A 288,358-nucleotide genomic window follows, 5' to 3' on the forward strand; every position below is an offset into this window, starting at 1 on the left:
AACTTGGAGAACGACCCAAACGACGGATGTCTCCCAGAACAACAAAAAAAAGGCGAACAACCAGCAGAAGAAGATGTATGATTGTTCAGAGCAAATTCAGCAAGTGGCAGAAACTCAGACCACCCCTCTTGATTGTCTGCCACAAAACAACGCAAGAACTGCTCAACATCCTGGTTTTTCCTTTCTGTCTGGCCGTTAGATTCAGGATGATATCCGGACGAGAACGATAAATGAACTCCCAACCTGTCACAAAAGGCACGCCAAAAACGAGCCACGAACTGAGGACCCCTATCAGAAACAATGTCAGTAGGAACGCCATGAAGTCTGACAATTTCCTTGACAAAGGCCTTAGCGAGAGTTTTAGCGCAGGGCAGTTTGACAAAGGGAACCAAGTGACACATCTTGCTAAAACGGTCCACGACCACCCAGATGACAGTAAAACCCTCAGAGGGGGGAAGGTCAGTTATAAAGTCCATAGCCAAATGTGTCCAAGGCGCACTGGGAACCTCCAAAGGACAAAGCAACCCCGCAGCAGGAGTATGTGAGGACTTAGATCTAGCACATATAGTACATTGACGCACCCACTTAATGACTTCCTTCTGCCATCCAGGCCACCAAAAACTGCGACCCATCAGTCTCTTGGTCTCAGAGATTCCGGGATGACCTGCCAACCGAGATTCGTGACACTCAACAAATAAATCTCTCCTAAAGGTCCCAGGCACAAACAACCTCCCATGGGGAGTGTTAGATGGGGCATTCTCCTGTGCTTTAAGAATCTCATCTTCCAAAACGGAGTGCAAAGCAGCTATCACAACACCTTCTTGTAAAATATTCTCCTCTTTCTCAGCACCGACTATGGGAGAAAAACTGCGAGACAAGGCATCCGCCTTAACATTCTTAGTACCAGGGATGTAAGTAACGGAGAAATTAAACCGCGAGAAAAACAGTGCCCACCTAGCCTGACGGGCATTCAGGCGCTTGGCAGCATCAAGATATATCAGATTTTTATGATCCGTAAGAACCTGAATGGGAAATTCCGCACCTTCCAAGAAGTGACGCCAATGTTCAAATGCGAGTTTAATAGCCAATAATTCCCGATTACCAATATCGTAATTCAGTTCAGTCTCCGAAAAATTTTTTGAAAAAAAGGCACAGGGATGTAATCCATCCCCATTATCCTGAGACAATACTGCGCCAACCCCCACAGAGGAAGCATCAACCTCAACCAAAAACGGCTTAGTCACATCAGGCTGCATAAGGATGGGAGCAGAGGTGAACCTCTCCTTGAGATACACAAAAGCTTCAATGGCCTCAGAAGACCACTGAACCGCATCAGCACCTTTCCTGGTGAGATCGGTCAGAGGTTTGACAATACTAGAAAAATATTTTATGAATTTTCTGTAATAATTGGCGAAACCTAAAAACCTCTGTATCGATTTCAAACCAATAGGCCTAGGCCATTCCTGTACAGCTTGAACTTTAACCGGGTCCATCTCAAAACCTTCGCTGGAGATAATGTAACCCAAAAAACTAATTCTCTGTACAGCGAACTCACATTTCTCCAGCTTAGCAAAAAGCGAATTGTCCATTAACAACTGTAATACCTCACGTACGCTCCGCCAATGAGACTCCAGATCCGGCGAATAAATCAAAATGTCATCCAAATACACAACCACATTTTTGCCGATCAAAGGTCTCAGGATGTCATTAATAAGATTATGAAAAAATGCAGGAGCATTAGTAAGACCAAAAGGCATAACCAGATTCTCAAAATGACCCACAGGAGTGTTAAAAGCAGTCTTCCATTCATCACCCTCCTTCATGCGCAACAGATTGTATGCCCCCTTAAGGTCAATTTTAGAGAACCACTTGGCCCCCATTAACTGGTTAAACAGATCAGGAATCAATGGCAGTGGGTAAGGATTGCGTACAGTAATTTTGTTAATCTCACGAAAATCCAGACAAGGACGTAAACCGCCGTCCTTTTTTTTTACAAAAAAAAATCCAACCACCACAGGAGACTTAGAGGGCCTAATGTGACCGGCGGCCAAACTTGCCTGTATGTATTCCTCCAAAGCTTTCCTCTCAGGAATAGTAAGGTTAAATAAACGACTTTTAGGAAGAGTCGCTCCAGGGACAAATTCAATAGAACAATCATAGTCTCTATGGGGAGGCAAAACCTGCGATTCCTTCTCAGAAAAAACTGTCCAAAAATCCTGAATAGGAACAGGCAATTCTCCCCTATCCAAAGCTGCAATACGCCCGTTACAACACTTGTCATAACATTTATGGCTCCAGGATTTAATTTCATTGGTAGACCAATCCAGTACAGGATTGTGAAATTTTAACCAGGGCAATCCCAATATTACTGGAGAAGGCAAGTTATTCAAAACTACCAAATCCAATTTCTCATGGTGAACACCATTAATAGTGAGAGGAAATTCACAGACCTTGAGAGTAATATTCTTCAAAGGGGAACCATCCACAGAAACCACAGCAATGGGGGATGATAAAGGTTCGGGTTTTAAATTGAGTCTTTCCAAGAATCCCCCATCAATTACATTCAGAGTAGACCCACAATCAACAAACACCCGAAATTCCATTAATTTTTCCTGAGCAATCGTGGAAGCAGCTAAAAATACACCCTTGGAATTTAAACAGGCAATACGGGCATGACTGACCATTTTTTTTTCTTTCTTCATACGAAGCTCACAGCCTTTAATCAAATGACCAGATTTTCCGCAATAGAAACACAAGCCTTCAGAAAATCGACGGTCTTTTTCTTGAGAGCGAGGTGCCACCGATCCAATCTCCATCGGTTCACCACTGTTAGTACACACATTCTCATAACCAGAAACTGACATAGCAGAGGATTTGCTCTCATTAACCCTTGCACGCAGTCTCCTATCCACCCGTATAGCTAATTGCATAGCCTGTTGCAAATCTTCAGGTGTAGGATAAGCAATTAGCAGGTCTTTAACCCTTTCACTGAGCCCAGCAAGAAATAGACTTTTCAGAGCAGAATCGTTCCACCCTATTTGAGTAGACCAACGACGGAAATGAGTACAATATTTTTCCACATTACCTGATCCCTGTTTCAAACGTCTCAACTCAGTCTCAGCTGATGCAACACGGTCAGGATCATCATATAATAGTCCCAAAGCAGAAAAAAAACTATCCACTGATCTGAAGCATGTATCACTAGGTTGCAAAGAAAAGGCCCACTCCTGAGGCTCTTTGCGCAAAAGTGACATTATGAACCCTATGCGCTGGGATTCATCCCCAGAGGACTTGGGTCTCAAACGAAAATACAATAAGCAAGCATTTTTAAATGAAAAAAATTCTCGATGTTCACCAAAAAATAAATCCGGCAAACATACCTTAGGCTCCAAGAAATGTGCTCCAGGACAGTTACTCACGTGCTGACGGAGCTCGGCCACCTCCAGAGAGAGTCTCTGCAGGCGATGAGCCAAATCCTGAACCGACACCATGATGGAACAGAAAAATCTTTCCTTAGAGAATTTGCAGGCTGGACTTACTGTTATGTTCTGCTACCAGAGCTAAGGAAAGAGAGGAGATCTGTCCCTACGATAGAACTCAGCTGAATCCCTACGATGTAACAGGGAACCTGATCCTGCGATCAGACCTGCTAAAGTCCTAAGCTAGTCTGTACGGAGACCTATAGATGTGGGGAAGGAATCCCTACAAGTACTAAGGACTGGGAGGAATATGGGACACCTCCTAACAGAAATAGTAGCAGACAGACGAACAAACAAAATATATAGAACATAGAGGTCCGTAGACCAAGCAAACTAACAGAGTAAGATACAGAGCACAGGCTAGCTAGAAAGTAGTTATACAATGAAGTCCAGCAAAGCCAGAAGGACGGAGCAGGCTTAAATAGGCCAACAAGGTCATGTGACCAGCAAAGGAAAAAAAACCTAAGAGCAAGGTTCTAACAGGAGCTGCCCAGGGGCTACAGCTGTCCCTGATTACCCCAGCTTCCTTCATGTCTCTAAGCATCCCCTTGGCGTGTTGGTAGTGTGCCGGGGGTACGGGTCGGTATCTCTCCTTTATGGGAGGATGGTCTCCCGTGGGGATGTGGTGTTCTACCCCCTTTACTCGCCCGAAGTCTAGCGGGTGTTTACTAAACACTCTCTCGTACTCTCGAACCACCCGATAGACTCCCTGTTTCTGGTGTGAGGGAGTGGAGTCAGTACCCAAATGCAGTTGCTGAGACCAGTCCTCCATTGGTTTCTTAGAGCCGTTACCTTCCTCTGGTTGAGATGGAGGCAAGGGTTCCACGGCCTGTACAGAATTCTGGTTTATGATGAACAATTTGGCTAGCGTGGCATACCGGAGCAGGTGTACTTCTCTCTCCCCGATATTTATGATGCGAACGGGCACCCTCCCATGGCGTACTTCGACCACCCCCCGTGCTGTCAAAATGGTGGGCCTACTGTCTGAGTAGACGGGTTCTACCATTGCTTGGTAGTCTCTACCTCTTAGACCAATAGCTGCCCAGCACCAAATCATCATCTCACTTTTTGGGGGCATGGCAATAGGGAACGGGTCACACATTCTCACGCTACCTATCTCACCACCAGATAGTTCCACCTGTTGCCGCTTCATCAGTGCCCGGATCTCTTTTTGGAGCACACGCTGCTGGCCGGAACTGGCGTTCTTGGTAACCTGCTGTAAAATGAGAATCACCTCTGCAAGACAATTTTCAATCACATTACTTCCCAAGGTTATTCTAGGGTGACTCTCATGACGGTCTATGTCCACTATAATCAGTCCTTGTGCCGCCAGTTCGACTTTACCGATCTTAATGGTCACCTCTTTGAATCCCACCTGCGGCACGGACTGACCATTGCTGGCGATGATACTCAGGTCGTCATCTGGGTAGCGGGTTATGTCCGAGTCATTCCAGTACTGCTTGAAGAGCATGTACGGGATGGTGGTGACCTGTGACCCGGTGTCTAGTAGGGCACTCATAGGAATGCCATCCACTACCACAGGCAAGATTGGACGTCCCCCTACGTATTTATCACGCCAGTTTGATGGGCCTGATGGTCTTATGCCTGGGGGTTGGCCCTCTACCCCAGGTTGTGCCCGTTTAAATGACAGTACCTTACCACATGTCCGGGTTGATTGCAGCGGTGGCAGATGGGTCGTCCGTCCTCGTTGTATCTGTCGCTGGGTCTTCCTCTGGCCGGTGGGGTCCTCCTCAGTCGGCGCCACGGGACGTCCTCCGGTCCGGATGCCAGCTGGATCTTTCCTGGAGAAGAGACCTGTAAAGACTGCACAGTTCTGGTTAGCGCGGAAACGCTCTTAGTCAGCTCTTGGACCTGATGGTGCAGGTCTGTAGCCGGGTCACTGTTTAAAGCCTGCGCATCAGCTCCCACAGGCCCTGCAGACAAGGGCGCCGTCTCCTAGTGGTAAGTGATAGCAGGGGGCCTGTGGGTCACAGCGCCACCTGGTGCCGGTTCTCGGAGCACCCGGATGGCTCTGTCCTTGAACTGTGCAAAGTCCAGGTCAGGGTCCTGTAAGGCCATTGCCCGCAACTGGGTTCGGTGGGCATTGCACAGTAGACCCTCAATAAATTGTTCAGTCAACAGCTTATCTTCATTTCCCACGCTGTCAGGGTCTGCCTGCTTAATGGCTCTCAGGGCCTCTTGTAGGTTTAGCGCATAGTCTGTTATACTCTCATGTGCCCGTTGTTTGCACCCATAAAATCTTAGTTTTATTTCGGCTGAGGTGCGGGTGTCAAATGTGTCTTTCAGTCGGGTTAGTATGTCTCTGACAGTCCTCTTCCTCCCAGGTGGCCAGGACTTTACCTCCCTTTGGGCTGCCCCAATTAATTGGGCCACCAGGATGCTCACTTTTTGCTCTTCTGTGAGGGGGTACACCTGGAAGAGGCTATCCAGTCTTTCTTTAAAGTCATTTAGGGTATGAGACTCCCCTGAGTACTGGGGTAGCCAGGCTGCCCCCGGGATATAGGGCATGGTGAATGGCATGACTGTTGCAGCGGTTGCGCTGGCGGTGGCTGTGGCAGTGGAGCTCCCCTCTGTATCCGGCATCCTCCTCCCCCCTAGTGGACCGTGGCCTACCTTGCGATGCTCTTCTTCCGTAGGCCGCGGCTCCGCAGTCGATCGTCGGGGTTGAGGACCTGGCGTCGCGCTCCGATGACGTCAGCGTCGCTCTTCCTCCCTTCCAGGACCTTGCGCAGCGTCAGAGCGTGGGGCGGAGCTTCGGATCTCGAGCGCTTTCGGCGTCCACGCCCCTCTTCTTCCCGTGCGGCGTCCCGAAGATGGCGTCCGAAGGCGGGAAGCAGCTGCAGATGGCGGGAAGAAGGTAGAAGACGGCGGGAAACGGTCCAAGATGGCGTCTGATGGCGGGGATCGGCTCCGGATGGCGGGAAACGACTCCGGACGGCGGGAAAACTTCACCACAGGTAAGTATAAAAGTCTCTTTTTCAGGCACGCAGTACCCGGTGGTTGCGGGCACGAAATCCTGCCGACTACGCCAAAGTTGACGCGCCCCCTGGACCTATGCCGTGCTGCTGTGCAGGGGGAATACCCGGAGCCGGATCGCTGGGGGTTGTAGTTCTCCGTGGCGGTGACCCGGTCCGTGCCCAGGGTGGTCAAACCAGTGGCAGTCTTAATGTATAGCAAATGTCCGACTACGCCACCCGTGGATTGCGGTCAGTGGGGACCGCCGCTGCGCTGCAGACCGCTGAGGTTGTTCGCGCAGCCGAGTATGGGATGACTCCCCACGGGAGAAGTATTGCCTCAGGGCAGCTAATGTGGAAGATGATGGGAGTGATGGTGTGAGGGTCCCAGTGCTAATGGTGCAGGAGCGGCAAGGAATCACAGAGACGTGTGGTGCAGTTCAGGGTCTTTACTGATGGTACAAGGCAGACCCTCCCGGGAGTACTGGCTAGTATAAGGGGCCTGGTCAGTCTGCGAGCAAGCAGGAGTTCCCCTGGCCAGGTGGAGTTGTAGGCCTCCCCGTTTATCTGCACTCTTCCTGGCTACCTTGCTGTCAGCGGTTACAAGTAGCCCACGTCCCTGAGTATACCGTGTGGTGCTCACCCGTATGGCTGGTGACTTGGGGCCTTCTGTTAGCCTCCACTCCTGGATGGCGGCGCTGGTCCCTTCTTTGTGACTGAGCCTCCGGGCTTCTATGGCCAGAGGACCTGGAATCCCCTGCCGGCTGGTTTCTGCTGCTGGGTTTATATCAGTCCCCACAGCCTCGGACTCCTGTGTCCGGCTTTAGTATCTTCGTCCAGGGCGAACTCTGCTCAGCTCCAGCCCCTGGACTTCTGCTACTGCTCCTACAGAGCTCCTGTTCTTGCTTTCCCTGTGTCTGGAACTGTCTGCAGCTCCACTCTGACTCCTCTAATCCCGCCCCAGACCCAGTTTATAAGGGCAGATTCCTCCCCTCCCAGGTCTGGGTGGGCCGAGTTGCATGTTTAGGGATCCTGACCAGAGAAACCTCCCACTTGCTCTCAGACATAATGTCTCTATTACTGTGGCAACCAGACCCCTGGGGTGTCACATCTGTTTTCCCGCTGTGCCAAGAACTACCACCTCACCGCCCTTATGATTGCTAAGTCAAATTGATTCCTGGAGCCAAGTTACCTAAGAGCAGGTTGTATAATATTTCGGGTTCTGAGAGGCAGGCCATGAAAGATTATTTTACAGAGAGCCTTGCTAAGGGACATATCATACCCTCCTCATCTCCGGTGGCAGCAGGATTTTTCATTGTTAAGAAAAAATATGGGGGGTTTCGCCCCTGCTTGGCTTTTTGTGAACCAAATCGGATTACTGTTCGCAATCTATACCCTCTCCCTCTCATTCCGGATCTTTTTAATCAGATCATCGAGGCTAAGTGGTTTTCCAAATTAGGCTTATAATCTCATCCATATTAAGGAGGGGGGGGGGTGAGTGGAAGACTGCTTTTTATACCCCAGAGGGGCTCTATGAAAACCTTGTCATGCCATTTGGGTTCACCAATGCTCCCACTGTTTTCCAGCACTTTGTAAATCACACTTTCTGACATCTGGCAGGTAGATTTTTGGTAGTCTATTTGGATGATATATTGATTTATGTGCCGGACCTCGAGTCACATCAGGTACATGTCAGGCAGGTTTTATAAATACTCAGGAAAAATAAACTTTACGTCAAGTTGGAAAAATGTATGTTTACTGTTCAGGAGATTCCTTTTCTGGGGTATCTATTATCTTCCACCAGCTTTCGTATGGATCCTGTGAAATCCGGGCGGTACTAGATTGGGATCGTCCTGAAAATTCAAAAGCTTTATAGTGGTTTCTCGGTTTCGCCAACTATTACCGCAAGCTCATTAAGAACTTTTCGGCAGTAACCAAACTGCTTACTCTAACGGGTCTGGGAGGCGGAACCTCTGAGCAACTATACAAGGGGGCGGTCCTTGTAAGGAAGCGGGTGGCTTACAGGGAAGACGGGCAGGTAATCACGGCAAGTGACAGGGACAGTCTCTGGGTAGAAGGGCAGGTAGTCACGGCAAGTGACAGGGACAGTCTCTGGGTAGAAGGACGGGTACTCACGGCAAGTGACAGGGACAGTCTCTGGACAGGCAGGTGGTCACGGCTGGTGACGGCAGAGCCTCCAGGTAGGCTAGCAGACAGGTAGCAGGTGAGCGCTCCTAGGTCAGCAGGCGAGAGTCTCTGGACAGGCAGGTGGTCACGGCAAGTGACGGCGGAGCCTCCAGGTAGGCTAGCAGGCAGGTAGCAGATGAGCGCTCCCAGGTGAGCAGACAAGAGTCTCTGGACAGGCAGGTGGTCACGGCAAGTGATGGCGGAGCCTCCAGGTAGGCTAGCAGGCAGGTAGCAGATGAGCGCTCCCAGGTGAGCAGACAAGAGTCTCTGGACAGGCAGGTGGTCACGGCAAGTGACGGCGGAGCCTCCAGGTAGGCTAGCAGGCAGGTAGCAGACGAGCGCTCCCAGGTGAGCGGGCAGGCTGGTCCATAGACAGACTGACAGGTGTCGGAAGGCAGACCGTCGGACCGCAGGCTTGCAAGCAGGTAAACGGATATCTGGCAGGTATCAAGCAGGAATCTGGCAGGTGACTGGCAGGTAACAGGCAGGAATCTGGCAGGTGACTGGCAGGTAACAGGCAGGAATCTGGCAGGTGACTGGCAGGTAACTGGAAACGGGACCTGAGGGCTTAAGCAGAGTGAATGCTTTGCAACAACATTGCTCGGGCACCTCCATTTTGGAGGAGGTGCCTTATATATGGTGAAGTCCTCCGGCCATTGGCCGGGGACTCCTTAGGACGGCGCGCGCGGCCTCTTTAAGAGAGGGGGAGCGTGCGCGCGCGCGCCCTAAGCACCGTGGCCGGGAAGCAGCGCGCGCTGCCAGCAGAGCGGGAGGAAGACGCCGGGCACAGAGCGGAGAGGTGAGGGGAACAGCGTCCCTGCCTAGCAGGAGGCAGGGACGCCGACGCTACAGTACCCCCCCCTTTAGGCCCCCCTTTTTTAGGCCAGAGAGAAATTTATCAAGGATGAGAGGGGCATGGATGTTCTCCCGGGGCTCCCACGTTCTCTCCTCAGGACCAAACCCCTTCCAATCTACCAGAAAAAAGGTTTTTCCTCTTACCCTTTTGGTGGCCAGAATGTTTTCTACCTCAAACTCGTTCTCAGCGGAAACCGGAGCAGGAGACGTACCTGTAGACTTGGAAAAAGAGTTAAGTACCACGGGTTTGAGGAGAGATACATGGAAGGAGTTAGGGATCCGTAAGTTGGCCGGGAGTTTTAATTTATAGGCCACCGGGTTGATCTGTTTGATAACTTCCCGTGGGCCGATGAACCGAGGCCCTAACTTGTAGGAGGGAATCTTGAGCTGGACATATTTGGACGAGAGCCAGACTTTATCTCCAGGACGGAATTGTGGAGGATCCAGGCGTTTCTTGTCAGCGTGTTTTTTCATCCGTTCGGACGACTGAAGGAGTGCGGATCGGGTACTCTCCCAAATGGAGGAGAATTCGCGAACGAGAGATTCCGCAGCCGGATTGTCCACCGAGGTGGAGACGGGAAATGGGATCCGAGGATGCTGACCGAAGACTACAAAAAACGGGGATTTGGAGGAAGATTCGCTCTCGTGATTATTGTAAGAGAACTCGGCCCATGGTAGGAGATCCACCCAGTCCGAATGGTGGGCATTAACGAAGTGCTGGAGGTAACTGGTCAGGTTCTGATTGATCCGCTCCACTTGACCATTGGACTGTGGATGGTAAGCGGAGGAGAAGTCCAGAGTGACGTCAAGCAACTTACATGTGGCTCTCCAGAAGCGTGAGGTGAACTGAACCCCACGATCTGACACGATGTGGAGGGGCAGGCCATGGAGACGGAAGATGTGGCGGATAAAGTCTTTAGCCAGTTCGGGTGCAGACGGGAGACCCGGCAGGGGAATGAAGTGCGCCATCTTGGAGAAGCGATCAGCGACCACCCAAATGACCGTACAACCGGCAGAGACAGGAAGATCCGTTATAAAGTCCATAGCAATATGCTGCCACGGGGCAGCAGGTACTGGAAGAGGAAGAAGGCGACCGGCTGGCAGGTGTCTCGGAACTTTGTTGCGGGCGCAGGACACACAGGCAGAAACAAAGTCTATTACATCCTTGTGCAGGGTAGGCCACCAGTAATGCCGGGTAATGAGCTGGAGGGTCTTTTTCTGACCGGCGTGGCCAGCTAGCTTAGACGAATGACCCCAGTGTAGGACCTTCTTCCGATCAGGTACAGTTACAAACGTCTTACCGGGAGGGAGACGATTTAGATTCACGGGAGCCACTTACATTACTCTGGCAGGATCAATGATGTGCTTAGGTTCCTCCTCTAGATCAGACACCAGGAAGGATCGGAACAAGGCGTCAGCTTTGATGTTTTTGTCTGCCGGGCGAAAATGAAGAACAAAATCAAAGCGGGCAAAAAACAAGGACCACCGGGCTTGGCGCGGGTTAAGTCTCTGGGCGCTCTGAAGGTAAGCCAAGTTCTTGTGGTCCGTGTAAATTATTACCGGGTGAAGAGCCCCCTCGAGCAGGTAACGCCACTCCTCCAGTGCCAGCTTAATGGCTAACAATTCACGGTCTCCAATAGAATAGTTGCGCTCAGAAGAGGAGAAGAGTTTGGATAAAAAACCGCAGGTTACCATTCTCCCGGAAGATGACTTTTGGGTAAGTACCGCCCCGGCTCCGGAGGAGGAAGCGTCAACTTCTAGGAAGAATTGTTTGTTGCCGTCCGGACGATGCAGCACCGGGGCGGAGGAGAAGGCCTGTTTTAAGGAAAGAAAGGCCTCCTCAGCTTCGGGCGACCATCTTCTGGGATTAGTACCCTTACCGGTGAGCGCAGAGATAGGGGCAGTCCGGGAAGAGAAGTGCGGTATGAAGAGGCGGTAATAGTTGGCGAAGCCCAGGAACCGCTGAATAGCCTTCAACCCCTCTGGTCGGGGCCACTTCTGGATGGCAGACAGTTTCTCAGGATCCATTTGTAGGCCGGTCTGAGAGATTATGTAGCCCAGAAATGGAAGAGAGTTCTGCTCAAAGATGCACTTCTCATATTTAGCGAAGAGGTGGTTCTGCCTGAGCCTGAGCAGGACCTGACGAACATCCCTCCGGTGAGTAGGAAGGTCCGGAGAGAAGACCAAGATGTCGTCCAGGTACACCACCACGCAGGAGTAGAGAAGGTCACGGAAGATGTCATTGACCAACTCTTGAAAGATGGCAGGAGCGTTACAGAGACCGAAGGGCATTACAAGGTACTCATAGTGGCCGTCCTGGGTGTTGAATGCCGTCTTCCACTCATCCCCCTGACGGATACGGACCAGGTTATGCGCCCCACGGAGATCCAGTTTGGTGAAGATTCTAGCCCCCCTCAGGCGGTCAAATAATTCAGGAATGAGCGGGAGGGGGTATTTATTCTTCACTGTAATCTGGTTAAGGCCTCTATAATCTATACATGGACGGAGTGAGCCGTCCTTCTTTTTGACGAAGAAGAAGCCTGCTCCCGCCGGGGAGGTAGATTTACGGATAAATCCCCGGGCCAGATTCTCCTCAATATATTCTGACATGGACCGGGTCTCCGCTGCGGACAAAGGGTAGATACGCCCACGGGGAGGAGTAGAGCTGGGTATCAGGTCGATTGGACAATCGTATGGTCTATGAGGGGGTAATGTCTCTGCTTCTTTTTTATTGAAGACATCCGCATAAGACCAATAGGGAACCGGTAGACCGGGTAGACTGACTGGGGTAGGAGAAGGACGAGCAGGATGAACGGGAACTAGACAAGTCCTATGGCAGTCCTGTCCCCAGCGAAGGACTTCTCCGGTCTGCCAGTCAAGCACGGGTGCATGTTTCTGGAGCCAAGGTAGGCCTAACAAGAGTGCGTGAGAGAGTCCAGGCAGAACATGAAAGGAGATGCTCTCAGAATGCAGCATTCCCACCTGCAGAGTTATGGATTCGGTGATGAGTTGGATGGGATGTGGTAAGAGGTCCCCATCCACGGCGGCGACAGATAAAGGTACGGCCAGAGGTTTGGTGGGAATGCGGTATTTCTCTACCAGAGACTGAGAAATGAGATTTCCAGCAGCTCCTGAGTCAAGTTGAGCCAGTTCGAAATAGCGGTTCTCTCCGCAGGTGATAGAGACTGACAGCATCAGAGATGGAGAGGGTTTACTTTTGTCTAGGGCGACCTCTCTGAGCGATCCTAGACACAGGCGTTTCCCGACCTCTCTGGGCAGGAGCGGATCCGGTGCTCCTTACTGCCACAGTAGAAGCAGCTCCCCTCGGCACGGCGTAAGTCTTGACGGGTTTTGACCATCTTGGTCTGGTCGACCTGCATAGGCTCAGGTGAGTGTGCCTGGGGAGAAACGGAGGGAGTGACGGGTTTCTGGAAGGTGGGGGCTAGACGTGGAAACCTCCTCTCACGGATGACCTCTTTGGCGCGCTCCTGGAATCGGATGTCAATCCGGGTGGCAAGTGTTATTAAGTCGTCGAGAGTGGTAGGAATGTCCCGACCGGCGAGTTCATCTTTAATACGGCCGGACAGACCCTCCCAGAAGACAGACACCAGAGCGTCGTTATCCCAGGCCAGCTCCGAAGCAAGGGTACGGAACTGTATGGCATATTGGCCCACAGTGAGATCTCCTTGACGGAGGCGTAGCAGAGACGATGCGGATGAGGTCTTCCGTCAGGGTTCATCGAAGACTTTCCGGAAAGCCGTGAGAAAGGCTGGCAGGTCGGACACCAGGGGATCTCCTCTCTCCCACAGAGGATTTAGCCAAGCCAGAGCCTCCCCCGTGAGGTGGGACATGATAAAGGCTACTTTGGACCGGTCGGAGATAAACTGGTGGGACAAGAGTTCAAAGTGCAGGGTGCACTGGTTTATGAAGCCCCGAGCTTGAGCGGAGTCACCTCCGAAACGAGGAGGTGCAGAAAACCGGGGTCCGGGACAGGATACCATGGTATTGGTGGGCAGCGGCGCTGCCGGGTTGCGAATCATGACACTAGCGGTGGTTGCAGGTGGAGCAGACAGAGTGTCCAGGCGAGAGTTGACACTCCGCAGGTGACTCAGGATGGACTCCTGTTGGGACCTCTGACGGGACAGTTCATGACATAGGTCCGAGAGCGAGGGAGCTTGGGTGCCACCGGATTCCATGGCCCGAGCAAACTGTAACGGGTCTGGGAGGCGGAACCTCTGAGCAACTATACAAGGGGGCGGTCCTTGTAAGGAAGCGGGTGGCTCCCAGGGAAGACGGGCAGGTAATCACGGCAAGTGACAGGGACAGTCTCTGGGTAGAAGGGCAGGTAGTCACGGCAAGTGACAGGGACAGTCTCTGGGTAGAAGGGCACGTAGTTACGGCAAGTGACAGGGACAGTCTCTGGGTAGAAGGACGGGTACTCACGGCAAGTGACAGGGACAGTCTCTGGACAGGCAGGTGGTCACGGCTGGTGACGGCAGAGCCTCCAGGTAGGCTAGCAGGCAGGTAGCAGGTGAGCGCTCCTAGGTGAGCAGGCGAGAGTCTCTGGACAGGCAGGTGGTCACGGCAAGTGACGGCGGAGCCTCCAGGTAGGCTAGCAGGCAGGTAGCAGATGAGCGCTCCCAGGTGAGCAGACAAGAGTCTCTGGACAGGCAGGTGGTCACGGCAAGTGACGGCGGAGTCTCCAGGTAGGCTAGCAGGCAGGTAGCAGATGAGCGCTCCCAGGTGAGCAGACAAGAGTCTCTGGACAGGCAGGTGGTCACAGCAAGTGACGGCGGAGCCTCCATGTAGGCTAGCAGGCAGGTAGCAGACGAGCGCTCCCAGGTGAGCGGGCAGGCTGGTCCATAGACAGACTGACAGGTGTCGGAAGGCAGACCGTCGGACCGCAGGCTTGCAAGCAGGTAAACGGATATCTGGCAGGTATCAAGCAGGAATCTGGCAGGTGACTGGCAGGTAACAGGCAGGAATCTGGCAGGTGACTGGCAGGTAACAGGCAGGAATCTGGCAGGTGACTGGCAGGTAACTGGAAACGGGACCTGAGGGCTGAAGCAGAGTGAAGGCTTTGCAACAACATTGCTCGGGCACCTCCATTTTGGAGGAGGTGCCTTATATATGGTGAAGTCCTCCGGCCATTGGCCGGGGACTCCTTAGGACGGCGCGCGCGGCCCCTTTAAGAGAGGGGGAGCGCGCGCCCTAAGCACCGTGGCCGGGAAGCAGCGCGCGCTGCCAGCAGAGCGAGAGGAAGACACCGGGCACAGAGCGGAGAGGTGAGGGGAACAGCGTCCCTGCCTAGCAGGAGGCAGGGACGCCGACGCTACACTTACGAATATGACCAGGAAAGGGCCAGACTTCCCATATGGTCTAAACCGGCCTTTGAAGCTTTTGCTACCTTGAAAAACTGTTTAGCTTCTGCTCCGTATACAGCCTGATGTTACTGAACCATTCATCGTGCAAGTAGACGCGTCGGAGGTAGGAATTGGGGCTGTATTGTCACAGGGTTTGTCTCCAAGTAAATGGTGTCCTTGTGCATATTTTTCAAAAAAATTGTCCACCGAAAAGAATTAGGACATTGGTAATAGGGAACTCTTACCAATAAAGTTGGCCTTTGCAGAATGGTGTCATTTTTTGGAGGGGGCAGTTCATCCGGTTGTGGTCATCATCGATCATAAAAATGAATTATATTTGGAATCGGCTAAACATCTTACACCTAGACAGGCAAGATGGTCATTATTTTTCACCAGATTCAACTATTTTGTGACCTATAGATTGGGAAATAAAAACTTTAAAGCAGATGCATTGTCCCGTTGTTTTCCGGGGGGGAGGAAGTGGTGGCGAGCCTGTTCTCATTTTACAGAAAGGGGTAGTCATTGCTTCTATATGTTCTGATCTTGAGAAGGTCATAGAAAACCAGAGTAGAAAGCCAGGGGAATGCCCCTGCCGCATTTCCTCCAAGTCAACTGTTTGTCCCTGTGAACCTCCATCTTAGAATTTTGAGTGAACATCATGATTCGGTCTTGGATGGACATCCTGGTAGTAGAACCACCATGGATCTACTTACTTGTTGTTTTTAGTGGTCAGGGTTTTACCAGAATGTTCAGGATTATGTCTCTGTCTACAGTACTTGTGCGCGTTCTAAGACCCCTCATACTTGTCTGTCCGGGGTTCTTCACCCTTTGGTTATTCCCTGTAGACCAGGGATGTCAAACTCAAACACACAGAGGGAACAAAATGAAAAACTTGGACAAAGTTGTGGGCCAACCAATATACAGTATAATGGGCCCCACATAGTCCGCCATACAGAATAATGGGCCCCACATAGTCCTCCATGCAGAATAATGGGCCCCACATAGTCCTCCATACAGAATAATGGGACCCACATAGTCCTTCATACAGAATAATGGGCTCCATATAGTCCTCAATACTAAATAATGGGCTCCACGTAGAGGTGGTGGTTCTGGGGGGGGGCTAGAGTTTGACATGTATGCTGTAGACAATAGACTCATCTGTCGGTTGATTTCATCATTGATCTACCCATGTCGGCCGGCACGTGACACTGTAATATTAGTGGTAGTGGATAGATTCAGCAAAATGGCTCATTTCATTGTGCTACCCGCACTAACAAATGCCAAGACTTTGGCATAACTTTTTATTAAGAAGATTGTGAAATTGCATGGGATTCCCTTGGAAATTGTTTCTGATTTAGGGTTCAATTCATATCAAAGTCTTAGAATGTATTTTGTGCTTATTTAGGGATTCATCTCTCATTTTCATCCGCCTTTCATGCACAATCTAATGGGCAAACTGAACGAGTGAACCAGAATCTTGAGACACATCTTAGGTGCTTTGTGTCCGAAAATCAAGTTTTCTTATTTACCTCTAGCTGAGTTTGCACAGAATAACCGTTGTCATGAATCTACTGGTAAGTCCCTGTTTTCTGAGCATATGGTTTTTATCCTCAATTCTGCCCCTTCAATAGGAATCGTCCATCAGAGTACCAGAGAGAAACGGTTTTCTTCGTCTATTACATTGGTGTGGCGGTGTATGGTGTAGATGGGGTCCAAATATAAAAGTATGACTGATCGGAAACGTTTGGTGGGTCCGGATCTGTTTGCTGGTGATTTGGTGTGGTTGTCCTAGAAGAAAATTAAGTTGAAAGCTCATTTTTGGAAACTGGGACTCAGGTTCATCGGCCCCTATAAGATTGTTGCCGTTGTTAATCCAGTTGTTTTGCCTTGCTTTGCCACCCACTTTCAAGATCCATGTGTTTCACTGATCACTTCTCAAATAATATATTGCTTCCCCAGAGCCGTCTCCACCACAACCTTCCCCAGTCATTGTTAATGGAAATCTGGAGTTACAGACGGCTAAGATTATCGATTCTCACTTTGTACGCCGGTCTCTTCAATATTTGGTACATTGGAAAGGTTACGGTCCTGAGGAGAGGATGTGGGTACAAGCGTCTGATGTTCATGCAATCAGGTTGGTCTGGTCTTTTCACGTCTCACATCGAGATAAACCTGGTTCTGAGCGTCCGAAGTCCCCTCTTAGGAGGGGGGTACTGTCATGGGGATACCGCAACAGAGAGGATCCGGAAGATTGCGGCATCTGGTTACAAGAACACCTGCACTGATTAGAACTGCTTCACCTTCCTATTATAAATGCAGGTTTCCCTTGCTGTAATTGCAAGGGTTAATCAGTTGTTTATCTCCTGGAGCTCTCTGTCCTGAGTTATCTCAGTTATTTTGGGTTTGCCACTCCCCTCTGGTATACAGGTGCCTTATGGACATCTGTCAAGTCAGCAGTCTTCCCCATGATTGTGGAACCTACTGAAACAGACTAAGGGACCTTTTTAAATGCATAGGAAGCCTTTGCAGGTGTTTTTTGTTAATTATTTTAATTTACTGAGGTAATTACTTTTGTGTTTTCATTGGCTGTAAGCCATAATCATCAACATTAACAGAAATAAACACTTGAAATAGATCACTCTGTTTGTAATGACTCTATATATGAGTTTCACTTTTTGCATTGAAGAACTGAAATAAATTTTTTGATGATATTCTAATTTAGTGAGATGCATCTGTATATGCTCACCACTTGCTCTTAGGAGTTGCCAGTGATACTTTACAACTTCCTGGGTTGGAGTTGGAGGAGTGTGCCGAGTTTTGAGCAGGCGTTTGGAGTTGTATCAGGAGATATGTGCATGCAGTTGGTTTGTGTGTGTCTCCTTATCCCCATTTGGTTTGCCTCCCTTTCCCCTTTCCTAGATTCCACTCGTTTGTTTGTGAGTATTTTTGTATGATTGCAGTTAACTTTTATCCCTGTCTGTTTCCCATCTGTGTCTTTACATTAGAGCAGGACAAGCATTCCAGCTATTCTACTCACTAGCCAGGGTGATACTCAGGGTAAGACAGGGATATGAATGTGATCGCTGCACGCAGTGAAAGAGCCCGTCTAGGGCCGCCAGGAGAGCGCAGCGCAAGAATCAGGAGTGCCCCTTGTTTCCTTCCCTAGTGGCAGAGCTCCCTTTCCAATCTGTCTCACCGTGCGCCATCTTGCTTCCATCAGGAGCGTGATATTTCATTTTTCACCTTGTGACAGAAATCTGTTGGTGGAAATTTGTTGTGTGTTTAACATGGATGTGTTTGCACACTGTACCCGGCCCGCACTGCTAGGTCTTTGCAAAATCTTCAGCTTTGCTCACATCTGCAATGTGAAGAGAGAAGAAAAAGGAAAGAGCTCCTTGTGCAGGTATGAACCTGATGAAGGAGATGGATCAGCGCAGAAACGCGTAGCATTTTAATAAATAATAAATCATTTTTTATGTACCCATTCCCAATTTTTGAATCCTTGGCAGTACTATTTTAAGCCACCCTTTTTTTTCATAGTTTTTTGCTTCACATCTGCAATGTAACTTTCTTTTTGCAGTGCAGTGTTGTATTAGCCACACAATACATCTCCACTACCTATAAATGGGTTTCATCCGGGTGTCCATCATTTCGTCAGGAATACTAGCGTTGCCCGCTGCTCCATTTATCAAACTCTACAATGGGGGCTCCAATGCGGGTGCAAATGGATCACCAAGAGCTCTACTAATTTAATGTTCTTCAAGGACGACAACATGCTACTTCTTTTACCGCATATAAAAATGAGGAATCACAATCGATTTTTGGTCACCTCCCTTTTATTTAGGAATAAATGTGATATGATTAGGATGGGGCATAAATATGGGATACAATGATTCCACTTTGAAGATGACTTGTCAATATGATACAGATATTCAAAGTCCATCCTCTGATGCACATATATTGTGTATCGACAGTCTGTGATTCACCCTGGCCCCGCAGGGAGCCGAAACAAACCAGGAGAAAAAGGAAAAAACGAATCCAAAAAAAGCGATATTGCCTTGAACGATAAATAAATCCTTCAGGTAATGCTGCCTTATCTGAGGGTGGCAGAAAGCAGTAACACTTTTTACAAAATCCAGTTGTTTACTGTAGAGGGGGCTGAGCAATGTGTGACACCCCACCCTCCCACTGCTGATTGACAGCTTTCTTCCCATACTTTGCACAGGGAAAACTGTCAATCAGTGATGAGAAGGAGATGCAACTCATAGATATCGAGGATTTCACAGTGCACACACCCAAGGGGCTCTTTCACATGTCCGTTTTTCACGTGCGAGAGCCATTTGTGTTTTTCACAGATTGCATAAACTATCAAAGGTACGTGTGCTGTAATTGACATGTCTGTGATTCTCAGCGGAAAATTGCACTGACATGTCCGATTTTGATCTGAGGGTCGGATCAACATTGTCAATGAAAGTCAATGGGTCCATGAAAAAAAAATAGGAATGCACTCAGATGACATCGGAGTACAGACCAATTATTTTCATGGACTGACAGAACATAGAAGGTGGAAAAATTTTTTTTTTCTTCATGTACAATAAAAACAGATGACACCAGGACCAAACTCTGATCAGACTAATTTGTTTATTTTTCTAGTGTGTGAAAAAAAAATCAGACATGTGAATGAGCCCTAATGGGGAGGTCAGGACTAGTGCAGCAGGAAATAATCAGTGATTTAATATTACCCACTGAATATTGCAAAGTTATCCAGGGCTGGGATCAGGGTGTCTGTCACGACTTTAGGTTATCCTCAGATAGGGCAGAAAAACCTAACCACTGATTCCCTTTCAGGTGACTAGTGAATTGGATGCTCCATATGCAAAGTACATTGAAAGGTTTCTGTTTAACTGAATACAAGATAAAGGCACAAGTGGTATAAAGAATTAACACAACAAAAGGTGTCCTTGGTAATAATATAATATATATATTTATATATGCATCTGTTGCCGCCATGAGTCATCCACATGGTCTGCTTGTCATATAAGAGACTGTATTACTGTAACACAGGAATTCAGAATAAAAAATAATTAGATATTAAAAATATACAGATATAAAATGGCATTTTACCCCCATTCAGATCTTTAAATTGGTACAAGCCTAAAAAACAAACTATTCATCCATGAATAAAATTGTCTGAAAAGTAACCACACAGTCTACAGCTGCACTTATATGGAAATATAGAATGTCACTGGTACCATCATGTCCTGGTGGAAGCTTTTCCCATTGCTACCTTGAAGGCACATGATCATATTTGTGCTCTGCTCTTAGATTCATGATAACAAATGGCAAAAGCTGAAATATGTAGAATGGCAAAGTATGTAGAGACAGACAGCCCACAGAGCCAATACGAGAGCTTGTTTTATTGCCCGTTTACAGCGGAGAGGCACATCCACGAGGGTCTTTAACTTCTACAGAAGGATGCCCATCCGTTCTGTCCTTGGCACATTCTAGCACATACAAGTGATCAGGAACAGTTTTCCATTTACATATTACATGGGATACATTTCTAGCTTCCACTTTACTCCACATTGAGATGGAGTTCACAAGAAAAACACTTCATTTTCAGAAAACCAACACATCCGGGATCGTCACATACAATAGTAACACATACATTGTGCTCAAGTCTCTGCAACGTTCCATGTCTGAAAGACAATCTTGTATCCCCTTGTGGAATTTGCTCAACAGATTTCCACTTGTGAGATACATATATATCTCCGCACCTGCACACAATTCTCCAGACAAGCTGTGTGAGACGAAACAACCTAATCTATGACAATATGGATAATAATAATACCTTACTTTAAGAATGTACAAACCAATAAAAAGTAATCAGTTTTATTATATATAGTCCATTTAATAATACAATACATGGCATACTTTGTTTTCTCAATTCCATTGTGGTTCCTGAGAAGCGTAACAGTAATGAGTGCTGTAGCTGTCCTCTGAATTAGTTCATGAACTGTGTGTATCCCTCTGCTCCCGTCACAATGACATCCATCCAAATCCGCATGGCCTCTGGTGAAGGAGCCACCATATAATACAGGCGATCATGAGTTTTGACACAAAAGGTTAAAGCCGGGTTTGGACTCTGAAAGAAAAACAAAAATGACAAGTATTACATTTTATGGTGTTAAACTGTAATTTTATTTCTTGATAAAACAAATTCTGTTAATAGTAAAAATAGTAATAATAGAAATAAAAGGTCAGTAATTAAAGTTCTGCAGAAGAATCCAGCTGTAAATGTGAATCAGTAAGCTACAAAGAACACGGTGAACACACTCGCACCCACCTCCTTCAACAGGGGTACAGAGAGAAAATCGGATATCTGCTACAGAGGACAAGAGAGGAGTTCAGTGCACAGAAATGATATGGAGCCAATGCGTCATAGATAGAGTCACACACGAGCCTGAATGCAGGAACACATCCTCTGTATGCAAGTTACAGAGCACAATGAAACCAATATGGCATCCCGGGCTCATTCCACGTCACACACGGTGTTCATGTTACTCACACCCAATGCAGTAGTACATGCAGAATTCATGATGCGTGTTGTTAGCTGGTATAGTGTTCAGTAATCCATACATGCTCTGCTGGTGCCCACATGTACAAGTGTCATGTATAAATCAACAACCCCGTGTACCTGTAAAGCTGCTTTACATGCAGATATGTGTGCAGTTTGCATCTACTACAAGATGAATAATGGTGGACAAGATGAACTCGTACAAGTACATAAATGGTCCATACAAGAATTATGGTCAAAAGATATTTCTTGTAAAACTTCCTCTAAAGATAAGTCTCGCCTCGATCTGGAGAAAGAAAGGTCCAATCTCCAGAGGAAACAGGCCTTCTCTGCCATGAGTACTATTAGACTGTGGAATAGTCTATATCAGGAGCTGGTCACAGTGGGAACCACTCATGGTTTCAAAAAAGGCTTTAGATGTTTTTTTTCTAAGAAGAAAACATTAATAATTATGTAAATGTGTAAAGTTCTGAATGTTTGGTCCAGTGGATCAACAATTGGAATCAGGAGGGTCAGAAAAACGCTGTTGGGGTGGACTGGATCATGCATTATGGTTGTACATACTGTATATCCCTTCCCTTTATTATTTCCCATCACTCTGTTGAACTTGATGGTCTTTCGTCTTCTTTCAACCATATTCGCTATGTAACTGTAATAATCCTTCACATCATCAAATGAGCCCAAATCATTTCAAAGCTAATAATGAAGATAGCTTCACAATGGAAACGCCAATCACACCTACCTCTGGTATCTCACATTACCAGACCCTACAATCGCACAATCCAATCCTGGCTCCACTCTTTTTGTGTCTACACCACTGAACTCTATTGGCAGCCCTTCATGATGAGAACTACTGTTAGCGGTCACTGATATCTGGAGCTCATTATGCTGTGTTCTGACATTATATTGGGGACATCATATAGTCCACTGCAACCAATCCAAATATGTAGATCTTTCAAAAGCTGCTGAACTCATAGGAAGGATCTGTATGGGCAACCCAACAGGACAGTGGAATAAGGAATATTTCCCTTTTTTTTGTATATTAGAACATATGAGCGTTATAGGCACCCGCTCTAAGAGTCAAAGTCAAGGGTAGCTAACAAGTAGAACCAGTCTGTCCTTGATTAACACGACTCCATTTATTAGTATGGGCGAAGTCCGATATTAAAGGAGTTGCCTGTGATGGGACAACCCTTTTGACCAGAAGCAGACCTCTCGGATCCCTTCTCACTTTGAACACTCATTTCATTTAGTCACTTTTACACTATAATCATTTTATCCGTTACATAATGGAAATCTGATGTCTTCTTGATTGTGCACCTATACTCAGCAGCCACCCACAGGGAGAGTTGCAGTGTATGGGTGAATGGTTTGGATGAGGGAAACTATAGGTGTTTATTTTCAGACTATCTACTACACCTAGCACCCAACGTAGAGCAGGGACTGAATAACAAAAAAAACAACATTAAAGTTACTGACTTCTATGTATTTTTTTTCTTTTTAGTGGCTTTTGGCTCGATCTCGAGCCATGGCGACTTGATGGATGAACGATCTGTAGGAAGATCGATCTTGTGCAAGCCTAGATAGGTCCACCAGGGTCTTCTCCACCATTATCTTGACTTCTATGTATATCAAACCATAATTATCAGAAAAAAAGTTGGCAAAGTAACCTGTGTACCTATTAGTAAATGCTACCAACCACAATCTAAACATATTTGCATTATTGCCCCTGCTAAATGTGCACCGTATAAATGAAATGTTAGAGGTTTACCTAATATAAAGGTAAGAATATAATCAGGGTCTGGTTCATAAATGACTCCAATTGTGATAGTCACCAAAACAACACAGCCACATGTAGAATGACGATCAATGAGGGCAGACTCACACATAAGACACTGCGACATTGCATCTTAAAACTGTTCATTCAGACAAGAGGCAATGTCAAACAATTGGGCAAACAGCGTATTTTACTCTGCTGCTGAACTCAACCACTATGGAACCAGGAAATGAACCTTCACATGGTGACAAATAAACTTTCATACAGGATTAAAGGCAAGATTCAGTTTGCAAGATTTCAGATGAAAGGTTTACATACAGTTTAAACCAGAAGTTTACATCCACTATATAAAAAGACACATATGCATGTTTTTCTCAATATCTGACATGAAATCAGAATAAACCTTTCCCTGTTTAGGTCAATTAGGATTACCATAATTTTTAATATTTGATAAATGCCAGAATAATGAGAGAGAGAGAAAGAGAATGTTTTAAGGCATTTTTATTACTTACTGCAAAGTCAAAAGTTTCCATATACTAAGATTGCTATGCCTTTAAACAATTCTGGACTGCCCATATGATGATGTCATGTGTTTGGAAGCTTCTGATAGTTTTTTTGGCAACATCTGAGTTAATTAGAGACACACCAGTGGATGTATTTTAATGCACACCTAAAACACACTGCTTCTTTGTGTAGCATCATGGGAAAGTCTAAAGAAATCAGCCAATATATCAGGAAGAGAATTGTGGACTTGCACAAGTCTGGCTCATCCTTGGGTACAATTTCAAGATACCTGAAGGTGCCTCATTCATCTGTACAAACAATTATACGCAAGTACAAACAAGATGGGAATGTCCAGCCATCATACAGCTCAGGAAAGAGACGGGTTTCTGTGTCACAGAGATAAAAGTGCTTTGTTCCGACATGTGCATATCAACCCAGGGACAAAAGCAAAAGACCTTGTGAAGATGATGGCCGAAGCTGGTAAGATTGTGTCAATATCCACAGTGAAACGAGTACTGTATCAACATGGGCTGAAAGACCAATCTGCCAGGAAGAAGCTATTACTCCAAAAGAAACATAAAAAATCCAGATTAATGTTTGTAAATGCACACAAGAACAAAGACTTTAATTTTAGGAGACTTGTCCTGTGGTCTGATGAAACTAAAATTTAACTTTTGGGCATAATGACCATCGTTACGTTTTGAGGAAAAAGGGAGAAGCTTGGAAGCCTAAGAACACCATCCCAACTGTGAAACACAGGAGTGGCAGCATCATGTTGTGGAGTTGTTTTGCTGCAGCAGGGACTGGTGCACTTCACAAAATAGATGGCATCATAAGAAAAAGAAGATTATGTGGCAATACTGAAGCAACATCTCAAGACATCAGCCAGGAAGTTAAAACTTGGGCGGAAATGGGTCTTCCAAATGGACAATGACCCAAAGCATACTGTCAAAATGGTAACAAAGTGGCTTATGGATAACAAAGCCAATGTTTTGGAGTGGCCATCACAAAGCCCTGGTCTCAATCCTATTGAAAATGTATGGGCAAAGCTGAAAAGGCAGGTGCGAGCAAGGCGACCTACAAACCTGTATCAGTTACACCAGTTTTGTCAGAAGCAATGGACCCAAATTCCAACCAACTATTGTGAGAAGCTTGTGGAAGGATATCCCAAACGTTTGACCCAAGTCATTCAGTTTAAGGGGAATGATACCAAATACTAATGAAATGTATGTAAACTTTTGACTTTGCAGTAAGCAATAAAAATGTTTGTAAGCAGCAATAATTGAGATTTCTTAAAACGTAACTTTTATTAATAGACTGTTTAGAAGTGATCACTAACAATAACAAGATATAAAGTGTCCTGAACTAATATCTAAAATACAATTAAGGCTACTTAATTATCACAGCACCAGTCTTGCCGGGATATATTCAGATGATTAATTATTCATGTATACATCTTTAGCATTGGCCCATACTTTAGAGCCCAGTGGTTACCTGGAAGTTCATAAACAGATGCCAGAGCAAATAATCACAATAATTATATTGGTTATAGGAAGTTTGGCCCCCAGCAGTTCGCCCCTGCACATTTCGCCCCTATCATTTCGCCCCCAGGAAGATTAGCCCCCGGACGGGGGCGAACTGGGAGCGATATGTGAGGGGGTGAGATGTGCGGGGGCAAACATCCTGGGGGCCAAATGCTGGGGACGAAACATCCAATTCCCAATTATATCATATATAGAAAAAATGGAACAGTCTCACCCATCCTTGTCGTTTTCAGATAGGATGGACTGTATACCAAACCTCAGACATCTGTGCTAGGAATGCCAATTTCAGAAGAAGTGAGGTAGCAGACGAGTGGGGACACTGGTAACCACTAATATTTTTGTGTTCACTACTGTTGTATTTTAAATATTAGTTCAGGACACTTTATGTCTTGTTATTGTTGGTGATCAGTTTTAAACAGTCTATTAGTAAAAGTTACGTTTTAAGAAATCTCAATTATTGCTGCTTACAAATATTTTACTGAGACTATTGACAGGATATCGGGCATCTCTCATATATTTGTATTTTGCTTGCTACATCTTTAAAGTAATAAAAATGCCTTAAAACACTCTCTCTCTCTCATTATTCTGGCATTTGGCAAATATTAAAAATGATGGTAATCTTAATTGACCTAAAACAGGAAAGGTATATTCTGATTTCATGTCAGATATTGAGAAAACATGCATATGTGTCTTTTTATGTAGTGTATGTAAACGTCTGGTTTCAACTGTACAAGGACTTTCATAATATCTACCTGCCCTTCAGATATATTCTCTGCAGCCAGATTCAGGACATAAGAACAGAGGGATAAGAGACAAGTTCACACTGGTACACAGCAATGTGCAGGCGTCCTGTGAATGAGCGGTTACTCTCTGCAAGAAAAGGATGCAGACCCTAATTCCGCAGGGCAAATATCTTTCCTACACCGTCTAATATTGCACTGTTAAATATGAATCAACATGAACTGACATCTATATGTAGGTACGGAATCATTAGCACACAGCCCCGTGGTCACTGTGTATAAGGCTGACTGTTTTATATAACATTACTTATTCTCGTGCACATGGCTGTATTGTGGCTGTGTTTAGTATGAAGCTTTAGCAGGGGTCCCTTTCTGGGGCAGGGTCCCTCTACTGTACCTCTTCATGCCTCCAATTTTGTTACAACAAACTAAATGAAATGGTGGCGTACTGTATCAGATGTGGCATGTACGGAGAAGCAATATCTCTGTGCATATGGAACTCAACTCTCATCAAAAGCAGTAATAAGAAGTGATAAAAAGTCCTATGTGCCCCAAAATGGAACAAATTACTTAATCCTACAAAAAAACGAGCCCCCATGAGGTGAGGCTTACTGCAGAATAAAAATATTATGGGTTTTGTAATGCTGCAATATATTTTTTTTATAAAAATAAGTGTGTTTATTGATCAAAGTTACAGTACATATACACATACATATATGTTTGAGATCTATATTTGTGTTTATACTAGAGACATATGCATATCAAAAACTAGATTTGACATTGTCATGATCATGAAGTAAAAGTTTACATATTAGCATAACACACTCAGAACATTATACAGTTAGGGTATGTGCAGACGATCAGTAAACGCTGCCGATTGGACGCAGCACACTTGCGCTGCGTGCAATCCGCTGCGGCTAGATGTTACAGCATAGTGGATGGGATTTGTACAAATCCCATGCCCTCTATGTGTTCCCTTGCTCCTGCGGCTTACCCGCGGAGACGGACATGCGGCGCGTCGTTCCAGACCGCAGAATGTCAATTTCTCTTGCGGAGACACTAGTCTCCACAAGAGAAATTCTACCAGTGCAATGGATAGGATGCAGTGAAGCCGCATGTGTTCAATGAACATATGCGGCTTCACCTGCATGCAGCGCTTTGAACACAGCATCAAATATGTTGCGTTCAAATAGCTACCATCCTGACGGTGTGCACATACCCTTAGGTCCAGAAACATTTGGACAGTGACACAAGTTTTGTCATTTTAGCTGTTTGCCAAAACATATTCAAGATACAGTTATACAACCCCTGGCAAAAATTATGGAATCACCGGGCTCAGAGGATGTTCATTCAGTTGTTTAATGTTGTTGAAAAAAAGCAGATCACAGACATGGCACAAAACTAAAGTAATTTCAAATGGCAACTTTATGGCTTTAAGAAACACTAAAAGAAATCAAGATAAAAAATGTGGTACTCAGTAAGGGTAATTTTTTTCAGACCAAGCAGAGGGAAAAAATTATGGAATCACTCAATTCTGAGGAAAATGTATGAAATCACCCTGTAAATTTTCATTTCCAAAACTAACACCTGCATCAAATTAGATCTGCTCATTAGTCTGCATCTAAAAGGGAGTGATCACACCTTGGAGAGCTCTTGCACCAAGTGGACTGACATGAATCATGGCTCCAACACGAGAGATCTCAATTGAAACAAAGGAGAGAATTATCAAACTCTTAAAAGAAGGTAAATCATCACGCAATGTTGCAAAAGATGCTGGTTGTTCACAGTCAGCTGTGTCTAAAATCTGGACCAAATACAAACAACATGGGAAGGTTGTTAAAGGCAAACATACTGGTAGACCAAGGAAGACATCAAAGCGTCAAGACCGGAAACTTAAAGCAATATGTCTCCAAAACAGGAAATGCAAAACAAAACAAATATGAGGAAAGAATCGGAGGAAACTGGAGTCAATGTCTGTGACCGAACTGTAAGAAACCGCCTAAAGGAAATGGGATTTACATACAGAAAAGCTAAACAAAAGCCATCATTAACACCTAAACAGAAAAAAACAAGGTTACAATGGGCTAAGGAAAAGCAATCGTAGACTGTGGATGACTAGATGAAAGTCGTATTCAGTGATGAATCGCAAATCTGCATTGGGCAAGGTGATGATGCTGGAACTTTTGCTTGGTGCCGTTCCAATGAGATTTATAAAGATGACTGCATGAAGAGAACATGCAAATTTCCACAGTCATTGATGATATGGGGCTGCATGTCAGGTAAAGGCACTGGGGAGATGGCTGTCATTACATCTTCAATAAATGCCCAAGTTTACATTGATATTTTGGACAGTTTTCTTATCCCATCAATTGAAAGGATGTTTGGGGATGATGACATCATTTTTCAAGATGATTATGCATCCTGCCATAGAGCAAAAACTGTGAAAACATTCCTTGAAAGAAGACACATAAGGTCAATGTCATGGCCTGCAAATAGTCCGGATCTCAATCCAATTGAAAATCTTTGGTGGAAGTTGAAGAAAATGGTCCATGACAAGGTTCCAACCTGCAAAGCTGATCTGGCAACAGCAATCAGAGAAACTTGGAGCCAGATTGATGAAGAGTACTGTTTGTCACTCATTAATTCCACGCCTCAGAGACTGCAAGCTGTTATTAAAGCCAGAGGTGGTGCAACAAAATACTAGTGATGTACTGGAGTGTTCTTGTGTGTGTTTGTTTTTCAGGATTCCATAATTTTTTCCTCAGAATTGAGTGATTCCATAATTTTTTCCTCAGAATTGAGTGATTCCACAATTTTTTCCCTCTGCTTGGTCTGAAAAAAAATTACCCTTACTAAGTACCACATTTTTTTTCTTGATTTCTTTTAGTGTTTCTTAAAGCCATAAAGTTGCCATTTGAAATGACTTTAGTTTTGTGCCATGTCTGTGATCTGCTTTTTTTCAACAACATTAAACAACTGAATGAACATCCTCCGAGCCCGGTGATTCCATAATTTTTGCCAGGGGTTGTACAATCCATATGGGGTTAAAGTGCAGACTCTCAGCTTTAATTACAGCGTATCCACATTCTAATTGGAGCAAGGGTTTAGGAATAACAGCTCTTTAATATGTAGCTGCCTCTTTTTAATGGAACCAAAAGTAATTAGACAACTATCTCAAAAGCTCTTTAAATGGCCTAAATGGGCTTTTCCCTCATTCATCCATCATCAATTAAGCAGCTAAAAGGTCTGGAGCTGATTTCAGGTGTGGCACTGGAATTTGGAAGCTGTTGCTTTGAACCCACAAAATGAGGTCAAAGGAGTTCTAAATGGAAGAGAAAAATGGCCATCATTAGACTGAAAAAAAAAAGAAATCCATCAGAGAGCTATAGCAGAAATGTTAGGAGTGGCCAAATCTACAGTTTGGTACCTTCTACAAAAAAAAAAGAAAAAAAAGAGCTCACTGGTGATGTTGGGAACTCAAAAAAGCCTGGACATCCACAGAACACAACAGTAGTGGATGATCGCAGAATACTTCCCATGGTGTAGAAAAAAACCTTCACAACATCCACCCAAGTGAAGAACACTCTCCAGGAAGTAGGTGTTTCAGTATATAAGTCTACCATAAAGAGGAGACTTCATGAGAGCAAATACAGAGGGTTCACCACAAGGTGCAAACCATTAGCCTTAAAAATAGAAAGACCAGATTAGACTTTGCCAAAAACATCTAAAAGAAGCCTCCCAGTTCTGGAAAAGCATCTTTGGACAGATGAAATGAAGATCAACCTGTACCAAAATGATGGGAAGAAGAAAGTATGGAGAAGGCTTGGAACGGCTCATGATCCAAAGCACAGCACATGCTCTGTAAAACATGGCGTAGGCGATGTGATGGCGCGGGCATGCATGGCTCCAATGGCACTGGGTCACTAGTGTTTATTGATGATGTGATTGAAGACAGAAGCAGCCGGATGAATTCTGAAGTGTACGGGGTGATACTTTCTGCTCAGATTCAACCAAATGCAGCAAGGTTGATTGGACGGCGCTTCACAGGACAGATGGACATTAACCCAAAACATACTGCGAAAGCAAGTCAGGAGTTTAAGGCAAAGAAGTGGAATATTCTGCAATGGCCAAGTCAATCACAAGATCTCAATCCCATCGAGCAGCATTTCACAGGCTTAAGACAAAACCTAAGGCAGAAAGTCCCACAAACAAGCAACAACTGAAGTCAGCTGCAGTAAAGGCGGCAAAGCATCACAAAGGAGGAAACCCAGCGTTTGGTGACGTCCATGGCTCCCAGACTTCAGGCAGTCATTGCCTGCAAAGGATTTTCAACGAAGTAGTAAAAATTAACATTTTATTTATGGTAAAGTCAATTTGTCCAATTACTTTTAGCCCCTGAAATGAGGAGGATTTGTAGAAAAATGGCTGCAATTCCGAAACGTTTCACAGGATATTTTTGTTCAACCCCTTAAATTAAACCTGAAAGTCTACACTTCAATTACATCTCAGTTGTTTCATTTTGAATAAAAAAATAGTGGCCTGCAGAGCTGAAATCACAGAGATTCGGTCACTGTCCACATATTTTTGGACCTAACTGTATGTAATTAATATGGTTGGTATAAAAATTACAGCTCACACTGTGAAATACAAGATTTCATACAGCTACACTGAAGGAAAAGTGTTAAACATTCTGTTGGCTGAAAAGCACCCAAGTTTTGTGCCAATGTTATCTACTTGAGACATAAATGTGACTGTTATTACATTAAAGGGGTTATCTTATAGACTAAACAATGCGCCCTTGGAAAAAAAGATAAGCAAATTAGTTTTCCTCCAGAAGAAATAAAGCCTTGCACATAGGGACGAGGATTAGACCACCTGACAATAATTTTTAAAAGTCAGCTTAAAAATCATTTCACCTGATGAACAAGCTTTTTGCTCATTCATCTTGTGATTGTAATCCTGTTTACACTGCACAACTATCAGAAAACAAGCATTCTTTGGAACAAAGGGACACATTAACCCCCTAGACACACATTAAAGGCCTCTAACAAGGCCCTGCACAATCTAGTCCCCTGATCAGCACAGAAGAGGGGCACAGGCCTAGAACTGCTGGCTGAAAACTGCTAGAACATTCTTTTGGAGATGACTCTGGTTTGGTTATGTCCTTAGTCATGCACCAAGACTTATTAAATGGTTAGATAATAATCTCCAGATGACACTGGAGACATCTTCAGTCCCTCTGGATGAAAGCCAATTTCCATATCATATGAAGTAAAAAATTACTAAGAAAGAAGTTATAACGGAGCTAGTCAGTAAAATGTAGCATAGCCCCTTCACGACCATAATATTTTTAGCTATAATGGGCAAAGGCTATCAAATGTTTCTATGCATGTGCTGTTAACAGATATGTTTTATGCATTATTTTTTCCGTATGGCACCAGGTTAAGGCAGAGTTATTGTCTGCATTGTTTAATATATATTTATGATTTGTCCTATTTGGGGAAATTCCATCTGGGGGATCTTGGCGAATACAGTAAGTGCTCCAGATATATTATTTTCCTGTTATTTCATTATAGTTCCCCGAAAATTTCCCCTATAGCATAAAAAATGCTTATTGGGCACGAAAAAAAAAGCCCTGGGGTTTGTAGCTGAAATGCCTGCAGAGACCATGAAATGTAACATTAAAAGACAAAGATGACCATGGTCAGTAAGTGGGATTCATTCTTGTTCATCTCCTGTGAGTTGTGGGTCAGACCAGCATGTATATAATATCGGAGATCCATGCATCGCTGGTGCCAAAGAAATATATAGTGTGTGCAGCAAGCATCAGCAACACGTACGGACAAGCCTGCAGCTCACATACACGTGTCTGGAAGTGATTAGAACAAGTAACATGCGGTTAATATTATAAACTGAAGGCGAGGTGCTCATAAAGAATCATCACAGACAGAAGTCCTGATCAGGGTTATTTCTAGGGTGCACTTGTCATTGGGATTATCGGAGCACAGTGAGGGAGGTGGACATGTATAGGAATGGCTTGGGATGCAGTATACGTACAGAGGCCAGACTGAGGTTAAAAATTCTTTTCTGTAGGGATAGAGAAGACGTTACTTATATCCTACATTCATCCCCAAAGGAATGGAGAACATGGCGGAGTGTGAACAGTCCCCATTACCTTGGCTGCACTCCTGAGATGGTCATAATAAACTTCTTCTATAGCCTGGAAGTAGATGACTCCTTTCAGCTTTGCTTCATGTTTGTCTGCAAGGAAAGTAATAGTTAGATGAGAAAAAAATAAAGAGTGAGCTGTCAAAGCAAATGGAAGAAACACCAAAGCAATGATCTATACATTAGATTGAGATTTCTTCATATTTATTGTTGAGTGTTTACTTCTTTAAATGACAGCTGCCCGGTGGCGGTTGCAGCTACAGTGGCATGTAAAAGTTTGGGCACCCCTGGTTAAAATTACTGTTATTGTGAACAGTTAAGCAAGTTGAAGATGAAATGATCTCTAAAAGACCTAAAGTTAAAGATGACAAATTTCCTTTTTTATTTTAGGCAAAAAAAAAAATACATATATTGTAATTTTTTACATTTTAAAAATTACAAAAAGGAAAATGGGCCGATGCAAAAATGTGGGCATTCTTGGAGATTATGTACTCAGATAACTTTGACCAAGGTTTCAGACCTTAATTTGCCTGTTAGGGTTATGGCTTGTTCACTATCATTGTTAGGAAAGGCCAGGTGATGCAAATTACCCAGCTTTATAAAAACCCAGCCTCCTCTAACCTTGTGCCAAAAAACAGCAGCCATGGGTCCTTCTAAGCAGCTGCCTAGCACTCTGAAAATGAATACGGTGGAGGCCCACAAAGCAGGAGAAGGCTATAAGAACAAAGCATTTTCAAGTTTCCCTTTCCTCAGTTCAAATTGTAATTAAAAAATGGCAGTTAACAGGAACAGTAGAGGTCAAGATAAGGTCTGGAAGACCAATCAAAATGTCAGTGAGAGTTTCTAGTAAGATTGCTAGAAAGGCAAATCAGAAGCCCTGCTTGATTGCAAAAGACCTTCAGAAAGATTTAGCAGACTCTGGAGTTGTGGTACATTGTTCTACTGTTCAGAGACACCTGCACAAATATGGCCTTCATGGAAGAGTCATCAGAAGAAAATCTCTCCTGCGTCCTCATCATAAAATTCAGCATCAGAAGTGTAAAAGAACACCTAAACAAGCCTGATGCATTTTGGAAACAAGTCCTGTGGAAAGATGAGGTCAAAATAGAACTCTTTGGTCACAATGAGCAAATGTATGTGTGGAGAAAAAAAGGCACAGAATTTCAGGAAAAGGATATCTTGCCAATCATTAAGCAATGGGGGTGGATCAATCATGCTTTGGAATTGTGTTGCAGCCAATGGCACGGGGAGCATTTCACGGGTAGAGGGAACAATGGATTCAATTAAATTTCAACCAATTCTTGATGCAAATATAACACCATCTGTAAAAGAGCTGAAGTTGAAAAGAGAATGGCTTCTACAAATGAGCAATGATGCTAAACACATGTCTACATTTATAATAGACTACCTCAAAAGGCACAAGCTGAAGGTTTTACAATGACCCTCACAGTCCCCTGATCTGAACATCATTGAAAATCTGTGACTAGACCTCAAAATAGAAGTGCATGCAAGACAACCCAGGAATCTCACAGAACTGGAAGAATTTTCCAAGAAAGAATGGACGAAAATTCCACAAGCAAGAAATGAAAGACTCTTGACTGGCTATAAAAAGCGTTTACAGGCTGTGATACTTTCAAAAATGGGAAAATTTAGAAGGAGGAAACAGGGAAGAGTTAGATTTGTGAAGTGAGGTGATAGGTCTGTCTAAAGAGATGTGTTTTTAAAGCACGCTTAAAAATTTGGGGGGCTAGGTATTAGTCGTATTGTCCGGGATAGTGCATTCCAGAAAACTGGCACAGCACGAGAGAAGTCTTGGAGATGGAGGTGCGAGATTTGAATTATGGATGACGTTAGTCCTAGATCAGTTGCAGGGCATGGTAAGGGTTATAGACAGAGATGAGGGAGGAGATGTAGGGTGGTGCAGAACTGTAGAGAGCTTCGTGGGTGAGAGAGATAAGTTTGTATTGAATTCTGTAGTGAATGGGCAACCAGTGTAAAGACTGGCACAGGGTGGAGGAATCGGTGTAGTGGGTGGACAGAAATACGACCCTGTCTGCCGCATTAAACACAGATTGGAGAGGAGAAAGTTTGGTTAGAGGGAGACCGATCAGTAGAGAGTTGCAGTGTCCAGACGAGAATCAATAAGAGCACCAGCAAGAGTTTCTTAAGCTTCAAAGGGGAGAAAAGGTTGAATTCTGGAAATGCTTTACACATGCAGGTAACATGAGTGAGTGAGCGATTAGATATAGGGAATGAAGGAAAGTTCTGTGTCAAATATGATACCAAGACAGCGAGCGTGCTGCTTTTGAGTTATGGTTGAACCACCCAAGGCAAACCAAATTGGTTGATGGTTTGTCCAATAGAGGAATAGATGCGGTATATACAGATAAGAGGAGGAGGCCTAAGACTGAGCCCTGAGGAACACAGACAGTAAGGGGAAGAGGAGCCAGCAAAAGATACAGTAAAGGAGCGGTCAGATAGGTAGGAGGAAAACCAAGACAGAGCAGTTTCTTTGAGGCCTAAGAACAGAGCATAGTGAGGAGGAGCTGATCAAGGAGAATCAGCAGGGACTAGTACAATTACATTTAGCTGTTAGTAGATCGTTAGAGACTTTAGTAAGGGCAGTTTCAGTAAAGTGTAAAAAGAGGAAACTGGATTGTAAAGGGTTAAGAAGAAAGTTATCTGAGAGATAGCGGATTAGAGGAGAGTGGACAAATTGTTCCAGGAGTTTAGAGATAAAGGGAAGATTAAAGACAGGTCTGTAGTTAGCAGCGCAATTCTGGTCGAGTGATATTTTTTATAGTATAAGGGGTTATGACAGCATGCTTGAATGAAGAGGGAAATACACAGGACAAAGAGAGAGTGTAAATATTTTAGTTAGGTGGGCAGTGACAGAGGGGGAGAGGCTCTGAAGGAAATGTGAGGGAATAGGGTCACTGGTGCAGGTTGTAGGGAGAGAAGCAAGGAACCTGGTACCTTCTTCCGTAACAGGTTCAAAGGTAGAAAGTGAGCTTAAGGTGTGGAAGGGAAGGGGATTCAGGCTCTGAGTGGATTGTGCAAAAATGTCCTGACAGATATGGTTGATTTCTTCTGGGAAATAAGTAGACAGATCATCAGCACCGAGGTTTATGACAGGGGCCAGTATCTTAGCACTCAGGAGTGAGTTGGAAGTTTCAAAGAATTGTTTCGGATTGTGATGTGATGAGGGTGGTGAAGTAGACTTGTTTGGCCAGTTGGAGAGCAGAGTTATAAAATTTGAGCTTGAACTTATAGTGGAACTAGTCTTCTACTCAAAGTGATTTTCTCCATTGACACTCGACACTCCTTGAGCAACGCTGGAGAAAATGTGTTTGCAGCATATGCCAGGGATGCTGCCATTTGTGCCGGGTCGTTCTGTGTGTAGCAGGTGCTACTTCACCCAGAGCACTCTACAATGTATTATTATAATGTGACAATGCTGAATCTGAACAGGAGAGGGAGGAAATCAGAGCTAAAGAGGACTGCAGAGTGCTCATAAACTGATGGATACTGATAGCACATAGATTTCTGTATGTGTGGTAAGAGGGGGTGTCCTAGGTACGGAGACAGTTCTTGACAAACGAGGAAAGAATTTTGTGGTCTGAGAGCAGGAGAGGGGAGTTAGTAAAGTCATGCACTAAGCAGACCCAGGAGAAAACTAAGTCCAGAGTATTCCCATCTTTATGTGTAAGAAAGTTGGAAAGTTAGTAAACTGTGAAAGGCTGAAGAAGGAGTTTAGAGAGAGAAGATGAGGGGCAGATGGCGAGAGTGAATCATCAATGGGGATGTTAAAGTCATTCATGATGAGAGTGGGAATGTCACAGGACAGAAGTGTGGAAGCCAGGTGGCAAAATGATCCAGGAACTGGTTGGTTTTGCCTGAAGGACGATGCACAACCGTCACTAGCAGGGAGAAGGGTTTGAAGAGTCTAACGGTGTTGGCGTCAAAAGCAGGAAGCATAAGCGTGGGTACTGGGGGAGAAAACCTGGAAAGCATATTGTGATGAAAGGAGTAGATCAACACCTCACCTCGTCTGCTCTCAGGTATGGTGGTATGTGAAAATTGTAGCCCATCTTACAAGAGAGTAGCACCGGTGGTGGTGTCCGACTGCTGGATCCAGACTTCAGTGAGAGCAAGAGAGTTAAGGGAATTAGAAAGGAAGAAGTCGTGGATGTAGGAGAGTTTGTTACACACTGACCTTGAGTTCCAGAGGGCACAACTAAAAGAGACAGGAGAAGACATGCATTAAATGTTGATAAGATTAGCAGGATTTCTATGTGCAGCAGAAAGAGAGTTATATATACTAGTGGAAGGGGGGCAAGAGTAAGGGGAGATGTTGTCAGTGACTTGGAGAAATAAAAAAAGAAAGAGCAGGTGTTTCAATGATTCATGTGTGCATTTTTTGCCCTGTATGGTGGTAGTGGATGGTTTGGAGTGTTTGAGTAGTGTCAGCAGAGCCTGAGAGCTGCACATGGGAGAGGAGAGAAGAGAGGGACTGATGTGGGGAGAATGCACAGAATTTGGAAAAGGGCAGTAGAGGTGTGACAAAGCAGCTGCTAGGACATAGATAAAGCAAAGAGATATGAAAAATAAATGTTGTTGTACAACTAAATAAGAAGTATGTTTGTTTGAATATCTTGCATAGCTTACCTGTCTCCTGCCCTGTCCAACTGCCATGTTAAACTGCAATGCACTTCAACAATATTGCACTTAGAAAGATATTTCACACATGCCACCAAGGGTCGATTGTATAGTACATAGATGGATAGAGTCTGCATGAGCCTTTGTTAGCAGCTCGGTTCTGACTCATAGAAAGGGATTGTGGTCCCATGAAGTGGACCTCCTAAATAATCTCTATATGCTCTAAAACTGTATGTGGATAAGGTTGTGTTCGTGACTTTTTTCAGCTTGCATACATTCAGTATCCATTCTGCCCACATAAAATACATATTACTAACGACTGTAACATTTATCATCTACATTGTTGGAATCGGGTTAATCAGTGGTTTAGAATAAACTAACAGAGAAATGGCTTCTCTATGTTGAGAGGGTCTGAGGCACAGTCTAAGGCTAAGGTCACGCGAACGTATAAAGAAAAAAAAGATCCGATTTTCATCCAGAAAAGTGGGACAATTCCGTATCCACTCAGTGTTTTTACTCAGCAGCTATTAATCTGTTACAGGACCATATACAGTTTCATTTAACAAAATTGCAATGTATCCGTAAATATCGGATGTTATACTGTATGGCGTCTAATTCTTTTTTTTTTTGCATCCATCTGATTTCGGAGTGAAATCATAGCATGCTGCAATTTTTTTCTCTCGTACCGAATACAAATGAGAAAAAATATGCAGATCTGCACTGCCTCATTAAATAACATTGGTCTGAGCGCAATCCCTTTTTTATTGGATTGCACCCGTCTGATTTATACGTTTGTGTGAGCGAACCCTAATGGTGGAAGTCAGCATGGAGACTCGATCTACCAGCAGAAATGCCCTGATTCCAGACTGCCACTCATGCCCCTCTTTGTGTGCCAGGACAGCAGTTGTTTGACGGACATCGTAAATAAGCGACGAGCATACAATCCGGACAGACACCTGAGTCGTTTAATACAGCACCTGGAAGGGTGCTAAAAATTATCTGTAGGAAAACAAACCAGGGGACCTAATTCTGTGCCCTATAATCCAGGAAAGCAGCTGAACTCCTGCAGCTGGTCAGTACCGAACATGACTTTTAGGGTATGTGCACACGATCAGTGTTCACTGCGGACTGGATGCAGAGCAATTGCGCTGCGTGCAATCTGCAGCGGCCAGATGTTACAGCATAGTGGATGGGATTTATACAAATCCCATGCCCACTATGCGTCTGCGGCACACCCACGGAAATCTTTCCAGACCGCAGCATGTCTATTTCTCCTGCGAGTCCGCATGCAGGCTTTCCCCATAGACCTAATCTCTATGGGGAAAGCCCGCTTGTGAGAAAGAAAAAAAAACGGCCGCTGCTCATTTGCATAATGAGCGGTAGCCGGAGGCGGCTCGCCCGCAGGCTCGGGGCCACAGTCGGCTCCGGATCGTGTGGACGTAGCCTTAGCATAGATTGCAGCTAGGAGGGCAGTCTGATGTGCTTGTGGCTGGGGCAGGAGAGCACAAAGTGGTCATATGGTAATTAGGGTACAGCAGAACCTACAGCAGGTATGGCCACCATCTGTAATCATTAGTGCAGGTATAGAATATGGATTCTGTCGTTCTACAGTGCATGGCCCTCTGCTCACTGATTCTCAGACCTGGGCAGGTTATGCTAATATTCAGGGACCTGTTCACATAAGTTTGTTCCTTTGGTATTTTTAACCCCTAATGTATAACGCAAACATAGGAGGGAAATGGATGACAAAAGGGGTCAGAGGTCAGGGTTCATTTATGAGCAGGATAGTTATTTATGACGCCATACGTCTCCACAGTTTTCCCATTATTCATTTCCAGTTCATTTCTTTGAATTACATAGACAAATTGGCATTTTTCCATAAGCTCGTCTATAGGAGGCCACCTACCAACATAATAGGACAGAGTGCGTTTTAGGCGATCAAACACAAACCAACGCTTCTTCCAGGACTTGATTTTACCCCCCATCTTGGTGAGAAAGCCTCGACACATTTTTTCAGTTAGGATGATGTGAGAACAAGCATCGACGACATGCCCTGAAGACTCAACGTGAGTGCGCAGGTCAAAATCCTCTTTTCGAATAGGAAGGTAACGGGTAAGAGGTCGGGCCTTTAAGGAAAGCAAATGGAGGAATGAAGGTTAGTAAAGCATTGGATACAGAAACACAACTCATACAGACAATATAAAAAGTCTACACACCCCTGTTAAAATAGTAAGTCATGCAAAAAAAGAAAAACATACCAGGAAGAATAATTTCAGAACTTTTTCCACCTTCATTGTCACCTATAATCTGTACAATTCATTGAGAAACAAAGAAAACTTTTAGGGTGCAAAAAGTCTCCTGTGTACTGCGTCCTCTCCAGGTCAACCCATAGATTTTCACTTGGATTCAGGTCTGACCATTCCAAAACTTTAATCTTCTTGTGGTGAAGTAAATTATTTTGTTGGATCTTTAAACAAGGAGATCCTTTTGCTGTGTTGTAAGCTGCTTACGGGCCATGGCTTTAATGTAACGAGCAAGTAAGAAAATGTTAGGAAAATCGTACTAGAACAACTAAACTTTATGATGGCTGCTGAGTTACGACTAGTATTTACCATGAGTGTAAACGTGACTGAATAATTCTGAACACAATCACATCCTCAATTATAAGAGGGTGTTCACACATTTCAGTTTTCTTATTTTTATTTTCACCTTCAAAATGATTTCAGTTTTTTCTCAATGGATTTGTACAGATTATAGGTGACATCCAAGGTGGAAAAAGTTCTGAAATTATTCTTTTTGGTATGATTTTTTAACATGACAAAAACCTGGCATTTCAACAGGGGTGTGTATACTTTTAGTAGCCCCTGTAGATAAGTGTTACAGTATGGACAGAAAGGCAGAAGCTCTCACCTGTGAGAAATGCTTTTCCCTCATTTTCACCTCTTTCTCAATAAGCCTTTGTCTATGAGAAGTTTCATCCTGAAGACGTTTTTCCAATTCTTTCCTTCTCCTCCTCTCATCTTCCAGTGCTCTCTTTCGTGCCTCAACTTCACGCTCCTGCAATAATGAGTGTTAGCATCAGTGAAAAATAATATATATAAAGATTATGCCACCATTGCTATGTGTCCAGTCACAGGAGTTTATGGAGCAAACATCTTGTAAAGCAGTGGACCGGCTCACCCTGGACTCTACAAGTCTCGCTCTCTCTGCATGGGCCTCCAGAAGCATCCTCTCCATTTCCTCAATCTTCAGCATGTCTAGCCCACTTGCACTAATTGAACAAATAGAAGTATTAGAAAAAGCGGGGTACAAGAAGGAAGTAATCCAGGTACAAGAAGTGAGTAATCCAGGTACAAGAAGTAAGAGAATATAGGAGCACAAGAACCCACCTGGACATGTTGTCCGGGGAGCAGGCAGAATTCCCAGTGGACACGCTGGTGTCCAGACTATCAGAACTCTCCAGGCTCAATGTGTCATATCCATGTGAAGGATCATCGTCCCGAGAGTGCAGAGGTCTCTGATGGTGCAGGATGGAGTGGTGCATGATTGGAAGGTAGCCTTGAGATGCTGCCCCATGGAGAGACTGCCATTGTGATTGAGCCTCAACTACAGCTTTCTGCTTCAGCTCCGCGAGACGTTTGCGTTGTTCATCTATCACTTGCTGACCTGCAAAGAAAAGGATTGATGTAGAACACGAAGAACAAGGAGAGCCAACCATAAATATTCACTGCAAACAGTACACAGTGACTTACACAATTACTAGGCAAGATATCCAGTAAGGTTTTTGTGTCATGGGACAAAATAAATGCAAAAGTGTCCTCCTAAAAGTCTCTGCTATACAGTACAGCCATACCTTCTGAAAACAGAAGCAGCCTGCTATGAATTGCCAAATTATGACTTTTAAATCTTCCCTTTTAAAGCAAAGATGCACAGCTGTATATGAGACAACTACATATAAAGGGGGACAACCATTTCACAAGTAATGGGCAGCACGGTGGCTCAGTGGTAAGCACTGCAGGCTTGCAGCGCTGAGGTCCTGGTTTCAAAGGACAACATCTGCAAGGAGTTTGTATGTTCTCCCTGTGTTTGTGTGGGTTTCCTCTGAGTTCTCCGGTTTCCTCCCACACTCCAAAGACATACATTTAGATTGTGAGCCCCAATGGGGACAGTGATGATAATGTCTGTAAAGCGCTGTGGAATTAATGGCGCTATATAAGTGAGTAAAATAAATAAATAAATAATGGTATATTGGCAGGACATGTCACGTGATGATCACTGGGGTCTGACAATTCCTGAGAATGAAGGGGGGGCAGCCTGTATCCCTTTCACAGGTTTTCCTGGTGCAATGTGGCTCCAGCTTCATTCTCAGGAATAGGGCAGGTGCAGATGAGCATATTTTCAGCTTGAGTACAATTTGACAAAACATCAGATCGCACAATATAAGTCTATGGGGCCGTGCATGTGTCCCATTTTTTTCCTCGTACAAAGCCTGTGATAGGAAAAAATCGCAGCATGCCAGAGTTTGATAAAATTTGAATGGCATTAAGCCATGCAAGTGAATGAGTCCGTGGAAAACATCAGACTGCATTCGGGTGACATTTGAGTGCAGACCGATTTCCACAGATTGACAGAATGGAGAAGATGGAGAAATGTTGTTCTCCATCTTCTCCTCATCGAGAGAATCGGATCACACTCTTATCGCAGTTTAATCAGAGTGTGATTAGCATAAATGGCCAGATTCTCTCGGGGGACAGAACACATGCTCATTTGCATTTGTCCTTGGTAAGATTTCTAGACCACTACTGGACCCTTTCTTAAATGCTGCCCCTAGATAACAATAAAAAACATGCACCCACCTCCCAGGCAGATGCCATTATAGCGATGTTGGCGCTGTGTCTCCCGGAGATCACATAACATTGAGCGCTGCAGCCTATCAACAGACATCCATCTGACATTAGTGTGAGGGCTGCAGCCAATCAGTGGCTGCTGACAGGCTGCAGCACTCACGTGACATATGTTACGTGAGCGCCAGGAGACACAGTGCCAACATGGCTGGTCCAGGAGGTAAGTGTATGTTTTCATTTTATTTTATATGACGCACTGTAGGAATTAAGAAGGTGTTGTCCAGTAGTGCTCGACCTCTTTAAGTAATGGTGTACCCTAGCAATATGCTATCCCCTGCCAAGATGGGAATATCCCTTTAGCAATCCCATAATAAAGTTCTATTACCATGATGTTAGCAATCACGTTTTGTTGTCAAACTGCTTTGTTCTTCAGATAATCTTAAGAAAACTCTCACTCCCTTTAACAGTTGGACCATTGTGGGTAAAGAGAACGTGGCCGCAGACCATTCATCCCAATCGCTCTACTTCTATCTGTCTAAAAGATGCAAGCGGCAGTCACCAGCAGAGCGGAGGGGCGGCCATCATGGCTGACAGCAAATTACGCCAGTCCCTCTGCTCTTCCACTCAACAAGACACTTCCGCTTACGGAGCTGGGAAGGTCCAGTGTAAGGATGTTAATTTCCTAATTTCTTCTCATCCCCATTATGTGAATATCTCCTGATAGCGAACATGACATGGATAAGAGAACTGTGATATGGAATTGCTGATAGAAGAAAGGTTTCATCAAACGTGGAGCTACGCTCTGGGGTCACCAGTACTGAGCTCTATCACGGTATGACCAGGAGACCATCACAGTGGTAAAACGGGAGGCGTCCTGGGGATACACGGATGGTATTATCACACCTAAATACATCAGCAGGTGACTGTCCTCCAAGATGCAAGTGGTAAAGCTACAATTGGGGCATTGCTACCCAAACCTGTACCCTCTACCTGGACACAACGACATCCAGCCAAAGACCCAACAAAAAAATAAGAAACTCTAAACCATATGTGACACCATGTGCACACAAGTCACAATCTACACAGGCAGTGACGACACACAAGAAACTTCTTGGCTACCTGCGACTTCAGACAGGAAAGGCTTCTCTAGGTTCAAGTCATCGGCTAAAAAGACATACAGATCGGAACATGAATCTGAAATGATGAGACACAATGAGCGAGAGGGGTGCACAGAAGAGACTGAAGGACCAGCGTCCTCCTAAGATTTCATTCTGGAACAGTTAGTGTAACAAGGTTAGTTTGTAAATCACAGAGGAGAATTGTCAGTGTGTAAGGTAAGAAGACGAGAGGCACTGCGGTACAGGCACACCGGCAGTGCCACAGGATAGGAGGAGGTGCACGTAGGTGGTTAGTATTACTACATCACGGGCTCAGGGGCTGTCACCTTTTTGTTGAAGGGCTAGTTGCCTCTTGCTCTGGATGTCCTGCAGTGTGATTGCCAATCCGTGGGAAAGGCTGCCTGAGCCATTCTGTGTCAATATTGTATTCTAAGAGAGGAAGAGCTCGGTATATTAGCCACACAATGCGCTTCTCACCAGGCGAGAGAAGCAGAGGTAGGGCCGAGCGCCATCGCGCTCACTTACCTTAGGAGAAACACTGCGGCCAAGGGTGGCAATGGAGAACTGGGAAGATGACGGTGAGACGGTCTTCATCCGAGGAAGGGTAGCACCACCATCAATTTCTGTCCGAGAACGAGACATCTGCGAGGACAGGCAAGGTAAGTGTACGTGACTAGTGTGAACAGACGACTGGAGAGAAAAGAATTAGCCATGCTCTCATGCCAAATCCAAGATAAGGTCCATCTCTGACCAATGTTGGCTGTATAGACGGTCAATGTAAATTCTGGTATCTTCGTGTACTCTTAAGTAAAAATCAAACATGAATGATTGGCTATATATTTAAAAGTATTAAAAAGCTACCTGGAAACCATCAACAAGCAGCTGACTTGTAGGTTACAGAGCTTACTATGGCTCATTGACTGTTTCACATACAGTGTCTATGTCCGAACATGTCATGAGCTTGGATACAAGATGTCGTGGAGCTGGACACCACCTTTCACTGTGTCTCCATCTGTCAGCGGTTATGGATTGATGGGCATGGCAGCCTACATCTGAGCACGGAGAGGCTCGTCGTCTTCAATGATTTTGATGTATCACAATTAATTTGATGAATTGAACCAGACATTGGCTATAAGGAAACAATCAGGAGAAAACCCCTGGACAGTATTACTGTATTACTAATACCTACATAATAAACCATCCTACAGAGCAGATCCATCAACATCAGCTTGTTGTTGGCTTCCAGGAAACATCGGTGGATTTTTTAACATTACAAAAAGTAATGATAAATAAATGAAATAGAAAAAACAGTCTCTGTTCACACTGTTAAAGAGCGCCACAAGTGGAAGTATTAAACTAGGGCTACAGAGACACTTGGGCGGCACGAGCTGTGTGACAAAGATCACCATGTCGCTGCTACATCGCAGCACAATACAATGGGATCACATTGCCTCCTTGAGGGTACAAGTAGGTCACAAAAAATGAGACCCAGTCGGATTTTTTTGCAGGACGGTACCATTAAAGGCGCGATGCAACTCCATTCACCTGTATTACACTGTGGTGTGGCGATCTTTGGCTTCTTACCGGTGCTGTGGCCATGGTCACCGTGTAGCCCCAGCCTAAGCCCCAAGCTATGCTCACACTACCACTTCATCCAGAGCCTTTGTCAGCAGCGCCATTGGGTTTGATAGAAAGAAAAGTGCAGCATACAGCACAGAAATGATGGAAACCATGCCAAAACCACAACAAACCCCAATACAAGTCATTCCATGGACTCGGCACTCCATTATGAACGGAAGACAAAACACACATGTGAATAAAGCCCTACAATGGTTTCAGATTTTACATTTGGTGACTTTACAGCCAGTCTGTCAGAGTGGAGCAGCGCAATATTACCACAACACAGCAAGTCTAGAGCAAAGCACCCAGGGCGCGCGTCAGGAGTGGAGAGACGGTTCCACAGCTGTGGAATAAGCCGGAAGCATCTAACACTAACACCAGGACAGATTACCTGCTGGAATTTACGAGAAGTGTGACATTTAGCAGGAAGGGGAGGAGGGGAAGGATGAGGAATGCTAGAAGGATCAGAGGTGATTTTCTGGTACCGCTCTTCCATGTCAGAAGCAGGAGCTGCAGAGGCAACCTCACAAGAAAGAGAGTCCACCTGAGAAATGAGCGGAGGAGAAATGAGGAGACAGCGGGAGGCAGGAAGTGATGAGAGAGCAGCGATACAACCGAGTGCAATGAAAAAAGAGAAGGAGCATGCCTGGAAATCCTATACATCAGGGTTAGTAATGGACAAATGTAAATGAATATGTAAACTTTACTGCGGTTCAGTCAACAGATTTTACATTATTATATAGCGCTCTTGGACACAAGGATATTGGTGTACTTATTTCAAACATCCAAGCCAGAATGGCTGCATAATCTTTTTTTTTAAAAAAAAACGTCTCCTTCTGATATCAAAATGCTTATTTTAAAATCAAGTGGAAACATTTTCAAAAAGAATTACACAGTAGTTGTGAAATGGATTTCCAGAGTAAGTACATCAGAATCATCTGGTCCAAGAGATGTATTTAAATATGCGATCTGTATTGTGAATCTTGGTGACAGATCCCCTACTCTTTCCCTCTAGCATGGAACTCTGTGTAAAGTGTTAGACTTATGTGAAGGGGAATCTCCATAGGTCTCCATTCATCCAGCAGTGTAGTTAAGCCACAGACTGCACTCACTTACGTATATATTCCGCCACTGAAGGAATAAAATCATCTTTCTTACATAGTGTGCAATGGTGCTGTGTGCCGCCATATGGCTTTACAGTCGGGGAACACTCCTGACGTACACCACACACATATGGTTGGGACACTGCTACGGTGTATGACCAGATACGGATATCAGGCATACTCGGAGGATATTGGATGCGGCTTGAGATTTTTTGTAAAACTATGTGATGAAATTTGCAACTAAATGATGTCATGACTAAATATGCAATCACCAAGGGGACATATTACTTTCAGTACAGTAAAGAAATGCTTGGTGATCAATGATGTGCTAGTGGGTAGGATATCCACTCATTAAGACTAAAGTAAAGGAAAGACGATGTTACACAGGCGAGTACGTGCCACCGACAGGGCATCTCTGTGTCCGGACTCCAGCCAGTGACTAAAGTGCATCTGATACAGTCAGTGACACTACACACAGCTTATATGGGGTTAACAAACCTCCGGAGAGATGGAGGGAGAAGAGGAGGATGATGAAGAGCAGAGATGAACAGGAGAGGGATCCTCACAGGAGGGGACACGAGAGGCCGGCTTAGCACCACAGTCAGCACGATGGGCGGCAGCGGGAGCTGGAGTCATGTTCTCAAGCAAGTCATGGAGCTGATCTAAAGTGATGTACTAGAGAAATACAGGAAACACGTCACACGACGGGCAATCCCCACAACCTGGACATCACACGACGAGCAATCCCCACATCCTGGAAGTCACATGACGGGCAATCCCCACAACCTGGAAGTCACACGACAAGCAATCCCCACAACCTGGAAGTCACACAACGGGAAATCCCCACAATCTGGACGTCACACGACGGGCAATCCCCACAATCTGGACGTCCGACAACGGGCAATCTCCACAATCTGGACGTCAGACAACGGGCAATCCCCACAATCTGGACGTCCGACAACGGGCAATCCCCACAATCTGGACGTCCGACAACGGGCAATCTCCACAATCTGGACGTCACACGACGAGCAATCCCCACAACCTGGAAATCACACGACGGGCAATCCCCACAACCTGGAAGTCACACGACAAGCAATCCCCACAATCTGGACGTCACATGACAAGCAATCCCCACAACCTGGACGTCACACGACGGGCAATCCCCACAATCTGGACATCACACAACGAGCAATCCCCACAACCTGGACGTCAAACAACGGGCAATCTCCATAATCTGGACGTCACACAACGAGCAATCCCCACAACCTGGACGTCACACAACGGGCAATCTCCACAATCTGGACGTCACACGACGGGCAATCTCCACAATCTGGACGTCACACGACGGAGCAATCTCCACAATCTGGATGTCACACGACGAGCAATCCCCACAACCTGGAAGTCACACGACAAGCAATCCCCACAACCTGGAAGTCACACAACGAGCAATCCCCACAACCTGGAAGTCACACGACGAGCAATCCCCACAACCTGGAAGTCACACGACGAGCAATCCCCACAACCTGGAAGTCACACGACGAGCAATCCCCACAACCTGGAAGTCACACGATGAGCAATCCCCACAACCTGGAAGTCACACGACGAGAAATCCCCACAACCTGGAAGTCACACGACGAGCAATCCCAACAACCTGGACGTCACAAGACGGGCAATCCCCACAACCTGGACATCACACGACTGGCAATCCCTACAATCTGGACATCCGACAACGGGCAATCTCCACAATCTGGACATCACACGACTGAGCAATCTCCACAATCTGGACGTCACACGACGAGCAATCCCCACAACCTGGAAGTCACACGACAAGCAATCCCCACAACCTGGAAGTCACACGATGAGCAATCCCCACAACCTGGACGTCACACGACGGGCAATCCCCACAACCTGGACGGCACACGATGGGCAATCCCCACAACCTGGATGGCACACGACGACCAATCCCCACAATCTGGACGTCACACGACGAGCAATACTCACAACCTGGACGTCACACGACGAGCAATCCCCACAACCTGGACGTCACATGACAAGCAATCCCCACAACCTGGACGTCACACGACGGGCAATCCCCACAATCTGGATGTCACACAACGAGCAATCCCCACAACCTGGACGTCAAACAACGGGCAATCTCCATAATCTGGACGTCACACAACGAGCAATCCCCACAACCTGGACGTCACACGACGGGCAATCCCCACAACCTGGACGGCACACGATGGGCAATCCCCACAACCTGGACGTCACATGACAAGCAATCCCCACAACCTGGACGTCACACGACGGGCAATCTCCACAATCTGGACATCACACAACGGTCAATCCCCACATTCTGGATGTCACACAACGAGCAATCCCCACAACCTGGATGTCAAACAACGGGCAATCTCCATAATCTGGACGTCACACAACGAGCAATCCCCACAATCTGGACGGCAGACAACGGGCAATCTCCACAATCTGGGCAGAGAAAACTCCATTCATTCAGAACCCTATAAAGTAAGATATCTTATAGGAGTAAACTTCATATAATACTAGGAGGGAAGAGTGGGACGTCACTACATACAAGGTGCTGTTATCCAGGAAATCAACGCGGAAACTGAAAAGTCATGTTATAGTGGGAACAAACAGATTCACATAACAAGGCTGGCCTGGTAATAGCCGCACACAACGGCTACATGTTATCCAGTCTTATCCCCGCTACAGAGAGCCAAGAGCAGAGTACAGTCATACATTGTGCACCCCATAATCATCCAGTATTCAGCCAGCTCCTGAGCGCCCTCCTGTGGGGGCTGCAGCCAGCACATTGTCCTTTAACCTCTTACCAACAAATGACGCACTGGTCTGTTTTAGGTCAGCTGCCGGCTCCATCTCTAAAAGCAGCGATTGTAGCCAAGCTCCAATTGCTGCTGTTAACCCCTTAAATGCTGCTCTCAATCTCAAAAAATGGCATTTAAAGAGCACATCCCGCTGTTTCTTGCACCCATTGGCCCCCAGACGGCAGCCTGATTCAAACCCCATCGCTGCCATCTTAGTACTCCTGTCAAGACTAGCCACAGGACATTTTCTGTCACACACAAAATAATAAGAAATCACGAATTAAAATGTATCTTTCATATATAAAAATGAACTTTTAAGAACTTCACAATTAATAATAAGTTTATCATTCAGCGGTTGCAATTAATGAAGAATTTGCTTCCATATTGGCAGCACATGTACAATGACTGTAATGATATAAGCCTTGATGTTAGACCACTATTGTCCATTAGTCACCTGATAAGGTGTAACAAGTACAGTTATATGAAAAAGTTTGGGCACCCCTATTAATCTTAAGCTTATTGTTTTATAAAAATTGGTGTCTTTGCAACAGCTATTTCGGTTTGATATATGTAATAACTGTTGGACACAGTAATGTTTCTGCCTTGAAATGAGGTTTATTGTACTAACAGAAAATGTGCAATCTGCATTCAAACAAAATTTGACAGGTGCATAAGTATGGGCACCTCACCAGAAAAGTGACATTAATATTTAGTAGATCCTCATTTTGCAAAAATAACAGCCTCTAGTCGCTTCCTGTAGCTTTTAATGAGTTCCTGGATCCTGGATGAAGGTATTTTTGACCATTCCTCTTTACAAAACAATTCCAGTTCAGTTAAGTTTGATGGTCGCCGAGCATGGACAGCCCTCTTCAAATGATCCCACAGATGTTCAATGATATTCAGGTCTGGGGACTGGGATGGCCATTCCAGAACATTGTAATTGTTCCTCTGCATGAATGCCTGAGTAGATTTGGAGCGGTGTTTTGGATCATTGTCTTGCTGAAAGATCCATCCCCTGCGTAACTTCAACTTTGTCACTGATTCTTGAACATTATTGTCAAGAATCTGCTGATACTGAGTGGAATCCATGCGTCCCTCAACTTTAACAAGATTCCCGGTGCCGGCATTGGCCACACAGCCCCAAAGCATGATGGAACCTCCACCAAATTTTACTGTGGGTAGCAAGTGTTTTTCTTGGAATGCTGTGTTTTTATGCCACCATGCATAACGCCTTTTTGTATGACCAAACAACTCAATCTTGGTTTCATCAGTCCACAGGACCTTCTTCCGAAAAGAAATTGGCTTCTCCTAATGTGCTTTTGCATACCTCAGCCGACTCTGTTTGTGGCGCGCTTGCAGAAACGGCTTCTTTCGCATCACTCTCCCATACAGCTTCTCCTTGTGCAAAGTGCGTTGCATAGTTGACCGATGCACAGTGACACCATCTGCAGCAAGTTGATGCTGCAGCTCTCTGGAGGTGGTCTGAGGATTGTCCTTGACTGATCTCACCATTCTTCTTCTCTGCCTTTCTGATGTTTTTCTTGGCCTGCCACTTCTGGCCTTAACAAGAACTGTCCCTGTGTTCTTCCATTTCCTTACTATGTTCCTCACAGTGGAAACTGACAGGTTAAATCTCTGAGACAGCTTTTTGTATCCTTCCCCTGAACAACTATGTTGAATAATCTTTGTTTTCAGATCATTTGACAGTTGTTTTGAGGAGCCCATGATGCCACTCTTCAGAGGAGATTCAAACAGGAGAACAACTTGCAAGTGGCCACTTTAAGTAGCTTTTCTCATGATTGCATACACCTGGCTATGAAGTTCAAAGCTCAGTGAGGTTACAAAACCAAAAAAAGTGCTTTAGTAAGTCAGTAAAAAGTAGGTAGGAGTATTTAAAACAAGAAAATGATAAGGGTGCCCATACTTATGCACCTGTCAAATTTTGTTTGAATGCAGATTGCACATTTTCTGTTAGTATAATAAAGCTCATTTCAAGGCAGAAACATTACTGTGTCCAACAGTTATTACATATATCAAACTGAAATAGCTGTTGCAAAAACACCAATTTTTATAAAACATTAAGCTTAAGATTAATAGGGGTGCCCAAACTTTTTCATATAACTGTATACTGTACGGCTGTAGTAATAATAAAGGCAATGGTGTAAGGGAGTACCTCCGGATCAGCTATGAGCGATGTGAGAGAGGGGCAGGGGTGAGCATGAGGAGGACTGCGGCACAAGCGGAGGGCATCAGCCAGACACAGGTACTCCTAAAAGCAAGTAAAGCAGTAGAAGGGAAAAACAGGAAGAGGAGCAAAAAACAACAAAAAAGCTGCACAAAAAGCAGAGGAAAAAATAAGGCACTACTATATGCAAGAAGCTTCACAATCCTCTAACCCATGCGACCACAAGCTAAGGCCTCATTCACACGTCAGTATTGGCTCAGTATTTTGCATCAGTGTTTGCCAAAACCAGGAGTGGAACTTACAGAGAAAAACTAATTGAAAGACTGACACCTATTCTGTGTTTTGGTTATGGCATACAAATACTGATGAAATACTGATGTGTGAATACAGGCCAATATGTCAGTATGAAGGAAGGAAGGGTGTTCACAGGACAGCACACTTACTGCTTACCACATTCACAGGTGTCCGCTGCCATGTTAGCAGATAGTTATTAATTGTGGACATACTGGGAGCATTACTGAGAGCCAGCAGGATGCATGGCCGGGGTCTCATGTGTACACCAGAGCCGGACGGCACCATAGTGTAATGATGCAGGTGAAGCACGGGGGTGTATAAATGCAAAGGGGAGACCAGAGCCGGATGGCACCATAGTGACATGATGCAGGTGACGCACAGGGGTGTATGACCGCGGAGGGGAGACCAGAGCCGGACGGCACCATAGTGACATGATGCAGGTGAAGCACAGGGGTGTATGACCGCGGAGGGGAGACCAGAGCCGGACGGCACCATAGTGACATGATGCAGGTGAAGCACAGGGGTGTATGACCGCGGAGGGGAGACCAGAGAAGGACGGCACCATAGTGACATGATGCAGGTGAAGCACAGGGGTGTATGACCGCGGAGGGGAGACCAGAGCCGGACGGCACCATAGTGACATGAAGCAGGTGAAGCACAGGGGTGTATGACCGCGGAGGGGAGACCAGAGCCGGACGGCACCATAGTGACATGAAGTAGGTGAAGCACAGGGGTGTATGAATGAAGAGGGGAGACCAGAGCCGGACGGCACCATAGTGACATGAAGTAGGTGACGCACAGGGGGTGTATGACGGCAGAGGGGAGACCAGAGCCGGGTGCCACCATAGTGACATGAAGCAGGTGAAGCACAGGGGGTGTATGAATGCAAAGGGGAGACCAGAGCCGGATGGCACCATAGTGACATGATGCAGGTGAAGCACAGGGGTGTATGACCGCGGAGGGGAGACCAGAGCCGGATGGCACCATAGTGACATGATGCAGGTGAAGCACAGGGGTGTATGACCGCGGAGGGGAGACCAGAGCCGGACGGCACCATAGTGACATGAAGCAGGTGAAGCACAGGGGTGTATGACCGCGGAGGGGAGACCAGAGCCGGACGGCACCATAGTGACATGAAGTAGGTGAAGCACAGGGGTGTATGAATGAAGAGGGGAGACCAGAGCCGGACGGCACCATAGTGACATGAAGTAGGTGACGCACAGGGGGTGTATAACGGCAGAGGGGAGACCAGAGCCGGGTGGCACCATAGTGACATGAAGCAGGTGAAGCACAGGGGGCGTATGAATGCAGAGGGGAGACCAGAGCCGGACGGCACCATAGTGACATGAAGCAGGTGAAGCACAGGGGGCGTATGAATGCAGAGGGGAGACCAGAGCCGGACGGCACCATAGTGACATGAAGTAGGTGAAGCACAGAGGGTGTATGATCGTGGAGGGGAGACCAGAGCCGGATGGCACCATAGTGACATGAAGTAGGTGAAGCACAGAGGGTGTATGACCTCGGAGGGGAGACCAGAGCCGGACGGCACCATAGTGACATGAAGTAGGTGAAGCACAGGGGATGTATGACCGCGGAGGGGAGACCAGAGCCGGACGGCACCATAGTGACATGAAGCAAGTGAAGCACAGGGGGTGTATGACAGCGGAGGGGAGACCAGAGCCGGATGGCACCATAGTGACATGAAGCAGGTGACCGCGGAGAGCCGGATGGCACCATAGTGACATGAAGTAGGTGAAGCACAGGGAGTGTATGACAGCGGAGGGGAGATCAGAGCCGGACGGCACCATAGTGACATGAAGCAGGTGAAGCACAGGGGGTGTATGACAGCGGAGGGGAGACCAGAGCCGGATGGCACCATAGTGACATGAAGTAGGTGAAGCACAGGGGGTGTATGACAGCGGAGGGGAGACCAGAGCCGGACGGCACCATAGTGACATGAAGCAGGTGAAGCACAGGGGGTGTATGACAGCGGAGGGGAGACCAGAGCCTGATGGCACCATAGTGACATGAAGCAGGTGACCGCGGAGGGGAGACCAGAGACGGATGGCACCATAGTGACATGAAGCAGGTGAACCACAGCGGGTGTATGACCGCAGAGGGAAGACCAGAGCCAGACGGCACCATAGTAACATGAAGCAGGTGAAGCACAGGGGGTGTATGACCGCGGAGGGGAGACTAGAGCCAGACGGCACCATAGTGACATGAAGTAGGTGAAGCACAGGGGATGTATGACCGCAGATGGGAGACCAGAGCCGGACGGCACCATAGTGACATGAGGTAGGTGAAGCACAGGGGTGTATGAATGCAGAGGGGAGACCAGAGCCGGACAGCACCATAGTGACATGAAGTAGGTGAAGCACAAGGGGTGTATGACCGCGGAGGGGATATGGTTAGGAGTATGGGAGACTGAGCAGCCATGGGCGATTAGTGCAAAGTCCTCCTATATGCTCAATCACAGCTGAAAAGACAGTGGACAGTGTTCGCTCATTCATCTCAATGTGTAACCACTGTATCCCCTCCAGCCATACTCATCAGCATAAAGGACATGCTCACACACAGGACTGAACTCACTTATTACATTATAGGGAATCTGTCACCAGGTTTTCACTACCACATATAAGAGCAGCATAATGTAAGGGCAGAGACCATGATTCCAGCGATGAGTCACTTACTAGGCTGCTTGCAGCAGTTTTGATAAAATCCCTGTTTTCTCTGCTGCAGATCTAGCAGTTCTCTGAATGCTGAGCTCTGTATAACCCCGCCCACACCACTGATTGGCTGCTTTCTGTGGACATTATTCATAGGCACAAAGAGGCCAATAAGTGGCGGGGGTGGAGTTATACAGAGCTCATGAATATGGAGGACTACATTGCAGCAGGTTTATTAGTCCTCTAGTGATAATCTGATAAAATAGTGATTGTATCAAACCTATAACAAGCAGCCCAGTAAATGATGCATCACTGGAGTCAGGGTATCTGTCTCTACATCATGCTGGTCTCAGATTAGATTGCAAAATCTCAGTGACCTATTCCCTATAAAGCGTGGCGTTGATCAGTGGGGTACAGTGCCATGTGGCAAGTTGCTAGAATGAGCGGACACTGGCACTTTTTTGGGTTGTGTTCCTCTAACATTTAGCACAATGATCCTTCTATATCTCAGGGTGTCTGAGCCCCTGTTGATAGGAGGCCCCTACTACAGAAATTAGAATGTTATAGAGAGGTCCCAGCTCACAAAGCCCACCCAATGAGAATCAGTCTCCATCACACTCCTCTCCACCGTGAGACTGTACTCTTGGCGCACAGTGATGAGTTAACACCGCTTACCTCTCGGAGAGCTGATGATCCAGTTAGGAAACCTCGTCGTCCCGATAATGTTTGGTATTTTCTATCTAATTGAACCAACTTTTCCTTTTCCTGTGTATAAACAAAATGTGTGAATGTCTTCTGCAATCTGCACACAAAACATTTCAGGGAAGGTTCATGCAATCAATGACCAAGGTGCCCATCTCCCAGGATCTCCGCGCTGCTGCCCTCGAATGGCACTGATGGCAGGGCAAGCTATCCCTGAGGCCAGACATTTCACGAATGGTCTGACTCTGATACTGCCGGCTGGGGATAAAGTCTGGAGAGATTTCCAACCAAAAATCCAACAGTGCTGATTTTTTGTGATGATTGTGTGCTGGTAGGACACTGGCTGCAAGAAGAGCCACGAACAGTCATTAGATGCAACACACAATCGTTATGTAGTAGCCCAGACCTGCTTGTGGCATCAGTGCAGAATGGATGAGATTAGCCATCTTCTGTGTTACAGGGCAATTCTCCAATTCATAAATGAGTAAAATTGCAAAGTGCAATAAGCAAGCAACTGTGCAATTTACCCCTTATTAATGATCCTTTCTTTCCTTAAATGGAAGGATTTTAATTTTATAGCTCGTTGCTTAGGCTAAAAGTCACCTCTGCAGTACCAGCCTGGCTGACTTTTCAGGTCAGGGAAATTATTTTTATACTTTTGTAGATCGGACTTTTCTGGATGCGGCAATACCACATATGTACATTTATTTATTTTTTGGGTGTATGATTTTAGCCTTTATGTCATTTTAATTTTTTTTAAACTCTTTTTTTTTTACTATTCACTGTATTCATTAGTTTTCATAGGTGGTATGAACCTGTGATCGTCTGATCGCTTGTGCTATATACAGCGATACCACAGCATTGCTGCATATACTAAAAATCATGGTCTCCTCTGAAGCCTGGATACAGGCTGGGTTTCAAGGGAGCTCCATGATGACAATCACAGGGGTCTTCCACAGACCACCAGCTATCATAACAACCTATCGGTGACCCGCAATCACGTCGCTGGAACGCCAATGAAATGGGCGCATAGAATGACACTCCTCGCATGCTATTAATGCCACTGTCACAGGCGGAGCTGCGATCCATGTGTTAAGAGGCAGGTCCTGGCTGTAACACACAGCCATTACCTGCCAGGAATGGGGTGAGCTCACCCTGCAAGCGACTCCATACACCCGCTACAGACTTGCTCCGCGCATGTACTGCGGATGTTGGTAAGGAATTAAAGGCTATGTACACCTTCACACAATTTTTGGTATTCTTTATTTGATTCCTAAATGCAAAGTTAGTCAACTTTCTAAATAGGCATTATTAAAACGTTCTACCATTTTGCTGCTGCAGTGTCTGCAAATCCTTCATCTAGCTGAGTGCTCTGCAAAAATGTAACAAATCTTACAGAGCTCCTGCTCAGTTCTGACAGCTCTTCCCCTCTATCCTCTCAGTGTAGGGATATGGACACGAGATGTGGTGTTTTGCCTTAATTTTCCAGAAACATGATAAAAACTCTATAATTTTACCATGTTTTTGGAAAATGGCAACAAAAAGCGCATTGTGTGAACATAGCCAGAGACAGCAGAACGGAAAAGGCTGTACACACATATCAACAGCATGGACAGTGTGGAAAGTATCTCAAGGAGGGCAAAGAAAACTATCTACAGAAAAGGAGGAAAGTAAATGAAGACGAAATTGATGATATATTAGCTGCTGAAAACTTCAGCACCCAGGATACACAGAGCTCATATCCAGCCTGTATTACAGGGAGAGCCATGCTCACAAGAAAGAAGTATGAAACCTGGATCATGCTGCAAACTGAAGATCAGGGAGACTGAAAATCAATGAAGGAATGAAGACAGCAGACTGAAACACAATGCAATTTTATTAACTGAAGATAACTAACATATATAAAAATTATTCTCTTCCATGTAAAAAGTGATCTATAGCCATTAAACTGTGTTGTCTGGGTTTGAATAAAGCCACTTCTCTTTATTAGCACTGCAATACAAATGGCAAAAGGATTGCAAGGGTGTTCATTTTACCTTGTGTAGCTGCAGCAACACAGCACTTCTCTCCTGACCAAGATGGTCAGCATCCTGTGCAGTCTGGAGGCGGATCTGATTAGCCTGGTGCTCCAATGCAGCAAGACGCTCCTGAGAGATGTAGTGACACACATCAGACATCGGGTGGCGCTTGACATACCATGTATTCACTTTATACTGTGTGTATGTATGTATATATATATATATATTTTTTTTTTATATATATATATATACAGTTATATGAAAAAGTTTGGGCACCCCTATTAATCTTAAGTTTAATGTTTTATAAAAATTGGTGTTTTTGCAACAGCTATTTCAGTTTGATATATGTAATAACTGTTGGACACAGTAATGTTTCTGCCTTGAAATGAGGTTTATTGTACTAACAGAAAATGTGCAATCTGCATTCAAACAAAATTTGACAGGTGCTTAAGTATGGGCACCCTTATCATTTTCTTGTTTTAAATACTCCTACCTACTTTTTACTGACTTACTAAAGCACTTTTTTGGGTTTTGTAACCTCATTGAGCTTTGAACTTCATAGCCAGGTGTATGCAATCATGAGAAAAGCTACTTAAAGTGGCCAATTGCAAGTTGTTCTCCTGTTTGAATCTCCTCTGAAGAGTGGCATCATGGGCTCCTCAAAATAACTGTCAAATGATCTGAAAACAAAGATTATTCAACATAGTTGTTCAGGGGAAGGATACAAAAAGCTGTCTCAGAGATTTAACCTGTCAGTTTCCACTGTGAGGAACATAGTAAGGAAATGGAAGAACACAGGGACAGTTCTTGTTAAGGCCAGAAGTGGCAGGCCAAGAAAAACATCAGAAAGGCAGAGAAGAAGAATGGTGAGATCAGTCAAGGACAATCCTCAGACCACCTCCAGAGAGATGCAGCATCAACTTGCTGCAGATGGTGTCACTGTGCATCGGTCAACTATACAACGCACTTTGCACAAGGAGAAGCTGTATGGGAGAGTGATGCGAAAGAAGCCGTTTCTGCAAGCGCGCCACAAACAGAGTCGGCTGAGGTATGCAAAAGCACATTAGGAGAAGCCAATTTCTTTTCGGAAGAAGGTCCTGTGGACTGATGAAACCAAGATTGAGTTGTTTGGTCATACAAAAAGGCGTTATGCATGGTGGCATAAAAACACAGCATTCCAAGAAAAACACTTGCTACCCACAGTAAAATTTGGTGGAGGTTCCATCATGCTTTGGGGCTGTGTGGCCAATGCCAGCACCGGGAATCTTGTTAAAGTTGAGGGACGCATGGATTCCACTCAGTATCAGCAGATTCTTGACAATAATGTTCAAGAATCAGTGACAAAGTTGAAGTTACGCAGGGGATGGATCTTTCAGCAAGACAATGATCCAAAACACCGCTCCAAATCTACTCAGGCATTCATGCAGAGGAACAATTACAATGTTCTGGAATGGCCATCCCAGTCCCCAGACCTGAATATCATTGAACATCTGTGGGATCATTTGAAGAGGGCTGTCCATGCTCGGCGACCATCAAACGTAACTGAACTGGAATTGTTTTGTAAAGAGGAATGGTCAAAAATACCTTCATCCAGGATCCAGGAACTCAATAAAAGCTACAGGAAGCGACTAGAGGCTGTTATTTTTGCAAAATGAGGATCTACTAAATATTAATATCACTTTTCTGGTGAGGTGCCCATACTTATGCACCTGTCAAATTTTGTTTGAATGCAGATTGCACATTTTCTGTTAGTACAGAAGAATGGCAAGGGTGTGCAAAGCAGTCATCAAAGCAAAAGGTGGCTACTTTGAAGAACCTAGAATATAAGACATATTTTCAGTTGTTTCACACTTTTTTGTTAAGTATATAATTCCACATGTGTTAATTCATAGTTTTGATGCCTTCAGTGTGAATGTACAATTTTCATAGTCATGAAAATATAGAAAAATCTTTAAATGAGAAGGTGTGTCCAAACTTTTGGTCTGTACTGTATATATATATATATATATATATATATATATATACACACACACACACGTATATACACACCGAAAAAATTCAATTTTTTAATAAATTAATTCCAGACGATGTTGCAAAAATGAGTACACCCCATTGAAAGTCTTAGTCACTTAACTGAAAGTTTAGACAACAAAATTGCAGTTAACAAGAATTCAATCACAGGAAAGTCTAATTATTGGCTAAACAGGTGTCTAGCAGACAGTTAACTATACAAGGGCATTATAGAACAAAGAAAATCCCTTCCTATTTAATGCTGTCAGCAATGGCACCACGTGGAAGAGAAATGTCACAAGACCTGAGAAAGAAAATACTTTTTTTATACAAGAAAGGTGGAGGCTATGAGACTATCATCAGAGCTTTACTTATCAGCCAAAAAACAGTAGAAAAAGTGATACAAACATTTAACAAAGATGGAACAGCAACTATTTTACAGAGACATCCAGGCCGACCATGAAAGTTAACACCTAAAGAGGAGCGTCTTCTGATGAGATGGATTGAAGAAAAGCAATATAAAAGTTCACTGCAGTTAGCTAAAGAAGAAAAAAGCCAAATGGGGAAAGTGAAGACTACTGGGACTCTATACTCTGCAACATCGACAGACACACTGAGAAGTGGGCCCCTGTACAAGAACAACGTATGGGCACTTTGCAGTCCAATAGCTCATCATAATGCACAATTCCACTTGCTTTGGAGATGGAATTGGTCCCTCTTATTTTTTGGGCCCCTGTGCTACTGCACAGGTTGCACCAATGATCTGTCCGCACCTGCCCAGAAGTGATGAGACCAAGATAAATGTTTTTGGAACTGATGGCTTCAAAACTGAATAGTGTCACAAAGGTAAGGAGTGCAAAGGAAATTCATGGTGCCTACAGTGAAACATGGTGGTGGAAATGTCCTTATGTGGGGCTGCATGAGTCCTGCTGGTGTTGGGAAGCTACAATTCATTAATGGGATCATGAATTTACAGATCTACTGCCACATATTGAAAGAGAAGATGCTACCGTCACTCCGCACCCTTGGTAGACGTGCACTTATCTAACCTGACAATGATCCAAAACACACATCGTAGACTTGTTCAATCCATGTCTATCTAGAGGACTTGGTGCTGTCCTAAAAAAATCACAGGTTCATACAAAATTCTAGATTTAGTTTTTGATGTGGGGTGTACTCATTTTTGCATCAACTATTTTGAGTAAAAGTAGAAGATTTTGTAATGAAAGTTATTTCTTAACTTCACTGCCATGTTCTATAAAACTCAATCTTTTCAAAATTTTGGGAATTGATCTTGTGTCCAGTGAGATATGGATCAGGCCACGTTCACACGCTAAGTATTTGGTCAGTATTTTACATCAGTATTTGTAAACCAGAAGTGGGTGATAAATACAGAAGTGGTGATGTATATCTATTATACTTTTCCTCTGACTGTTCCTCTCCTGGTTTTTGTCTTACAAATACTGATGCTAAATACTGACCAAATACTGAACATGTGAACATGGCCTTAAAATCTTACTTTTCAAAGGGGGTGTACTGATTTATGCTGAGACCTGTATACACACACGTACATGCCATACACTTACTTTCCTGTGAGCGATACTCCTTTGGCAGTCCCCTTTATTCTTTAATAGTTGCTGGCTTGTAGTTTCTCGTTCTTCTTCTAGACGACTTTCCTTCTCCAGCTGCTGGAACTCCAGATCTTCAAACAGTTTCATCTGTGTCTCAAGGTGCTCAGATTCCTAAAAAAAGGAACATAAGTGGCTGATATTATTCAAAGTGTTGTTTAGTCCTGAAAGTGCACTAGATTCCCAGCAAGACAAGCATCACAGAAAGCAGTAAAGGAGCAGAATGAAAGATGCATAAAAGTAAATTATATGAAACAGGACCTAAGAGCACAGGACACTGGCTACACAACAATACTGCATCACACTCATGCACATACACCGCACACATCTAAAGACAAAGAAAATATGGACAAAGCACAAGGTGACCGCATGCTTGCTGCCAAGTAAAGGAGGTCAAAGATGTAAAGAATACAGAAACACTACACAGAAGAATGTCATAAGCCTCATGCACATAAGCGTATTAAGGCTCCTCACAATTTCATAGAGCCATAATGTGGCACTGAAAGACTGTTATAGGGCCAGACTGTGCTGCTGTATGCCTCAGAGGGAATAGGGGCATTTTCCAAGACATCCTTATTACTGAGCATTACTTCTGGGGGGAGAATATCTCCAGGATACTTTGCCATGTACGGCACCACATGGTGGCACGTGGACTGCAGGCACTGAGTGCATCCATACAGCACTGTGCACTTGTGCATGAGGCCTTCAAGGGTCATTCCCACAATCACATTATGTTTCACAAAACATAGTAAATGTATACTTATTGTTAATATACAGACTAAGCCCAACCTCAAAAGATTCTTATATCTTTGTGTCTTTTTCATCTCTATATGCCCCTTTGTGTATCCAGCTTTATATAGCTGAATAGGTGGGCCTATTCTTACAATGTTAAATCTACACTTATCTGCCACACCCTGCTTCTTCTCAGTGCTACAGACACCTCTCTCCCTCTTCTGTCTAACTAGCCCACCTTGAAGACTCAGAGCTGTGTTGGAAGCTGGCTGATTTACACATTCATCAATCAGAGAGGTTACAACACAGCTCTGCTATGCTGTGTTCACCTGCATCCACCGCAGATGTTTGGCATTCTGTGCATGGCATGGTCCTATTCACAATTCTGCCTGACAGATTTTATCTTCTACATAATCATGTGTCTTTTTACACCATTGCTATGTTAGCTGGTTTCCAGCAGAAAGTGTCCTGCCCTTCATTCTGCACCGCACAGCTGAAACAAGCAGGGATGAGCTGGGTTTGTTGCCTGCCGCTGGCAAGATAAATGATGCAAAACTGCAAATGCTGATCTGTTGATTCATATGGTAGAGGATTATCTTTTTTACTTGCTTTGAGAAAATGAAAAATGTTGTAAGATTTGAATTGATTTTGTTTAATTGGCTCCCACTCCTGAGAAAAAATAATGACCGAATACTGACCAGATACTGAGAGTGGGGCTGTGGCATATAAAACAAAAGCCACTGTGCCCTCAAATACAGTAAGTGTCGATCCTTTTTGTGACAGGTGACATACTGACAAGGAATTTAGATTGTGAGCCCCAAGAGTGATGTCTGTAAAGCGCTGTGGAATTAATGGCGCTATATGAGTGACTAATATATATAAAAATAAATAATCTATTTATGACTAAAAGAATGTAATGGGCAGCAAGTTAATAAAAAACATAAAAGAAAACTACATTAAATGAATAAACTATAATTACATAACATTTTTCAGTTAAACACCTTGATAAAAGTAAGGAAAACATAACTAAACAGACAGAAACTTTCAATATAGTTACGTACCTTCTATTGAGAAATTTCAATATAAAGAAATGATATTGTTTCAAGTGGAAATGTCCTTTAGACAATATAATTTACCTACATTTATCTTAACACTATGATATTATTTTAAGAAGATCTCTCAGTATCAAAATGACGCCAAATAATCTTTGTGATCTGTTGATATTAGCCTTAGTGCTTGTGCTGAACTCCTTCCCTCCAGCCATTTTTTTATTTTTGTGCTTTCATTTTTTCTTTTTCTTCATCCAAGAGACTTAACTTTTTTCAATTTTTCTGTCACCGTAGTTACATGATGGCTTCTGATTTGTGGGATGAGTTGTGATTTTACCATATAATGTACTAAAAGTTAAAAAAAAAAACCAAATGGGTGAAATAGGGAATGTCTTTTTTTTTTTCGTTTTTTTTCGACATTCAATGTGCTGTGAAAATGATCTGATAATATGATACTTTTAGGCAGGTGCTGGCTGTATAACACAGCTGGCACCGGCCCTGTATAGGCGTGTATGTGTACATGAAATGATGTGTAGGGGTTAACAAAGCCATGAAAGCTGTGCGGGACGCGTTTCTCACTAGATCTGAATCAGAACATACTTCATTGACAGGATCCAACAGGTTTACTTTATTTCTGATGCTTTTCTTGTTGTTAAAGGAATTGTATCACATATATTGTTTTAACAAATTGTTTTTATTTCCTATTAGTAGATTTTTTCATTGCAATTTCTGTAAATATGGAGGAGGCCATCTTACCTGAGCGGCTGTTACATATAGAGATGTTCTATAACAGACACATGGGCCATAGCCCACAACAGCCCGCTGATCGGTGCAGAGGGAGGAGGAGAGGGGTCACCACCCCCTAAAGAGGGGTCTAATGTATATACTGGTAATGTCTGCTCAAAAGTAAACTGCAAGATTTCAGGGTCTATTACAAATACAGAAAGGGAACATTAGTTTTTTTATTTTAAATTATATTCATTGTATTCAGTGTAATTGTTCTTTTAGTTGAATGTGCAGCAGGATATCTGCGTCAGCCTCTAGCCCCTCCCTCTCTAGCCCCTCCCTCTCTAGCCCCTCCCTCTCTCTAGCCCCTCCCTCTCCATAGAATTTTATGAGCAGCAACTATAATTTTCTATTTCAGTAATGGGAAAATCTGTCTTGGAGCTCGTGCACACAACCGATAATCTCAGATGAGTGCTATGCATGATTTTCAAGGATAGCACTTGTACACATGTTATATTATGGGGCAGTGCAGTCCGAGTAGTCCAAGGAAAGAATTGGAGACAGGTTCGATTTTGATCCAAGTGTTGAATCCAAATCAACAATGCAAGTCTATGGGTCTGTGAAAAATATCGTACTGCACTTGGATGACATCTGAGTGCGGTTTGATTTTCACGGACTGACAGAAGGAAGAAACTTTTTTTTCTCTCCACCTCTGAGAAAAACTGATGCCACTCTGATCAAACACTGATCAGAATAATTGGACCATTTTTCTCGGATGGAGAGAAAACAGTCAGGTGACCCTACTCTTAGGCATTGTTCATACATTCAGTATTTGGTCAGTATTTTACATCAGTATTTGTAAGACAAAACCAGGAGTGGAACAATCAAAAGAAAAGTATAAGGTCACAGCCCCACTATCAGTATTTGGTCAGTAGGTGAGCCAAAATCAGGTGAGGAACAATCAGAGAAAAGGTATAATACAACCCCTGGCAAAAATTATGGAATCACCGGGCTCGGAGGATGTTCATTCAGTTGTTTAATGTTGTTGAAAAAAAGCAGAACACAGACATGGCACAAAATTAAAGTAATTTCAAATAGCAACTTTAGGGCTAAAAGAAATCAAGATTAAAAACGTGGTACTCAGAAAGGGTAATTTTTTTCAGACCAAGCAAAGGGAAAAAATTATGGAATCACTCAATTCTTAGAAAAAAATTATGGAATCACCCTGTAAATTTTCATTTCCAAAACTAACACCTCCATCAAATTAGATCTTCTCGTTAGTCTACATCTAAAAAGGAGTGATCACACCTTGGAGAGCTGTTGCACCAAGTGGACTGACCTGAATCATGGCTCCAACATGGAGCAAATACAAACAACATGGGAAGGTTGTTAAAGGCAAACATACTGGTAGACCAAGGAAGACATCAAAGTGTCAAGACCGGAAATTTAAAGCAATATGTCTCCATATGTCGCAATATGTTTGGGGATGATGACATCATTTTTCAAGATGATAATGCATCCTGCCATAGAGAAAAAACTGTGAAAACATTCCTTGAAAGAAGACACATAAGATCAATGTCATGGTCTGAAAATAGTCCGGATCTCAATCCAATTGAAAATCTTTGGTGGAAGTTGAAGAAAATGGTCCATGACAAGGCTCCAACCTGCAAAGCTGATCTGGCAACAGCAATCAAGAGAAAGTTGGAGCCAGACTGATGAAGAGTACTGTTTGTCACTTATTAAGTCCATGCTCCAGAGACTACAAGCTGTTATTAAAGCCAGAGGTGGTGCAACAAAATACTAGTGATGTATTGGAGTGTTCTTTTGTGTGTTTGTTTTTCATGATTCCATATTTTTTTCCTCAGAATTGAGTGATTCCATAATTTTTTCCCTCTGCTTGGTCTGAAAAAAATTACCCTTACTGGAGTACCACATTTTTAATCTTGATTTCTTTTAGTATTTCTTAAAGCCCTAAAGTTGCCATTTGAAATGACTTTAGTTTTGTGCCATGTCTGTGATCTGCTTTTTTTCAACAACATTAAACAACTGAATGAACATCCTCCGAGCCCGGTGATTCCATAATTTTTGCCAGGGGTTGTGGAAACAAGTCATCAATTCTGCATTTATCACCCACTCCTGAGAAAAAATACTGAGCGAATACTGATAATGGGGCCGTGGCCTTATGGTGCTTTCACATCACTTTCAGGCTCCTGTTCGTTGTCCCCGTCGAGCCTTGTGTCCGAACCCCCAAAGAGCCTTAGACTGTAATGCTGCCGAAAGAGTGAATGTGTGCTCAGTTCTGCATCATTTCTGGGAGTGTACGCCTACTGGAGGCAGTCTACTACGCCTACTGGAGGCAGTCTACTACGTCTGAGTGTCCACCTCCACTGGGTGTATACTCCCGAAAATGATACAGAACAGAGCACACGTTCACTCTGTCAGAATCATTACAGCCTATGGCTCTGAGGGGGTCAATGAACGGGTGCCTGAGTGCAACGTGAAAGCACACTAAGGCCATGTTCACACATTCAGTATTTGGTCAGTATTTTACCTCAGTATTTGTAGCCAAAACCAGGAGTGGATGATAAATACAGAAGTGGTGACGTGTTTCTATTATACTTTTCCTCTGATTGTTCCACTCCTGGTTTTGGATTACAAATACTGATGTAAAATACTGACCAAATACTGATAGTGTGAATGTGGCCTTAGAGAAAACGATCAGTCCAGGGGGAGAAAAGTAGATTTCTCCGATATGTAAATTAGTAAAGTTGTAATATATCTTATGTACTACAGATTTATGAAATAAAAATTAAAACGATGGTTCTGCTCTAAACATCTTGCAGCTTGGTGAGGACACAGACGTGCCAGTTTTCCGGTGACTATATGCAGGACTGCTGTATACATAACCTGAGCCGCCATCAGGGTTTTTTTCTGAATACCGGACCCCGGGCAGACAGCAGATGTGAACAGATCTTTACTTCTTTTGACCTTTTTTTGTGGCTTATTTTCATGGCAGACATCTCTAACCAGTAGGTCTCATCATGCTCTATCTAATCATTATAAAGATGGAGCTGGCCAAGCTCCAATACTGCGATGTGTCCACAGGGCCCCAGACACACCATTGGCCATTGCTCTATGAGTAATGTGTTGTGACATCAGGCACCGGCCAAGAAAGCTAGAGCCTGTGTAGTTCATTTCTTCCTCGCTTCCGTGCTCAATGGTGCCCAGCTGAGGGCACTGGCTCCAGCGTTCTCCTGCACATGCGCCACTCAGCCACGCCGTACAGCGGGACATGACAAGCGTCCTCACTGCTCTTCCTTCTGTGCAGTGTGGATGGGCGGCACATGCACAGCAGAACGCTAAAGCCAGTGCGCTCAGCTGTGCACCCCCGTGTGCAGAAGCGAGAAGAGCGGTGATCCATGCAGGTGATAGATTTCCTGCCCAGCGCCTTATGTCAGACATACTGAGTTATCACTCAAGGAGAGAGGTGCTAAAGACTGAAATAACCTCAGGAGGCAGAGTTTCATTAAGTGCTCTGGGTGGAAAAAAAGCACTTAACACCTCATTTACATATTGTGAAATACAAATATTTCTCCGGATTGAGCCAACAAATATAAAAGGTACCAATGCGTTTATCTTTGGACCTACATGTCCATAAAAAAGACTTAAAGGGCTTGATCTTGCAGACAGAACCCCTTTAGTATTATTGGGCCTGTAACGTCACGCCGTCATTTATCACTAGAGCCCATACTTGTAATGAGCACTACATGGCAGAATATTTGTGTATCTCATTATGGGGCTGACAGACTAGACTTTACTGTGAGATGTCATTTTTATATCAGTAGTAACACGTCATGAATCAGATTATGACGTATACGAGCTGTTCTGCACCTCTGGGGTTCTCGGAGGTCGGCGCCGTACCTGGTGGGTGCAATCTGATGTCATATGAGGAGAATTGTCTAATAATGTATTAACACTAGACCCAATCCCGTCTCACCTCATCCCAAATTTTACCGTAGTCTTCATCCCAACCCTAACCCACCTCTTCAACCTGTCATTAACAACTGGTGTCTTCCCCTCATGCTTCAAACATGCCTCAATCACACCCATCCTCAAAAAGCCCTCCCTTGACCCATCCTCTCTGAGTAGCTATCACCTATATCACTTCTCCCTTACGCTTCAAAACTACTGGAACAACACGTTCACCTTGAACTGTCCTCCCACCTCTCCTCATGTTCCCTCTTCGATCGCTTACAATCTGGCTTCCGACCGCATCACTCCACTGAAACTGCCCTGACTAAAGTCACCAACGACCTACTAAATGCCAAATCCAAGCGACACTACTCCATCCTCCTCCTTCTGGACCTGTCATCTGCCTTTGACACAATGGGCCATTCCCTCTTACTACAGACTCTCATCTCTCGGCATCACAGACTTGGCCCTATCTTGGATCTCCTCATACCTAACAGACTGGACATTCAGTGTCTCCCCCTCACACACCACCTCCTCATCTCACCCCCAATGTGTTGGTGTCCCCTAAGGTTCAGTCCTAGGACCCCTGCTCTTCGCCATCTGGGACTGGGACAGCTCATAGTCTAACGGCTTTCAGTATCACCTCTATGCTGATGACACACAGATCTACCTCTCTGGACCCAATATCTCCTCCCCACTAACCAGAATCCCACAATGTTTGATCGCTATTTCATCCTTCTTCTCTGCTAGATTCCTAAAACTTAATATGGATAAAACTGAATTCATCATCTTTCCCCCATCTCGCTCAACCCCCCCATCTGACCTATCCATCATAGTCAATGGCTGCCCACTTTCCCCAGTCCCTCAAGCTCGCTACCTCAGGGTAACCCTTGACTCTGATCTCTCCTTCAAGCCTCATATCCAAACCATTTCCACTTCCTGCCGACTCCAGCTCAAAAATATCTCCCAGATCCGCACATTCCTCAACCATGAATCTGCTAAAACCCTAGTGCATGCCCTCATCATCTCAAGCCTTGACTACTGCAACCTCCTGCTCTGTGGCCTCCCTTCTAACACTCTCGCACCCCTCCAATCTATCCTAAACTCTGCAGCCCGACTAATCCACCTGTCCCCCTGCTATTCACCGGCCTCTCCTCTCTGTCAATCTCTTCACTGGCTCCCCATTGCTCAGAGACTCAGGTTCAAAACCGTAACCATGGCATACAAAGCCATTCACAACCTGTCTCCTCCATATATCTCTGACCTAGTCTCCCGTTACATACCCGCACGCAACCTCCAATCCTCACAAGATCTCCTTCTCTACTCCCCTCTTATCTCCTCCTCCCACAATCGCATACAAGATTTCTCCCGTGCTTCCCCCCTACTCTGGAACTCTCTACCCCAACGTATCAGGCTCTCACCTACCGTGGAAACTTTCAAAAGGAACCTGATGACCCACCTCTTCCGACAAGCCTACAACTTGCAGTAACCCTCGTTCCACCATGCCGCTGCACGACCAGCTCTACCCTCACCTACTGTATCCTCACCCATCCACTGTAGATTGTGAGCCCTCGCGAGCAGGGTCCTCGCTTCTCCTGTACCAGTCGCCAACTCGTTTTTGTACAACTTATTGTACTTGTTGTTTGCTATGTATACCCCTTTTAAACATGTAAAGCGCCATGGAATTAATGGCGCTATAATAATTAATAATAATAACACTACACCACATTAATATACATTGGATGATAATATATTAGCGTAATTAGCGTATTGTGTTAATAGAAATGTGTTTAGACAGAGGTTTATGCATGCAACAGTGATAAAGATGCAAAACATGGTGTCCAGCTATATTCACGGTCACTAGGAAAACCGCTCCTTTCTCATGTATACAATTGTGAGCAAAAAGGCGTGAAAAGCTAAATGAGAGCAGTGCTCACCACTATGTGAAAAGGCCGTACTTTAATGAGCCCGAAGTATCAGTAGTGCTGCTTTTGTCACGTAGCAGTGGTGAGTGCCTCTCTCATTTAGCTTTTCATGCTTTTTTGCTCACAATTTTGTGAGGGTGTGTTAGTGCCAGCATTTCTATTATTTCTCATGTATACAGATCCACCACAATGGTGGACAATATAACTGGGCCATGAGGTGGTCCTGCGACCCAGACCACCCACATGGGTAGAAGCAGGGTAGGCTGCTTCCTCCGCTCTGCCTCATCCCAGACACCTCGCTTGTAGCACTCAGTGGAGGTGCTATATTGTGGTCTATAGAACGGTTTAGCCCGGCATGCTCACATCTATGCTACACTTGGTGACAAGCTAGCGGCCTCATGGCCGTGTCTGCTCTGGTATCGCAGCTCAGCCCCCATCTCACAGACAGAAACAAGGTTATGAATTACACAGACTTTGGCCCCAATTCCTCAAGACTGGCGTCTTGGACTGGCACAGGGGTCCTTATAAATATGGAAATTGCCTCCACAGAGAGGAAGAGGACACGAACTCTAGTACCACCTATTAAGGTAGCAATCCAAAAAGTCAATCTCGACCCTTTAACGAGCCTTGCCACAAGACTAAGGATAAAAAGCCAAAGCAGACATATCATGTGCAGTGAGTGAAATGCAACTAAAGGTAAAAATATTGAAAAAATTCACAATGTAACTTGTTAGTGGTCAGAGCTCCAAATTCCCTGAAAAGGCCAAAGTTTAAAAAGAATCTGTCACCGAGTATTTGCTAACTAATCTGAGAACGGCGTAATATAGAGACAGAGATACTGATTCCAGCGATGTGTCACTTACTGGGCTGCTCAGTGCAGTTTTTATAAAATCAGAGTGTTATCAGCAGGAGATTATCACTAGAGGTCTACTTGGCCTGCTGACAGGTAGTCCAACAATGCCCCACCACTGATTTGCTGCTTTGTGTACACTCTGCATAGGCAGAAAGCTGCCAATCAGTGGTGTGGACGGGCTATACAGAGATCAGCATTTAGAGAACTGCTAGATCTGCAGCAGACAAAACAGGAATTGTATCAAAACTACAACAAGCAGCCCAGTAAGTGACAAAGTCACACATTGCTGAAATCAAGGTCTCTGTCCCTGCATCATGTTGCTTTCACTTGGTGCCAGATTCCCTTTAAATCATAACATTTTGGCTACCAGCAGCCACCGCTATAAGGCCCATAGTGGCCTACTCCTTGCTGCTCCAGCACTCCCTCTAGTGGTGGCTGCAGCCAGTCAGAAAGTTTGAAACCTACATTTAGACAGAGGATTTGAAGCTGTGCATTAAAATAAAAAACAATAGAATCCTGACTTAACAAGATACATTAGGAAATTCATCAGGAAAGAATATAGGCCCGAAAAGTGACAAGTGGTTTAAAGATGGAAATTCATTATAAAAGGCTTTCCCACTTCCAGAAAAGTGAACCCAAATGCAAAACACATCCCCGCCTCCCAGGGGCCATCGCCGGCTCCCCGCTGCTGCTCCTGTCTCGTGTTTAGGCTGCAGTGATGCCGAAACTTCGACAGCGCCCATCACCCCTGCAGCCAGTCAGTGAGCTCGGCGGATTGTGCCATCGACAGGGTGGCTGAACTCACTGATTGTCCTCAGAGGTGATGCATGCTGTCGATGTGATGTCACCGATGCAGATAAAACACTGAGACCCGAGCAGTGGCGGTGACCCGGTGCTGGACCTGGGGAGAGCAAGTACTCCCTTTAAGCCTCTGTTCATGTTGCCATTTATGTCAGGTTTCATTGCCCTGAAATGCAGAATTAGTGTGTCTGCCGCCATATTGTAAGCAGTAATAATGGGCACAACAATGGCGTATATTACATACACGGATCTGCCCTATCCACTATGGAAGTCATGGAGCAACGGAGAAGCTGCATTTGTAAAATTATTAAGGTTCATCATTCCATTTAATTACTAACGACTAATTACATCTTTGGGACAATAATTTCCAGTAAAATTATCAATTTACACTGAATGAATGAATGAATTAATGAATGAATGAATGAATGAATGAATGAATAGGGGGTTGGATAAATGGAGATAAGGAAATATGGTGAAGGAGGAGAAGTGAGACAGCGCTGTAATAAATAAGCCAGAGAATCACACAGAGACACATATATATTAGTCAGTGAGACGTAAGGGTGGTCCTGACCAGGCGCTCAGGGAGGACACAACACAAACCTGTCACACAGTAACTAAACATGAGAGCGTCAGACATGTGAGAGACCGCGGCATGAGACAGACAGTAGTGCCAGGAAGGCCGCCATGGGCAGACTGACCCGCGTGAGCTGGCACTGCACCTGCTCCCGGAGGGCTTCGGGGCAGTTATGGAGTTGTCTCTGGAGGTCGTGGTGAGAAAGCTGGACACTCTGCATTTCCATCCTCTGCTGCTCCAGCTTCTCCCGCACCTTAATCCCGTGGGGTATCCAAAAGACAAAAATGGGGAACAGGACACTGCACTGTAACCGCAGCCATGCACAGCCAGAGATAGGACTGATAAAGGGTCAGAGGGACAGAGAGCTGGAGAACGAAGGGCGAAATATCAGGAGCATGGAGAGAAGAAGAGACAATATACAAGGTAGGAAGAGTGGATGATGGGCATCTCGGTACTCACTGCCAGAGGAGACTGCACCAGCTCTGCGATGGATGAGACACCTGCGCACCATCTACACCTGCGCACCATGCCCTATGACTGACGCCAACACAACCAGTGACATACACAGCTCTGCTGCACAGCAGCGAGGCGAGCGTCACTGCAAGATCACAGGCAATTCTCAACCTCCGGCACATCACATATTCGGCTCTGTTCACACACATCTGTGCATCTTACAAATAGAAAAGGTTGGGAATTGCTGGGAACTCCTCATTTCTGTTACACAACATTGACAGATGTGTCAGGTGTACTTACCTACAGCACTACAGCATGCAGAGTGAGAAGGAGATTAGTAGAATTAATCCGGGTTAATAAGATGACATTGTAAATAGTAGACATACTGCGACATTGACATGAGCACTACACATAGTACAGACGCTGTGGGCACAGAACTAACCCTTACACCTGCGTGTACACACTGTACAGAATCCCCAGCTCTTCTCATTAACAGACTGCACACTAAGGGCGGGGTCACACGGCCGTATAAATGGGAGCGAGATCGGACCGCAGTGCACGGACTGGCCGAACGTGACAGCTGCATACATAACACGCTCGGGAGAGCCGCCGGCCAGTCACTCCGATATATACGGCCGTCTGACTGCGCCATGAAACTTTTACTTCTCTGCAGATTTCACTTCGAAGTTATAGGTGGTTCCCTCAATTCAGAAAAAAAATTCACCAGAAAAATAATACACAAATTCCAGATGAAATGGCTAAACCATCAGAACATGCAGCATTGCAGGAAGAGAGGAAACTGCTGATGGGGACCCCACATACAGTATGGGGCAGCACTTATTGTATGGCTGCCACAACCATGGGGAAAAGGGGCATGTACGCAAAGTTTTTTCCAAAAGCATTATGTAGGCAAACTAAACGACTGTCTCTCCCTGTGTGGTTCTTATAAGACCAGTAAGGAATAAGGGTAAGTGCACACGGTGTCTGTACAATCAGCCTAAAGTGTGTGCTATATACTTAAACCTTCCCATAGGCTACCGGTCACAGGATAGAGGCCAAGTGTGTGCCGGTGACATGTCTGTCTACTAGTGATGAGCAAGTATGTTCTGTTAACCCTTTCGGCAAGCATGCTCGGGTGCTCACCGAGTATTTTCAGCGTGCTCTAGTTTCAGCGTGCTCGGGGGTTTCCCGAGTATTTTCAGCGTGCTCAGGTGTTATGTTTTAGCCGCTCCTTTGTGCATGTTTTGCGACTGTTTGACAGATTTAATACATGTGAGGAATGCCTAAGAAACAGGCATTCCTCACATGTATTAAATCTGTCAAACAGTCGCAAATCATGCACACAGCGCGAATAAAACAAAACACCACCGAGCACGCTGAAAATACTCGGGAAACACCCGAGCATGCTCGTAAATCTCAAGTAACGAGCTTGTTCGCTCATCACTACTGTCTACCATTTATTCAACTGAGAAGTGCAGAAGACTGCGTTTCCTATACAAAGGGCCAGCACAAGAAATACAGGAGCTGTACGCATTTTTTCCAGTGGGTCATAATGGAGGAGCGATGCCTAAGCAGCCATCCTGACTGTGGCCGCTGTTCAGCGTAAGTGCCCGGCAGTGGCCAGAAACGCAGTGTGCCCCTTGCCCAAGTCATATCAGCTGCCCCTTACCTTGGCCATCCACTAAAGTAAGTCTCACGTTGGCAATGTGTGTCATTCTAACACAGGTGAAAGACACTGATCAAAGCTACATCGTTAGGTCCATGTTCCCCTGACTGCAGCTCACAGATACTATATGGCTGACTGATATTACCAGACTCTTACAAGGGAATATATATTATTTAAGGACTTACACACAATGTATATTCAGCATATAGTCATTCCTGATGGCAGCTCATAGATGTGGATCAATGGGAAGAGCTGCGACCTACATTGGCAATATTCCCCATGGTCAGTGGGACCATCTGTAATAGGTATAGGGAGCGAGTCGGGGAATGAAGGCTGGAGCACCATGGCTTTTAACATACCAATCCTTTTGTTCTTACTGGAGATCAGCTGCCACCAGAGAACACATGCATGCTTGGCCCCACGTGCATGGAGAAGGATGGTGATGACCGCTAGCTGAGGGTGACGGGTATCTGGCGTGTATGGCCTCCAATACCTTGCAGAACCTGACCTATATGTGACTGCACAGTGTATATGGTTATTTATTCTCTGGGATAATGATGTGATAAGCCTGGAGAGGAGTGAAGCTCTCCGGGGACATATTTTGTAGTCTTGTCTATTTTTGTACATTGTCGGTGTGCAGTGGCGGCACTACGTCTCAGTACCGAATGCCGGCAATTCTCCTCCATGGCGCTAAGGATGGTGAGTTTCTCACACATTGTGACGTACACGTGGGCAGGTCCAGCAGGATGGCGGTGGGCTGTTTAGCCACTCGGAGCATTCATCTTTCCATGCATTGGGTTAGGTGTGCAGCAGGACTAGCCCGTGACTCTATAGGGAGCCATGACCCTACAGGGAGCTGTGACCCTATAAGGAGCAGTGACCATATAGGGAGCCGTGATCCTATAGGGAGCAAACTTATTTTACACACTGTTATAGAGGTGTTGTCAGGCCTCTCTGGCAATGCAGGAATCCAATAATGTGACATATCTGTACCATTCATTATCACTAAAAATGGCACTTTTTATTTTAGCATACAATAGATTCTCATCCCACTCAAAAAGGTCAGAGAGGTAAAAGTCGTCAGCAGTTGGAAAAATAGTGACAGAGGGAGAGAAGAGGGGTGTAGTGTACGGGGGCGTAACATGCTGCGTTACATTGGGTACCTTCTCTTTCTCCTTCTGGATGTTACTTTCCAGGGCACTGAGGCTGTCCTGCAGCTGCTGCACCATCCTCTGCTCCTGCTGCATCTGGGCCAGCTCGGCCTCCTTCTCGCCCTGCAGTAGTGCCCGCTCCACCTCTGCCTACATGGAGGACAAACACACGGTGCGCTGTTACCAGAGCAGTCACATCCGTACCAATGTGTACCGGGACTGTTACATTACAACTTTACAGTTCTTGCTTTCCAAAAGGCTTCACTGTGACAAAGGAAAGAACCTTCCCGGCATTAGAAAAAAAAAATACAAGGTCACTTGCCATTTATTTTTCTCCACATTGACACACTGATGGCATAATTTTACCACAAGGAACACGGTGTCAGCGCTGAGCCCCAGCCCTAAAGTGGTTGCTTGGGAAAAGAAAACTTTACAGAGGGGACAGGACATGAATCCCAGAACTCAGTGATACTCACCTACCAGCACTCACGTGGTCCCAGCCCTGGCCGCTCCATGGTCCGCTCAGAGACCGGAAGCACTAATGCCACCACCAGGCCGGACCGCTGTGGAATGAGATTGACTAGGAGCAGGGCGTCATCATAAAACATCCAATAATATGCTGCTCAAGTCACCTGACTGCTGCAGTCAATCACAGGATGCAGCGGTCCTGCCAATGGTAGAACAGTGACATAACCACTTCCTGTCTCTGTGCAGACCGTGGAGCGGCCTGGGCTGGATCCACATGGGTGCAGGTAAGCATGACTGGGAATGTCTCACATACACAGTCCTATCTGCAACATTTGTTTCACCCCAACAAATACTTTAAAAGGGATTGAAATCTGATGAAAAATTGAAATTAGTTTCTCAATTCTCCGGCCGTGCATCTCTTTAGCCTCGGGCATGTGTTCCAGTTTTTTCCAAAATTCATGACAAATGATGTTAAAGAAAACATAATAAAGCAAGAAGCAAAATCCAGTGTGAACAAGGGGAACAACCTGCCCTTGTTCCTACAATGAGACAGGAAACAAAGTTGATCTCGGCAGAATAAACCTATTAATGTGACTGCCGGAGCAGGAAACAACATGTGTGGGAGCACTCTAACCTCTTGTGCGCTCTCCTGTAATTGCCGTTCAAGTTCTGTCACTTTGTTCTTCAGCTGATCCACACGACTCAACGTCATCCGGCGCTGGTCCTCCAAGCCAAGTAACTCACCAGAGACATCCCCGGGTGACACCGCATCTTCATGCTGGGAAGGAAAGAAAAAGCCTTCTTATCTACTTGTTCATCTGCTTACATCACTCTCCATTTTACCTGATAGTTATTTAAAGTGTTACTCCTATCTCAGACATAAACGCCATGCCCACAGGATATGCCATAAATGTCTCATAAATGGGGATCCCACTTCTACGCACTAAGCATAACCCATCTCATGCCGCTGTAAATACAGGAGGTGGCTACGTTTTGCAGTGGCTGCCGGGAACACATGAATTGGCCAATTTATGTGCTACGTATTCTCATTTATTCCTATTCAAATTACAGTACATGTTTGCATACTATAGCGCTACAGAGTGTTACTTTATTTGTTAGTTATATATGGAGATGGCTACTCTTAGTAAGGACCTGTACACACTTGTTTTCTGTTTTGGAAGTGACGGTCAGTCTTTTGATATCATGTAAGTGACCAGAGGGTCGCACATGTGGAGTCACAATTGACACATGACAGGATTGGTGCCCGAGATGGTACAATACATGGTGAGCGCTTGGAGTAGCTGGCATGTATACTCAAAAGAAAGATCATTCTTTCCTCTACATCCCTTGTCAATGGGCACCGCAGCACATTGGAGATGGTTGGTCAACAATCATTTGTGTATTAGCACCGCCATACATTGGAGATGGTTGGCCAGGTTGGCAGACATTCATATGTGTATGAGCACCGCCATACATATTATATGGTCGGCAAGGTTGGCAGACATTCTGTCACGGGTGTGTCAGAAGTGACAGTAGCCCTGCAGTTGGTTGCAGGAGATCTCTTTGGCATTACAGACACCTTCTTAGAAGCGGTCTCTCTAGGACCCAGCGGCTACCTTCTTCTTGCTAATTAACACCCTGGCCTGGGTGTATAAATACCGGCTGTTTGCTAGAGGGAGGTGCCGGCGACACTCACATGACCCCTGGTGAAGGCTTGGAGCAAATGCATTACTTCTTCCTCTCTGGTGCTAAGAGGACATGTGTTCATCTCTCTGAAGTCGACTAAAGCCAAGCTATCTTCCCTTGTTTGTTCCCCCTTGTTGTCTTTAGTTGTCAGTGGGGATTAGCGACTACAGGTCGCTAATGTGGGGGTCTCTGCAGGTAGGTTGCTCTCCCGGACAGGTTTTCAGGAGGTAGAGACAAGTTTTTTGTATTCAAAGAGGCCTGTAAACTGTATTTTAAACTTCGTCCTTACTCCTCCGGAAATTAGGAGCAACGGGTTGGAATTGTGGTCTCTCTACTGCAGGGAGCTCCTCAGTCGTGGGCATTTTCTTAACGCAGGATTCGGTTTGTCTCCAGTCTGTGAAGGGGTTTATCAGGGCTCTGGCCCTCATCTATGATGACCCTGACCGAGTCGTCTTGGCTGAGTCTAGGCTATGTCGCCTTCAGCAGGGGAATGGGTCAGTGTAGACGTACAGTACTGAATTCCGTAGATGGACAACGGATTCTAAATGGAATTACTCAGCCCTTAGAAGCCAATTTTGTGAGGGTCTTACTGAAAGGTTGAATGATGCCTTGGTAGTATAAGAAACCCCTCAGTCCTTGGAGGCTGCCATGTTGTTGGCCATACGTCTTGATAGACGCCTTCGGGATAGACGGATGAGACCACCTTCTCCAGGGCCTTCTTGTCGGGGTTATATACCTCTGCCGGGGAAGCGGTCTGGCGGTGAACCAGTATGGGGAAGGTGGAGGAACCTATGCAGTTAGCGGGGGCCTTTACATCATGCATTTCCCCGGAGATTCACAAGAAAAAAGGTGTGTTTTTTTTGTGGGAAAAAGGGACATTTTGCTGGGACCTGTCCTTCAATTCCTAAACAAAAGGAGACTTGATTAACTCTTGGTAGTCTGGAGTTGGATAAGCAAGGGGTGCATTTGTTGCCAACCTGCAGTTCCCGGTTTGTCCTGACAGCAGAGGTGGTGCTAGAGAGCAAAACCGAGAAAATTTCTGTGTTTGTTAACAAGAGCCGGAGTCAGCATGGTTGATGCGGAGTTTGTGAAAACTCATGGTCTTGCTTGCTGTACTTCAGCTAAACCTATTTCCATCTTCGCCATTGAATCTGCGCCACTTGCACAGAAAGCATTTACTCAGATTGTACATAATGTAAAACTGATGAGGGTAGGGTCGGTTCATTGTGAAATAATCCCTTGCTATGTCCTAGACAGTCTTCCCACCCCAATAGTTTTGGGTCTCCCCTGGCTGGTGAAATATAGTCCGTTGGTGGATTGGCAAGCCATGGAGATCATTGAATGGGGAGATTACTGTCATGTGAACTGTTTAGATATTTCCCTTGCTACTGTCTCTACTGAAATATTACCTGCTTTTCTGTTTGGCTTTGAGGACGTTTTTTCTGAGAGGGGGTGTCAGGAATTGCCCCCTCATCGTGCATACGAGTGTCCTATTAACCTGACCCCTGGAGCTAAACTACCGAAATCCACAATGTATAGTCTTTCTGGCACTGAGAGACAAGCCATGAAGGATTTAATTGTGGAAAGTCTGGAGAAGGGACACATTAGGCCGTCATCTTCGCCTGTGGCGGCAGGGTTCTTCTTTGTGAAAAGAAAAGATGGCGGTCTACGTCCCTGTTTAGATTTCCGGGAATTAAATCAAATTACCATCCGAGACCCATACCATCTTCTTCTGATTCCTGATTTGTTCAGCCAGGTTGTAGGAGCTAAGGTATTCTCCAAGTTGGATTTAAGGGGAGCCTACAAAATCTGGTTAGAATCAGAGAAAAGGACGAATGGAAAACAGTGTTCAATACCCCTGAAGGGCATTTCGACAGTCTGGTTATGCCTTTCGGTTTGACCAACGCACCTGCGGTATTCCAGCATTTCATAAATTATATTTTCCATCATTTGGTGGGGAGGTTTGTGGTGGTCTATCTGGATGATATTTTGGTTTACTCACCTGATTTTGAGTCACATCGGGGGCATGTTAAACAGGTGCTCCAGATATTAAGGGATAAGAAACTCTATGCCAAACTGGAAAAATGTGTTTTTTAAGCGATTCAGGAGGTGCAGTTTTTGGGGTACTTGTTTTCATCTTCAAGTTTTTGGATGGATCCAGGGAAGATCCGTGGAGTTCTTGACTGGGAACTTCCCGAAAACCTGAAGGCTCTACAACATTTTCTGGGCTTTACTAATTTTTACTGGAAATTCATCCAAAATTACTCAGTAATTTTGAAACCCCTTACTGATATGACTAAGAAGGGGTCTGATTTTTCTAAATGGTCGGAGGCCTCCCTCCAGGTTTTTTCTTCCTTAAAGAATTATTTTGCCACTGCACCTATACTCAGTCAACCCGACGATGCGTTGGATGTGGGGGTTGGGGCTGTGTTGTCTCAGGGTCCGTCCCCTGGTAAAAAATTGTCTTCGGCTGAGAGAAATTATGACGTGGGTAATAGGGAACTCTTGGCGATCAAATTGGCGTTCGAAGAATGGCGACATTGGTTGGAGAGTGCGGTCCATCCTATTACTGCTATTACTGACCATAAGAACCTGTCATATCTCCAGTCAGCTAAATGTCTCAACCCTAGGCAAGCCAGATGGTTTGTTACTGGGTTCAATTTTGGTGGCGGTGGCCATGAGAACCCTGCCCCGACATTACAGAAGGGGGTAGACATTTCAGCATTATATCCTGAACTGGAGGGTGAGGTGTTGGAGGCTCAGGGGGACGCCCGTGCCTCCTGCCATCCAGGAAGGTTATTTGTACCATCCAATCTGCGCCGTAAGGTTATTAAAGAACATCATAACTCTGTGCTTGCTGGTCATCCAGGTGGTAAGGCAATCGCAGATCTCCTCTCTCGTCCTTTTTGGTGGCCAGGGTTGCATCGGGATGTGACTGAACAATTATCTGCTTGTAGTATTTGCGTGCGTTCTAAGGTTTCGCATACCCGTCCGTCTGGTACTCTTCTTCCGCTAACTATCCCTAACACTTGTCCATGGATTTTATTACTGACCTACCGGTTTCTGCAGGCAAAACGGTGGTTTTAGTGGTTGTATATAGGTTTAGTAAAATGGTTCACTTCGTCGCATTACCTGCACTTCCAAATGTCAAGACACTTGCTCAGGTGTTCATAAATGAGATCGTGAAGCTTCACGGGGTTCCCTCAGATGTGGTGTCAGATCGGGGGACCAAATTTGTTTCCAAGTTTTGGAAGCCATTCTGTTCTCGACTGGGTGTGCAGCTGTCCTTTTCTTCTGCCTTCCACCCTCAGTCGAATGGACAGACCGAGCGAGTCAATCAGAATTTGGAGACCTACCTCAGGTATTTCGTCTCCGAAAATAAGGAGGATTGGGCATCCTACTTACCGCTGGCAGAATTTGCCATTAATAATCATCGACAAGAATCCACTGGCAGGTCACCGTTCTTTGGTGCATACGGTTATCACCCACAGTTTGGTACCTTTAGTGGAGGAGGAGCTTCGGGAGTTCCTGAGGAGGAATTTTTTGCTTTGTCACTCTCCTCAGTATGGTGGGGTGTTCTGAGTAATTTAAAGATCATGAGAGACAGATATAAACGTACGGCTGACAGAAAATGCTTGCCAGGTCCGAACCTGAATGTGAATGACTTTGTGTGGTTGTCTACCAAGAATATAAGATTGAAAGTTCGTTCTTGGAAGCTGGGACCTAGGTTTATTGGTCCTTATAAATTAACCACAGTCATTAATCCAGCAGCGTTTCGTCTTGAACTCCTCAGGCCCTTAAGGTCCACAACGTGTTCCACAGGTCCTTACTCAAGAAGTATGTGAAACTTCACATCTACCACGACGCCCATTAATGGTTGATGGTAATCTGGAGTTCCAGATTTCGAGGATTGTAGATTCTTGTCTCCAGCGTCGTTCTCTACAATACTTGGTGCACTGAAAGGGTTATGGTCCAGAGGAGAGGATGTGAGTTTCCGCATCAGAAGTGAACGCTCTGAGCTTGGTTCGTTCATTCCACACCTCTTATTCTGAGAAACCCGGTCCTGAATGTCCGGAGGCCACTCGTAGAGGGGGGGTACTGTCACGGGTGTGTCAGAAGTGACAGACAGTCGCCCTGCAGTTGGTTGCAGGAGATCTCTTTGTTTGGCATTACAGACACCTTCTTAGAAGCTGTCTCTCTAGGAGCCAGGGCTACCTTCCTCTTGCTAATTAACACCCTGGCCTGGGTGTATAAATACCGGCTGTTTGCTAGAGGGAGGTGCGGGAGATACTCACATGACCCTTGGTGAAGGCGTGGAGCAATTGCATTACTTCTTCCTCTCTGGTGCTAAGAGGACGTGTGTTCATCTCTCTGAAGTCGACTAAAGCTAAGCTATCTTCCCTTGCTTGTTCCCCCTTGTGGTCTTTAGTTGTCAGTGGGGATCGACTAGCGCTCATCCCCTCCCTAGCCAGGGCCAAATGCCAGGGAAAGAAAGGGCGAGGTTCCTGTGCGGCGATTGGTGCGGAACCAATATAGGGACATTATGGGAGACAAGGTAATATAAGGTCAGACTAGGAGGTCTCCATTACCCCCTTTCCCTAGAGTCTGGGCCCCTTTTTCCTCTTCCCTTCATGTTGCACTTAGTCTTTCCTACACCTTGCGTGACACATTCATATGTGGGCACCGCCATACATATTACGTGATCGGCCAGATTGGCAGACATTCACATGTGTATGGTCACCGCCATACATACTAGATGGTCGGCCAGGTTGGTAGACATTCATATGTGTATGGTCACCACCATACATACTAGATGGTCGGCCAGGTTGGTAGACATTCATATGTGTATGGTCACCACCATACATACTAGATGGTCGGCCAGGTTGGTAGACATTCATATGTGTATGGTTCCCGCCATACACACTAGATTGTCACCCAGGTTGGCAGACATTCATATATGTATGGTCCCCGTCATACATACTAGATGGTCGGCCAGGTTAGCAGACATTTATATGTGCATGGTCACCGTCATACATACTACATGGTCGGCCAGGTGGGCAGACATTCATATGTATAAATTTCCACACAAATAGAGGCATCATATCGTAGGTATACATGAAAAATCATGTCAAATGAGACATGGACTTATTCTAAGGACAAATCGCTGCTTGCGACACACCAACAAAGAAAAAAACGAACAATCAAAATAGTCCGTAAATGAATTGTGTAAAAAAGTATAACCTTTATTTAGTCATAAAAAACAATCAAAGTATATCAAGGCAACATGTGCTGCGTCGGCCTTGCTTGCAGTACCTCCTAAAAAGATCCCCTCACATAAGGAAATGATGGATGCTGTGTCTTAAACATATCCATTTGTGCCCATGGGCATAACACTCATTGTTGGTACTTTACAGTAGTTCTGATCATGGGAGCATCCACACAACAGTATGTGTGTGAGTATTTCAACTGGTGGCTGTATCTGGGCTGACTGCATAGTTGCACATGGCGTTTGAGCCATTAGTTCACATATTGCCTTGATATACTTGGATTGCTTTTTATGATTAAATAAAGGTTATACTTTTGTACGCAATTCATTTACGGACTCTTTTGATTTTTCGTTTTTTTCTTTGTTGGTGAGATATTCATATGTGTATGGTCACCATAATCCGATCTCAAAATTCTGAAGAATTTGCAGAAACTAAATAAATACACATTATTGCTATTATCCTGTAATTGAACCACAACAGTGAAAAGTGAGGGACCAAGAGGACTGGACAGCAAGTACAATTGTAATAAATGATTTTATAGGGAGTCTGTCACCTATTTATGCATTCACATAACGGAGTTCAACCCCAGAAGAATCAGACTTGTGCTACAGATTTTATTTGTTTTATGTGATAACAGTTCTATTACATATGTAAATGAGGGGGCTTTGGTGCATCGATCCACCCCCTCAATTAACATCCTCTGCCCTTCCCTTTATGGTGATTGACAGGGCTCCAAGGAGAGCAGCCTGTGATGAATCCTCAGCTTGCATGTACTGACATTGCAGGAGCCGAGCTCACACAGTGTCGGTATGTGTGGGCGCCCTGTGATTCCCTTGTCCTGCCTGTAGTGGGTGCATACTGAACACAGGATCACACAACAGCGTGCAGCCGATGCCGACAGGGGAGGGGGACTACATCGCACACACACTGACATTGTGTGCGCTTGGCTCCTGCAGTGTCAGAGTGCACTCTTACCTCTCTTGTCAGCATTGGCCTCCCAATGTGATCATGTGTACAGTGAGCGGCCACTACAGACAGGACAGGAGGATCAAAGGGTTCCCGCACACTAAAGCCTCATTCATACGTCAGTATTTGTATGCCAAAACCAGAAGCGTGAGGATCTGGCCTTGATCTAAAGACTATTAGACTTTTTCCAGCACGGAGCACCAGTGCCATCGATCTTATTGTTGTGTTTTATTAGTGATTTCTTGCTGTGTTTTACTGTTCTGTTTGCTTGTCAGTATGAGTAATAACTTCACTTGTAAAGTGTCCAGAACGCCAGTAATCTCATTAGTATCTCAGGAGCCTCTAACCATTGTTTAAACAGAGACTAGGCCCATTGTGTGAGTGTTGAAAGAAGATCCGGCGGAGCAGTCACCACGGGGAGTCTCACATGCAGACCCAGGTGATGGATTCCACCTGAGAAATGTACCTCCACTAATGCACACTTAGCTTTGGGGGGGGTGAGAGCAGTTCTGCCCATTCAGAGGGCTGATCCCAGTGAAGGAGAAAAGAAGCCACATGTTTAGTGAGGTGTTGGTGGGATGATGTCGAAGGGGTAGGATCTAACCTGAAGACCTGGACCATGGGTGGATGGATGGCATATGGAGTATTGGAGATCAGTATATATATGGGATATGTCGTTGGGATTTAAGCTTTCTTAAAGTACTGCTGCTACTGGATACCTGTGCTTCCATCGTTTTATCCGTTGTCTGGAGGATCGTGGACTGTGGCTACAGACCATACTGGCTGGAGATATGAAATCTGTGGGCCAACCAAAAGTTGGGAGACAGTGAGTATTGCCTGATACAAAGTCAGTGGAACTACTGATTCCAGGTTGGGAACTTGGGTCCTGAGAGAACTGCATTTTGGCCATTTACCTGGAGTTGTTGCATTATCATGGATGTAAGAAATAAAATATTGTTGCATCGTTAACCTGCCTAGGTGATTATTTACAATTCACAACCTCAGATCTTCACAAGGAGTGTCTCCAAAACACAGAACAGGTGTCAATCTTTCAATTATAGTTTTTCTCTGTAAGTTCCACTCCTGGCTGTGGCAAACACGGATGCAAAATACTGACATGTGAATGAGGCCTGACACTGAGCACTTGGCTCTTGCAGTGTTAGTGTGTGCAGGGCTCAGGATTCAATGCAGGCAGTGTTCCTTGGAGAGCTGTCACTCATCGTAAGGGGAGTGGAGGATGGTAACTGAGGGAGTAGAAGCCCCCTCATTTACATACTGTACGTAATTAAACAATTTTTGCATAAAACAAAATAATTACAATATAACTACAAAGGTTTGAGTATTGGGGGTGTCAGTCTCCCTTTGGCCTAAGCAGCCCTGAATCCATGTACGACATTGTTGGAAGCACATAACTTTGTGCATTTTATGTGTTTTTATTTTAATACGCTCAGATTCTTGAGAACATGTTTTTCCCACACAAGTTCTGACATTCCCTGGGGGCAGTGACGCTACGAATGGAGGCTTCAGGCTTGACGAAGCCTTAACACTGGATCTATATTCTGACAACAGGTGCAATAGACTTTCTTTTATCCAGAGAGTAAGAAAAATAGCCCCCAAAATAGAAACACATTAGAACAAATGAGCCGAGACCAGGATATGTCAGGATGAATTGTCCTATATTTACATTTGCTGAAATTAGTTTTTCTGAAAAGTTTACTTTATTCCTTACTTTTAAGGCTACTCCTTACTTATTACTTACTTATTTTGCTTTAGTGCAACCGCATTTAGAATGAAAAATAAAAAAAACCTTGTAAATGCCATTCAATAAAAATATCGCTACAGCTCCTGTGCAAAACCATTGTGTCGCCACGGTAACAGACTACAATCAGACAAGGTGTAGTCTGATCCTGCAATCACACGACTTGGAAAGCAAAAAATAAGAAACTGTTACTTGCCCCCTACGCCTCGCTGGTATAAAGCAGACACTTAGGTCTGCAAAAAAAAACTATGGTGCATCTGCGACATAATAGGCATGACACAGACAGAAATGAGTGACCACAGCTAAAAATGTACCATGTACAGTGTGTATAGGAATAGGACTGTACTGTACTTACCCCTAAAATGCATCAACACCGAAAAGTAAAAAAAAACTGAAATTGGTGTAAATTACCCTGAGAACCTATGTGACTGCCCCCCTCGTACGAAATCTAGTGACTTTATATGCACATGTAATGAAGAGTAGGGCGGAGGATGGCGGCGACACCATAGTGGTCCTGGCTTTTGCCTTGGTGCTAGACTTACCTCATGTTGGGTGCTCTCGGTGCTGCTATTTTCCTCCTTCTGTGTCTCCTCGTCATGGAGCTCTCGTTGTGCTTTACTTTGGTTGCCGCTGCTTTCCAGGCCGCGATCCTTAGCACTGTCCCAGGATGGCCTCCTCGTCCCCACAGATATAGGGCTGTCTAGCTTAGTACCCAAAGAAGGGAAGGCCCGTAATTCATCTAACCGGGTCGGGCTGGTGCATTCATCCGTTTTACTGTACTCGGCACATAAATTAAGGATAGTTTCCAGTCTCTGTCGCTCCTGTAGACACAGAAATTATGGGATTAGATGGAGCTTCTAATGTAACACATCACAAGGCTTCACAAGACCAGAAACAGAACCCGGAGCAGACTACGAGGAGATCCTCATAAATCACAGGGCATTTTAGGTGAACTGCTCCTCTGAACTTTCCTTCTGAAGGCTCCCTATCCTTACAAGTGAATTTCCTCTGCTTTTTGACTTTCTGATCATCCAATATATCCTATAACCAGAAAAGAATCCGATCAAATAATTTCCAAAATAAAGGGTTTTTACCGTACCGCATTATTGTACTCCACTTTATTATCCTATGTTATTTATTAGCATTTATGTCAGGACAGGATAACAAGAGAAGACCAGGGAAAATCTTGCAAAATTGAGCTAAAAAAAATTTATCATACACATTATAGACCACATGGTCAATAGTGGACAGACCCCTGAGCTTCACACCCACAGAATAATGGACATCCCATTCCAAACTTATGGGGAACATTATTAAGATGGGCTCATTTTGTAGACAGGACAGCCTTTTCCCAAGATTTGAGTGCGCCTGTGGGAATATGTGAACATTTAGGGCCATGAAAATACTTCACAATTCTTGCGCACTTTGGAGCTCTGTGGTGAGTGATGCAATGGAAGATCGGCTCTTCGTATAAGGCTTCAGAGCCCCTTTGTGAATTTGTACAGTTGACATTTTTACTCGTGGCTACGGAGGCTGAGTTGTAGCCGATCAGAAATGTCACAAACGGACTTGTGGCTACAGAGTGCCCCAGAGGGTGGTCTCCATCACTGAGCTCTTCAGTGTGACCCATTCTACCACCAATGTTTGTCTACAGCAGGGATGTCAAACTCAAACACAGAGGGTCAAAATGAAAAACACTTGGACAAACCAGTATACAGTATAATGGGCCCCAAACTCCTATATACAGAATAATGGGCCCCACAAAGTCCTCTATAGAGAATAATGGCCCCACATAGCTTTCCATACAGTGTAATGGGCCCTACACAGTCCTCCTTATAGTATTATGGGCCCCACATAGTCCCACATATAGTATAATGGGCCCCACATAGTCCTCCATACAGTATAATGGGACCCTCACAGTCCTCCATACAGTATAATGGGCCCCACATAGTCCTCCATACAGCATAATGGGCCCCACACAGTCCTCCTTATAGTATTATGGGCCCCACATAGTCCCACATATAGTATAATGGGCCCCACATAGTCCCACATATAGCATTATGGGTCCCACATTGCCTTCTATACAGTATAATGGGCCCCACATAGTCCTCCATACAGTATAATGATCCCCACATAGTCCTCCATACAGTATAATGGCCCCACACAGGGGTGGTGGTTCTGGTGTCGTGGGCCAAATATATTCACCCTGCAGGCCACATTTGGCCACGGACCAGAATTTGACATGTATGATCTAACGCACACATGTCAAACCCTGACCCACGGGCCAAATCTGGCCCACAGGGTGATTATATTTGGTTCCTGAAGCCGACACCTTCCCCTATTATACTGTATGGAGGACTATGTGGGGCCATTATTCTGTATGGAGGACTATGTGGGGCCCATTACACTGTATGGAGGACTATTTGGGGCCATTATTCTGTATGGAGGACTATGTGGGGCCATTATTCTGTATGGAGGGACTATGTGGGGCCCATTACACTGTATGGAGGACTATGTGGGGCCCATTATACTGTATGGAGGACTATGTGGGGCCCATTATACTGTATGGAGGACTATGTGGGGCCCATTATACTGTATGGAGGACTATGCAGGGCCCATTATTCATTATGGAGGACTATGCGGGGCCCATTATACTGTATGGAGGACTAGGTGTGGCCCATTATAATATATGGAGGACTATGTGGGGCCCATTATTCTGTATGGAGGACTATGTGGAGCCCATTATACTGTATGGAGGACTATGTGGGGCCCATTATACTGTATGGAGGGCTGTTAATAAATATCAAAGTGGGCCCATGATTTTGTCCCAAGTTTTTTATTTTGGACTCTGTGTATTTGGCTGTTTTAAGTTTTTATTTTAAACTTGGTTTGACAGTTAACCTGTTTTTAATCACAAATAATAAATTCATTGTTGTTACATTGACTTTGTGAACTCCATATCGTAACAAAAGCACCATCCCAAGTTTTTTCCCTCCCATGTATTTGAGTTTGACATCCCTGTTCTAGAGAGACTGCATGACCCTGCTTCTACGGTTTATTCACATTTAGAGGTGGACTACTGGTCAAAACTATATCAAAACCACATCTAAAAACACACACACACAGTTTTAAAACATTTTTCTTCAGTAAAACGCATTTATTTCACCTATAACATTCACTCCGCCAATTACCACATGAGAGAAAATGATGATAAAAACGAGTGTTAATCACAACTCAGTTGCTTTGTGTGAATAAAGCTTTAAAAAGGAGATGTCCACTGAATCAGTGGGTGTCCACTGCTGGCACTCACATAATCAGCAGATCAGAGAATGTTTGTTTATCAGCGATGAGGAACTTGTAACTTTAAATGGTCTCCATATTATAGCTGAGTTACTGCAGTTCCTTTCCACCTTTACAAAAATGTGGATACACACCTTTGTTTCAAGCATGTGATGCTCGTTCAAACTCACCTGTGGCAAGTAACAGATGTGGGCAATATAAAAATCCCTCCTGGAACCAGATAAAAAGGGGAGAAGTTGACTCAATCTTTAAATTGAGTGTGCCACATTAAGCATAGAGTACACAAAAAGGTGAAGAGAACTGTCGGAGGACTTGACAACCAAAATTGTTGACAAATGTCAACTATCCCAAGGTTACAAGTCCACATCCAGAGATCTTGATGTTCCCTTGCTCACGGTGCGTAACATAATTAAGAAGTTTACAACCCATGACACTGTAGCTAATCTCCCTGGATGTGGACGGCAGAGAAAAATTGATGAAAGCTTGCAACGCAGGATAGTTAGGATGGTGGATAAGCAAATCCAATCAAGTTCCAAAGAAATTCAAGCAGTCCTGCAGGCTCAGGGGTCATCAGTGTCAGCGCAAACTATCAGTTGCCATTTGAATGAAATGAAATGCTATGGCAGGAGACCCAGAAGGACCCGACTGCTGACACAGAGACATAGAAAAACTAGACTGCAGTTTGCCAAAATGTACGTGCGGAAGCCAAAATCCTTCAGGTAAACTGTCTTGTGGACAGATGAGACCAAGATAGAGTTTTTTGGTAAATCACATCATTCTACTGTTTACTGAAAATGTAATGAGGCCTACAAAGAAAAGAACACATTACCTACAGCCAAATATGGTGGAGGTTCAAAGATGTTTTGGGGTTGTTTTGCTGCACTGGGTGTTTACTAAACGATTTTGGATCGCAATGTAATGCCCAGTGTCAGAAAGCAGGGTTTGCGTCCTAGGTCACCGGTCTTCCAGTAGGACAATGACCCTAAACATACTTCAAGAAGCACCCAGAAATGGATGGAAACAAAGCTCTGGAGAGTTCTGAAGTGGCCAGCAATGAGTCCAGATCTAAATCCCATTAAGCACCTGTGGAGAGATCTTATAATTGCAGTTGGTAGAAAGCACCCTTCAAATATGAGAGACCTCGAGCAGTTCATAAAAGAAGAGTGGTCCAAAATCCCAGTTGAGAGGTGCAAGAAGCTTGTTGATGGCTATAGGAAGCAATTGATTGCAGTTATTTATTCCAAAGGGCGTGCAACCAAATATTAAGTCGAGGGTGCCAACAATTTTGTCCGGACCATTTTGGAGGTTTAGTGTGAAAATATTTACAATTTGCCTTTTTTTCTCCGTTTGTTTTGTTTTGTTCCTATACACACACAAAGGTAATAAACATGTGTATAACAAAACATGTGTAACTGCAATAATTTTCTCGGAGAAATACTTCATTTCCTCAACCAATTTCAAGGGGGCCAACACTTTCAACCATGACTGTATGTGATATCAATGGAAGAAGTCTGGGGAGGCCAGGAACATATCTATATGAGACAGTTTTATTGGAGGCAAAGTAGCAGGAGAAGACTCTTTCAACTGGAAACCTTGATCTCCAAATATCTAAGTAGTTATATGCAGGACACCAACATCTAAGTAGTTATATGCAGAAGTATCAGCATCAGAGAAGGGCATACGGTCTAGAGTAGGATCCAAGGACTGCGGTAAAGTCATCACAAAGTCCAAAACTACCAGGTCAAAAGGAGGGAGAACATAGTCACAAGCAATAGTATATCTAAAAGAAGCTTGTGAATGAGCACAAACCTAGCGAAATGGTGGCACACCACCTGGATCACCTCCAGAGGGAGAGATTCAGCGACTACGACGGATACACCCCTGAAATAACTGGAGCGAGTGGTGTGGAAACCTTTGGCTATCCAGGCTCTTTTAAGAGTGAGGACTTTCCGGGGATATATTATTAGAATGTGATAAACGTACGCAGAAACAGCTTTTGATTAATGGGATGCAACTTTACTTTTCCATGTTGGATGACACATGAGGTTTCGCTCGCATACTTCCTTCAGGGCTCAAGCAATATTATCTGATGCTGCTGTCATCTTTACCTTCAGGCCAATGCAAACAGACCTGTAATGCCAGGAGAAAGCCACAACTCAGCACATTAGACCCTGAGTTATCACATACACCCATATATCGAGATAAGCCACTTGACACAGGGATTTGCCTCGATTAACTCCTTTATATGGAATAACATTAGATGTTCTGAATTATGCTGGCTGGAAGGTTTGGAATTAAATCAGGATATTACAGGACATTAAATATTCTAAGGAAAGTAGACGTTTAGTAATTATTTGGGGAAAACAATAATACAAAAAAAAGGAGCCTCACATAATATTGCGCACAGCCATTACAAAGCTCGCAGCTTTGCCTTTTACAGACAATCATGATGAAAATTGTCTATTATTACTAGGTTTTTTTTTGGGAGGGTGGGGTGGTTCAGCCTTAAAATCCAAAAATCAAATCTCCAACATTATAAAAAGTAAATGGAAAAAAACAGATGTGATAAAATAAATCACTGAGAATTATCCAAAGTGTATGGCGGATTAAGACAAGAGCTGGAAAGGATTAACTTCCATGCAGTGTTCAGTAAAGTTACTTGGAATACAGGCTGATTTAAAAGGGTTTTATTTTAGGGCTTTTAATCACTGTTTAGTAAGTAACGTATTTTATTCCACATCGTTCTGAAGATCTGTTAGCAGTCAGGGAATAAGAACACATTTTGTTTGCCTCCCAAGTAAGTGGATACAATCCCAGCTCACTCTTCTCTGAGCGCACTCTGAGGCACGCTTCTCTGAGCGCACTCTGAGGCACGCTTCTCTGAGTGCACTCTGAAGCGCTCTTCTCTGAGCGCACTCTGAGGCACGCTTCTCTGAGTACACTCTGAAGCGCTCTTCTCTGAGCGCACTCTGAAGCGCTCTTCTCTGAGCGCACTCTGAAGCGCTCTTCTCTGAGCGCACTCTGAAGCGCTCTTCTCTGAGCGCACTCTGAAGCGCTCTTCTCTGAGCGCACTCTGAAGCGCTCTTCTCTGAGCGCACTCTGAGGCGCGCTTCTCTGAGCGCACTCTGAGGCACGCTTCTCTGAGCGCACTCTGAGGCACGCTTCTCTGAGCGCACTCTGAGGCACGCTTCTCTGAGCGCACTCTGAGGCGCGCTTCTCTGAGCGCACTCTGAGGCACGCTTCTCTGAGCGCACTCTGAAGTGCTCTTCTCTGAGCGCACTCTGAGGCACGCTTCTCTGAGCGCACTCTGAGGCACGCTTCTCTGAGCGCACTCTGAGGCACGCTTCTCTGAGCGCACTATGAGGCACGCTTCTCTGAGCGCACTCTGAGGCACGCTTCTCTGAGCGCACTCTGAGGCACGCTTCTCTGAGCGCACTATGAGGCACGCTTCTCTGAGAGCACTATGAGGCACGCTTCTCTGAGCACTCTTCTCTGAGAGCACTCTGAAGCACTCTTCTCTGAAACACACCCTGGCACTTTGATTGACAGTCGACTGTGCAGAACATCTCCCTATAATGCACAGAAACGCATATGGTATATATATATATTTTTTTACAATTCATCTCCATCATGTACAAATGCCTAAACATCCATCCTGACAGTCGTCACTGTTGAGCACCTACCTCCTGAGTGCATGTGCCATGCCAGTGGGCTCAGACCATTGCATATCTAGTCTTAGTGGGGGTATTCCGAAACTGATTGCTCTGCTTCCACAAGAGCAAAAACGTGCTTTTGCCAGCTTCCAGTCCTATGTCATGGATGACCTTACTGAAGATCCACCAGGACACCTGGATGGTCTGGACATGCCCAGTGATGGCTACAGCCTTCATTTGCACATGGCCCAGAGTCTTCCATGTAGTATTTATACTATAGTGTCGCCACTACAGCTGGATAATGGATATAACTAAAGATGAAATCATGCCACAGATAGCGGTGAGAGGTTTATTGGAGTAAATCCTGCTGAAGGGCTACCTTTAATTAAAAGTCAACCACCCGCCAGGAGCTCCACAGACATGACAGTGCCATCCATATCCACTGCACATCACTTATACTTTTATCGGTGGGAATGTTTTATGAAGTGTAATGTCAGTAAGGGAACAGTAGATGCGTGCCCCTCACAGACCAGTACCCTCTGTCCTCTACCTATCGCTGGGCAGGCGGACATTGCATAGACTCCATGTCCACTATACGTTGCGTAATCCAATATGTCACACTCCACAGAAAGCATTGACCACTGCAATATTTCCATTAACCAATTCCCTCTGGATGGCTGCACTAGCCCACCAGAGAAAGATTTACACCAGACAGGTCACTAAACCACTATGGGAACAGCAAGCACCTTGCACGGTCTCACACAAGTCGCTGAATGCATGCACAAGCCTTGATCCACATATACAAGAGGGTCCGACAGGAGGAAACAGCGAGCCTCTACAATATACAGATGCAACAGTATAATGGAAGGATGTCAGGATTATACGGTACCTCCCGCCTGCTGTCCGATGCCCTCCTGCTCTCTTCTAGACTGAATCGGTAGAAGTAGGCATTGTCCCGTTTTTCCGGGGGTGCAGCTACAGGACACGAGTAACGTCTCCGCCATAGAGCCATGCTACTGAATGTAGCCCTGACAAGTGAGCAGCTGGGAGTCTGTGAGAAGACCGCCCTGGGGTCTTTCCTACACCCCTCCCCAAGCTTGGTGTATGACAAGTCATGTACAAATTAACCCTATAAACATTCACCACCAAAGATTTTTTTACATTTCTGTTCAAGCCTAAATCTACAAATGTACATAGACAGAAAGCATCAGAGCGTACAGCTGGGGGCAATAATGAGAAATAACCAATATTCATATCAGAGCCAATCACTGGGGTCCCAGCAGGGAGACGTTCCTAATTAAGGGGGGTAACACAGCATGAGTATGGCAGACATTTCCTGCCACATAGCTTTATAACTCTGCTGCAGAGGCGACAACGAGCCCCTCCATACAAAGAGCGTCTAGTGTGTGAGCTGAATGTTACGTGTGTGATACTTTATGGCACAATATATTCTCCCTGATTTAATAGTCACATGGCTGAAAAAGAGACAGTCCATCAACTTCAGCCTGCCTCAATCAGTGATGCATTTTTATCAATCATTTCTTATGTATTGAGCATCCACCTTTTTTAAACGGGTGAAATACAGTAGTACCTGCCATTGCTGCCTTTCCAGTCTGACTGCTCTAACTGTAAAGAACCCTTTCCTATTTAGATGGCATAAAGGAGTCCAATGAAACGGAGTTATCCCCTATTCAGAGGATAGGTGATAACTTACTGATCGGTGGAGGTCGAGCGCTGAGACCAGAGCGGTGAATTACCCCAACGGGGAACTTTTATCCCAGTTACAAAATGAAGCAGCTGTGAGCATGCCTGACCGCTGCTTCATTCATTCCTTATGGAGCAGCCATAAAAAGCCAAGTGTAGCGCTGGGCAGCCCCATAGGGAGTGAGCAGAGCATGTGCACTGCGGCTCCTTCCTAATAGGGATAACAGTTCCCCGTTCTGCCGATCAGTGCGGACCCCAGCGTCAGACCCCACCGATCAACCAGTTACCACTTCATGCAAAGGACTTATTTTCACCAGGGAGAATTCCTTTAATTTCTTTGTCCACATGTAACATATGTCCCCTGTTGTTTTGTAGTGTCCGTGTAAGAAATACATTTATGGGCTAGTTTTTTCTTTTGACCACACAAGTATTTATCCATTTCAGGTGTGAGTTATAATGATAGTAAGAGAGGCTACTGCATAAGCAACAAAACTCCAGGGGAGCCTATGTCCAGATGGCCCCCGTTATAATGTATACTGCTGCACATAGCATCCATCCTGCAATACCATCAGGGAAGCGTCTGACTGCCTTCAAATTTATTCTGCAGCAGCACAACGACCCAAAAACATACAGTCGATGTCATTAAGATCTATCTTGAGCGTAAAGAACATCCCAGAAGTGACGATCTGGCCCCACACAGTCTGATCTAAACATCATTCAGTCTGTCTGGGATTACATGAACAGATAGGATTTGTTCAAGCCTCATACACAGATTAGTGGTTAGTTCTCCAAGATGTTTGGAACAATCTCCTTGCTGAGATCCTGCAAAATCTCAATTTCTTGCTTTCTCAACCCCTTACTGACATCTGCTTTATATGTACAGCACAAGTTGGTAGTGGGTGTACAGAGCGGACTGACGTGGTGAGCTCACCCCATCCCCGGCAGATCATGGCTGTGTGTTACAGCCAGGACCTGCCTCCAGCAGCTGTGGGTAGAGCGAAGCAGAACTCTGACAGTGGTAGTGACAGTGTGCCGGCATGGGGACGCTCATGTGGTCTTATGGCAGTCATGGGGTCTGTTGACGTTCAATTTACCCCCTTTTTTCCCCATTAAAAATGAAGTTATTTTAAAAAAAATACACATATGTGGTATCACCGCATCCAGAAAAGTCCGATCTACCAAAATGTAAAAGTAATTAACGTGTTTTCCCACAAACAAAAGTTCATTTTAATAATTGTCTGTATCTGACCGTGTACAGAACATACCACATCTCCTGAACAGGGGAGGAAGGAAAAGACTGTACAGACATTACAGCAGGGGATCGCAGCTGATTCTTTCTGTGAGGTAAAACATTTCTCTGCCTGTTTTTAAACAATGTTTTACCTCACAGAAAGAATCAGCTGTGATCACCTCTGTAATGTCTGTATTGTCTTTTCCTTCCTCCCCTGCCCAGGAGCTGTGGTATATTCCGTACACGATCAGACACAGACAATTATTAAAATTAACTTTTGTTTGTGGGAAAACCCCTTTAGCCGATCAATAAACTTCAAAAATTTTTATTTTTTGATTGCTGAAATACCGCAGAAAATGCTGTAAGAAGAAGAAATCAAAATATCATTTCTATTCCAAAATAATATCAATAATGTGTCTCGCCCCACAAGAAACAACTCCTCACACAGCTCCATTGACCAAAAGATGAAAATGTCACAGGTCTCAGAAAATGGCGACAATGTCAAAACATTTTCCTTCAAATTTCAGATTTTTTTTCACCACTAAAATAATAAAGAAAACTGGACAAGTTTAGTATCGCTGAAATCCTACTGATGAGGAGAATCATATTGTGAGGACATTTTTACCACAAAATGTATATCGTAAAAACAGTTCCCAAACAATGTCAGAATTGCGGGGGGTGAGGGTTGACCATGTTGGGAAGGGGTTAAATGCAACATGGAGAAAACAGAGTTCATTCTCTCTCCAGCATCTCCTCTCAGCTTCCCCACCAGAGGAAAGGATCACTGCAAGGCCATGTTCACACGTTCAGTATTTGGTCAGTATTTTACATTAGTATTTGTAACCAAAGCCAGGAGAGGAACAATCAGAGGAAAAGTATCATGGAAACACGTCACTGTATTTATCACCCACTCCTGGTTTTGGCTACAAATACTGAGGTAAAATACTGAATAAACACTGAATGTGTGAACATGACCTAACTGCTCCACCAAGTCAGATGCCCCGGGATAACCATTTGTTTCATAGTGTTCTTGAAACTGTATAGTCACGCCCTGCAGTCTCCTACTAGAAAACATTTCCCAAGTCCGTGCTTTCTACAACATCAAAACAACAAAGATGTAAGTACAAGTCGTTTATCTCCCGCCCAGGTTACTGTATTATCTGTCTCTGTGGCCTGCAATCCAGCACTCTTACACCTCTCCAAACCATCCTCTACTCTGCTGACCGACTAATCAACCTCCCCCCACGTTACGCTCCTGCCTCCCCAACATCACGCTCCTGCCTCCCCCACGTCACGCTCCTGCCTCCCCCACGTCACGCTCCTGCCTCAACCACGTTACTCTCCTGCCTCAACCACGTTACTCTCCAGCCTCCCCCACGTTACTCTCCTGCCTCCCCACATTACTCTCCTGCCTCAACCACGTTACTCTCCTGCCTCAACCACGTTACGCTCCTGCCTCAACCACGTTACGCTCCTGCCTCAACCACGTTACTTTCCTGCCTCAACCACGGTACGCTCCTGCCTCAACCACGGTACGCTCCAGCCTAAACCACGGTACGCTCCAGCCTCAACCATGGTACGCTTCTGCCTCCCCCCCGTTACTCTCCTGCCACAACCACTTTACTCTCCTGCCACAACCACGTTACTCTCCTGCCTCCCCCACGTTACTCTCCTGTCTCCCCACATTACTCTCCTGCCACAACCACGTTACTCTCCTGCCTCAACCATGTTACTCTCCTGCCACAACCACGTTACTCTCCTGCCACAACCACGTTACTCTCCTGCCTCAACCACGTTACTCTCCTGCCACAACCATGTTACTCTCCTGCCTCCCCCACGTTACCCTCCAGCCTCCCCCACGTTACCCTCCTGCCTCCCCACATTACTTTCCTGCCACAACCACGTTACTCTCCTGTCACAACCACGTTACTCTCCTGCCACAACCACGTTACTCTCCTGTCACAACCACGTTACTCTCCTGCCTCAACCACGTTACTCTCCTGTCACAACCACGTTACTCTCCTGCCTCAACCACGTTACTCTCCTGCCTCAACCACGGTACGCTCCTGCCTCAACCACGTTACTCTCCTGCCTCAACCACGTTACTCTCCTGCCTCAACCACGTTATTCTCCTGCCTCAACCACGTTACTCTCCTGCCACAACCACGTCACGCTCCTGCCTCCCCCACGTCATGCTCCTGCCTCCCCCACGTCACGCTCCTGCCTCCCCCACGTCACGCTCCTGCCTCCCCACGTCACGCTCCTGCCACAACCACGTTACTCTCCTGCCTCCCCCACGTTACTCTCCTGCCTCAACCACGTTACTCTCCTGCCTCAACCACGTTACTCTCCAGCCTCCCCCACGTTACTCTCCTGCCTCCCCACATTACTCTCCTGCCTCAACCACGTTACTCTCCTGCCTCAACCACGTTACGCTCCTGCCTCAACCATGTTACGCTCCTGCCTCAACCACGTTACTTTCCTGCCTCAACCACGGTACGCTCCTGCCTCAACCACGGTACGCTCCAGCCTAAACCACGGTACGCTCCAGCCTCAACCATGGTACGCTTCTGCCTCCCCCCCGTTACTCTCCTGCCACAACCACTTTACTCTCCTGCCACAACCACGTTACTCTCCTGCCTCCCCCACGTTACTCTCCTGTCTCCCCACATTACTCTCCTGCCACAACCACGTTACTCTCCTGCCTCAACCATGTTACTCTCCTGCCACAACCACGTTACTCTCCTGCCACAACCACGTTACTCTCCTGCCTCAACCACGTTACTCTCCTGCCACAACCATGTTACTCTCCTGCCTCCCCCACGTTACCCTCCAGCCTCCCCCACGTTACCCTCCTGCCTCCCCACATTACTTTCCTGCCACAACCACGTTACTCTCCTGTCACAACCACGTTACTCTCCTGCCACAACCACGTTACTCTCCTGTCACAACCACGTTACTCTCCTGCCTCAACCACGTTACTCTCCTGTCACAACCACGTTACTCTCCTGCCTCAACCACGTTACTCTCCTGCCTCAACCACGGTACGCTCCTGCCTCAACCACGGTACTCTCCTGCCTCAACCACGTTACTCTCCTGCCTCAACCACGTTACTCTCCTGCCTCAACCACGTTACTCTCCTGCCTCAACCACGTTATTCTCCTGCCTCAACCACGTTACTCTCCTGCCACAACCACGTCACGCTCCTGCCTCCCCCACGTCATGCTCCTGCCACAACCACGTTACTCTCCTGCCTCAACCACGTTACTCTCCTGCCACAACCACGTTACTCTCCTGCCTCAACCACGTTACTCTCCTGCCTCAACCACGTTACTCTCCTGCCACAACCACGTCACGCTCCTGCCTCCCCCACGTCATGCTCCTGCCACAACCACGTTACTCTCCTGCCTCAACCACGTTACTCTCCTGCCACAACCACGTTACTCTCCTGCCTCCCCCACGTTACCCTCCTGCCTCCCCCACGTTACCCTCCTGCCTCCCCACATTACTCTCCTGCCACGACCACGTTACTCTCCTGCCTCCCCCACATTACTCCCCTTCACTTGCTACCCATTACCCATGAGCACCCATAATCTGTCCCTTTCATACATCTGTCACCCAACCTCCTGCTACCTTCCCACATGTAATCACTAATCCTTAGAGGACCTCCTTCTCTGCTCTCTCACAACTGCCTCCAATATCTCTTCTGCCGTGCCCCCTACTATGGAGCTCATTTCTGCAAACAATCAGACACTCTCCCACCAATCTTCAAACACCTGAAAACCCCCCACAGCCTAATCCTGCCATACCCTGCTGCCAGGACAGCTCCCACCCCCCACTACCTCAGCCCTGGAGACTGTGAGCCCTCAGGGGCGGGCTCCTCTCTCCCAATTTACCTGTTGGTTAGTTACTTCGCCTCAGTTACTTGTATTTGCTCAGGTCCTTGTTATATATTGTTAGATTGTTAGAAAGTAAAGTCTATTCGTAATATATAAAACTCTGGAATAAAGGAAAAGTAATAATCATCGCCATGTTCTACCACCTATCCTGGATAATTCTAGCAGCCCGTGTGTACATTGCACTGGAAAGCTACAGCCATGTACCCAAATATACAGAAGCAGTCAAAATGTTATAAGGAGGTCAAGTTGTCCTGACTATTCGTCAACTGAAGCCCTGAGATAACGGTGATAGCTGCAGATCCGGCTGGTGTCTGCTAGTATCTCATACAGGCAAATGACATGAAATCATGGAAGGAACGGACGGAGGAGTCTACCACAGCAGATAAGAGGGCACGTGGGCTGTTATCATGACCCAACTGTTCGATTAGTTAGGTAAATGATTTTCTATCAACTATGGGATTGTCTGCTAATAAATATTAATACAATAAAAAAAAACACTATTTACAATCCAAATTCTAAAACTTCAGAAACATTTAATGTTGCCATTGTGGGATTAACATTAAAGGGTTTTTTCCTTTTAGGAAACTTTCTGCTTTAAGCTGAGGTAATTATACAAAACCAAAACTGGAGTATTAGTTACCCTCCCCAGGTCCAGCGCTAACTCTCCACCGCTGCCCCAGTCACTGGCTGCAACGCAGTCAATGTGACAACAATCAGTGATCTCAGCAGCTCTGGAACAACCTGCTGAGCTCTGTGATTGGCAGCGGCGCTTTTGACATGACGTCAGCGGTGAAGTTGATACTAGATACCGGGAGCAGCAGTGGAAACTCAGCGCTGGACCTGGAGATGGCAAGTAAAGCACAATTATTTTTTTTTAAAAGACACTACAGCCATGGAACAGGCGGTTTTTGAAACCAGAAAATCTCTTTATCTATTAATTTACATCCTGGCTTAAGTTTTGTGTCAGACTTACCAGTCTCTCCATTTCCTGTTCTCTTAGCCTCTCTTCCCGTTGTCTCCGGTGGTAATCCAGTAAATCTTCCTGATTGTCGCTGATGTCACTAATGCTATTTTTGCGCTCTCTGAGAGTATGTACTTTCCTTTGAGACTTTGGACTTTGATTTGGAGATACCAGAGATCCTTGACTGTAGGCTGGAGTTAATCGTCGGGAAATTTCCTGAAAAGAAGAGGGTGAAGGGCTGCGATCCCTTATGGGTCTGGAGAAATTATCTTCAGAACCAGGAGAACTTGCACTGCCCACCCTGCGGCGCGCTGGAGCTCGAGGACTGTCAGGAACTCGTGATGGACTCTCTGAGACAGCATTTGATGAACCAGATATTCCCCTCCGTGATAAAGAAGGACTTAGAGGAGGAAGATTTCTCATACTCTCCGGATTTTTTCGTGCCAGCCTAGGACTTTCTGGAGGCAAACTTCTTGCTACGCTCACCAGCTGCCTGTAGGGGCTTGAAGGTCGATCCATAATTGAATGTTGAAACTTGCTTCCCAGGAGAGGACTGCTTGGGACACTTAAACCACCCATTCGGGTAGATGCTCCTGGACTTGGAGGACTTATAAGAGAATTTCCACCCATTCCCCGTGAGGAACGTAGATCCAAACTGCTTCCTCCATAAATTGGCGTTGGACGTGGCAAGGTGTGACTAAAACTAGATGTTCTGTGTGGCACAACTGGGGGTATAGATGAAGGTACACCATCCAGGCCAGAAGGACTGGTGAGGCTAATGCTTCCAGGAGAAGACAATGGAGAAGTAAAGGCATTTTCATATCCAGAGTTGGAGGAAAGCGGACTGGTAGGTGGTGATAGCATGCGCCGGCTTCCTCCATTAGATAAACAGGAAAGGCTGTGAGTAGATGACTGGGACAATTTCCTGACAGGTGATGTAGGTCTTTCCAGAACCAAAGAGTCCATGATGTCCTGAAGGTTTTTCTCTATAGAGCTCACCAATGAAGTATGTGAAGGGACATTAGACTGGTATCCGCCATCGTGACAACCATTCAACAGGGCGGTGGACTTTTCTAGAATGAAAAAGATTGAAAATCAAAAAGATTAGGAATAAGACTTGTATATTAATTTAAAGGCTCTTACAAAGCAAAAGACACTGGCCAAATACTTAGCTAAAACATTGGGGCAAATGTATCTCTGCAATTTATTATTAGTTTTTGAGAAGATAAATCATAGGTGACATCCAATATGGCTGCAATGCCTGGTGTCACTTGTGGAAAAAACGCCAATCTAACAAAGAACAATGAAAAAAAGATCACAGCGCCAAAGTATGGCAATCATTCTTCATTTTGATTTGCTAATACATGGCCATTTTTTACATTTTAAGAGAGAATCTATTAGGGCTATTCTCAGACTCTGCCGAGTACTAGTGATGCAACCCTGGACCCGAGTGTCTGCCCCCGAGATAAGCCCCCAGCAGGCTCTGATCAGGTCTTACCAGCAGTATGTAAGCTTGATGAGGAGCTCCTCCCTGTGGAAGGAATCATGGTTTTCATCCAGAGAGCCTCAGCTGGGTGATTAAATCGCAAAAATGTCGACTGGCCCAAACAGATCATACAACCTGTAAAGAAACGTGAATTTATTATTGTTTGCAGTTCCTAACGATTGCTTCTAGCACGGTGGCCAGCACTATTATCAGATTCTATGCGAGACTGTTTCCTACATTATTAGTTCAGCAAAGTTTGGATAAAAGGGAGGGAGGGGATTTCTGTGACTCAACATGCAAGATAATAGCATTATGGAATTAGCTGCCATTACTCTGGCCTTACATAAACTCCCAAACAACTGAAAGGATCATAGCACTGAAAACCAGATCACTGCAGAGGAACAGAAGGTGCATTGATGATATCCACTGCAAATCCCTGTATAAAGAGCTGCAAAAATAACACTGAAAAAAGTTACTTAGTAGGTGATCTGGGGCAGAGGTAAGGAGTAAAATGTCCTAGTGATAGCTCTCTTTACTATAAATACATTCTTCCACCTTAAGATCTTTCGTATTTGTTTAAAGGGACAGCGCTGGGGTCCTAGGTTCAAATCCCACCAAGGACAACATCTACAAAGAGCTTGTATGTTCTCCTTGTGTTTGTGTGGGTTTCCTCCAGGAACTTTGGTTTCGTCCCACACTCCAAAGACATACTGATAGGGAATGTAGATTGTGAGCCCCAATGGGGACAGCGATGATAATGTCAGTAAAGCGCTGCGGAATTAATGGTGATGTACAAGAGAGTAATATAAATGTATAAATTAAAAAGAGGAGCCTTGGGTCAGGTATGAACAACACCTTACAACCAAGATATTTTACATATGCAACAATAGTGCTTATTTATGGTGAGCTTAGGGGAGAAAACAGTAATTTGGAGCAAACTCACCGGTTCTTACCCTCATGGATCCACCTTGGCTGATGCGATGGTCTTCACCAGGCCCAGAAGTAACGATGTCCCATTCTTCTGTCACCTGATACTAAGACCTGTGATTGTCTCTAACAGTCAGGTGACTGAAATGAAACATAAAAAATAATGGGATGTGATCATTTCTGGCCCTGACGCAGACCACCGGAGAAACCAGTGCTGGATCCGTGGGGGTACGAGTGGGTGAGTTTATTGCTCAGTTTATAATCCCTGTGGTTGGAAAAGGTTTTCACAATGTTGGACAGCCCCTTACAGCCCATCCTCATTCTCTGAGAACCGCACTGAGCTTCTATTTCCCCATTTTTGCAATCGGTGAGGGTCTTAGCAGCCGAACTCCCAGTGATCATAACTTCTGACATATCTAGACTACGACACGTGAAAACTTTTCTACAAGCGCAGTTATACTAGAACTTCTGAGTATACGATCCATCCACAGAGCCTTGTAATTTGTGGCCACAACAGAAACTCTTCCTCCTAATTCCATATGAATCCTTTATTCCTATGAATACAGCAGAACTATGGATGAGAGGCTCCCACAGCAATAGTAATTACAAAATTACCTTAAAGGGATTGTCCAGCACTACCAGAAAGACTCTGCTATCTCCAGAAGCAGTGCCCCGCCTGTGAGGATCTGGTGTCCAGCCCATCCTCACTCAGGAGCAGAACTGCTCGTGGACAGTGGTGGCGGCTGCTTTATAAATACATGAAAAAGGAAAACTCATGTTTCTGGTCCCGGAGAGCTCCTTTAATGTTTAATAAGATAATTTAAGATGAATTTAATAGAAAACAGTTTGCTGTAAGGAAAGTCTAGATACATGCCCGTGTAGGAGAACCACGATGTACAGATCCAAAATATGACATCCATAGATTTCTACCACGCACCGGGTTTCTGCATCTCCCATAGAAATATATAGAGAGTACCCGAACACATGATCGCATACTGCACTCACTGAGGAAGAAAAGGAGCAGAGTGATGGTGGTGGTCTCTGTGCTGGAGCCCCCGCTATCTGAAGGCCCTGACTTATATATGGGGCAATGATCGGCCTAACAACAGATTGCAGGAATGTTGGTTCCCGCTCATTGCCCCGTGCAAACATGTCCATCAATCCTCCGCTGTCATTATAAAATGATCATTTTCCTGCATGGCATTGCCCCGTGTAAGCAGGGGCTGCCCACAGTCATGGAAAGGGTTCGGTAACAAATGACCGTGCAAATGAAATGCAAACGTAGGTAGACAAGCACAGACCAACTTAATATATTGTGGATTAGCCCTCATTCTCGGCAAGCCGGCTGTCCGTGTATAAAGGCCTAATTCACACCTATCCTGGGACAGGTAACCATGAGCCAGGTATTACTAAAATCGTGTGGATTATGGCCAACGACAACGATTAATCTGCAGAGATTTCATTCTAAATTCCAGCTCTATATGAAGGGCCAGATCCGGTAAGCCTCTCCCATAAGCCTCTCCCATGTACTACCGAGGCTTAGCCTTACCGAAAAGATCAGAAAACGGACCATTAGCAAAAGAGGAGAAAGGAGAATCATGCTTTTCCCTTTTAATTGTAGACGTACATACATGTGTGCAACTGTTGGACTGCACTAAATATAAGCACAAAATGCTGGAGGAGCAGAGCCCAAAGCTACGTTTTTGGGTAATATTGTACTTAAAGGGAATCCGTCAAAAGGTTTTGCTTTGTAATCTGAGAGCAGCATGGTGTAGGGGCAGAGTCCCTATTTCCAGTGATGAGTCACTTACTGGGCTGGTTGTTGTACTTTCAATAAATCAGTGGTTTATCAACAGAAGATTGTCACTAGTGGACTAGTTGTCTGGAGCCATGTAGTCCACCCCCACCCCATCACTGATTGGCAGATTCCTACCTATGCACAGTGTACACAAAAAGCTGCCAATCAGTTATGTGGGCAGGGTTATACAGGGCTCAGCAATCAGAGAACTACTAGACCTGCAGCAGAGAAAACTGATTTTATCAAAAATGCAGCAACCAGACCAGTAAGTGACAGATCACTGGAATCAGGATCTCTGCCCTTACATCATGCTGCTCTCAGATTACATAGCAAAAACCTGCTGACAGGATTCTTTAATGACTTGAGACATTTCAACTCATTAATAAAACAAGTCACTAAAATCCTGTATCTGGAATATGGGCTGTGTATTACAGCATCAGTATCGTGAGCGAGATTGGACAAAATCGCATCAACGCTCTGCAAATAGGATCAGCTGTGGACACCGACTGCCACTATGTGAATTTATGCTGCAGATTTCACAACTAATGTATTGTAAATGGGGAAAGCAAGAAATGTCCCACGCGGATAGTCGCAAAGGCTTTTTGGGGATTAGACATGAAGACCTCACACTGCTGACTGGAATAGCTCTTAAAACGATAGTGAACTTCAGTCACCTTCTTTAAAGCTGTTGTCAGGAGCTGCCCACAGACTTTTTCCAGCATGGAGCACCGGTACATCGATCTTATTATTGTGTTTTATTAGAGATTTGCTTGTTGTGTTTTATTAGAGATTTCTTTGCTCATCAGTTTAAGGTGCACAAATCTCTCCTGGATTGTGTTCAGCCTCAGGAATCAATGTTTCCATTCAGTGACAGTAAGCAAAGGAAGACGTGCTGATTGGATCTTATGCATACATAAGGCCAGACAGGAGATTGCTACAGGTAAATGTAAAGCAATCATTCCATTCATCTCATCAGTATCTTAGGGGTCTCAAGCCATTGTTCTCCCAGCCACTAATCCCATTGTGTGGATAGAGATAGCAGACCCAGCGGAGCCATCACCAAAGGGGGTCTCACATGCAGTCCCAGGTGATGGGTTCCACCTGACAAAAATAAATTCACAGTTGGGAACACTGCTGCCCATTCAGGGGCTGATACCAGGGAGGGAGGAAAAGAAGCCACATGTTAAGTGAGCAGTGTGGAAGAACGTCAAAGGGATAGGATCTAGGCTGAGGTCCTGGAGCCCATGGATGGATGGCCTATGAAGTTTAGAGATCGGTTGCCGCGACTGGGCTGGATAAATGTGCTACAGTTGTGGGATCTTCCATCTGGATTTGATGAACTTTCTTAAGGACTGTTGCTGCTGGATAAAAGGGGTTTTAATTGTTTTATCTGTCGTCGCGAGCAGCATGGACTGTGGCTACAGACTATACTAGCTGGAGATACGAAATCTGTGGGCCAACCAAAAGTTGGGAGACAGTGAGTATCGCCCGGAACGGGTACAGTGGAACTACCGCCCCAGGGAGGGGATCTTGTGGACTGGGGGCAATGCATTTACCTGGAATTGTTGTATCATGGATATAAGGAATAAAAATTTATTGTATTGTTAATCTGCCTAGCTGATTATTACAACCCACAACCTCAGATCTTACCAGCTGTATACTCTGTTCTCACACAGAATTATAAAACACTAGTGTACTTAAAAATAAATCATTAGAAGCAATAGTAAAAGGACAGCTGTCGTTTACAGGGTTTTGCATGGCCTCCGTGGCCTTTATAGGGTGCTGGACTCCATTGTTCATATTTAGCATCCGCCTGTCATAGTCAATGAGGCTTCTTTGCTAATTATAGGACAGGCACAGAGGGACAGAATACTCTACCAGCACCAAAACCTAAAGTTCGGTTGTCCAATAATAACAGACAATGGTCACTGCTGCCGCCTACATGTTCATTCGTTCTATTTGCAGGGTCACCATTATTATAACCTCACCCATAATACAGTAGTGAAGTGTGACAGCAGGGTCCAGACATGCACTGAGGGCCTCATTGCCACCACTTAGCATTATGGGTTTTTTTTTTACTTTTTTTTTTCTATAAATGAACAGCCATTGCAATAATCTTTAGATCTATTCCAAAAACAGATACTAAACCTGACACTTTTTGTACAATTAAAACACATTGAGCCCAATACATTAAAGGGGTATTCCCATCTCCAAGATCCTATCCCAATATGTAGTAGGTGCAATAATAATAATATTAGCAAATAACTCTAATCAGAAATTTAGTATAGTATTCTTGATTCGCTGTGTCTCTTTCCTCATGTGCAGGCATTGCAGGACCTTAGGTATCCATGATTACGACCACTGATAAATTGACAGTTAGTTAGCTAGCTGCTAGTGGTCGTAACCGTGGATACCTAAGGTCCTGCGATGCCTGCACATGAGGTAAGTGACATAGCGAATCAAAAATACTATACTACATTTCTAATTGGAGGTATTTGCTAAAATTATTATTACACCTACTACGAATTGGGATAGGATCTTGGAGATGGGAATACCCCTTTAAAGCTATGAAAAGTTGCAAAATGTAGGTGTAACTCAGAGCTCCACCTACATTTTTTGACTTCTGGTTTCTTCACGCCAGCTTCTCTAAGCTCTGCCAAAATGGACGAATCTGGGACAGGGGCATGGCGACCACCACTAGTCAAATTCATGACAAGCAGCGTCCCCAAATCGTACTCCAGCATGGACAGGAGTAGAATTTGTGCCGAGGCACACACAGAGGTGCACTCCACCTATCCGGCGCTCCTGATCCATGAAGAGACATACAGTTGTGCTTAAAAGTTTACATACCCCGGCAGAATTTTTGCTTTCTTGGCCTTGTTTCAGAGAATATGAATGATAACAAAAAACTTTTTCTCCACTCATGGTTATTGGTTGGGTGAAGCCATTTATTGTTAAACTACTGTGTTTTCTCTTTTTAAATCTTAATGACAACCAAAAACATCCAAATGACCCTGATCAAAAGTTCACATATCCTGGTAATTTTGGCCTGATAACATGCACAGAATTTGACACGAATGGGTTTGAATGGCTACTAAAGGTAACATCCTCACCTGTGACCTGTTTGCTTGTAATTAGTGTGTGTGCATAAAAGCGGAGTCAGTTTCTGGGATCCAGACAGACTCTTGCATCTTTCATCCAGCCACTGACGTTTCTGGATTGTGAGTCATGGGGAAAGCAAAAGAATTGTCAACTGATCTACGGGAAAAGGTAGTTGAATTGTATAACACAGGAAAGGGATACAAAAAATATCCAAGGAATTGATAATGTCAGTCAGCAGCGTTCAAACTGTGATTAACAAATGGAAAATCAGGGGCTCTGTAAAAACCAAACCACGGTCAGGTAAACTAACAAAGATTTCTGCCACAACTGCCAGGAAAATTGTTCGGGATGCAAAGAAAAACCCACAAATAACATCAGCTGAAATTCAGGACTCTCTGAAAACTAGCAGTGTGGCTGTTTCAAGATGCACAATAAGGAGGCACTTGAAGAAAAATGGGCAGCATGGTCGAGTCGCCAGAAGAAAGCCATTACTGCGCAAATGCCACAAAGTATCTCGCCTACAATACGCCAAACAGCACAGAGACAAGCCTCAAAACTTCTGGAACAAGGTAATTTGGAGTGATGAGACCAAAATTGAACTTTTTGGCCACAACCATAAACGTTACATTTGGAAAGAGGTCAACAAGGCCTATGATGAAAGGAACACCATTCCTACAGTAAAGCACGGAGGTGGATCACTGATGTTTTGGGGATGTGTGAGCTACAAAAGCACAGGAAACTTGGTAAAAGTTGAAGGAAAGATGAATGCAGCATGTTATCAGAAAATACTGGAGGCAAATTTGCACTCATCAGCCCGGAAGCTGCTCATGGGACGTACTTGAGACGTTCCAACATGACAACGATCCAAAACATAAGGCCAAGTCGACCTGTCATTGGCTACAGCAGAACAAAGTGAAGGTTCTGGAGTGGCCATCTCAAGTCTCCTGACCTCAATATCATTGAGCCACTCTGGGGAGACTTCAAGCGTGTCAGTTTTTGGGCATAAAATATCTTCAAATGTAGCAAAAAGTTTGTGTAACTTGCAGTTGAGCAAAGGTTTTGCAGCTTTAAGCATTTTTACTCCCAAATCAGCCAGTTTCATCAAAGTGGGCACAACTGGGGCGGGACGGGACGTGACAAAGCCCTCCTGTCTAATTCATCCAAGGTTACACTACGTTAATGGAGTCACTTTCCCCAGAAATTACCTCCAGCCCCTGACCAAGACAACATCTGTTGGAGGTGCACGCCAGTTTTAAGAAGCGCCTAATTCATTTAGTGGGTGAGCCTCTTAATGAGTAAGGATCATCTTATTTCAGTGGCCCTGTTCATTAAAATAGGGGTACAAATAACCTGCCTTAATGATTTAGGCCCATTAAGGCCAAATACGTCTTAAACATCTGCTCCTTGTCCATAGAATGACACGGGTCCCACCATTAAGTATAACAGGGGTTGTCAAGCTGGAACAGATTATCAGCTATTCACATGATAGCTGGCAGCGTTTATATCAGTAGGGGTCCAAATGCTGGAACCTGAAACGATTTCCAGAACGGGGCACTTTTCTCCACATTAGGATGTTGCAGCAATGCCCATGATCATGTCCATTCATTCTATATGGAACTGCTGGCAGCTGCCCACATAGGAATGGATGGAGCAACAGTCCAGCATGCGGCGCACTGCCACTCTATGTAATGGGGAGGAAAATGCCCTGCAATCAGTAGCGGCTTAGCGGTAAGACCCCCACTGATCTAAACATCATCACCTAACTGGTGACAACTGAACCATCCCTTTTATATCAATAAATATAAGTTTTCAATTGGAATCACTTAAAAGAAATGTTCCTGTGTCTGGATATTGTTATTCCTTAGTGGTGCTCCCGATGCTCTATGGATTCGCTTTTAACTTATGTAGGAAGATCGATCTTGTATAAGCCAAGATAGGTCCACCAGGGCCTTCTCCACCATTATTTTGATTACATCAAGCCATCGAGTTGCTGGTCTTCCTCTTCGCCTTGTCCATTCCATTCTTCTGACCATGATGTCCTTCTCCAGTGATTGTTCTCTTCTTATGATGAGTCCAAAGTCATAGCTTGGTGATCCTTGCTTCGGGTGACATGTCTGCAGGTTTTACATTTACCCAATATGTGGTCACAACCTCCTGGATCCTCTAGTACAGGGCAGAGCAGCCATTTCTGTCATTGTACGGACCACCTAGCAAGAATGTGGCTTCTTCTCTCCGTCATTGGTCAATATGAGAGCGTTTAGAAGGAACACTAGGGGACCCCATAAAGAGCACATAACAGTAATATCTAGACAAGAAGCTTTTCTCTTCACATCAAGTGGAATTGCAAACATTTTGTATGATCTAACACAGCAAATTAATATTTAATGGTGGGACAAACCCTTTAAGTGCAGCAGAGCCCGCGGTGTGAGCGGGGCCGCCAGGCTGGTGCACACAGGAGGATTGCAGGGTGTTGGTGAGGAATAATTACGGGATGAGTCTCCACGCCGGGCTTCGCCTCCTCTTCCAGCCGCAGCAGCGTTGTTTATTTTAGACATTTCCTAGCAAATCCTTGTCCTGGGGCTATGAAAAAAATCTGCTCAGACAAGAAGAGTGAGCACAACGTGTACAGCCTCACTGAATGGAGGTGTTGTCACATCATAATAAGCCCTGATCAACGGGTCACAATTAATCTACAAACAAAAAAGACAGAGGACACCGGACGCCTCCGATTAGATCCCCTGCCCCTAGTGTAGCTGCTCTCAGGGAACTCACAAAGAAGGGAGGGGGAACGGCAAAAATGAGGAAACTTTTACAACTTTTATGCAATTCAAGATTCATTTCTGTAAAACTCTACATAACTTTCTAATAAAACTGTTTCATTTCCTCACCATTGGCTGTAACCTGCACAGATCTCCATGGTCCGAGGGCCTCCGCAGCTCTCCAGCTATTGTGGAACTACAGCTCCCATCATGTCCGGCAGGATGTGCTTCACAGCTGCCTTTATGATTCTTCTACAATGGACAGCACTTGTGCCTTCTCTTCAAGATCTTCCCTTTTATTACCAGCTCTGGTATCTACCTTCTTGCCATCTCCTCTAGCAGGCAAGAGTCCAGTGATCTGTGTGTGAATGTTCAGGACAATGGAGGTCCCTCCAGCTGCACACGCCGGCTGCACACACCGATTCGTCCGTGTCATTATTTACCAAAAATGGTCAGGGATCTCAACCACAGGGAAAGGGAACAATCCCAAAACTTGCTTTAGAAATGTTTCCAAGCTTGGAACATGACAATGGTGGAAAATCTGCCAACTATTCAAACAAGAAAGATTCGCCACCATTCACAAAACATCTGGAGAACACATAATCAGGGCGATGAGACCCAGCGACACACTGGCATTATTGGGGTGACTTCCCAATAACACACAGGTCACTGGAGAAACTGAGCTGCCCATCAACAGCCTGGCATCATTTTAGTAACTATCCCAGCTGGCACCGCTCTGTATTAATAGACCAGAATCATTCATTATTAGGGCTGGCATCATTCATTAGTACTCATTCTGCATCACATAGGGGTATACTACTACTACAGTGGTGACAGAAGTAATAGGACCAATGGTTCACATCATGCCCGTCCTAATGACGGGTTTACGGCGCTGGTACTTTCCTCCTGGATCCTCCGTCCCATTACCTCACTTTCCATAATGACACAGCACATGGCTGTGAGGAGCCGCAGATGAGTCAGCGGATTGCTGCCCTATATACAGAACAATGGGATTATCCAGGAGAATCACAGCCCCTATAGCAGCTGGCATATGCTGTGCCAGGCTATGTACCAGTCACATCGGGCAGCGCCGCAGTCACAGGGAATCAGGACAGTCAGGGCCGACCCTATGAGACCACCGATTATTTCTAGGAGTTTATATATACTTGGAGCCGGTATATTTAGGCATGGCTGAAAGCAGACACCCGAGAAGCACATGGGCAGGAAATGTGCGGGGGCCTCATGTGCCCCCAGATTTAACAATTCCTTTCCCCCTTCCAAGAAATCATTATAACCCATAGTCTTACTGGAGGGGTGTATAGGGGGTACCTCATCTAGGGAGTGAGGGTGCCAGGATGGGGGAGGGGATCAAGGAGGAAAGCCCAGTGTAGAGCTGCAGGAGTCCATGTAGGCACATAGGTAGAAGCGTGCAGGGTGAGGCAGTGCCCGAGGGCAGACATTCCCCCTGCCTGACTACACAAAACAATAGCCTGCAGTGTGCCAGCCTGGACAGCCACAGCACAGTGCCAGCCTGCCATGTATTCCTGTGCCCAGCCCTGTGCCCTCTGTGTGAGCTGACACTTACCACCATCGGGCAGGGGCGAGATGTACAACAGAAGGACACTCCACAAACTTTCCTGCGTCCAGCCTGGCACCCGTCACGGCACAGCTGGCATCCCCCGGTGTGTGGTACAGAGTGGGTCCTGCCAGCTCACACACGACATACCGGTGCCAGCACCATTCTTCTCTCTTTCTTCTTTCCTCCCCACAGCCGTGGCTGCAACACCCGGGAGCCGACCCAATCACAGCCGCGCTTACTGCCCATCCATGGAAGGGGCAGGAAAGGGAGGGATAATGGAGCCGCCGCTCCACCGCCGCCTTCCGTCCGCCCAGAGCCCCGTGTCACCGGCTCACTCCGCCTCTGTGTAACTGGGTGACGAGCAGGGTGTGCGGTGTCTACAGACAGATGTGGAGTCTACAGAGTATACAGGCAGATGTGGAGTCTATAGAGTATACAGGCAGATGTGGAGTCTATAGAGTATACAGGCAGATGTGGAGTATACAGGCAGATGTGGAGTATACAGGCAGATGTGGAGTCTATAGAGTATACAGGCAGATGAGTCTATAGAGTATACAGGCAGATGTGGAGTATACAGGCAGATGTGGAGTCTATAGAGTATACAGGCAGATGTGGAGTCTATAGAGTATACAGGCAGATGTGGAGTATACAGGCAGATGTGGAGTCTACAGAGTATACAGGCAGATGAGTCTACAGAGTATACAGGCAGATGTGGAGTATACAGGCAGATGTGGAGTCTATAGAGTATACAGGCAGATGAGTCTATAGAGTATACAGGCAGATGTGGAGTATACAGGCAGATGTGGAGTCTATAGAGTATACAGGCAGATGTGGAGTCTATAGAGTATACAGGCAGATGTGGAGTCTATAGAGTATACAGGCAGATGTGGAGTATACAGGCAGATGTGGAGTCTATAGAGTATACAGGCAGATGAGTCTATAGAGTATACAGGCAGATGTGGAGTCTATAGAGTATACAGGCAGATGTGGAGTATACAGGCAGATGTGGAGTCTATAGAGTATACAGGCAGATGTGGAGTCTATAGAGTATACAGGCAGATGTGGAGTCTATAGAGTATACAGGCAGATGAGTCTATAGAGTATACAGGCAGATGTGGAGTATACAGGCAGATGTGGAGTCTATAGAGTATACAGGCAGATGAGTCTATAGAGTATACAGGCAGATGTGGAGTATACAGGCAGATGTGGAGTCTATAGAGTATACAGGCAGATGTGGAGTATACAAAGTATACAGGCAGATGTGGAGTCTACAGAGTATATAGGCAGATGTGGAGTCTATAGAGTATACAGGCAGATGTGGAGTCTATAGAGTATACAGGCAGATGTGAAGTATACAGGCAGATGTGGAGTCTATAGAGTATACAGGCAGATGTGGAGTATACAGGCAGATGTGGAGTCTATAGAGTATACAGGCAGATGTGGAGTATACAGGCAGATGTGGAGTCTATAGAGTATACAGGCAGATGTGGAGTCTATAGAGTATACAGGCAGATGTGGAGTCTACAGAGTATACAGGCAGATGTGGAGTCTACAGAGTATACAGGCAGATGTGGAGTCTATAGAGTATACAGGCAGATGAGTCTATAGAGTATACAGGCAGATGTGGAGTATACAGGCAGATGTGGAGTCTATAGAGTATACAGGCAGATGAGTCTATAGAGTATACAGGCAGATGTGGAGTATACAGGCAGATGTGGAGTCTATAGAGTATACAGGCAGATGTGGAGTATACAAAGTATACAGGCAGATGTGGAGTCTACAGAGTATATAGGCAGATGTGGAGTCTATAGAGTATACAGGCAGATGTGGAGTCTATAGAGTATACAGGCAGATGTGAAGTATACAGGCAGATGTGGAGTCTATAGAGTATACAGGCAGATGTGGAGTATACAGGCAGATGTGGAGTCTATAGAGTATACAGGCAGATGTGGAGTATACAGGCAGATGTGGAGTCTATAGAGTATACAGGCAGATGTGGAGTCTATAGAGTATACAGGCAGATGTGGAGTCTACAGAGTATACAGGCAGATGTGGAGTCTACAGAGTATACAGGCAGATGTGGAGTCTATAGAGTATACAGGCAGATGTGAAGTATACAGGCAGATGTGGAGTCTATAGAGTATACAGGCAGATGTGGAGTATACAGGCAGATGTGGAGTCTATAGAGTATACAGGCAGATGTGGAGTATACAGGCAGATGTGGAGTCTATAGAGTATACAGGCAGATGTGGAGTCTATAGAGTATACAGGCAGATGTGGAGTCTATAGAGTATACAGGCAGATGTGGAGTCTATAGAGTATACAGGCAGATGTGGAGTCTATAGAGTATACAGGCAGATGTGGAGTATACAGGCAGATGTGGAGTCTATAGAGTATACAGGCAGATGTGGAGTATACAAAGTATACAGGCAGATGTGGAGTCTACAGAGTATATAGGCAGATGTGGAGTCTATAGAGTATACAGGCAGATGTGGAGTCTATAGAGTATACAGGCAGATGTGAAGTATACAGGCAGATGTGGAGTCTATAGAGTATACAGGCAGATGTGGAGTATACAAAGTATACAGGCAGATGTGGAGTCTACAGAGTATATAGGCAGATGTGGAGTCTATAGAGTATACAGGCAGATGTGGAGTCTATAGAGTATACAGGCAGATGTGAAGTATACAGGCAGATGTGGAGTCTATAGAGTATACAGGCAGATGTGGAGTATACAGGAAGATGTGGAGTCTATAGAGTATACAGGCAGATGTGGAGTCTATAGAGTATACAGGCAGATGTGAAGTATACAGGCAGATGTGGAGTCTATAGAGTATACAGGCAGATGTGGAGTATACAAAGTATACAGGCAGATGTGGAGTCTACAGATTATATAGGCAGATGTGGAGTCTATAGAGTATACAGGCAGATGTGGAGTCTATAGAGTATACAGGCAGATGTGGAGTCTATAGAGTATACAGGCAGATGTGGAGTATACAGACAGATGTGGAGTCTATAGAGTATACAGGCAGATGTGGAGTATACAGGCAGATGTGGAGTCTATAGAGTATACAGGCAGATGTGGAGTCTATAGAGTATACAGGCAGATGTGGAGTCTACAGAGTATACAGGCAGATGTGGAGTATACAGGCAGATGTGGAGTCTATAGAGTATACAGGCAGATGTGGAGTATACAGGCAGATGTGGAGTCTATAGAGTATACAGGCAGATGTGGAGTCTATAGAGTATACAGGCAGATGTGGAGTCTATAGAGTATACAGGCAGATGAGTCTATAGAGTATACAGGCAGATGTGGAGTATACAGGCAGATGTGGAGTCTATAGAGTATACAGGCAGATGAGTCTATAGAGTATACAGGCAGATGTGGAGTATACAGGCAGATGTGGAGTCTATAGAGTATACAGGCAGATGTGGAGTATACAAAGTATACAGGCAGATGTGGAGTCTACAGAGTATATAGGCAGATGTGGAGTCTATAGAGTATACAGGCAGATGTGGAGTCTATAGAGTATACAGGCAGATGTGAAGTATACAGGCAGATGTGGAGTCTATAGAGTATACAGGCAGATGTGGAGTATACAGGCAGATGTGGAGTCTATAGAGTATACAGGCAGATGTGGAGTATACAGGCAGATGTGGAGTCTATAGAGTATACAGGCAGATGTGGAGTCTATAGAGTATACAGGCAGATGTGGAGTCTACAGAGTATACAGGCAGATGTGGAGTCTACAGAGTATACAGGCAGATGTGGAGTCTATAGAGTATACAGGCAGATGTGAAGTATACAGGCAGATGTGGAGTCTATAGAGTATACAGGCAGATGTGGAGTATACAGGCAGATGTGGAGTCTATAGAGTATACAGGCAGATGTGGAGTATACAGGCAGATGTGGAGTCTATAGAGTATACAGGCAGATGTGGAGTCTATAGAGTATACAGGCAGATGTGGAGTCTACAGGCAGATGTGGAGTCTATAGAGTATACAGGCAGATGTGGAGTCTATAGAGTATACAGGCAGATGTGGAGTATACAGGCAGATGTGGAGTCTATAGAGTATACAGGCAGATGTGGAGTATACAAAGTATACAGGCAGATGTGGAGTCTACAGAGTATATAGGCAGATGTGGAGTCTATAGAGTATACAGGCAGATGTGGAGTCTATAGAGTATACAGGCAGATGTGAAGTATACAGGCAGATGTGGAGTCTATAGAGTATACAGGCAGATGTGGAGTATACAAAGTATACAGGCAGATGTGGAGTCTACAGAGTATATAGGCAGATGTGGAGTCTATAGAGTATACAGGCAGATGTGGAGTCTATAGAGTATACAGGCAGATGTGAAGTATACAGGCAGATGTGGAGTCTATAGAGTATACAGGCAGATGTGGAGTATACAGGCAGATGTGGAGTCTATAGAGTATACAGGCAGATGTGGAGTCTATAGAGTATACAGGCAGATGTGAAGTATACAGGCAGATGTGGAGTCTATAGAGTATACAGGCAGATGTGGAGTATACAAAGTATACAGGCAGATGTGGAGTCTACAGAGTATATAGGCAGATGTGGAGTCTATAGAGTATACAGGCAGATGTGGAGTCTATAGAGTATACAGGCAGATGTGGAGTCTATAGAGTATACAGGCAGATGTGGAGTATACAGACAGATGTGGAGTCTATAGAGTATACAGGCAGATGTGGAGTATACAGGCAGATGTGGAGTCTATAGAGTATACAGGCAGATGTGGAGTCTATAGAGTATACAGGCAGATGTGGAGTCTACAGAGTATACAGGCAGATGTGGAGTATACAGGCAGATGTGGAGTCTATAGAGTATACAGGCAGATGTGGACTCTATAGAGTATACAGACAGATGTGGAGTATACAAAGTATACAGGCAGATGTGGAGTATACAGGCAGATGTGGAGTCTATAGAGTATACAGGCAGATGTGGAGTCTATAGAGTATACAGGCTGATGTGGAGTCTACAGAGTATACAGGCAGATGTGGAGTATACAGGCAGATGTGGAGTCTATAGAGTATACAGGCAGATGTGGAGTCTACAGAGTATACAGGCAGATGTGGAGTCTACAGAGTATACAGGCAGATGTGGATTATACAGGCAGATGTGGATACAGTATACAGGCAGATGTGGATACAGTATACAGGCAGATGTGGAGTATACAGTCAGATGTGGAGTATACAGGCAGATGTGGATACAGTATACAGGCAGATGTGGAGTATACAGAGTATACAGGCAGATGTGGAGTATACAGGCAGATGTGGAGTATTCAGGCAGATGTGGATACAGAGTATACAGGCAGATGTGTATACAGACAGAGTATACAGGCAGATGTAGAGTATACAGGCAGATGTAGAGTATACAGGCAGATGTGGATGCAGAGTATACAGGCAAATGTGGATACAGACAGAGTATACAGGCAGATGTGGAGTCTACAAAGTATAAAGGCAGATGTGGAGTATACAGAGTATACAGGCAGATGTGGAGTATACAGGCAGATGTGGATACAGAGTATACGGGCAGATGTGGATACAGACAGAGTATACAGGCAGATGTGGAGTATACAAGCAGATGTGGAGTCTACAGAGTATACAGGCAGATGTGGATACAGAGTATACAGGCAGATGTGGATACAGACAGAGTATACAGGCAGATGTGGAGTATACAGGGTATACAGGCAGATGTGGATACAGAGTATACAGGCAGATTTGGATACAGACAGACTATACAGGCAGATGTGGAGTATACAGGCAGATGAGTCTACAGAGTATACAGGCAGATGTGGAGTATACAGAATATACAGGCAGATGTGGAGTATACAGAGTATACAGGCAGATGTGGAGTATACAGGCAGATGTGGATACAGAGTATACGGGCAGATGTGGATACAGACAGAGTATACAGGCAGATGTGGAGTATACAGGCAGATGAGTCTACAGAGTATACAGGCAGATGTGGATACAGAGTATACAGGCAGATGTGGATACAGAGTATACAGGCAGATGTGGAGTATACAGGCAGATGTGGATACAGACAGAGTATACAGGCAGATGTGGAGTATACAGAGTATACAGACAGTCAAATGTGGGGTATACAGTCAGATGTGTGGTATACAGTCAGATGTGGAGTATACAGACAGTCAGATGTGGAGTATACAGACAGTCAGATATGGAGTATACAGTCAGATGTGGAGTATACAGACAGTGAGGTGTGGGGTATACAGTCAGATGTTTGGTGTACAGTCAGATGTGGAGTATACAGTCAGATGTTTGGTGTACAGTCAGATGTGGAGTATACAGTCAGATGTGGAGTATACAGACAGATATGGAGTATACAGACAGTGAGGTGTGGGGTATACAGTCAGATGTTTGGTGTACAGTCAGATGTGGAGTATACAGTCAGATGTTTGGTGTACAGTCAGACATGGACAAGTCAGCGCTGCCTCGTGTATGAGTTACAGTCAGACATGCTGTATCCTCCTGTACACATCACTATTATATATAAAGGTCCATGTCACGTTGTATCATTGTTTCCCTTGTCGTCATGTATATTGCATTCATGTTTTAATGTCCCCCACCCCCTACATTCCTTCTTCTTCCCCTCCTCCCACTCTCCCAAGTCTTCCCATTTCTTACATGCCTTTCTTAGCCCTGGAAGAAGTTGCTTATAACAAGGAACACGCTCACATCTCTATTAGATTTGTGTGTGTACAGAATATGTACAGTATATCCATATAATATATACACATAAATACACACACAAAACTAATAGAGAGCTGCAGGTATGCTCCAATCAGTCGCTGATCATTAATATGTTGAGGACACAAGGTTGGGGCAGGGTTTGTATACATCCGGTCTACAGTATATTAATATATATATGTAGATATACATATATATATATATAGGTTCTATGTATTCTGCCCATATCATAAGCCATACGTAAATACAAAGTACATCCCTAGTGAGCACTGTGAGATCCCGGCTCGGGGCTGACTGCGCGAGAATCCAGTGTCTCAGGTCATCGGTTCCCATCATGGATATTTATAGGATATTGATTGTTCCCAGTGGTCAGACTTCTACTCATTCCAAGAATAGGAGTGTCCTGTCCCCGCATATAGGGGGCTTCAATGAGACCACCACCGATTGCAGGACAAAAAGGGCTCCCATCCCTATGTAACAGCGCAGAGATTACTGTCTCTGCCATTGAAAAGTCAGCGATCTCCTCTGTCACATTTTCGGTATCTGACATCTCTGAGCAGTGCCAAAGGGGTTGAGGTTTTCATAGAGTTTTTATAGTTTCTATAGAGCCTTTAGTTTGGGAAATCATTGGCATTTAGACATCATAGACGGCCCCAATATGATCTACTATGCACATTCACCTCTCATGTAATTGGATGAAACCAGCTTTAGAGTTTTTGATGAAGTTGCAGCAAAAAAAAGGGACATGTGGCGTGGGAGATTTTTGGTAAAATCTTATCCCCTTGGCTGATATAATAATAAGATGCGGTTTTTCCATCTATAAAATCCAGATTGAAAATCCATTGCATATCCGCCCTATGTGAACATACCCTTTGGATAAATTTTCATTCAACCGCATCTAAAAAACCCACATCTGACCACATGGATTTTACTTGTAAACCATATAAAATCTCTGTGTTTCATCTGTAAGGTCCACCCTGCCAATTACTCGTGTTAACCTTTTAGATGCCGCTGTCAATCACTGATCGCAGCATTAAATGATGTAATTGGGTGTCTATCAGCCCCCATGACATGATCACAGGGTGCAGCCAGAGGTTGCTGAGGCCCCGCCGCTGCCATCTTGGTCCTCCTCTGAAGCTCTGTGATACTCTGAACTTCAAAAGTGCCAGTGATTCCTGATGGTAAAAGCTGACACACTGCCCAAGCACTGGTTAGACCTGGATGCAACGCACGGCCCACGTTATTGGGAAACATCACAGCAGACAAGCGCTGTCACCATACCATGGGGCGTGTGATGAATCCGCACTGCCCATGCGCCTCAATCACCCATATGCCCATTCAGCCAGAGATAACATTCAGGTGGGCAGAAACCATTAAAACAATAATGGTACCAAACCAACTACAAAGATTAAAAGCGCAGGCCCTAGTGGTGCTCTGCCCACCCGGAACCGCAGCTATAGATGTAATGGAAGCCAATGCAGAAGCTGCCGGCCATTCCACATGGCAGCTCTGGTTTCTGAAGTAATTCCACAGGGGACATATCCCCCTCAGCCGGACGCCAGCACACGTCACTCCCTTGTACAATGCCCCTGCGGCCTGCAATACCTCGGCCAGGCTATCCTCAGGCTCAGCACAATGTTCATGTAAGAAAAACAACAAACCAACATTTTTTAGTTCCATAAGATTTCATGTTCCCCGGCCTTAGCCATCACGTCCAGTACAAATACTGCGAATGTGAACTGGAGCGCAGGGAAATGTCCTGGATTATCGGATCAAACACACTGACCCTACTGGGACTGAACAAAGCCTTGAGAACGTTTACCAGTGAAGACACCGGGAATAATATTCTCTTTATATCTTTAACAATGCCCTCCAGCGATGTTTAATAATGCAGTATAGTCTATTATTAAAGAATAATGTAGAGGTTTTAGTATATGTATATATATATATATATATTGTGTGTGCACCTGTCAGTTGATGCATCCTGGGTGGGCTGTCCGCCATCTTCACTCCTGCAGAGTAAACACAGACTACACAGGGCCGTAACTACAACCGGGGCAGCTGGGGCACTGCCCCGGGGCCCCAACCACCCAAGGGGCCCCAAACTGATGGTAAAAAATTGTATTTTAATACTTTAATTTCTCATAAAATACCCAGCTCCTATATTCCTGTCAGACAATGTCACCCGGAGGACAGGAGAGACTATCATTTCAATAATTTCCAGTAGCTCTGCCAGCTGTCAATGAATGGAAACCTGCACTGGCCTGGAGAGTCTCATAGCACAAGATGTGTAACAATATGTTAGTCTGGAGATCACAGAGTTGGCAAGGCAGGCACAGTGCCCACTGACTGTAACAAACTCTCAGCATCATTGAGGGGAGACAGTCTCAGCAGACACAAATATCTCTGTGACAAACTGTGAGAAGCTCTGCTATTTAATAAACATATACAGTTATTTGAAAATTGTGCAATATTTGGAATTATTCACCTTATTAATTTTCCAAACATATTCACTGAATATTTAACTTCTAAAACTTGCATCATAAGCAACAAAATCTATTAAAGGTCTTGCAGAACGTGGTGAAGCCTGTGTGCTGTATACAACAATGCGTAGCAGCTTCACCACGTTCCGCACAACCTCTAGTGATTGAAATGTTGAGGGGCCCCACTATGAAGTTTTGCCCCGGTGCCCCGAAGTTTATAGTTACGGCACTGAGACTACATGTGCCATGATGCCAGTCTCAGCATATTGCCCCTATCTAATGGCAGCCAGTGGTAGATGAGTGACGTAGAGCTGCTGCCCCGGATGTGGAGCTCAGTGTACACTATTCACACCTCCCAACCATCCCGGATACAGCGGGACAGTCTTGAATTTGGCAAGCTGTCCCGGGATGTTGCGGGTTTGTGTTGACTACAACTGTATCTGTGTCCTCAGAACAGAGATACTGCTGTGGAGACACAGATCACGGGGAGCAGGCAGCCGGCAGCTTCACTATTCCAGACAGGAAAAGTCTGAGGGTCATGCAAGCATCTTCAGGTCACACCACAAACTCACCTGATATGAAAGTCTGGACAGGTTTTCAGGCTTTACCTAGACTGGCAGCAGCGGGCAGGGAAGTGGCAGGTAATTGTGGTTCTCCTGTGGAGTCATCATAATGTGGGCAGGGACTGAAGTGGCATCATACTGTGTTGTGGGGCTGTGGGGGCCACTGTGGAGCATCATAGTGTATGTGGGGCTGTGAGGGAATGTACTATGTGGAAAAGTGCTGTGTGTGGAGCATCATACTGTATGTGGGGCTGTGAGGGAATGTGCTATGTGGGGGACATCATATTGTATGTGGGGGCTGTGAGGGAATGTGCTATGTGGGGGACATCATATTGTATGTGGGGGCTGTGAGGGAATGTGCTATGTGGGGGACATCATAATGTATGTGGGGCTGTGAGGGAATGTGCTATGTGGGGGACATCGTATTGTATGTGGGGGCTGTGAGGGAATGTGCTATGTGGGGGACATCATAATGTATGTGGGGCTGTGAGGGAATGTGCTATGTGGGGGACATCGTATTGTATGTGGGGGCTGTGAGGGAATGTGCTATGTGGGGGATATCGTATTGTATGTGGGGGCTGTGAGGGAATGTGCTATGTGAGGGACATCATACTGTATGTGGGGGTTGTGAGGGAATGTGCTATGTGGGGGACATCATACTGTATGTGGGGGCTGTGAGGGAATGTGCTATGTGGGGGACATCATACTGTATGTGGGGGTTGTGAGGGAATGTGCTATGTGGGGGACATCATATTGTATGTGGGGGCTGTGAGGGAATGTGCTATGTGGGGGACATCATATTGTATGTGGGGGCTGTGAGGGAATGTGCTATGTGGGGGACATCATATTGTATGTGGGGGCTGTGAGGGAATGTGCTATGTGGGGGACATCATACTGTATGTGGGGGCTGTGAGGGAATGTGCTATGTGGGGGACATCATATTGTATGTGGGGGCTGTGAGGGAATGTGCTATGTGGGGGACATCATACTGTATGTGGGGCTGTGAGGGAATGTGCTATGTGGGGGACATTATATTGTATGTGGGGCTGTGAGGGAATGTGCTATGTGGGGGACATCATACTGTATGTGGGGGCTGTGAGGGAATGTGCTATGTGGGGGACATCATACTGTATGTGGGGGCTGTGAGGGAATGTGCTATGTGGGGACATCATACTGTATGTGGGGGTTGTGAGGGAATGTGCAATGTGGGGGACATCATATTGTATGTGGGGGGCTGTGAGGGAATGTGCTATGTGGGGGACATCATATTGTATGTAGGGGCTGTGAGGGAATGTGCTATGTGGGGGACATCATACTGTATGTGGGGGCTGTGAGGGAATGTGCTATGTGGGGGACATCATATTGTATGTGGGGGCTGTGAGGGAATGTGCTATGTGGGGGACATCATACTGTATGTGGGGCTGTGAGGGAATGTGCTATGTGGGGGACATCATATTGTATGTGGGGGCTGTGAGGGAATGTGCTATGTGGGGGACATCATATTGTATGTGGGGGCTGTGAGGGAATGTGCTATGTGGGGGACATCATACTGTATGTGGGGGCTGTGAGGGAATGTGCTATGTGGGGGACATCATATTGTATGGGGGGGCTGTGAGGGAATGTGCTATGTGGGGGACATCATACTGTATGTGGGGCTGTGAGGGAATGTGCTATGTGGGGGACATTATATTGTATGTGGGGCTGTGAGGGAATGTGCTATGTGGGGGACATCATACTGTATGTGTGGGCTGTGAGGGAATGTGCTATGTGGGGGACATCATACTGTATGTGGGGGCTGTGAGGGAATGTGCTATGTGGGGACATCATACTGTATGTGGGGCTGTGAGGGAATGTGCTATGTGGGGGACATCATACTGTATGTGGGGCTGTGAGGGAATGTGCTATGTGGGGGACATCATACTGTATGTGGGGGCTGTGAGAGAATGTGGTATGTGGGGGACATCATACTGTATGTGGGGCTGTGAGGGAATGTGCTATGTGGGGGACATCATACTGTATGTGGGGCTGTGAGGGAATGTGCTATGTGGGGAACATCATATTGCATGTGGGGGCTGTGAGGGAATGTGCTATGTGGGGGACATCATACTGTATGTGGAGGCTGTGAGGGAATGTGCTATGTGGGGGACATCATACTGTATGTGGGAGCTGTGAGGGAATGTGCTATGTGGGGGACATCATACTGTATGTGGGAGCTGTGAGAGAATGTGGTATGTGGGGGACATCATACTGTATGTGGGGGCTGTGAGGGAATGTGCTATGTGGGGGACATCATACTGAATGTGGGGGCTGTGGAGGCATTATTTTGTGTGGTGTTGGTTACTTTTAGGACATCATACTCTATGTGGGGTGCTGTGGGGTCATCTTAATGTGTGGGGGCTGTGGAAGAATGTACAACGTCAGGTGCGTCATACTGTATTTAGTTTAAAATCATCATACTGTGTGAGGGGAGAGAGGTGTTAGGACATCACACTGTGTGTGGGGAACTGTGTGGGTATAATATTGTATGTAAGGAGCTCTGAGGTCATAACACTGTAGGGGGAATGTACTGCCAGGCGGTAGCATACTGTTTATGGGGTAATATACTGTGGGGGCATCATCCTGTGTGTGGGGTGCCACTATGTGATGTGTGTGAGGGTCATGGGCTTCACAAGGAACAATATTCTTGTGTCGGTATAGTAAGGGAAGTGGCTTAGTGTAAAATAGAAATTGCCAGTGCTTGCTGTGCTCCATTAGTACGTGTTGATTTCTCTTGTCTTTCAAAGTTGGGAGGTATACCTATGTGATGTATATACAGCAGAGACTCAGGGTCTCCTGTGTGGTATGTATGTATATATACATATGTAGCACCCCGAGGGCTCGGCTGCTACAGGGGTATTGCACCTCAGACCAGAGGTGTGATATTCCACTCCCGGGTAAGGATGGAGTGTGGACCAGGACTCGTTTAGCTGCATGCACCACACACACCCCATTTCCGAGGGACAGCTCAACGGTGCTCCCACTAGATAGAAGTGCAGGCACGACAGCATCTGTTCCTGGCTGGAGTGGGGAGGGGGAGGAAAACCCAGTGGTGTAGGAGCAGATAGGGGTGGGTCTCTGGGCATAGGCAGGAGCCCATTGGTTGCAAGTCACCTGGGCTCGGGTGTCAGAAGGAGGTATAAAAGGTGGGCACCATCTTAGATCAGGGTTCAGTTCAGTGGAGACAGCCTCAGGAGAAGACAGGAAGCAGAGCCCCTGCATGGGCTCTGCTCTGCAGGCAGGCCTTGTCAGGAGGCTGGAGCCTGAGAGAGAGAAAGGAGAATGAACAGAAAGGACAGTAAGAAAGGAAGCAAGGAACAGGAACACAGAGAAAGGCCCAGAGACACGAGGACAGAAGGAACCCCATATGCCCAGGAGATACAGGGTGAAGGGTTGGCAGAACAGGGTACCGGAACCCAAATTGGTGGAGGCAATAGATTCCTCAGCCAAAGACCGGAGGTTGTTACCACATCTTGGTGCGACCCCTCACTACATCCACCACAAAGGCATACCGTATAGGGTCAGGGAAACCGGAGAGAGGTTTCGCCAACAGAAGGCTCGAGGAAGCTGGACAAAGGTGGGTCACTGGTGAGGACGGCCAGAGAAAGAAAAGGAAGGGAGCCCTGTGCCACGCTCTGGAATTGCCTGGGAGTTGGTCGAGTCCCTTGCCTGGTGGACGCAGCATGACTCGGGCGGTCCTAACTGCGCATAAGTGACCTGATAAAGAACTGTGAGTAAAGCATTGAAAACTGCAACTGCACGTCTCTGTGATTCCTCGCCGCACCAGCACCATTAGTACTGGGACGCTCACACCATCACCACCATCATCCACATTAGCTGCCCTGAGGCAATACTTCTCCCGTGGGGAGTTATCCCATACTCGACTGCGCAAACAACATCAGCCTCAGCGGTCAGCAGCGCAGCGGTGGTCCCCACTGACCGCAATCCACGGGTGGCGTAGTCGGACATTGTTATTACCTAAGACTGCCACTGGTTTGACCACCCTGGGCACGGACCGGGTCACCGCCACACGGAGACTACAACCCCCAGCGATCCGGCTCCGGGTATTCCCCTGCACAGCACAGGCCCAGGGGGCGCGTCACATACACTATTTACTTTAGGCATGACCCTCATTTTTATAGTAATTTCCATACTAGTTGTTAAAACAATTTGATAATATGTCTTTTTAACTATTTATGGTGTTTTCTGTATGTACAGTACTGTGCAAAGGTTTTAGGCAGATGTGGATAAAAGTCAAAGTGAATGAACAAGAGAGAAAACAAAGTAAAACCAATATTTGGTGTGACTGGCGTTTCCATTCAAAACAGCCTCAAAGCATCAATTCTTCTCTGTACACTTGTAGACAGTTTTTTGAAGGAACTCGGCAGGGAAGTTGTTCCAAACATATTGGGGAACTAACTACAGATCTTCTGTGGATGTAGGCCTGTGCAAATCCTTCAGACTGCAATCCTGACCAAATCCCCAACTGCATCTGCTGAAATGCAGCTCCCAAGCTTGCAAGGATCCTCCACCGTGCTTCACAGTTGCCTGCAAACACTCATTAATAGACCACTTTCTAGCCCTTCTATTGACTTCTATTGAGTCAATATTTAATATTGACTCACCAGCTCAGAACACCTGCTGCCATTTTCCTGCACCCCATTCCTATGTTTTCATATATAGTTTAGTCACTTGGCCTTGTTTCTATATCAAAGGTATGGTATTTGGCCACAGTTCCTCCATGAAGACCACTTCTAATCAGACTTTTCCGACCAGTAAATGGATGTAACTTGGTACCACTGTTGCTGCCAGTTCTGAGCTGATGACACTGCTGGACATTTTCCAATTTTGAAGGGAAGTAATAAGCATGATGTGACTTTTATATGTTACACTAAGTTTTCTGTGGCCGACCACTGAATCTAAGCTCCTCAATGTTGCCCATTTCTTGTTATCCCCAACTTTGAGAAATACTGTACAGGCAAATACTTACCCACCATGCATTACCATCAGGGAGGCGTTTCATTGGCTCCAAAGTTATTCTGCAGCAGGACAATGACCCTAAACGTACAACCAATGTCAGTAAGAACTATCGTCGGTGATGATATGGCCCCACAGAGCCCTGATCTCAACATCAAGTCTGTCAGGGATTACATCAAGAGACTGAAAGATTTGCTCAAAATTACATCCACAGATCTATTAGTTCTCCAAGATGTTTAGAACAACCTTCCTGACGAGCTCCTTCAAAAACTGTGTGCAAGTTTACCAAATGGAATTAATTCTGCTTTGAAGGCAAAGGGCAGTCACACCAAATATAGATGCGATTTTGATTTTTTCTTATGTTCATTCACTTTGCAATTTGCTAAAAGATAAAAATAAACTATTAACACTGTTATTTTTTTAAAGCATTCTTAATATGCAGCATTCTTTCCATGCCTGCCTAAGACTTTTGCACACTACTGTATCTTGTATGAATTATCTCTGGTCGTAAATGTTAGTGTTCATGGAACATTGATTATATCAGCTGATAACCAGTTATATGCACACTTACAATCTATGCAATTAGGGATTTCATTTAGGATCATGGTTCTATTTTGTTTCCATGCCAAATTTTAAGACTGTCTAGTTTAAAAGCTCCCACATACATTAGACTAATGTCAGCCGAATCTGCTCCCGACTCTTCCCTGACAGGTAATGTCGGGGATCAGAAGTATCTGACATGTCCGATTGTGGACCACCTGCTGATTCTTTTATTCTCCATAAGATAAGCCGCAACCAGAGATGTCTAACATCGGCTCTCTAATAGAGAACACAGGAGTGCTCGTCAGAGTGAGTGCTCTCAGCAGAGTGAGTGCTCAGCAGAGTAAGTGTTCTCAGCAGAGTGAGTGCTCGGCAGAGTAAGTGTTCTCAGCAGAGTGAGTGCTCGGCAGAGTGAGTGTTGTCAGCAGAGTGAGTGTTGTCAGCAGAGTGAGTGCTCGGCAGAGTGAGTGTTCTCAGCAGAGTGAGTGCTCGGTAGAGTGAGTGTTCTCAGCAGAGTGAGTGCTCGGTAGAGTGAGTGCTCGGCAGAGTGAGTGTTCTCAGCAGAGTGAGTGCTCGGCAGAGTGAGTGTTCTTAGCAGAGTGAGTGTTGTCAGCAGAGTGAGTGCTTGGCAGAGTGAGTGTTCTCAGCAGAGTGAATGCTCGGTAGAGTGAGTGCTCGGCAGAGTGAGTGTTCTCAGCAGAGTGAGTGCTCGGCAGAGTGAGTGTTCTCAGCAGAGTGAGTGCTCAGCAGAGTGCATGTTGTCAGCAGAGTGAGTGTTGTCAGCAGAGTGAGTGCTCGGCAGAGTGAGTGTTCTCAGCAGAGTGAGTGCTCGGCAGAGTGAGTGTTCTCAGCAGAGTGAGTGCTCAGCAGAGTGCATGTTGTCAGCAGAGTGAGTGTTGTCAGCAGAGTGAGTGCTCGGCAGAGTGAGTGTTCTCAGCAGAGTGAGTGCTCGGTAGAGTGAGTGCTCGGCAGAGTGAGTGTTCTCAGCAGAGTGAGTGCTCGGCAGAGTGAGTGTTCTCAGCAGAGTGAGTGCTCGGTAGAGTGAGTGCTCGACAGAGTGAGTGTTCTCAGCAGAGTGAGTTCTCGGCAGAGTGAGTGTTCTCTGCAGAGTCAGTGCCCCTGTGTATAGGAGAGTCAAGTGAGATACCTGCCGGCCATTGTTCAGGTGACAGCTATCTACTGTGTATGGGGGGACTTAAGTTTACGCCACCTAATAGTTGGCTTACTTTGTTCTATAAATGTGATCCACAATTTTGGCCACGTCAACTTACTGGACAAGGCAAAGAAAGGATCTAAAACACAGTACAAGTATAGTGCAAGTCATGAAGACGGTTATTTGTTACAAATTACAACACAATTCTGGGGCATTTAGCTTCAGAAATATGCAGACATCATCTCTTTCGTGAGCCTTGAGACGTGCACCAAATCCAGAGCGCATGTGTACCAAAGTATGGCAGCACATCTCATTCCTCTATCAGACTCTGACGACGAGTTGATGTATTATCCTTCCTGATGCTGCGACATTATTAATATATTGTCCTTGTGATATAAGTGGATTGCTTTAGCTTATTGTGAGAATGTGAGTGTTTCATGTGTAACTGTGACCACTATCTACTATGGACTGTTGAGGATGTCACTACAATGTAAACCTAATATTGTTCTGGTGCCAAATTTCCATGTTTAAACATTCAATTATGTGTTTTTTCTCTGTTTTTACTCAAGGAAGGGTTTAGACCCCAAAATGCATCACATACATCATATATATCGCAACATTTCTACGCTAAGTGCCGGAGCTCACTTTTTTTATTTCATGTTGAGCCATTTTTGTAGTAACTGATCTGTATCAGTGTGACTATAAGCCTGAGTGCCTCGTGTTGGTGGCGATCCCCGGCTGCTGGTCCACATATCTATACATCAGAGTATCACCGTTAGTTGTGGCCACTCACATGTAGACAAAATGAGGAGCTCTGCTTGTTTCTCTTCTGTTCGGAGTAATCTCTATTACCCTGTGAGCTCAGACTTATTCCCAAAACATGCTCTTTTTTATTATAATCTGCACTTTGAGATTTAACTTTACCATAATGTTTTTCTAAAATGCCAGAGCTTTTTTCCGTTTGATTCGCTTCTGCCAGTCTGCCCACCAATCCGGAGCATTACAGTTCCACTTTCATCCATATATTAAAGTACAATTATCATGATAAAAGAAGACAGATGGGTTAATTGTGACCTGATGTCTCCCTCCAATTCACAATATTAAGCAGGGGGTGGCAGCGTGAAGACCAGACATCAGCACCATTGTCTTACAGGGTCTTCTCCTAGCATTGTATGGAGACACTCTAGACTATGGTGGCTGGGGTTTACTGGAGATCATGTTGGCCAAGATGCAAATTAGGCCTGTAGACGGGCTAGCAGACTCCAAAAGAGATGTTCAGGTTTTTGTTTTGTTTTGTAAAACCAAATGAGACAGTAATGTTAGACTTATGGATTTCTGTGGATTTGCTGAATATATACAGTACAGACCAAAAGTTTGGACACACCTTCTCAATTAAAGATTTTTCTACATTTTCATGACTATGAAAATTGTACATTCACACTGAAGGCATCAAAACTATGAATTAACACATGTGGAATTATATACTTAACAAAAAAGTGTGAAACAACTGAAAATATGTCTTATATTCTAGGTTCTTCAAAGTAGCCACCTTTTGCTTTGATGACTGCTTTGCACAGTCTTGGCATTCTCTTGATGAGCTTCAAGAGGTAGTCACCGGAAATGGTTTTCACTTCACAGGTGTGCCCTGTCAGGTTTAATAAGTGGGATTTCTTGCCTTATAAATGGGGTTGGGACCATCAGTTGTGTTGTGCAGAAGTCTGGTGGATACACAGCTGATAGTCCTACTGAATAGACTGCTAGAATTTGTATTATGACAAGAAAAAAGGAGCTAAGTAAAGAAAAGCGAGTGGCCATCATTACTTTAAGAAATGAAGGTCAGTCAGTGCAAAAAATTGGGAAAACTTTGAAAGTGTCCCCAAGTGCAGTTGCAAAAACCATCAAGCGCTACAAAGAAGCTGGCTCACATGAGGACCGCCCCAGGAAAGGAAGACCAAGAGTCACCTCTGCTTCTGAGGATAAGTTTATCCGAGTCACCAGCCTCAGAAATCGCAGGTTAACAGCAGCTCAGATTAGAGACCAGGTCAATGCCACACAGAGTTCTAGCTGCAGACACATCTCTACAACAACTGTTAAGAGGAGACTTTGTGCAGCAGGTCTTCATGGTAAAATAGCTGCTAGGAAACCACTGCTAAGGACAGGCAACAAGCAGAAGAGACTTGTTTGGGCTAAAGAACACAAGGAATGGACATTAGACCAGTGGAAATCTGTGCTTTGGTCTGATGAGTCCAAATTTGAGATCTTTGGTTCCAACCACCGTGTCTTTGTGCGACGCAGAAAAGGTGAACGAATGGACTCTACATGCCTGGTTCCCACCGTGAAGCATGGAGGAGGAGGTGTGATGGTGTGGGAGTGCTTTGCTGGTGACACTGTTGGGGATTTATTCAAAATTGAAGGCATACTGAACCAGCATAGCTACCACAGCATCTTGCAGCGGCATGCTATTCCATCCGGTTTGCGTTTAGTTGGACCATCATTTATTTTTCAACAGGACAATGACCCCAAACACACCTCCAGGCTGTGTAAGGGCTATTTGACCAAGAAGGAGAGTGATGGGGTGCTAAGCCAGATGACCTGGCCTCCACAGTCACCAGACCTGAACCCAATCGAGATGGTTTGGGGTGAGCTGGACCGCAGAGTGAAGGCAAAAAGGCCAACAAGTGCTAAGCATTTCTGGGAACTCCTTCAGGATTGTTGGAAGACCATTTCCGGTGACTACCTCTTGAAGCTCATCAAGAGAATGCCAAGAGTGTGCAAAGCAGTCATCAAAGCAAAAGGTGGCTACTTTGAAGAACCTAGAATATAAGACATATTTTCTGTTGTTTCACACTTTTTTGTTAAGTATATAATTCCACATGTGTTAATTCATAGTTTTGATGTCTTCAGTGTGAATGTACAATTTTCATAGTCATGAAAATACAGAAAAATCTTTAAATGAGAAGGTGAGTCCAAACTTTTGGTCTGTACTATACACAGTATAGACATCATAGAAAGGGGGTTGGCCACTTGGGACTCCTATCTATGAGCCCAAACACAGAGATGCTCATTTGTGGAAATGCTGGACTGGCCACAGCTTCCCTCACGTGGCCCGCCGCTGCTGTGGTGGCTTCAAACTAATGTGACAGCTTCCATTACTATAACAGACTCATCAAATGACCAGCAACTAATAGTAAACTATCCACTGAAAAAAACGTTCCCACATCTTCTCCATCTAGGGCCTCCCCGAAAACTGTGCCCTGTATGTAAGTGCCATGGCTTGCTCTGCTGGTTTCCCAATTATAAGACCATGTGGATATTTCATTAGTGCAGTAGATGCCAATCAGCCAAAATACAGAGAGCAAGAAGTAGGGGCATAGATCCTGATTCCAGCACTGTGTTACTCGGGGGCTTACTGAAGTTTTGATAGAGCCCTGATTTATCTGCTACAGCTCTGTTAGTCCTCTTAGTAATGAGCCCCTGCTATGTAGTCCTCCATACTCATGAGCTTTGCTTATCCCCACCAGCCACCAACAATTGGCAGCTTCCTACCACTCACCATTGATTGGCAGCTTCCTACCACCCACCATTGATTGGCAGCTTCCTACCACCCACCAACGATTGGCAGCTTCCTACCACCCACCAACGATTGGCAGCTTCCTACCACCCACCAACGATTGGCATCTTCCTACCACCCACCAACGATTGCCAGCTTCCTATCACCCACCAACGATTGGCAGCTTCTTACCACCCACCATCGATTGGAAGATTACTACCACCCACCAATGATTGGCAGCTTCCTACCACCCTCCAAAGATTGGCAGCTTTCTACCACCGACCAACGATTGCCAGCTTCCTACCACCCACCAACGATTGGCAGCTTCCTACCACCCACCAACAATTGGCAGCTTCTTACCACCCTCCAATGATTGGCAGCTTCCTACCACTCACCAACGATTGGCCGTTTCCTACCACCCACCAACGATTGGCCGCATCCTACCACCCACCAACAATTGGCCACTTCCTACCACCCACGAACGATTGGCCGCTTCCTACCACCCACCAACGATTGTCAGTTTCCTACCACCCACCAATGATTTGGCAGCTTCCTACCACCCACCAACGATTGTCAGCTTCCTACCACCCACCAACGATTGGTAGTTTCCTACGACCCACCAATGATTTGTCAGCTTCCAACAACCCACCGATTGTCAGCTTCCTACCACCAACCAACGATTGGCAGCTTCCTACCACCCACCAACGATTGGAAGCTTCCTACCACCCACCAACTATTGCCAGCTTCCTACCACCCACCAACGATTGCCAGCTTCCTACCACCCACCAACGATTGCCAGCTTCCTACCACCCACCAACGATTGCCAGCTTCCTACCACCCACCAACGATTGGAAGCGTCCTACCACCCACCAACTATTGGGAGCTTCCTACCACCCACCAACGATTGCCAGCTTCCTACCACCCACCAACTATTGCCAGCTTCCTACCACCCACCACCGATTGCCAGCTTCCTACCACCCACCAACGATTGCCAGCTTCCTACCACCCACCAATGATTGGCAGCTTCCCACCAACAATTGGCCCCACAGTACAACATTGGTCCAAGTGTCATGCGATAAAACATTGGATAGCACTCAGCCGTATTATATGCTCGTATGAGCGAACCCTCTGGCTGAGCTCTTTATTAGAAGGGCTGGCATTTAAAGTAGTTATCAAAACTACAGCATGAAGCCCAGTAAGTGATGTTGTTGTTCGTCCTTCATATTTGAAGAAGTAAGTGCATGACTTCAGGGTTAAGAGGAGGATCAGTGGCTGTGGGTCCGGAGGTGACTGAATAGGGCAATCTGGGCCCTGAAGGCTCGCCCACATACGGGACATAAGTAGGTAGATGTAGGACAGTAGATACCTCTTGTGTCTTGCGCACAGCTCGCTTTCATTTTGCCTCTCCTATCTTCAGCTGCACAAGCTCCTGAGGTGATCCTGCCTCGCCATGCTGGTGGTCTGGCGAAAGCTTCTCCCATGCATTTATGTCGACCTCCAGGATTTTGAGTGATGCTTTCAGGAAGTCATTGTCATGTTTCTCGTGCCCCCCCCCCCCCCCCCCCGACTGCTCGCTTTCCCTGACACAGTTCTCCGTACAGCAGTTGTTTAGGCAATCAGCTGTCTGGCATCCTGACCACATGTCCGGCCAGGGTGTAGACGCTGCAGAGCCCAGCTTGTTCCAGGATTGTGGAAATCGAGAAGATCGAGAAGAATAACCATCCGCCATACTGTGCATAAAGCACATAGACACATACAGTTGCATTTGGCAGTGCTTGCTGCAGTTCAGAAAAACCAACGCGGAGGCTTATAATGCACAATGTAGTATTGCAAGTTGTGAATTACAATACACTGACCTCCAGTTTATCTTTTGCACATACATTTTTAAACTAATACCACAATCTCCTGAACATGTCACTACATCTTGGAAGTGCTTTCCTAAGCAAACATATTGAAATGTCTTTTTAGGCATTTGTATAACCTACATACATTAAGCTCGGAAGCATCACCACCAATTTCCTGAGCTCCCATTCAAGTGAATGGAAAGAGCAGCACATGCGGAGCCCGGGCCCCTTACCATTCCAGGCAGCTCCTGACGGGGCCCAGCTCTACAGATGGATAAGGGGCACACTGCTGTAAGGCAACTGTTAGGTGGATTCATAACTGGCTTAGTGATCGGACTCAAAGGGTGGTTGTAAATGGCTTCACATCCAGCTGGATGAATGTCTCAAGTGGGGTACCACAGGGCTCCGTCCTGGGACCTGTATTGTTCAACATCTTTATCAATGATTTAGATGAAGGAATTGAGGGTAAACTGATTAAATTTGCTGATGACACAAAGCTAGGAGGGATAGCTAATACTAGAGAAGAGAGAGAGAGGATTCAAAAAGACCTAAATAAACTGGAGCAGTGGGCAGCAACCAACAGAATGGTTTTTAACAGGGAAAAATGCAAAGTACTACATCTGGGCAATAAAAATGAAAAAAGCATATACAGAATGGGAGGAATAGAGCTAAGCAACAGTACATGTGAAAAAGACTTAGGTATACTAATAGATCATAGACTGAACATGAGTCAACAGTGTGATGCAGCAGCAAAAAAGGCAAATACAATTCTGGGATGTATTAACAGAAGCATACAGTCTAGATCACGTGAAGTCATTATCGGTCTTTACTCCTCTTTGGTCAGACCTCATCTGGAATACTGTGTACAGTTTTGGGCACCACATTTTAAAAAAGACATAGACAAACTGGAGCAAGTTCAGAGAAGAGCGACCAGAATAGTGACTGGTCTGCAAACCATGTCCTATGAGGAACGGTTGCAGGATTTGGGAATGTTTAGCTTGCAAAAAAGAAGACTGAGAGGAGACTTAATAGCTGTCTACAAATATGTCAAGGGCTGTCACATTGTAGAAGGATCATCTTTATTCTCATTTGCACAAGGAAAGACTAGAAGCAATGGGATGAAACTAAATGGGAGGAGACACAGATTAGATATTAGAAAAAACTTTTTGACAGTTAGGGTGATTAATGAGTGGAACAGGCTGCCACGAGAGGTGGTGAGTTCCCCTTCAATGGACGTCTTCAAACAGAGGCTGGACAGACATCTGTCTGAGATGATCTAGTGAATCCTGCTTTGAGCAGGGGGTTGGACCAGATGACCCAGGAGGTCCCTTCCAACTCTACCATTCTATGATTCTATGATTCTATGATTCTAAGACATTCATGGCATAAGGTGCAGATGTGTCATAAATGTCTAAGAGGCCACAATCCCTGCATTTTTTGTGGCAGTTCTTTCCATACAAGTACATAGAGACTGAATGTTTTGTTTCCGTTCACACCAAACAATGTCTTGATAATAGTCCAGACTAGCTAATACTTTGCTCTGCATAATTTCGATGATGACTTTCCTGGTGAGATCACAGCAAAGGTATTCTTGTCATAACATTCCCATAGAGATAAGACATATAAACATATGTAACCATCTATTCTAGGCACACATCCATTTTCATGAGTCTAAAAAAAATTAAAATGTTTCCATCAACTATTAGGTGGTAACAAAAAAGTGGATGGTTTTCATTACTTTTAAGGTGGTTGTTGGGACTCAGGGTACAAGTCTGCTGTCACTCTATGTACCTGCAGACTTATGAATCCTCACAGTGCGCACATACATGATTTGCATACATGTGATCACATGCCAGCTAGATGTGCTCAGCCTCATTCAGTGCAAGTGTACTAAGTGAGGCCGGACACAACTAGTTGGAATGTGGCCAGAAGTATGTAAATCACATACTTGCTGTCACATGATAGCCTGCTCCCGGCACCGGTTGTGAGGATTCACAAGTCTGCAGTCGCATAGAGTGCGCCCCAAGCCTAGATAACCCCTTTAACAATTGATGACTTCTATCTGCAGGGTAGGTCATCAATATGAGATCGGTGAGTTCCGACACAAGGCACCCCCACCAATAAGAGGAATACTGCAGTGGCAACAGATGGAATTAAGTGATGTACGGGGTGGGAGGGACACACCAGCGCCATACATTGCTTAGTGGCCACTTCTCAGTACTGCACGTGATCTCCCATTCAGTTAATGTCCTGGACAACCATTGGAAGAGATGTGTACATGAATCCTTGCAGATGCCACATGTAGTCCCTATGGGTTTGCTCCTATAATAATGCCTTAGTATGGTGCAATACATACAGATATCCTACACTAGGTGCAATAACTATAGAAAACTATATCTCCATGATACCCCATCAGATGGAAAATGGCAAAAGGCATACATGCAATATACAAAATCAATCAGAAGGAGAGTGTGGCCCCAGAGATGTCTATGGGCGCCTTACTATAGGTCCATACAGTGTGTGTGATCTCTTACTAGAACTCGGCCCAAAGATATAACACTATAATTGTTGATAGGGGGAGAGGCCAATGTTGGTTTCCTTATATGCATGGGGACCCAGAGTCTCCCCTGACACATGATATTGGGGGGAAAAAGGATCAACATGCTGACTTTCAATTGGATTCAAGGGGCTATAAACTGCCATTAAAGATATTAGGCAGAAGCTTATCCCCCCACCTCCCCCACATACACACACAGGCTCTCCAATAAGGGGGTAATCCATGACATACGTTATACATTGATGACTTGTCAATATCAAATTGGTGGGGGTCTGACAACCAGCACCACCACGGATCAGCAGTTTTCAGCACCCTCTACAGTCAGATTTACACAGTGTATAGGGCCGAATCAGCACAGCTCCATACACTGTGTAGTGGCCATTATCAGGTACTGCAGGTCAGTTTTGATTGCTGTGGATGGGAGCTTAGCGGCAGAACAGTCTCTGAAACTGGGCTGTCTGCGATCTGTACACTGCGTGCGGCCACAGCAGGGGTTGCAAGCAGCTGATCCTTGGGGTGTCATGTGTCATATCCCCACTGTTCTGATACTGATGATCTATCCTAAAGAACAACCCCTTTAAAAATACAACCCGGCTAGACCAAACAGAACGTGCATGTGTATGGGGGAACCTAAAGTAACAGTTGTAGGATGAACAGGCGCTCGTCCAACCACCTTTAGGCTCTGTTCACTTTGGTTATTTTTATTACATGTAAAGTATATGATATTCATGATCCTTGACGTATACCGCAGGTAGGAAGCCATGTATATAGGCATAGTGTCACATGCTGCCCATTGGCTCCCATTGTGGAGCAGAACACTGTGCAGTCTGCTCTTCTGTATAGGAAAGCGCGGTTAGACTGAAGAAGGAGAAGGTCAGTCATTACATAGCAGCCAGATGTCATTGTCAGCTGGTAACATGGGTCTGAGCTGTAACAAGGGCTTTCTTATCAGAATTTGGAGCTCTAGTTAATTAAACCATAGTTTGTTACAGATGGTATTGGCCTGATGTTGTACCTTGTGTCAGACGAGTAGGTTGAGTTATTGGAAGTCCATCGATAGCACAGGGATTCCCACATGGATGAAGAGTCAGAGTGCCATGGATATTCTCAATAAAGCAGTGCTCAGCTGCAATACCTGGGCCCCTTAGGAAAATATCTTTGGATGCATGACCCAAAGTGGTCCTTCCTGTTGTAAGAAAAAAAAAAGGTTAGGAAGAGCAAAATAACCTCAAATACTGGAAGTAAACATGTCTTATCATCTACACATGTGACACGTAAAGCTAGCCATAAAAATGAGAAATACGGCATCTGAGAAAACTGCCTCTCCTGCCTTTCTATTGCCATGAATCTTTAAATAACTCATCAAAACTTATGCTAATAGAAAATAACCAAAAAATCATAAGCATAAATAAATATAATTTTATTAATTGCAATACACAAAAACGGAAGACCCCATGACGAAGATAACTCAAAACGCGCGTCGGTGTAGTGGCAGTGTGGTTTGTTAAATGGAGTATTTACAATGGAGTTTGCTTGTGGGTATGGGTGTCATTGCACTACTGTCCCTTGTGTTAATTTATTGCTATTTATACTTATTTATTATTTGGAGTTTTTGTGTAGAGTCATTCTATGAATTAAAAGTTTTATCTTGATTATTATGTTATCTTTTCATATAATCATGTCTTTGGTTCCCTGATTATACTTGTCACTTTGTGCAGCTTTTTACACATTCCCCTTCCCCCCTTTTGTTTATTGACTAAGTTATTATGTCGGTTATTCATCATAGTCTTTTAACATGATGTGATTTACTATTGGCCACACTGTCTTTTTTTGGGTTTTATGGGGTGTTTTTACTTTTTTCTGTTTTACGTTTTTGTGTATAGTAATTAATAAAATTATATTTATTTATGTTCATGGTTTTTTGGTTATTTTCTATCAGCATAAGTTTTGATGAGTTATTTATGGGTTCATATCTGTATTTGGGAACTTTAGTATAGATCTTATGATACAATAGTGGTTATTAATTTTCTACTGTCTTGTCTAGTCATTTTTCATCAATTTTGATTCTCAAGTCCTCAGACAGTTCTCCTTTCCTCTTTCTGTTCTCCATGCTTAGTGTGGCACACACAGACACACAAAATGCAAAGATTGTGTCAACTTTTCCCTTTTTATCTGGTTTCAGGTGTGATTTTCATATTGACCACACCTGGTACTTGCCACAGGTGAGTTTAAGAGAGCATCACATGCTTGAAACAAGCTTGTTAACCCACAATTTTGGAAAGGTGCCAACAATTTTGTCCGGCCCCTTTTTGGTGGGTTTGTGTGAAATTATGTCCAATTTGCCTTTTTTTCTCTGTTTTTTTTGTGTTGTTCCAATACACACAAAGGAGATAAACATGTGTATAACAAAACATGTGTAATTGCATTAATTTTCTGGAAGAAAAACTTTATTTTCTGGAACAATTTCAAGGGTGCCAACATTTTCGGCCATGACTGTATAATAGTATAGGAATGTGCAATGTATTTAGTGAGAAAAACTATCCATATTTATCCATGGGGAAGCAATTCTACAATGCTAATCTATAATTAAAGTTCATTCACAGAAACGTTGCAGAAAAGATAAATATGATTGTAGTTGGATTGTACTAAGTATTTGCACACGGTACCTTCTTCCAGAGGCAGCAGAGTGATGGCGGTGCTCAGCCTCCCACTGCCAAGACTCACAAGATGGGGTTTTTCGGTCTGCACTTTCAGACTCTTTCCTGTGTCGATCAGATCCAGAGGAGTGCTCTGTGTGCAATAAAATGCTTCAGACAATTCCATAAGGCAGACAAAATAATCCAGATACAGGCAGGCATTGGAGACTTCACTTCTATTCTGCATTGTCAACTTTTTTCCTGTACTAATACTTTACTGCTAGGATGAGGCTTTTATAATTATTAATTAAAACATATGTAAAACTGTACTATGCAGTGAGCACCGCGCTTCCATGCTCAACATAGTTACATAGTTATATAGGTTGAAAAAAAGACTTAGGTCCATCAATTACAACCTGTCTCCACCAGTTATACATTCTCTTTCACTAGATTATTTATAACCCACAATGCCATTTTTTGTTAGAAAACCATCCAGCCATTTATAAATGCTGTTAGTGTCGGCCATCACTACCTCTCGTGGTCGGCATTCCACAGTCTGACTGCTCTGACTGTAAAGAACGCTTTCCTATTTATCTGCCAGGATCGCTTTTCCTTCATAAGTAATGACTGCCCCTTGGTCCTTAGTATGGTCTTTGGAAGGAATAAGTCATGTTCCAGTACTTTGTATTGACCATACATGTATTTATGTATAGAAATGAGATCTCCCCTGAGGAGTCTTTTTTTTTTAAGCTAAACGAGCCCAACTTTTCCAACTTCTCAACATATGAGAGGCCTTCCATCCCTTTTAATAATCTAGTTGCTGCCTTTGAACTAACTCTAACTTCCTGCCCATAGACATTTGATTGTTATTGGATGACCCCGTCACTATAAGTTTGTAATATTTTTGTAAAGCACCAAAAAAAAAAATGTGGACCCCCACCTGAAGTACACTGATGAGCAAAAGGGTAACAATGTTTGGAACTTTTGACTTTCAGGCTCCATATGTCACTGTAGCATCGGCGTCTCTGCCTCCTGCCGGGCAGAGACGCCGTTCCCCTCACCGCCGCTGTCCAGGTCCGGCATCCTCCCGCTCCCCTGCTGCTGTGGCGCACACTGCGCACAGCTTCCCGGGCTCTGTGCTTAGGGCGCGTGCTCCCTCCCTCTTAAAGGGGCCGAGTTCGCCGTCCTATAGAGTCCCCGGCCAATGGCCGGAGGACTGCCCCTATATAAGGCACCTCCTCCAAAATGGAGGTGCCTGTGCAAGGTTGTTGTTCCGTGTGCTAACACTTGCTTCAGCCCTCAGGTCCCGCCAGTCTGCCTGTCAGTCCAGCTCACCAGTCTGCCTGCCAGTTACCTGCCGTGCTCACAAGCCTGCTTACCTGGAAGCACCTGTCTGTTACCTGTTGTACCCGCCAGCCTGCCTACCTGGAACCACCTGTCTGTTACCTGTTGTGACCGCCAGCCTGCCTACCTGGAAGCACCTGTCTGTTACCTGTTGTGCCAGCTAGCCTGCCTACCCAGAGCACCCGTCTGGCTATCTGCCGAACCAGCCTGCTTATCTACCCGGACTACCGGCCAGCCTTCCTGCCGTGCTCATCCGCTGTACCGGTCAGTTCCTGTCATCTGACCCGTGGGAGTCACCTGCTCTCACACAAGGTCGATCCAAGAGTGGCACCTGGTCACCCTGCTCGGTCCCTCCCTGGTTCACGGAGTCGATTGAGCCGCCGTGAGACCTTAGTCAGGCCGAGTAGGCACTTAGTCACGCCCCTCTGGTCCCTCCTTGCACCGAAGCACAGAGGTTCCACCATGCGGACCCGTTACAGTTTGCACAGGCCATGGAACCCGGTGGCCCCCAGGCTCCTTCGCTCTCTGACCTGTACCAGGAGGTCTCACGTCAGAGATCCCAGCAGGAGACTATTCTGTCCTATCTGCGGACTGTCAACTCCCGCCTGGACACGCTGTCCACCCTGCCTGTGTCCATCTCTAGCCGAGCGGCACCTCAACCTATTGGCTCTATTGCACTCGGCTCTGGTCCCCGGCTATCTGCGCCTCCACGTTTTGGTGGTGACCCCGTCTTGTGTCGGGGCTTCTTAAATCAGTGCACGCTACACTTTGAACTCCTGGCACATCAGTTCCCCTCCGACCGGGCCAAGGTGGCGTTCATCATGTCTCACCTCACCGGGGAGGCATTGGCATGGCTAAACCCTCTGTGGGAGAGAGGGGATCCCCTGGTGTCCGATCTTCTGGCTTTCCTCACTGCTTTCCGGAAGGTCTTCGATGATCCCGGACGAAAATCTTCTACTGCCTCCTCACTTCTCCATCTCCGCCAAGTGAGTCTCTCCGTGGGCCAGTATGCCATACGTTTCCGAACCCTCGCATCTGAGCTTGCCTGGAACAACGAGGCCCTGGTGTCCTCCTTCTGGGAGGGTCTTTCCGGTCGGATCAAGGATGAGCTAGCCGGTTGTGACATCCCTTCCACCCTGGTTGACCTGGTGTCATTAGCTGCCCGGATTGACATCCGTTTTTTGGAACGTGCTAAGGAGACTACCCGGGAGAGAAGATTTCCGCATCTTGCTCCTGTATTCCAAAAGCCTGCTTCTCAACCAGCAATTCCCCGGGCATGGTCGCCTGAGCCCATGCAAATTGACCAAACCAAGATGGTCAAGTCTTGCCAGGAGACGCGCCGAGCCGAAGGGAGTTGCTTCTACTGTGGCAGTAAAGAGCATCTGATCCGTTCCTGCCCGGTGAAGCCGGGAAACTCCAGTGTCTAGGACCGCTCGGAGAGGTCGTCCTAGGCAAGAGTAAATCCTCTCCATCCTTGACTCTGTCTGTTTCTATTTCCATTGGTGAGACTCGCTTCTTCGAGATTGCCCATCTGGATTCCGGAGCCGCTGGGAATCTCATTCAACAGGCTGTTGTGGAGCGGTATGAGATTCCTACTGTACGTCTGGCTGAACCATTAGCGGTTGCCTCCATGGATGGGAGGCTTCTTCCGGAGACCATCTTGCTGTAACCCTTCAGGTGGGAATGCTGCACTCGGAGAAGATCTCCTTTCATGTGCTGTCCGGTCTCTCTCACCCCGTTTTGCTTGGGCTACCCTGGTTACAAAGACATGAGCCCGTCCTGAATTGGAGATCTGGTGAAGTGCTCCGTTGGGGTCAGCAATGCCATGAGTCTTGTCTGGTTCCGGTTCGTCCTGCTCGACCCCCATCTACTTTGGCTAATCTACCTGGTCTGCCGGCATCCTACTGGTCCTATGCGGACGTCTTCGACAAGAAGGAAGCAGAGACTCTACCACCTCATAGGCCGTATGATTGCCCCATCGACCTGGTACCTGGTGCTTCTCCTCCCCGCAGGTGTATCTACCCCTTGTCGCTGGCTGAGACCCGGGCCATGTCTGAGTATATTGAGGAGAATCTTGCTAGGGGATTTATCGAGAAATCCACCTCTCCGGCTGGAGCAAGATTCTTCTTCGTCAAGAAGAAAGACGGCTCTCTACGTCCCTGTATCAATTACAGGGGTCTTAACCAGATTACCATCAAAAATAAGTACCCCCTGCCTCTCATCTCGGAGATGTTCGACCGCCTCAAAGGCGCGAAGATCTTCACCAAGCTCGATCTTCGTGGGGCGTACAATTTGGTTCGGATCCGCCAGGGAGACGAGTGGAAGACGGCATTCAACACCCGGGACGGACACTATGAATACCGCGTAATGCCCTTTGGTCTCTGTAATGCTCCAGCCATCTTCCAGAAGCTGGTTAACAACATCTTCCGTGATCTCCTGTATTCTTGCGTGGTGGTGTACCTGGACGATATCTTGGTCTTCTCTCCAGATTTACCCCCACACCGGAGGGATGTTCCTCAGGTTCAGCTAAGGCTCCGACAGAATCGCCTATACGCTAAATTTGAGAAATGCCTCTTTGAGCAGACCTCTCTACCTTTCCTGGGCTATATTATCTCTGAGACTGGTCTGCGGATGGATCCCGAGAAGTTCTCTGCCGTCTTAAAGTGGCCCCGACCGGAGGGGTTGAAGGCGATTCAGCGTTTCCTGGGCTTCACAAATTATTACCGCCTCTTCTTTCCTCATTTCTCCTCCCGGACTGCTCCCATCTCTGCGCTCACCCGTAAAGGAGCAAATCCCAGGTAATGGACTTCCGAAGCAGAGGAGGCCTTCGTCTCCCTAAAGCAAGCCTTCTCCTCCGCTCCTGTGCTACACCGTCCGGATTGCAACAGGCAGTTCTTCCTGGAGGTTGATGCATCCTCCTCCGGAGCCGGAGCGGTGCTCATCCAGAAATCCTCGTCCGGGAGAATGGTAACTTCTCCAAGCTCTTCTCCTCTTCCGAGCGCAATTACTCCATAGGAGTTCGTGAGCTGCTGGCCATCAAATTAGCGCTGGAGGAGTGGCGCTACTTGCTGGAGGGGGCTCTGCACCCGTGGTCATCTACACTGACCACAAAAACCTGGCTTATCTGCAGAACGCCCAAAGATTAAATCCGCCTCAGGCCAGGTGGTCTCTATTCTTTGCCCGATTCTGCTTCACTCTGCATTACCGCCCAGCGGACAAGAACATTAAAGCTGACGCTCTATCCCACTCATTTCTGTCTTCCGACCAAGAGGAGGAGCCTCTACATATCATTGACCCCTCCAAAGTAATGACTGTGGCTTCGTTTTACCTGTCTCATCTTCCACCTGGTAAGACCTTTTTAGCGGTTCCGGATCTAAAGAAGGTCCTACTCTGGGGCCATTCATCCAAACTAGCCGGTCATGCTGGCCAGAGGAAGACCTTTCTGCTCATCGCCCGACATTACTGGTGGCCTTCCCTACGCAAGGATGTTGCGGATTTCGTCGCAGCTTGTTCCTCCTGTGCCCGTAACAAGGTTCCCAGGCACCTTCCATCCGGCCGTCTTCTTCCTCTTCCCGTGCCTTCCGCTCAGTGGCAACACATTACAATGGACTTCATTACGGATCTCCCTGTCTCTGCCGGTTGCACTGTCATTTGGGTGGTCGCTGACCGCTTTTCTAAAATGGCCCACTTCATCCCTCAGCCTGGTCTCCAGTCTGCATCGGTGCTGGCTAAGGACTTCATCCATCACATTTTTCGTCTCCACGGCCTACCCCTCCACATTGTGTCTGATCGCGGGGTTCAGTTCACTTTGCGCTTCTGGAGAGCTACGTGTAAGCTGCTGGATGTCTCCTTGGATTTCTCCTCTGCTTATTATCCTCAGTCCAATGGTCAAGTGGAACGTATCAACCAGGTCCTTACCAGCTTTCTTCGGCACTTTGTCAACGCTCACCATAACGATTGGGTTGAGCTCCTGCCCTGGGCCGAGTTCTCCTATAATAACCATGAGAGCGAGTCTTCTTCTAAATCCCCGTTCTTTGTGGTCTATGGTCAACACCCCCGGATTCCGTTTCCCGTCTCCTCTTCTGTGGACAATCCTGCCCCAGAGTCTCTGGTCAGTGAATTTTCAGCTATTTGGGAAGACACAAGATCTGCACTTCTTCAGTCCTCCGAGCGGATGAAGAAATATGCTGATAAGAGACGTCTGGATCCGCCTCAATTCCGTCCGGGAGACAAGGTCTGGCTTTCCTCCAAATATGTTCGTCTCAAGATACCTTCCTATAAGTTGGGTCCGTGGTTCATCGGTCCGTTCGAGGTTCTTAACCAAATCAATCCCGTGGCTTACAAGCTGAAGCTCCCGGTCACCTTACGGATTCCCAACTCCTTTCATGTATCCCTCCTCAAACCTGTTGTCCTTAATTCTTTCTCTGAGGATCCAGGTACCACTCCAGCTCCAGTCTCTGCTGAGGACGTCTTTGAGGTAGAAAACATTTTGGCCACCAAGAGGGTAAGAAGAAAGACTTTCTTTCTTGTGCATTGGAAGGGGTTTGGCCCTGAGGAGAGGTCTTGGGAACCCATGGAGAACATTCATGCCCCTCATCTTCTTAAAAAAATTCTTGTGGGCCTTAAGAAGAGGGGGCGTAAAGGGGGGGTACTGTAGCATTGGCGTCTCTGCCTCCTGCCGGGCAGAGACGCCGTTCCCCTCACCGCCGCGGTCCAGGTCCGGCATCCTCCCGCTCCCCTGCTGCTGTGGCGCGCACTGCGCACAGCTTCCCGGGCTCTGTGCTTAGGGCGAGCGCGCTCCCTCTTAAAGGGGCTGCGCGCGCCGTTCTATAGAGTCCCCGGCCAATGGCCGGAGGACTGCCCCTATATAAGGCACCTCCTTCAAAATGGTGGTGCCTGTGCAAGGTTGTTGTTCCATGTGCTAACACTTGATTCAGCCCTCAGGTCCCGCTGCCTGTCAGTCCTGCCCGCCAGTCTGCCTGTCAGTCCTGCTCGCCAGTCTGACTGCCAGTTACCTGCCATGCTCACCAGCCTGCTTACCTGGAAGCACCTGTCTGTTACCTGTTGTGCCCACCAGCCTGCCTACCTGGAACCACCTGTCTGTTACCTGTTGTGACCGCCAGCCTGCCTACCTGGAAGCACCTGTCTGTTACCTGTTGTGCCAGCTAGCCTACCTACCCGGAGCACCCGTCTGGCTATCTGCCGAACCAGCCTGCTTATCTGCCCGGACCACCGGCCAGCCTTCCTGCCGTGCTCATCCGCTGTACCGGTCGGTTCCTGTCATCTGACCCGTGGGAGTCACCTTCTCTCACACAAGGTCGGTCCCAGAGTGGCACCTGGTCCCCCTGCTCGGTCCCTCCCTGGTTCACGGAGTCGATTGAGCCGTCGTGCGACCTTGGTCAGACCAAGTAGGCACTTAGTCACGCCCCTCTGGTTCCTCCTTGCACCGAAGCACAGAGGTTCCACCACCCGGACCCGTTACAGTCACCATCCATTACTGCTTCAAACGTGAGACTATCATCATTTTATAGACAATCAACTTGGCTATCTCATACATAAATTTGACTTGCAACTATTTAGCATATGATTAGTTATGCAGATTATTGTCCTGTCACTGCATTGTTACTGTTTTGCTCCTGAAAATCTAAATTTTAATTTTTATTATTTTGTTAGTATTTTGGAAATTGATGTTTGGTTTTCAATACTGCCTGAATCCTCCTGGGCATGCTCTGGATCAGATTTAAACATGTCTCGACCGAAATCTGATCCCAGGTCTCTTCTACACGTTCCCAAAGATGGTGCATACTGGTCGACTCATTTGGGTATGTATACCGATTTTTATTCAACTCAACCCACAAGTGTTCAATTGAGTTGAGATCTGGGGACTGTGGGGGCCAATCCAGCACCACTACTTCATTGTCATTGAACCATTTCTTTGCCAATCTCAATATGCTTTGGGTCGTTGTTCTGCTGGAACACTACGTTGTCCTTTTCATACCCATGGTACTTGAGAGTACTTGTAGAATACTCACATATAGCTCAGCACTGAGACCACTACTGATCCTAGTCAGGTATCCAATGCCTTTGGCTGTGAAACAACCCCATATCATCAGGCTTCCTCCACCGAACTTGACATTTCCTTCAATTTCTCGATCCATTAGCCCCTTTTTCCCTTATGACTTCCAGACCCATTTGCACCCATCAGAGACTAGTTTAATGACTTTCATCTCATCGAACCTAATCACCCATTTCCAATCTTCTACTTTTTTGCAAACTCGAGCCGATGCTTCTTATGACGATATTGAAGTTGAGGCTTCTTCACCTTTTTTGAGCCACCATTCCAGACCTGTGAAACGTACGTCGCATGGCACTTGCATGGACATCTATGATCTCAGTATTACGAAGAATACGAGCCACCTCCACTACCGTGTTTGTAGCGCCATGACTGATAGACATTGTGAAGAGCCGACTTGTTGACTCCGATATTTTTCCTGGACGTCCATCTCTTGGCTTGTGAATGGATGGACGGACTTCATTTTGTATTCTTACAACAGTCATGGCACCCACACAATTCATTTTGGCAATTTTCTTGGCCGAGTGGCCTCTATCGATGTGTTGGATGTTGCTGTTTCTCTTTTCTTGTGAAATCTTCTTCATGGCCGCTCCTCGAGTCGAACCAGTGACCTTTTGCTTGGGAATCAACCTAATAATACACTGAGCTATTAGGGAATGTGAGAACAGGTTGTAATTTGTAGTATACAGGAAGAAAAAGATTTTTTCACCACGAGGACCAAAACAGTAGCAATGAAGTGAGATGACAAGAATCTGCATAACTAATCATATGCTAAATAGTTACAAGTCAAATTTATGTATGAGATAGCCAAGATGATTGTCTATAAAACGATGGTAGTCTCACGTTCTAAACAGCAGTGGATGGTGAGATATGGAGCCTGAAAGTCAAAAGTTCAAAACATTGTTGTTCTTTTGCTCGTCAGTGTACAACACAGTAACACAGCATACACTTGTGTTTACTGCCAATTGTGAATTACTGTAGACTTTAGTCCAAACCATGTTAATGAGGGAACTGAAAACCGTAATTGTTGGCAGAAAACCCTTTGTCCTGACTGCCAAGCTGCCCATACACAGGATAGCTATTAGCCAACTGCTATCTCTCACCACTTCCCCATAGACATGCATGCTCAGCCAGGCATGAAAGTTTATTCCTAAGGATAGAGGAAAATAGACTGCTGGCAGTGTCTTATCTCTACCAGGAATATAGGATTGGGCATGTTGAAGTCCAAAATATCTAAAGATCCTTTTACATGGGCAATGATTGGTTAATTACATGTTCATAGGAGCGCTTGTTCCCCATCATTGCCCCCTATGTTACGTAGCCAGAGATCAGCAGACATACAAGCATGGCATCTTTCATGCAGGTCTAAAAATTACCTTTGGTTGCCACCACATCTTATGTACACAGGGATGTGTTACTGACAATAATCATATGAGGGGGAAACAATTGTTAGCTGGCACTTGTTGCCTCCAGTTTATCTGCTCATGTGGTAGGACCTAAGCCTCTGCCAAATACTGACATCACTGATAACAAAAGAATGGGAGAAGTCGGGGGAGAGAGGAATCGGGAAGCCGGATTGTGCAATCCTTCTCTACCCCGGGGAAGAGTTGGGTAGCCCCTATACACATTTACTAGTCATTCACTCCCACCAATATCAGTAGGTTTGCCAATATCCCGTATGTGGCTAGCCTTACACTATATGTTCAGTTTGACCACTGACATATTCATTGTGAAGTTAACATTACATTGGACACAATGGTTGAACCTTTTTCGCATGAATGGCTTGAATCTGTGTTTTGTCTTTCTTCTTTTTCTTCAATAAGCAGTAAGCCTCAAGTGTCTGCTCCTGAGCTCTCATTCCTTATCTAATTATAAGATTAGCTTCTTAATGCTACAAGAAATCATTCTTAGAATAAATCCAATTAGCTTTAATAATTAATCCACAGCACATTACGATTGCTGTTAAGAATGCTGTCATCTCTTTCCCACAGTCCTATACTGTTTTTTTCATTGGTTCTTATTGGACAAATCCTAGAATAATGCTTTCCTCAGTCCTTCTAGTTGATGTGCCCTTAGATGGTTGTTAGACCACCATTAGTCAGGGAGAGTTGTGAGGCCCCTGTACACATTGGTCAGTCACGCCAAGATCAGCAGACTCAGACGACTTTAATCTGGCGCCTTTAGTATTCTGTTCTCTCCATAGATAATAGGTAAATGTTCATCAGTATCAGTAAACCATTGTATAAGAATGTTTGGTTGACCATTGAATAGTGAAATGTATCATGTGAACCTGTTTATGACTATATTGCTGAATTACCTGCATAATGGTATGTGTTTTCCGGCAAGGACTTGCCATCTCTCTTGTCACTGACTTCATTGCCTCTTCAGATTCTAGTTCTGCTTCAGTCTCAGGAAGGGATTGTGTTTCCAAGTCACTCTGATGAGAAATACCAGAATAAGCTCAGTTATTCAGTTAAGTGTCGGTAACATAAGGAAAACTGCTTTATTTCTGGTCCGGGTAAACGCGCTGCTTCTGATGTTACAGTCATTGCTACTGGTTTCTACTTTTTGGACTATAAGGAAACAAGACAGAAGAAGAATAGACGCCTTCGAAATGTGGTGCTGGAGAAGAATGTTATCAATACCGTGAATGGCAAAAAGAAGAAACAAATCAATTATGAAACAAATCAAGCCAGACATGTCACTCGAAGCAAGGATCACCAAGCTACGACTTGCCTACTTTGGACACCTCATATAAAGACAGCAATCACTGGAGAAGGACATCATGGTCGGAAGAATGGAAGGAACAAGGTGAAGAGGAAGACCAGCAACCCGATGGCTTGATACTATCAAGATAATGGCAGAGAAGACCTTGGTGGACCTATCTAGGCTTGTACAAGATCGATCTTCCTATAGATCATTCATTCATCAAGTAGCCATTTTTTGAATTCGTGCCTAAGGCCATTAAATAATAATAATAATCTTCTTTTGGGCTGAGGCTACATGCAGACTTTTAGCATGAAAACAGCAATAGCAAATAAATAAAAAAATTGTACGTATGACAAAGAAAGTTTTGTTTATGTCTCGGTCCACATCTCATTCAGGCATTATATTTGGTGAGACTTTCTAGCAAACATGTGCCCATATTCTGTAACTGAATGCTTATATGACTGCATAGATCTGCTTCTAGCGCTCATTGAAATAGTTTTATTAGGAAACGTCTTGTGTTACCCCAATGGTCTCATAACCTCTGCCTAAATAGAGCCTAAATGATTTGTGTGCTCCTGTATACGGATTTCATCTCCCTTCCTCTGCAAGTTTGGTTTTGAGAAAATTATAAATCGATGCACCAAGCAAATGGATGAATATTTTGTCACAATTGCTACATAAAATTGCTATTAAAAAAAGAAATCTATTGCAGCAGGATAAGTAACAGGAAATAATTGTGTATTTCATGTATACAATTAGACTTGATTGAACCTTTCTATGCGATTCACTGCAATTCTTATATGTTAGATAAATCATTTTACCACATTTGAGGTTCGCTTTTAGGCTATGTGCCCACGATGCAGAAATGCTGCATATTTTTTACGCTTCTCCCTGGCAGGAAAAACGCATGCAGTTTTTACATGCGTTTTTCCCGCCAGGTAGAAGCGTTTGTCAAGCGTTTTTGCATGCATTTCTGCATGCGGGTTATCAAGCGCTTTTCCAAGAAATTTTAGCATCACTTGGAAAGTGCTTGACAACTTGTTCACACTATATAAATCCATGCAACCGGCATGGGTCGCAGGTTCTTCACAACACCGCGAGCAATAGAGCAGACCAGACGGAGGGGAGAAAACACCGGGAGGACATCGGGAGGTAAGAATAATCTTTATTTTTTATTTTAAATTCTTTTTTTTACAGTTTCTATGGTACCCAGGTCTGGATGAGAGTCTCCTCTCCTCCAGGCCTGGGTACCATCCGCACATTGAACCGTGTGATATCCGCTTGTGCAGATGCAGTGATACGGATGTCACGTGGTCCAATGCAAGTCAATGGCGGCGATTACGCTGCGTGTCCGCAAAATTAATGGACATGCTGCGGATTTTTGAGCGCAGCATAAACGCTGCGGAAAAATCCGCAGCATGGGCATTGACATTGCGGCTTGTCATTGGGGACCATGGGGGACGGATTACCAAGCGTTTCCCAAGCGTTTACGCTGCGTAAATTCCGCAGCATAAACGCTTGGAAAATGCTTCGTGGGCAAGCAGCTTGAGGGTACGTTCCCATGATCAGTGTTTGTGCAGGTTTTCAGGTAGCTGAGTTTCCGCATGAATCCCTCACCTCAGCTCAATTTTGTTTTTGCATTCATTTTTGCTGCATGCGTTTTTGACGCTTGTGTTTTTGTCTCTCTGTTAGATTATAGATAGATATCTGTGAGATATATAATTAGTGCCGTGGGTGTGTAGTTTACTGTACATGTATTTTAACCTAATAAATAAATGAAAAAAATGACATGGGGTCTCCCCTATTTTTGATAATCAGCCAAGGTAAAGCAGACAACTGCGTGCTTATATTATCAAGCTGGAGAGATCCCTGGTTATTGGGCCCTTCTTAGACAAAAAATAGCAGCATGCAGTGGCACCAGAATTGGCGCCCTGGTGCAGAGCCACCGGGTCTCGCTGACTGCAGCGGGAGCCAGCGACGATGATGAACGCTGTCGTGAATGGAGGTTTACTTCACAGTCGCCGAAGCCAGATCCAGGGGACGTGGACTACGACGGAGCTTCGTGGCAACATTTTGGGTAATAAATTGGTGAACAAGGGACTGTCTCTTGTTTTTATTTCTGTCTTTTTATGTTTTTCAGGTATCCTTTTTCTGCACTAATTTGGATTCTGTGGATTACTTTGGACCTGCATGGGATTTTTTTTTTTTAGATAACTTGGTGAACGAGGGATAGTGTGGGGAAGTCTTTATTTAAATAAAGTGTTTTTTTCTGTGTGTGTGTTTTTGTTTTTTATTACCGGGTTAGTAACGGGGGTGTCTGATAGACACCACTCCATAACTAACCCCAGGGCTTGATGGCAGCTGTGATTTTTGACAAATCACAGCTGTCATCAACCCCAACCACCTTTACCCCGATTGTCACTACTCCGGGGCAATCGGGAAGAGCCGAGGCAAAGCACCAGAATTGGCGCATCTCATGTGATGCGCCAATTCTGGGATGGCTGCAGGCTTGTATTTTTAGGCTGGGAAGGGCCCAATAACCAAGGACCTTCCCATCCTGATAATATAAGCCCGAAGCTGTCTGCTTTACCTTGGCTGGTTATCAAAACTAGGGGGGACCCCACGTCATTTTTTTAAAATTATTTATAAGGTTAAACCAGGCTAAAAATACCTGCATAAATGCACTTACAACACATGTGCTTTTTTTTAGCTGCAATTTTTTTTATATCTAATGCAAGTCTATGGGGAAATTCCTCACAGAAGACTGAGCGTTCCCACAATAGAAATTGATATGCTGCGGCTTGGAAACCCGCACCGCAGGTGATTTTACACATTGTAAAAAAGAAGCACAGTGGGCATGGGATTTCTTTTAATTTCATCCAGTGTGCTTGTACTGTACAATGCAGCATTTTAGACTCAGCGAAAATACGCTGCGTCCAGAATGCTAGGATTACTGATCATGGGCACGCAGCCTTAGGAATCTGTAGAAATCAACAGGTGACCTGATTCTCCCATTGTATTCTACATGGTTAGTGCACTTCCTAGATTGATTTTCTGATCTCCAAGTATATAGGCACAAACCCAACAACATGCAAAATGATATTCCACTGACTTCTATCCCAACCTTGGCTGTGATCATAACAAGGAACATAAAACAAAAGGACAATAATCATGACGAAGAGTGGAAGCCGGCAGTATTCCGCGTTTTTTCACCCATAGGAAGTAATGGGTGGTGAAAAACGCTGAAAAAAACATGACGTGTGAACATACCTATATGGTTTTGCTGCGTTTTTAGTGAAAATAAGCAAGTACAACAGTATGTGAAACTCATTTATTTTTGTGATTTTACCATCTTGTCTTGGTCACTGAGATGGTTGTTTGTATTAGGAGAGTTTAATTAAATTAGTGATGTGTACATGTTAAACATTAATTGAGCTACATGTGAGATTGAACAATACCTGTAGCCCAGGAAAGTGTGAAATTGAACAATGCCTGTGCAACTGAATGGCAGACCCCTTAGTGTGAAAGTAAATAGTGTCATACACTCTGCCATTGAGTTTGGTAGTTAAACTATTCCTGAACAATTCACCTTCCCCACCGTTATGCCAAAACCAGAATGAATTTTTCCCTTTCACTGAACTTTATGTACATGCATAAAAGAGACAAAGCATGAACAAGAGACACAATTCTGCAAAAACCTCATAAAATGCACCAAAAAATGCATAAAAAAAACGCAGCAAAACCTGCATTTTTGACGCAGCTTCTTTCCTGCCAGAGATCAGGTTTTGCTGCAGATTTGTGACGCAAAAAAAACATGATGTGTGAACATAGCCTTAGTGTAGAGCAGAAATTCGGTGTCGTTCTTTCTTACCGTTCAGAGTTGGGAGGTATGCAACTAATAATTGTGTAATTTCTGCAATATATGAGCTGTATGTTAGTTGATCTGTAATTTCTGTGAATCTAGACCCGTAACTTGGAAAGATTTTCTTGGAAAGTAAACAGTTTACCATTCATCCTTCTCAGTTACTCTTCCCTCTGCTGAGTACAGCTGTAATGTAGAGCAAACATTATTCTATGGGCGACCCATGAGAGTGAGACATTTTATTGGAATAATATGTCTTCTATGAGAGATCTTTGTTGTTTATTTGCTCCCATCTAAGTGACATATGGAGCTTGAACATCTGGTAGGTTAATGAACCCTAAGGAAATCATTGTAGAATACTACTTTACAGGAAACATACATCTCTTCTACACACTACTTGCCTAACTTTGTGAATATATTAGTATATTTCTAGTCTTGTATTATTCCGAGGTGGCAGTCAGTCTCTATTATAGGCCAGAGATGCACTTAATAAGCAGGTCCGAGACACAATTATATTTTGCTATACAAATAAATATTTAGATTTATTTTATATTCATAACATTTTATTCTGTCCTAATAATATTTTGTGCAGGACTAGGCCAGGGCAGGTCAATTCAAATCTCTATTCACCCACAGCAAGATATTGAAAACTGTGGTGAAATACAAAGTACATTAGAAACCAAAGTAACTTCTCATTACACATTGATTAAACAGAGTTTCTCATTTAGACAAATAAGCCGCCCTGATTTCCAAAGATACAGCTTCTGTAACTGCCCGCAATCAGCCGATATCACCGGGAGGAGCTCTGTGTGCCGCTTATCTCCACTGCAGCAGAATATGCTTTGTGCTTCTGTAACTCACTGTATGCTCCTTTCCCTGGCTATTTTTATCTTCTAAGATCTACATCTGTATAGCTACCTGTGTGGTTTTATAGCGGCTCTAGTCAGAGCTCTACTGTCCTGCACTTCTCCACAACAGAGGTTGTAATAACAAGGCAGTGCTGAGCTGAGTTGTGTTGTCTGCTACTGAGAGATCAGTGATATGAAATTGGAAATTTTGCTGTGTTGATGTACAGTACAGACCAAAAGTTTGGACACACATTTTCATTTAAAGATTTTTCTGTATTTTCATGACTATGAAAATTGTACATTCACACTGAAGGCATCAAACCTATGAATTAACACATGTGGAATTATATACTTAACAAAAAAGTGTGAAACAACTGAAAATATGTCTTATATTCTAGGTTCTTCAAAGTAGCCACCTTTTGCTTTGATGACTGCTTTGCACACTCTTGGCATTCTCTTGATGAGCTTCAAGAGGTAATCACCAGAAATGGTTTTCACTTCACAGGTGTGCCCTGTCAGGTTTAATAAGTGGGATTTCTTGCCTTATAAATGGGGTTGGGACCATCAGTTGTGTTGTGCAGAAGTCTGGTGGATACACAGCTGTTAGAATTTGTATTATGGCAAGAAAAAAGCAGCTAAGTAAAGAAAAACGAGTGGCCATCATTACTTTAAGAAATGAAGGTCAGTCAGTCCGAAAAATTGGGAAAACTTTGAAAGTGTCCCCAAGTGCAGTTGCAAAAACCATCAAGCGCTACAAAGAAACTGGCTCACATGAGGACCGCCCCAGGAAAGGAAGACCAAGAGTCACCTCTGCTTCTGAGGATAAGTTTATCCGAGTCACCAGCCTCAAAAATCGCAGGTTAACAGCAGCTCAGATTAGAGACCAGGTCAATGCCACACAGAGTTCTAGCAGCAGACACATCTCTACAACAGCTGTTAAGAGGAGACTTTGTGCAGCAGGCCTTCATGGTAAAATAGCTGCTAGGAAACCACTGCTAAGGACAGGCAACAAGCAGAAGAAACTTGTTTGGGCTAAAGAACACAAGGAATGGACATTAGACCAGTGGAAATCTGTGCTTTGGTCTGATGAGTCCAAATTTGAGATCTTTGGTTCCAACCACCGTGTCTTTGTGCGACGCAGAAAAGGTGAACGGATGGACTCTACATGCCTGGTTCCCACCGTTAAGCATGGAGGAGGAGGTGTGATAGTGTGGGGATGCTTTGCTGGTGACACTGTTGGGGATTTATTCAAAATTGAAGGCATACTGAACCAGCATGGCTACCACAGCATCTTGCAGCGGCATGCTATTCCATCCGGTTTGCGTTTAGTTGGATCATCATTTATTTTTCAACAGGACAATGACCCCAAACACACCTCCAGGCTGTGTAAGGGCTATTTGACCAAGAAGGAGAGTGATGGGGTGCTACGCCAGATGACCTGGCCTCCACAGTCACCAGACCTGAACCCAATCGAGATGGTTTGGGGTGAGCTGGACCGCAGAGTGAAGGCAAAAGGGCCAACAAGTGCTAAGCATCTCTGGGAACTCCTTCAAGATTGTTGGAAGACCATTTCTGGTGACTACCTCTTGAAGCTCATCAAGAGAATGCCAAGAGTGTGCAAAGCAGTCATCAAAGCAAAAGGTGGCTACTTTGAAGAACCTAGAATATAAGACATATTTTCAGTTGTTTCACACTTTTTTGTTAAGTATATAATTCCACATGTGTTAATTCATAGTTTTGATGCCTTCAGTGTGAATGTACAATTTTCATAGTCAAGAAAATACAGAAAAGTCTTTAAATGAGAAGGTGTGTCCAAACTTTTGGTCTGTACTGTATATGGCAGTAGATAATCCTCTGCTGTATGCATCAACAAAGCCCCATTTGCAGTTTCACATCACTGATCTCTAAGCAGCTGGCAACAAACTCTGATATACAGTACAGACCAAAAGTTTGGACACACCTTCTCATTTAAAGATTTTTCTGTATTTTTATGACTATGAAAATTATACATTCACACTGAAGGCATCAAAACTATGAATTAACAGATGTGGAATTATATACTTAACAAAAAAGTGTGAAACAACTGAAAATATGTCTTATATTCTAGGTTCTTCAAAGTAGCCACCTTTTGCTTTGATGACTGCTTTGCACACTCTTGGCATTCTCTTGATGAGCTTCAAGAGGTAGTCACCGGAAATGGTTTTCACTTCACAGTTGTGCCCTGTCAGGTTTAATAAGTGGGATTTCTTGCCTTATAAATGGGGTTGGGACCATCAGTTGTGTTGTGCAGAAGTCAGGTGGATACACAGCTGATAGTCCTACTGAATAGACTGTTAGAATTTGTATTATGGCAAGAAAAAAGCAGCTAAGTAAAGATAAACGAGTGGCCATCATTACTTTAAGAAATGAAGGTCAGTCAGTCTGAAAAATTGGGAAAACTTTGAAAGTGTCCCCAAGTGCAGTTGCAAAAACCATCAAGCGCTACAAAGAAACTGGCTCACATGAGGACCGCCCCAGGAAAGGAAGACCAAGAGTCACCTCTGCTTCTGAGGATAAGTTTATCCGAGTCCCCAGCCTCAGAAATCGCAGGTTAACAGCAGCTCAGATTAGAGACCAGGTCAATGCCACACAGAGTTCTAGCAGCAGACACATCTCTACAACAGCTGTTAAGAGGAGACTTTGTGCAGAAGGCCTTCATGGTAAAAAAGCTGCTAGGAAACCACTGCTAAGGATAGGCAACAAGCAGAAGAGACTTGTTTGGGCTAAAGAACACAAGGAATGGACATTAGACCAGTGGAAATCTGTGCTTTGGTCTGATGAGTCCAAATTTGAGATCTTTGGTTCCAACCACCGTGTCTTTGTGCGACGCAGAAAAGGTGAACGGATGGACTCTACATGCCTGGTTCCCACCGTGAAGCATGGATGAGGAGGTATGATGGTGTGGGGGTGCTTTGCTGGTGACACTGTTGGGGATTTATTCAAAATTGAAGGCATACTGAACCAGCATGGCTACCACAGCATCTTGCAGCGGCATGCTATTCCATCCGGTTTCGGTTTAGTTGGACCATCATTTATTTTTCAACAGGACAATGACCCCAAACACACCTCCAGGCTGTGTAAGGGCTATTTGACCAAGCAGGAGAGTGATGGGGTGCTAAGCCAGATGACCTGGCCTCCACAGTCACCAGACCTGAACCCAATCGAGATGGTTTGGGGAGAGCTAGACCGCAGAGTGAAGGCAAAAGGGCCAACAAGTGCTAAGCATCTCTGGGAACTCCTTCAAGATTGTTGGAAGACGATTTCCGGTGACTACCTCTTGAAGCTCATCAAGAGAATGCCAAGAGTGTGCAAAGCAGTCAACAAAGCAAAAGGTGGCTACTTTGAAGAACCTAGAATATAAGACATATTTTCAGTTGTTTCACACTTTTTTGTTAAGTATATAATTCCACATGTGTTAATTCATAGTTTTGATGCCTTCAGTGTGAATGTACAATTTTTATAGTCATGAAAATACAGAAAAATCTTTAAATGAGAAGGTGTGTCCAAACTTTTGGTCTGTACTGTATATTATCTGACAATGATGTAAAAACACACAAATAGCTGTGTACAAGCTCTGTGCAGTGCGCATGGAAGAGGATATAATCGGCCAGGCTGGGTATTGCACAGGAGAAGAGAGTTCACAGAAGCATAAGGTGAATTTTAAACTTAGATTTGCTTCATGATAATTCACAGAGGTCAAGAGCACACAGGAGGGTGGAAGGTGTCTGCAGCACTGAGGAGAAGCAAAGTTCTGCTGGGAAACGTAGAATCACAGTGTTCCCCAACTCCAGTCCTTAAGAGCCACCAACAGATCATGTTTTCCAGATTTCCTTAGTATTGCACATGTGAAGGAATTATCCACTGTGCAATACTAAGGAAATCCTGAAAACATGATCTGTTGGTGGCTCTTAAAGGGAATCTGTCACCCCCTGGGCGATATCAGACCTCTACTATGAGCATACAAGGTATAGAAAAGTAAATCTATATTTACCTGTATGGCCCATAGTAGAGGTCTGATTGCAGAGAAATCTGTTTTTATAAACTCTGTTCTTCACAGGCTTGGTGTCTGGGTGCTTATTATTCCCCCAAATCCTCGCCTATATGCTTAATTATCATATCCCCCCTCCCCTCCACGTCACAGGCCCTGTGACGTGCACTGTGCTCCCTGACTTCCCAGGCATGCGCAAAGTGCTGCTCACATAGAGTGCGCTTTGCTTCATCCCGGCCCCGTCTACCTGTGCTCTGCACCGCAGGGTTCTATTGTGCAGGCGCCAGGAAGTGACAGTGACCCCCCCAGCGCCTGCGCACTAGAAACCTGCGGCCCAGAGCACAGGCAGACGGGGCCGGGATGAAGCAAAGCGCGATCTATGTGAGCAGCACTTTGCGCATGCCTGGGAAGTCAGGGAGCACAGTGAACGCCACAGGGCCCTGTGACGTGCAGGGGAGGGGGGGATATGATAATTAAGCGGAGAGGCGGGGATTTTTGGGAATAATAAGCACATAGGCGGAGATTGCTTGGTGTCCTCCGGACGCCAAGCCTGTGAAAAACGGAGTTTATAAAAACAGATTTCTCTGCAATCAGACCTCTGCTATGGGCCATACAGGTATGTATAGATTTAATTTTCTATAACCTGTGTGCCCATAGTAGAGGTCTGAGATTTCCTAGGGGAGTGACAGATTCGCTTTAAGCACTGAAGTTGGAGAAACCTGGTGTAGAAGATAAGAATAAGACCGCCCATTCAGCTATGTGAACCTGAATGCACAAAACAGCAGATAGAGATGAAAAAAAGACACAAAGTTACAAGAAAGAAACTTTGTTGGGCTTAATCTATGTCTATATTAACAATAAGTATGCATTTGCTTTGTGAATAATAATACAATTGTGGGAATAATCCTTTATCATGGCTCAATAGTAATTCAGTTACATCAAGCAATTTTGCTAACGTTTCATTGAGCTTTGCTGGTTTCTTGATATTTTAAATTTGTTTCTAACTTTGCAATAGTAATAGGTGAGGTTGGACTTTGGTTGGACTTTAATAATAGCATCATAGAAGTCTTTTAGTGTATAATGCAGCAGGGAAGCACAGGGAGGAAATCTCACCCTTGTAAACACAGGAATGTGCTATGAGCAGGTTCCAAGGCCAGATTTCCTGCCACATGTCAAAGACTGCAAATGACATCCTCTGTGTTACTATATATACTGTAACACTTGAAACTGTGTCTGTGTTACCCTCTGCCAAATTAGAGCATTCTCTCCTTACTCCCTCCCTTATGTTCATCTACAGTTTGCTTACAAAGAAACTTTTAAGCAACTGCAAGCGAGTGACTCAAATGTATATTTCCTGTAGAATTGTCAGTTTCATTATTTGGATACATTATTGCCCAACAGTAAACAATCATCAGTGAATAATATTTTCATGGAATAAACGCCTTAGTGACAAATTTAAAGAGGTTTTCCACTACGTTTTCACTGATGACCTATCCTTTGGATAGGTCATCAATGTCTGATCTGTCGGGGTCTGGCACATCAGCTGTTCTCGGTGGCCATGGCTGCCAGCCGGAGATGCTCAATTGCGGAGCTGCTCCGTCTTCTGATAGTGGCCGCGGCAGGGTACTGCACATCCGCCTCTAATTGATTTGAATAGAAGGCTGATATGCAGTACCCTGCCGCGGCCACTATCAGAAGACGGAGCAGCTCCGCAATTGAGCATTTCCGGCGGGAGTGCCGGATGTCAGACCCCAACCGATTAGACATTGATGACCTATAATAAAGATAGGTCAACAATGATAAAGTAGTGGACAACCTCTTTAAATACAGTTATGTGCTATTACTCCTGAACTTGCTAACCCTAAATTCTGCATAGCCCAATCTCTGTAAAAATTAGTTCTTAAGAAGGCAGAGATTATAGGAAATAGTGCTGAATGTTGGGAAGCTACAATATATTGTAAGGCATGATTCGTCTCAGCCTACTACCCTGGGCCACTGTTTGTCATGGGTCTGTAAGTCAGTAGTCATAAAAATGATTGGCAAGCAGATGCTTATCATTGGCTGTTACTACGATACATTTCAGATATTGTAGTAAGTGTTTGAACCTGTAACTACTGAATTAAAGGATTCTTTGGGGTATTCACACGTTAAAATTGTTTCATAATCATGCTTAGGCCCTGGTTCATCAAGCAGTTTTTGACAATTTTCGCAGATAAAACTGCTTAAAATGTTGCAAAATATTTGCCGTACTCAGAGTTGTGTAAAAATGTTGTGACTTTTAACATTTTTATCCAATAAAGAAAAACAGACAGCACTCAACGTCAGGACTCACGTCCAGAAGCTCCAAGGAACCTAATTAGAAAAACATCAGTCAGGTTAAAGGTAGACAGCGTCCAGTCCAGGGGGGTTCAATAACAGATGAAGTTTATTCTGCCATTATTAAAAGTACAACGTTTCGACCTATTACAGGTCTTTTTCAACCCTGGTCAGCTCCACCAATCTCCTTCTCATAAGTGTAGTGGAGCTCGGACGAGATGGGCTGTGGCCAAACTCGTCATAATTTACACCACAGAAGTAAAAGGAATGGCGTACATCTGTGGGAATGCTGAAAGAGGCAACAAATCCACTGAGGTGTAAGCTTCTTAATGAATTTGATGCGTTTTACTCATCTTCATTAAGACTGTAGAACAAAACACCAGTCTTATTGAATTAGGACCTTAATGTCTACTGTATTTACCATTAAAGTTAACAAAATTCACGTTTTGTAAAAGACCAATCAAAACCACATTTCAATATTTGGTACACATATTTTGGTCACCAAAAAAGTGGAATTTCTACTTTCTTGAGCTCTAAGCAAGAAGCATAGATGTATATGGTTACAAATATTTATGTTATTTGTTCTATGTATGTAAAATAAAAGATAAAGCTAGTTTGCAAATTCAATGTTCATCCAGGCAAATCAGCTCGTCCTTAGGATAAGCCATAAATGTTATATTCTGAATCCTGGGATCTCCAGTAACTGGCTGGAGAGAAGAAGTAATGATACACACAAATAACCCTTTTTAATAGCTGTCTTAAAAAGGTAACATTATGTCACATAGGAACTTATATAATCAGATTTTTATTCTCTATTCCAGTTTTATCCCATAATTAACAGTTAATTACAGAGCAATCTGAAGCTAGTCTGCAATTACTATCACAAGTCAACTCTTTTATTGGAGGAAGCTGAAGACCTTCTCACTAAGTGTGTCAAAGTATAGGGTTTCACTTCATCACACAGTATTAACTCAGATGTACTGTATGTTTATCTGCCTCTTCCAAACTTAACAACCCCAGTAAATTTACATATTCAGAATAAAGAATAAAATATCAAGGTTTAGACCAGTTTAGTAGATTATAAGCAGTGTACAATATGTGGTTACATCACTCTTCGAATACTCTTGTCTTTTTTTGGGCATAAAAGTATTTACGAAGTTACATCCTGAAACATCCACCTAAGAGGAAGAGAAGAAATTGCAGATGGTGGCTAGGAGCCCTGATACACATTTTGTATGGAGACCCTGGAGCGCCAATCTATAGCTCTGATAGATGTATCAAAGTACTTCTGTTATCATTCAGCCTCCACAGCGGATCGGGCTCATGGATGCCAAGGAGGGGTTGCCTATATGTGCTTGTCTATTGGCTGTCTACATAGATTATATTTAAATATTAAAAACTGCAGCTATCCTTGAGCTGCCTAAATAAAAATTCTTGTAGAGTTTCTTAAAGAAGAAAAGATACATTGATATGAGTCAACAGAGTGTAAAACTATAGCTCCAAAAATAACATTTCTAAGAAGTTCATTTTGGGATCAGTGTACTTTACTCACCTTACGTCCGTTGTCCTCTTGATGCCAGCAGGAAGGAATAACTCTATGGTATAGCTCAATCAATGAACCACAGCACTTTTCCATATCTCCCCCTGTGGGGTGTATAGTGATAATGGGCCGCTCAGCATACCTGTGGCCTTAGCCAGGGATATGAATACCACTCGCAATGCCGCAGTGAGTGGCCACAGACCTCTCCCTGTGACTCCTACAGGATGTGGATAAAGGAAGAGAGGGAGGAGAGATCCATTGTATGTCCAGGAAACGCAGAATAGAGGAAAGAGAAAAAACAAGCAACAGATTATGAAGTAATGGAAAGGATTTGAGAGATACATGACAAATGTGTTTCATTTCAGAAACCGTAATAATATACAGCCATGGCCGAAAGTGTTGGCACCCTTGAAATTGTTCCGAAAATTAAGTATTTCTCCCAGAAATTTATAGCAATTACATGCATGTTTTGTTATACACGTTTATTTCCTTTGTGTGTATTGGAACAACACAAAAAAACAGAGAAAAAAAGGCAAATTGGACATAATTTCCCAAAGAACTCCAAAAATGGCCCGGACAAAATTGTTGACACCCTCAATTTAATATTTGGTTGCACACCCTTTGGAATAAATAACTGCAATCAATCGCTTCCTATAACCATCAACAAGCTTCTTACACCTCTCAGCTGGAGTTTTGGACCACTGTTCTTCCAGATCTCTCATTTTTGAAGGCGCCTTCTCCCAACTGCAATTTTAAGGTGTTCAATGGGATTTAGATCCAGGCTCATTGCTCGTCACTTCAGAACTCTTCAGCACTTTGTTTCCATCCATTTCTGGGTGACGTCATGGTCCTGGTGGAAGATCCATGACCTAGGACGCAAACCCAGCTTTCTGACATTGGACACTACATTGCAGCCCAAATTCCTTTAGTAATCTTCAGATTTCATGATGCCTTGCACACAGTCAAGGTGCCCAGTGCCAGAGGCAGCAAAACAACTCCAAAAGATCTTTGAACCTCCACCATAATTGTCTGTATGTATTCTGTTCTTTTCTTTGTAGGCCTCATTCCATTTTCAGTAAACAGTAGAATAATGTGCTTTACCAAAAAGCTCTATCTTGGTCTCATCTGTCCACAAGATGTTTTCCCAGAATGATTTTGGCTTACATTTTGGCAAACTGCAGTCTAGCTTTTCTATGTCTCTGTGTCAGCAGTTGGGTTCTCCTGTGTCTCCTGCCATAGCATTTCATTTCATTCAAATGTTGATGGATAGTTTGTGCTGACACTGATGCACCCTGAGCCTGCAGGACAGCTTGAATTTCTTTGGAACTTAATTAGGGCTGCTTATCCATGATCCGGACTATCCTGCCTTGCAACATTTCATCAATTTTTCTCTGCCATCCACATTAAGGGAGATTATCTACGGTGCCATGAGTTGTAATCTTCTTGATTATATTGCGCACCATGGGCAAGGGTGACATCAAGATCTCTGGAGATGGACTTGTAACCTTGAGATTGTTGATATTGTTCAACAATTTTGGTTCCCAAGTCCTGTTCCCAAGACAGTTCTCTTCTCCTTTTTCTGTTCTCCATGCTTAGTCTGGCACACACAGACACACAATGCAAAGATTGAGTCAACTTCTCCCCATTTTATCTGGTTTCAGGTGTGATTTTCATATTGACCATACCTGTTACTTGCTACAGGTGAGTTTGAACGAGCATCACATGCTTGAACCAAAGCATATACCCCCAATTTTGGAAAGGTGCTGACAATTTTTTCTGGTCCATTTTTGGGGGTTTGTGTGAAAATATGTCAAATTTGCCTTTTTTCCTCAGTTTTTTTTTGGGGTTTTCCAATACACACAAAGGAAATAAGCATGTGTATAACAAAAAATGTGTACTTGCAATAAATTTCTGGGAGAAATACTTCATTTTCTGGGTCAATTTCAGGGGTGCCAACACTTTTGCCAATGACTGTATATCGTAATGTGGCGCCCCTGTGGGTTCAGTCACCTCAGAGGTTCTGCATCTCACCCAGATGCATCTCACCCAGGTACTCCATCCTTACCCACTCTCAGGTAAGGATGGAGTACTGTCCATGACCCACCCACCTGCATCCAACACTACACCATTCCAGACCAGTAGGCGGAGCAAGATGCACTGGCTTATGCTGAGCCCTGTCCCTATTTGGAAGTGGGGGGAACCGAGAGAGGGGGAACCATGTAGTGGGTGTGGGTGGAGGAAGCAACACAGGGGAGCACTTTGAGTAGGGGTATAAAGAGGGAACCATCTTGGAAGAGACAGTTCAGTCTGAGGAGAGAGTCAGAGTGAGAGTTGGGAGCAGGAGCTCTGTAGGAGCTCTGCTCAGGAGAAGAGGAGGAAGGAGCGGGCCAAGACTGAGAGGCCCAGGAGGACAGACTGAGAGAGGACGGGAGCAGAGGGAAGGCTCCAGAGAGATAGAGGGGATCCAAGGGGCACGGGAAGTGCAGGAAGCCACCCGTGCGCCCAAATCTACACGGACGTGGAGGGATCAGGCCGCAGAGGGGACTGGCCCCTAACTAGTGGAAAACAACAAGGCTCAGCTAGATAACCGGAGGCTACTGTACTTTCAAGGTGCAGCTGCTCACTACCACAATTATATCGCCGAAAAGGTGGCCGCATAGGGTCCAGGGAACTGCAGGTCGCCCGACAAGATCCGAGGCTACCGGCTTGGGACACTGATTATGAGGCGCAGGGCAGGAGAGTGAGAACCAGCGCAGGAAGACAACCGAGGAAGGCGCATAGAACTGGGTCCCGTTTACGTACTCCTGAGATACTTGAGAGATTGCTGAACCCCTTCCTTGGTGAACGTGGGAGATTACACACTGATGCTGGTAACCTGGAGTCTTGAACAACTGTGAGTAAAACCTTGAAGACTGCACCCCACTGTGTCTGTGAATAATTGCTGCACCACCAGCCCTGTACTACACAGCACCAACAACATCTACCTCATAACATCACTATTTCCTGCCCTGGGGCTTAGCTCTGCCTGTGGAGAGCTGAACCAACTCTGCTGCGTCACCATCAGCTCCAGAGGATCTGCACCGCAGTGGCGGCCCCATATAGCCGCATACCACAGGTGGCGTCACGAACATTATCTATATAAAAACTTTATTCCTTTTCTTTATTCTCCTTTAATTGACCGCCCTGGGTCACGGACCAGGTCACTGCCACTGTGCCACTGTGACACCCCCAGCACTGACCGGCCCAGCTACCGAGTACCCCACGGCCCAGGGGGCGCGTCTGTAATAGAAACTTTTAAAAAAGTTTGTGTGAAGATGTATTTTATGGAAGAGCAAAGAATTTTACAGCATACCTGTTGTTTCAGGTGACTTTTCACAGTAGGCTGACATATGTGTTTATATGAGAAATGATGATCGATTGCTATCAGTGGGAAAAACAAGATAATCTGGTAGTTATGATACCTTTTAATGGCTAACTAAAATTAAATAAATGATGTTACAAAGCAAACTTTCAAGACTTCTTACGTCTCTTCTTCAGGCATGGTATCACAAAGTATCTGAATAAACACAAATTTATGCACACAAGAAAAAGAGAAAAAAAAGGCAGGGGTATGGCATAATATTATGCCATGCCTCTGCCTTTTTTTTCCCACTATTTTTCCCGCCTTTTTTTCCCCTCTTTTTCCTGCCTTTTCCCCCCTCTTTTTCACTGCTGTGACTCGCTGGCGCCTGCGCAGAAGAACAATGAAGCCAATGTTTATAGAAGGGCGGAAGAGGTAAGTATAATCCCTATTGCAGGGCGCAGACGCGGGATTCCGGGGCCAAAGCTACACGTCACAGGGCACTGTGACGCTGATGGGAGGGGGGTGGTACTCAAATGAACACCTGAGGCAGAGTTTTCTTCCAGGCACCACACGCCCCAAAGTCTGGAAGAATGCATTAACATAAAGGATTAAAAGATGATTTCTGAACAAGAAGACCGCAGATATGGGCATACAGGCATGATTAGTTTAACCATTCTATAACCTGTATGTCCATATTAATAGGTAAACGTCCCGGGGGCTGACAGATTCCCTTTAAGTACTCTTTTAATATGAATGCAGCAAATAAATTAAAATATAGCCTTGGTTACACGTCCAAGGAAACGGCATTGTGCCCAAAGGCTAAGAATGCTAGTTAACTAGAATTGCACTTTAAAGAAAAGAGTGGATTACTACTTAAAGGGGTTATCCAGGACTTTGGTGTTTTTTTTGCTTACAGGCAGGTAGTTGATAGCTACCTGCCTTGTTCTGCCCTGTGCTGATCTCTTCCAGATCAGAGTGGTCATGAACTGCTCCTGTCGCCGATTCTCCTTCGGGTGGCTTGATGTCAACAGAGCAACTTTTTTTTCCTCTGTTCTGCTCGGTCAACCGGGTGTCACTGTTGATGTCATACTGACTGACAGCCAGCTCCTTGCTGCCTAACTGTGCGGAGTTGGCTGTCAATCAGTATAACGTCGGCAGTGATGTCCCATCAACAGAGCAGACCATAAATGTAAGAGCTTCTCTGTTGACGTGAAGTCAAAATAAGCCAGAGAACAAATCATCTTAGGGCAGAACAGGCAGATAGTTAGCAACTACATCCTAGTAAATCCTTAACCCCATAGCCAAAAACAACCCCAAAGTCCACCATAATCCCTTTATAGAACAAACCATATGCTGTTTCTAAATACAAATGTAAACATAAATCTCATATACATTGTATAGCTTGAAGGGCTATTTTTGTCAGACCTGTTTGACTGTGAAATATCACTGGTTATGGAAGATCAAGCAATAAGGTCAAATATTGGTCAAATAATCTAGAGCATGATCAAATTGGCAAAGAGAGCATTTGTCTTGCTCTGTGTTACTAGACTATAGGGCCGATTCTTCAAAAATTTTGCTTTAGAAATCTGGCATAAAACTGGAATATCACTAACTTTTTGCATAACTTGTAGTTTTGCAAAAAGAATGCAATTTTTTTTGCATTTTTACTCTAATACCACAAATTCATCATAATTTACTCCACAAAAGTAGTGTAAATTAAGACACACATGGCAGCTGAAAGATGTGCAAAATTCATTAACAGGTCTCCTAAGGAATTTGGCTCATGCTATTCCAACGCCTCCTGTATTGATACTGGTGTACATTATGGCTACTGTATCTGTATTATTTTTTGACTCTGTGCCTGGTTCTTTGCTGTTACCGTATATTCTGTATTCTGACTCCTGCTCCATTTCCCAACTACTACTTATCTCATATCTTATCTTACTTATCGTCATCTACATAATTCTACTATTGTGCTACTGCCTCTAATCTAGTAAAGCTGGAAGCGCCACAGATCCTCCACACTCCATATAAAAGAGACAACCAAGACTTGTAGGTGAATTCTAAACGGATGGAAATATAAAGTGGATCCAGGAGAGGACTCCCAACCACAAGTCTGCACCAATATACACTACAGTATATGTGGAGAGGGTTTTCTAAGCCCCCATAAAATGATAAAATCTGGCGTCTAATCCCCCATGTCCCCGATGGATTTTGCTACGGGCTCGTAGAATTTCCAAAAATTTGCATTCTACAATATGTTCCATTTTCCTTCCTACTTATGCCTCCAAAAAGAAACAGAAAATCTTTGAAATAAATGAGGCTAAGGCAGTTATAAAATATTTCATCGCCTTCTTGTTCTAGATGTTTAGTGACAGAGAAATTGTGAGATAGAGTGGAAAAGCAGAAAATGTCATCATCATAGGAGCAGCTATTGTGTCAATCTATTCCTTATGCTTCAGCTTGTGCCGCTCTGTTATGCCACATAATTACTCTCACTACATTCCCTGCTAAGCTCTTTGTAACTTAAAGGGCTTGTCTGGTCCAAATCGCTAAGTCTGCAGTCACTTTGTGTGTCACTCTGTGGGTCTGCAGACTTATGGATCCCCCGAGTGCATGCACTGTGCGCTGCAGAGATTCACCGGTTTCTGACCTCGGCTTCTCCCTGCCCACTCCCCTTCAGTGATGGATCACTCTGCATACGTGTATAGGGAGAGACCTATCACTGAAGTGGAGCAATGGCTTTTAAAGTATGTTTTTCTTTGAAGTGCCGCAGCATATCGAATCACAGCTAATTCTTTTTGTGAGGCAAAACATTTCCCTGTTTCTAAACAGTATTTTACTTTGAAAAAAGAATCAGCTGTGATCCCCTGCTGTAATATCTGTATACTCTTTTGCTTCCTCCCCTGCCCAAGAGCTGTGGTATGATCAGACCATGTTCCTGTACGGTCAGACACAGACATTAGACAGTACACACCAGGGGCACATTTATAAGATTATCTCAGCACAGGAACATTTTTTAAAACACATCCAAATGTGGAAATTATTATTCCAAGATCTATTGATTAAAATCAACTTTTGTTTGTGGGAAAACCCCTTTAAGTTGATAAGTCATTATTTGCATGTGTCTGTTATATGACATGCTATTGCCATTTGGCAATTGGTTAGTGTGTGCTGTGTACCACTGTGTACCACTAGCTGTACTGGGCGGACATACCGCAGGTGCAGCTGGTGCAACTGCAACGGGGCCCGGAGGTCCAGGGGGGCCCTTGCAGGGTGGATAATACTGAGGGCAATCTGGCCAGTTTCTCAGAGCCCAAGGTTCCAGGGGACCCATGGCCAGATTGTCCTCATCACACACGGCAGGCAGGGAGCGATCCCTCCAGCTCCGCCGCCTACAGGAGAAAATGGTAGCGGAGCTGAGGGATCCGTCCTCTGCTTCCTGCTCAACGCTTTCTGTCTGGCACAGACGCGCGCAGCCTGATGACATCATCATGCAGCGCGCACCTGTATCGGAGAAAGTTGCTGACAACGAGGATGCTGCAGGGGAACGGGCAGAGAGGTAAGTGTTGTTTTTAATTTGTTTTATCCACTACACTGGGGAGAGGACACTGAGGTGTGGTGTGGGAGAGCAATGTTGAGGGTGATGAGGGAGAGCAATGATGGGTGCGATGGGGAGAGCAATGAAGAGGGTGATGGGGAGAGCAATGATGAGGGTGATGGGGAAGAGCAATGATGAGGGTGATGGGGGAGAGCAATGATGAGGGTGATGGGGGGAGAGCAATGATGAGGGTGATGGGGGGAGAGCAATGATGAGGGTGATGGGAGAGCAATGATGAGGGTGATGGGGAAAGCAATGGTGAGGGTGATGGGGATGAGCAATTATGAGGGTGATGGGGGAGAGCAACGATGAGGTTGATGGGGGATAGCAATGATGAGGGTGATGGGGGAGAGCAATGATGAGGGTGAGGGGGGAAAGCAATGATGGGGGAAAGCAGTGATGAGGGTGATGGGGGAGAGCAATGATGGAGGAGAGCAATGATGAGGGTGATGGGGGAGAGCAATGATGGGGGAAAGCAGTGATGAGGGTGATGGGGGAGAGCAATGATGGGGGTGACGGGGGGAGAGCAATGATGGGGGTGATGGGGGAGAGCAATGATGAGGGTGATGGGGGAAGATCAATGATGAGGGTGATGGGGGAGAGCAATGATGAGAGAGATGGTGAAGAGCAATGATGAGGGGAGAGCAATGATGAGGGTGATGGGGGAGAGCAATGATGAGGGTGATGGGGGAGAGCAATGATGAGGGTGATGGTGAGAGCAATGATGAGGGTGATAGGGAGAGCAGTGATGGGGGAGCGCAGTGAAGAGGGTGATGGGGGAGAGCAATGATAAGGGTGGTGTGCGACAGCAACAATGGGGGTGGTGTGCGACAGCAATGATGGGGGGTGGTGTCGGAGAGTAATGATAATGATGGGGGTGGTGTGGGACAGCAATGATGGTGGTGGTATGCGACAGCAATGATGAGGGTGGTGTGGGAGAGCAATGATGGGGGTCATGTGGGACAGCAATGATGGGGGTGGTGTGGGACAGCAATGACGGCTGCTGTGGGACAGCAATGATGGGGGTGGTGTGGGAGAGCAATGATGGGGGTGGTGTGACACAGCAATGATGAGGGTGGTGTGGGAGAGCAATGATGGGTGCGATGGGGAGAGCAATGAAGAGGGTGATGGGGAGAGCAATGATGAGGGTGATGGGGAAGAGCAATGATGAGGGTGATGGGGAAGAGCAATGATGAGGGTGATGGGGGAGAGCAATGATGAGGATGATGGGGGGAGAGCAATGATGACGGTGATGGAGGGAGAGCAATGATGAGGGTGATGGGAGAGCAATGATGAGGGTGATGGGGAGAGCAATGATGAGGGTGATGGGGGAGAGCAATGATGGGGGAAGCAGTGATGAGGGTGATGGGGGAGAGCAATGATGGGGGTGACAGGGGAAGAGCAATGATGGGGTGATGGGGGAGAGCAATGATGAGGGTGATGGGGAAGAGCAATGATGAGGGGAGAGCAATGATGATAGTGATGGGGGGAGAGCAGTGATGAGGGTGATGGGGGAGAGCAATGATGAGGGTGATGGGGGAGAGAAATGATGAGGGTGATGGGGGAGAGCAATGATGAGGGTGGTGTGTGACAGCAATAATGGGGGTGGTGTGCGACAGCAATGATGGGGGTGGTGTGCGACAGCAATGATGGGGGGTGGTGTCGGAGAGTAATGATAATGATGGGGGTGGTGTGGGACAGCAATGATGATGGTGGTGTGCGACAGCAATGATGAGGGTGGTGTGGGAGAGCAATGATGGGGGTCAAGCGGGACAGCAATGATGGGGGTGGTGTGGGACAGCAATGATGGCTGCTGTGGGACAGCAATGATGGGGGTGGTGTGGGAGAGCAATGATGGGGGTGGTGTGGGACAGCAATGATGAGGGTGGTGTGGGACAGCAATGATGGGGGTGGTGTGTGACAGCAATGATGGGGGGTGGTGTGGGACAGCAATGATGGGGTGGTGTGCTACAGCAATGACGGGGGTGGGGTGGGAGAGCAATGATGGGGTGGTGTGGGAGAGCAATGATGGGGTCATGTGGGACAGCAATGATGGGGGTGGTGTGTGACAGCAATGATGGGTGTGGTGTGGGACAGCAATGGCGGGGGTGGTGTGGAAGAGAAATGATGGGGGTGCTGTGGGACAACAATGATGAGGGTGATGGGGGAGAGCAATGATGAGGATGATGGGGGGAGAGCAATGATGAGGGTGATGGAGGGAGAGCAATGATGAGGGTGATGGGAGAGCAATGATGAGGGTGATGGGGGAGAGCAATGATGAAGGTGATGGGGGAGAGCAATGATGGGGGAAGCAGTGATGAGGGTGATGGGAGAGCAATGATGGGGTGACAGGGGAAGAGCAATGATGGGGTGATGGGGGAGAGCAATGATGAGGGTGATGGGGAAGAGCAATGATGAGGGGAGAGCAATGATGAGAGTGATGGGGGGAGAGCAGTGATGAGGGTGATGGGGGAGAGCAATGATGAGGGTGATGGGGGAGAGCAATGATGAGGGTGATGGGAGAGAGCAATGATGAGGGTGGTGTGTGACAGCAATAATGGGGGTGGTGTGCGACAGCAATGATGGGGGTGGTGTGCGACAGCAATGATGGGGGGTGGTGTCGGAGAGCAATGATAATGATGGGGGTGGTGTGGGACAGCAATGATGATGGTGGTGTGCGACAGCAATGATGAGGGTGGTGTGGGAGAGCAATGATGGGGGTCAAGCGGGACAGCAATGATGGGGGTGGTGTGGGACAGCAATGATGGCTGCTGTGGGACAGCAATGATGGGGGTGGTGTGGGAGAGCAATGATGGGGGTGGTGTGGGACAGCAATGATGAGGGTGGTGTGGGACAGCAATGATGGGGGTGGTGTGTGACAGCAATGATGGGGGGTGGTGTGGGACAGCAATGATGGGGTGGTGTGCTACAGCAATGACGGGGGTGGGGTGGGAGAGCAATGATGGGGGTGGTGTGGGAGAGCAATGATGGGGTCATGTGGGACAGCAATGATGGGGGTGGTGTGTGACAGCAATGATGGGTGTGGTGTGGGACAGCAATGGCGGGGGTGGTGTGGAAGAGAAATGATGGGGGTGCTGTGGGACAGCAATGATGAGGGCGATGTGGGATAGCAATTATGGGGTGGTGTGTGACAGCAATGATGGGGGGTGGTGTGGGACAGCAGTGATGGGGTGGTGTGCGACAGCAATGACGGGGGTGGTGTGGGAGAGCAATGATGGGGTGGTGTGGGACAGCAATGATGGGGGTGGTGTGAGACAGCAATGATGGGGTGGTGTGGGACAGCAATGATGGGAGTAGAGTGGGACAGCAATGATAGAGGTGGTGTGGGAAAGCAATGATGGGGGTGGTGTATTACAGCAATGATGGGGGTGGTGTGGAAGAGCAATGATGGGGTGGTGTAGGAGAGCAATGATGGTGGTGGTGTGGGAGAACAATGATGGTGGTGGTGTGGGAGAACAATGATGGTGGTGGTGTGGGAGAACAATGATGGTGGTGGTGTGAGAGAACAATGATGAGGGTGAGGGAGAGGACACTGAGGTGTGGTGTGGGAGAACAAAGATGGGAGGAGAGCAATTATGGGGGTAAGATGCATAGGACACTTTATAATAAATTGAAAGGTGGGAGAAGACGCTGTCAGGGACTTGCAATGAATTGGGAAGTGAGGGAGGATGCTCAGTACCCAATAATGTCTTATTCCACCTCCAAATTCATTATGATGCCATCAAGAACTTATAATAAATGGGTGTGGGGCACAGGACAGGGACTAGGGCTATGTGCACACATTCAGGATTTGCAGGAGAAAACTCTGCTGCATGTCCTAATGTGTTGGCAGGAAGAACGCTGCATAAAATAATTTTTTGTCACGTTTTTGACATGCTTTTGTTTCGGATTTTCCCCCACTCATTAGTAGGGGTGAAATACGCTGCAAGAATTGACATTATGCAGATTTTAATCTGCTGCAAATCTGCAAGGAAAAAATAAGCAATGTGTGCATGAGACTTCAGGAATCTCATCACTTTGCTTGTACTGTAAAGCATTGTATATTTTCCGTGGGAACATAGCGTTACAGTTAATTGGGGAGAGTCACAGAGACTGAATAGTTTATATTATTGGGCGGCGGAGATGGAGATTATAGTTAATGGGGGGCACAGTGCTGTTTATCACTTCATATTTTGATTGATGCGTGGCTAATAGTATATTAATGGTGGGGTACATATCTGTATTCAGGGGTGCAGTGTGGGTGAAACGCATGTGTATATACAATATAAGTGACTATGTTATTTTCTAGGCTGGAGATCATCGTGACAAGATGAGTCGTAGCTGGGAGATGTCGACATGAAGGTCTGACCAGATGGAGGAGAAAATGACTCTAATCAGATGAGATGTCAGCGGTAAGTGCCTGGATGTAAATATTATTCTGTATCTGCACTGTATGACTTGGAGTGATAATGTTATCTGTAAAATCCCTTAGGCTGCATTCTCACCTGTGATGCCAGATTTTTTTATTGGACAGTACAAGGACTTGTAGAGTTTTATAGATTCATTCACACATCCGTGAAAGTCACGAATCTGAGAATGAGATCTGTGAGGGTCAGAGAATGTTCTGATCTGTATAGGACATGCTTAATATGTCTGTAAAAGCGGGCATCACACCGACACTGCACACGGATACAGGAATGTAGCCTTATTATGTATAGCACAGTCCCTTAGTATAGAGTGTACTCACTTGTTGTGTATAGCACCATCCTTAGTTATATAGTTTCCTCTTTTATTATGTATAACACCGTCCCTTATTACGTACCATCCTCTCCAGTTATATATGGTGCCTTCTTTCATCATATAGCTTCCTCTGCTGTTATGTACAGTGCTGTCCCTTACATAGTGTATTCTTGTTATTTCTGTCAGTCACAGCGCCCTCTCTTTATTAAATAGTCCTCTCTTGTTAGATATAAAATGACTGCTGATGGAGCAGCCGGTGACCAGAAGACCAGTCCATCAGCTCCTCCATCAGAAAAGAAGCTTTCCCATGCTCCATCAGCCGTCATTGCATTATATATCTAACAAGATATGACGGTATGCAATAAAGAACAGGGTGCTATAGATAATCCGATATGTAAGGGACGGAGCTGTACATAACAAGAGAGGGCACTGTGTAATAAGGAACGGCAATATACATAATAAAGGAGACTATGTAAGATATATAAATATATGTGTGTGGCTATATATATATATATCTGTAGCTTTGTCACAATAAAAGGAGGGCGCCTATACACATTTCTTGCACAGGGGCCCCAAGCTGTCAGTGTCCACCCCTGTAGCAGTATACTATTGCTATACAGTCTTATGTCTGTATTTGGGTGTGTTGGTGATGCCATGCTGATGTAATGTGATGCTGGCTCATTATGTGTGTGTGATGTGATGGTGCTATGACAAATATGTGCCAGAGAAACAAGTAAGAAGTGAAGGTAGAGTTAATGAGTATACGAAAGATACAACCTGAGTGAAGAAATGCCTAATGCAGAGCATCACTGGTAGTGATTTAGAGGTCTAAATATTAAGATGGTTTAGCACTGCAGTAAGTGGCTGGTGACCTGGCTATTTCAGAGGTCAGTGTGAGGTTAGTGCCATAAACTTCTCTATAACCCCCCACCCAGTTGCATAGAGACAGCAGAAAAGCTCTTAATTTTCCACAAATATGTCAGACACACATCAATTGCACAGACATGAAGAGGAGAGTTGTGCATGCATAGAACTGTATACCTGCACAACAGCTAGCTAGCAAGTGAGGTGAGTAGCGCTAGTTATTAGGATGAGCTACCAGGGGACTTAGTGACAGAGGAGCATAAAATAAGCTCCAGCATGACCTGCTGTCTGTGTAGTTTGTACCAGGTAAAGGAGACCAGCCTATCTATGTACCACCATTAGAAGAGGACAAAGGGAGCAGAGAGGCTAATTCCTGCTTGTGAAGAGTGCATTCATCAGAATGGCAACAAGTAGCCACATTAGAGGCATCTGTAAACTGATGTCTGAGAATGAAGAGGAGAGCCGCACGAGAGACAGCTAGGAGACTTTCTCCTGTGTGTGCAGGACTTTGATGCTGTACCTTTGAGCAGTAGGCCACAAGAATGAGCAAAGCACCAGACAAACCACTACAGGGAATTTCTGCCAAGAGAGGTGACTGTAAGAGGGGCTGTGACTTCCACTGTGAGTGTGCATTAGACTGCAGATAAAGAAACAGAGACTGTGCCAGAATAAAGGAGGTGCTGCTGAAGGTATTGCCAGCAGGTGAATGTTTTGCAAGAGATAGTAAATGTTGCAAGTGTCTGCTCACTGTTGTACAAACCAATTGTCAACCTTTGTTCATGTTAAGCTGTTGCATCTTGTGAGATTCTTGAAACTATTAAGCTCATTGCCACATGTGAATTCATGTAAGACTCTGTAACTATTTATCCTCCATGTGAGGCTCCTTGTGAGTAAAGTTGTTAAAACAACATCTGTGGGCAAATTCCTTCTGACACCATTCCCTGAAAGGGCAACCATGCTACCACCAAGCTCAACCTTAATTGTTTTGGAAACAAAAGCAATTACAAGAATGTTCAAAATTCTAAAGAAAATATGGATATGGAAAAACATTGAACATTGGATCGCAGATAACAAGGTATCATCTTGTTCAGCTTCCTATGACCTGAGTGCCCATGTGGACATCTTACGAGGGTTGATCCTACTGGCAAATTCCCTTTAAAGATCCAAAATTGGATTGCTCCTTAAGGGGTTTACCATTCACTGATAATGGCATTTAGAGAATGGGCCTGATTCATCAAAACTTTTACCCCAGTATTCTGGCATAAAAAGATTTCAGAAGTCGCAAAATTTTGGCACAACTGAAGTTTGCACAAAATTTTTACAACTTTTGGCTTTCTCATGCCATTTTCACCCAACTCCGACAAAGTGGGGTGTTGTGACCGCCACTCGTCAAATTCATGCAGGTACTGGAGTAGGATATGGATGAGATGCATACTGATGTGCACGGCACTCGTCTGGCACACCTCTTCAGAGCTGTATCTGTCCCACAGCTCACATGTTCCCATCCTCAGTGTTTACCCACTCCACCTACAAAGCACCATCTCAGGACTCCGATATAGTCTTAAGACGGATAAATTGCTGCACACACGCTCAAGTGGGGAGCTGGGTACATATATGATTCTCTGACTACTTAACGGGTTGTAGTTGTCCACTACTCAGACAACCCCTTCTCAATCCTCCATGTTTCCCCTCTAGTAAAATAATAACACCTATACTCACCTCTTGTGCCGTTCCAGCAGTGTCGGCACTGGCTCTCCCAGAGACCACTTATTGTTATAGGTGATTTATAGCAGCAGATGCTAGTGTCATTGGGCAGACTTTTACTGAGACCAAAAAAAAAGTCAGAGGGAGGTGTACAGAGTATGATTCTAATAACAAGGTCTGAAACGCTCATAAATCTTCATTTTTCAGTGTTTTCTCATGGAGCTGATGGGTCACAGTACACCGCTCTATCATCAACCTGATTGTCTCCCCATATATATCACTATTCTTGGAAGATGTATGACTCCACATGAACACAATGGAGTGAGATGAAAGCAGAGGTGGCTCCGGAGTGGTCGCCCATTTGGGGTGCACTCAAATATCAAGACTATGTACACACTTCTGATAATGTACACACTTCTGATAAGCTTTGTGCAGCTGCGACATCGAATGTTTATATATCAAACCTCTTCACTGTTCATAAGAAAAAAACTAGAAAATACAGCAAATTCTCCATAACATCACATTACAGTAAACTAGCAGAGAGAAATACTATTGGGGAAATTGTACTTACAGGTGAGTTGGCTCAGGCTCAGGTGAGTCTGTCGGCAGACAGAAATATCCAGTTTTATATTGTGATTTCTGGAGGACAGAGGCATCTACTGGTGACCAGAAGGAAGGATGGAAGTTTTTTCATACGCTCCTTGGAAAACATTCTGCTAGTTTTGTCCTCATGGCTCAACCAAATAGCTGCAAAAAAACAAAGCAGTAAAATAATAGTGGATTTTGTCCATACTTTTTTTTTTATTTGTTGTAAGTTTTGGATCCTTTATCATCTCTTCGTCCATATTTTTTTCCGTCAAGAATGATTAGTTTATAATATGTTAGTGATCAAGCCTGCCCTCTATTGGTAGAGATGTGCAACTGCAGCTGTATCATGGTATAGGAGTATTCAGTCTGTGGGTAATGGCATGAGTTAGATGCTTTTTCTAATGGGAACCTGTCAGTCGATTCATGCTGCACATGGGCAACATGAATCAGAGCCTGGTGACACAATTGCAGCCAGATTTGTTTGCTCTTGCTTTTCAGAGAAAACATAGGTGGAAGAATTGACCAAGGACTATACTGAGAGATGTGACTAAACTGCTGCCACCTCCGGCCGGCTTCTACCCGCACCACTCTATTTGATTGACAGGTCTCTCCCATGTAGTGGCGGCGCCGACTAGTCACATCTCTCCCTTTGGTCCCCATCTGGAGCGTTTTAGAGAAAAACATACTGGGATGCAATCGTGCAGCCAGGCTCTGATTCATGCTGGAGTGGAAAGTGCGTCTGTCACCCTCTAAAACACTAATGGACTCAGGAATACTCCCAGAAATTTTTGTCTGTGAACACAGTTTGCCGTACAATCCACAAATGCAAGTGAAAGCTCTATAGTGCAAAGAAGCCATATATCATCACAATCCAGAAACGCTGCGTCTTCTCTGGGCCCAAGCTCATTTATAATGGATTGAGCAAAATGGAAAACTGCTCTGTGGTCAGGTAAATAAAAATGTGAAATTCTTTGTTGAAACCACAGCTGCTATGTCCTGCAGACTCAAGAGGAGAGGGACCATCCAGCTTATCAGTGCACAGTTCCTGCACCTCTGATGGTATGAGGTTGCATTAGTGTATATGGCATGTGCAACTTATACACCATGAAAGGCGCTATCAATGCTGAGCTTTATATAGAGGTTTTAGAACAACATTTGCTCCCGTCCAGACAATTATTTCAGGGAAGGCCTTGTATATTTCAGCAAGACAATGCTAAACCACATACTGAATCCATCATTTTGGAGTATGCTTGAAATATAAACCCTACTCCAAAACCAAGCCCTAGTTAGTCAGGGCCGATGTCAGGGGAAGTCAAACTGGGTAATCGCCCAGGGCCTCCCTCTCTTACGGGCCCCACGCATTTTGATTCCGAAGTGAAGACTGATAAAGGACCTTTGGTCACATCACAGTCATGATGTCACCAAAGCTCTTAACTGCAGGAGTCTAGAGCTGAAAAGGAGACAGGCTGGTATGTACCGTATCTGCAGTGTGTACTGTATATACATGTGTATGTATGTGCTGTGTATGTATGTGCTGTGTGTGTATGTATACATGTGCATGTATGTGCTGTGTGTGCATAGATACATGTGCATGTATGTGCTGTGTGTGTATATATACATGTGCATGTATGTGCTGTATGTGTGTATATACATGTGCATGTATGTGCTGAGTGTGTGTATATATACATGTGTATGTTTGTGCTGTGTGTGTATACATGTGTATGTACATTTCTGCCAGAGGCGCACAGCACTTGTAAGATTCCTAATTTATTAAGTGGTGTTCACCTTTTAATGAATTAGGTGCATCTTACTCTAGTGGCCCCAGTCATTAAGAATGGCCTACACAACTCCAGTATTAATGAATCAGATCCATTGTTCTAGTTAGCACATCGCCCGGTATAAACAGGAGATGTGCTGCCTATAACATGATATGTATGGGGACAGAATGATCTATTAGTGATCGTTCTAACCCCATTGTTTTTCATCAGCCTGTGTAAAAAGAAGATTGTTGTACATGGAAAAAGGAAATAGGATCTCAAGAAATTTATGATGGAATTCAGGGTTTGTGGAGTTATGATGTTCCAGAATGTGATCACATGATTATATTGGAATAAATGTTGATTTTTTTTGTTCTTGAATAAATGTGGATTGTTGTTCATGGAAAAAAAATAAAATATCCCCTGAAAATAAGCCCTAACCCATCTTTCAGAGCAAAAATATAAGACGCTGTCTAATTTTCAGAGAACCAGTACATTCTTCTCTGATATAATATGGCAATAAGAGATTTGCATATCATTGCATCCTTGTTTTCTTTACATTTTAACAGCATCCCGACTTTTTTGAAATTAGGATTGTACAAAAAAAATTTCGTATAACTTCTAGAGCTTGTTATGTTTTGATAAAAACTCCAGTGACCTCAATAACTATACAAGATCACCAAAATGCTTCAAATTGGTCTTTTCCAAATTATACGATAAGATCAAATTGCAGCATTTTGGAAAAGAGAGCAAAAAAAAGTTGTGAAAATGTTGAAATAGCATCAAAAGGCTATGTTTCAAATTGGTAATGTTCTATAATTGTATTTGTTTCTTCCTTATATCGTGAGCTGTGCTTTTCACTTACTACACCCCCTAAAGCTTATCTAGAATTTAATTTCTCATTTCATCTATGCAATCTGACCAATTTAAAGGGGTTGTCCACTATTCGGACATTCCCTTCTCAATCACCATAATCACTTTCTTCAGAAGAAACTGACACTCAGAAAAAGTGATGCTGCGAAGGAGGGAGAGTGAAGTGGTCACTGATTGGCTGCAGGGCTCATGTGACATAACAATGTAACCCGAACCTCCGCAAGAGCAGGCGCCAACATCATTGTTTCATATAGGTGTTACTTTATATGGGGGAATTACGGTGATTGAGAAGGGGTGTCCAAGTAGTGGACATTCCCTTTAATGAAACCCAAACTCTTCTCATGTAGTACAGTTGCCAAAACAGTGTGTATATGTGGCATGAACAGTATATAAGTAGGACAGATATGTTCTTTTGCATTTTTCTCCACTAGTATCACCCACACGTCCCTATCATTATAGCTTCTTCTGCATTATTTACTTTGCTTCTCATCCTGACTTTTGTTATTTCTTATGGTACATAAATATGTATTTATTAGCACACTTTTCTGAAGAATATCACAACCATAAAGGTCTAGCAAACAAAATGGCAGCATAATTTGTATCCAACAAGCCAGCATTAGAAAAGTGACACAGTGACAAATATTCTTCCCTTATTAGCTTATGGTTTCCATCAGTAATATCTATACATACATAAGATATGTGAGCATTCCTCTGTCCTAGCCATGCATCCCCAGATACTGATCGTCTGCTCTTATTAAATACTGTTCTACGTCGTCTCACAAAATTGTTGACAATAAAACTAAAGTGTATTTTTGGTCTTCAGCACATATCTCTGTGCAGTGCAGACTTTGTATACGGGGCTCGGCCGGCAGCAGATGTTTCTCAGATGAGCTCGCATGCAAGTACATAACTATTTACAGACTTCTCCCTTTCATGTCTTCACTTGAAAGGAAATATTATAGTAGTAAGTTATTGCCGGCACTTATGGCCATAAATTTACCGAGTTGCATGAAGATTTCAACCAACTATGATAAATAACCACAACCTGTAATCTGCGATATGCCAAATACCTGAAGAGGATAGATGGAGTCAATGTGGGGACAGGGATGTCTTATCTGGGGATAATGGGCAGGTGATATGACTTATACCTCTGATTCCCTCATAGAAGTCAACTGGGTGGGTTAATAATTATGGGAAATGTAGACCATGCTTTATTATCAGTAGTTCTGATTTAAAGAGGTCTTCTCAAGTTTAGAAGTTATCCTCCATACTTCCCAATTCATTCCTAAAGGGACCACCAGAGATAGAGGAGAGCTGCGCTTGGCTGGACTTTGGCATTCCCATAAGAATGAATGATGCGGCAGTGCGCATGATTAGCCACCGCAGCAGTGCGCATGATTAGCCACCGCAGCAGTGCGCATGATTAGCCACCGGATCAGGTGGGGGTCCCAGTGATCGGACCCTCAGTGATTGGGAAGTTATCTCCTATACTATGTATAGGGTATAACTTACAAACCTGAGAATACCTCTTTAACAAGTTTATTTCATTTTTTTTTCCTGTGAAAGAGGTCAGATCAAAAAGTTTTGTGATTTTAGCTAACTTTTCCTTGTGATTTATTGATGTCGGCTGAGCTTCTGTGGCTTCATGTCTGCACAGATGAAGTACTAATGTAATAAGTATAAACTGCTCTGCACAATAAAACAAGGCAAACAAGATGAAATGGGACAATCATCAAGCGAGAAACAGAACAAGCATAAGATAGAATTACACTTCACCAGATCCATACATGTCAATGATTCATTTATCATCTACCAATTAAGTCGTCTCTTGACTTCTAAGAAGTTTACAGTTTTTTTCTTCCGTGTATATGCAATTGTTTGCTTACACGGTTACCAACTGTTCAGAAATTTCTGGACAGTCCGTAAAATTAGGGCATTTTTCTTACAAATCTTAATGATTTACGATATTATGGTATTCTGATGTGTCTGTAAAAAATGTTGGCTCTCTGTGATTTTTGGATAAGCTGTCCAGGAAAATTCTATTTCAAGTTGGCAAACCTGAAACCTTTTTGTTTATCAGCAAGAACAAAAAAGGAAACTAATTTCTGCGAATTTGGGAGTGTTTTCAGTCCGTTTATTTTAAAGGCTTCCTAGGGTTCCTTGCATAGCAGAAAGAAAAATAAAATACAAAAAAACATCCACTGTCGAATAATATGTGGACTACTTTCCTTGTTGGCTTTTCTCCATCTATCACTGGCCCATAATTCTGATCAGCTCATTTATATATAAGAAAAACCTGGATTTCTCTGTAATATAACATCAGATCACAGATATCAGGGTATCACTGTATTCAGCTTCCTATGACCTACATGCCCATATACACGGCTTAGGAGGGTCGATCCTACTGACAGATTCCTTTAAAGTACTCCTTTACTCCCTTTATCTTCTTCTTTACTCCTATGCATTTTTGCGCCTTTAATCTTTCTTTTCTTCCTTTGGTTGGTGCTTTTTTGTTACATTTCTTCTATCCTAATACCTGCAATGTCTATTTTCACTGCCCCCTTCTTTCAGGCTTTGATTCTTGTTCAGTAAATCACAAAATCTTAAAAATATGTCTGGAATTTTCAGAGAGCAGATAACAAAGTGAAGCCAGTGTGGGACTGAATATATGGGCAAATAGACAAGAATGCTGCGTGGCACCTGAAAAAATAGCTGACCTAAGAGAGCAGAGGGAAGACGCTGAGCAGTAAGAGATATTTAATATTCCTTCATGTATTCATTGTGTGTTAATAAACTATAAAGGGAACCTGTCATCTGAAAAAACACAACCTGCAGATATGGGGTTAATCTGCAGGGTAATAGCGTTCTGAACCTGCCTCGCACAGGCACTCAGACCCCCGCTGCAGGGAGCAAATTATCTTTATTCCTCCCGGCAGCGTTCGGCGTTCAGTCTCGGGGGCCTCCTCCAGCACGGCTTCAGTTACCTCTCTGTCCATAGAGAGCCATTCTCTCAGGCAGCTAGTCCTGCAGTGATAATCTCCTGCTGATAAAACATTCATTGTATTGAAACAACAGCACATAGCCTAATAAGTGACACATCGCTCAGATTAGTTTCTTAGCTCCTATCTCATGCTGCTCTCAGATTACATAAGAGAAGTCAATAATGATAAAGTGCAGGGCAGAAAAATATTAATCAAAGTGATAAAAAACTTTTGTTGCAAAAAAAACAATTAAAAGATAAATAGTTCATAATGGTAGTTGTCCCAACACAGAGGACACAATTGACATGTATTGGTGAGTGAGCCATAGGGAAAAGAACCCCTGGAAGCAATAATACATGTACAAAGGATAAAATGTAATCAATTCATAATGACACATGCACAATGGAAAAAAGAATGGCATGCCAGGAGGAAATTATATTGAAGTAAAAAGTCAATTAAAGTGAGGACATAATAGTTTCTATCCTGGCAACCAAGGTGAAAAGGGCTCACCCACCAAACACACCCGACAGCTGTTTCACAAAAGCTTTGTCAGGGGTTCTCTTCCCTTTCATTCACCCACCAACACGTATCAATTGTGTCCTCTGTGTTGAGACAACTACTTCCAATCTCACTCCAATTTATACAGCCTTTCAACTGTGCCCTAATAGCCAGAAATGATTGTTCCCCAATTATCATCCCATCTAAAGACAACATAACGTACACACAGAAACAGGATAAAGCTAAAAGTTAGTAGAAATTAATAGGTAAAAATAAACATATCTGTTGTGATATCAACATTTATTTTCCCATGTAAAAGCACAGGCATATTCAGCAATATAGTATAGCGATTGCATGCACTCACTCCAGTTACTGTGTCTCTCACAATCCGACCACCTTATTTTAAGCAATTGCACATGCACACAATGGCTTATATACCATAAAACTGTACATCTAATAAGGTGCTGTACAGACAATATAAATATAGAGCTTTGTTCATCATTTTTTGTTTTTTACTGACTTTTCTTTTTTTTTGTCTTAGGGTGTCTGCTATTGTTGATGTTTTTTGTGCCAAGTTCATCAAAATGACACACATCCTACATAATAATGTGCAAAAGAAAAATAATTATCTTTATTTTTTGCTTAAAGAGGACCTTTCATCAGATGTTTCATGTTGAGCTGGACACACATTGTAATAGTTGTGTTTTTTTTTGTTTTTGTTTTTTTTAATTTCACCTCTCCGTTGCAGAGATATTAGCAGTCAAAGTAGTTGGCACCTAATGAGTTAATATTCGCTAAATCCAAGTGAGTGTTATCAGAAAGTTTTCACTGGGAGCGTGTACTTTTTCCCCTGTACAATGTTGCCCAAAGCGGGGAGCAAAACTTAGTAGAAAAAGAACACCCCCCCACAACAGCTTAGAGCAGGCTACTCCTGTGTGAGATGTAATGACAGCCTGATCTCACTGCAGAGTGATTACAAGCTGCTCTAAGCACAGCAGACATACAATGTAAGTGTGATTTCTGACACCTTTGAGCTCCCAGATCTGAACTGGCAGTGTGGGGGGAAGGGCGGTACAGCAGAGGTGACCATGCTGTGAGAGGAGGAGAGCTGAAAAAAGGGGTTTGTAATGTGACACGACACAGCTAAACTCAGCTGTGCTGCGCTGCCCGACACTGACTTTAGGGACCTTATCGGAAATGTATTAGTCATCTGTCATCCACTCCCAGCACTTTGTAATCAATCATGCAGGAGGACCAGGAGATCAAAACGGCCTGCCATTACATCTCATACACTGAGAAACCTGCTCTAAGCTATTGCGGGGCGTATTCTACTTTTTAATGAGTGTTGTTGCATATTTATGATTGCGCAACGTTATACCGGAGGGAGTAGTACACGCGCCCAGTGAAAACTCTGTTATAACAAACCCACTTGGACTTAACAAAAATTAACTCATTAGATGCCAAATACTTTGATTGCTAATATCTCTGCAACTAAAAGGCAACATTTTTTAAAAAAAAAATAATGTTTTATTCCACTTTGAAACAAGCAAAATGTATAAGATTTTATTAAAGGGGGTTCTCTGGCCTCAGGTACAAGTCTGCAGTCACTTGTGAATTCTCACAGCCCTTATAGTGCACGCTGTCAGGATTTTCTAGTGCCAGCACTGGGAGCGGCAGTCACGTGACCGCAAATATATGATTTGCATACTTCCAGCCACGTTCCGAGTAGGCATGTCCGGCCTTACTGTATTCACTTGTATTCAGTGAGGCTACACACATTTAGTCAGCACATGACTGCATCTATGCAAATCACATACTTGCAGTCACACCCACCTGCCGAAGTTTGCAGTCATATTGTTATATACCTGTCTCGGCTCGGCAGGACTTCATCACCTTCCCCTATGGCTGCTGCCCTCTGCTGTGCTCCTCGCTGCGTTTTACAAGTGGCCCAGCGTGCTTCCATGTCATCATCTCAGGCCAATGTAAGGGCCACTAAGACACACACTTGTGTAATGGTATTAAGACTCTTAGTCCTATTTGTGTTTTTGTATCCTGTCAGTATTTTATTTGTCTATTAATACGAGTCTGATTGACTTTACATGCGTCAGAAAAATGCCTGTACCACATTTTTAATGATGATATAATAAAGATTTTTTTTTTACATTTTGTATCATTGAGTACTGTATCCTGCCCTTTTACCATGACTATTCTGACTCCATAACTAGGCGGCGAGTGTAGGGCACTTAAGACTCCAGTACTCATCGAAAGAGATTTCATGAAATAGCTTGACTCGACTGCAGAGGCAAACATGAAGATTGCGGAAGAAGGTTTATTTTCAAGCTGATTTCTTGTAGTTATGCTCAATTACAGTAGGTAGAAAATACTATTCTGAACCAGAGATTCAAGACATGAGCTTCTTAACAGGGCTGACATACTCAGAAGAAGAAGAAGAGGGTAGGAGTTACTGGCATCAGAGCTGAAGGGACAGACAGGGAGAGAGGGAGGACAAATTTCTAATAGGAGATAACCTTATTGCATAGCAGAGTAACAATTATAATACAATGACAATGCAATACTGTATGATTCTCAAGATGTAGGACATGACCAGAGTCGGACTGGCCAAATGGGACACCAGAGAATTCTCCGGTGGGCCCCGAGGCCTTGGCGAGCCCCCAAGTAAGACGCAGAGGGGGGACGGCTGGTTTAAACTGAATGTGCATCCTTGGACACACATTCAGTTGAAATGTTTTGCCATGTCGTCATCGCAATACGCAGCTGTCCTAGTAGAGACCAAAGGCTGACCTGTGTGCGCCCATCGCAGGGGGCGCATGACAGTGACGTCACCAGCGAATGATGTCAGAAGCTGGCCTCTGCTAGGTCGGCGGCCATTTTAACATGAGCGTGCTGGATCTATTAAGAAGAGGATGCCGCACGGCACTGGGAGCACAGGCAAGTATGAGGATCTTTTTTTTTCTGTCACTGTGGATGCAACATGATGCTGGGGCCAGGCCAAGGGACATTGCCCCCCCGTGGTCCCTTGACCCTGGCTGTCCCCCCCAGTCCCTTGGCCCTGACTGTACCCTCCCTAGGTCCCTTGGCTCTGGTTGTGGCCCTCCCAGGTCTCTTGGCCCTGGCTGTGCCCCCCCTGGCCCTGGCTGTGCCTTCCCCAGGTCCCTTGGCCCTGACTGTGCCCCATCTAGGTCCCTTGGCCCTGACCGTGCCCCCCCCAGATCCCTTGGCCCTGACTGTGCCCCCAACAGCCATGGCCATGGGACTTTGAGGGGACAGCCAGGGCCAAGAGAAATAGGGGGGGGGGGCAGCCAGGGCCAAGGGATCTAGGGAGCACAGCTAGGGCCAAGGTACCTAGGGGGCACAGCCAGAGCCAAGGGTCCTTGGGGGCACAGCCAGGACCGAAGTTCCTAGGGGGCATAACCAGGGCAAGGGACCTAGGAGGCACAGCCAGGGCCAAGGGCCCTGGGGGGGGGGCCAGGATGGGGCACATTATTAAATAAAGAGGGCCAGGATGAGGGACTTAAGGGGAACCTGTCAGGTCACTCATGCCCTCCAACCCAGCAGCATTCACTTATTTATGAGTAAATTCCCTGCCTAACCAGCCCTGTATAACATTTTTCTGTAAAAATTAGGTTAAGAAAAAGCATTTATAATGTCCCTGTTTGCTCTGCTAATGAGGGCTTTGACTAGTTGTTGGGGCGTTAGTTGCCCCTGACTAGTCAGCCCTCTTCCCATGTTATCACGGGGTTCAGACGTGCACTGCGCATGATTGGAAGTTCAGAAGATGGCTTATGGTCATGCGCAGTGCGCCTCTAAAGCCAGGAAGCGTACACATGACTGCAGAGGTGCAGTGACGCTGCTGAATTGTACGGCACACGTGTGCAAGATTTGCAGGGGCTGGAGATGACGACAGCTCCTGAAAATTGTGTTATCACGCCCACATGGTTGTGATAACATGGAAAGAGGGCTGACTAGTCAGGGGCAACTAATCAAAGCCCTCATTAGCATAGGAAACGGGGACATTATAAATGCTTTTTTTAAACCTCATTTTTATAGAAAAAAATTATATAGGCCTGGTTAGGCAGGGAATTTACTCATAAATAAGTGAATGCTGCTGGGTTGGAGGGAATGGGGGACCAGGCAGGTTTCCTTTAATTACTGTATGGGGGCCAGAATGGGAAACATACATTATTAGTTTATGGTGGCAAGTGGGGGGCATTATTACAGCTGTAATATAATTTACTTTTTAGGAGATTGTTTTCCATGAGGGGAAACAAAAGGGGGGTCCTTTTACTGTGCAGGACGGCACTATGTCACTTTTTTTCTTCATCTGGCATAGTGTAGAAGTTGGGGAAAAAGTGGGGAATGTGTTCTAGAAGAGATCAGCTATAAATGACTGTTATTTTCTGCAGAGACAAGTCCCGGCAGGAAGAAGTGATGGCGGTCTGTGCCAGATGAAGAAGAAAAGTGAAAAGAAAAGTGAAGATAAAGGACTTCACTTAGAGACATCACTGGTGAGTTACTATCACATGTACATGCACACAATACACTATATACAGAGTTCCTGTGTATAATGTCACTGGTGATCACTGTATTACCTGTACACAATACACTATATACAGAGCTCCTGTGTATAATGTCACCGGTGATCACTGTATTACATGTACACTGACACTATATACAGAGCTCTTGTGTATAATGTCACCAGTGATCCCTGTATTACTTGTACACTGACACTATACACAGAGCTCCTGTTTATAATGTCACTGGTGATCCCTGTATTACCTGTACACTGACATTATATGCAGAGCTCCTGTGTATAATGTCACCGGTGGTCACTGTATTACCTGTACACTATATACAGAGCTCCTGTGTATAATATCACTGATGATCCCTGTATTACCTGTACACTATACACTATATACAGAGCTCTTGTGTATAAAGTCAATAGGGATCCCTGTATTACCTGTACACTGACACTATACACTATACTGTATACTATACACTCCTGTGTCACTGGTAATGTCACTGGTGGCAATAACAGTATTAGTATTGTGGTTTTTATTCTTGATCAGTATTGTAGTATTTGATCACTATGTGGTGGTAATACATCGTCTGGTCACGGCGTGCTGGTATTTGGCCCTGTTTGTGGTATTATTCGGTCACTATTTGGTGGTAATATATGGTCTGGTTATGGTGTGGTGGCATTTGTCCCTATATGTGGTATTATTTGGTCACTATGTGGTGGTAATATGTGGTCTGGTAATGGTATGATGGTATTTGTCCCTGTATGTGGTATTACTCGGTCAATATGTGGTGGTGATATGTGTTCTGGTCACGGTGTGGCGGTATTTTTCTCCTGTATGTGATATTATGCGGTCACTATGTGGTGGTAATATGTGGTCTGGTCACAGTGTGGCAGTATTTGTCCCTTGTATGTGGTATTATTTGGTCACTATGTGGTGGAATATGTAGTCCAATCATGGTGTGGCAGTATTTCTCCCTTGTATGTGGTATTATTAAAACTTCTTTTAACCAAAGAAGCCCTTTAATGCAAACTACCGTAACTGTACATCCCAGTTATGGTGTGCTCACAGTAGATGTGTAGGAGCAGCATCCACTGTGTTTTACAGTCAATACTCCACAATAACGGGGATAACGGCTAACAGATGTTTCAAAGTAGCTGTAGGGTGGGCCCCTAGGGCCAATTCCCCCTGTGGGCCCCAGACATCCCAGTCCGGCCCTGGATATGACAATGACATTATAGTATTGCTTGTCTTGCACTCAATTTGTTATTGCCTGCAAAATTGAGCTTTCAACAAGTGGTAAAGGGCATTTGACTGGGGTGAGCTCAGCGAAGGACCTATGAGAATTTACAAACACTTCACAGACTCCCCAACCCTGCCACAGTGAGCATGTATGAGCCCTTGTAAGGGAAAGTCCAATCACATCTGGGCGGCTTCACTTACTAACTGAGACATCATTTGTTATGAATGCGTTTAGGTTAATACTATTAACTTTGAGTCCTTATTGAAAATGTTCTCCCTGCCAAATAACAGTGCCCCCATTGTGTACCACAGTGTGCAGCTAAATGTCTTACTATCTTTCCTCCTCGCATTGTGCCAAGTAATTCTAATGTCTCACTGAGCTGTCCGACCATGAAACCTCCACACTTTTAGTGAGAATGACCTAATCTGGAACTAATGGCCCATGTCAGGTCCCCAAATAATATGCTAACCAGGCCATTTCCTCCCTAATATACTTGCCTTCTGTGATTGAATTATCAGGAGCCTCCTTATAGGGGCTGTCCACTTCTGGACAATAACTACTGGAAAACAAACAATCTATACGCACTTCCCGCAGTGTTGTTCCAGCGGTATCCCCACAGCTGTTCCCAGGGGATGACATGACACAGTCTTGTTACATGACCACTGCAGTCAATAAAGGGCTGCTAACTGACTGCATTGGTCACATGACACAACATCGTCACATGACACAATAATGTCACATGACCGGGTATAGCAGCGTCAATATTGCTGGAATAGTGCTGCTGCAGAAGGCAAATATAGATAGTTTTAATTTTCTACGGGGCCCTGAAGTGATTAAGCCCAGGCTGTCCGGTAGTAGACAATCCCTTTAAATATGAGAACATCACATTAGACTACTTGGTCATCAACTGGTAGTAGCAGCATGGCAGCAATGAGGCATACAATGCTCTTGCTGGACCTATAATGTTCTTTCTTGATAGTGTCATCAGAGATTAAGAGAACATATGAGAGCATCAACTGTGTCTGTTCACATGAAAATATCTTACATTAGCATAGCAGTGTAGTGCGAGAGCCTAAGGGCACTGTGAGAGGCACTACACAGAGCACTGTGACCAGCACTGATACACAGAGCACTGTGACCGGCACTACTACACTGAGCACTGTACTGGCACTACTACACGGAGTACTGTACTGGCACTACTACACGGAGCACTGTGACCGGCACTACTACACAGAGCACTGTAACCGGCACTACTACACGGAGCACTGTACTGGCACTACTACACAGAGCACTGTGACCGGCACTGCTACACCGAGCACTGTGACCGGCACAAAGTGTATATGGAGCTGACCTGACATTACAATTGATCGCTGTACTAAGCTTGGTGCTGTATTCATGTACTGACAGTAGTTCTTGCGCTGTATTCGTGTATTGATGGTGGTTCTGGCACTGCATTCATGTATTGACGATGTTTCTGATGCTGCACTCATGTACTGACAGTGGATCTAGCATTGCATTTATGTAATGATGGTGTTATGGACGCTAGACTCATGTACTGACAGCGGATCTAGCGTTGCATTCATGTAATGACAGAGATCCTGATCTTGTACACATAGCAATCCATAAAGTGTTTAATTGCTATGTTAAAACTGAAAAATCATCAAGACTTAGAGTTTACAGATTATGAGGAGGATTTGGCGAGTTTCTGCAGTTTCTGCTCCAAAAACTCAGTGTAAGTTAGGGTGTGTTTGCACTGAATTTTTGGAGCAGAAACCCGCCAAATCCTCCTTAAAGGGGTTGTCCACTACTTGGACAACCCCTTCTCATTCCTCATGTTCGGCCCCGTTAAAATAAAAACACCTATACTCACCTCCCGTGCCGATGCCATTTCAGCGGAGTCATGTTCCCGGGTCTCACATGAGGTTGTTACATCACATAAGCCCTGCACCCATTCAGCGCCGGCTTCACTGTCCTCGCCTTCGGACGTATTGAACATCAACAGGAAGTCAGGGCTGCGGCTGATCTCTTACTTCCTCTTGATGTTCGATTTGTCCGAAGACAGAGCCAGTGACGTTGGGGCGCCGGGCTCCCGTGACATAACAGCCTCATGTGAGCCTCGGAAATGCTAGTGCCGACACCACTGGAACGGTGCTGACACCGGAGGTGAGTATAAGTGTTTTTATTTTAACGGGGCCAAACATGAGGAATGAGAAGGGGTTATCCTAGCATTGGATAACCCCTTTAAATAATCAAAACTTGGTTGTGGTGATGTATTAATGTATTGAGTGTGGGTTTTTTGTGGCCCTTGGGATTGGTTCAGTATGATAATGTGGCCCCTGGACTAAAAAATGTAGTGCACCTCTACTGTAAATCCTGTCATTATATCCACTCCCTTTTGGTATACCAAATTGACTAACTGTAAAAAACCCTCTTTCCTATACTGATTTTTAAATTCTTTAGGTTTTGTTATTTTCTATTAACTTAGTTTAACCAAGAAACTAATTCTTTCCTCTTGACAGTAAAACAAGTAGAATGCGGCCTTTCCACCACTCCTGCAGGAAAACTGAATCAGAGATGGCAAAATGTCAAGCGTGTAACAAAGCAGCATTTGTTAGGACGATACGTTCCATTCGTTATTTATGCCCGGTGGCCTGGTAAAAATATACAGTATATACATGTCAGAGCTCAGAGGAATAAACAAGCACATCCTGACGTTAAGCAGATTCACCCTGAATAAATTTCTAGACTGACTGCTCCTCCTGGACCTTTGTGAAATACACTCACAGGTCTTGATGTCTTTTTTATCTATATTCAATATGGAAATCCATGTAAGAATCATCCAGGTTCTAGTAAATAAAAACAAAAATCTACAGAAACTACGGAAAGAATTATTAAATATTTAAAGGAAAATGTACAGAGAAATTCTGTGAATATGCTATATTTCTAAGGGGGTAATAGTCCTTTAACGTTCCATTTACACTGTGCGCTGCTCAGCATTATGCATGGTGTGCATCCGTGTGCTGTGGTTTACCATTACAAAGGATAAGAGAAGCTTTCTAATTAAATTACAATTATTATTTATTTAATTTATTTTTCCATATATGAAAACCTTGATGAAGAATTGATGGTAAAAACTGACACACAGGCTAAACACTGATGAAACTCAGATCCAAAACACTGATGACACTCGTACCATGTTCTTGCGTATGTGAAACAACACGCACGTCTGAATGAGGCCTAATGGTTAGTGCAGACATTGTCGAAAAATGTCTGCAACAGTTTTATGATAAATCATTAAAACAACACTTAACATCTTTAGACCAACTATAGGGGGAACCAAAATAGCAGTTGCACCCAGGTCCTGGTGTCTGAGGGTGCAATTCCAATTAGAAAAAAGACTCCAGTGTTAAAAATGAGGGGTCCTTTTGCAGTTTTTACATTGAGGTCCATGAACATTACACCTCAGTCCCCCTTACACATGAGACTAATGTCAGACGACCTTGTCCACATCAATAGGTTTGGCCAACAATTTAATGTGTATGGGGGCCTCCCGACTCTCCCCCGACATGATGTCTGGGAGATAAGAATCTAGCATGTCCAATGTGGAATTACCGATCCTTTTGCTTTCAGGACATAGGCCACCATCAGAGAAGTCTGGCAGTGGCCTTCTGATAGAGAAGACAGGATTGCTGGCCAGGGTGAGTGTTCTTGTGCATGGAGGAGACGGAAAAGATCGTTGCCGGCCAAACATTTAGCCGAACCATTGTGCGGCCACTGCCATCTACTGTGTGTGGGCCCCTTACATTTACATTAGGCTCTTACATTGTAAAGAACGCAAATACAGCTGTGATCAGTGCAGGGTAAGTGAACACTTTGGCTTACGTTTGGCCTATTATACCATGGCTGCCTAGACAGCTGTGTAACCTTCCAGACAGTCCGAAGATGCGCCAGACTGATGAGTGTCACACGCTGTATGAAATATTTGGGGCATCTTTTTCTTACTAGTTGACTTATTTTAGACTATTAATGCACCTAATGATTGCCATACGCCATTAGTAAATGTGGTGCTTTCAGACTCACAAAGCCTTTACTAGACATATTTGAAGTATATTTAGTATATATACATTTACAAGCATTCTTTTTAGTTCTTTTTGGTGAAAGAAAATCAATAAAAAAATTGTTTCAATTTATTTATGGAAGAAACCTGCAACTTACACCATTTACCAATACAGAACTTACCAATAGCTCTCTGTTACAAGAACTATGGGGCCATCTGTTAAGGCCGGAATACTTTACACTGAAATTAATGGAAAGCCCCCTGGCGTAAGATGCGCCTGATTGATTAAGAGGTGCACTCCCCTGGTGCGTGCACTAGAATCACAATTCTACCCCAGTCACAGGCCCGTGCAGTTTTGCCACTTTCTTGTGTAAAATATAGTAAATGTGTTAGGGTGTGTATAGTCCCACTCTTTTTCACTAAGCTTTAACCACTTGTTTGAAAAGTGGTGTCAGTGGAGGAAAAAGTTGAAAAATTCACAAATTATTGAGTACAATGGCGTGCACCATAACTTGTGACTTTTCTACACCAGTTTCTGGTGTAGTCGCATTAGTAACCATCACCCTTTGTTCATCTTCAGAATAAGAAGGTCCAATAGGCTTAACAATCACCCAGAAATATTTTAATTATCCCAATTCTTCCCATCAAATTTCCATGCTCAGTTTTTCACTTTATTGGGACAACTTTCACAATCAGACATGTACGTACAGATTAAGAAACAACGAGTCTAGGATATTGCTTATGGCCACAAAAGATGCCAGAGTACTAAAAGTAGTTCCTATAAAATGATGCAGACAGAGCAGTGCCACTTATCTCAGAGTTTCTCTAGAAATATGCAGTTTTATCTAAAACCATCCCTGTGTGCGGATCTGCTGAGAGTAACCCCAGTTTCTCTTTATTTTAAATCACAGATTCTGGACACGACGGACACCGGCCACGAGTCCATTACTCTCACAGACTGTCTGCTAATTTACGGTTGATATCCCTCATATTTGTATCCTAAAAGCCCCAGCAATTTGTTTTTATCTGTGGGGTCTTTTTTTCCCTTTAGACTTTCCTTTGTTCCAGTCTCAGTTGCAATGTGCAGGCCATGTGTCTATTCTTCTGGCTGTTCATGAGTATGTGTCTACAGGGGCAGAAGGAATCTCCAGATGACTCCACTTGGATTACATAATGTGCATATTGTATTCCAAAACTATCCCCCTCCCACATCAGAGACTCTTTTTAGTGACTAAACTTGCATTCACTAATTTCTACTAGTTAGGGTTAGTACCTTCACTCCAGAATGAGTTTACATCCAGTTTACGGGTCAGAAGGTCAGATACCACCAGGTGTGGTGCACCTTACCAAAGCAGGGGACTTAATGGGTTTTTCCGGTTTTGGAAAACCCCTGTCCTTCAGCAGCAGTTTATTTTTCAAAAAAGTAAACAAACTGCGCTATACTCACACTCCCTGGATGAAGCGCTGAGTCTCCACCACTGCTCCCGCTGTCTGTTATTGTCTGCAGCGCTGACATCGTGTCGAAAGGCGCTGCAGCCAATATCTGAGCAGCTCTGCCCAAGTTGATGGCACAAGCCGCTCAAAGCCATTAAGCTCACTGATATGTTGACAGCGCTGCAGCCTAACATCAGTGCTGCAGACAATAACAGACACTGGGAGAAGTGACAAAGATTCAGCACCGGACCTGGGGAGGATGAGTAAAGCTCATTTTGTTTTGTTTTTTTAAACAAAACTGGAAGGCCCCTTTAAAAGGGGCCTTCTATCTTCGATAGTTGGCAGTCAAAGCTATTCCTCTTGACATTTGCCCCTTACACATGTATGCCTGGTTTAGCAGAGAGGGGAATAAGCTGCTGCCTCACACATCTCTGAAATGATTTATCCAACATAGAAGATTCACAACTCTTCTTCCGGCGAGGAATAGTCCAGAAGCCCCAATACACAATATCAAAATCAACTAACAAACCATTGACAGGCAATCTAACTTGTAAGCCGCCACATTGCTTTGATTACAGAGTCTCTTAAATGTAAAGTGGTGCAGGGCGGCAGCTGTGGGCGAGGTGCTCATCTCTTGCTCCCCAGCACTTTACATGAAGGTGGGGGTCCCGGCTGGGTGTGTGGACTTGTGCTGTGGGGGCGCACACTGGGTCCTTTCTAACATTCTAACAGAAACTGTCTCTTGTCCCTTCAGCTTAGTCCCTCCCACTCTGGGCTAGTCCCAAACATTAACTCTCTCGTTCCCTATTGTCAGGCAGCACACAACAAGGGGAAACGTTGGACAATATGTCCATTTCCTGACAGATAGTTGTCAGTCAAAGCTATTCCTCCCAACATTTTCCCCCTTACACATGAATGCCTGGTTTAGCAGAGAGGGGAATAAGCTTCTGCTTTACACATCTCTGAAATTATTTATCCAACATACAACATTCACGACTCTTCTGCCGACGAGGAATAGTCCAGAAGCCCCAATACACAATATCAAAATCAACTAACAAACCATTGACAGGCAGTCTAACTTGTAAGCCGCCACATAGCAGATTCTCTTAAATGCTTGTATGAGTCCTCTAAAGCCAGAATGCAGCCACATGTTCTTGTGAAGAATCCAACAATCATGACTAATCTGGAAAATCAGAGACATCTTTATAAAAAAAACAAAACGGTTGTGCTTGCACAAAGTGGCAAATGAATAACTATGATCATCCGATCATGTCTAGTTTCAGCTGACAATGGTTCGGTAGACAGTAGACTGTTATTGACCACAATGAACAATAGTTCATGTAAAGTTTTACATTCTGGATGTCTGACTTTGGCCATCTTTTATAACAGGAATATGGCAAGCTTAGAACAAGACCACTTATTTCAGATTTCTGGATCATCTATAAGACTAGATCAGAAAATACAATTCACATTATTGCACATTGCATAGTTCTTGAAAACAGACCTTCAGTCTTAACATGGATGACATGTTCAAGAAAAGAACTTTGTTGAAGGCTCTTTGCTGAAGAAGTGTTGAGACTAAATGTATACCCTAAAACTATATGTATACCCAGTGTATACTGCTGAAACCATTAAAATATCCATCTAGCCATAAAATATTAACAGCTGAACAAATATATCACTTGATGACACCAACATAGGGACATCACGGAATTTGGGGTCTTCAATCTCAGGCTAAACTTCCTGAACAATAAACAGACGAACAAGAACTGACATACTTGTCATCTAGGTTATGGGTATGGATAATGGGACCGTTCTCTGGACAACACTGGATAAAAGCCCAGGAACGCCTTATGGGTCATCTGAATTCCAATCCTTTTCAAGGCGGTGCGGGAGACGGGAAGTGACAACTAGACGGAGCACATTTTATGCCCTGCCATTCACCAGAAGAGATCAGAGCCACAGTTAACTACGGGGTGTGCAGCCTGCATGATGCAGAGGATATGTCAATGAGAAAAATATGTGGACCACTTTATATTCAAGCATCAAAGCAGAGAGAGCACAAAGGGACCCTTCCTCCCTTTCCTATATGGCTTTGTGTAAATAGCACAGTGCTGGGGTCATTAAAAACCGTTCTGCAGGTGCGCTGCGCAGAGACACAATCGCTGTGCTGTAGTCTTAAAGGCCTAACGGCGCACTCCCATGTGACTGCTTAAGCGCCAGAACCTCCATGACACCACATAACCACAACACTTGTATAAACAGACTATGCAATCATTGAGCCAGATTGGTTTTCTATGGCTGTGTAAGGTCCCATTACTTAAAGAAACACTCTAGGCACAACTGACACACTGCTCTGCCTCGTCTCATGACTGGGGGATTCTCTAGTTGCGGTTCTCTGAATCCCTGTGTCATGCTCAGGCCTTGTACTCGGCATTGCACAATGGCCCAGGTTTGCTGTTGCACTAGAAATATTTTTTTATACAAATCATTATAGCCAGGTCGAAAGAGCCGGCGGGAAGGGATGGGAGTTGGGGGAAATTTGAAAGGATGTGATTGTCAATTTACCTGTTCATGTTGAAAATGTTTAAATAAAAATTATTTGATTTAAAAAAACAAATCATTATAGCCAAATTTTCTTATTGATTTGTGTCAAGAACAGTAGTAGATAGAGGCTCAAAAGGGTCTACAAAAGTGGCCGTGGATTTGATGAGTGTAAATATGTGCCAGATTTATTATTGGCGTCTGCCAGTTTTTGCACCTGGTTTATTAATTGGCTTTAGTAGAAGAAAGTGTCTACCTTCATGCACCAATCTATGCCACAGAATGCATCACTTTAATAAATCGGACTCGTTTTCAGACTGTTTGGTCTCTTTAGGGTTTGTTCACGTGACTTTTTTTCAGAAGGGTTTGAAGTGAGTTTACTCTAAGGGCTTATGCAGACGTCCGTGCAAATCAGTCCTATCTTGGTCCGCAATGCACCCTAGCATGACAGCCTCATGGAGACTCGTGGCCAGTCCGTACATTGCGGTCCGTGATCAGACCCATTTGCATGGATGTCTGCATGAGCCCTAATAGCCGCCTGAAAAAGCGCTCAGAAGAATGTACATGTGCATTTCTATGTAATAAAGACTTGCTTTTCATATGTCCAGGCTTTTAATTATCTTTTAACCGCTTAAGGTTTCCAAAGACGACAAATGGTTAAAAGAATTGACCTGACCATTCTTCAGGCGTTTTCTGCTCTGAAGATGCTCTGTAGTTTAGAATACAAGTGAATGGCAAAGTTCAAAAGAATACTTAGGCATCCTCTTAAGAATTTTATCAATGTTTTTTACTTTAAAAGTTGCTAGCAGTTTCTTCACTGTTGAATGGAGTTAAAAAAAAGTTTGGAAAACACAATAAAAGGAAAAGAAGAGTTTTCAGAAATGTCTTCAACTTAAAAATTGAAGTTTTTGGCTACCTAAAAAGAGCTTGTGTGCACATACTCTTAGGCCAGGGTCCCATTAGTGAATCACATCAGATGCGATATGCTAATGACGCTCTGCCCCTGCTCTGCTAGAGTGTGAGCCGAGTGTCTTGGCTCTGTGCTCTGAGCCTCTCACATGAGAGAATCACAGGACAGGTGCGGTGGAGACGCAAAAAGTAATTTCTCCATCTCCTCCATTGCCCGTGTCCGAGAGAATCGCACTGCACTTGGATATCACTGGTGGCAGTAGCGGCAGTGGTGGCAGTGGAGGCAGTGGGGGGCTGTGGAGGCAGTGGTGGCAGTGGGGGCAGCGGAGGCAGTGGTAGCAGTGGGGGCAGCGGTGGCAGTGCGGGCAGTGGAGGCAGTTGGGGCAGTGGAGGCAGTGGGGGCAGCGGAGCCAGTGGTAGCAGCGGTGGCAGTGGGGGAAGTGGAGGCAGTGGTGTCAGTGGGGGCAGTGGATGCAGTGGGGGCAGTGGAGGTAGTGGAGACAGTGAGGGAAATGGGGGCAGTGGTGGCAGTGGCGGCGATATGCTAATGACGCTCGGCCCCTGCTCTGCTGCGAGTGTTACCCGAGTGTCAGGGCTCTGTGCTCCGAGCCTCTCACATGCGAGAATCACAGGACAGGTGCGGAGGAGACGGAGAAAGTAATTTCTCCATCTCCTCCATTGCCCGTGTCCGAGAGAATTGCACTGCACTCGGACATCACCCGAGTGCAGTGCGATGTTTCACACATACCCACAGACTTGTATGGGTGCGTGTGATCCGATTTTCGGATGCAATCGCAGCATGCCTAATCGGCATGAGAAAATAATCACAGATGTTAGCTGCACCATAGGGTAACATTGGGACGAGTGCAATCCGATTATCGGATTGCAATAGTCCGATTGCATCGCAAGTGGGAGTGAGCCCTTAGGCTGATAAAGTGTGAATAAGTATTTATAACACTTGTTCCCAATTACCAGACCCCATGAACATGCTGCCCATCACCCGATGACCAAGCATAACATACTTGTATCATTAATGTAGAAAACCAGCCAGGGGATGGAGTTATGTTTCTTATTTATGATAGTTTTCAAAAAGATAACATTTCAGACATATATAATATAGAAAACGTCCAACAGACAGGGGTGTACAGAGAAATTATGGGGCCCCATAGCAAAGGTCAAAATTGCCATCTCCTCCTCCTTCTCCTCCTCAAAAAAAAAAAAAAAAAAGACTGTAACTAAAATATATCAGAACATGATGCACGCTTGCTCTAACATAAAACCAAGCAAATAAACGTGATTAGCAAAAGACTGCTCAAGAAAGAGTTTTATCAGGAAAAGAGCACAAATCAAATATTATAGTCAGGCTGTGACATTTTTATTTGTAAAATATGTATTAATTGATGTATAAAAAACACAAACTAAGGTAGAACAGGCTGAGCTGATGCTGTGTCCTCTGCAGCATTAGCCATCCGCAGGAGTAGTGGTGGCAGTGGAGGCAGTGGGGGTAGTGGAGGCAGTGGGGCAGTGGAGGCAGTAGGGGGCAGTGGAGGCAGTGGGGGCAGCCAAGGCAGTGGGGCAGTGGGGGCAATGGAGGCAGTGGAGGCAGTAGGGGGCAGTGGAGGCAGTGGGGGCAGCGGAGGCAGTGGAGGCAGTGGTGGCAGTGGGGGCAGCGGAGGCAGTGGAGGCAGTGGGGGCAGCGGAGGCAGTAGGGGGCAGTGGAGGCAGTGGGGGCAGTGGAGGCAGTAGGGGGCAGTGGAGGCAGTGGGGGCAGTGGAGGCAGTGGGGGCAGTGGAGGCAGTGGGGGCATTGGAGGCAGTGGAGGCAGTGGGGGCAGTGGAGGCAGTAGGGGGCAGTGGAGGCAGTGGGGGCAGCAGAGGCAGTGGGGACAGTGGAGGCAGTGGTGGCAGTGGAGGCAGTGGGGGCAGTGGAGGCAGTAGGGGGCAGTGGAGGCAGTGGGGGCAGCGGTGGCAGTGAGGGCAGTGGGGGCAGTGGAGGCAGTGGGGGCAGTGGGGGCAGTGGACGCAGTGGGGGCAGTGAGGGCAGTGTGGGGCAGTGGGGTCAGTGGAGGCAGTGGAGGCAGTGGGGGCAGTAGAGGCAGTGGGGGGCAGTGGAGGCAGTAGGGGCAGTGGGGGCAGTGGAGGCAGTGGGGGCAGTGGAGGCAGTAGGGGGCAGTGGAGGCAGTGGGGGCAGTAGTGGCAGCGGTTGCAGTGGGGGCAGTGGAAGCAGTGGGGGTAGTGGTGGCAGTGTGGGTAGTGGGGCAGTGGAGGCAGTGAGGGCAGTGGGGGCAGTGGAGACAGTGGGGGAAATGGGGGAAGTGGTGGCAGTGGAGGCTTTGGGGCAGTGGAGGCAGTGTGGGGCAGTGGAGGCAGTGGGGGCAGTGGAGGCAGTGGGGGCAGTGGAGGCAGTAGGGGGCAGCGGAGGCAGTGGGGGCAGTGGGGGCAGTGGAGGCAGTAGCGGGCAGTGGAGGCAGTGGGGGAAGTGGAGGCAGTGGTGGCAGTGGTGGCAGTGGAGGCAGTGGAGGCAGTGCGGGCATTGGAGGCAGTGGGGGCATTGGAGGCAGTGGAGGCAGTAGGGGGCAGTGGAGGCAGTGGGGGCAGCAGAGGCAGTGGGGACAGTGGAGGCAGTGGTGGCAGTGAAAGCAGTGGGGGCAGTGGGGGCAGTGGAGGCAGTGGAGGCAGTAGGGGGCAGTGGAGGGAGTGGGGGCAGCGGTGGCAGTGGGGGCAGTGAGGGCAGTGGGGGCAGTAGAGGCAGTGGGGGCAGTGGACGCAGTGGAGGCAGTGGGGGCAGTGGGGGCAGTGAGGGCAGTGTGGGGCAGTGGAGGCAGTGGGGTCAGTGGAGGCAGTGGAGGCAGTGGGGGGCAGTGGAGGCAGTAGGGGCAGCGGGGGCAGTGGAGGCAGTGGGGGCAGTGGAGGCAGTAGGGGGCAGTGGAGGCAGTGGGGGCAGTAGTGGCAGCGGTTGCAGTGGGGGCAGTGGAAGCAGTGGGGGTAGTGGTGGCAGTGTGGGTAGTGGGGTAGTGGAGGCAGTGAGGGCAGTGGGGGCAGTGGGGGAAATGGGGGAAGTGGTGGCAGTGGAGGCTTTGGGGCAGTGGAGGCAGTGTGGGGCAGTGGAGGCAGTGAGGGCAATGGAAGCAGTGGGGGCAGTGAGAGCAATGGAAGCAGTGGGGGCACTGGAGGCAGTGAGGGCAATGGAAGCAGTGGGGGCAGTGAGGGCAATGGAAGCAGTGGGGGCAGTGAGGGCAATGGAAGCAGAGGAGGCAGTGAGGGCAATGGAAGCAGTGGGGGCAGTGAGGGCAATGGAAGCAGTGGGGGCAGTGGAGGCAGTGGGAGCAATGGAGGCAGTAGGGGCAGTGGAGGCATTGGAGGCAGGGCACAGCACATTGGAGCAGCCACAGAAGAGGATGGCCAGAAAACTAAGAAAACTTTGCTTGCCTATAAGCAGAGCTTCTCTCCGTTTATGGACCAGCTGAATCTGCTGATATTTCTGTCCATAAGGGAAGTCGGGGCTTGGGAGTTGGGATGTTGTGATTATGCAGTGTTTTTTTTTCACCTAAAACCCCAACGATGGCAGGAAAAAATTACATTTTTGTCACATTTTCCTTGCATTTTTGCAGCATTTTTACTATGCATTTTTCACGTATTCGTTTTAATGAGCAAAAAGTGCTTCAAAAACGCTGAAAGAGTTGACATGCATCTTTTAAAAACTAAGCAGAAATATCACTGATTATTAAAATGCTGTGTATTTTACTCACCAAATAAGCTGCGTGAAGTACACAGCAAAAACACTGCAAAAACACTGGCTACGGGGCTGTTTGTCTCTGGGTCCGTCCCAGTTCACTGACCATAAAGCAGCCTTCAGGAGGACACAACCACCTAAGGATTCGGACCTGCAGACATTGTCTCTTTAATAAGTAATTGTATGCGGAGCCAGAAGTCATGGCACTAGAGTTCTAATGGTAGCATCACAGTACAAATACTGACACTTGCTTCACTCAGCTCCCATGTATCAATACCTGAGGCCAGAAATATCAGAGATATTCTCTGTAGCATCTTTCAGATATAAAAAGCTACCAAAGATGGCACTTAAAATGTCATCTCTATTTTATCACTATTTGGTCAGTACTTGTTGCATATTTCTTCATGTGTAGGAGGAGAACTAATAAGGAGAAACATCAAGAAGAAATAACTGAAAATGGAAAGAAGCGTCAGGAGATCCATCCAGACTGCTCCATCCTCATACTACACCCCAATTATATCTCCACAATAGTCTATGGTAAAGGTCTCCAGTGCTGACAAACACTAATGCGCCAGGTATAACACAAGACTCCATCAGAAGAACGCACTTTCTAGACAAAGACAGGAGTCAGTCTTCTTCATGAACGTATAATTTACTTAGATCTTTCCTTCCATTTATATAATTGTCAGAAAGGATGAGGACAAGATCAAAGACCACAATGGAGTAAGAATTTTCTTTTACCTGGAACTAGACTCCAGTGATAATCATAAGAAGGATAAGACAATACCACAAAGTTACTGAGACCTAAAATACAAAATACAAATTCTTTCTGGATTACTTACTGCTCATAAAAAATGACAAAAACATGCGATCTCCGCTTACATGGCCCTTTGCTATACTGTGCTTCTTTTCTGGTAGATTTACTCTTGAAAATATTAACCAGCCCGTTGGTTTAATGACAGACACTTTACAGGAAAAAAAGGTTTAGCAGGAATTTGGGTGGAGGAAGCAGAGCTAACGTGGCACAAAGTACAAAGGAGCCTAAAGTTATACTTTGTATCACACAAAAGCGGGTATTCCATCAGTCAGATTACCTGGAGCTGCTGGTGCCCCCCATGTTCCTCTATGTGCACCCCTCACAATGAGGAATTAGTGGGGAGGGCCCCTCTAGTGGACAGGACCCACAAACACTGACACTATCTCACCCTCCAGTGTAGGTGGGACATGTAGGGCACAGTGAGATGTGGGTACCTGTATCTTCACTATCTGACTGTATCTTTAGAAGTTAAACTTTACTATAATAACAGTGAAGAGGGGAAAAGTCATAAAGATATGGCTCAGTGGTGAAAAGACCCAGACCCCCGTCACTAGTCATATGTCCTACATGTGGTGTTATGCCCATATTGTAGGTGCCCCCTAATGTGAGGCGTCGTCCCCCTTTACCTTGAGCTCCTCAGCCATGCAGCTTTCCTGTGCTCTCCCCCTCCCTGTACCACGTCTACACAGAATGCAGTGTGGGATGCAGGCAGCTGTGCGCAGACAGAGGACTCACTGTCCCATCTGGGATGAGGGGCTCGTCCCTCCTACAGCTGGCTGCTCTCGCCTCACCAATAACAAGCCTGAAGCCTGGGCCATGGGCCGCCCTCAGCCCTCCACAGTCAAGAACAAGGAGCAGTTTATTCTGGAGTCAGAACATAAATATTCACTGTCCTTCCTGCTGGAGGATGGAAAATACAGGCGCACAGCCTACATGTTACATGTCTGCCAGAAGAGGGTCTACATGGAAATATACATTTATCCAGGGGTCAAAAGTGGATCCTGAGACCGTCCACGGTGTGAAATAAGAACATCATATACCAGATGGTTCATTTAGTCTATATTGCTATCCATGAACATTAGGCCTGATGCAGTACAGAGCCATAGCTCTCCAGGTGCGACCATACCTCCGTAATACCCTGAAGTGACCGCGGGGAAGGCCGCGCATTGGTATTGTAGCACCCTGAGGATTCGGCTGCTACAGGGGTATTGCACCTCAACCCAGAGGTGTGATATTCCACTCCCGGGTAAGGATGGAGTGTGGAACTGAGCTCGGTAGGCTGCATGCACTACATACATCCCATTTCCGAGGAGCAGGCCGACGGTACTCCCACTTAGAAATGTGCAGGTACGACCGAGTCTGTTCCTGGCTGGAGTGGGAGGGGGGTGGTACATCCCAAGTAGTGTAGGGGCAGATAGGGGGAGCAGCCTGGGTAAAGATAGGAGCTCATTGGGTGCTGGTCGCCTGAGCTCACACATAGAGGGTGTATATAAGGTGGGCACCATCAGAGAACAGGGTCAGTCTTTGCAGAGCGGTCAGTCTGTCAGTCTTTGCAGAGGAGTCAGTCTGCCACAATCTGTCAGTCTGTCAGAGTAAGAAGCAGAGGAGCAGAGCAGCCCCAGAGAGAGAGAGAGGAGAAAGCAAGAAAGACCCAGGGGAAACAGAAAAGGAACTCTGAGAACCCAAAGTCCATCAGCGGGTGAAGAGTTGGCATCAGGGTACCGGAACCCAAGCTGGTGGGGGCAAAAGCACACCCTAGCCAGAGACCGGAGGCCGTGGGCAGCGTCTGCCGCGGCCACCCACCACATCCACCCCGAAGGCATACCACGTGGAGGGTCAGGGAACCCAAGGCCAAGGGTCTCCCAACAGAAGGCCCGAGGGAGCTGGACCTGGGTGGATCACTAGTGGGGACGGCCAGAGGAAAGGACAGAAGGAGAGCTCAGGGTCACGCTCCGGACTCGCTTGGGGGTTGGCTGGATCCAGGACCTGGTGGATGCAGCACGGCTCGGGAGGTCACTTGAAGCTGGAGTGACCGGAACATCAGCAGTGAGTAAATACCCTAAACTGCATAACCCGACTCTGTCTTCCTTTAACATCTATGCTGCACCACCACAACCCCCATCCTCTGCACCTGACCCCCTGAGGCTATACCCCACCCGTTGGGGGTTATACCATCAAAAGCTGCACCTACACCATCAGCCTCAGCGGACCCTGCTGCAGCGGCGGCCATAGTGACCGCAATACAACGGGTGGCGTAGTCGACAATAAAGAACTTAATAACATCTGTAGGACTGCCACATACAACTGAGTTTGACACCCTGGGCACGGACCGGGTCACAGCCACTCGGAAGACTACAACTCCCATCTGATCCGGCTCCGGATATTCCCCCTAAAGAATATGGCCCAGGGGGCGCGTCAACTTTGGCGTAGTCGGCAGGATTACGTGCCCGCAACACCCGGGTACTGCGTGCCTGAAGAAAAGTGCGAGTTTACCTCAAAAAGAAGTCTCCTGCCGGTTCCGGAGGGTCCCCGCCATCGGACTCCATCACAGATCGATTCCAGCCGGTTGTCCGCCATTAACAGCGTTTTCCCGCCATCTGCAGAGTTTCCCGCCACTGGGAAGCGATTCCCGCCATTTCCAAAGGTTTCCCGCCTTGGAAGAGCGGACGCCATTATGGGCGTGCCAGAGGGTGGCAAGAGGCCACCTCCCATCGTGGGCCAGGACCGAAAATGGCGCCAAAAGTGGAAACCGCCCCCACCAACAGAGACTGTGATGCTAGAGGTGTCTGTCAGCGTGAAAGAACAGCCCCTGGAGCTGACAGTCACCAAGTGGCCCCGGGACCGCCCTCGAGGTGGGAGGAGACGAAAGAAGAGAACAAAGATGGGTGCCGCCTGGAGCAGTCTAGAGCGAGCGCACCCGGAGGCAAGAAGCCTGGAGAAGAATATCGGAGGAGCTTACCCGGAGATGGCGAGAAAGCAGAGCAGCACCGGCCCGTTGGCCAGGAGCCTGCTAGAAACAGAAGAGGGAGAGCAGAGCAGCACCGGCCCGCTGGCCAGGAGCCTGCTGGAGACGACTGTAGGAGAGCAGAGCAGCACCGACCCGTTGGTCAGGAGCCTGCTGGAAACAACGACCCCACTAGGCCTAGTGGAGGTCCTAGCACAGCTCCCCCGAGACCGTGAGTGTGCACAGACCGCTCTGGAGGGCCTCGCAAGGAGGATGGCCCGGGTGCAGCGAGAGACGTTGGCGGAGTGGAGCCGTGAGATGGCCCAGCAGACCGAGACCTGTCAGCGGAGCACGCCACCCGAGACGAGGAGACAGACCGCCTCTGAGGATGGCGCGGGAGGATTGAAGGCCGGAGACGGCGCCGAGAAGGGAGCCGAACGAGTGGAGGCAGGTAAAGGGGACGTCTATACCCCAAACCGGGAAACCGCGTACCTGCCCCAGCTCCCCGTCGCAGAGCCCGAAGTCTATCCTGCCGTGCCCGTCGCTGCAACGTCACCGCCGCAGACTAGGCCTCAAACGGGAGCCGCGACCCCTGTGACGTCACACGCCTCGACCCCGAGCGTGACCAAGCAGGAAGTACCACCAGCCTGGTCGCAAGGCCTAGTACCCCCGGGCGCCGCAATACCAACAGCGCCCCCTACCTCCGCGGAGCCCCCGGCCTGGTCGCAGGGCCAAGTAGCCCAGGGCGCCGCAGTCCTTACGGTGCCCTTTACCTTCCAGATACCCCAGGCCTGGCCGCAAGGCCCGGGCAACCCGGGCGCTAACACCACCGCGCCCATAAGACCAAGAGTGCCGCATCTGGGAGAGGACCTGTACGCCCAGCATACGTGCCCGGATGGGCAGCCATTTATATGGCCACCGGAGTTCCACCATCCCCGACTCCGGAGAGAGAGACCCCTGGATGAACCCCTGATCCCGGCTCCAAAGCCCGTGAAGAGGATCTCGCCCCCGCTAGCGGAAGCACAGTTTGAGTGGGACCCCACCGGAGAAGATCTTATGGGGTTCACTCAAGAGACTCGGGCAGCTGCAGCGGAGCGTGCTGAGTGCTGCCGCCAACAGCTCGAGGACTTCAAGAGGGAGCGGAGAGAGAGGCGGGTCCGGGAACAGCAAGCTCAAGTAAGGAGCGCGGAGCAGAAGAGCCGGGCCAGGAGAGACCCCCGTGCAGCGCATAGTCCCCGCACCACCGGGACTGTGATAAAGTTTAACCTGCAGCATGGGTGGGGCTTCATCCGAGACCACCACACCCTAGGCGACGTCTTCGTAACCAGGAGAGACGTTGAGTCCCACCTACCGGAGGGACACAGAGGTCGTGACCTTTACATCGGGGACGAGGTCACCTTCACCCGGCACAAGTGTGCCAAAGGTCCCTACGCCCTCCATGTGCATCGCCTGATGGAGGAAGAGCTGCGGTGTGAGGAGGAAGAGCAAGAGGACCCGGACGGGTCTGAAGCCAAAGGTAACCATAAAGCAAGAGCAGGAGGACGCCGTCGCTAAGTACAGCGAAGCAGAAGCTGTATATAGTTGCCCGTCGGGGCACCGTGAACTGAAACTGAAACTGAAACTGTTGCTGTTGATAATATAGTCCCCGTTGGGACCAGCAAGTGTGAACTGTTTACCCATTTATCCCTAAAAATCCCACTGACCGAGGACTGAGAAAGGTCATTCCTCCCCAATACCTGGCCGAGGACTGAGAGCGGCCATAATCCCTGTATATAGTTGCGCGTCCTAAAGCGCCCCCTACCGGTTTTATAGGAAAACCAGTTTTCCAGAGAGACTGTCGCACTTTACCCGGTCACACGTTGCACAGTGACCGGAGGAGGAGCCAGAGGCGACGAGAATGTTTTATCTGAAAAGTTTTATGCAAATATATATAATGTTTTATATGTTTTATATGTTTATGCAAAAATTTGTATGTTTTGGTGTTATGTCTTACAGCCCGAGGACGTGCTGTGATTTACCAGGGGGGAATGTAGCACCCTGAGGATTCGGCTGCTACAGGGGTATTGCACCTCAACCCAGAGGTGTGATATTCCACTCCCGGGTAAGGATGGAGTGTGGAACTGAGCTCGGTAGGCTGCATGCACTACATACATCCCATTTCCGAGGAGCAGGCCGACGGTACTCCCACTTAGAAATGTGCAGGTACGACCGAGTCTGTTCCTGGCTGGAGTGGGAGGGGGGTGGTACATCCCAAGTAGTGTAGGGGCAGATAGGGGGAGCAGCCTGGGTAAAGATAGGAGCTCATTGGGTGCTGGTCGCCTGAGCTCACACATAGAGGGTGTATATAAGGTGGGCACCATCAGAGAACAGGGTCAGTCTTTGCAGAGCGGTCAGTCTGTCAGTCTTTGCAGAGGAGTCAGTCTGCCACAATCTGTCAGTCTGTCAGAGTAAGAAGCAGAGGAGCAGAGCAGCCCCAGAGAGAGAGAGAGGAGAAAGCAAGAAAGACCCAGGGGAAACAGAAAAGGAACTCTGAGAACCCAAAGTCCATCAGCGGGTGAAGAGTTGGCATCAGGGTACCGGAACCCAAGCTGGTGGGGGCAAAAGCACACCCTAGCCAGAGACCGGAGGCCGTGGGCAGCGTCTGCCGCGGCCACCCACCACATCCACCCCGAAGGCATACCACGTGGAGGGTCAGGGAACCCAAGGCCAAGGGTCTCCCAACAGAAGGCCCGAGGGAGCTGGACCTGGGTGGATCACTAGTGGGGACGGCCACAGGAAAGGACAGAAGGAGAGCTCAGGGTCACGCTCCGGACTCGCTTGGGGGTTGGCTGGATCCAGGACCTGGTGGATGCAGCACGGCTCGGGAGGTCACTTGAAGCTGGAGTGACCGGAACATCAGCAGTGAGTAAATACCCTAAACTGCATAACCCGACTCTGTCTTCCTTTAACATCTATGCTGCACCACCACAACCCCCATCCTCTGCACCTGACCCCCTGAGGCTATACCCCACCCGTTGGGGGTTATACCATCAAAAGCTGCACCTACACCATCAGCCTCAGCGGACCCTGCTGCAGCGGCGGCCATAGTGACCGCAATACAACGGGTGGCGTAGTCGACAATAAAGAACTTAATAACATCTGTAGGACTGCCACATACAACTGAGTTTGACACCCTGGGCACGGACCGGGTCACAGCCACTCGGAAGACTACAACTCCCATCTGATCCGGCTCCGGATATTCCCCCTAAAGAATATGGCCCAGGGGGCGCGTCAGTATCTATGATCTGGCCAAGCAAGATCCCCACACACAGACTCCATCTTGATAACCGTATCTTTACTCGTATACATTTTTAACACAGCAAAGAAAAAAAAAACAATAAATGACAACCATAAATATGCACAGTAATAACGTGTAGTGATAAGCTGACCCTCACTGTCCCTACTCACACGTTACCAGTCCTTTACTCCAGATGGATGTGTCCCCCGTCGCAGGCCTGTCTGTCTTTGCAGGAAGGCGTCCCAGCCGGAGAAAAAAAACAGGAACAACAAATTACGCTGAAAGGAGGGAATACTTCGGCCTCTCGCCAGAGGACCCGCTTACAGTCTCTCTGATCCGGATAGCAGCTTTAGTGGATCCCTTATGTAGTCCACACTCCAGTAGCAGGGAGTGTAATAGCTGTATCCCTCAGCAGTGAAGAAGCTGGGGAAGGCCCCGAGGATATGGTGTCAGGTAAAAGAAATCCCGTTGAGAGTCTCTCCTGCGCCACGCACGAGGGCCTGCACACTGTCCTGGCTCTTTTCACAGACCACAGCAAACTCTTTTCGCGCTTTTTTCTGCTTCCCACTTTGGTCACGTGACTCTCTAGGGCCGGACACAGGAGGCTCAGTCTTTTTCTCTGTCATCACACCCTGCGCAGGTGCAACCTCTGGCCACAAGGTGGCAACATCATCCTGTGTAATCACTTCTGTAACAGGCTCTATATCAATAATCACAGAACAGCCAGAGCCAGCCAGCTCACTACACGCCCCCCCCACTCAAAGGTTGGCAGTCCCTGTCAACGACCGGCTCCAGGGCGGCGATGGCTGTGGATGTGACATGGGGCGGCTGGGAAGAGGGCCACACATATTGGTCTCTGCGGTGTGTTTGTAGCCAGGAAGGATAGGTACCACAGGTATCTTCTTCGGAGCTAGACAGTTGCAACTCATGGATGTCTTTGCCTGGACGGCCAAAGAGAAGGGTGTATGGGGTGTATCCGGTGACGGAATGGACCTGATTATTATAGGCCCACAGCAGTTCCGGGAGGAATCGAGGCCAGTTGGGCTTTTTGTCTTCAGCCAAAGTCCGGATCAGTTGTAAGAGGGTCCGGTTAAAGCGTTCACACGCGCCATTCCCTTGTGGATGGTAAGGGGTGGTCCTGGACTTCTTGATTCCATACATCCGTTGGAGTTCTTCAATGACTCGCCCTTCGAAACAAGCCCCCTGATCAGAGTGTAGCCGCTCCGGACACCCGTAGACCCGAATGAATTGCTGACAGATAGCCTGTGCAGCTGATTCAGCAGTCTGATCCTTCGTAGCAACAGCGACAGCGAATTTCGTGAAGTGGTCCACCATCACCAGACAGTACTGGTAGCCACTATTCGCCGTTCCGATCAACAGATAGTCCACCATCAACAGCTCGAGGGGCCTCGACGTTTTAATAGTCTGGACGGGGGCACGCTGCTCTGCAGACTTGTGGAATTCACAGGTACGGCATGCTTGACAGACATTTTCAACCAACTTACGGAGCCCCGGACAAAAAATGAACTGCTGGGTCCACCGGAGGGTCTTGTCTATGCCGAAGTGGCCGTTCCTCCTGTGAGCTTCGCCCACCATCTCATGGGCCAACTGCACCGGGACGACAATCTGCAAACACTCCTCCAGCATATGGGATAAAAGGGCCCTGCGACACAGGACTCCATCTTTCACAATCAGCCGATCCCACTGGGCAAGCAGAGCCAAGGCTCCGGTCGATAGTCGGGCTCGCACTTCGGAGGGCGGTTTCTCTTGTTTATTCACATACTGTTTCAGTAAGACGTGCTCGGGATCTCGATCTTGAAGCTTGGCCCATTCTTGCTGGGACAGAGGAGATCCCACTACGGCTTCAATCCCTCCTACAGCATACTGGCGGTTATCTTCTATTTGCTTTGCGAGCCGGGCAAAGTCAGGCATCTCATCTTCCTCCAACTCTTCATCCCGGTCCCCCACTGGCAGGGATGATGTCACGCTAGACAGGCTGTCAGCATTCTGATTCTCGTTCCCCGCTCTGTATTTAATTTTGCACTGGAATCTAGAGAGCCTGGCCATCCAGCGCTGTTCCATTGCCCCTAGTTTGGCATTCTCTAGGTGGGCAAGAGGATTGTTGTCCGTCATGACCAGCACCTCCGCTCCTGTCAGATAGCCGGCAAATTTCTCCGTCATAGCCCAAGTCAGAGCCAAGAGTTCCAAGCGGAAGGAACTGTAGTTGACGGGATTCTTTTCGGTGTCACGGAGAGACCTACTGGCATAGGCTATCACGCGTTCTTTATTATCTTGAACTTGAGAGAGGACCGCCCCTAGACCTTGAAGGCTGGCGTCGGTGTGCAACTGAAACGGTAATGTGTAGTCTGCATATGCCAGAACAGGGGGTGATGTTAGAGCAGCCTTAAGTGCCTGAAAGGATTTTTCTCGGTCAGGCCCCCAACTGATGCGTCGTCCTCTGGGGCTGTTCGCGGTCCCTCGGAGAACCTCATGCAGTGGTTCAGCAAGCCGAGCAAAGTCCTTGACAAACCGACGGTAGTAGCCTGCTAGCCCCAGAAAAGCCCGGACTTCTTTGACGGTAGTTGGCTGCGGCCACTCTTGAACGGCTGCTATCTTCTCCGGAGAGGGCTGGACGCCTTCGGCCGAGATCCGGTGACCCAAGTAGTCGATTTCCTGCTGGAACAGACGGCACTTGCTGGGCTTCAACTTCAAGCCGTGTCGCCTCAAGCGCTGGAACACTTGGCCAAGCTTGTGAAGATGATCTTCAAAGGTGGCGGAGTATACCACGATGTCGTCAAGGTATATCAGCGTAAACTCAAAGTTGAAGTCCCCCAGACAGCGTTCCATTAGTCTCTGAAAGGTCCCCGGTGCGTTATTCAAGCCGAACGGCATCCGGTCGAACTCATACAGGCCCATGGGAAGGATGAAGGCGGTCTTTTCCCTGTCCTTCTCACTCATTGGAACCTGCCAATATCCACTGGCCAGGTCTAGGAACGAAAAATATTTGGCCTTCTTCAGGGCGGTCAGTGACTCTTCGATCCGAGGAAGTGGATATGAGTCCCGGATAGTGCAAGCTTTCAGCCTACGGTAGTCCACGCAAAACCTTAGGGAACCATCTTTCTTTTTGACTATCACCACTCTGGCTTTCACGTACCACTCCGGCGTGTAGCATAGATTCTAACAGGCTTTTCACCTCCTGGTATTGCTGAGGTGGTATCTGCCGGTACCTCTCGCGGATAGGGGGGGTATCGCCCGTGGGTATCTCGTGCTGAATACTGGTGGTACACCCAAAGTCTGTGTCATGCTTTGCAAAGGAGTCTTGGTGTTCCCGCAGAAGTTTCTCCACTTGAAACACTTCTTGTTCGGTGTACTGAGACGGGTCTAGCTGCACTTTTTCCCGTAGTTTTCGCCCAATGTCTTCATCGTCTACTTGAGCGTTTATGACTGAGACGGTTACCGTCCAGTCGCCTTCTGTAGACGGGGTGAATTCTAGGGGTCCAATGGGATTCACTTCCGTGGGTAGAGCATATACCCGGGCAAGTTGAGTGCCGGCTTCAAGGGCTAGGCCTACGTCTGCGGTGTTGTTTAGCCTGACAGGGACTCTCCCGTTCCGCACGACAGCTAGAGTGCGAGCAACTAGTGGGTTTAGCTTACCCCCACTTGGGGTCCTCGGCTCGATCAACACTTCAACCCCCTCAAGTTGTCGGTGGGTGTTAAGGGGTAAGGAAATGACTGTCTCTTTTTCAGCGGGCAAAGTAATCCGGGTACGGCGTGGCACCGTAATGGCGGCTAGGGGTAGTTGTTCCTCTGCCATCTGTTGAAGTACAACGGTCCGGATAACGCGCTGGAACGCCAGACGAGTCGGCTTATGTTTGGTGACTTTCTGCCAGTATTTGGGTCCTTTTCTTGTCAACAGCATAAGATCCAGGTCTTTCAAGATGTTCATTCCAACTATCACTGGGGTCTCGGAGCCGAAACCTTCCTTGACGATGACGATCCCTCGTTTCCCTAAGTCCTGTCCGCAGGCCTTTGTGTCCATCCAAGCAACTCCGGTCACTGGAATGGGTAGATTATTAGCCGCAATAATCTTAATGGTGGTGTCTGGGTCACGAGCAGTTCTTGGTTTGAGGTAATTTTCGTAAAACTGTTCAGAGATCGTGGTCACTTGTGACCCGGTGTCCATCAGTCCCTGTACGGCAATTCCTTCCAGGACAACTTCAAGTGTCGGGCTATTCGAGGCAAGAGCACTCCGCCATCGGCTCTGTTTTTCCACACCCCTCTCCTTGGCCTCCCCTGCTGCGCGAGCCTCAGCTGCAGGCGTGGTAGCTCTGCTTGTGGATATGGCTGGGGTTCAATTCGCTGGTCTGATCGAAATTCCCTTCGCTGGGGTGACTGAGGGTTTGTACGTTGGTGCGACGGAGGTTGTTGCGGAGGGAAGTGTTGAGGACAACGATTTGCCCTATGGCGAGGATCACCGCATGACCAACACTGTCCCACGGGACGACTAGGCTGTCTTCGCTGGTCTCCCTGTCGGTCTAATGTTAACTGTAATATCTGTCTCTGTAAGTCTGCTACCATCTGTTTCAGGTCTTCCGTGTCACTGTTCGGATTTTTAATGTCAGATATGGATCTGCACGCAGCACCTTGAATCCCCACATCCATGACGGGTCCCCTTGAACGTTCTATGGCTTCCTGTTTGACTTCAGCAAAAGTAAGAGCCGGCATCATCCGGATCAAATCCTGTAACGTGCGGTTAAGATACTGGTCTCTCAGTCCTATTACAAATTGGTCTCTCAGTACCAGGTCACGAGAAGCCATACCAGCTAGTTGCTCCCCTTTTCCACAGGTTTGTTCAAGGAGTACCTGAAGGGCGTTCGCATATTGGGGAATATCCTCCCATTCAAGCTGCATCTGTGGCACCCCAGGGGTCTGGTTTCCACAGTAACAGCAATGTTATGTCTGAGAGCAGGTGGGAGGTCTCTTGGTCAGGGATCCTGTGCATGCCACACCTCCTGCCCAGTCCTGGGAGGGGAAGAACTTCCCCTATATAAACCTAGGGCTGAGGCAGGGTTAGTGAGTAGAGAAGAAGTAGAGACAGAGAAGAGAAGCAGATATAGGAAAAGAACATCAGGAGCTCTGTGGGCGCAGTGCTACAAGGAGTCAGGGGCTGGCAGCTGCAGAGCTCGCCCTGACTGAGAAGCTATCGCCGGACCCGGAGTCCGAGGCTGTGGGGACTAACTCCTATCCAGCAGCAGAAACCGACCGGCAGGGGATTTCAGGTCCTCTGGCCAAGAAACCCGAAGGCACGGTCACACGCGTGGGACCAGTACCGCCGTCGTGGAGCGGAAGCTACTAGAAGGCCCCGAGTCACCGGCCATACGGGTGAGCACCACACGGTACACTCAGGGACGTGGGCTACTTATACCCGCCTCTAGCAAGGTAGCCAGAAGAGTATAGTTAGTTTGGGAGGCCTACAACTCCTCCTGGCCAGGGGAGATCCCATCTGCTCAAGGACTGACCAGGCCCCAATCGCTAGCAGTACTCCGGGAGGGTCTATCTTTGTCACCAGTAAAGACCCTGAACTACACCGTACCATCTCCGAGTGGTTCCTGCTACCCCCATCATCCACGTCGGCTGCCCTGAGGCCATACCCCTCCCGTTGGGGGTGATACTATCACGCTGCACAATCCTACCACCGGCCTCAGCGGTCTGCCCTGCAGCGGCAACTCCTTCGCTGCATTCAACGGGTGGCGTAGTCGTACAACATCTACCGCTAATACAGCGCCACTTAGTCTGACTCCCTGGGCACGGACCGGGTCACCGCCACGAGACTACAACCCTCAACAGATCCGGCTCCGGGTAAGCTCCCGCGTGCGCAACACTGCGCGATACAGGCCCAGGGGTGCGTCAACTTTTGGCGTAGTCGGCAGGATTTCGTGCCCGCAACCACCGGGTACTGCGTGCCTGAAAAAGACTGTTCAAACTTACCTGTGGTGAAGATTCCCGCCATCCGGCGCCATCTTCCGCTTCCTTCCCGCCATCGGTGGAGTTTTCCCGCCATTCGGCGCCATCTTCGGCCTTCTTCCCGCCAGCCGTGGAGTTTTCCCGCCATTGGACGCCATCTTGAGGACGCCGCGCGGGAAGAAGAGGGGCGTGGACTCCGAAAGCGCGCGAGAAACTGAAGCCCCGCCTCACGTCCGGACGTTGCGTAAGGTCCTGGAAGGAGCCCAGCAGACGCCGACGTCACAGGAGCGCGACGGAAGGTCCTCAACCCTGACGATCCACTGCGGAGCCGCGGCCTACGGAAGAGGATCATCGCAAGGTAGGCCACGGTCCACTAGGGGGGAGAAGGATGTCGGATACGGAGGAGAGCTTCACCGCTTCAACCCCCGCCAGCGCCACCGCTGTTGCGGTCATGCCTTTCACCATGCCCTATATCCCGGGGGCAGCCTGGCTACCCCAGTACTCAGGGGAGTCACATACCCTGCATGACTTTAGAGAAAAGCTGGATAGCCTCTTCCAGGTGTATCCCCTCACAGAGGAGCAAAAAGTGAGCATCCTGGTGGCCCAATTAACCGGGGCAGCCCAAAGGGAGGTAAAGTCCTGGCCACCTGGGAGGAGGACTGTCGCAGAAATACTAACCCGGCTGAGGGACACCTTTAATACCCGCACCTCAGCCGAGATCAAGCTTAGATTCTACGGGTGCAAACAGCGGGCACATGAGAGTATAAGGGACTATGCCCTGAACCTACAAGAGGCCCTGAGAGCCATTAAGCAGACCGACCCTGACGGCGTGGGAGACGAGGACAGGCTGTTGACTGAACAATTTATAGAGGGTTTATATTGCAATGCCCACCGAACCCAGTTGCGGGCAATGGCCTTACAGGACCCTCATCTGGGATTTGCACAGTTCAAGGACAGAGCCATCCGGGTGCTCCGAGAACCAGCACCAGGTGGCGTTGTGACCCACAGACGCCCCACTACCACTTACCACCAGGAGGCGGCGCCCTTGTCGGCAGGGCCTGTGGGAGCTGATGCGCAGGCTTTGAACAATGACCCGGCTCCAGACCTGCACCATCAGGTCCAAGAGCTAGCTAAAAGCGTTGCTGCGCTAACCCGAACTGTGCAGTCTTTACAGGTTTCCACTCCAGGGAAGATCCAGCTGGCATCCGGACTGGAGGACATCCCGTGGCGTCGACCAAGGAGGACCCCACCGGCCAGAGGAAGACCCAGCGACCGATACAACGAGGACGGACAACCCATCTGCCGCCGCTGCAATCAACCCGGACATATGGCAAGGTACTGTCCTTTAAACTGGCACAACCTGGGGTAGAGGGCCAACCCCCAGGAAAAAGATCATCAGGCCCATCGAACTGGCGCGACAGATATGTGGGAGGACGTCCAGTCTTGCCTGTGGTACTGGATGGCATCCCTATGAGTGCCCTATTGGACACCGGGTCACAGGTCACCACTATCCCGTACGTGCTCTTCAAGCAGTACTGGAATGACTCGGATATCACCCGCTACCCTGACGACGACTTGAGTATCATCGCCAGCAATGGTCAGCCCGTGCCACAGATTGGATTTAAAGAGGTGACCATTAAAATCGGTAGAGTCGAACTGGCAGCACAGGGACTGATCATTGTAGACATTGATAAACACGAGAGTCACCCAAAGATAACTCTAGGAACTAATGTAATTGAAAATTGTCTTGCAGAGGTGATTTTCCTTTTACAACAGGTTGCCAAGAACGCCAGCTCCGGCCAGCAGCGAGTGCTCCAGAAAGAGATCCGGGCACTGATGCGACGGCAACAGATAGAACTCTCCGGTGGTGAGATTGGTAGCGTAAGAATGTGTGACCCTTTCCCTATTGCCATGCCCCCAAAAAGTGAAATGATGATTTGGTGCCGGGCAGCTATTGGTCTGAGAGGTAGAGATTACCAGGCAATGGTAGAACGAGTTTACTCAGACAGTAGGCCCACCATTTTGACAGCATGGGGGGTGGTCAATGTACGCCATGGGAGGGTGCCCGTTCGCATAATAAATATCGGGAAGAGGGAAGTGTACCTGCCCCGGTATGCCACGCTAGCCAAATTGTATACCATCAATCAAAATTCCATACAGTCCGTGGAGCCCTTGCCTCCATCTTCCCCGGAGGAAGGTAACGGCTCTAAGGAAACAATGGAGGACTGGTGTCAGCAACTACATTTGGGTACTGACTCCACTCCCTCACACCAGAAACAGGGAGTCTATCGGGTGGTTCAAGAGTACGAGAGAGTGTTTAGTAAACACCCGTTAGACTTCGGGCGAGTCAAAGGGGTAGAACACCACATCCCCACGGGAGACCATCTTCCCATAAAAGAGAGGTATCGACCCGTACCCCCTGCACACTACCAACACGCCAAGGGGATGCTTAGGGACATGAAGGAGGCTGGGGTGATCAGGGATAGCTGTAGCCCCTGGGCAGCTCCACTAGTCTTAGTCAAAAAGAAAGACAACACCATGAGGATGTGTGTAGATTACCGGAAAATTAACCGTATCACACACAAGGATGCGTACCCCTTACCAAGGATAGAGGAGTCTTTGGCTGCTTTAAGATCTGCTAACTTCTTCTCTACCTTGGATCTCACTAGCGGGTACTGGCAGGTTCCTGTAGCAGAGGCGGACCGGGAGAAGACCGCATTCACCACCCCGATGGGACTTAGCGAGTTTACCTGCATGCCGTTCGGACTCTGCAACGCACCGGGAACCTTCCAACGATTAATGGAGTGCTGTCTGGGCCACAGAAACTTCGAGACGGTCCTGTTGTACCTGGACGATGTCATCGTATATTCCAAGACTTATGAGGACCACCTGAAACACCTGGCGGAAGTGTTCGAAGCTCTGGCAAGCTACGGCTTAAAGGTAAAACCCTCCAAGTGTCACCTCTTGAAACCAAAGGTGCAGTACCTGGGACACGTGGTGAGCGCTGACGGAGTGGCTCCCGACCCTGATAAGATCACCGCAATTAAGGAATGGCCAAGTCCCTCCAGTGTAAAGGAAGTGCGGCAGTTCCTCGGGTTGGTAGGCTATTACCGCAGATTCATCCCCGGTTTCACCAAAAAGGCAGCTCCTATGCAGGACCTCCTGATAGGCCAGTCCCGGAAGGCCAAGAACCAGAAGCCGCCCTTCAAATGGGAGAAGTTAGAAGAAGAGTCCTTCCGCCAGCTGAAGATGGCCCTCACGAGGGATGAAATCCTGGCGTACCCTGATTACAGCCAGCCCTTTATCCTCTACACCGACGCAAGTAACATCGGGATAGGAGCTGTACTGTCCCAGATCCAGCAGGGGAAAGAACGAGTCATCGCTTACGCTAGCCGAAAACTGCGACCCACCGAAAGAAACCCTGAGAATTACAGCTCATTTAAGCTAGAGTTCCTGGCAGCGGTGTGGGCAGTAACCGAATGCTTTAAGCACTACCTCGCTTCTTCCCGGTTCACCGTGTACACGGATAACAACCCATTGACACACCTGGACACGGCAAGACTCGGTGCCCTAGAGCAGAGATGGATGGCCCGTCTGTCCAACTACGAGTTCACAATCAAATACCGGGCAGGACGCTCCAATACCAACGCGGACGCCCTGTCCAGGATGCCAAACCTACCGGACGTAGGAGAAGATCCAGAGGGACTGGATGAAGTCGAACTCCCCGCGTTCCACCGTCATGGGACTATCCAGTATTCCCATCGGGTAAGGAGTAAGCAAGCCGCTACGTTTAACCCCTTGCCTCACTACAACTGGGAGGAAACGCAAGACAGTGACCCTGCCGTCCGGCTGGTAAAGGAGATGCTGACTCGGCCAGAGGCTCGCCTTGACCCAGACGCTCCGGAGGAAGCCAAGCAACTGTGGGCTGAGAAGAGTCGACTGTTCCTTTACAAGGGGAAGTTGTGCCGCAGAATGGTTAACTCCCGGACGCATGAACTAATCTGGCAAGTAGTGGTGCCACGGAGAGACGCAGCCATGGTGATGGAGGCATACCACGACGGGGCTGGACACTTCGGATGGAAGAAGCTGGAGTTCCTGCTGCGTGGGCGGTTCCACTGGGTAGGCATGAGGGGAACCATCGAGAGGTGGTGCAGAGACTGTGGCCCGTGCAACCTAAGAAGGAAGGACCGTGCCAGCCAGAAGACTCCCCTGCAGTCCATCGTCACCCGGCAGCCGTTGGAACTGGTAGCCTTGGATCATGTAAAACTGACCCCAAGCAGAAGTGGCTACGTCTACGCGTTAACCATTGTGGATCATTACTCCCGGTTCTTGGTTGTCGTCCCCGTTAAGGACTTAACGGCTCAAACAGCAGCTAGAGCCTTCCAGCAGCACTTCTGCCGTCCACACGGGTACCCGGACCAAGTGCTGACGGACCAGGGACCTGCCTTTGAAGCGGAGGTCTTCCAGGAATTCTGCAATCTGTATGGCTGCCGGAAGATAAGGACGACACCCTATCATCCGCAAACTAATGGACTTTGTGAGAAAATGAACCAGGTGGTAATGGATCTCCTGAAAACGTTGCCCCTGGAAGAACGCAGTCTGTGGCCTGAGAAGCTGCCCGATCTAGTGGACCTATATAACCACATCCCGGTAGGTTCCACCAACTGTACCCCGGCTTACCTAATGAGGGCGAGACCTGGTAAGTTACCTGTTGACCTGGAAATGGGAGTCCTGACACCAGAGGACACTTCACCAGAAGCAGACTGGGACACAGAGAGGCAGCGGCAGTACCGGAAAGTACAGGAGAGCGTGGAGCGAAGTCTCTGTCAGGCTAGGGAAAGACAAGAGAAAACTTACAACCAGTATGCTCCCGCTGTTCCCCTGGTACCCGGAGAGCAGGTCTTGAAGAGGAAAAGACGGCTCCACAAGTTGGACGACCAGTGGGAGAAGGACCCGTACACCGTACTGCCCTCAAGCCACGAAAACCCGAAAGTCTGTACCATCAGTAAAGACGGAGGGGAGACCATAGCCGTTGTATCCCGGGATCACCTGAAGAAGTGTCCTGAACAGCTACGGAACCCTGAAGAGGAACAAGAAGACCATCGACCCGTAGAGGAAAGGGAAGATATGGTTAGTACTGTGCTCGGAGACTTCCCTCGGTCCTGGACTCAAGTCAATGGTGCAGTTGTGGTACCCATCCTCACGTTCCTCCAACCAGCATCCCAAGTGCCTATGGAGCAACAGGTAGAGCTGGAAGATCAGCCGGTCCAGGAGGCAGAAGACTCCACACAAGCAGAACAGGAGGATCAACCCTCTGCTTATAGTGAGCCTGCCGTACCCCTAGTGAGCCAAAGAGCCGGTAGACAGCTGCCCAGTTTACCCTTGACAGCTCCTACACCCTGTAGTTCAGGGCTAGACAGTCAGCTCCGTAGGTCCACTAGGGCCACTAGAGGCCAGTTACCCGCACGTTGGAGGATTTGAAGTGTATAAATTGTTTTATTTGTGGTTACCTGTTTTTCTTGTTGCTTGTGTATAATTATGTGTTTCTAGTTATTTATAGGAGTCCTTGGTGGATTTACCGGGAATCCTTGTACATGGTTGGAGCGTAACCTAGGAATGGACTAAAGACTGTTAAGGACTCGGGGCAGGACAGACCCCTACCTGGTTACGTCTCCCTGTTTTGGTGAAATGGACACCTTGCTTTTCTTCAAAAACTGCACCCGGTTGCGGACACGCCGTGACCATCTTTATATGTTTTTCTTATTGTACTATTATTGTTTATACCTTGTTATGTTTAAAAATATGTTTAGTCCCAGAGTACTAAATTTCACTAGGGGGGAATGTGGCACCCCAGGGGTCTGGTTTCCACAGTAACAGCAATGTTATGTCTGAGAGCAGGTGGGAGGTCTCTTGGTCAGGGATCCTGTGCATGCCACACCTCCTGCCCAGTCCTGGGAGGGGAAGAACTTCCCCTATATAAACCTAGGGCTGAGGCAGGGTTAGTGAGTAGAGAAGAAGTAGAGACAGAGAAGAGAAGCAGATATAGGAAAAGAACATCAGGAGCTCTGTGGGCGCAGTGCTACAAGGAGTCAGGGGCTGGCAGCTGCAGAGCTCGCCCTGACTGAGAAGCTATCGCCGGACCCGGAGTCCGAGGCTGTGGGGACTAACTCCTATCCAGCAGCAGAAACCGACCGGCAGGGGATTTCAGGTCCTCTGGCCAAGAAACCCGAAGGCACGGTCACACGCGTGGGACCAGCACCGCCGTCGTGGAGCGGAAGCTACTAGAAGGCCCCGAGTCACCGGCCATACGGGTGAGCACCACACGGTACACTCAGGGACGTGGGCTACTTATACCCGCCTCTAGCAAGGTAGCCAGAAGAGTACAGTTAGTTTGGGAGGCCTACAACTCCGCCTGGCCAGGGGAGATCCCATCTGCTCAAGGACTGACCAGGCCCCAATCGCTAGCAGTACTCCGGGAGGGTCTATCTTTGTCACCAGTAAAGACCCTGAACTACACCGTACCGTCTCCGAGTGGTTCCTGCTACCCCCATCATCCACGTCGGCTGCCCTGAGGGCCATACCCCTCCCGTTGGGGGTGATACTATCACGCTGCACAATCCTACCACCGGCCTCAGCGGTCTGCCCTGCAGCGGCAGCTCCTTCGCTGCATTCAACGGGTGGCGTAGTCGTACAACATCTACCGCTAATACAGCGCCACTTAGTCTGACTCCCTGGGCACGGACCGGGTCACCGCCACGAGACTACAACCCTCAACAGATCCGGCTCCGGGTAAGCTCCCGCGTGCGCAACGCTGCGCGATACAGGCCCAGGGGTGCGTCACATCCGTCTAAAGAACATGTGTCGCAGTGTTCCCTGGTATGTGGTCGGCCCATAGGTGTTCTCCAGCACCCGCATCAAATCATCTACTGTACGCTGGCCCCTGACCGTCTCCAGTCTGACTGTCGTCCATGCCTCCCCCTCTAGCGTCAGTACCGCCATTTCAGCCAAGGTCTTAGGGTCAATATTATACATTTCCCCCCGTATCCGGACTTGTTCCGCCCACTCTGGTACAGGGTAGTTTCGTCCGCCAAATTTCCTGACCTGATTCACAATAGACACCGGCGGGGGTTTCTGACTGTACACATGGCCTGGGTGGGAATCTTGTTGGTCACAGATCCTGCCGACTACGCCAGATGAAGTGACCGCGGGGAAGGCCGCGCATTGGTATCTATGATCTGGCCAAGCAAGATCCCCACACACAGACTCCATCTTGATAACCGTATCTTTACTCGTATACATTTTTAACACAGCAAAGAAAAAAAAAACAATAAATGACAACCATAAATATGCACAGTAATAACGTGTAGTGATAAGCTGACCCTCACTGTCCCTACTCACACGTTACCAGTCCTTTACTCCAGAAGGATGTGTCCCCCGTCGCAGGCCTGTCTGTCTTTGCAGGAAGGCGTCCCAGCCGGAGAAAAAAAACAGGAACAACAAATTACGCTGAAAGGAGGGAATACTTCGGCCTCTCGCCAGAGGACCCGCTTACAGTCTCTCTGATCCGGATAGCAGCTTTGGTGGATCCCTTATGTAGTCCACACTCCAGTAGCAGGGAGTATAATAGCTGTATCCCTCAGCAGTGAAGAAGCTGGGGAAGGCCCCGAGGATATGGTGTCAGGTAAAAGAAATCCCGTTGAGAGTCTCTCCTGCGCCACGCACGAGGGCCTGCACACTGTCCTGGCTCTTTTCACAGACCACAGCAAACTCTTTTCGTGCTTTTTTCTGCTTCCCACTTTGGTCACGTGACTCTCTAGGGCCGGACACAGGAGGCTCAGTCTTTTTCTCTGTCATCACACCCTGCGCAGGTGCAACCTCTGGCCACAAGGTGGCAACATCATCCTGTGTAATCACTTCTGTAACAGGCTCTATATCAATAATCACAGAACAGCCAGAGCCGGCCAGCTCACTACATACCCCACCATTTATTCTTTGGGGATTTCAACAAAATAAAGACTGTTTGCCTCCATGACTAATCGGCGGCTTACATAGGTAAAGTGGAACCCTACTAAATACTATATGTATCATAATATGGACATCTCAGAAACTGTGGTCACATTCATGAGCCTTCACAATGAGGTCCTTAGGACCCAGCTCTGTAAGGCAGCAGTACTAGTAACCACTGAGCCACCAGGCCCTCCAATCTAAGGTTATAGAGAATTAGATGGCTCTATTGTACTTACATGGTGTACACTAGGCAGCTCTAAAATACATTGTTATTTTGTTAAAAGAGTAACCATCACTTTAATTTTTATTCCATAAATCAATAGTACAAGTGATAATAAGAAACTTTGTCATATATCTTATCAGAGAGATCTGCTTCTTTCTCTGCCAGAACTGATCAGTCATTATCAAAATGCAGAATTCACAGGTAAAATCTGTATTCAGTGGAGACACTCTGCCATTACTGAGATAGGAGATGGCAGTGTTTTTTTATAAGATTCTATGTAGGAGGGAGGAGCTCTACCTCTAGCTCCTCTCTCCTTTCCACATAGAAACCTGATCAGTAGTAGCTGTCATTTCCAGAGTAATGTAATCATCTGTCTTCACTGAATACACATTTTACCCGGGATTTGATTTGAGAGTTTTTAGAAAAAATGGCGGAGAAAGAAGCAGATTTCTCTGATAAGATATATTACAAAATTTCTTATTTTCATGTGTGCTATTGCTTTATGAAATAAAAATGTAAATTAAGGTTACTCTTTAAGCTTTAGCATGCGTTCTATATTTTATTCAGATGACAGCCATAATCGGCAGATTTCCCATGGTTGGTGAGACATCTGTGCATCCTCAGACTTGTTATCCATCACTGCTGACTGATCTGTGGCGCCCCTGGGGGTTCGGTCGCCACAGAGGTACTGCACCTCACCCAGAGGTGTGGTGTCTCCCTTTCTCTCAGGTAAGGAGGGATTGCTGCACGGAACCCCAACACCTACATCCAACACTACAGTACCCCAGGCCAGCAGGAGGGGCAAGACGCAATGTAGTTTTCTGCTGAGCCCTGACCCTGGCTGGGGTGGGGGGAACCCAAAGTTAGGGGGAACCAGTAGTGGGTGTGGGTGGAGGAAGTAGTTCATGGGAGCACTCATACAGTAGATATATAAAAAGGTAGACATCTTTACAGTAGAGAGTTGGAATAGGGACCGTTCAGAGGAACAGTCTGGGAGCAAAGTCTCGGTAGGAGCTCTGCTCCACTACAAGGGCCCAGGACTGAGGCCCAGGAGGAGAGCAGGGAGTAAGCTCCGGTCTGTTGAAAGGATCCTAGGGTAGTACGGCGAGTGCAGGCGGCACCAGTACACCCTGAACCTGCCAAGTGTCAGGAGGATCTAGGCCGCAAGAAGGGGACCGGCCCCTGGTCCAGTCGTGCAGCTTCAAGCCTCGGCTGGAAAAACCGGAGGCTTCTGGCTTCTATAGCCACCAGCCAAACCCTCACTTCAATCCAAAAGTAAGGTCAAGCCGGTCTGTGCAACTCCGACGGACAGGGGGGACCTCGCAGCACCCGAACAGAATTCACAGTGGCAAGCGCATGGCAGGAGGGAGTAAAGACCCAGCGTGAAGTTGGTCTAGAAAGGTACATAGTAAAGTGGGGTTCTGCCAGGTACACCCGAGCTACCTGAGGAAGGACTGAACCCCTGCCCGGTGAACGCAGTGCGATGCGGGAGGCTTGCACCAGTACTGTGCACCTATGGACTGTCTAAGAACTGTGAGTAAATCTTGGATGACTGCACTGCCTCCGTCCCTTTCTTTCGCCGGTGCCATTTCTCTCCCTGCACTACAACGCCCAGCGCACCTCCATTCCTTTCTACACTGCCCTGAGGCCTGCTCCACCTGTGGGGAGCTGTTCCATCCTGAGCTGCCCTGCCATCTGCCTCAGAGGACTGTTGCAGCGCTGGTGATCCTCACAAGACACCACAGGTGGCGTCACGAAAAATCCCAAAAACCCCATACAATAGAAGTTTCCCTTTTCACTGATCGCCCTGGGTCACGGACCGGGCCAGCCACCGTGATACCCCCTGGCAACCAGAGGCCCGGCTGCCGAGTACCCCACGGCCCTGGGGGCGAGTCATGTTCTGGCGTCACGAACAGGATGCGTGACCGGCCCGTTATCAGCGGGTATTGTGTGCCTAAGGACTGTTTTACTACATTGAATGTGGCGCCCGCCCCAGAAGAACGGACGCCATTATGTGCGTGATCAAAGACAACATTATGGAACCTCCCATCGTGGGCCGGGTCCCAGAATGTGGCCAAAAGCATACCCTGCCCCTTGCAACAGTGAATGTCCGCATAGATGTGTCCGTCAAGCCAGGAAGGCCGTCACAGGAAGTGACCGACAGCAAATCGCCATGGGACCGCCCCCAAAAGAGGAGAGGAGGAGGAGAAAAAGAATGGAGACAGGGTGTGATCTGAACCCGTCTAGCGAGACTGCACCCGGCAGCCAAGATGGAAGGGAGCAAAAGCCAAGCCTCTGCCTCTGGCCTGCCGCAGCACCAAGCCACCCCCTTCACCATGGAGGAAGATATGGAAAAGCTATCCCCGGAGGATGTGGAGTTCCTCGAGAGCGAGGTCCTCGAGCTGGGTCAGCAAGTGGAGCGAGCCCAGCAGGCAGCGGTCGCCGGGTGGAAAAGTGAGCTGCTGGAAAAACTGGCAGCACGCCGGAAGGTGAAACCAGATGCCAGCAGCCGCACACCAGCCCCGGCGGAGCTTGCAGAAGACCAGGAGGCCGTGTGGAGCACAGGAGCAGGTAGGAGAGAATCCCCGGCCCCGGGCGCTGTCAGCGCCGACCTGCTCCTGAGCCTCCTGCCCCAGCCCCCGCCATATGCTGCCGCACTCTGGCCGGAAACCGTTATGCAGCCCGGAACCTCCATCCCCGGGCGCGGAACCAGAAAACCCCCCACCAAGGGCCTTCCCGGAACCCCCGCTTCTGAGCGCTGCACCAGAGGAGCACTTGCACAGTCCCCTCCCGAAACCTCTGATCCCGGGCGTTGAAGCTGCGGGCCTGTTACTGGGAGCCCTCCCGCCACCTCCGCCTCCGATGTTGGAGTGGATCTATGGCGCCCCGGCCTTCGACTGGTCCGCCCGCTTCGAAGATCAGCAGCCATGCCCGCTCCTCCCAACACCAGCGCCCGCGGTTGCTTGCCCCGGCGGAGAGGAGTTATGCTGGGACAACCGGGGGGAGATCTGATGGGGCTCTCCTACGAAACCGAGTCCGCCGCCCTGCAGAGGAAGGAGTTCTGCAGGCGGGAGCTCGGACAATTGGAGAGGGAGCGACGCGCGCGGGAAGCGCGCAGTGAACGCCTGGAGGCCCGTGACAAGGCCGCCAAGGCGCAAGTCCGCCAGGCGGAGACAGCTCACCCCAGCCCCTGTGAGGAGGGCCTCATTGTAAAATTTAATCTAAAGGCTGGGTGGGGCTTCATCCGTAGTCCCGAGTTTAACAGGGACATTTTTGTCAACCGGCGGGATGTGGAGCCTGAGCTGGAGGAAGGCCATCCCGATCGGAACCTGTATCCGGGAGACCGTGTCACATTCACTCGGCACCATGGTGAGCGTGGCTGGTATGCCCTGCATGTGTACCATGCCAAGAAGGACGCACCACTGCAGGAAGTCCCTCGTGACCTGGCTGGGTCAGGGAAGAATGAGGAGTACCCCAGGAGGGGTCCCCAGTATTAGGCATGGTACTGGGACTGAACGTAACTGTATATAGTCACCCGTCAGGGTGCTGTGTTGCCATTTTGGTTTAATATTGTGTTTTCTTAGGTACCCGTAAGGGTATAGAGACAGTAGGGAAGAGGACAGTGATCTTCCTAAGAACTTTCCATTGTAAATAGTTTAGCACTTCTTAAAGTGCACCCTATTGGTTTTATAAGTGCAATCTTTACCTCAGAACAAAAACCCGTTTGGCGTGAAGGAAGACGAGGTCCAGTATCTGGATCATCTATGCCCTGCAGCCATGCCCAAGGCCTACGTTGGGGGTTTGCGGATGGGTCCCTCATTCTGCTGCTGTTGCACCCTGTTACAGAAACTCTCTTGAAAATGTTTTATATGAAAAGTGCTCTTATAATGTTTTACAAATGTAACGTTTAAAATGATGTGCCTCCCATAAAGGGAAGAATGTTTTTACAGTCTTATATGCGAATGCATTAAAAAAATTTGTATGTCAAGTATCCTTGTTTTTGCTTTGTTCCAGCCCACGGACGTGCTATGTTTTACCGGGGGGGCAATGTGGCGCCCCTGAGGGTTCGGTCGCCACAGAGGTACTGCACCTCACCCAGAGGTGTGGTGTCTACCTTTCTCTCAGGTAAGGAGGGAGTGCTGCACGGAACCCCAACACCTACATCCAACACTACACTACCCCAGGCCAGCAGGAGGGGCAAGACGCAATGTAGTTTTCTGCTGAGCCCTGACCCTGGCTGGGGTGGCAGGGACCCAAAGTTAGGGGGAACCAGTAGTCGATGTGGCTGGAGGAAGTAGTTCATGGGAGCACTCATACAGTAGATATATAAAAAGGTAGACATCTTTACAGTAGAGAGTTGGAGTAGGGACCGTTCAGAGGAACAGTCTGGGAGCAGAGTCTCGGTAGGACCTCTGCTCCACTACAAGGGCCCAGGACTGAGGCCCAGGAGGAGAGCAGGGAGTAAGCTCCGGTCTGTTGAAAGGATCCTAGGGGAGTACGGCGAGTGCAGGCAGCACCCATACACCCCGAACTTGCCAAGTGTCAGGAGGATCTAGGCCGCAAGAAGGGGAACAGCCCCTGGTCCAGTCGTGCAGCTTCAAGCCTCGGCTGGAAAAACCGGAGGCTTCTGGCTTCTATAGCCACCAGCCAAACCCTCACTTCAATCCAAAAGTAAGGTCAAGCAGGTCTGTGCAACTCCGACGGACAGGGGGGACCTCGCAGCACCGAACAGGATTCACAGTGGTACCTAGTACCTGTGAAAAAAAAAGGATAAAATAAAAAATAAATATTATACTTACCTTCTGATGGCCCCCGCTGCGCTTGTCTTTGCTTACCGGAAGCTCGCGGTGGACTGAAGGACCTGCACTGATGTCATTTAGTCATGTGACGGCAGGTCCTTCAGTGTACCGTGAGCTGCCGGCAAGGAGGACGGATCGAATAAAGACTGCGGGGGCCATCAGTAGGTAAGTATATATTTATTTTTTTATTTTTTACCATTCTTTACGGTCACAGTGTATAAATCTATGCCGTTTGCATGGATTTATATAGTGTGACCAAGTTGACAAGTGACTCGCCCCCTGGGCCGTGGGGCACCCGGAACCGGGCTTTAGTGCAATGTTGGGGGTAGTAGTGGCAACCCGATCCCGTGGCTCAGGGTGGTCAAACCAGTGGCAGTCTTTATAGGGTTTTTGTGGTTTAATGTCCGACTACGCCACCCGTGGATTGCGGTCAGGCTGTACCGCCGCTGCGAGGCAGTCCGCTGAGGCTGGTGTGGTGTGCGCAGCTAAAGATGGGATAACTCCCCACGGGAAGAGTATAGCCTCAGGGCAGGGAATGTGGATGATGGGAGTGATGGTGCGCGGGCGTCCCAGTACTAGTAGTGCTGTATGCGGCGAGAAAGCAGGAACGACTCAGAGTCTTTGCAGTGCAGTTCAGGGTCTTTACTGATGATATTAAGGCAGACCCTCCCGGGAGTACTGGCTAGCATAAGGGGCCTGGTCAGTCTGCGAGCAAGCAGGAGTTCCCCTGGCCAGGTGGAGTTGTAGGCCTCCCCGTCTATCTGCACGCTTCCTGGCTACCTTGCTGTAAGCGAGTGGAAGTAGCCCACGTCCCTGAGTATACCGTGTGGTGCTCACCCGTATGGCTAGTGACTTGGGGCCTTCTGATAGCCTCCGCTCCTCGATGGTGGTGCTGGTCCCTTCCTTATGACTGAGCCTCCGGGCTTCTATGGCCAGAGGACCTAGAATCCCCTGCCGGCTGGTTTCTGCTGCTGGACTTAGAGGTTCCCACAGCCTCGGACTTCGTTGTCCGGTAGTAGTCTCTTCAGCCAGGACGAGCAATATCTGTTTCCAGTCCCTGGCACTCAGCTCCTGCTCCTACAGAGCTCCTAGCTGTTTCTCGCCCTGTGTCTGGAACTTCACTCCAGGCTCTGACTGTCTAACCCCGCCCCAGACCCAGTTTATAAGGGCAGATTCCTCCCCTCCCAGGACTAGGCAGGAGGTGTTGCATGCTTAAGGGCTCCTGACCAGGAAACCTCCCACTTGCTCTCAGACGTAATATTTCTATTACTGTGGTAACCAGACCCCTGGGGTGCCACACAAGCACTTTCCAAGTGATGCTAAAATCGTTTGGAAAGCGCTTGTCAACCCGCATGCGGAAATGCATGTGAAGAACGCTTCACTTCCGCATGTCCCTGGCAGGAAAACGCATGTACAATCCACATGTACAATCCGCATGTACAATCCACATGTACAACCCGCATGCGTTTTTTCTGCCAGGGAGATGCAGAAACGCTCAGGAAAAATCTGGAGCATTTCTGCATTGTGGGCACATAGCCTTATACTGTCTTCTTATTGTCCTTTAGTATTATCACAAGATCAAAGTTTCCTTAAATAGTAAAAAGATTTATTTATAAAAACATAAATAAAATCTATGTGTTTATACTTCTATTTTATAGCAGAACAGCGCTTGGTTTTCAATGGTTATACTTAGAGCTGGTCACCAGCAGTACCTACATATGTGGCGCCCCTGCAGGTTCCGTCGCCACAGAGGTACTGCATCTCAGCCAGAGGTGTGGTACCCCACTCTCGGGTAAGGAGGGAGCACTACCCGGGACCCACACACCCACATCCAACACCACATCACTCCAATAGGGAAGGGCAAGATTGCTCCTGAGGGAGAGCATAGTCCCTGTCCCTGTCTGGAGGGGGGAACTAGGTAGAGGAGATGGGTGGAGGAAGTAGTTTAGGGGAGCACTGAAGGAAGGACTAAAGGTAGAGGACACCACGTAGAGTGACAGTTGGTGACGTGGGTCACATGACAGGTAGTATAAAAAGACGGGTAGAAAGATCTAGAAAGTTCAGTTAGTCAGTCAGAGTAGTTGGTGACAGGAGTCTGTCACAGGGAGTGAAGAGAGAAAGGGTCCTAGGAAATCGTCAATGGATCAAAAAGTCCCTTCAGAGTAGTCAGAGGGACTATGAGACTACTCTGAAGGGACTTTTTGATCCGTTGACGATTTTGGGACTATATTTAAATATATGTTACTTGCTGATGATTCTATATCTGCCTGAGGGACCATTACTAAGGACTTCTAGTGTGCTTCTGAAGTAACCTGACTCTATACCTGCCTGAGGGACCATTACTAAGGACTTCTGGTGTGCTACTGAAGTAACCTGTTTATACGTTTTTGCTGGGACTATCTTCTGGACCGGGTTCATACAGCTATATCTGTTGCGTCTGAAGGGAATTTTTTTTGCCGGAACACCAGCCGGAACCTCAGAAGGATCTGAACAAGATAAGTCCATTGTTATTTTTGAAATTACTGAGACTATTTAGGACATTTCTTCTTTTTTTGATCCTTTTATGATTTTGGGACTATATTTAAGGGACATGTTTACCTGCTGGTGATTTTATACCTGCCTAAAGGGACTGCTATTAAGGGCACCTGATGTATTTTTGAAGTGAATGTGTTTTGCTGCGAATACTTCTTGGACCTGGTTCACACAGCTATATATATATATATATTGTTTTGTGGTCTGAAGGGGACATTTGCCTAAATACCAGCTGGAACCTCAGAAAGATTTGAATAAGAATAAGTCCATTGCTATACATTTTTGAAGTCATATAATGTTTGACCAGTATATGTTGCAATTGGTTATTGTTTTTTAAGGACTGCCTTTATATTTTTTTAGGCGATCCTATCTATTTTCTATGTATTTATTTAGTATCCCTATTGACATAATTATTGTGTGCTCGATACATATTTAGTTTGCCAATTTGGAAATTACTGGTCACTTGTGTGTATGTGTTTGAGTAGGGATATTTAGGGTTAGGTGAGGGACAGCCATCGTGGAGTGGGGGCACCATCTTAACCCTTAGGGTGATATCACTCCATTGTTAGGTAGGGAGAGCTCCTCTACCAGGGTTATTCAGGGCCAATTTTTGATTGTTATATGACTATCCCCACCATCCCCTTATTATCTAGTATCTCATCTCAATATATGTAGTTTGTCCTAACTGTACTATTTGGTACACATTTTTAAATGTTAAATTAAAAGCTATTTCTTAATGGGTATTTTTTCTGCTCCTTGGTTTGTTAGTTAGTTTATATACCCTTTTTTCCAATGGTTGTTGGGTATTTTTCTGGTATTATGCATGGTACCCCTCATCCCCCAATCCTGGTATGCATGGTCCCCTCACTCCCAATCCTGGTATGCATGGTCCCCTCACCCCCCCAATCCTGGTATGCATGGTCCCCTCACTCCCCAATCCTGGTATGCATGGTCTCCTCACCCCTCAATCCTGGTATGCATGGTCCCCTCACCCCTCAATCCTGGTATGCATGGTCCTCTCACCCCTCAATCCTGGTATGTATAGTACCCCTCATCCCCCAATCCTGGTATGTGTGGCCCCCTCATCCCCCAGTCCTGGTATGTGTGGCCCCCTCATCCCCCAATCCTGGCATGTGTGGCCCCCTCATCCCCCAATCCTGGTATGTGTGGCCCCCTTATCCCCCAATCCTGGCATGTGTGGCCCCCTCATCCCCCAATCCTGGTATGTGTGGCCCCCTCATCCCTTTCACACTGCACACATAAAAAAAAAACACTTATACTCACCTTTCTTCCCTGTGCTCCAGCGCTGCTGTGTCCTGTTCTGCCGGAGACTGGAGGAGGAGTGTGGCTCCGGAGTACGCACGTGCCCATACCGCACTGTCCGGCGCTACTTTGCTAAAGACAAACTGCAAATGTGTCTCCAGTAAAATGGCCCCGGATAGCGCTATGCGCATGAGCCGACTCCGACACCTCACTCCTTCCCCAGTCTCCGGTGAAGAGAGGCGCCGCAGCAACGCTCCTCCCAGTCAGGTAAGTATGTAAGTATGGTGCCGGAGATCGCGGTATGCGTTCAATGTCTATGCTTACCGCGATCTCCGGTGCCATACACTCCTCATACTTGCAACGGCTCCATGTGTTCTTCTGTCTGGAGCCAGACTGCGCAGGCGTGTCGCCCTTGTGCAGTCTATAGAGGCTTCAGACAGAGGGACGCTTGTACCTTTATATTATAGATGCTCTCTTCATAGTCATCCATATAGTATACTGCACTCTCCATAGTCCTCCATATAGTAAAATGCACCCCCCACTGTCCTCAAATTAGTATAATGTAGTGTTTTGGACCCCATATAGTTCCCCAAACAGTATTATGAGCATCACACTTAAAATAAATAAATACTCACCTCTCCCCATTCCCCCACTGCTCCAGTCTCCCACTGCGTGTCGATTGACCCTCTGCACTGCTCGGCACAGAGAGCTTGCTGTATTGACGTTTTCGCGCCCTCTGCACTGAAACGTCATAGAGCTCAGGCGCAGAGGGTTGTTGATGGAAAAGGGAGCATCAGAGGACGGCTCCCTCTCCCATCATTGTTTTCAACTGTATCGGCATCAAGGATGCCGATACAGTTGAAAGTACGGTGCCGGGTCCAGCACCGGACCTCCCCGACTCACAGACCTCGTAGCGGCCGCGTGATCTGCCGCCATTGGCGGTATAATAATAATTACTTTTATAGCGCCAACATATTGTGCAGAACTTTACAATTTTAGAGGGGACTAGTACAGACAATAAAGACATTACAAAATAACATATAACTCAGATACCAAAAGGAGTGAGGGCCCTGATCGCAAGCTACAATCTATGATGAAATAGGGGAGACACAAAAGGTAAATGATATAAGTATGGTATGGATAAATGGTATACCACTGCGCCTAATCCTTCTAAGCTCTATGTAGAAACTGGAAGTTAATTTTCCCTGTATGACTCATGAGTCACTGCAAAAGGCCCTGGCAGGGGGAAGAGCAGAGCAGCTGGGTCAGGAGTTAAGGCCCCGTCACACTTAGCAACGCTGCAACGATCCCGACAACGATACAACCTGTCAGGGATCGTTGCTGCGTCGCTATGTGGTCGCTGGTGAGCTGTCAAACAGGCAGGCTCACCAACGATCAGGGGAGCAGTGACATCGTGGAAAGAATCTTTCCACGATGTCCTGCTCCTGGTTACGAGCCTGCTGAAGCAGGAGCAGGCTGGTAACTATGGTAAACATCGGGTTACTAGGGGCACACGCGCTCCTAGTAACCCGTTGTTTATCATGGTTACCACTCTGCTACAGTGAGCGGGAGGTTACCGCTCACTTTAGCAGGCTCCTAACCATGATAAACAATGGGTTACTAGGTGCGCATGTGCCCCTAGTAACCCGATGTTTACCATAGTTACCAGCCTCATCGCTGCTCCCGCTGGTCACACACAGCGATGTGTGCTGACCAGCGGGAGAGCAACGACCAAAAAATGGTCCAGGACACTTTGCAGCGATCAGCGACCTCACAGCAGGGGCCTGATCGCTGCAAAGTGTCACACATAGCGACATCGCTGGTGAGGTCGCTGTTGCGTCACCAAAACCGTGACACAACAGCGATCTCGCTAGCGATCTCGCTATGTGAGACGGGGGGCTTTAAAGAGGGGGATGATAAATGCAGAGACTTCCTGCTTCTACATAGAGCCAAGAAAAGCGAAGAATTAACTGGGTAGAAAGGCAAAATGAACAATTTTAAGTACACACTGCTATATAATATGATGACTGCAATATATTAAGAGGATAAAAACTTTGATGGGAGGAGGAGCAGTGCTTCTTTAGTAATCATAGACTACATGTACAAAGAAAATTAGACAGAAAAGAGTAACTAACTAACCCACAATTTTACAAACAGGGATGAGGGCCTGCTCACAAGAGCTTGTAATCTGTGAGCAAATTGGGGTAACCCAAAATGTAAAAGTGCTCGGTTTGTATAAAAGACCACCCTGTTTTCATTGAAAAAAAACAAAGAATAGATGAGCAAGTCACCGGCCAATATCTACAGTGGCATGTAAAAGTTTGGGCACCCCTGGTCAAAATTACTGTTATTGTAAACAGTTAAGCAACTTAACAAAGAAATTATCTCTAAAAGGCCTAAAGTTAAAGATGACACATTTCCTTTGTATTTTAGGCAAATAAAAATTATATATTTTTATCTTTTACATTTTAAAAATTATAAAAAGGAAAATGGGCACATGCAAAAGTTTGGGCATCCTGCATGGTTAGTACCTAGTAGCATCCCCTTTTGAAAATACCACAGCTTGTAAATGCTTTTTGTAGCCAGCCAAGAGTCTTTCAATTCTTCTTTGAGGGATTTTCATCCATTCTGCCTTGGAAAATTCTTCCAGTTCTGTGAGATTTCTGGGTCATCTTGTATGCACTGCTATTTTGGGGTCTAGCCACAGATTTTCAACGATGTTCAGATCAGGGGACTATGAGGGCAATTGTAAAACCTTCAGCTTGCTCCTTTTGAGGTAGGCTATTGTGGATTTTGATGTGTGTTAAGATCATTATCCATTTGTTGAAGACATCCTCTTTTCAACTGCAGCTTTATTACAGATGGTGTTATGTTTGCATCCAGAATTTGTTAAAATGGCATTGAATCCATTCTTTGCTCTACCCATGAAATGGTCCCCGTGCCATTGGCTGCAACACAACCCCAAAGCATGATTGATCCACCCCTGTGCTTAATGTTTACCAAGATGTTCTTTTCCTAAAATTCTGTGTTTTTTTTCTCCACATATACCTTTGATCATTGTGGCCAAAGAGTTCTATTTTAACCTCATCGGTCCACAGGACTTGTTTCTAAAATGCATCTGGCTTGTTTAGATGTTCTTTTGCATAGTTCTAATGCTGAATTTATGGTGAGGACGCAGGAGACGTTTTCTTCTGATGTCTCTTCCATGAAGGCCATATTTGTGCAGATGTCTCTGAACAGTAGAGCAATGTACCACAATTCCACAGTCTGCTAAATCTTTCTGAAGATCTTTTGCAGTCAAGAGGGGGATCTTAATTGCCTCTTTAGCAATCCTACAAGCAGCTCTCACTGAAATTTTGCTTGGTCTTCCAGACCTTATCTTGACCTCCACTGCTCCTGTTAACTACCATTTCTTAATTACATTTTGAAGTGAGGAAAGGGCAACTTAAAATGATTTGCTATCTTCTTATAGCCTTCTCCTGCTTTGTGGGCCTCCGCCATTTTCATTTTCAGAGTGCTAGGCAACTGCTTAGCAGCACCCAAAGCTGCAGTTTTTTGGCACAAGGTTAGAGGAGGCTGAGTTTTTATAAAGCTGGGAAATTTGCATCACCTGGCCTTTCCTAACGATGATAGTGAATAAGCCATAATCCTAACAGACTAATTAAAGTCTGAAACCTTGGTCAAAGTTATCTGAGAACACAAATCTCCAAGGGTGCTCAAACTTTTGCATCAGTCCACTTTCCTTTTTGTAATTTTTAAAATGTAAAAAATAACAAAATATATATTTTTTTGCCAAATAATATAAAGGAAATGTGTCATCTTTAACTTTAGGCCTTTTAGAGGTAATTTCATCTTCAACTTGCTTAACTGTTCACAATAACAGTATTTTTTTTACCAGGGGTGCCCAAACATTTACATACCACTGTATAACTAGTTATTGAGCCCGTTCTACGCCTGGGTGGCGAGCATTTTTATTGGTATATGGTGTCCCATGCTGGTATGTGCTGCCCCCATCCTGGTATTTGTGCTGCCCCCATCCTGGTATTTGTGCTCCCCAATCCTGTTCCTCCATCCTGTTATGTGCTGCCCTCATCCCTATCCTGGTATGCATGGCACGCCTCATCCCCATCCTGGTATGCATGGCTGTATATATTGTGGTAGATCAGCTCACTCAGCTGCACCCAGAGGTAGACACAAGAACGCTGTCTCATTAAATTTCCTGTTGGTTTATTAGAATGCGGCAAAAACCAACATAGAGTACATCAAGGTAAACACGGCCCTTTGGGCAAAAGAGGAAAATGAAACAAAGTGGCAACACCAAGCACAGCACTTGTAGTAGTGTAAAACCGCCCACTCAGCATTTAGCAAATGGTTCAGTTTAGCACAACTCCACCTCTCTGGAGCTAGCCTCTCCAGACATATTGAATACTGAATGCCTCAGCAAGCCATTTATTTAAACCCCAGACCACACCCTGGGGTGGAGATATGGAGAACAACCTCCCAACTGCTCTATGGTTGTTCTCAAAAACTCAGCCGTTAAAATGGCTGCTTAACCCCTCGCAGCACTTAGTGTGCTGGAGCAAAACTTCTGGGTTTCAAATCACTAAAGCTAACAGCCTCAGTGAAACATACCTCCTCTCCAGCACTTTGCCATTGACTTTGTCTCGTATCCCCCCCTCTGCCCAAAACCAGAGGTCTTGCCACCTTCACTCGCTAAACAGGGAAGTCTGGACAGGGCATCAGCGTTACCATGTAGTTTCCCTGGCCTGTGCTCCACATGAAAATGAAAGTCCTGGAGCGCTAGAAACCACCTAGTTACCTGGGCATTCTCCCCCCTCCTTTCCCTCATCCATCTCAGGGGCGCATGATCTGGCATTAACATGAACTTCCGGCCTAACAGGTTGTACTTCATTGTCAATTTGATGGTCAAGCACTCTTTCTCTATGATGGCATAGTTCTTTAAACAAGAGGAGTTTCCTACTCAGTAATAAGATTAGATGTTCATCCTCATCTATTTCCTGGGACAACACAGCTCTCAAACCTCAGAGGCGTCAGTCTGAATCACAAACTCCTTAGTGAAGTGCGACCAAGACCGGCTATTTACATAGGGCGAGCTTCAACTCCTGGAATGCCATCTCCGCTTCAGAGGATCATTTGTCCATCAACGTCTTCGTGCCCTTAAAAAATCAGTCAGGGGGGTGGCTATCATGGCAAAATTCGGGATAAATCGCTGATAGTATCCCGCAATTCCTAGAAACGCCTAAACTTGCTTCTTGAAGTTCGGTTGCAGACAATTTTGTATTGCCGCCACCTTATTTACTTGTGGCTTTATTTCTCCCCTTCCGACAATGTAGCCCAAGTATTTTGCCGCTTATTTTCTGATGGCGCACTTCTTTGGGTTTATGCTAAACCCTGCCTTCCTCAACCCATCCAGTACCGCCTGGACCTTCTGTAGATGACTTCCCCAATCTGGGCTGAAGATCACAATGTCATCTAGGTAAGCTGTGGTATACTTTTTGTGAGAGGCCATCTGGAAGGTAACTGGGGCTCCCTGCAGACCGAATGGCATCCTGGTGTACTGAAAGCACCCATTAGGAGTAGATAAGGCCATCTTCTCCTTGGCACTTGGGGACAGGAGAATTTGTCAGTATCCTTTTGTTAGGTCCAGGGTATTGATATATGTGGCTGACCCTAGCCTCTCAATGAGCTCATCGACCGGGGCATCAGATATGCGTTGAACTTGGGTACCTCATTCAGCTTCCTGTAGTCATTACAGAAAAAACACTCTCCATCCGGTTTCGGCACAAGGACAATGGGGCTGGAAGAGACGATTTTTGACTCCTTGTGATGCCCAGGCTCAACATTGTTCTCACCTCCTTGGAGATCAGCTCGCAGCGGGCTTCAAGAATCCGATACGGCTTTTGGGTCACCCTCACATTCGGTTCCATCAGGATTTCGTGCTCCACAACCTGCTTATAGCCTGGCAGCTCCGAAAACAGGTCCCAGTTCTGGTGAAGCAGCTCTCAGCACTGTTGCTTCTGGGTCGGTGACAGTGTCGTAGCTTCCACCGGTTCCCTGTCTCGCGATGGTTTGAGCAGGTTAATGTGGTATACCTGGTATGGCTTTCTTCTCCCTGGTTGGTGGACCATATTGTTGATGTCACTCAACTTTTCAACCACCTCGTATGACCCTTGCCACTTTGCCAGGAACTTACTTTCCACCATGGGGATCAACACCAACACCCGGTCTCCAGGGCTAAACTGTCTCAGTCTCACCGACCGATTGTAGACTCTTGCCTGGGCCGTTTGTGCTTGAAGGGGGCTTTCCCTCACAATCAGCATCACCCTCGCGATCCTGTCCTGCATCTGGGCCACATGCTTGATAACGCTCTGGTGGTGGGTTACCTTGGCTTCCCAGGTCTCCTTTGCAATGTCCAGAAGTCCCCAAGGGTGCCGTCCACATAACAGCTCGAACGGCAAGAACCCCGTAGAGGCCTGGGGAACTTTCCTAACTGAGAATAGCAGGTAGGGGAGTAGGCAATTCCAGTCTCGGCCATCCTTCTCCATGACCTTCTTGAGCATGGACTTTAGGGTCTTATTGAACCTCTCCACCAGGCCGTCCGTCTGCGGATGGTACACTGACGTCCTGAGTTGGGTAATCTGGAGAGCCTTACACAACTCCCTCATCACTTTAGACATAAAAGGAGTCCCTTGGTCCATCGGGATCTCATTTGGCAGGCCCATCCGGGAGAAAATATGCACTAGCTCTCGGCTATACTCCTGCCAGAGGAGTTTCTATCCTCTCTGGGTATCGTGTCGTGTAGTCCATCTCCACTAGAATGTATTAGTGCCCTCTGGCTGACTTAACCAGGGGTTTGACAAGGTTCATGACAATCTGTTAAAACGGGACCTCTATAATGGGCAACGGCACTAGGGGACTGCGGAAGTGGGATACTGGAGCAGTTAGCTGACAGGTAGGGCAAGAACGGCAGAAATTAACAATGTCTCGATGACATCCAGGCCAGTAGAACCTCTGCAGGACCCGCTCTTGGGTTTTGTCTACTCCCAGAGATCCACCCAAGACCTAAGAATGGGCTAAATCTATTACCCTACGCCTATAGGGACCAGGCACAAACAACTGCTCTATCACTTCCCCTCTTGGTTTAGTGACCCGATAAAGCAGCTCCTCATTTAATGTGAAATTTGGGAATCTGGTGTCAGCAACCCAATTGATCACAGTCACATTATCGTATGCACCTTTCAACGTAAGGTCCTGCATTTGAGCGGTACCAAAATTCCCCCCTGAAACCTCCAACTCAGGAATCTCGGCAGCCTGGTCACCGTCTCGTCCTCATCACTGGCAAGGACACACAGAGGGAACTCATCCGCCTCTGATTGCGATGAGGATTCTTCATGATGGCACTGGCTCCTGTCTGAGTCACTTGGCACCTCTGTTTTCCGCCATATGTCCCAGAACAGGCTAAAGTCCCGCCCTATAATCACTAGGTGTAGCAGGTCATTAACCACTCCGACATCATTGGACTCAGCCCCACAGTTGGTTTCTGTAGTCACTCTGGCATCAGAGTAGTGCTTGACATCCCTGTGAATACAGCGGACGCCCACGTTTTTCCCTGGGATCAACTGTTTGGGTAGTGTGGCCCATATCAGAGTCACCAATCTCCCCGAGTTCAAAAGTCATGACAGCAGCACCTCATTTATGGTCACGGGACTTGACTGGGGCCCCTCACAGGCTGATAGTCCACACTGCAAGCAGGGTAAGCATAGTATGAACAGCGCCTCCCTAGGCTGCAGTCCATCTGCTCAGAGGACATAGGACAGGTGGCTATGTGTCCAGGACCGAGACACCTCCAGCAGATCATGACTTTCTCAGCGGCCTTTGGCAACCCCTCAGCAACCGCTTGGGACCTTGGACTTCTCCCAGCTGCGGCTCTACTACCCTTCTGTAGAGATTCGGACTCCTCCTGGGTACCCGAGTATGGGGATGCAGCACAGTCCGGCTTCCTTAGGGACCTCTCAACCACCTGGTACCTCTCTACTAGGCCAACCAGGTCGTCCACGTTTCGGGGGACGATCGGCAGCTGCTTTTCCCACTCTGATACAATCTCGAACACAGGCAAAAATGCCTCACCTGGAGTTGGGGGAGGGGCTGCTAGCCTTCCAAGAACCGCCTCTGCAAGCAACTCCATCTGCTGCTGCTGTTGTCAGAGCTGGTCTTGTTGTTGCTGCTGCTGTTGATGAATCTGTTGCATAAGCAGCTTACTTGTCTCCTGCTGGGCTTTCACAAGGTGCTTGATCATGCTGACTGTTGTCATTTCCTGGCTTATGGCCGACTTTACCCAGGATATGCAGTTTGTCCACGGCTGCTAAACGTGTTCCTGGAATGTTGCCCGCATTCAAAGCACCACCTGTCGTAGATCAGCTCACTCAGTTGCACCCGGAGGTAGACACAGGAATGCTGTCTCTTTAAATTTCTTGTTGATTTATTAGAATGCGGCATAAACCAACATAGAATCCATCTAAGTAAACACGGCCCTTTGGACAAAACAGGAAAACAAAACAAAGTGGCAACACCAGGCACAGTCTTTGTGGTAGCGGGGATCCGTCCACTTAGGGTTTAGCAAACGGTTCAGGTTAGCACAACTCCACCTCTCTGGAGCTAGCCTCTCCAGACATACTGAACACTGAATGTCTCAGCAAGCCGTTTATTTAAACCCCAGACCACACCCTGGGGTGGAGATATGGAGAACAACCTCCCACCCGCTCTATGGTTGTTCTCAAAAACCCAGCCCTTAAAATGGCTGCTTAACCCCTAGCAGCACTTAGTGTGCTGGAGCAAAACTTCTGGGTTTCAAATCACTGAAGCTAATAGCCTCAGTGAAACTTACCTCTCCCCCAGCACTTTGCCAGTGACTTTGTCACAATATACACATATATGAAGTGCATGGTATAAGAAGTGTAGGGTTACGGCTGGATCATATGATCAGGTTTTGAATATGAAAGTAAAAAGGGGGAACAAAGAAGAATTAAATAAAAGAATGTCCTGGGCTTGTCTAAAAAGATATGTTTTTAGCACACATTTGTGGATATTGGGAAGCAACCTGCTTTGTGTAGAACATTCCAAAGAACTGGTACAGCTTCAGAAATGTCTTGGAGGTGTTAGTGGGAGTCTCGGATTATGGAAGGTCCTAGTCTTAGACCATTGGCAGATGCAAGCACACCGGTAGGGTGATAAACCGAAGAGAGGGGAGATGAAGGGCAGAATAAAGCTTCATGGTGTCATGACTCTGTTGTCAGGTATCCCAGGACCAGGGGCTTTTTCCCTGTCCCTAACGCTAGGGGCGCCCTTGCTATCCCTGCTCCCCAAATTACTTCTAATGGTGAAGACACCAGAGCCACGTACCTTGCTGAGCTCCTGAATCCACCCTCAGTCTGTTCCCTCCCCACCCAGGGAAGTGGGGAGTTATAGTGTATTGCAATACACCAACCAGACTAACAAGGTAATATGACTAGGGATAAAGGAAAATACCAATCATACAAATATGCTCTCACAAACAACAGAGGGAAACACCAGGGAGTGAAGGATGGGAATAAAATAAAGTAGGAAAAGGAGAGGATTTGCACACAACCAAAACCAAGCAACAGTTTTAGATAAATCCACCAAACGGCTCCTCAAGCAACAACTCTCCACCAACTCCTGAACCATGCAGCAATGAAGCTAATTCTGACAATGCCTACTTGCAGAGTCCAGTATATATAGGAGAGGGGAGTGGCCAACAGTGAACAGCTGAGAGCTATTACCCAGGAATGCTTCCAGGCGCTCACAACTGAGCAGATTAACCTCTGCACGGCTAGAAGAAACCTGCACAGTTTCAAATAAAGGTGAAGGGCTTCTAATTAGTGCAGGAGTAGAAGGAATCAGACAGCGCCGTCTTCTGGCTCCTCTCTGTCGCGGTAAACCCGTTACACATGGGTGAGACTACAGTGGATGGGCAAGCAGAGCAGTTATGGCAACAAAGTAGAAACTCTAATGTGACTGTTGGATGGACAAATGAGCCGGCCGACCACATAAGGATGGAATGGAAAGGGGGAGAGTTTAGTAAGAGGAAGACCAATTAGTAATGAATTGAAGTAATCAAGACCAAATTCAACTGAGGCAACAATAAGAGGTTTTATAGTATGAGAAGAACATGTCCTAGAGATGCATTTAAGGTGCAGGTGGCATGAATATGTAAGTGACTGAATATAGGAAGTGAAGGAAAGATGGGAGTCAAACATAACCCCAGGACAACAGCATTCTATCTAAAAGTTATGGCAGTGCCACAAAGGGAAATCAAAGCATCATCATTAGACAGGTGATGTCATGGGAAGAGTTTATATCAGGGTGTCATCATCAAAGAGATGGTACTGAAGACAAATCCTCTAATAGTTTATCTATCAGCTTTGTTTTTTTTATTGTTGACCTATTGGACAAATCTGTGGATTGGTGGTCTGCCTAGTTAATTGCTTAGAGGTAATATTTTTGCCATCTACATCTGACTTTTTTGATGCATTCCATGATCTAATTTGTCTGGGCAACAGCTACTTGGCTTCTAAAATTGCTAAACTTAAAGAGTTTAACCTGGATAAAAAAGAAAAGCATAAAAGCTAACCAACATGTTCATCATTACTGCTCGAGCACTGTAGGTCCCGAGGTCCCTGCTGCAATGGTGTCATGTTCATCATTCAGCCAATCTTTGCCTTCAGGGGTAAAGTGCCACTGCTGAGGTAAATGATTGCCTGCAGCAATAAGCAATAACATGAAAGATGGTCATGACATCATCGCTGAAGGACCACCAAAACAGCGGTGGAGTAGAACTGAATAGGTAGTAATTATATTAGTTATGGTAATGGATATTATATTAAAATTAAAGGAGTTCTCTACTACAAGACCATATTTTATCTGTGGTGGTCTTAACAGAAAACAAACAGATATAGCTGTTCTTAAATTAAGGGACTCCGTTTAGACAGACCAACCGGTGGCACGATATGACCACCGATCAGCAGTCATTTAATAGACTTTTTACATAGGTAGAACAACTTAAATAACAGATCTATAATACATCGCTCAGTGCACACAGGCTGCCATTGTTCTCGGTAGTGCGAGTCCTGTTTATACAGGGCGTTTTGTTGGGTCATCGGGACAACCGGTTCACACTGAAAGATTATTGTAAGGCTGTGTGCACACGATGCGTTTTTAATGCGTTTCCGCAGCGTTTTTGCAGCTGTGGAAACGCTGCGGAAACGCATTAAAAACGCATGGTAGAAGGGCAGCAATGTTCCCCAATGATAATCCGCATGTGCTGTGCCCATGATGCGGATTTTTCAGCAGCTCTTATGCTGCGCTCAAAAATCCGCAGCATGTCCATTAATTTTGTGGAAACGCGGCGTTTTCGCCGCCATTGACTTGCATTAGAACGCCCAATTCCGCAAGACTGCATTTGCACTTGCGTTATTGGCGCGTTCTAATGTGCGGATGGTACCCGAGTGTGGAGAAGATGAGACTCTCCTCCACACCCAGGTACCATAAAAAGCTGTAAAAACAAGAATAAAATAAAAAATAAGATATATTCACCTTCCGACGGCTCCCGGTCTCCTTCCCTCTGCTTGCGTGCAAGACTGAAGGACCTTCGGTGACGTCACAGTCATGTGACCGCAGGCCCTTCAGCGCAGTGTCTCGCGATATCCCGGCAGCCAGGAACAAGCCAGGAACGAATGCGGCAGCACACGCCGGGCCATCGGAGGGTAAGTATAGCTTTATTTTATTTTTTTGAAACATTCTTTTATGGTCACACTATATAAATGCCGGTTGCATGGATTTATATAGTGTGACCAAGTTGTCAAGCACTTTCCAAGTGATGCTAAAATCGCTTGGAAAGCGCTTGTCAATCCGCATGCGGAAACGTATGTGAATCCGCATGTATTCTGCAGGAAAAACGCATGTACAATCCGCATGCGTTTTTTCTGCCAGGGAGATGCAGAAATGATGTAGAAATTTTCTGCTTCATTTCTGCATCGTGTGCACATAGCCTAAAATGAGTGTTTTTAAGAATTTTCATTCACAATGATCTTTCAGCATAAATGCAGCTTAAGGCTATGTGCCCACGTTGCGGAAATGAAGCAGAAAATTTCTGCTTCATTTCCGCATGTCCTCTCCCGGAAAAACGCATGCGGAATTCCGCACGCGTTTATTGCGCGTTTATCGCGCGCTTATCGCGCGTTTTCCACGTGCGGAATTGCCTTGCGTTTTTAATGCATTGCACAAGGCAATTCCGCATGCGGAAACGCAAAATTAATGGACATGCTGCGGATTTTTGAACGCAGCATAAACGCTGCGGAAAAATCCGCAGCATGGGCATAGAACTTGCGGATTCTCATTGGGGACAATGGGATGCGGATTACCAAGCGTTTTACAAGCGTTTCCACGGCGGAAAATCCGCAGCAAAAACGCTTGTAATCCGCAACGTGGGCACGCAGCCTAACACCCAAGTAATATATCACAATGCAGAACATTAACACTTAGCACAACAAAAGCCACTGAACTTGTTCAGTTAGTTGTCGGTTATACTTTCCTGCATTGTGATATTTTTGTTACTTTAAGGCTGCGTGCCCACTATGCGTTTTTCAAGCATTTTTGCCACGGAATTTCCCCAGCGAAAATGCTTAAAAAACGCTTGGTAATACGTGCCCCATGGTCCCCAATGATAATCCGCATGTGCTGTGCACATGCTGCGGAAATTTCCCCTGCGGATTATCATTGCGGAAAAATACGCAGCATGTCCATTAATTTTGCGAACACGCAGCGTAATTGCCGCCATTGACTTGCATTGGACCGCGTGACATCCGCATCACTGCATCTGCACAAGCGGATATCACACGGTTCAATGTGCGGATGGTACCCAGGTCTGGAGGAGAGGAGACTCTCATCCTGAGGCGGGTACCATAGAAACTGTAATAAAAAATAAAGATTATACTTACCTTCTGATGTCCTCCCGGTGTTTTCTCCCCTCCGTCTGGTCTGCTGTATGGGTCGCGGTGTTGTGAAGGACCTGCCGTGACGTCATTGAGTCATGTGTCCTGTCACATGACTCAATGACGTCACCGCCCAAGACACCGCCCAAGACACCGGACGCAGCAGAGAAAACAAGTATAATCTTTTTTTTTTTATTTTCTACCATTCTTATTCTTTTTTTTTTAACTAACTTGGTCATACGGTTGCATGGATTTTCCAAGTGATGCTAAAATCGCTTGGAAAAGCGCTTGATAACCCGCATGCAGAAATGCATGCAAAAACGCTTGACAAACGCTTCTACCTGGCGGGAAAAACGCATGTAAAAACCGCATGCGTTTTTCCTGCCAGGGAGAAGCGGAAAAATATGCAGCATTTCTGTGGGTGACTCGCCCCCTGGGCCGTGGGGTACCCGGTACCGGGCCTTCTGGTGTACGGTGCTGATGGGGGTAGTAGTGGCAACCCGATCCCGTGGCTCAGGGTGGTCAGACCAAATGGCGGCAGTCGATTTATCAGTGTTTTGAATGTCCGACTACGCCACCCGTGGATTGCGGTCAGGGATAACCGCCGCTGCAAGGCAGACCGCTGAGGCTGGTGTTGGTGTGCAGCACAGGGGTAGGATAACTCCCCAAGGGAAGAGTGTAGCCTCAGGGCAGTGTAGGTGGATGCTGGGGGTGATAGTGCAGGGTTTTTATTGTAGGTATTATTAATGACCCAACAGTGGTACCGGTTAGGAATGGGCCTGGGTGTCTGAGAGCATTCGGGCGAGCCCCACTGGTCAGGGTGAGTGTGTAGGCCTACCGTTCTCTCTATGCTCTTTCTGACTATCCCCCTCTTCGTGGTGTAATAGCCCACGTCCCTGAGCTGGCCGTGTACTTCTCGCCTGTATGGCTTGCGACTCGGGCCTTGGGTACCTTTTGCTTTATCCTCGCTGTACTGGTCCCTCTGTGTGGCGGAGCCTCCAGGCTTTTTAGGCCAAGGGACCTGAAATCCCTCGCTGGTTGGTTCTCTGCTGCTGGGCTTACAACCCTGACAGCCTCGGACCCCAATGTCCAGTAGATTGGTTTTCTCCGCCAGGACCGGCTCTCGTCGCCTCTGTCCCTGGCTTGCAGTTTCTCCTCCGCCTCACGGACTCCTCAGCTACAGCTGAACTGTCCCTCCTTCTCAGTCTCAGTCCTGAGCTAGGTCGTCCAGTTCTCTCTAACCTTGCCCCCAGTTCCAGCTTTTATAGGGGCAGCCTGCTCCCCCTACTGGCCTGGGACAGGAGGTGCTGTATGCTAATTGTCCCTAACTAGGGAACCTCCCTCCTGCTCTCAGACACAGCCTTTATTATTTGTGGCATCCAGGCCTGGGGTGACACATGGGCACATAGCCTAAGAAATGTTACATCTGTACACTCATTTTCCAGACTTGCTCCATTCCCCTTCACTGCTGACTGTGATCCCTGTCAGTATCTTTGCTTCTTCTTCTAACAGGGTATTTCATGTGACCAACCAATCAGTGAGCCATAGCTGTAGTGGGCATGTTCCATCCAAGCAGTAAGAAACAGTCTAGTACCTCTGTCTTCTGGCTCGAACAAAAAGTTAAGGATGCAGCTAATCGTTGACCACTGATTGGCTGCTGTGGTTACGTGACTTCCCCTTAAAGAGTCTGACAGGAAAAAACAAGGGTTCAGAGGAAGGGTGGGGATTCAGTAGGTGAGTATACATTTTTTTCTTTTAAGATAACCATGGGTCCATTTATAAAATACAATACTGTAATGGGCAACCCTTTTAACTCATTTCGAGCTTCTAATCAGCTTTTTGAAAAATCTGGACTTCTCAAGGTTTACCTATCCACCAATACCCTGCAGCTGCAGTTCTACTCAGGATTTTAATGTTTACCACAGAATAGTAGAATGTGTATTAGGCAACCTACAAAGACTAATCCAAGATCATATCTGGATGCCAGTTTCTAGCCAGCTGGAAACAAGTATGCAGGTTTTCTAGACAGTGAAACAAAGCTGCACAGCCGTAAGTCCAAGGATTCTGAAGCTGTTGGACGGGAATCTGACCCCGACTCAACACAGCTTGCAACAAGAACTTTCCCTCTGGACCGAAGTCTCCACTTAACATGGATACAGTCAAAGTCACAGGTGGAGAGGGAATACTCTCACTAAGGGTAGCCTATCCCACTGGCCCAAGGCTTTGGAGTTTTTCAGACTTCACAGGACAAAGTCAGCTGGGATATTCCACACAACCTCAGCAATACCGCAATCCCTTCTCATGGCAGAGTTCCGGCTGCTGCTCAGCGAACTGCCTCTACAGGCTGGGGAACAGGTGGTCTCTTGAAGGACAGAGCCAGACGTGATGGACTCCTCACATGCGTCACCTCTCTGGTCTGCTCCTGGAAGCTGGGAAGGGAAGTTGTTGCAGATTCTAGATTCTGCTCATCGAAGACCTTTCGGAAGGCAATCGGGAAGGCCTGCAGGTCCGAGATGACAAGATCCCCTCCCTCCCATAGGTGGTTGAGCTGTGCAAGGTTATCTCCTGCTAGGTAGAACATAATGAATCTCACCTTAACTCGATCGGAAGAAATTTGATATCCCCAATTTTTATAGTGCTGCATGCACTGCTCTAGGACCCACAACACTGCTTCGGATCCCCACCGTACCGTGGCAGATCAGACAGGACTGGTTCCTTTCCAGGAGCATAAGTTGCAGGTTGAATTGGCACAGCTGCAGGAACTGCAACTTGAGCTGGTGCAGCAAATGTCAGGGCTTCTAATCGGGCATCCAGGGTTCATAGATGGAGCAAAATTTTTTCCTGCTGCTCAAGCTGGCAAAACAACTGTTGGTATAGTTCCGAGTGCACAAGGCCATGGGGATCAGCGGGGTCCATGGCCAAGCAAACTGTCACACACATAGGTTCCGCACTTGGCTCCTGGACCCACTGTGCCACGGGACTTCAGCTGCTGATCCCAGAGGTCAGGTACACAGACATGGATACAGACTCGGACTCCGTTCAGACTACTAGGTTCTCAATCCTCTGCAGAATGGTTACTGACATGGAGTCACAGACAGGACTGATTCGGAGACTGATAGGACAGTCCGGATAGACAGGAATTCTCGGATAGGCACATGGATCTCAGATACTGATTCAGGTACTGCTGGAGCGGCTTCAGATTTCAGGGACCGCTGGAGCGGCTCCAGGCTTTGCATACCGCCGATGCCGCTACGAGGTTCGGGCACTGACCACACATGGACCATGGACTACTGGTTCAGGACTGGCCGCACAAGGACCAGGGACTCAGGTTCAGGACACTAGCCAAACCAGGATCAGGGGATTGGTTTCAGGACACTGGTCACACCAGGACCAGGGGTTCAGGACACTGGCCACACCAGGACCAGGGGACCTCACAACTACCTAGTTCACTACACACTAATAATATTAAGAATCAATGTTGCTTGGCACCTCCCTATAGGATGCCTTTTAAACAAGATGCCTCCCAGCTATTGGCTGGGAGCAGTCTTGCAGGTGCGCGCACTGGCCCTTTAAGAACAGGGTAGCATGTGCACAATAGGCATGACGCCAAGAACCAGGAAGCAGGGAAAACGCCGAGGGACACACCGCACGGCCGGGCCGGTGATTATGCCAGCATCCCTGCATGGAGTGGGAAGGGGAGCCAAGCGGCGACTGCGGCAGTGGCGTTACACAGGGTCAGGGCCGGCTCCAGGTTTTTCTGGGCCCCGGGCGAAAGAGTCTCAGTGGGCCCCTTTAACACATACCACGATTCATGATGCAGAGATACGGCGGAGAAATATATATATATATATATATATATATATTAGTACAATGCAAAGATTTCACTTCTTACATTACATGAGTGATATCTATTGTAAATTCCACAATAGCTCAGAAACCGGCGAATCGCTCCACACAGTATACTGGCCCCCATATAAGGCTCCATACTGAATACTGGCCCCCATATAACGCTTCATACGGAATACTGGCCCCCATATAAGGCCCCATACGGAATACTGGCCCCCATATAAGGCTCCATGCGGAATACTGACCCCCATATAAGGCTCCATGCGGAATACTGACCCCCATATAAGGCTCCATGCGGAATACTGGCCCCCATATAAGGCTCCATACGGAATACTGGCCCCCATATAAGGCTCCATACGGAATACTGGCCCCCATATAAGGCTCCATATGGAATACTGGCCCCCATATAAGGCTCCATACGGAATACTGGCCCCCATATAAGGCTCCATACGGAATACTGGCCCCCATATAAGGCTCCATATGGAATACTGGCCCCCATATAAGGCTCCATACTAAATACTGGCCCCCATACGGAATACTGGCCCCCATATAAGGCTCCATACGGAATACTGGCCTCCATATAAGGCTCCATACGGAATACTGGCCCCCATATAAGGCTCCATACGGAATACTGGCCCCCATATAAGGCTCCATACGGAATACTGGCCCCCATATAACGCTCCATACAGGATACTGGTCCCCTTATAAAGCTCCATACAGGATACTGGCCCCCATATAACGCTCCATACAGGATACTGGCCCCCATATAACGCTCCATACAGGATACCGGTCCCCTTATAACGCTCCATACAGGATACTGGCCCCCATATAATGCTCCATGCAGGCTGTTACCCCCCACATAATGCCCCATACAGGCTGTCCCCCCCTTATAATGCTCCATGCAGGCTGTTACCCCCCACATAATGCCCCATACAGGCCCCCCCTTTTAATGCTCCATGCAGGCTGTTCCCCCCCACATAATGCCCCATACAGCCCCCCCCCCTTTTAATGCTCCATGCAGGCTGTTACCCCCCACATAATGCCCCATACAGGCTGCCCCCCCTTTATAATGCCCCATGCAGGCTGTTCCCCACCTTATAATGCCCCATGCAGGCTGTCACCCCTCTTTATAATGCCCCATGCAGGATGTCCCCCCCCTCTCTTTATAATGCCCCATGCAGGATGTCTCCCCCTCTCTTTATAATGCCCCATGCAGGATGCCCCCCGCCCTTCTCTTTATACTGCCCCATGCCTCCATACATTAAAAAAAAAAAATCAAATACTCACCTCCCTTCTCCTCACCTGCTACCTGCTGCCCGCTGTCCGCTGCCCGCTGCTCGGGTCCGAACTCCAGCGTTGTCGACGTCTTCCCACTTAGCGCTCCCTGTGACGGCTCAGGGGAGGGCGCGGTGTAAAGGCGTCACCGCGCCCTCTGACCTGAGACGTCACAGGGAGCGCAGAGCAGGAAGACAGCTGATCTGCGGAGGCACGGGGAGAGGTAAGTATCCAGCTGCCGGGGCCCTGAGCAAGCGGGGGGAGAAGGGCGGGCGCAGACACCGCTCTCCTCCGCCCATAGCCCAGCGGGGTGCGCGACCGCCAGTGGGCCCCTCTGCCTGCTCAGGGCCCCGGCATTTGCCCGGGTGCGCCGGGTGCTGACGCCGGCCCTGCACAGGGTGATACTTTCTGCTCAGATTCAACCAAATGCAGCAAAGTTGATTGGACGGCGCTTCACAGTACCGATGGACAATGATCTAAAACATACTGTAAAAGGAACCCAGGAGTTTTTTAAATCAAAGAAGTGGAATATTCTGCGATGGCCAAGTCAATCACCAGATGTCAACCCCAACAAGCAGCATTTCACATGCTTAAGACACAACTCAAGGCAGAAAGACCCACAAACAAGCAACAATGGAAGTAATCTGCAGTAAAGGTCTGGCAAGGCATCACAAAGGAGGAAACCCAGAGTTTGGTGACGTCCATGGTGTCACGGGTGTATCAGAGGTGACAGACAGTCGCCCTGCAGTTGGTTGCAGGAGATCTCTACGTTTGGCATTGCAGATATCTTCTTAGATGAGAGGCTGTCTCTAGGACCTAGCAGCTACCTCCCTCTGGTAATTAGCTCCCTGGCCTGGGTGTATATACAGTGAAGGAAATAATTATTTGATCCCTTGCTGTTTTTGTAAGTTTCCCACTGACAAAGACATGAACAGTCTATAATTTTAAGGGTAGGTTAATTTTAACATTGAGAGATAGAATATCCAAAAAAAATTCAAGAAAATCACATTGTATAAATTAGATATTTTTTTTTGCATTTTACAGTGAGAAATAAGTATTTGATTCCTCTGGCAAACAACACTTAATACTTGGTGGCAAAACCCTTGTTGGCAAGCACAGCAGTCAGACGTTGTTTGTAGTTGATGATGAGGTTTGCACACATGTCAGGAGGAATTTTGATCCACTCCACTTTGCAGATCATCTCTAAATCATTCAGATTTTGAGCACATTTTGAAAAGGAAAAAAAAAAACTGACATTTTTTTTCTGTGTATTTTTGGATGTGCACTTTTTTTTTCCTTTCTCCCTTGGTATGGGTTCAGTTGCAGAGCGGCTGCACAGGCTGTCTCTGGAGGTGAATGACCTCCGCGGTGAAGTACAGCAGCAGCATCAGCGGTTACAGGTCGCCAATGTGTCTCAGCAGGTAGGCCTGTCCAGCCTGAACCCAAGGTTGCCCTCCCGAACAGGTTTTCAGGAGGTAGGGACAAGTTTTTTGTATTTAAGGAGGCATGCAAATTGTATTTCAAACTTCGTCCTTACTCCTCCGGTAATGAGGAGCAACGGGTTGGTATTGTGATCTCTCTATTGCAGGGAGATCCTCAGTCATGGGCATTTTCGTTACCACAGGACTCGGTTTGTCTCCAGTCTGTGGAGGGGTTTTTCGGAGCTCTGGCCCTCATCTATGATGACCCTGACCAAGTCGCCTTGGCTGAGTCTAGGCTATGTCGTCTTCAGCAGGGGAATCGGTCAGTGGAAACGTACAGTTCGGAATTCCGTAGATGCGCGACAGATTCCAAATGGAATGACTCAGTCATTAGAAGTCAATTTTGTGAGGGGCTTACTGAAAGGTTAAAAGATGCCTTGGCAGTATATTAAACCCCTCAGTCCTTGGAGGCTGCCATGTCTTTGGCCATACGTCTTGATAGACGTCTCCGGGACAGACGGGTGAGACCACCTTCTCCGGGGCCTTCTTGTCAGGGTTGTGTACCTCTGCTTGGGGGAGGTGGAGGAACCCATGCAGTTGGGGGGTGTCTCTACATCATACATCTCCCCAGAGATTCACAAGAAGAAAGGTTTATGGGGTTTTTTTGTGGGAAAAAGGGACATTTTGTTGAGACCTGTCCTTTAATTCCTAAACAAAAGGAGACTCGATTAACTCTTGGTAGTCTGGAGTTGGATAAACAAGGGGTGCATTTGTGGCCAACTGATGTTCCCGCTTTGTCCTGACAGCTGAGGTGGTGCTAGAGAGCAAAACCGAAAAAATTTCTGTGTTTGTTGACAGTTGACCCGGAGTCAGCATAGTTGATGCTGAGTTTGTGAAAACTCATGGTTTGCTTGCTGTGCTTTAGCTGAACCTATTTCCATCTTTGCCATTGACTCGGCGCCAGTTGCACAGAAAGCATTTACTCAGATTGTACATAATGTAAAACTGAGGGTGGGGTCAGTTCATTGTGAAATAATTCTGATGCGCCCAGGGGATGGGGATGACTCGGCGCCCGGGCCTTGTTGCCTGGTCTTGGGGATGTCGCGGTAGTCGGCTCCCGGGCCCGTACCCTGGGCCTCTCTTTAAAAGGGTGGATAATTATGTGAAAGTTCGTGACGCCACCTGTGGTGTCTGGTGAGGATCACCAGCGCTGCGGCAGCCCACTGAGGTCGGTGTTAAGGCAGCTTGGATGGTATAGCTCCCCACAGGTGGAGCTAGGCCTCAGGGCAGCGTGGATGTAGGGATGCAGGACAGGGGGAGCCCAGCCGGGTCTGAAGAAGAATAGGCAAACACACAGTTCACTTCAGTACCTTTTACTGATGGAAGTTCAGGCACATTCCGGAGCACTGTAGGGTGAAGGGTGCATATCAGGATTCTCCCCAGTGAGCGGGTATAGGGCCTCCTGTTTCTTGCCTTTGCATAGTACGTTTCTGACCTGCCTGGAGCTAGGCCTAACTTTGTCTCTGTCCAGCACCGGCTGACTTTGTGGTAGGGCCTTCTCTTGGAGTACACGCTCCCAGCTTGCGGGGCCTCCGTGACTCCTGGCTCTGGTACGTATCAGCTCTCGGGTGATCCTGGGACCTGAAGTCTTCCAGGGGTCTCCACAGGGGGGTATACGGCCCTGTAGACGCGGACCCGGTGTGCGGTATATGTTTTCTGGGGTGAGCTTGTACAGCTCCTCTGCCCCCAATGCTACTCACTCCTCTAGCCTTCGGCCTCGCTCGAGGCCCTCACTAGGCTATACGCACTAGCGGCAGCTTGCCGCGCTTCACCGCTCTTATGGCGTCGGCACGCCTTGGGCTCTAACTGAGCTCCCTGAGTCTGGACTGCGCTCCACTGCAGGATGGCTTCTGCCGGAGCTCCTCTCAACAGGCTTTCTTCTACAGACTGGATTCTCACAGACTGGAACTAGCTCTGTCCCCTGAGGAAACTCCTGAGTCTGGGCTGGACTGACCTTCTCACAGACTTTACTCTCTGTGGACTCCAGACGCGACTGACTGCCTAGCTCCACCTTCCCTATTTATATCCCTAACGGGCTCCCTCTGGTGGTCTGAGGTGGAAGGTGGAGGTGTGTGTATGCTGTGGGGGCCTCTTGTGGAGGAATCCGTCCATGCACCTCTCTAGGATCTGTGGCACTAATGCACAGCAGGGCGCCACAATTCCTTGCTATGTTCTGGACAATCTTCCCACACCGATTGTCTTCGGTATAGCTGGGCTTGTTAAATATAATCCGCTGGTGGATTGACAAACCGGGGAGATTATTGAATGGGGAGATTACTGCCATGAGAAGTGTTTAGAAATTTCCCTTGCTACTGTCTCTACAGAAATTTTACCTGCTTTTCTGTCTGGTTTTGAGGACGTTTTTTCTGAGAGGGTGTGTCAGGATTTGCCTCCTCATCGTGCTTATGACTGTCCTATTAACCTGACCCCCGGAGCTAAACTACCAAAGTACAGACTGTATAATCTTTCTGGCCCTGAGAGACAAGCCATGAAGGATTTCATTGCGGAAAGTCTGGAGAAGGGACATATCAGACCCTCATCTACGCCTGTGGCAGCAGGGTTCTTTTTTGTGAAGAAAAAAGATGGCGGTCTACGTTCCTGTTTATATTTCCGGTAATTAAATCAAATTACCATCTGTGATCCCTCTTCCCCTGATTCCTGTTTTGTTCAGCCAGGTGGTGGGAGCTAAGGTATTCTCCAAGTTGGATTTAAGGGGAGCCTACAACCTGGCTAGAATCAGAGAAGGGGACGAATGGAAAACAGCGTTCAATACCCCGGAAAGACATGTTATGCCTTTTGGTTTTGTGGCGCCCCTGAGGGTTCAGTCGCCACAGGGGTACTGCACCTCAGAATGAGGTGTGGTATCTCCTCTCCCAGGTAAGGATGGAGTACTACACAGGACCCCAACCACACACTCAACACTACACCACTCCAGTTCTGAAGGGGGCCTAAAGCACCATAGTGCTGCACCGGGCCTGAATGGAGGAGTTGGGGGGAACCAAAGTGAGGGGGAACCACGTAGTGAGTGAGGGTGGAGGAAGCATTTACCTAAGCACTTTACTAGAATTCTATATAACTGGAGGCCATTTTAATAACAAGGTCTTTTGTCGTGGGTCTTTGGGACGGCAAGTCAGCACAAGGCTGCAGCCGACTGAGGGTCCACAGTCCCCGGTCTCAGGCCTCGAGACGGGGATCGGGCAGAGTTATAACCGGCTCTGTCCCCGGTCAGGGTCCAAGCAAGAAGGCCCAGGAGGGGAGCAGAGGCGAAAAGATCTCAGGGGGTGCGGACGGAGCGGAGTCGCCACCTGCATACCTTATTCTGGCCTAGCCAGAGGGACCCTGCCGCAAGAGGGGGTACCGGTCCCCGATTATCTGACTTTGCACTTCACGTCTCTGTCGGAAAAGTCCGGAGGCTTATGTGGATCTCAGGGGGATACGGACGGAGCGGAGTCGCCACCTGTATGCCCTAATCTGAGTTCATCCAGAGGGACCCGGCCTTACGCCACGTTCTCACCACAAGTCACCAAAAAGGGCACCCAGTCGGTCCGGAAACTACACGTTACCCACAAGGGACATCGCAGTACCTGTACGGAACTCAGTGGGGGACACAAGGCGGGAGAAGTTGAGCAAGAGAGGAACACACTAGAGCGGGGTCCTGACAAGTGCTCCTGAACTAGCTGGAGAGTGCTGAACCCCACCCTGGCGGCCGTAGCTCGCCGTGTGACAGCAGAGAGAAGCTCTGAGCTGACTAAACAACAAAGTGAGTAAAGACTTGGATGACTTCAACTACCGTCTCTGTCTGTTCTTTCCTCCGCGGCTGTGCACCCGCCAACACTCTACTCTACACCCTCTCTGCACTGCCCTGAGGCCCCGCTCCACCTGTGGGGAGTCGCACCAACTAAGCTGCCTAAACACCGGCCTCAGAGGACTGTCGCAGCACTGGTGATCCTCACCAGACACCACGGGTGGCGTCACGAACATTCCCCTACCCCATATAATAACCTAACCTAAAATAAAACCCCCGCATCTTTGCTGACTGCGCCGGGTCACGGACCGGGCCAGCAGCCGTGATATCCTACCTCCCCCTGACCATCTAAGAGGGCCCGTGTTGCCGAGTACCCTATGGCCCAGCGGGCGCGTCAGTTTGACCAATACACCTGTGGTATTCCAGCATTTCATAAATTATATTTTCCATCATTTGGTGGGGAGGTTTGTGGTGGTCTATCTGGATGATATTTTGGTTTACTCACCTGATTTTGAGACTCATCGGGGGCATGTTAAGCAGGTGCTCCAGGTATTAAGGGATAACAAACTTTATGCCAAGCTAGAAAAATGTGTTTTCGCTGTTCAGGAGGTGCAGTTTTTGGGGTTTTCGGAGGGATCCAGAGAAGATACTTGACTGGGAACGTCACGAGAACCTGAAGGCTCTACAACTTTTTCTGGGCTTTACTAATTTTTAGCGGAAATTCATCCAAAATTATTCTGAGATTGTGAAACCCCTTACTGACATGACTAAGAAGGGGTCTGATTTTTCCAAATGGTCGGATGCTTCCCTCCAGACTTTTTCTTCCTTAAAGAATAATTTTGCCACTGCACCTATGCTCAATCAACCTGATGTTTCTCAACCCTTTATTGTGGAGGTTGATGCGTTGGATGTCGGGGTTGGGGCTTTGTTGTCTCAGGGTTCGTTCCCTGGTAAATGGCGTCCATGCTCCTTCTTTTCTAAAAAATTGTCTTCGGCTGAGAGAAATTATGATGTGGGTAATAGGGAACTTTTGGCGATCAAATTGGCGTTCGAGGAATGGCGACACTGGTTGGAGGGGGCTGTCCATCCTATTACTGTTATTACTGACCATAAGAAAGGGTCATATCTCCAGTCAGCTAAAAGTCACAACCCTAGGCAAGCCAGATGGTCCTTGTTTTTGACTAGGTTCAATTTTGTTGTCACTTTTCGTCCAGAGGTCAAAAATGTCAAGGCTGATGCTTTGTCCCGGAGCTTCCCTGGTGGCGGTGACCATGAGAACCCTGCACCGATAGTACAGAAAGGGGTAGTTGTTTCGACACTTTATCCTGAACTGGAGGTTGAGGTGTTGGAGGCACAGGGGGACGCCCCTGCCTCCTGCCCTTCAGGAAAGTTATTTGTACCATTTGATCTGCGCCGCAAAGTAATTAAAGAACATCATAACTCTGTTCTTGCTGAGCATCTAGGTGGCAAGGCAACCGCAGACCTCCTCTCTCGTTGTTTTTGGTGGACGGGGTTGCATCGGGATGTGATTGAACACATAAGCTGCTTGTAGTATTTGCGCACGTTCTAAGGTTTTGCATACCCGTCCATCTGGTACTCTTCTTCCGCTACCTATCCCTAGTAGGCCATGGACACACTTGTCCATGGATTTTATTACTGACCTACCGCTTTCTGCAGGCAAAACGGTGGTTTTGGTGGTAGTAGATAGGTTCAGTAAAATGGTTCACTTCCTCGCATTGCCTGAACTTCCAAATGCCCAGACACTTGCTCAGGTGTTCATAAATGAGATTGTGAAGCTTCACGGGGTTCCCTCCGATGTGGTGTCAGATCGGGGGACCCAGTTTGTTTCCAAGTTCTGGAAGGTGTTCTGTTCTCGACTGGGGGTGCAGCTGTCCTTTTCCTCTGCCTTCCACCCTCGGTCGAATGGTAAGACCAAGCGTGTCAATCAGAACTTGGAGACCTACCTTAGGTGTTTTGTCTCCAAAATTCAGGAGGATTGGGCATCCTACTTACCGCTTGCAGAATTTGCCATTAATAATCATCGGCAAGAATCCACTGGCAGGTCACCGTTCTTCGGTGCATACGGTTATCACCCACAGTTTGGTACCTTTAGTGAGGGAGGAGCTTCAGGAGTTCCCTAGGAGGAACGTTTTGCTTCGTCATTCTCCTCGGTGTGGCAGGGGGTCCTGAGTAATTTAAAGATCACGGGAGACAGGTATAAACGTATGGCTGACAGAAAATGCTTGCCAGGTCTGGACCGGAATGTGAATGACTTTGCGTGGTTGTCTACCAAGAATATAAGATTGAAAGTTCCTTCTTGGAAGCTGGGACCTAGGTTTATTGCTCCTTATAAAATAACCGCCGTCATTAATCCAGCAGCGTTTCGTCTTGAACTTCCTCAGGCCCTTAAGGTCCACAATGTGTTCCACAGGTCCTTACTCAAAAAGTATGTGGAACTTCTTGAGCCCTCACCTCTACCACCGCCCCCAGTAATGGTTGATGGTAATCTGGAGTTCCAGATTTCGATGATTGTAGATTCTCGTCTCCAACGTCGTTCTCTACAATACTTGGTGCACTGGAAAGGCTATGGTCCAGAGGAGAGTATGTGGGTTTCAGCATCAGTGGTGAATGCTCCCAGATTGATTCGCTCATTCCACACCTCTTTTCCTGAGAAACCCGGTCCTGAGTGTTCGGAGGCCACTCGTAGAGGGCGGGGTAATGTCACGGGTGTATCAGAGGTGACAGACAGTCACCCTGCAGTTGGTTGCAGGAGATCTCTACGTTTGGCATTACAGACATCTTCTTAGATGACAGGCTGTCTGGCCTGGGTGTATATATACCTGGTGTGTCTGAGAGGGAGGTGCTGGCTATATTAATTTCTACTTGTGAAGGCTTAGCAAGAGCAGTACTTTGTCCTCTCTGGAGCTTGAGGCTGTTGTCTATAGAGTTTAGTGGAGATCGACTAGTGCTCATCTCCTCCCATCCCTAGCCTTACCCATACGCCAAGGAAAGACAGGGCGAAGCACATGTGCGGCGATTGCTGAAGAGGCAATATAGGGACTGTAGTTGAGACAGGGTGACACTAGACCAGACTAGGAGGTCTCCACTTCCCCCTTTCCCCAGTGTCTGGGCTCCCTTTCCCTCTTCACTCTGTGCTGCACTAAGTCTTTCCCACACCTGTCGTGACACATGGCTTCTAGACTTCAGGCAGTCATTGCCTGCAAAGGATTCTCTACAAAGTAGTAAAAATGAATATTTTATTTATGGTAAAGTTAATTTGACCAATTACTTTTGAGCACCTGAAATGAGGAGGATTTGTAGAAAAATGGCTGTAATTCCTAAACGTTTCACAGGATATTTTTGTTCATCCCCTTTAATTAATTCTGAAAGTCTACACTTCAATTGCATCTCCGTTGTTTCATTTTCAATCTAAAATAGTGGCCTGCAGAGCATAAATCACAGAGATTCGGTCACCGTCAAAATATTTCTGGACCTAACTGTAAATAGTTTGGGGGGTGAAATCCTGTTGACAGATTCCCTATAAGGCTATGTGCGCACGTTCAGGATTTGAAGCAGAAATTTCTACAGCGTTTCTGCATCTCTTTGGCACGATTTTTAATGTGTTTTTGGTGAGGTTTTGAATGCGTTTTTGCCGCGTTTTTGTACTGAAATGCATGCTGTTGGGAGCTAAATAAAGTTATTTGAAAAAGAAATGTGGGACATTGCTTTAACCTTTGGATTATCGTCAGAACTGGGGTGAGTATATTGGTTAATTTAAGAATGTGTCTGTTATATTTCAAATAAAGTGTTTGCTCTGTGTCTGTGTGTTTATTTAACTCTTTACTTTAGTTTATTTAGGTTTGGTAATGAAAATGGTCTGATTGACACCTCATCACCAAACAAAAGAGCTAGTTGTCAGCTAATCCCATATACTCTCATTAGCATTCATGTCATTTCTTGGGCAGCTGAGAGCTGCTATTTTTAGCCTAGAAAGGTGCCATTAAGCAAACATGGTCCCTGGCTATTATTAACAGCTGTTTCGTTAGCCGCTATATCCCCCCGATCAGCAACAAGCAGCGCTCTGGACGCAGCGTATTTTTGCTGCGCCCAAAACGCGGTGTTCTAATGTCGCACTTTTGTTGTCAGTACATGTGAATCCACCACATATAATGACACTTCAATCAGTCAAAATCTGCAGCGGACAATGGTGTCTCCACTACAGAAATTGACATGCTGCGGGTGAGTTTGGGTACGTGGCCACGATCAGGAGCCACTGCAGATTTGATGCTGCATGTTTATACAGCGTCAAACCTGCAGCGTCCAGATGTTACAGCATAGTGGATGAGATTTCTAGAAATCCCATGTCCCCTATGCGTGCTTCTGAGGCTGCGGATCACCCACGGACACTGACATGCGGCGCATCTTTCAGGACCGCAGCATGTCAAATTCTCTTGCGGAGTCGCTAGTCTCCGCAACATAAATTTAACCACTAGGATGTATAGAATGCGGTAAATCCGCATGGTTCAGTGAACACATGTGGATTTACCTGCGTTCAATAGAATGCAACGTTTTGGACGCAGCAATAATATGCGTCCAAAGTGCTGCTAAGTCTGAATCGTGGGCACAGAGCCTAAAATTTAAAAAAAAAAATAGCATGGGCTCCCACGTCATTTTTATAACCAGCAGAGGGAAAGCCAACCGCTAGGGGCTGATATTAGTAGCCGGGGAAGGGGCCATTAGCCAACAATGTTTCCTGGCTATTGATAACAGCTCACAGCTGTTTGCTTAGCCTTTACTGGCTAGATTATAGGGGGACCCCAGAAAAAAATTGAAGTAGGGTCCCCCTATAAAATCTAACCAGAAAAGGCTAAACAGACAGCTGCGGTCTGATATTAATAGCCAGGGAGGGGGCCTTGGATCCTGGCCCCCTCCATGGCTAATAATATCACCCCTCAGCAGTCCTAGAAATGGCGCATCCATAAGATGCACCAAATCTAGCGCTTAGCCTCCGCTCTTCCCACTGCCCTGTAGCGGTGGCGAGTGTGGTAATGGGATTGGGGTTCATGTCAGCCTTGTATTGGCGGCTGACATGAAGCCCAGGTTAGTAATGGAGGGTGTCTATAAGACGCCCCAATTACTAACCGAGTAGTTAAGTTTTCAATGCTTTTTCAATAAAAGACACGGCCAGAATAAAGTATTTTATTGAAATAAAATTCCACACGGTTTTAATAATTTTTTTATTATACGCCCATTCCCCGAATCCCTCGATCTTCTGTAAAAAACAAAAAAAAACAAAAAAAACAACAACCATATCCTTCACCTGTCCGCCGTCACGACATAATCCAGATTGTCCCTCGGTGTTCCGGGTCACTTCTACAGCAGTCACATCGATCACTCATGTCACTGCTGTAGAAGACAGCACTCTGTACACTGACAGGAGTGTAAAATCACTCCTGTCAGTGTACATCGCTGCTGCAGGGGTGAGGTCACTTGGGTTCATCAGCTGAAGATCAGCTAATCAGCCCCGATGACCTCATACTGCATCAGTGATACGCGGGAACATTCTCACGAATGTTCCCACGCTGCACTGGTGCCGTAAACTGAGCTCCTAGAGCTCATCAGCTGATCTTCAACTGATGACCTCATGTGAACTCAGTTCCGGCAGCAGCGATGTAAACTGCCGGGAGCAAGAATAGTGTTTTTTTATTTCTTTTACTCTTTCTTTTTTTTTTTTTACACACAGCACACACACACAGGCGCTGGCTCGGCTGAGGAGACTACTGCTCCCCTCAGCCGTGCCACTCTCGCTGTTATCAGCGGGACCGGCGGTCAGATGATGGGAGAAGTAGTCCTCCCCAGCTGACCCGGGTACCATTGTATGTGCGTTTTTGCAGCGTATTTGACCCATTGACTAGTCAAATACGCAGCAAGCAACCGCAGCAAATCTGCAGATATATTTATACCTGCGGGTTTGTTGCAGTTCAATTAAAGTCTATGGGCTGGAAACACTGCAGAAACACAGCATACAATTGACATGCTGAGTATTTAAATGCAATGACAATAGGGCCAAAAAAGTGTCCCGTGGGCAATTACTTCAATCTAGGAATATGGGAAATGGGTCTGACCAAACAATCAGATTCATTTCCACTTATAATCATGAGTGGGAAACAATGAGGCAGGCTATGTTGAAGCATTGGTCCTTATTTAAGATTGAACCTTGTCTTGCAGAATGCCTGGGTGAGGCGCCATCTATGACCCCAAGGTGCAGTAAAAATTTAAAAGATCTACTGACATGCAGCCACTATGCCCCCCCTGTGCCCGGACTGTTTGGTTCTCGACGACCCCTTTTGGGCTGTTTTCCCTGCGGCCATTGTGTCGCTTGTACCAACATCATCCGATTCACAACTTTTTCTTCCGTTGACGGCACACGTACCTTTAACCACTTCGCGCCAGAGCCTGTTTTTGCCTTCGTGACCGGGCCAATTTTTTCAATTCTGACCACTGTCACTTTATGAGGTAATTACTCTGGAACGCTTCAACGTATTCCCCTGATTCTGAGAATGTTTTTTCATGACACATTGTACTTCATGATAGTGGTAAAATTTCTTCTATATAACTTGCGTTTATTTGTGAAAAAATCGGAAATTTGGCGAAAATTTTGAAAATTTTGCAATTTTCAAACTTTGAATTTTCATGCCCTTAAATCAGAGAGATATGTCACAGAAAATAGTTAATAAATAACATTTCCCACATGTCTACTTTACATCAGCACAATTTTGGAACCAAATTTTTTTTTTGTTAGGGAGCTATAAGGGTTAAAAGTTGACCAGCGATTTCTCATTTTTCCAACAAAATTTACAAAAACATTTTTTTAGGGACCACATCATATTTGAAGTCACTTTGAGGGGTCTTTATGACAGAAAATACCCAAAAGTGACACCATTCTAAAAACTGCACCCCTCAAGGTGCTCAAAACCACATTCAAGAACTTTATTAACCCTTCAGGTGCTTCACAGGAATTTTTGGAATGTGGAAGAAAAAAATTAACATTTAGCTTTTTTCACAAAAATGTTACTTTAGACCCAATTTTTTTAATTTTCACAGGGGTAACAGGAAAAAATGGACCCCAAATTTTTTTGTGCAATTTCTCTTGAGCGTGCTTATACCCCATATGTGAGGGAAAACCACTGTTTGGGCGCACTGCAGGGTTCGGAAGGGAAGGAGCGCCATTAGACTTTTGAATGTAAAATTTGTCTGAATAATTAGCAGATGCCATGTTGCGTTTGGAGAGCTCCTGATGTGCCTAAACAGTGGAAACCCCCCACAAGTGACACCATTTTGGAAACTAGACCCCTTAGGGAACTTATCTAGATGTGTGGTGAGCACCTTGAACCCCAAGGTGCTTCACAGAAGTTTATAATATTGAGCTGTAAAAATAAAATTTTCACATTTTTCCCACAAAACCATTTTTCATCCCTTAATTTTGCATTATCATAAGGGTAATAGGATAAATTGCACCATGAAATTTGTTGTGCAATTTCTCCTGAACACGCTGATACCCCATATGTGGAGGCAAATTACTGTTTGGGCGCATGGCAGCGTTTGAAAGGGAAGGAGCGCCATTTGACTTTTTGAATGTAAAATTTGTTTGAATAATTAGCAGACGCCATGTCGCATTTGGGGAGCCCCTAATGTGCCTAAACAGTGGAAACCCCCCACAAGTGCCACCATTTTGGAAACTAGACCCCTTAGGGAACTTATCTAGATGTGTGGTGAGCACCTTGCACCCCCAGCTGCTTCACAGAAGTTTATAATATTGAGCCATGAAAATAAAATTTTCACATTTTTCCCATAAAAAATGTTTTTCATTCCCTAATTTTGTGTTATCATAAGGGTAACAGGATAAATTGCACCATGAAATTTGTTGTACAATTTCTTCTGAGTACGCCGATACCCCATATGTGGGGGAAAACCACTGCTTTGGTGTACGGCAGGGTTCGGAAGAGAAATGAGCGCTATGTTGGCTGGGATAGGTTGCAGACACCATGTCACATTTGAAGAGTCGCTGACATGCCAAAACAGCAGAAACCCCGACAAGTGACCCCATTTTGTAAACTACACCTCTCAAGGAATTCATCTAGGGAAGTAGTGAGTATTTTTTAATTTTTAAATGTATACCATTGGGCAGTGAAAAAAGCATAATTATATTTTTACCACAAAAAAATGTTTTACCCTCAGATTTTACATTTTCACACAGTGCAATGGGTAAAAATGGTGCCGAAATGTGTCACACAATTTCTTCTAAACGTGTCAATACCCCATATGTGGTTGTATCGTACCGCTTAGCCATACGGCGAGATCTGGGAGGGACGGAGCGCTATTTGACAATTGGAGAACAAATTATTGTAGAATAGGCATTTGGATTTGGGAGCACAAAATTTTCTGAATTTCTTTTGGGGGGCAAGGGTCATTTTGCTTTTCCAGAGCCTTTCTGCTACCAGTAACTTGGAAGTCCCTTATATTTTTAACAGATGACGGACCTGAGTGGGGACTAGCTTTTTTTGAGGACTGAGTTGAAGCTTTTATTGGGAACATTTTACGTAACATTTATCCGGCGCTCTAGGCTGAGCACTTACATCGGGGTTTCCATCTAAATTTCCAAGTGATGTAATTCAGATGAAACCCCTGCAGGATCCATTCACTGTAATGAGGCAGCAGAGTTACTCTGGACACCGTCTGGCCTCTGTTTAGCGGTGTCCTTTTTTTCAGAAGTGCACAAAACTGTGGCCAACCGCACTTTTATGCACGCCTAAAACAAATGACACCGTGGTATCCCAGGCTAGACGGCGTCCACAGTGGCCTATATCTGCCTCATTACAGGGAATCTTCCGTCATGGTTTCCGGCTGAATCATGTATTTCAAAGATTTACACGGAAACTCTGGTGTAAGTGCTCAGCGCAGAGCACAGGATAAATGTGGGCAGAGCCTTACTGGGATCTTTGGGGACGTAATAAACAAATCAGTAGCAGGTGAAGAATTGGTTTTATTTATTTTTTACGCCGTTCCTAGTGTGATATAACTGATTAGATTACTTTATTCTTCGGGTCGGTGCGATTACAGAGATACCAGATTTATATCGGGTTTTTATGACTGACAGCTGTCACTTACTAAGAGACGCTTTTTTTGCAAAATCTAGTTTTTGCATCACCATATTCTGAGAGCTATAATTTTTCCATATTTCGGCCGACAGAGTCATGTGATGGCTTGTTTTTTGCGGGACGAGTTGACATTTTTATTGGTACCATTTTTGGGTACGTGACATTTTTTTGATCGCTTTCTATTCCGTTTTTTAGGAGGTAAAATTAACAAAAACAAACAATTCAGGAATTGTTTTTTGAAGTTTTTTTTTATGCCGTTCTGCGTGTGGTAAAAGTGATCAGGCAGCGTTATTCTTCGGGTCAGTACGTTTACAGCGATACTACACTTACTGTATTTTTTCTTATGTTTTGGCGCTTTTACACAATAAAACAATTTTCTAGAAAAAAATATTTTTTTTTGCATTGCTTTATTCTGAGCGCTATAACTTTTTTATTTTTCGGCTGATGGAGCTGTATGGCGGCTTTTTTTTTGCGGAACAAGATGACGTTTTCAGTGGTATCATTTTTATTTCTATTTTCTTTTTTGATCGCATTTTTTTCCACTTTTTGTTTGGCGATATGATGAAAAAGCATATTTTTTTGCTCCGTTTTTTATTTATTTTTATTACGGTGTGCACTGAAGGAGTTAATTAGTGTGACAGTTTTATAGCTCGGGTTGTTTCGGATGCGGCGATACCAAATATGTGTACTTTTTTTGGTTTTGTAAAAATATACGGATTTATTGGTTTAATATTTTATTTATTTATTTTTATTTATTTTGTGATTTTTTTTTAATAGTTTAAAAACTTTTTTTTTACTTTTTTTTTAATTTTTTCTTAGTCCCTGTATGGGACATTAATTTTTATTTTTCTGATCACTGATCTCATGTAATGTAATAGACATATATTACATTACATTACATGAGATCTTCCCTGACTGTTTCAGTCAGAGTCTCCTGTCTGGCTACAGCTGCAGCTGAGCCAGACAGGACACCATATATGGCAGAGCTGGAGGCGGTCATGTGACCTCCAGCTGCCATAGCAACCCCAGGTCCTGGAAGGACTCGGAGGTCTTCGGAGAGGTAAGTTGACGACCCCCTCTCCTCCTGCTGTCTCCTATATGCCGCGATCACTATAGATCGCAGCATATAGAAGACAGCTAAGGGTTAACATCACTGGGACCTGATCTAATCAGGTCCCGATGATGTTCCCTGTCAGAGCTAACGCTCTGCACCGGAATCGCAGCGCTTGCAGGACCCTGGGGGTCCTGAGCGCTGCGAGACCACCCACCGTTTTTAAACGTCGGCGCTGCACAGAGCCCAGCAAGCGCCGACGTTTATCTACAGTGGGCGGTCGGGAACCGGTTAATATTAAGCAATACATTACATGTAGTACAACGCATGTGGTGTATTACGCCACTTGTGATTGTCCAAAAGTGTACGTAGGACTTATGTCAAGGGAATTACGAGTCAGGACTAGGGAACATGTCCGTGATATCGGGGCCGCGGGAGCAATTTTGGATGTGTCCACCCTTAAAACCTTACCACGCCATTTCAGGCAATTTCATAACTGTAGCGCAAAATCATTGTGTGTTAGAGGTATTGATGTGGTCCATGCAGGCATTAGAGGTGGCACTTTAAAGAAAATGCTCGCACAAAAGGAAGCGAGGTGGATAACTGTATTGGGATCCATTATTCCGCATGGCCTTAATGAGACTGTGAATTTTGCATCATTCTTGTAGACTATATATCAACCCAATGCTCTTTTTTACATATTTTTCCCTTTTCCCTTGTTTTAATTGATATTTTGAATTTTATGTGTTGGTGTTGTTCTAATTTTTGTATTTTTGTTCTAATTTTCTTTATATTAGTGATCTTTTCTCTCTATGGCCATTTGAATTGGACTTTTCATTCATCAAACCTCTTTGGGCAAATGGACTTTGTTATTCCCTCTGAACATATATGGATTACCTTTTGACAGCTATTCACTCAAGTCATTATCATACATGATTATTGTTGATTTGCTATGTATATGTTGTCTTACTTGGTTTTTCTGTATTAGTAAGTATTCTTTACCATATGAGGTTGTGGCTTGGGGTTTTTGCTCCTATATGGCTTAATGATGCGGTGCGCATGAGCAGATCGGGTCACGCGTGCACGGGGTCCCTGGGGCGTCTTGTGCTGCTGTGCGCGTGCGCGGGTGCCTGGTGACGAGTCCTGGCTCCCGCTCACGCGCGTGGACGGTGACGCCACCTGGGGACTGTCTGGCAGCGTGTCTGCGAGCGCGCATGCGCCGGAAGCGCATCATCAAGCTGGGCGTGATCAAGTAAACCCATGTGACCTACACTTCAGGTCCTTTCGGCTATGTGGTAAATACACTTGCGTCATAAGCGCTCTATTATTGGCCACCCTGATACCATGTGACTTGTTGCCAGGTGAATTTAAGGTCCTATTCTGATTGCCTACCTTATCCCCCATGATGAAGCGATTACATTGAAAAGCGAAACGCGCGTAGGGGTCTCTTAGGGGTCCTTATGTGTATCAGCTCATTGCACCTTTCCTGCCATTCTATTTTTTGTTGGGTAAGCTATGGACATTGTACTTGATTGACATGATACTTATATGTTTACAAAAATGATTGGGCTCTGTTCATATTATCCTTTATATACAATGTGAGACTTTGCTACTCACTATTTGTGGTAGATTTAATTAGCCAATTGTGGCTTTTCATTTACCCATTTTGGTACTATATACCTGTGTATGCAACTATAAATCCCTAACACGGGTTTTAGTGAGTTTGGTGCATCAATTTTTATGATTATATTCTATGCTGTACACATATTTGTCTTTATACAAATCTTTGTCTGTGCTATCTGTGTGTTACAGATTTATGTTTTTATATGTACTTAATAGAAAGTGATTGTATTTTGTCTATAAATACTCCGTTTTCCTCCTGATTTATTATGCCATGTTTGGAGTTTGATGAGGTTGCAAAGCCGTAATTTTTCGGCGGTGCTCTGCTCTTGACATATACGATGCCTTGTCTGGGATTATTTATGCTAATGACAATCCTGAGCGGAAACTTCTGCATCATGTGCACAGCACATCACGATTGTCATTGGATTAGCTGGCAGAAGGATTACATAGTGTTTTTGATGCATTTCCGTATGGAAAAAACGCTGCGAAAACGCATCAAAAACGCTACGTGTGCACTTAACCTTACAGTGTCATACAACAAAGTGGAGTTGTGCGTATTAAGGGTAAATGTACACCGAGCGGATTTGATGCAGATTTTCCGCATATATTTGTGTGTAGAAAATCTGCAACATAAGATATCATCTAAATCAATGAGATCTTAAAAATCTTATCTACACGTTGAATAAACTTGTAGCTGTGTCAATAAACTGTAGCGTGTCAATTTTTTTTTTTTGCAGAATTCATTGTGGACTTCACACTTTGAGTATGTTCACATGATGTAATTGTGCTGGGTTTTTTCAGCAATTTTCCAAAATCATGGTAAAAACATAATGATTTCACTGCAAGTTTGGAAAATTGAGGCAAAAAATAAGCAGCTCAACCACATTGTGTGAACAATCCCTAAAGGTGACTTCACCTACTGCAAATTCTGCTGCTAGTGAAAATCAATTCCATTCATCTCAATGGGAATGTTAGTAGTGATAGGTGAGCACTGAAATGCTCGGGTGCTCGATGCTCGGGTCGAACACACTGGAATGCTCGGGTGCTCAACCCGAGCAACGAGCCCAATGTAAGTCTATGGGAAACTTGAGCATTTTTCAGGCGTCTCCCCCCGGCGGTCTGCAGAGGGCCTAGAAATTGCCCAAATCTATGGGAACAGTGCTCAAATGACATGGGAACAGCATGGGGAAGACCCCTGGAAGCATCTCTGAGGTCACTGCTGTCAACAACGTTGTCAGAGGTGTTACGCCACTTTTACGGACTCACAATAAAACATACAAAAACGAAACCAAAATGGATTTTCCTGGGAAATATGTTAAGGAACATCCTTTCCAGGGTAATGACTTGTATAAAGAGCAAAATAAATAACCAAAAACAAAAATACTCCTCCACACCTTGGGCTATGTTCACACATAGCGTTTTTGATGTGTTTTTCCACTTTTGCATTGCTTTCAACCATGACAAAAGCATTCACCGGGAAATGTAATTTTAACATTTTACAACCTTATTTGGCCATGTGGTGTGAGAGACATGATCAGATACATCCTGTTTCATTTATGAAGGAGAGACTCTGAAAGTCACAAAGCCTATTTTTATAGGGCCATCAGGCGGCCTTTACTATTCAGTCGGCTCTCGCTATTCTTTGAGAGCCATCAGCCGGCTATGCTTTGTTGTTCCCATTACTAAAGAGTGGGTCTCCTATACTGTTATTGCGTATGCAGTGAGTGGCAGGGCTGCTCAAAATTTGGACGCACCCCAGTACCCCTTTGGAAATTTGGATGCACCCCAATACCCCTTTGAAGAGACTTAGAGGAGGGCCTCCTGAAAACAATGTTCCCATTATTAGGAAGTGGGTCTCCAATAGTGTTGGCCTATGCAGTGAATGCAAGGGCTGCCAAAAATTGGGAGGCACTCCAATGCACCTTGGAAAAGACGTGGAGGAGGGCCTAAAAAAAAATGTTCCCATTAGAAAGGAGAGGGTCTCCTATACTTGTAAGTGCCCATGCACTAAGTGTATGGGCTGACAAACATTTACCCCTGGGGGATATACATTAATATACTGTATAAATTTTTTTTTTTATGGGCATCATAAACACCCTTTAAAAAAATTATGTGGGTGTTGCATCACGGACCACGGTCACCCTGGTGATATGGTGGTGGAGGATGAGGATGAAGAGAAGGAGAAGGACAAGAGCAAATAGCCAAAATCAGGAAGCGTATACCTATGTGTGGGTGTGGAAAGATGCATGGGAATACACCTCCCAAAAAAAGACACTGGATTTGAGTTTATGTTACGCTGCTATCATTCGGTGGTGTTGAGAAGACTGGCCCAATCCAGCCATTGTTCATTTTTATAAGAGTCAGCCTGTCAGCATTCTCAGTTGACAGGCGGATGCGCTTATCAGTTATAATTCCACCAGCGGCACTAAAAAGAGGAATCACGGAGGACGTTGGTACGGTCGGCAAGGTACTCCCTCAGCATCTTCCCAAACTTTGCACTCCTTGTGAGAGTACCCCGCGCCTCAGGGCCTGTGCGATGGGAGGGGCTGAGAAAACTCTCCCAGAACTTTGACAGTGTTCCCCTGCCTCTGCTGCATTGTAGTTGTGTCTCTCTCGGCTGTACTCCTTGGTTGTCCAACGAACTGTGACCTCTGCTGCCAGTGTTTTCAGATGGGAATTTTTTTAATAGTTCCGCAACAAGGGCCTTCTGGTACTGCCCCATTTTTGTAGACCTGTCTGCCTCAGGAATAAGAGATATAAAGTTCTCCTTGTAGCGTGGGTCTAGAAGTGTCACCAACCAGTAATGACTGTCACCCAAAATTTTGAGAACGCAAGGGTCACGGGAAAGGCAGCGTAACATAAACTCAGCCATGCGTGTCAGACTGCTAACAGGCAAGACTTCCGTGTCCTCACCAAGAGGACGACTACCCATGCTCTCCTCCTCTCTGTCCTCAGGCCATCCACACTGAACAGACGGTATGACAGTTGTGTAGGTAGTACCGTCTATAGCGCATGAAACTAGCTCCTGTTCTTCCTCCTCCTCCTCTTCCTCATTGTCACCCAATCCACGTTGGGATGAGATGAGGCTGGGCTGTGTGTAATCACCCTGTATGGTTCCTTGCTCCATCTCATCGTGCTCCGCCTACAATGTATCCTCTTTGATTGTAAGCAGAGAGCGTTTCAGAAGACAGAGAATCGGGATGGTGACACTAATTATGGTGTCATCGCCACTCACCATCTTGGTGGAGTCCTCAAAGTTTTGGAGGATGGTATAGATGTCTGACATCCATGTCCACTCCTGAGGTCTCATGTGTGGAGTCTGAACTAAATACCGACGGCCTTGTTGATGCTGGTAGTCAACAACTGCCCTCTCCTGCTCACAAATCCTTCCCAACATCTGCAGTATAGAGTTCCAACGTGTGGTGACATCACACACCAGTCGGTGAGCCAGAAGCTGCAAACGCTGCTGAAGCACGGCAAGGGCGGCGGAAGCTGTAGCTGACTTTCTAAAATGGGCACACAGGTGGCGTTCTTTGACAAGCAGATCTGGCTGCTCCGGTTAGCTTTTGAGAAACCGCTGAACCATGAGGTTAAGCACATGGGCCAGGCATGGTACATGTGTGAGCTCATCTCGCCTCAGAGCCACCACCAGGTTCCGGCCATTGTCACACACGACCATGCCTAGCTGTAGGCTCAGCGGTGTCACCCACAGATCTGCCTGCTCTTTCAGAGCTGTCCACAACTCTTCAGCATTGTGCGGTTTGTCACCTAAGCATATTAGCTTCAGCACAGCCTGTTGCCTCTTGGCTGAGGCAGTGCTGCAGTGCTTCCAGCTTGTGACTGATGTGGTCATTTCGGAGATGGAGGCTGAAGAGGAGGCTGAGGAGGATGAGGTGCAGGATCTGTAGACTGTGGGGGCAACCCTGATTGACATAGGGCCCGCAATCCTCGGCGTCGGGAGGATGTGTTTCGTCCCAAGGTCCGACTTGTTCCCGGCTTCCACTATGTTAACCCAGTGTGCCATCAGCGAGATGTACCGTCCCTGCCCGCAAGCACTTGTCCACGTGTCCGTGGTTAGGTGGACTTTTCCTGTAACTGCATTGTTGAGGGCACGGCTAATGCGGGGACGGCACACCGGAAGAAATAGTGGCGGCTGACTACCGAGTACCGAGGGACGGCCGCTGCCATCAGGTTGCGGAAAGCTTCCGTCTCCATGAGCCTAAAAGGCAATATTTCGAGCGCAAGCAGTCGCGAAATGTGGGAATTTAGTAGTGTGGCCTGTGGGGCCTTGGCTGCGTATTTGCGCTTGCGTTCCAAGGACCGGGGTGTAGACAACTGAACGCTGTGCTGGGACAAGGACGTGCTTGATGATGGTGCTAGTTGAGATTGTGCAAAGACAGGTGCAGGGCAGGAGGCATCTTCGCATGCACTATGGACAGGGGATTGGCTTGCACCCACAACAGCGCAAGAAGCAGTGGTGTCACCCACAGATACTGTTCCTGGACCCTGGGGTTCAGTCCACAAAGTCGGTTGCTTTGCTGCCATGTGCCTGATCATGCTGGTGGTGGTCAAGCTGGTAGTTTTGCTACTCCTACTGATGCTGGCCTGGCAGGTGGTGCAAATGGCCTTTTTGGGGTTATCGGCAGAGTCTTTAAAAAACAACCAGACTCGGGAAGACCTAACAGTTGCACTGGTAACTTCCGTCGTGTTGGTGTTTTAAATAGCTGGCCTGTAGGTAACTATTTTTAACAGCAAACTGGTGTCAATAACTTCACTGACACACTGAAACAAAATTTCAATTGAAGCCAGAAATGGCAATATTTTCAGCGCAATTATATGTGATCCATTTGATGGACAAATCACAGTTTTAAATAGCTGGCCTGTAGGTAACTATTTTTAACAGCGCTGACCTCGTGTCAATAAGTTCGCTGACACACTGCAACAAAATTTCAATGGAGGCCAGAAATGGCAATATTTTCAGCGCCATTATATGTGATCCGTGTGACGGACAAACCATAGTTTTAAATAGCTGGATTTTTAGCACTGTAATATGGAAAGGACCTGGCTGTATTCTGCAGTGCCAACAAGCAAATGGCGCAGAAAAACTGTGTTCTCTGGATTGCTTTTTAAGCACATAATCAGGATTAAAATAAAAAAAAAATGTTCCTGGCCCCTGATACATGAGGCTATTTATAGAAATATCTGTAAAAGCACCAGCAGGCAGAACTGGAATGGACCCTCTTGCTATGTGCACTGCAGTCTGCTATATACCCTACCTGCCTGTCTAGCACTGATATCTGTGCAGCTGGATTAGTCCTCAGAAGGACTGTTAGTTGAGATGGATATGTGTCTCTAATATAGTCTGGTACACCTACACTAACTAGAAAAAAGCTAATCTCTCCCTATCTCAGCAGCAGCTCTCCCTACACTGTCTGATTCCGGAGTGACTGTGACGAGCATGGCGGCGCTAGGTCTCATATAGACCTGATGACGCTGTGCAGCCTGCCAATCACTGTAATGCAACACCCAACATGGCTGCGGCATTACAGTGTGTGGCAGGCAATCCCTGCATGTTCATTGGCTCTCTAAAGAGCGCCAAACATGCAGGGAGGAGATCCGAACTCCCGCTGAGCAACTCCAGAAATACTTGGCGAGCGCTGAGCATGTGGAGCAGTGAGATGCTCGGGCGACTACCGAGCAGTAGCGAACATGCTTGCTCATCACTAGATGTTAGGCTATGTGCACATGTTCAGTATTTTACCTCAGTATTTGTAGCCAAAACCAGGAGTGGGTGATAAATACAGAAGTGGTGACGTGTTGCTATTATACTTTTCCTCTGATTGTTCCACTCCTGGTTTTGGCTTCCAAATACTGATGTAAAATACTGACCAAATACTGAATGTGTGAACATGGCCTTATAGATGAATAAGACAGAGGAAAAACTTTCTGCAACAAAATATGCAATGTATGAATTTACCCCTATGATGCAACAGAATCCACATAGAACACATGCAGATATTAATGTGGAAACGCTGTAGATCTTCTGTACCAAACGGTGTTTTCCAGCTATTTAAAGCTGATAGCCTGTCATTGGGTAGGACATCAATGTAACATTGCTGAGGGTTTGACTCTTAGCGCCTTCAGCGATCGGCTGTATAAAGGGGTCACTTCATTTACGCTGCTTCATACTTGTAAGAGTGTCGCACCTCCTCATGATTGACCAATCACAACACAGTACTTTTAGTATTAGCTGTGCCTGGTATTATTGTTTCAGCACATTCAAATAAATGGTAAAGAGGTGCAGTACCAAATACAGCCACTACTAAAGGGATGGCACTGTGCTATTAATGCAGTGTTACAAATGAAGGGGACATTGGTGGTTGGAGGCCGTGGCCTCATCACCCACTGAACATCATGGGTATTGAGAGTCAGCCGTCTAAAAATTATGGTTAATTATAAGGATAGAGAAAAACCAAAACAGGCCATAGGCCAAAAAAATGGAAAAGATGGGTATAACAATTAGTATAAAGACCAAGAAAATAATATACACCCTATAAAATGTAACTTTTAATAAATATATTTAAAAGTATCCTAAATAGTCTAAAAGGGATGATTATCCACATATATAGAAAGATATGGAGGAGGGATGACAGGGTAGGGTATATTTTATCAGTCAGGCTTACCCTGAAGAGCCCTAATGGGAGAAAAAAATACCCTGCCTGACAGCGGAGCTTTTTCACTCTAGCGAGTCAGTGTGGTGCCCCCGCTCCTCAAAGGCTGTCCCTATCCTGTCCCTATCTGCCCCTAAATCATGTCCCAGTCCCAGTGTGCCATCTTGTGAAGGGTACATTACACTCACTTGGCGGCGTAGGCCTTAGCTATCTTCAGCTCTGTATATTCAGGAACAGCTGCACACGTCTCAGGGGACACCTGGTTCATTTCAACATTTAACAGTTTACTTGACTGTTGCAGTACATCAGATTGTATCACGCAGTATCGGGCACTGCACCCTCCGTTTCTAGTTTCAGTAACAGTACATTTCCCGCTTTACTTTACTTTCCACCTGAACTATCCCTGCTGTAACAGTTCCTGTCAGCCCCAGAGTGTTTCCGTCTGGCCCCGCAGTATTGCCGAGATCCATAACATTTCCCTCATGCAGTTCTACGTCCAACTTCCTCTGTATGGAAGGGGTGTCGGTGTTCTCCATAGCCACCGACTCGAGCCTTGAGCTCCAGACATTGCAGGAATATCCGCAGGGAGTTTGGTAAGGCCTCATACCGCCCAGCACAACTTGTCCTTGATTCTGCTAGCAGCCCACTGCACCTTGAACTCGCCCTAGCATCGGTCCCCAGCGAACTTCTTCACTGACTAAACCAGGAAGTGGTTGCCTTTTACTGGCCCTAACCTCTCCCACTTTGGCGGGACCAATCATTAACTGTCTCTTTACTCTGTCTGCCCCAGTAGTCTTTTGCTAGGCAGACATAAACTTTCACCTACTTAACTACAGTCATTACCTTCTACGCTATCTCCTAACAGAATGCACTAAGCATATTACACTTACAATGCCTATCACTGTCTAATCTGCTCTATGTCCTAAACTTTAAACTATACAAAAACAGAGGGGAATATGGGGTAAAGGTATAGTCAGCTCACCTATCATTGATTAGCAGTCTTCATCTGTTAGGCAACGCATGGAGACGTCCCAGTCTCGGACGGGGAGACAAATAGCAGAAAAACAAGAAAATCCTCCAGCGGTAGCCAAAAATATAAAAAGTGAAATTTATTGATCACATTAAAAACTGTAGTAGCAGGTCACCAAATAAGATCCAAAAAACATATGAAAAACATTTAGAAAAACTCTAAAATATATGCTATACTTTCCTTATACCTGAGTGCATGTTACTCACAATAGGCATTAGCTTTACAGTATTTACACAGCAGCATCAGTACCTTACAACACTATATATTAGTAACAATACATATTTAAATATACTCCTTGCAGACGTTGTCTTTAGGGGGAGAGACATATGACGTCTCCTGTCACACCCTTACAAATACATGGATGGAGCAGCATCCACTGTGATAATTTTCTCCTATGTGCAGCTAACACTAGGTGGCGCTGTCAGCATGTAGATTTATACAGTTAGTGCAGCCTCATTGCATGCTGGGATAGCAGTTCAGCACAGGGTTCCCTCCAGCCAGTGGCGTAAAGCCAATGGTGGAAGGCCACGGGACTGCTATGGGGCCCGTGAGCCCAGTGTCAGAACCTGAACTGGGCCCTCCCCACGCCAGGCCCTCTGACCAGCCAGCACTACCCCCGCCCTGCAGATGCCGATACAGTTGAAAGCGATGATGGAGGAGGGAGTGTTATGTGATACTCTCTTACTCCCACTCCCATCATTCCCCCTCTCTGTCTGACACAGCGGAGCGATGACGTCACTTCATCATGCCCCACTGTGAGTTTGTATGTATTTATTTTAAAATCAGTGAGTACATGGCGCCCATAATACTGGAGGACTCTACGTGCATTATACTATATTGGGGGCTGCATTTTACCCTGTGGGGGCTGCATTTTACTCTATGATGGTGTGCATTATACCCTGTGGGGATGTGCATTATACCCTATGGGGGTGTGAATTATACCCTGTGGGGGTGTGCATTATACCCTGTGGGGGTGTGCATTATACCCTGTGGGGTGTGTATTATACCCTGTGGGGGTGTGCATTATACTCTGTGGGGGGGTGCATTATACGCTCTGGGGGTGTACATTATACCCTATGGGGGTGTGCATTATACTCTGTGGGGGTGTGCATTATACCCTGTGGGGGTGTGCATTATACGCTGTGGGGGTGTGCATCATACCCTGTGGGGGTGTGCATTATACCCTGTGAGGGTGTGCATTATACCCTGTGGGGGTGTGCATTTTACCCTGTGGGGGTGTGCATTATACCCTGTGGGGGTGTGCATTATACCCTGTGGGGGTGTGCATTATACGCTGTGGTGGAGTGCATTATACCCTGTGGGGGTGTGCATTATACCCTGTGGGGGTGTGCATCATACCCTGTGGGGGTGTGCATCATACCCTGTGGGGATGTGCATTATACCCTGTGGGGACTGCATTATACCCTGTGAGGGTGTGCATTATACCCTGTGGGGGTGTGCATTATACCCTGTGGGGGACTGCATTATACCCTGTGGGGGTGTGCATTATACCCTGTTGGGGTGTGCATTTTACCCTGTGGGGGTGTGCATTTTACTCTGTGGAGGACCATTGGGAGTGCATTATGCTATACGGAGGACCATGGGGAGCGAATTATAGTATATGGAAGGCTGTGTGGAGCCATTATAATATTTTGAGGGCTATGTGGGGGGCCATTATACTGTATGCAAGTGTGGCGCCCCTGCGGGTTCAGTCGCCACAGAGGTACTGCATCTCACCCAGAGGTGTGGTATCTCACTCTCAAGTAAGGAAGGAGTACTGCCCGGGACCCTAACATCTGCATCCAACACTACACTACTCCAGACCAGCAGGAGAGGCAAGATGCGTCACTTCCCTGCTGAGCCCTGTTCCTGGCTGGAGTGGGGGGTACCAAAGTAGGGGGAACCATGTAGTGGGTGTGGGTGGAGGAAGTAAATCAGGGGAGCACTTGTTAGGAAGTGATATAAAAGAGAGCGTGGAACATTCGAGAGTCAGTCAGAGGAAGATCAGTCTGAGAGGAGAAGTAGAGGGAGCAGGAGCTCTGTAGGGGCTCTGCTCAGGAGGAGGGCCTAACCAGAGAGGCCCAAGACTGGGGAGAGAGAGAGAGGAGCAGGAAAGGCTCCAGGAACGAGGAAGGGACCCCAGGGGTACGGGTAGTGCTGGAGGCCACCCGTACGCCCGAATCTACCAGGAGGTGGAGCGGTCAGGTCGCACAGAGGGGACCGGTCCCTAAACTAGCAGAGTTCTTTAAGCCTCAACTAGGAAACCGAAGGCTGCAGTATTTCAGGTACTGCAGCCACAAGCCACATCTGTCTCACCAAGAAGGTGGCCATAGAGGACCCAGGGGACAGAGAAGATGTCGCCCGGCAAGGTCCGCGGTCACTGGATTGGGACACTAGGTGTGAGGAGCAGGGAGACGACCAGAGGGAATACACAGAAGGGGGTCCCGTTACGTACTCCGGAGAGACCTGGGAGTTTGCTGAACCCCTCCCTGAGTAAGCACAGGACGCTGTGGGAAGTTACTCTAGTACTGGTAACTGGAAGTCTAAGAAACCGTGAGTAAACCCTGAGGACTGCACCTTACTGTCTCTGTGATCGTTATCTGCGCCATCCTCTGCACTACACCATAACAGCAACATCTACACTGCCCTGTATCTAAGCTCTACCTGTGGAGAGCTAAACCAACTCTGCTGCATTCACACCAGCGGCAGAGGGCCTGCTCCTCGGTGGCGGCTCCCTTTAGCCGCATACCACAGGTGGCGTCATGAACTCTATACAAGAACTATAAATCCCCTGTAAATAATATTCCCCTTTGATTGACCGCCCTGGGTCACGGACCGGGTCACCGCCACTGTGACATCTCCCCTAGCAACGACCGGCCCAGCACCGAGTACCCCACGACCCAGGGGGCGCGTCACAAGCAATTATACAGTGTGAAGGTTTGTGTGGGGTCCATCATACTGTGTGGAGGGCTGTGTGGGGTCCATCATACTGTTTAGAGGGCTAGTGTGGACCATTATACAGTGTGGGCTCATTATACTGTATGTAGGGCTGTGTGGGGGTCACAGTTAGGGGAACATACTGTGTTGGGGTCAGCATACTTTGCCCTGGGAGTTGAGGTGGGGTACAGTAAGGTCATTATACTGTGCATGTGGAGGAATGCACCATGGGAGTATCATACAGTGTTTGGGGGGGCACTTTTGTTGGCATCATACTTTATGGGTGCAATGAAAGAGGAATCTAGGACTACAGCATAAGAAAATTACAATGTAAAGGCTGGAAAGTTGTGAGATTTGCTCTTCTGTGACCCCTACAAATATTTTTTTTTCTTTTTTGGGAGGAAGGGTTGTGGTGGGGTGGGGGGCAATTAGAACTCCTGCTATGGGGCCCCATGATTTCTATGTACGCTTCAGCCCCCGCAAGGCAATTCTGCACTGTATACCAGTTGTGTCTGCTTCCTCAGGACAACAAAAAAAGTCATTCCATGAGCTGATGCTGCTACACTATAGAATCCTGCTGCTAAAGTCTTATTAGAAGAAGCGCTCCCCTCCGCTGTATGTAGAAACTGAAGGCGATAACGCTGCGGAGTTCTCATCCCCTTCTATAGGACAAAGCTGTGAATGCACAAACCAACAATCCCACATGATAGTGAATTGGAAGCTTCCGCAGGGGACAGATGCTTTGTCCTTCTAAACAGAGGGGCAGGATTTATGATCTGGGCAGTAATGAATAAATCATAGGCAGTCGCATATCGGAATTTCTTGTAAACTGTGGAATATCTGCTCATTGTTTCACACTGACAAGTCTCATACACGGGACACTTACCCCACCACTGTTTAGGTGAGTGTAAGTAGGTCTCCTTGTTTTAAAGGTTGGAATTATCGTAGAAGAGGTCAGATAAGGGCTCGTTCACACCAGTGTATACATCAGACAAGTACTCTTCAATGTTTTGTCAGAGAGCACTCAGACCAATGTTATACTATGGGGCAGTGCTGATTAGTGTTGCCTGCTGCGAGTGGCTGAGCAAATTGGATTGCACTCAGATTTCCGCGGACTCAGACAATGGAGAAGAAATTTTGTTCTCCGTCTTCTCCTCACCTGTCCTGCGATTCTCTCAAGCGAGATGATCTGATAAGCCGACTCTCTGATAAAACTCTGATCACAGTTTGATCCGAGTGTCATTTACATTATCGGCCCGATTCTCTCGCATGAGATAATCTACGCTCGTAGACCCCGGCCTAAGAAAGAGCCTCTGATTTCAGTCTTTGCTTTTTTTGGCTACAGAAGGTCTGGTGATCTGGCGATGTCAAAAGCGCTGCACACAGGTGAATCCACATGTGTTCATTGAACCATGCGGATTCACCGCAATCAATACATTGCACTGATCTCATTTCTGTTGCTGAGACTAGCGACTCCACAAGAGAAATTGACATGCTGTGGTCTGGAAAGACGCGCTGCATGTCCGTGTCCGCAGGTGATCCGCAGGTGCACGGGGATGCATAGTGGGCATGAGATTTCTTGAAATCCCATCCACTTTGCTTGTAATGTAGAACGCTGCAGTTTGCACGCAGGTCAAGTGCGCTACATCCAATCTACAGAGCTTACTGATCGTGTGCACATACCCTTATAGGTTTGGGCACTTTTTGGAGACTCCTCAGGATGTGTGTCACATTGCAGCAGCGCAAGGACCCGACGTCTCGTTCCGTGCGTTTTTATAGGTTCTCACATAGAAGAGATTCATTGAACCAAAGTAGAAACACGAGTACGAGAGCATCATGTTTTTAGTATGAATGATTGTTCCTTGTCTCTTTTTCTATTAGAGGCGTTGTTACCCTATGTTATAAGGAGCTCTGCAAACCCATAGACGACTATATTATATGCAAATACAAATATAGACGGTTAAAAACCAAATAATGACAAACGGTATACAAATACAATACAAGATACCATCAGAAGCAATTAATTATATTGTAAAACTTAAAATACGGGACAATATGGACAATATAATAATAGAGAGGGACGGAAAGTCAGCTTCACTAATCTTAATACTTCCACGGCCTCTTCTACATCTTATTACTATTCTATGGAAGATTTGTCTGAGGATTCCATTACATACACCAAAGCTCAATCCAACAAACGTAGGAAAACTAGAAACTATTTTTCTGCTCCAAAAAACGACATAGACGAGCTGGGGGGGGGGGGGGGGACATGGAAAGAAGGTATCCACAACGCAGCAGAAATCATTATTAGGGTGACTGATCTGGAGTCGGCCAAGTTACATCCTTTCTACTGCACAAATGTCTTTGCTAGCCAAGGGTTTGGGATTTTCTCCTACATTGAAATTTTACATTTTTAAAATCTTGTCAGATATCAAAACATTTTCAAGGAATCTTACCGTTAAATGTCATTTTCTCCAGCAAACCCAGGAGGAGAATTCCCATTCTGTGTGCTCCCATCACTCCTATGGGGATATGTCTTCAGTAAATAACATTTTTTCCTTTCTAGAATTACAACATCTGATGACATTAAGAGACTTAGAGTCTAAGTCACACGTTGCGACTGATTCCCTGAATGATCTTCTTACCCTACGCAATGCTTATTTTTACCCGATCCAATCAAGACCTTGTACTTTGTATCAATTTCAGGAACTTATTGAAAAGGACCCTCTTCTGTTGGATCAAAATAGTCACATTTTGAATGATAATCTTACGTCATCAGAGAGAATAGCATTAATGGAACTGAATAAACCTGACGATCTCTTGATCAGACCTGCAGATAAGGAGGGGGTGATAGTTATCCTTAGGGTATGTGCACACGATGCAGAAATGAAGCAGAAAATTTCTGCATCATTTCTGCATCTCCCTGGCAGAAAAAACGCATGCAGATTGTGCATGCGTTTTTCCTGCAGAATACATGCGGATCCACATGCAGATTCACATGCGTTTCCGCATGCAGATTGACAAGCGCTTTCCAGGCGATGTTAGCATCACCTGGAAAGTGCTTGATAACTAGGTCACACTGTATAAATCCATGCAAACAGCATGGATTTATACAGTGTGAACCGAGAGAGTGTATATACTTACCTCCGATGGCCCGCGCTGTCCTGCTCACTCCGTTCTCCCGGCTGCCGGCAACTTTGAATTGAAAGACCTGCCGACGTCAGCGTCACGTGACCCGTCACATGACTCTGACGTCACCGCAGGTCCTACAACTCACTGCAAGTGCCGGGAACCAAGCGGGAGCGCAGCGCGGGCCGACAGATGGTAAGAATACATTTATTTTTTATTTTATTCTTCTTTTTACAGCTTTTTCAATGGTACCTGGGTGTGGATGAGACTCTCCTCTCCTCCACACCCGGGTACCATCCGCACATTAGAACGCACCAATTACGCAAGTACAAATGCTGTCTTGCGGAATTGGCGCGTTCTAATGCAAGTCAATGGCGGCGAAATCGCCGCGTTTCCGCAAAATTAATTGACATGCTGCGGATTTTTGACCGCAGCGTTAACGCTGCGGAAAAATCCGCATCATGGGCACAGCACATGCGGATTTCCATTGGGGAACATTGCTGCCCTTCTACCATGCGTTTTTCATGCGTTTCCGCGGCGTTTACGCAACTGCAAAAACGCCGCGGAAACGCATGAAATACGCATCGTGTGAACACAGCCTCAATGCTTCGTTGTATTAGTGAGAAAATATGTCAATTCTAAAGTATGAAAATTCTTATGCCTACCTACATACTGACCCAACAGTGAGAATTATCCAAAATATTAATGGAAAGTGTCTCTATGGGAGCTATTGACACATTGAACATCTATTTAATAATTACCCTGTAGTGCCTATTTATCATGCTCTGCCCAAAATCCACAAATTGATTTTTCCTCCCCCGTTTAGACCAATCATTGCGGGTATTGGGAGTTTAGGAGAAAGATTAGGGGAATGGGTGGATTTCTATCTCCAACCACTTGTTAAAACTATACCAGGTTTTATTAGAGACACAAAAATGCTCATTACTTCTCTATATAAATTCCCCTGGCATTCTGATTCCTAATAGCTTAGTTGTGATGTGGTTCATTTGTATCCGTCTATCCCCCAGAACACAGCTATTTCCAGTTTGAGATTTTTTCTTAACAAATATAGCACATATCAGAATGAAATTCAGGAGTTTATATTGATGTCAGTATCTCTTTTACTCTCCCATAATTATTTCTCCTTTAATAGTAGATTTTTTTCTTCAAACAAGGGGAGTTAGTATTGGGGGCACATTTCCCCTTCTTTGGGAAGAGGAGTGCATTTTTCTAATGTCAATACATATGGTCATCTGATTGGATTTTACGGCCGCTATGTAGATGATTTGATTGTCATTTGGAAAGGTTCTATTGGAGAGGCAAAGGAATTTGTTTCGTTCATAAGTAATAATGAATTCAATCTGACTTTTACATATACATTTGACTCGCCCCCTGGGCCGTGGGGCACTCGGAGCCGGGCAACAGGGCAATAATGGGGGTAGTAGTGGCAACCCGGTCCGTGGCTCAGGGTGGTCAGACCAAATGTTGTGCCAGTCTATTTGTAGGGTTTTAAATGTCCGACTACGCCACCCGTGGATTGCGGTCAGGGATAACCGCCGCTGCAGTGCAGACCGCTGGGGCAGATGTAAATGTGCAGCACTGAATAGTACAACTCTCCACGGGAGGAGTATGGCCCCAGGGCAGTATATAGATGGATGATGGAGGGGATGATTCCGACCGCAATAGCCAGGAAACGGAGACCTCTTAAACAGTTCAGGGTCTTTATTAGAACAGGTGAGACGACCCAAAAACAGTCCCGGCTAGGAGGGGGCCTGGATGTCTGAGAACAAGTGGGAAGCTGGCCCTTGTCAGGGTGAGGGTGAAGGCCTACCGTACTCTCTGCGCTCTTTCTGGCTATTTCCCTCCTTGTGGTATAACAGCCCACGTTCCTGAGCTCACCGTGGGCTGTTATACCAACTTGGGTCCCTTTCTACTCTTGGCTTGGTGCAGCTCTGCTGGTCCCTTCTGCTGTGGCGGAACCTCCGGGCTTCTTAGGCCAAGGAACATACAATCCCCTGTGGACTGGTTATTTGCTGTAGGACTTGGAATCCTAACAGCCTCGGACACCAAAGTCTGGTAATTCAGTTTCTCTCTCAGCCAGGACAGGCTTCCCTCGCCTTCCGTCCCTGGCTCGTGGCTCCTCTGCTGCCACTCGTCCTCCTCAGCCTCAGCTGAACTGGCTCTCCCTTCTCTGGGACACCTCTCACTCCAGAGACAGGTCGTCCAGAACTCTCTAACCCTGCCCCCAGTTCCAGCTTTTATAGGGGCAGCCTGCTCCCCCTACTGGCCTGGGACAGGAGGTGCTGCATGCTAATGGTCCCTGACCAGAGAACCTCCCCCTTGCTCTCAGACACAGCTTTATTATACATTTGTGGCATCCAGGCCAGGGTGACACACATTGTCTTTAACTGATATTCATTATTTAGATGTTACCTTATCAGGTAACGTTCACACTCAGAGAATTGACATTTATCCGTATAGAAAACCCTCAGATAGTAACTCTATTTTAGAAGTTAGCTCATGTCACCCTCCCCATGTAATTAAGAACATCCCTGTTGGAGAACTTATCAGAACTAAAAGGAACTGTTCAGCAAATGAACATTTTGTTAGAGAATCAGATAAAGTTGTTAAAAGATTGAGGAATAGGGGTTACACAGACCGCAATGTAATCAGAGCAGTGAATAGTGTGGGCAAAATGGACAGGAAAGATCTTTTACAAGAACGTAAGAAAATAGTCCAAAATAACAGTACTGTTTCTTTTACTACGCAATATAGCCCACAGTTTTCTGGCATCACGAATATAATTAGGAAATATTTACCCATCTTGAACGATGACAGCAAACTGCCGGCGGTCCTGCAAAATACGGATATCAGATATATAGCGAAAAGGACTCCGACACTTGCTAACATCCTTTCACCGAGTTATTTCCAAACAGATCAACAAAATACATCATCTACTTGGCTTTCCCTAAAAGGGTTCTACAAATGTGGACATAATCCTTGTAAAACTTGTCTTTATGCTGACAATAAGTAAATGAAATTTCAGTCGAAGGTTACCAAACAGGAATTTAATATACAAAATGTCATTAATTGTAATACAACAGGTGTCATCTACCTGGTGGAGTGTACGGAGTGTGCCGTCCAGTATGTGGGCTGTACAACGGGACTCCTTAAGGAAAGAATAAGAAGACATCTATCAGATGCTGTTAATCCGGCAGCTTGTAATATTTCAGCTGTTTCAAAACCTTTTTCTTCTGTCCACAAAAGAGATCTCAGTTCATTAAAAATTTCAGGTATAGAGAAGGTGTTTAGACCCATAGGGGAGGTGATTTACAAAGGAAGATTCTTAACTGGGAACGTTTTTGGACATTTAAACTACATACTAGAGTACCCCATGGTTTAAATACACAACAAGATTTCATTTTACAATAGAATTCATTTCTTCTGATGCTATCATCTTGTATTGTATTTGTATATTGTTTGTCATTATTTGTTTTTTATCCTTTTATATTCATGTTTGCATCTAATATAGTCGTCTATGGGTTTGCAGAGCTCCTTATAACATAGGGTTAATCTTCATGTGCATTGGATTGATTTACCCAAATCTACCCTTTTTTCTCTGTGTGAACATATATAAGGGAGCCTCTTGAACCCTATACACGTACCATGATTAGGGCTTATTCCTGAAACGCGTCAGTTTGCTTCTTTTTGGATTTCTGGTGGTGTCCAACATGTTTTAAACAACTCTGACTTGGATTAATAAAGCTTATTTTTCTATTTTTACAATTATTTTTCTTGGATGATCCATTTCTTATTGCTCTGTTTGTTTCCCATGTCCCAGACTAGGATGACTCTGGGCGATCAACTAAAGTGAAACAAGGTGTTGCAATAACGTGGTGAGCTGACTATTCCTGTCCTATTCCCCTCTATTCACAGTTGCATCCAAATAACCTGTTCACAAAATCAAACTATGTTATTGGGAGAGAAGGGGTTAAACAGGCAGTTTTGGTGACATCACAAAGCACATAAGCACCATAGACATCATATGACATCACAATTGGTATAGAATGTACAAAGTGCAACACCTGAGCCATCTTGTTTCATTAGAGCCAGACAGCTTTATGGGAACAAGTCCAGGTAGGGAAGTCTTCACTTATGACCTCACTCACACATTGTATAGATGGGGGGGTTATTGGTGGGATTCAGAACTGCATCATTAACCTGAAAATCTCAGCAGAAAGCGCTGGATCATGTGTCCTGTGCTGTGATTGTTTAATGATTCTATGATTTAAAAAAAAAGTGTTATTGACCAGATTCCAAGGACAATCTGCCCAATTGGATACTTTAGTAAGCCAGTGTGAGCCCGGCCTAACAGGGGTTACCAATCTGGACAACCCTTTCCCTAAATGAGGACTTGCTGGCGATCAACTGATCATCTGTCACTGGTCTTGAAGACCCTCAGCAATCAGCTGGTTTTGCTTTCTATAACACCCTTGTGCTCTAATAAAAGCATATAGAAAGGGGTGGGCCAGCTGAGACAACTCCATTTGGTTCCCTTTTTGGCTAGCTTTGCCATTAATGTTGTAAAAATATAGCGTTTTCAGAACATAAATGTAATTGCAGATTGCTCCAGTTCTCCATTGTCAGCTCTCTTGTTCCTGTTGGATCAGAGGAGACCGGGAACCGATGGTTCATTGTGATCAGGAATTGCAGTATGGCGGCCTGTGTTTTCCTTTAGTTCATAGAGCAGTATGTGATACAGATTAGAATAAACGGGTGGAAATATCATAGATATCACATGGTACAGAAAGTATAAAGTTCTAATTCTGAACCATCTTGTGTCCAGGTAGCTAGCTGTTCACTTAAAGAGGTTGTCCACTACTATATAAAATGCCTCCAATGTGTTTAAACTGTGGAGAGAAGTGTTTTTGTAAATACCTTGCTTGTTCTTTATTGCCTGTGAGTGGCGCTATTGCTGACCGCTCACAGGCATCATGTGACCCCTCCTCTGATATGTCACGTCAAGTCGGGCGTGACCCAGTGACGCGCTCCCCCTGATTAATGGGCTGTGGGTGGGGTTACCCCACACGTCACAGCTCAGCATCCACAGCGCACTTTCCCTCTCCTGCTTTCATTGGGAAAACGTGCGGTGGATGCTGGGCTGTGACGTGCGGTAAACCCCACCCACAGCCCATCAATCAGCGGGGGCCGCGTCACTGGGTGACCCTCGGCTGCAGCCGGAAATTGATGTGACATCAGCGGATGTCAGAGCCGGCTGCAGCCCCAGGGTCACGTGATGCCTGTGAGCGGTCAGCAATAGCGCCACTCACAGGCAATAAAGAACAAGCACGGTGTTCACAAAAACACTTCTCTCCACAGTTTAACACCTTAAGGACCCTGGGATTTTCCGTTTTTGCATTTTCGTTTTTTGCTCCCCTTGTTCCCAGAGCCATAGCGTTTTTATTTTTTGGTCAATATGGCCGTGTGAGGGCTTATTTTTTTGCAGGACGAGTTGTACTTTTGAACGACATTACTGGTTTTACCATATCGTGTACGGGAAAAAATTCCAAGTGCGGTGAAATTGCAAAAAAAATGTGCAATACCACAGATGTTTTTTTTTTAAGTTTTTTTACCACGTTCACTGAATGCTAAAACTGACCTGCCATTCTTATTCTCCAGGTCATCATGAGTTCATAGACACCAAACATGTATAGGTTCTTTTTTACTTAAGTGGTGAAAATAAAATCCAAAGTTTGCTAAAAAAAAAAAAATGGTGCCATTTTCCAAGACCCGTAGCGTCTCCATTTTTCGGGGTCTGGGGCCGGGAGAGAGCTTATTTATTACGTGCCAAGCTGAAGTTTTTATTCATACCATTTTGGTGTAGATCCGATGTTTTGATCGCCCGTTATTGCATTTTATTGCAATGTTGCGGCGACCAAAAAACCTAATTCTGGCGTTTAGAATTTTTTTCTCGTTACGCCGTTTACCAATCGGATTAATTCTTTTTTTATATTGATAGATCAGGTGATTCTGAACGCGGCGATACCAAATATGTGTATGTGGTTTTTTTTTAATTATTTTATTTTGAATGGGGCAAAAGGGGGGTGATTTAAACTTTTATATTTTTTTAATTTTTTTTATATTTTGAAAAACATTTTTTTACACTTTTTGCTTGCTTCTATAGTCTCCATAGGAGACTAGAAGCAGCACTTGTCTGATCGTCTCTGCTACACAGAGGTGATGAGCATATCACCTCTGTGTAGCAGAAATGGTCCTGTGCTATGAGCACCGACCACTAGGTGGCGATCATAGCGATCAGTACATGACAACCACTGGGGTCTGCTGCAAACCCAGGGTTGTCATGACCACCCATCGGTGACCCGTGATCACGTGAAGGGGTCACCAATGGGCAGGGTAAGTGACGCGCTTCCGGCGCGGCGCTGTTAGATTCCGCTGTCAGAGATTGACAGCGGCATTTAACATGTTAACAGCTGCGGGTGGATCATGATTCCACCCGCGTGGCTGTTGCGGGCACATGTCAGCTGTAATAATCAGCTGACATCTGCCCGGTTCAGTGTGGGCTCAGCGTCGGAGCACGCGCTGAACAGGGGTGACAGCCTGGTGCGTACTATTACAGGGTTAAATACATTGGGGGCATTTTATATAGTAGTGGACAACCTCTTTAACACTAAGGCCCCATTCACACATTATGTAGCTGTGGGGTGTTTGTGGTGAAGTTTAGACCTGCGCCATTTACCCCTAAAAAATCTCAGCAAACATCTGTGAGTGACAAGTTCTCTCTTGTGTATCAGGATGATTCCTTAAATAGGACCTATCATTTAATCCTCTTTTTTGTAATGATAGGTGTTATGTCTCATCTAGTTCAGATGAGCAGCTGTAATGAAGCACGGACAGATGACGGTGGCGCAGCAGGATGGCCGAGCAGAAACAACTGAGAACGCAGTAGCTTGATGGCAGCAGGAGGACCAGAACTGGAACCAGATATCATGAGCAGAATTGAAGCAATTGGCATAATAGAGTTACAGACTCTGATCAGACTCTGATCAGAGTTTGATCAGAGTAGCATCAGTTTTTCTCGGATGTGGAGAGGGAATAAAAAGGTTCTCCACCTTCTCCATTCTGTCAGTCTGTAAAAATCACACCTCACTCAGAAGTCATCCAAGTGTGGTCCAATTTTTTCTCAGATCCATAGACTTGCATTGCCGATTTTGATCCGATACTGGGATCAATATCGGACTTGTCTCCGATCAAAGTCTGATCACAGTCTGTAACTCTATTATATTATATATATACAGTATATATATATACCATATTTTGTGGAATATAAGATACACTGGACCATAAGACGCACCTCAAATTTTGGGGTGGGGAATAGGGAAATTTTTTTTTTTAAATAAAATGGTGGTGCGTCTTATAGTCCATTTTAATGGTAGCTTACCGGTGGGGTGGCGGTGGTGGAACGGGGTCACAGAAGGCACGGTCACTGCTTCAGGAAGCCGGTGGCAGGAATGGGATGATGCTGTGGGCCCTGGGCTGTCTTAAGATGTCGGCGCTAGAGAGCGGAGTCCCTTTCCCATTGATTTCCCTGTGATGGGCTTCAAGAAAATGGCCGCTGGAGGCGGTGCATGCGCAGATTGAGATCTCAAAAGACGTCTCCTGAGAACTCAGTCTGCGGATGCTCCACCTTCGGTGTCCATTTTCTTGAAGCCCACCGCAGGGAAATCAATGGGAAAGGGGACTCCGCTCACCGGCGCCAAAATTTTAAGAGAGCCCAGGGTTCTCCCAAATTTGGAAGAAAGCGTCAAACTTGTGCTTTTAACTCCGGCCTTGCATATATGTTTAGAAGCCTTGTGGTGTGTTACATTACCCGATGTGCGGTTTATTCCCACTGGTAAACTCGGCTCCAGATGTTCAGTGAACGATCTGTAAGAAATCATTCAGTGTGCAATATTCTCGGCACCACATGTCCTATTTACACAGGATGATGTGCCGCCAAGAACTAATCTGAGCTGCCTGGCTCCACCCTCCCTATATATATCCCTAACGGGCTCCCTCTGCTGGTCTGAGGTGGTAGGGTGGAGGTGTGCGAATGTGTGAGGGCCTCTTGTGGAGAAGTCCATCCATGCACCCTTCTGGGTTCTGTGGCACCAATGCGCAGCAGGGCGCCACACATGTATAATAATAATAATCATTTTACTTATATAGTGACAACATATTCCGCCGCACTTTACAATTAAGTGGGGACATGTACAGACAATAAATTCAATACAAGGTAAGACAGTTTACAGTGTTACATTAGGAGTGAGGACCCTGCTCGCAAGCTTAAATTCTACAAGTATATTGTATGTTAGATTGTAAACTAGGAGCAGGGTGTAGATTGGTTATAGGAAGTTTCGCCCCCAGCAGTTCGCCCCAAGCAATTTGCCCCCAGCAGTTCGCCCCCAGGTACATTTCGCCCCTATCATTTCGCCCCCAGTAAGATTTGTCCCCGCACATTTCGCCCCCGCATGTTTCGCCCCCGGACGTTTCGAACTGGGGGCGAGATGTGCGGGGGTGAGATGTGCGGGGGAAAACATCCTGGGGGCCAAATGCTGGGGACGAAATGTTCGGGGGCGAAACATCCAATTCCCGTATATTGTATATTAGTCTGTAAGTTCTCAGCAGTATGTATATTGTATATTAGATTGTAAGCTCCTACTGTAGGAGCAGGGTGTATATTGTATATTAGTCTGTAAGTTCTCAGCAGTATGTATATTGTATATTAGTCTGTAAGCTTCTAGGAGCAGGGTGTATATTAGTCTGTAAGCTCTCAGCAGTATGTATATTGTATATTAGATTGTAAGCTCCTACTGGAGGAGCAGGGTGTATATTGTATATTAGTCTGTAAGTTCTCAGCAGTATGTATATTGTATATTAGTCTGTAAGCTTCTAGGAGCAGGGTGTATATTAGTCTGTAAGCTCTCAGCAGTATGTATATTGTATATTAGATTGTAAGCTCCTACTGTAGGAGCAGGGTGTATATTGTATATTAGTCTGTAAGTTCTCAGCAGTATGTATATTGTATATTAGATTGTAAGCTTCTAGGAGCAGGGTGTATATTAGTCTGTAAGCTCTCAGCAGTATGTATATTGTATATTAGATTGTAAGCTCCTACTGTAGGAGCAGGGTGTATATTGTATATTAGTCTGTAAGTTCTCAGCAGTATGTATATTGTATATTAGTCTGTAAGCTTCTAGGAGCAGGGTGTATATTAGTCTGTAAGCTCTCAGCAGTATGTATATTGTATATTAGATTGTAAGCTCCTAGGAGCAGGGTGTATATTAGTCTGTAAGCTCTCAGCAGTATGTATATTGTATATTAGATTGTAAGCTCCTAGGAGCAGGGTGTATATTAGTCTGTAAGCTTCTAGGAGCAGGGTGTATATTAGTCTGTAAGCTCTCAGCAGTATGTATATTGTATATTAGATTGTAAGCTTCTAGGAGCAGTCGTGTATATTAGTCAGTAAGCTCTCAGCAGTATGTATATTGTATATTAGATTGTAAGCGCCTACTGTAGGAGCAGGGTGTATATTGTATATTAGTCTGTAAGCTCTCAGCAGTATGTATATTGTATATTAGTCTGTAAGCTTCTAGGAGCAGGGTGTATATTAGTCTGTAAGTTCTCAGCAGTATGTATATTGTATATTAGATTGTAAGCTCCTACTGTAGGAGCAGGGTGTATATTGTATATTAGATTGTAAGCTCTCAGCAGTATGTATATTGTATATTAGATTGTAAGCTCCTAGGAGCAGGGTGTATATTAGTCTGTAAGCTCTCAGCAGTATGTATATTGTATATTAGTCTGTAAGCTTCTAGGAGCAGTCGTGTATATTAGTCTGTAAGCTCTCAGCAGTATGTATATTGTATATTAGATTGTAAGCTCCTAGGAGCAGGGTGTATATTAGTCTGTAAGCTCTCAGCAGTATGTATATTGTATATTAGATTGTAAGCTCCTACTGTAGGAGCAGGGTGTATATTGTATATTAGTC

At 46.1% G+C, this 288,358-nt stretch overlaps 1 protein-coding gene across 15 annotated transcripts; it reads right to left on the bottom strand.

Moving 5' to 3' along the window:
- Nucleotides 1-19,486: 19,486 nt before the first annotated feature.
- PHLDB1 (pleckstrin homology like domain family B member 1) lies at nt 19,487-201,095 on the bottom strand. Of its 15 annotated transcripts, XM_073656591.1 has the most exons (27): nt 200,954-201,095; nt 174,928-175,103; nt 147,120-147,239; nt 137,416-137,539; nt 135,765-135,935; nt 100,157-100,279; nt 98,671-99,731; nt 84,453-84,731; nt 74,867-75,010; nt 73,777-73,914; nt 70,619-70,747; nt 59,821-59,976; nt 56,243-56,353; nt 54,180-54,269; nt 46,012-46,188; nt 44,802-44,954; nt 43,316-43,432; nt 43,117-43,219; nt 42,792-42,866; nt 40,218-40,494; nt 40,009-40,099; nt 39,739-39,885; nt 38,735-38,954; nt 32,177-32,262; nt 32,059-32,088; nt 21,206-21,244; nt 19,487-21,004 (listed from the first exon to the last, which is right to left on the bottom strand). In XM_073656591.1, the coding sequence occupies exons 3-27, from the start codon at nt 147,177-147,179 to the stop codon at nt 20,864-20,866; spliced, it is 4,242 nt and encodes a 1,413-aa protein (XP_073512692.1). In that variant the 5' UTR covers nt 147,180-147,239; nt 174,928-175,103; nt 200,954-201,095; the 3' UTR covers nt 19,487-20,863. The 15 variants fall into 15 exon arrangements, with proteins under 15 accessions (XP_073512692.1, XP_073512686.1, XP_073512685.1 ...); XM_073656585.1 differs by lacking the exons at nt 174,928-175,103; nt 200,954-201,095 and adding an exon at nt 160,117-160,307 and having other exon boundaries at nt 42,792-42,836; XM_073656584.1 differs by lacking the exons at nt 174,928-175,103; nt 200,954-201,095 and adding an exon at nt 160,117-160,307.
- Between the last annotated feature and the right edge of the window lie 87,263 nt (nt 201,096-288,358).

This window comes from Phyllobates terribilis, unplaced genomic scaffold (genome assembly GCF_046119375.1).
Source record: "Phyllobates terribilis strain yellow unplaced genomic scaffold, ASM4611937v1 Scaffold_12__6_contigs__length_324123572, whole genome shotgun sequence".
Classification (NCBI taxonomy): domain Eukaryota; kingdom Metazoa; phylum Chordata; class Amphibia; order Anura; family Dendrobatidae; genus Phyllobates; species Phyllobates terribilis.

Coding starts and splice junctions, on each gene's coding strand:
- PHLDB1 (XM_073656584.1), bottom strand. CDS start 160,200: ATGGAAAAGTGCTGTGGTTCATTGATTGAGCTATACCATAGAGTTATT. Junction 84,732..98,670: donor AACAGGAAATGGAGAGACTG/GTAAGTCTGACA, acceptor CTGTGTCTACAG/GAGCGACAGAGACTGGAAAC. Junction 38,955..39,738: donor GGGAAAAGCATTTCTCACAG/GTGAGAGCTTCT, acceptor CTTTCCTTAAAG/GCCCGACCTCTTACCCGTTA.